This window comes from Cynocephalus volans, chromosome 3 (assembly GCF_027409185.1).
Source record: "Cynocephalus volans isolate mCynVol1 chromosome 3, mCynVol1.pri, whole genome shotgun sequence".
In the NCBI taxonomy this organism is placed as follows: Eukaryota; Metazoa; Chordata; class Mammalia; order Dermoptera; family Cynocephalidae; genus Cynocephalus; species Cynocephalus volans.
In genome coordinates, this window is record NC_084462.1 from 58,231,003 (window position 1) to 58,472,263 (window position 241,261).

The 241,261-nt window shown below is 38.4% G+C and overlaps 5 protein-coding genes, 2 long non-coding RNA genes and 1 other non-coding gene across 16 annotated transcripts; 3 read left to right on the forward strand and 5 right to left on the reverse strand.

The window, feature by feature from the left end:
- Positions 1–5,234: 5,234 nt before the first annotated feature.
- On the reverse strand, positions 5,235–11,644 carry C3H15orf40 (chromosome 3 C15orf40 homolog). Its single transcript, XM_063089766.1, has 4 exons — positions 11,530–11,644; positions 10,228–10,354; positions 7,618–7,745; positions 5,235–6,110 (listed from the first exon to the last, which is right to left on the reverse strand). The coding sequence occupies exons 1-4, from the start codon at positions 11,641–11,643 to the stop codon at positions 6,015–6,017; spliced, it is 465 nt and encodes a 154-aa protein (XP_062945836.1). The 5' UTR covers position 11,644; the 3' UTR covers positions 5,235–6,014.
- A 432-nt stretch (positions 11,645–12,076) lies between these two features.
- On the forward strand, positions 12,077–27,271 carry LOC134372368 (uncharacterized). The gene is made up of 3 exons (XR_010022909.1): positions 12,077–12,220; positions 13,704–13,769; positions 26,883–27,271. It is a non-coding gene; the product is annotated as an uncharacterized LOC134372368 (long non-coding RNA).
- On the reverse strand, positions 15,841–59,095 carry BTBD1 (BTB domain containing 1). The gene is made up of 8 exons (XM_063089879.1): positions 58,242–59,095; positions 46,426–46,582; positions 41,749–41,854; positions 34,510–34,707; positions 28,431–28,623; positions 21,174–21,261; positions 18,115–18,261; positions 15,841–17,622 (listed from the first exon to the last, which is right to left on the reverse strand). The coding sequence occupies exons 1-8, from the start codon at positions 58,637–58,639 to the stop codon at positions 17,464–17,466; spliced, it is 1,446 nt and encodes a 481-aa protein (XP_062945949.1). The 5' UTR covers positions 58,640–59,095; the 3' UTR covers positions 15,841–17,463.
- LOC134374454 (small nucleolar RNA SNORA11) lies at positions 29,386–29,514 on the reverse strand. The gene has a single exon (XR_010023299.1). It is a non-coding gene; the product is annotated as a small nucleolar RNA SNORA11 (small nucleolar RNA).
- Positions 59,096–88,243: 29,148 nt separating the features above from the next.
- Positions 88,244–96,390, reverse strand: LOC134371878 (uncharacterized). The gene is made up of 4 exons (XR_010022883.1): positions 96,227–96,390; positions 95,822–95,944; positions 89,732–89,873; positions 88,244–88,325 (listed from the first exon to the last, which is right to left on the reverse strand). It is a non-coding gene; the product is annotated as an uncharacterized LOC134371878 (long non-coding RNA).
- Positions 93,153–127,236, forward strand: TM6SF1 (transmembrane 6 superfamily member 1). 6 transcript variants are annotated; one of them, XM_063088783.1, is made up of 10 exons: positions 93,153–93,337; positions 98,839–98,942; positions 101,736–101,833; positions 103,787–103,890; positions 105,696–105,778; positions 107,715–107,836; positions 109,630–109,734; positions 111,985–112,077; positions 112,270–112,389; positions 126,887–127,236. In XM_063088783.1, exons 1-10 carry the CDS (start codon positions 93,246–93,248, stop codon positions 126,920–126,922), a joined length of 957 nt encoding a protein of 318 aa, XP_062944853.1. In that variant the 5' UTR covers positions 93,153–93,245; the 3' UTR covers positions 126,923–127,236. The 6 variants fall into 6 exon arrangements, with proteins under 6 accessions (XP_062944853.1, XP_062944851.1, XP_062944856.1 ...); XM_063088781.1 differs by lacking the exon at positions 126,887–127,236 and adding an exon at positions 120,069–120,892; XM_063088782.1 differs by lacking the exons at positions 93,153–93,337; positions 126,887–127,236 and adding exons at positions 93,798–93,979; positions 120,069–120,892.
- On the reverse strand, positions 106,987–189,613 carry HDGFL3 (HDGF like 3). Of its 4 annotated transcripts, none has more exons than XM_063088788.1 (6): positions 188,866–189,612; positions 145,714–145,790; positions 138,991–139,129; positions 138,431–138,619; positions 133,215–133,361; positions 106,987–107,268 (listed from the first exon to the last, which is right to left on the reverse strand). In XM_063088788.1, the coding sequence occupies exons 1-6, from the start codon at positions 188,947–188,949 to the stop codon at positions 107,257–107,259; spliced, it is 648 nt and encodes a 215-aa protein (XP_062944858.1). In that variant the 5' UTR covers positions 188,950–189,612; the 3' UTR covers positions 106,987–107,256. The 4 variants fall into 4 exon arrangements, with proteins under 4 accessions (XP_062944858.1, XP_062944859.1, XP_062944857.1 ...); XM_063088789.1 differs by lacking the exon at positions 106,987–107,268 and adding an exon at positions 117,421–122,998 and having other exon boundaries at positions 188,866–189,606; XM_063088787.1 differs by lacking the exon at positions 106,987–107,268 and adding an exon at positions 129,637–129,720 and having other exon boundaries at positions 188,866–189,613.
- Positions 189,282–203,395, forward strand: LOC134372549 (basic proline-rich protein-like). The gene is made up of 3 exons (XM_063090010.1): positions 189,282–189,374; positions 189,512–189,817; positions 203,263–203,395. Exons 1-3 carry the CDS (start codon positions 189,282–189,284, stop codon positions 203,305–203,307), a joined length of 444 nt encoding a protein of 147 aa, XP_062946080.1. The 3' UTR covers positions 203,308–203,395.
- Positions 203,396–241,261: the final 37,866 nt, after the last annotated feature.

Here is a 241,261-nt window from a genome sequence, read left to right on the forward strand (position 1 = left end):
CCCCTCAGATTTAAAGATTTACAGGATATGATGGGAGAAGAAGGTTAATGAAGGAGACAGGTTTTCCATCAAAACTGATGATACGTGATTTATCTGTCTCCTTGCAGGATTAAATGAAAGCATACAAGGGTATTTCAAAGAGTTCATAGAAAATGGAATTTAAAAAAAAAACAAATCCTTCTACGAACTTTTGAAGATCCCTTATATACATAAAGTATGCAGCACTGGGCAAGGTACATTATGGGTGCCAGCCAATGTCAGGTTGGTGCCTCCAGAGTTAGAATGAGGTATGTCTGGGTGACTTGGGTGCAAGAAGTACAGCTCACAAATCTTTCTGTAATGTCTTCATGAACTGATGGGCTGATTCAGTTGATGTTTTCATTACTGTCCCTAAGGGGCACAGATTGCCCCATGTATTAATTACCAGTTAGATTTTCTCTGGGTTTCAGTGACTTCTCCTGAGACAGCTTCAGGGGATGATGTGATGATGATCTCATGGTTTTTTTCCACTGCCAGTGCCTTTAACTCCCTAAAGAATCTCCTGCCTCCTTGTCTGAATTAGGTAAATAAAGCTGCCCTAATTTAAAGGCCACAGTTTTGTCATTTGTGTCTATTTTTCTCATCTTAAAATTTCCTTAACTGTGTACATTTTGTGTGTATACAAAATAATATTAAAAGGTGAAACAATACAAAAATGAATAATCTGCACCCAACCAGTGATTATGGCCTGTTTTGTGTGCTTCTCTTTCACCATGCCCATATAAATATATATAAATTTGATGAATATATATTTTTCCTTTTTTACTAATGTGGGTTTATACATTTTTTAATACATATTTTACACACACATATGTAACTATTCACTCAACAGAATATAATAGAAATCACTCAAGGTCAGTAGCTATAAACTATTTAATTTTAATAATATCATATTCTATAGTATGGATTTAGCATTGATTATGTGATTATTCTCCTATAGGTGGACTCTTACGTTGTTTCTTTCCTTTTTCCACTATACTAACAATGCTGTACTCATTGCTTTTGTACATATATCCTTTGGTGCTTTTATGTGTCCTGATGGGTAGACTCAAAAGTAGAATCATTGGGTTAAAAGATCTGTATTTTTAATTTTAATAAATGCTGACGTGTTTTCTAAGACATTGTAGCAATTCAATTCCCATCAGCCACATATGAGAATGCATCTACTGCATCTCCCCCTCCCTCCCTATGATGTCAACTTTTTGCCACATGCTTTTTAAAAAAAATCTTTGAAATCAGACAACTTTACTAGTTTATGTCTGACTGTTGATTATTCTGTCATTGGTTCACCTGGTTCACTGCACCCTTTCTGTAAACTCATCTTTTATTTCTTCATTATTTTCTTGATTATATCTAAATATTTGCTCTGTTCAATTTTTTTGGTTCTCTTCTTCAGGACCCTAATTATGTACGTGTTGCTTTTCCTTTGTCTGACTTTATTAATAGCTGTCATTTTCCTTTCTTTGCTCATTCTTCTCTGTCTTGCCCTCTAAATTCCACACCATGTTTTCAGCCTCCTCTGTTGTTTCCAACATGGCGTTTATTTCTATGATGATTTTTGTTTTTGTTTTTTTAAAGATGACTGGTAAGGGGATCTTAACCCTTGACTTGGTGTTATCAGCACCACGCTCTCCCAAGTGAGCCATGGGCCGGCCCGATGATGCTTTTGGTTTTTATTTTTAAATTCAGTTAGTTACATTTCAAGTGTGGAATAGCCACATGTGGCAAGCAGCTACTATATTGGACAGCATGGCTTCAGAAGAGGATTTTATAGTTCTTTATAGTTCTGCTGACTTGACTTGCTCCCTTATTCTCTACACTGCCCCATTTCCCAAGGCAACTCTGAGGAAATGTAAGGCTTTGAAACAATTTGAAAGGCACTGCAATAGTAAAACCACATCATGGATGAGATGAGTTTCATGTGGAAATGACCAGGGAGTCTGTAACCTGTGGCTGCAAAGTTTGGGGATTTCCCCTGCCCAAACTCTTATCAAGGGGACTGGATGGACTCTGGGACAGACAGCTAAGATTATAAAATGCTAAAAACCTTATCAATTGAATTATAAGGAGTGTCTGAGGAAAGCCTGTGTGGGTAGTAGGGTGGTCTTCCTGCCGCCTAGAGAAAGGGAGTTTCTGTGCCATGAAGGATCACTGTCTCCAGTGTTGTCCCAGAAGAGGAGCTATGGCTGGCTGATATATAACAGTCTGTCCCTGCAGCAGAAATAGGAGCTCCAGATAGTTGTAGCTCCCTGACCCTGACCCCTGATTTCCCTGGCTCTGATCCCAACCTCTCCAAGCAGCTTTCAAGTGATAACTCTCTTGAAGAGATTTCCCAAAGGGACAGTATGTACTCAGTAGAGGATACCACTATGCAGTCTATTTGGCAGGTGTGTTCTTCACTCAAATTAATAAGTTGGCATCTTGATGAGAAATTAGATCTTGCCAATTGCCCAGCCCAATTTCATTTTCAAAAACACTGATTACATGGGATTTCAGAAAGCTGCAGAGTTAAGGGAGGTACTTGGGACCCTGTGATTCCACATGGCATTGACCTGGGAATCCTGAGTACCCAGCTGTCTCCCCTGTGTCCCCCCGCCCCCATAACAGCACACTCTGGCCTGAGCTAAACTCTTTAAGATATGAGGGGATTAAGCCTAAGGAATAAATCTGAGAAGACGAGAAGGAGGATCAGTGTGTGTGAGATTGGCAGTCTGGCACTGCGGAACAGATTTCCTAATAGTGCTGTTCACTTCAAAAAGAATTAATTCCCTTCTTCCAATTATGTGTGGCTTTCTGTTGCTGCATTATAGTGCCACCTCTTGGATGTAAATTGAAACTCTAGCTTCAAAGTTTTTAGTCTCTAGACACATGCATTAAAACAATCTGAATTTGAGACCATGGTAGGTTGTAAAATTCAAATTCTGCATTACAGTTAAGGAATTACTTAACCAAATCCTGGAATCTGTAAGAGGGGGATGCTAACAGCCCACAGCCCAGAAAACTGCCTCCTCAAGTTTATGAGTTTTTAGCTGCTTGGAACTTTAAACACTGCAAAGGTGCCACCTAAGTCCTCTGGTTCTCTCCCCATCTCCTAAGCAAGAGAAAAGTGTAGAATGGCCTACAGGAATCAGGAATCCAAAATCTCTATTTCTGCCTTCAGGGCAGAATGAGCCAGGTTTTTCTTTCCCAGGTTCTGTCAACATACAGTGTAGGCAAAGCACCTAGCAGTGTCTGGCAAGTACTGGCACCCGAGTTAATAATTAATCCTTGGTGCAGGAGTAATTTTTATCAAGGTAGCAGTGACAGACAACAGATACAGTACTAGAACTTCACCTTACTGGTCACCATAGTTGGATAAAGTGTCTTTCAAATTTCATTCATGAGCTGCCTCTAAGCCAGGAACTTCAGGACAGCACAGGATAAAAAAAAAGGCAATGTAAACAGATCACTTTTTAGATTTTCTAGCCAGTATTCTCTTAAAGTTAATGGGGGTGGGCAAATCTAAAATTATATTAGACAATTGTTATGGAGGTTAGAGATTTTGCGTCCTCGGTGCTGGGTCACTGGATCTACCTCAGTATTCTTGGGGGAAGACCAAGGCCCAGCTGAAGAAAGCTGCATTAACTGAACTTCTACAGCAGGTCAAGGTACCCTGGCCTTAGCTATGATCTGTCATTAGTGGGGAACACGCCTGCAGGGGACAAGAAGTTGTTAGACTGTTGGAGACTACCTTATTTGCAGGGGAAGAAGTTAATCATGTTCTGGAATAAGGTCCTGGGCCAATTCCCATCTCTGTCAATAGTTCTTGATCATAAAGTGTCACTGGAATGTATCTTCTTTGTTCCAAGATATTATGTTTCTCAAAAAAACTGGATTAGGCAAAAAAGTTTCCATGTTAAAATATGGCCATTTAAAATGAAGTAAATGGATTATTGTAATGGAAATTGTTGGTTCCTTTCCGGCATCCATTCTTCTCTTTGTAACTTTTCTCAATTGTTTTCAGGTATCTACTCTCTGCTCATTCCTTTGCCTCTGAATATGCTGAACCCATCTTTAGCTCTAAATGGGCCTTATTTGGCGTAAAACAATTAGTGTTATTATCTTTTCTTTTTTCAACACATCCAATTTGTCTGGAAGGATAATTCTCTTTTCTAGTCACTGGCTTAGGTAACTTATGTTAATAGCATGGCATTCTCTGACCACAGGGACTGGGTTAGAAACTTCATGTGACCTAATTTGGGCTGAGATTTAAGGGGAGGCTGACTGGGAGCTAATGGAAAAGAAATACCAGAGCTCTTCTGAACAATTTTTTTCCCTACTATACGGGGTCATATGTGGATGTTAAACCTGAAACCATGGACTTTTGCCTCCACAAAGGAAGCAGGCCCAAGGATGAAGCTGGCACTGCTAAAGTGTCAGGGGAAGGAAAGAAAGTCGGTCCTTTATGACATCACTTAGCTGCTGAATCAAACTAACCCCTAAGTACACCCTGCCTCTGGACTTTCCAGATGTAAGCTAATAAATCCCTTTACTGCTTAAGCCAAATGGAGTTGTGTTTCTGTAACTTGTCAAAAAAAGCATCCTAATAGTGATCCATGTAAAAACCATAAATAAAATGCTTTTATAGCACACACTGGAACACTGTTGAAAGAGAGAGAGAAAAGTTCTTAAGCCAAAACCATGTAAAACCAAAGCACATTTGGAGGCAGTAAGTCACGGTAGTTTAGAATACAAGGGAGCTGAACTTAAACCTGAGCTGTGCCATATTGTGCACTGTGATCTTGGACAATCCACCCACCTAGACAAGAAAAGTCTTTGGTTCCTATCAACAAATAAGAGTTGTGCTAGATGAGTGATTTCCAGCTCTTTAACCATCCAGAATTTTTATTATTGGTTCTTCTTGTGGATTTTGTGTTCTTAATGATTTTTTCAATACATTTTTCTCATGTTCTTATTAGACAAAGCACAAAACTGATAGCAAAGGTAATTATTTACCTTATTAAATTAGTAAACCTGCACCAAATACATAAAAATATATTTATTATCAGCTTTTGCAACTTTAATATAGATGTGATTTCTGATAAGCTTTGCAAATACTGTACATAGCTTCCAGCTCCTTTTCTTCTTTTAAAGATCTTTGGAGATTCATAAGAACTACTGGATTTGATAATTGCAAGTTACCACTGAGGAGGATGAAAATTCAGTGACTTCTCAAAAAAAAAAAAAAATTAATATTAAAAAACAAGTCTTGATCATTCATTTACTTTTTCACAAAATTGGCAATATAGTTTTTAAAAGATGTAAAAAGATTTTTTGCATTTAGATAAGCATCCTAAAATATAAGGTAAGACTACAAAGCAGTGTGATAGGTTTTTCTCTGTAACTTGTAAGCTGGATTGGAAGGCAATTCCCAGAATTCCAGAAATTGTGGAGACATTTTTACTTTAATATGCAATCATGATAAACTGCATTCAACCAGGAGTCAAAGGACCTGGGTTCTAGTTGGCATCTTGCATAATGTGATCTTGAATTCAAGTCTCTAAGCTTCTGGATATCAGAACCCCCATCACAGAATGAAAAGAGTTAAATCAGGTCATCTTGAGTATCCTTTCCAGCTCTGTTATTTTGTAATGTCATGAAATCAGAATAACATGTTCCAAGCTGTTTGTGGTCAGGGATTTTAGAACCTGTTTTTCTCATTGTACTTTTAAAATTTCTACTTTTTTTAGTCTTATTCTTATGTGAATATACATATATTTTTCTCCCATGTTCTTCTGTGCATTTAAATATATTTTTCTATTTAATAGCATCTTTATCATTAGCAATGAAAAAGTTTCCCAAATATGTATTTTTCTTTTTTTTTAAAGATGACCGGCAAGGGGATCTTAACCCTTGACTTGGTGTTATCAGCACCACCGTCTCCCAAGTGAGCCACGGGCCAGCCCTACCAAAGATGTATTTTTCATGTTTTGTTTTTATTTTTTTTCAGCTTCCTTTTTTAACTTCTCCAAGACCTCTTCTGGAGTTGCAGAGGCCAAGAGCTTCACAACCTTTTCACGAGATTTACCACCCTGGGCCAAAAAGAAAAAAACACGCTATACATTCTTTTTTTTTTTTTTTTGTCCTTTTCGTGACCGGCACTCAGTCAGTGAGTGCACCGGCCAGTCCTATATAGGATCCGAACCCGCGGCGGGAGCGTCGCAGCGCTCCCAGCGCTCCCAGCGCCGCACTCTACCAAGTGCGCCACGGGCTCGGCCCACACGCTATACATTCTAATGTTAGACAGCAGACCTCAGTTGTAGCCATTGCAGCCATGTCCACAGGGGGTTGTTACAGATGGGCTTTCCTGATGGTTTAGGTACCCCTTTCTCCTGGCCACTTCTGGTCTAAACAAAGACTATCTCTTAGATTCTACCTTATTACAAATTTTTACAACTCTCCAGGGTTTTTACCTTCACACATCAATTTCTACAATATAAAAGCTGGACATTAAGCTTTCAAAATGAATATAGAATCCAGATTTACAATATTCTAGATTCAAGTAATTATTTTGTTTAAATTAAAAATGAAAATATTTTAAAAATACCAAAATAAATATTGCAATTTTATATAAACCTTTATAAAAATAATTCTAAATACAGACAATATAGTCTCTATACTGTTACACATTTCTGAAAATTCCAAACGAAAAGCAACTACACATCCAAGTGCTGTAATTTCACAGTCACGTAAAACAACTTTAAAAAGGACTTGCTTTCAAACACATCCTTTAAAGAAGATAAAATCTGAGCAGAGATTTATCTAGATAGGTAGAATTTGCACAGGTAGAAGAGCGGAGAGTGCCTTTTAGGCAAATGCCAGAGCATGAGCACTTGGCGGAAGATCAGAAATGGCCTACCACAGGAGGGGAAGGTGAGGGAGGTGGCTTGATCAGATGGATTTTTAGGTGCAGTCTATGAACCAGTGACTGAATGCCAGTGAGAACCCAGATAAGAGCTATACAGTGTAGCACTGGAAAACACGTAGAGCATTAAGAAATATAAACATAGCTGGGCCCCACTCTAAAGATTCTATTTTAACAAATCTGGGGTGATGCCCAGGAATCTGTATTTAGAAATCATTCCAAGGTGATTTTGATACCTATCCCTAGTGCAAAACCATGGCATTAATGACTTCATATGAAACTTCTATCTTCCCAATGAGCTTCTGTTAGTGAGCAAGGACAATGTGGGGAGATGACACACAATAGAAACTGCTTTAGATTTTTTAATGTGCTGATAATTTGAAGAAAGAGGTGACAGAATTAATCTGACCGCAGGTTCAGGAATGAATTTAGAAAGGAGAAAATGCTGGAAATGGTGATATCTAAGGAAAATAAGTGCAATGTGAACAGTCTGAATTATGATTGAGGCAGCAGGAATGAAGGAGACTAAATAGGAAGGATTCACAGACTTTTGTGATTAAATGAATGAGTTAAAAACAACTAGTTTTCCAATTATTTGGGAAAAAAATCAGTATTTAATATATCAAGATTGATGTGTAATAATCAAAAATGTTTAAAAAGAGAACCAGACCTACCTTATCCAAAACTACATCACTCTTTTTGAGTTCTAAGACCTTGGAAAGGTAGCGACAGAGCTCAGCATTAGCCTCTCCCTCTAATGGAGGTGCAGCAATAGCTACATTTACGGCTTCAGTTGTCAAATCTGGAATGAAAACAGTGTGGATTTTATCCTGAAGGAGTTCTTTTTCTTCATAAAGTGAGGAAATTTTGTAAAAGAGTTTGCGTTTCCCTAACCCACAGTAGATTTTTAACTAATAACTGACGAAAGAAGAAATTGATGATTAATCATAGTTAAGGGAACATAAACATGGCAAATACGCATCTACCATTACAGAAAATAAATCCAGAGAAGAAAACTGATATTTACCCTACCCTGCTGACCAAGATGGGCTTACAGAGTCCTGGGGTCCAGACTCCCCCATCAATACAGTCTTTCTAAAGAGTAATCTGCCTGTAGTTCTCCATTGTTATTACAAATGAGCAGGCATTTCTGCACTCTTATACCCCGTCTGTGTAAACAACATGGCCATATAATCTACAAGAATGAGGTGGTAAAACAACCTTCCTCCCATCCTGTCACTGATTCTAAGATGCACAGTTTTTCATATTTTAACAGCTTTGAAATCAAGATTTGTCTTATAATAGATGGGGAAAAAAGTGTTTAGTTGATATGGATTTTTTTCTTATTTACTGGTTCATAATACTTGTGTACATTATAATCGATGCCATCTCAGATGTGATAAAACATAATATTCTAACAGTAGACAGTGTGCACAGCAACTACTTAGAAAATGCTGGCCAAAGAGGGTACAGCCAACGGAGACAAGCTAACATGGCCATTAGCACAAATCAGGCCTACCATACAAATTCTAGGGTCTTGTTTTCAAAATTTAAAAATAATTTGGAATACAGAGCTTTAGAGGTTTTCAGACTTTCAAGATAATTCAGATCAATGGTTTCCAATTTTTTTTTTCCTTCAGAATCCCCCCTTGTTTCCAATTTTCTCAGACTCCCAATAATGCCAGAGTAGAAGGGGTTTGGGACGGCCCAGTAGTTGGCCTTAACCCATCTCGTCCTCTTACCAGGTTCTTGACTCTGCCACAGGAAGGAAGTCAAGCAGAGTCACAGTAGAGAGTGAGAACAGGTTTAATGCAACAAATAGGAAATGCAGATTTCACAGAGAGAGAGCACCGCCTAGCTCCGGAAACCCAGCAGGGCCCGCACCAGATTCAATACAAAAGAAATACCCCCTTAAAGTCTAGTATAGAGCGCAGGCTAGCTCAAGAGAGTGAGCAGTTGCTAGCCGAAAGTTTGATACAAAAGAAGGCACATGCACCTGAGTGAAGTGCAGGTTGGCCCCAGGAAAGTGAGCAACAACCCTCCCTTAGGCCGGGATTCAGCTTTTATAGTCACGCTATCTAATACATATTTATGTTATCTAATGAATATAAATTCCACTTTGCTGAGCATGCTTGGCCATTAGGGTTATATAACCCCTTTCTACTGAGCATGCCCAGCCACTGGATTTGCATAAGTCAATCCCCCCTGAGGTCTCACATTGATCTGAAAATAGATTCAACTTGCAACAATAAGGCTTCCCTAGGGGAGGGCCCTGAGACCTTAAGGAACAGCTTGAAACCCAGAGGCCTGTCTTGAAACCTGAAGGCATGGAGGGAAACGGAGCACCTCCCATCTCACTAACATTTGAAACAAATGTAAACACAGCTAGTCAGGAGCCCTGTCTGCCTTGTCTCTCCCTTGCCCAAAGCAAAGATTCCTTGAGGCACCTCTGGGGCTCCAGGGAATAGCTTGAAAGCCTCTAATTTAGTCCAAATATCTCATCTGACAGGTGAAAAAATTAGGCCCAGAAATGTTTTATATTGTTTTGATTTAAAACAAGTCCACACAGGAATTCATCAGGGGTCTCAGACCTCAGGTTTCTCTCCCTCCTTAGGCCAGTGATCATTAAACTAGACCAAAATGTCTCTTCTTTCTCTGGCCAAAGTCTCCAGTTTTGGAATGGGACAAACTAACAATCTAGGCTATACATATGTTTCCATATGTGTCCTTTCTAATATACCATTTTTTTTTCTTTAAAGATGACCGGTAAGGGGATCTTAACCCTTGACTTGGTTTTGTCAGCACCACGCTCTCCCAAGTGAGCCACGGGCCAGCCCTGTAATATACCAAATTTTTTTTTTTTTTGTCTTTTTTGTGACCGGTAAGGGGATTGCAACCCTTGGCTTGGTGTCGCCCGCATCGAGCTCAGCCAGTGAGCGCACCAGCCATCCCTGTATAGGATCTGAACCCACAGCAGGAGCGCCACTGCACTCCCAGCGCCGCACTCTCCCGAGTGCGCCACGGGGTCGGCCCATATTCCAAATTTTTAAAAAGGAAAATATACAACAGTTTTTGTCTTAAATTGGCATGATTTAAATATCGTATATTCACTTTCAAATACCTTTACATTAGAATCTAGAATTTTAAAATGGAAACGCCTCTACCTGCAGATGTGAAAAATATGCTCGACTATCATAGGATGAACTTTCGGCTAACCAAGGCGAAAGGAGGATGGAGCGGACACCTGATTCATATGTGAATCCCATCCCAGTGCCCAGATATACCTGTTACAGCATTTTGTTTGGAGCCAGGTTTGGCATGGATGGCTATGACGACACAGCCTTTAGGATCAACTGTCACAGGACCTAAGGCAGGAAGTGGTCTCTCCGGTTCTTTGCTCTGGCTTTTACCCTAAAATGACAATAACCACACAACTTTACAAAATATTTTTACAGGTTACAAAATATTTTACAAAACTTTACAGGTTACAAAGTATTTTGCCACACATTTAATTTGATCCTTCCACTACTCCTTTCACCTTTAACCAAGACAAACTAGGCTAATCGATTAGTCGTGTCTAGGTACTTCTGGCACATAGAATGCTTTTCCCACGTCCTTCAAGGCTCAAATCAATTCTTCCATGAAGCTTTCCCATCAACCCCACAGTGTTTCTTCCTGTCTTGGAAGAAGTCCTGATTCTGGCTTCCATACCTCAGTGCTGGTTCCCACCGTTTGCTTTGTACTTCCAATTCCTAAGGGGCGTCTTTGTTATTATTATTCATGTTTGCATCCCATGCAGCGGACCTAATAAATGTTAGTGAACAACTAAGGCTAGAAGTGTGTATGTGTGTGTGTTTGGAAGGAGGAGGGGAGAGGAAGGAACAATAATGATTAATATTTAAAGGCCTACTATGTGACATAAGCAGTGCTAAGAACTTTAATTTACTCAACAAATATGAACTAAGCAATGGATATGTAAAGATGAATAAGGACACATGGTCCTTGCTCTCAAAGAGCTCGCACTGCAGCGACAGAGAACAAACCCAGTTTTAATACACTGTGCTAAGTGCACCGATGAGATTCGCCCAGGACATTACTGCACACAGAGGAGGGGAAGGCAGCCCAGCCTTGGGACATCAGGGAAGCTGCCAACAGGAGGCAGTGCTTGAGCTGAGTCTGAGAAACGGGTTGGAGTTAGCCATGCACAGTTGGTGGGAAGGAAGCGGGAGCGGTGTACTCCTGACAGGGATGCCACCAGGCAAAGGAAAGCGGTAGAACGCAGAACAGAGTTCCCAAGGAAACACAGGCGTTACGGCGCTGCTGGAACCTGAAGTGCTAGCCTGGGAGTGCATGAGGAGGCGGGGAGGTCGGCAGACGCAGCCCAGCCAGAGCCTTGGGAGGCAGAGCGAGGGCCGCAGGAGCCCCAGGTCTGGGGGTTAGGGGCGGCTGTCTGGAGTCCCGGAACTGAGTGACAACAGCTGCCGGCGGTGTCTTCCACCCAGCCGCAGGTTGCGCATCTCTCCCGCGCTCCTCAAAGAGCAGCCCTGCAGCCCACCCTTTCACCGCCACGGGACTTGTTTACTGGCCTTGTTCGTCGCACCAACTTTTTTAGGCATCTCGGCGCCAGAAAGGAGCCGAGCGGAGGCCCGAGCGCCGGGTCCTGCCCCGAGCTGTCTCAGCCAGCAGCCGTGCTGCAGCATCACCCCCTGCGGAGGCGCCGGAAGAGCCCTCTGCGCCTGCGCACGAAGCGGGCGGAGGGGGGGGGGGGACGCCGGCGCGCATCTGCTCAGGCCCGAGGGCGGCCCCTTGCGGCCGGCGGAAGGGAGTCTTGTTGCACCAGAACCAGTGCGCGCCCCTCTTGTACAGCAGACGAGGATGGGGAGCTAAGGTCGGATCATGCTATGACCCACCCCCTCAGCTGGTGGGATGGTCTCTTTTCTCACCGAGGTGAAAAAAAGGTATTGTCACTTCTCAGGATTGGAGTGAGCGGCAAAGAGTGCACAGAGCCAGTTGTCTCCTCACGCCTGCCGTCAACCAGCAAGTGCAAACAGAGTCTCAAATGCTTCCTGTGGTCCACAAGCCGATGTAGAGCCTCGTGCCGGCTTGGCCATGGGTACATTCCGCTATCGATGGCGCTCCTTCCTTGTACCAGGCGTGGAGGATCCCACAGTGTAAAAGCAAAGTAAATACACTGCAACACGTGACATGGCAAGACATGGAACTGGAGAAGTCAGCGGAGGAAAGATCATGGAGTCACTGAAGAGTTTGAAGCTATGGGTAAGCACAGTCCAATTTGTTGTGTTTTAGAAAGACCTCTAGCTGCAGTGCAGCCAATAGAGGAAAAGCAGGAGGTAGGAGATCTGACACCTAAATGGGAGATGGTGGCCTGAACCAGAGTAGCGGCAGCGGGTATGCAGAGCTGATCATTTCAAGTATATTCAGGAACTGGAATGTTCAGAGCTTGGGGAGTGACAATGTGGAAATAGAAGCGAAAAGTCAAGGAAGGTGCCCAAGAAACATTTGGGAGTCTGAGGTGAGGAGTTCAGTTTTGGACATAATGAATTTGAGATGCCTGTGGGATATCCAATTAGAAATATTAAGGGGGTAACTGAATATATGTAACTGAAGCTGGAGAGATCTAGGCTGGGGATATAGAGTCTGAAGTCCTCTAAAAATAGATGGCGATTGAAGCCATGGAGATGGATAAGAAAGGCTTAGAGTGTGCAGAGCAGGGGCCCCAGGACAGACCCTAGGGGCAGGTACAGAGATCACCAAAGGACATTGACCAGAGGTAGGAGTATGGTGTAATGTCTGCTAAGGGAGGGTGCTTCAAGAGGGAGTACTCAACAGTGATGAATGCCACAGAGAGCACATGTAAAATAAGGACTGAAAAGTGTCCACAGATTTAGGAAAAAGAGTAGTGTTCGTTACCCAGGCAGGAGCAGTTTCAGTGGAGAGGAAATGGAGGTAAGTGTAGAGAATAATTCAGTGACTTCATTGTGAAGCAGTAATTGGTATCTGGAGGGGCTCATGACGTTTAGAGATTTTTTATTTTTTAAACTGAATGAGAGTTAACCATATTTTAAGGTTGACAGGAATAAGCCAGTAGAGGAAAGGTTACAGGAGAGGAGAGGTTCCTAAGGTGGTGGGGTCTGAGCACGAGTTGGGAGACTGACATGTTTACAGAAAACCTTAGATACTCCTTTCATAAGAGAAGGGAAAGGTTAGGTGCACATATAGGTTTTGTGGTAGGAGTTGGGATTTCTTTCATTAGCTAGGAGTGGGGAGGTGCTGAAGGTGTGAAGAGAAACAGATTTAACAGAGGGACTCTGGAGAATGGCAAAGACATTGAAACTCACCTTGCAGCACTGACAGCCTAGTGGAAGTTGGAAGCCATGAGATCATCATGATCTCAATCTATAGTTATATCATTTCAAATGCCTGGACTCAACAGCCACAGAGTTGAAGATAAGGCAGACAACTGGATTTATCCAGGTCTATATATCCAGCCCTGTATGAGAGGGCCGAGGGTTATTGATGAAGTGGTTAAAGTGATTAAAGATCAAAGGTGGAGAAAAGGGAAAACAGATCAAAGGTAGAGTCTAACTGGGTGGGGAAAAAGAAAAGAGAGTTGACAGAACAGAGAGGTCAAGGCGCTGCAGTCTTGAGGCTCAATAACACATGTGATTGGAATGCAAAAGTGTGAAGCTGTATTGAAGGTTGTGGTCAGACAGTGGGATGTCTGTGTTTACAATTTCAGAGACAGAACAATTCCACATGATAAGGCACACGGTGTGGTCACGAGAAGGAATGGTGGTTACTGGAGGTAAGGAAGTAACTGGAATGCTAGGTTGGGATGGGTTGTCACATGCACACTGAGGCCACTCAGTATGTGAGCCAGATATTAAACCAAAACTGTATTTTCTTTCTTTGAAATCAGTTAAAAATTGAGGCACAAAAGCCAAACCAGCTTTATATAGCAGTCATTTGTAGAATTTGTTTTAGGTGAAGTCATGACAGCCTCAATTAGAACTTTGACAGCTGTAATGGAAGGGGACACTTGTGATGGTGAATTATTAATGGTATCTGGCAGGTGGCTAGATGGGTGAGGGGAGAGAGAGGGAAGAGGTGCCCTGCAAAGAACCATGTACCCTTTCCCACAGGCCACTGGGTGGGGGGTGGGGATGAGTGTGAGCAGCCGGGAGGTGTAAAGCCATCAGCCCCATCTGCCACCAGAACTGTGCACCTGACTTATTGCCCAAATCTCTGCCTCTGGAAGGGAGAGAGGCAGAGTGGGAAGAAATATTGCCTAATAGTGAGAGAAAGAACAGGGACTATGGTCCAAATGGCAGAAAATCAATTATCATTTATGCTGGTTCCCATTTATTTTTACCTTCCTTCAGTTTTAATTCCATTCCATTTAATTCCAATTCTGTTTAAAAACTCCAGCTTCGGGCCGAGCCCGTGGCGCACTCGGGAGAGTGCTGCACTGGGAGCGCGGCGACGCTCCCGCCGCGGGTTCGGATCCTATATATATAGGAATGGCCGGTGCACTCACTGGCTGAGTGCCGGTCATGAAAAAGAAAAAGGAAAAAAAAAAAAACAAAACTCCAGCTTGTCTTAGCCTTGCCATGGAGAAAAAGGAAAAGGGACTTTTGAGCATACAAACTAGGTGAGAGAGTAAATGCACCGTGCAGCTCTGGGGCTGGAGGTGCTTGGGGCTGGGATCGCTATGGTACCATCCCTCTTGTGAAGGATATGTTTTGCCAAATTTGGGGACAATTCCCAGGTTTTGAATCTGGATGACTAGGACAGGGAAGTAGAAAGAAAGTGGTTTGAAGGAGAAGGCACTACAAAGGGAAGTGGAACAATAAGTTTTAGACATACTGCATTTGAAGACCTTGCTCTCTAATGTACTACAAGCTTGTCTGTTCCCAGGTAAATTTTTTCTTTAAAACTATAGGTACTACCTATGTAGACCTAAAAGAAATAACACTCTGATAATGCAAATAATCAATGTCAATTTGTTGGGTAGATATCATTCTTTCTGAAAATGGAAGATATTTATATTCTACAGTAAGTACAGGTACGTCAAGTATCTTTTGGGATCTTATTGTAAAGTTTGAGAATGGTGATTGTTATTTTTAGACCCAGCAAAATATTTTCCCAATTCTTGGGAAAACAGAAATGGGCTTAACTTCCACCTCCCATGACTTACTGATTTTTTAAAACATTAATATTTTGCCTGTGAAAAGGTTATTATAATAGTATTTAGCTTATACTGATGCTCAGAGAAACGGATAGAAATGAATAAGGATGAATATAAAGTACTCACTGCAGAGCCTGGTACACAGTAATCACTCAGGTAGCTATTATTATTAATAAACAATTGTGAGATGATTGTCACACTATAACAGAATAAATAAGAATGTATTCTCCCACATTCTTCATTCTTCACCTCCAGAGATAATAGGTAAGGAAAAGCCTGAGATCACAAAAAAGTGATCAAGAAATAGATGGCAGTTGGGGCCGGCCCGTGGCTCACTCGGGAGAGTGTGGTGCTGATAACACCAAGGCCACGGGTTAGGATCCTATGTAGGGATGGCCGGTTGGCTCACTGGCTGAGCGTGGTGCTGACAACACCAAGCCAAGGGTTGAGATCCCCTTACCTGTCATCTTTTAAAAAAAAAAAGAAAAAAGAAATAGATGGCAGTGGCAGTTGTTACTGCTGTAGTTCCTCTGAATTGCTTTAAGGCAGCAATCAAGCGTTCTTATTTTGTGTTGCATTACTTCCATAAATTAAAAATAAAGTTAGCTCTCAATTAACTAGAACCTTTGTTCCAAAATGGTGTCTTATATTCAACTTTTAAATGAAAAAGACAAATGACAAAAAGAAATAAAGGATAATATATATTTATTTAAAAAACAAATCCCAGGGGATGTTCCAATGTCAGTAAACAGTTCCGTTTCTTGTACCTTCTACAGCTACATTCAATTACAATCGTTCAGTACAACATACTTGAGGCATATGAAATGCCTCAAACGCCAAAAAACACTACCTTATCTCTGGCATAGCACACTTTTTAAGGCAGAAGTATTTTCTATAATGGTTACTACACAGTGTTTGCTGATTAATCTTTATTTAACCATAACCACACATCCTGTAGGTATTCCCGTTAACTGAGGTTTGTATCCCTAAGGACATGGTACGAGAGAAAAATTTTTTTTCCCCCCAGCAATTTCAAGATATCTCAGCCAACAACACAACCTTACTACCTTCTTGAAAATAAAAAATTAAATATTTTAGATGAAATAATTTTTTATATCCTAATTATTATTTAGAAAAAAATTCTTTTTCAGTTGATACTTAAAAGAATTTTGATTTTTAATCATCATCCACAACTATTTGATAAACTTAATTACACTTAAGTTTTTACTAAGATAATCATTTTCAAGAGAAAAAAATGAATGTTATTTCATTTATATATCAAAAAATTGACTTATAAAAAAGTGTATAAATGTTATTCTGCCACATATACTTCTTATCCCCTCCTAATACAGCTGTACCAGTGACATTAATGAGGTCATGAATATTATACATATTTTACCTCTTGGGTAGAATTGTGTGGTTGACAGCATACTTTTCAGCAAGAATGATTCTGTTGGTTATCTTTACAACTTCAAAGTAGTTGTTAGAAATGTTAGTATCCTATTCTGTTTCCTGCCGTGTATGATTGTTTACCCAGTCATCATCCCCATCATCTCAACCCTCGGGAACCATCATCAGCATCCCCCACACAGACAGACAGGAACGGTGGTGCAGTTTAGCGATAAAGAATCCAGTCTTGGACTATACTTTTCCAGCCTTGTTTATATCACATTGTGAATTTATACAAATTCCACTTATAGTTTTAAAACTGTACTATGTAACACTATACTATTACAAAATATCCTTTTCTGTAAATGCACTGAAAATTTTCTTGGGCATTTATTAGGCCTATTAGTCCAAATACTAACAACAAGATATTTCAAAACCCCAAAAGTAAATCAGTTAATAGGAATTCTGTAGGAATACTGACCCATCTCATCTCATCTAACCTTCAAATCAGGTAAGCCTATTTGCCCATCTTATCTAAGCTTCAAAATAGTTAAAGCAAAAACAAAAAACAAATCGGCTATATGTAACACAAATCTTTCAATTCCAAAACTATTTATTGAAAGACCATGAGTCAGCTGAGCTATGAAGTTATACAAGATGAAGCTGAAATAGGTGTGCTTTTTAAAAACAATTAAACCCAGTTCTCTTTTCCTCTAAGGTTATAAGAAAATGGAAAATCTGCCTTTAAATCATGCAGAGATTTAAACCAACATTTTTCTATCTCCTCTGAGAAACTAAAATGTTTCTTGTCTTACAATTATAAACATTTAGAATGCTCAAACTATTTTTTATGGCCAGTTATTTATGCCTTTGAGACTAGATTGTATGGTACCATTTAGCCAACACGTATTATAATGCTAAGTTATGTATAAAATATTATTTCCGGTATTTGTCCATCTTCTATTGAAGTGCCATTATTATTGCCAGGGGAACTAAAAAAGAAAAAAACAGTCTTGCTCGCAGCAGGTGTCTCATGCATTACTTTCTTCAATCCTTTTGTGCCATAGTGGGAATCTGGACCCTAAGTGAGAATAAAAAGGTTTATTATAATTTTCAGTCAGTAAGCACTCAATTTCAGGTGGTGTTTTAATTAGATTAATGGTCTATTATATTTCATTATAGCTCCTGTATAAAATTTTATGCTAAGTCATTTAAGGAAAAATGAAGTTTTTGTTAAAAAGCTAATTAATGAGTAAAAACACTGCATGTAGAGCTCAGCTATTATAGAATAGTGAAAAGGTTTTAAGAAAATAGTAATTTTATTTTATCTTCTGTCAAACACTCAATTTCCTACTCAAACTTAGGAAGAACTTCTTTCAGAACAGAGCTGTGCTGAGAAGCATTTCTATTCCTAAAGCAGTGGAATATTTTAGCTATCAACTTCCTCCTCCCATCTCCTAAAAGACTCTACTGTCACTAACTCCCAGCTGCTAAAACATGCTTTCTGTAGCATTCAAGAGGAAACCATGGGCCCCATGAGTGCACCATGTGGAACATTCTGATTGGCTCTTACTTTGAGTGTTGCGCATGCTGTGTAGCACACGTTGGGCAGGATCTCTATAGGTTCTTTGAACATGACCCTGAATGTGCTGGCAGTCCCATCACAACTAAATCCGGTATCATTTTGTCCCAGGGTTTGTTTTTTTTCATATTCAATGATCTGTAATTTTTAAAAGAGAAGTTACATTTAAGTTAAACCAACTGTAATGAAGTTTCATAGAAAAGAATATGAATCCCTTAGAAATAGCAGAGTAGACAACAAAATCTCTGTGTTCTAAGTTTTCTCTACTTACCATTAACCACCAAAGACGGCTTTAAAAATACTGTCAGAAAACAGCTGTCATCACAGTTAAGGATGGGGAGAATGTTAGATAACTGGGGCTTGGCTGTAGAAGAGATGAGTTTCTGTAAAAGACACATGGCTTGGTGTGTGGATTTTTAGAATGTGTGGATTTTAGAATATCTGAGGGAAATGGGTATTTACTCCTTGCTCACATGTATCTTCTTGCCTAGAAATTCCCTTAGGATTTCCTATGTCTAAATGTTATTTAATGAAATTAAAATGACCTTAAATGCATTATTAGGTTTATGAATATTCAAAATGTCAGAATTCTGTCTTTTCAATTTAGTTTCATAATCTCTGCCAAGCACTGAGGTAGGAACTGAGGAACACCTTCAATGAGTTTCCAGTCACTAGATAAGACATGTAAATGGTGGTAATTCAGTCTAATACCTGCAGTAAGACAGCTATGCACAAGACAAAGCAGCCAAACAGAGGAAAAACTGCTTCTGTCGAGCAGGGGTTAAGCTTCACAGAGGAAAGTTTTAAATGCTCAAGTCAGAGCTTATCAGGTTAAAAGAGAAAGGTCTGCCGTGTGTGGGAATAGCACATGCAGAAGGAGATGCTCACAAACCTGCCTTTTTGCATAAGCTAGATGAAAATAGTAATAGTGAAACAGGCAAAAGCCATTTATGCTGTGAGAGGTCAGGACAGTGGTCACTCTAAAGGGAGAGTGGCTAGAAAGATCATGAGCGGCTCCTGGGGTGCTGTAGGTGGTGTTCCTTGGTTAGGTAGTTACGCAGGTGTATTCAGTTTGTGAAAGCTGAGCCATATGTACCACTTATAAACATGCAGATGAGCAAACTAAGGCTTAGAGAGGTTACACAATTTGCCCACAGTCACACCTTGTAGGCAATAGAGCTGAGATTCAAACTGAAATAGGTCTATCTGACTTTAAAGTTCATTCACTTAACCATTTTATCTCCTATAAAATGTAGGTAAAAATCTCTTGAAAACGCCAAAGCTTTAAATGTATCATTATTAGCATATGCACAGATTTTCAACACCTGCTTTTAGCCAATATCATTAATCCACTTACTGACTTGCTGTCCTCAATACTGCTGGTCCCATGGGGATATTAGAGAAGTTGAGATGGAATAAAGAGGGTCCAGGGCTGGCTGTTTAACTCAGTTGGTTAGAGTGTGGTGCTGAAAGTACCAAGGTCAAGGGTTCAGATCCCCATACTGACCAGCCGCCAAAAAAAAAAAAAAAGAGGGTCCCTAAATGTTACTGTTACAGTCCCAGCAGTTTACTATCTTTCCTTAACGGTCCACAGAGTTAGTGGTAGTGGATGTGGGTAGTCTATTGCTGTTAAAATCTTCCAAGCCATGCTATTATATAACACAGGACTTCAGCACTTTCATCTAATACTATTAAATTGATCCAAAGCTGTGTTTTAAGTACATGGCTCTCCACATAACAAGCAGATGAAGATGACTAATTTTCACAATAAAATACCATCTCTATTATGCCCACACCCGCTACTTAAGCAGTATAGACTTTTCTTTCTATACCCGGTATCTTTTGGGTAAGGACCCATGATGGGAATTAGGAAAAAGCACTCTAAGTACTTCTAACATATACTCCCATTTAAAACTTACTGATTCATAAGGAAACTTACTGATTTAGAGAAACTGAAATGACAAGTGTGTAAGGGAAGGGTTGAGTCAGGGACTATATCTGCTAGTTGGTAAATACATGGTATTGAGAGCAGTTTCCCACAGGAATGGGCCCTTATTACAGAGTTAAAGCAAAGGTTGTAAACTAGTATCAGGATTTAGCTCCACATTGGCTATGTATGGTCCTCATGGTGTTGGTGTTTCTAAAGACTTTGAATTATTAGTCAAAAATTGAACACAGGGAGATTTAACATAGGAATCCAGACTTCTGGCTTCTTATGAAAAACCAGAAGGTTGGTATCCTTGGGCCTTTATTATTACCACATTGCTACTACTGGCAGCAGCTAAGTAATGGTTGCCCTTTATATGTTCCACTTCCCCACAGCTCCCTCCTGTCCCTGTTGTCTCTTACACCAGGCCTGTTCTCTCATTTAAAATTACCCCTATAGGCTGGCCAGTGGCTCACATGGGAAAGTGTGGTGCTGATAACACCAAGGTCAAGGGTTCAGATCCCCATACTGGCCAGCCACAAAAAAAAATACAACATAGACGTGTTTTCAAAAATAATTTTACTAATTGTGGTGTGCAATCCAAAGTGCAGACAACACTGGTTTATTAATAAAGAGGGAAAGAGAGAGGCATTTAACTTTCTTCCAAATCAGGTACTAGTGCCCTACCTGAAAAAACTGAGGTGGAGAAGACCTAAAGAATGAGGCAGGGTCTGGTCAGATACTTGGAAGTCAGAGGGTGTTCAAAGTAGTTACAAGAAATTAAGACAGTTTCAAGGCCCTAGAGTTGAAGGTATCATGAAAAGAGCACAAGGTTATTTTAAGACAGTCAAATGCACAGCAGGAAGTACTAATAGAGGGATCTCCTAGACAAAGGAGAGTTCCTTGTATACTAATGCTTCTGTAAATGACCTCAATATTCTGAAACTTAGATTTTTTAGATCAACTGTAAAATAGAACTCTCTTGATTTAAAATGCTACTAACCGCTTTTCTGATTCCTTTGATAATTATACTGAAATTTCGTTTCTGTGAAAACAATACCTTATTGTAAAATTGCATGTTTGTTATATTTCAAGATGATATAGAGTGGAGAAAAAAATTTACCTGTATATTTACTTGATAATCCGTAGGACCATGAATAGATCCGTATAAGCCAAATCCGACTATAGAGATTCTTCTATTAACTGTGAACCTGAGAGAAGGAAGCCAAATATAAAATAACATACATAACTCCAAAAGTGTTCATATTCTGAAGGTTTATAATTCTTTTAAGTATTACCTGGAACATCCAATTTTGCTAATAAAAAGGAAAACTACCACAAATTATATACCCTTGGAAATGTCATATGGTTGCTTATAAAAAAAAACACGTTCTTTCTAGAGTAAATTAAACTTAACAAAGAACTTAAGTAGAACTTGTTTCTGTATTGTAAAAGGAATTTATTTAACCTAAATACTCACCTTTGTTATAATGATAATTTTAGTGCTATCCTAGTCCTAATATGTTTTTGCACATCTCTTTCAAGAACATAGCCATGTCAGCCATTAGGACTGAAGCCCTGCATCCCAAACTATGACAATTAATCAGTTCAATAAATACTTACTGGGGGCTTATCATATTTAGGTACTGGGCTTGGCACTGGGAAAATAGTGGCTAACAAGATACAGTTGTTCTACCCTCACTGGGCTTACAGCCTAATGGAGAACACTGATAATAAATGAGTACAGAAAGGAATAAATAATTATAAATTATTTATAAGAGTTGTGAAGGAAGCAGGCTGCTGTAACAGAGAATATTAGCGGTGGAGGGCTGGGACCAAGACCTAATTTACACAGACGGATTTGAATGAGGATTCCACAAGTAGAACAGTTAGGAAGTCCATTTTTTCATAACAGGAAATATTGACCCATCTTACTCCACTTTTATATTAAACATGCTAAAACTGACATCATATACATATGGAATTAAAAGACTGCATAGTGAGAGATAATATGTAATGTAGAACAAGTAAGTCTCAACATTTTCAGCAACAACTTCAATTATTGTTACTACTAGCACACCACCACCACTTAATGAGTACTTCCTAATGTTCCAGGTACTCAGCTTCAGTTCTTCACATGAATTATATTCTTTAAACATTACAACAGCCCTATAAACTAAGCAACAGTACTATTTTTATTAACCTAAGTTTTTGTAGTTAAAGAAACAGATTATGAGAAATTAGTTTGCCTGGGTCAAAAAGTGTGGCAGAGCTGGGACACAACCCCAGGTCTGCTCAGATCAAAAGCCATCTCTTTTTTTTTTTAAAGATGACCGGTAAGGGGATCTTAACCCTTGATTTGGTGTTGTCAGCACCACACTCACCCAGTGAGCTAACCAGCCATCCCTATATGGGATCCAAACCCGTGGCCTTGGTGTTATCAGCACCACACTCTCCCGAGTGAGCCACGAGCCGGCCCTCAAAAGCCATCTCTTAACTACCATGCTAAACACCCAGTACAGTAAAAGGACCACCTTATTATTTTTTTTTCATTTTTAAACCTTTTTTTTTTGTAATATTGTAGATTTACATGCAATTGTATGACATAATAGAGATCCCATATAGTGTATTCTTCACCCAGCCTTCCCCCATGTGACATAGTACAATATCTAAATTAGGAAATTGACATTGATACAATACTTCCGTCTTATGCAGATTTCAGCAGTTTTACATGCTCTCCCTTGTAGTGTGTGCATGCGTGCATGCATGTGTGTATGTGTATTTAGTTTACATGTATAGATTTGTGTGACCAACACCACAGTCAAGATACAGAACATTTCCAAGGCTCCCTTGTGTTGCCCTTTTATAGCCAAAGAACCACCTTAAACATTTCAAAATATATTATTTATAATCATTTTATTATAAAAAAAAATATAGTTTAAAAAATTAGAAAATGTAGCTGAACAAGAGGAAGTTTTTAAAACATCCATAAATTTAGAGATAACCCTTGCTATCCCTTTGCATTTCTTTTTCAGACTTTTGTCTATGAACACATATGTATTATTTTAAAAATCATATCAGAATATGTATATTTTTACCTTTTTTTGGCAGCTGGCCAGTTCTGGGAAAAATATATATCTTTTTATAACTTCATTTTTTCATGTAAAATGATAAAAAATTACTACTGACTCACTATATTTAACTAATCCCTTGTTGGATAATCTAGGTTGCCATTTTTATTATTATATAATAATGCAATGTTGAACAATCTTACAGCTAAATCATTTTACAAAAACTTAATTATTTTCCTTAGAATAAATTCTTAGAAGTAGAATTTCTAAGCAAAAACAAAAAGCACGTGCTTAAGGCTTTAACTAAACATTGTCAAACTGCTTTCTGGAAAGATAACACACTACACCCCATAAGGAATAAGGATCACTTCTATCTCACTCTTATCATGAGTATTTTAATTTCCTCTTGCCTTTGAGAAACTGAGGATTGACAAATTCCGTCTATATTTCTTTGATTATAAATGAGATAAAACATTTGCTCATATGCTTACTGCCCATTGGATTTCCTCTTTAATGAAATACCCACTCTTTCTTTTATCATTTTTCTCTATTGATGAGTTTGTCTTCTTAACGTACATTTGAAAGAGCATGTTATATATAGATTATGGTTATTTATGCTTTGTTGGTAATATCCATTACAAAAAGTTTCCCATTTGTCATTTATCATGTTGATCTTGGACATAAAAATTTTGAATTATTTGTAGTCAAATTATGACCTATGCCAAGTTTAGAGAGTCCTCCCCTATCCTCATAGTAAATGAACATTCACCTATTCCAAAACTTTAATGGTTTCATTTTTGTCTAATGTTAAAATTTTAATTTATATGTACATTGGTACATGGGATCTGAAAGGATCTATCTTCCCAGAGGTTAATCTTTCCCTCATCATTATCACATTCTAAATGACTATTTAGATTAGGTTGGTTTCTGATTTCTATATTCTGTTCCATACAACACTTCTTATAGCTTTACAATACTTTTTCATGTTTGACCTGTACTACTCTTTTTAAAACAGAAGAATTTATTCTTCCAGATTAATTTAAAATAATTTTGCTAAGCCACTTTCCCCTACTAAAAATACATGATTTCTGAAAGGAATTGTCTAGTAATATACATAGTTTAAGACCCTGTCCTTATTAAAGTTTGATTCCTGTCGAAGTTCTCCAGTTCTTCATAAAGATATGAGGGGTCTTCAAAAAATTCATGGAAAGATTCACATTATCTTTTAATTCTATTTTTTCACTAACTTTTTGAAGTAACTTCATACTATACCATACATTTCTTTTTTTTTTTTTTTTTTGTCGTTTTTTCGTGACTGGCACTCAGCCAGTGAGTGCACCGGTCATTCCTATATAGGATCCGAACCCGCGGCGGGAGCGTCGCCATGCTCCCAGCGCAGCACTCTACCGAGTGCGCCACGGGCTCGGCCCTACCATACATTTCTTATTACTACTTTATGTTGTTACTATTGTGAATGGAATTATTCACAATCTTACAATATCAAATACTTATTACAATATATAGTATTGTAATACTTATTACAATATATAGTATTGTAATACTTATTACAATATACAGTATCGTAATACTGTAGTACCACAGTAATATAAGAATATTATAACAGTAATAATTTTTACTCAATATTATAACTGGAATTTTTTTACATTTTACACTTTACTATTCATCTCTGTAACTGAATCTTGATGACATATAGGAACAGCAGTGGTTTTCAAAAATACATTTTATAATTGGCCACTATTCTCTTTTATTGGTTCTAATAGTTTTTTAGCTGATCCTGAGGTTATTTAGGTGGATGAGTTATTCTCAAAAAGGAGTTCTGGGGCTGGACAGCTAGCTCAAGTGGTTAAAGTGCAGCCCTGTAACACCAAGATCATGGGTTTGGTTCCCCATACTGGCCAGACACACACACAGAGACACCTCCCCACACACACACACACTTGTTGGTTTCTACCCCCAAGGAGGCATGCTCTGTTTTCACAAAGGTTTAGGGACACTACTGGCAAGGAACCAGGTATACCAGATTTCCTGTAATGCACAGAACAGTTTCCCATTACAAAGAATCCCAACCAACTTTCGAGTGTCTTGCCAGAATTCATATGGGTGAAAAATTTGTTTATAAATACAAGCCTTGAACCTAATTCCATTTTATTTATAAACCAAAGATTTTTTTTAGGGAATTTTATTCTCATTATTTATGGTGGTTACGTTAAGTTGCCACATACACAAAATTAGCAAATACTAAAGCATTGCTCCTAGGGGAAATATGCATAACACACAGAAATGTGAGTATGTATATATACACACAAGTATATACTCAAATATATAAGTATACACACACATACATATACACACACATCTCACATAGATTATAATCTTAAATCTTAAAAACAACTTATTCTAGGGCCGAGCCCGTGGCGCACTTGGTAGAGTGCTGCGCTGGCAGCGCGGCGACGCTCCCGCCGCGTGTTCGGATCCTATATAGGACTGACCGGTGCACTCACTGGCTGAGTGCCGGTCACGAAAAAACGACCAAAAAAAAAACTTATTCTAGTAGATTCTGTTTCTTTTATTTAGAAAAGAGAAATCAGAGTTCAGAAGTGCTAAGTAACTGCCTGAGGCCACCCCACTAATAGGTGTCACAGCTAGGAACCCCATGCAACCCACCCAAGAGCCTGAGTTTCTTGTACTATGCTGCACTGCCCCCACCATCTCTATCTCTGTAGGAAAGCTAAAACAGGAAGGCAGAGAGCCTTGCCTTGTTCAGCACGAACTGGGAATGTGCTGGTCTGGCAACTAAAGAAGTCTTTTACAGAAAATGATTAAGAAAGTGCCCCAAGTATTGATTCTGGGTTACAAATAATTTCAGGGAGTAGACGAGTTCACAAATATAGAACTATGAATAAACAGGACAGACTATACTGTTTTATTTGGAACCTTTAAAGAAAACAACTTAAGTGGCAGCAATGCTGCTCATGGTGTTTGAGATGTTAATTTAACACATGCCTGTACCACCCTGCAATCAAAGCTGACTTATGCTGATACACAGATAGGTACCACATTTGACTACTTTAGTCTGTCTTCTAGTGTTGTCCTGCCCAAACCTCTATATATTGAAGTACACGTTTTGTTTTATTATCAGTACATTTATTTCTCCTTTACATTACAACTAGGCCATTTAGAAATTACAAAATATGTGTGCATATTATCTGTGAATTTCATTCTAGGTTAGTAAAGGGGAAATTACAAAAATATTTATTATAAAAAAGGGAGAACTGGGTTTAATGGAGTTGTGAACTACTAATGTATGTAATATCAGCTGTAAATAAGGAAAAAGTCCTCCTCCTTTCCAATATTCAAGCCTCTAATTTCTTTATCCTTTATGAATACATCAATCAGAATTATAACAACACTCTGGAAAAACAGCAAGGATAGTAGGCACGCCTGTACTGAAGTTCTAATAGACTATCATGTTAAAGAAATATTCTTCTAGACCTAATTTATTATCTGGAATGAAGGTGAAATTTTATCAAAAGCCTTTTTGACATCTGTAGAAATCAAATTGTTTTTCTTTTTGATCTGCTACTGTGATGAATTATATGAATACATTTCATAACATTGAGCCATTCCTTCAATCTCCAAATAAACTCTGTTTGCTTACACAGTATTATTCTTCTAAGGTACCACTAGATTCAGTTTTACAAAGAATTTCTTCTCTCTCTCTCTCCATATTTTTTTTACAGCAGGCCGGTGCAGCGATCGGAACCATTGACCTTGCTGTTATCAGCATTGTGCTCTAACCAACTGAGCTAACTGGACAGCCCTCTTCTATATATTAAGTGAGGTTCATTTGGACTATTTTTTGTCTTGTCAGATTTCTACATAAGGGTTGTACTTCCTTCAATAATTAACCAAGAAATATTTTCTTCTTTTAATGCTCAGGAAACTGTCTGTTCCTTAAAGGTTGGATAAAACTCACCTGTAAAAAACACCTTGTGAAGGGACAGTTCTTTGATAACTTTTAATTCCTTCCATGGTAATTGGTCTATTCAGGCTTTCTTCTTCAGTCAATTTTGATAATTTATATTTGCCTATAAAATGATCCATTCCATCAAGATGTTCAATTTATTAGCACAGAATAAACCCAGAATTAAAATAAAAATCTCAGCACATGATTATATTCCCATTTTTATTTCTAAATGTGAATATGTTTTCTTTATCACCTTTGCCAGAGGTTTATTTATTTTAATGTTTTTTTTTTAAAGGAACCGGCTTATGGATTTATCAATTCTACTGTTTTTAAATTCATTAATTTCTATGTTTACCTATTTCCTTTCCTCTTTTCGTATAGTTCTTTTGTTATTCATTTTCTAGCTACTTGGGTTGAATGCTTAAGCCATTTATATCTATTCTAATTTATATACTAAAAGCAGTTAATTATTATTTTTTCTTCCTGTGCAGCTTTGGCCTCATCCCATAAGTTTTTACATATAGTATTCTCATTGGGAATGATTACTAAATAGTCCACAAATGCTTTTTTTTTTTTTTTCTTTTTGCTGCTGGCCAGTAGAGGGATCGAACCCTGGACCTTGATGTTCTCAGTATAAATGCATTTTATTTTCTTTTTTAACCCAAGATTTATAATAGTCACCCACCTGAGTTCTGTTTTTTAACAAACTTGTTATTAATTTCTAGTTTTATACTAAAGTGCTATTAAATAACTGAAAATCCAGAAGAGCTAAGTTTATGAATACTGGTATCAATTCTATTTTGACATTTAACCTAAAGAAACACAGTAGAGCAAATAAACTCCTCAACATGATCTTATGCACGCATTTTTCAAGATTCTTGATTTTTTTCCCATTCAAAGCTTTTATAAATGTATACTGAAATATTTTCTATGAAACGTCTACGCAAAGAAAAAACTCACAATACATACAGTAAGGTTAAATTTATTAAATTGTAGCCCTTAGCCTGTAAAAATAATGTTTGATCAATTAAGATCTAGAACTCAGCTCACCAGAGTAGTGATCCAAACAGAATTCACATAACAGAAGGCCCAACCCAATCCTTTCTTATTTTATTTTTTTCCTAAGAGGTCACCCTCCTTCATAATTCAGTGAGGAGACCAGGATGCCTCAGTGACTTTGTGACTCTTGTATTAGCTAAGAAATGTATTAAACAAAGTATAAAATAAATTGCTGATTAATTATCTTCCACAATATGAGGACAAAGGCCAAATGCTGACTGCTCCCTCCCCCCAACCCCCAAGTCCACAGTGTTACAGATACCTGATCCGATCGCTTGTTCCACTGTAACCCCAGCGGCTCTCTACTTGCTGAAATCTATTGATGCAGCATTCCTTTCCTCTGAGGCAGCATCTTGGTCGGTCAATGTATTCAACTCGGGGTTTAGGATTGACAGTAAAATGAAGAAAGAGGTTTACTACTTCACGATCCGACAAAATTCCAGATTGAGCAGGACCTGAAGAAATAAAAATATAAAACCTCAATAAAAGCAATTTGATTTCAATTCCTAACTTTGTAATATTCCACTTAATAACGGGAATTCAAATTTACAACATGTAAAGCAAGAATAGGGAGAAAAATCTTAACATATATAATTTTAGCACATATTTAATTTTAAAGTTTCAATAAAGCCATTTGAGGTTAACCTAACAGAATATAAATGTTAAAATCATTAAGTCATAGCTTAGATGAAACCCTGAGATAACAAAAAAAAAATCTCCGGATTTTTCTATCCACACACCCACCTCCGAGTACCACAGACTTTTGCTCACCAGCAAGTGGAGGGTCATTTCTTATGGTGGGAAAATGCTTACAGTGGCAGCCAGAGCTACTGTTACCTCTCTGCATTCCCCAGCTAATATCTGTCTGAGACTGTAATCTGAACAATGTAATATATTTAAGAGGTAGAAATAGAGGATGGTACTTTATTTTGGGGGTATAGAAGTTAGCAGAGGACAGAAGCTAAAATTGGAAGAACCATGGAAGCAGCATACTATGTATGCTACAGTTTCCCCGTTCACTGCTTCTGAGAAGAGAAATATTCCAAATGCCTAAAACTTATCCAGGAATAAATGCTTTCCTCACAAAAGATGCCAGAAGATCCCTTCCAAGCCCAGTAAAAGCAATCTAAATAAGAGACTGAAAAGACACTAAAAATTTGGTTTAGGAAGCCTTAATTCAGATTTTAATGTAAAACCTCCTGATTATTTTATTTTTTTCATGTAGGGCATTTGTTCACAGGGAGGCCACAAGTTTTGTGCCCCTCTTTACAATGACCCCAAATTCCTGTGAGGTGTGTTGTAAACAGAGGAGCCTTTCTTTAGGCCCCTTGCTCTGAGCACACCCCATAAAACCCCTTGATTTTAAATCACTAGATTAAAAATTTTAAATATTACCCACAAAATATGTCAGCCTGCCAGACCTGGCCCAAGGTTCATCACTGGCAACCTCTGGATAAGAAAAAAGTGTGAAGAAGGAAAAATAAAATTATAAACTTAAAATCTGCATTTTAGCAAAAAAGAGTGGAACTGGAACTACATAAGATCAAAACAAAGATGGAGATAAAAACTCATGTAACTTTTTCAGAATGACAAGGACTAAGATAAAAAGACTAAATGTTTACAGTGATTAAAATAAATGAAAAAAAAAGCAGAAACCCATATACAGGTAACTAGTGGTCCGGAAGAACTGACAATAAGAAATAGGATGAGGCAATAAGTAAAATAAGAGGAAAATTCCTTAGTTGAAAAAAGAAGTCTTCAGATCATGAAAAACATTTTCAGATATGTACCTATGTACCTACCTGAAGAACATAAAACAAGATACACTCCAGTTAATAGAGGGGTGAATCAAAATAAAGAATTCAAAAATATGTCAGATGAAAAGATACACCTAGGCACATTATCATCAAACTGCTGAAAAACCAAAGATAATGTAAAAGTACCAGAAAAAAAGGATACATTACTTTTAAAGAAGCAATAATTAGGGCCGAGCCCGTGGCGCACTTGGTAGAGTGCTGCGCTGGGAGCGCGGTGACGCTCCCGCCGCGGGTTCGGATCCTATATAGGACTGACCGGTGCACTCACTGGCTGAGTGCCGGTCACGAAAAAACGACAAAAAAAAAAAAAAAAAAGAAGCAATAATTAGACTTTTCAAAAGAAATAATGGAAGCCAAAGGGAAGAGAATTTACATTCCAACAATGGATGAAAATAACTGCCAACCTGGAGTTTTCTTCCCAGAACAATATCCTTCATAATGAAGGCAAGATAAAGATGATTTTAGACAAAAAGAAAAAAAGAGTTGAAAGAATCTGTTAGTATCATACCTGTTTTAAAAGAAATACTAAAGAAAAAATTTTAGGCTGATGGAAATGATTCCAGATAGAAGCATGGTAATACAGAAAAAAAATGAACAACACCAAAAATACATAAGTAAATCTAAATGATTATTGACTTTTAAAACAATAATAATGTCTTGTGGGCTTTGAAATATATGAAGAATTAAAGTACATGAAACAGGAGGCTGGCCACTTAGCTCAGTTGGTTAGAGCATGGTGTTGGTAACACCAAGGTCAAGGGTTTGGATCCTCTTGCCAGCCAGCTGCCAAAATAAGTAAATAAAACAAATAAAGTACACAAAACAGTAGCAACATAGGCTGGAGAAGGTTAAATGTAGTGACAGTGTTAATAAGGTCTTTGCATTGTGTGGGAAAATTTAATTTAAATTTTTTAATTTTTCAAGATTTAATTTAAAAAATCCAGTAACTATGTATTTTTGTAATATCAAGGGTAACCCACTAAAATAATAATAAAAGAATGCTTAACTAACAAGCAAATAAACCAGAAAAATAGAATAATAAAAATAACTTGATTCCTCCAAAATGGGGCAGGAAAGAAAGAAAAAAGAAACTGGAAACAAGACAAATGAAAAACAAATTGCAAATATAAATCCAAATATTTTAGTAATTATATTAAATGCAAATGAACCAAACATTCCAAATAAAAAGTTTACCAAATGGGAATAAAAAAATGAACTTGCAAGAGACATACCCAAAATACACAGACAATAAAAATAAAAAGCTGAATGTGAAAGGATGAGAAAAGATATAGAATACAAATAACTTAAAAAAAAAAAAAAAAAGGCTAATGAAACTATACCAATATCAGACAAAGACTTTAAAGGAAGTTTTACTAGACTTTAAGTGGGATATATCATAAAGGAGTAAATTCAATAAGAAACAGAACAATCCTAAATTTAAATGCACCTAATGATATAATCTCAAAAAGTATATACATAAAAAAACTGATGGAACAAAAGGGAGATACATTCTCAATCATAACCAGACATTTTTTTTTCTTTGGGTGGCTGACTGGTACCAAACTCTTGACCCTGGTGTTACAATACCATGCTCTCTACCAACTGAGCCAACTGGCCAGCCCCATAACCAGAAATTTTAACTTACACTTCTCTTGGTAACTGACAGAAAAGACATACAAAAAAATTAAAAAATAAAAATAATTACATAGAAAACTTGAACATCATTAGTATATTTCTTTCACAGATACAGGAGTATTCAATTTGCTGAACAGATACAGGACTATTCAGATTTTTCTGCACCCAACAACTCAGAATATGTTCTTCTCAAGTATAACTGGATATTTATTAAAACTCACCACATGCTGGGCAATAAAGGAAGTATTAAAACAAATTTCAAAGGCCTGAAATGATAGAAGATACATTCTCTAACTATTCTGGAATTAAGCCAGAAATCAGTAAGAGCAAGATAAGAAAAATACCCAAATATTTGAAAATTATGCTTATAATCAATGGGTAAAAGAAAAATAATCACCATGAAAATTAGAAATTCTTTTTATTAAATGATAATAAAAGGGCTGGCTGGTCACAGGTTTGGGTCCCGATACAGACCAGCTGCCACAAATAAATGAATGAATGAATGAATGAGTGAATGAATAATGAACAAACGAACGAATGAATAAACAAACACAAACAAACAAACAAACAAAAATACAACATTATCAATGGGGGGAAAAAGGATGCTTAGAGGAAAAATTATAGATGCATACATTCAAAAAGAATATAGGATGAAAACCATTATTCAAAGTATCTTGAAAAGTCACAATGACTAAACAAATAACCCCAGCAAATTAAAATCAAATAAAGTAAAGAAAGGAAATAATGAAGAAAAAAGCAGAAATTAGTGAAATGGAAAACATACTATGATAGGGAAAATTAATAAAGCCAGAAGTTGGTTCTTGAATACCGAAAAAAGGAAACATTCCTAACTTTTCTATGAGGCCAATTCTGACAATTTCATGACAAGAAAGGAAAATTATAGTCTAATTTCTCTCATAAAGTTGTCATAAAAATACTTAAAAAAATAGCAGATTGAATCCAGTAATATATAAAAAGAATAATGCATGACAAGCAAGTCTGGTTTATGGAAGAAATCCAAAATAAGTTTAAATTGGAAAACCAATTAATGTAGTTCACTATATTAACAGAATAAAGGGGAAAACTATATCATTATCTCAAAAAATAGAATTATAAAAATAACTTGATTCTTCCAAAAGCAAAAAGGAAACAAACAAAAAAAGAAACAAAAAACAGATTAGATGAATAGAAAACAAACTGCAAGATGGTAAATAAGTCCAAATATGTTAGTAATTAATACTAAATGTAAATGAAATAGTCCAAGTAATAGACAAAGTTTGCCAAACTGGATTAAAAAATATTAGTATGTTCAACATCATTAATCATCAGAGATATGAAATTAAAACCTCAATGATATATGTCCTCACATTCACCCAAATGGTTAAAACTACAAAAACTGAAAATACCAAGTATTGGAGAGATGTGGGGCAACCAGAATGAACTCAACTCTCTTAACTTTGCTGTTGAGTGTGAACTGTTACAACCACTTTGAGGAATTATTTGGCAGGATCTACTAATGCTGAACTTAAGCACATTCTATGACTTAGCAATTCCACTCCTATATATCCAACAAAAATGTTTATATATGTATACCAAATGACATGTACAAGAATGTTCTCACTGGCTCCCAAACGGAAACAACCAAATGTCCAACAACAGTAAAATGGATAAATAAATCATGGCACATTTATGAAACATATCATTATTATACAGCAATGAAATGAATGAGTTATGGCCACATACAACCACATGGGTGAATCGAACTGAAATAATGTCAAGAAAAAAAAGTCACACAAAAAATACACACTGTATGTATGATTTCCTTTATATAAAGTAAATATAGACAAAATTTATAGAAGCTAGAAAGTCACCTTTGAGAGGGGGATTAATGACTTACAGGAACATGACAGAGGCTTCTAGGGTTCTGGGAATGTACTGTAAATTGATATAAGTGTGGTTAAATAGATGTGTTCACTTTATTTGCTCATTTTACTATATAAATGTTATACTTCAATTTAAAAAGTTTACATAAAGAAAAAACAAACATTGATTCTGACCAGCAAAAACAAAAACAATCTGGGAGAAAATCAGAATAAGTATAATAAATCAATAAGGAAAATTTGAATATATAATAAATACATGATGATTCAATATATGATGAACCAGTAAGAAAAATGTAAATACCCCAATAGAACAACAAAAGACATAAATAATGTTAAGAAAAAAATACAAATGGCCAATAAGCATAAAGAAATATAATCCAAAACAATCATGAGAATTTTTTTTTCTTTTAAATCAACCTGGCCAGGGCCGGCCAGTGGCTCACTCGGGAGAGTGTGGTGCTGATAACACCAAGGCCATGAGTTCGGATCCTATATAGGGATGGCCGGTTAGCTCACTTGGGAGAGCGTAGTGCTGACAACACCAAGCCAAGGGTTGAGATCCCCTTACTGGTCATCTCCAAAAAATAAAAATCAATCAATCAACCTGGCCATGATTTAAAAGCAGATAATACCTAGAGATGATATGGGTAATTAGAACTGGTCATAGCTGGTCATAACTGGTTACAGAACTGAGATTCAGGTTTGTCTGATTTTAATTAGAAGCATCTACCTTAAGAGTCAAAAAGATCTGTCATTATAACCGTGGGCAAGGCATTTAACTTCTCCCAAGCTCACTTCTCTATCACTTCCCTAATCTATAAAATGTGGGTATTATTATCTTGAAGGATTTTTATTAGAATTGAATGAAATTACACACATATATGCACATACACTTATCATGTGACTAGTACTCAATAAATAATAGCTTCTTTTCCTCTCTGGCACAGGGAGACTGACTGACAATTAAAATAGTTTCAAATAGATTTAGGTTAAGTTATAGCCTTACCTGCTGCAAACTCCTCAATTGTCATCAGTGGAAACCGGATTAAGGAAAGAGCTTTTCCTAAAACTTTCTGTTTGTTTCCAAAAGTCACAGGCAATTGTTGTCTCTGACATTCCGCTTCTGCCCAGCGTACAACAGCTCCAAAAAGTCGACTTTCTCTAATACTAAGTGTATCTCTTTCTAGAACTGCACATAGTGTGTCTATAGATAAAATATAATAATAAATTAGGGATATTTTGCTCTTTAACAAGCAATACTGACAGACATGCTTATATTAAGTGTTCAAATCTTAATGAAAAATAGGTTAGATACTTAAAACTATAGATTCTATTTTATATTATTATATATTACAAATGTTTTATATAATGTATTTATAATACATAATATTGATATTTAATATATTATTTATATTTTATATAATATATAAACTATATATTTTAAAGTATAGAATCTAGTTTTATATATTTATACAAATAAAGTATATATACAAAAAGTATACATTCCTTTAAAAGGAATTAAACTCTAAAATGTTCTTTAAAATTAGTGTGAAGTTTACATTTATTACTTACCACACATGCAAACTTAGATATAGTATCTCCTTATACATATATGCATGCTATTTATGAAGCAAACTCAAATATCCTAATAAGATTAATAATAAGCCACAGAAAAAGAGTCCAAGTAAATCACATAAACATATAAAGCCTTCAGATTACAATTCATTCATTCATTCAGCAAATATTTATTACTGAACACTCACTGTATGCCAGGCACTGATATATCATTGAACAAAAAGTTAAAAACCACTGCCTTCAGGGAGCTTACATTCTAATGGAGAGAAACAGATTAAATAAAAATAAATAAATTATGCTAGATGATACATATGGGTAAAACTAGCAGGGTAAAGGAAATCAGACGTGCAATTTAAAATAGCATGGTTTGAGCAGACCTCATTTGAGCCAAGACTTGAAGGAGGTGGAGAAGTAAGCTAAATAGATACCTAGAGAAAGAACATTCTAGAACTACCAGTGCAAAGGCCCTCTGGTGAAAGACTGCCTGGCATATCTGAGGAACTGCAAGGAGGTCGTGGTGGAGTAGAGTGAGCAAAAGGGAAGAGTAGTAGGCAATGAGGCCAGAAACATGGTGGAGTGGGATACAATCATGTAGCACACTGTACATCATTTGGCTTTTACTCTGAGTGAAGTGAGGAACCCCTGGAGGGTTCTAGGCTGTGACATTTTATGTTCTGAACAAATCACCCTGGCTGCTGTGTTGAGAAGAGACTGCAGTGGAGACAAGAGTGGAAGCAAGATTAGTCAGGAGGCTCTTGCACTGATCCAGGTCAGAGATGGTGGCGGCCCGGACCAGGAAAGTAGCAGTGGAAGTGGTGAAAAATGATCAGATTCAGGATATATTCTAAAGAAGACTTAGTGAGACTTCCAACAGATTGGCTGTGGGCTGTGATAGAAAGAGAGGAGTTGACAACTGCAAGGTTTATAGTCTAAGCCCTAGAGGAATGGGGGTGGCATCAACTGAGATGGGAGGGACTATAGGAGGAACAGGCTTGGATGGGAGAAAGATCTAATGTTTAATTTTGGACATATTAAGTTTGAAATCCCCATGTGACATCCAAGTATAAATGTCATGCCTGTATCTCTTCCTTGTCTCATAGGCAACACTTAAAGAAGTTCAGTTATTTTTAAGTTACAGAAGCCCAGAGCAGTAAGTTTAGAAGAGAAAGAGGCTTTAAAGGCCAACAAACTAGAATGAAATGATAAGCTGCAATCTAACAGAGAAATGAGGAAATTTGTGAAAAGCAGACATAAGTACGTGAAAAGCACAGCAGCCAAGAGTCTTATACAAAGAGAAAGAGATTTCTAAAAAACAATGTTTCAGAGGCATGAGTGCTTTACTGTACATTAATACAATAACTGATACTCATAATAATAAGCATTAATAATCACAAGAATCTTAAATTATATTCAGTACACACTGTTTAACAAACGCAGGTAAAGTAAAATATATTTTAGATATCTTTCTCAAATAGCCAAAATAAACACCTTGGTTCTTAAAAAGGATTGTTCTAGATATATAGGAAAATTATTAACATGGCACTCTATTCCCTAAAGAATCTAGATAAAATAGGCACTACTATAAAATATCTAATAGTTATAATTTAAATTTAATTTAGATAAAAACAAGTATGCCATATTTATAACAGAAATCAATTAAAACATTAAATATAATTAAATTATCCAGAAATACATATCAAAGAAAAATTTTTTTAAAAACCAACAAAAGCTCTTCTGCAATGGTTTACACATCCATACCGAGAACCAAATATTTGCTTAATATCAAACACAGCAACATTCTAGCAAAGATATAGCAATCCCAGAACATACGGGGTCAACAATACATTAAAAATGAATTGGTTAAATATATATTTTTTTAAAACTCAAACTTTCACTACTTCTATTGTAGCTGAGCAGATGAGTATAAACTAAGGTTCCATGAAGCTTTTTCAAAAGTGAATTAAATGTAGGGCCGAGCCCGTGGCGCACTCGGGAGAGTGCGGCACTGGGAGCGCGGCGACGCTCCCGCCGCGGGTTTGGATCCTATATGGGACTGGCCGGTGCACTCACTGGCTGAGTACCGGTCACGAAAAAAGACAAAAAAAAAAAAAAAAAAAAGTGAATTAAATGTAAATCAATATTCCTCAATACTTGGATTTAGAATATATAGTGAGCATAATATTTAATTACTCACTGGAAAAGCAGAAGACTTGGGACCTAAATGTCTCTACTTTGTATGCTCATACGGTAGTGCCTGCAATACCCACCCTGGTTTTGCTTCCTGAGGTTTCAGTTACCCTCAGTCAATCACAGTCCAAAAATAGGTGAATATAGTACAGTAAGATATTTTGAGAGAGATGATGTCCACATAACTTTTATTACAGTATGGTGTTATGATTGTTTTATTTTATTATGAGTTATTGTTAATCTCTTACTTTGCCTTATTTATAAATTAAACCTTATCATGGTTATGTATGTACGATCAGCCCTCTTTATCCATGGGTTCCACATCCATGAATTCAAGCAACTGTGAATCAAAAATGTTGGGGGAAAAAAAATTCCATAACGTTCCAAAAAGGAAACTTAAATTTGCCATGTGCTGAGTACTATGTTCAATCCACTCAAATGAAGTGATGTGTAGGTACTTTATTAGGTATTATAAGCATACAGGAGGATGTATGTGAGTTATATGCAAATGCTACACCACTTATATCAGCAAGTTGAGAATCCACGGATTTTGGTATTCAAGTGGGGTCCTGGAATCAATCCCCCACAGATACTGAAGGATGACTGTACAGGAAAAAACATAGTACGTATAGGGTTCAGTACTATCCAAAGTTTCAGGAATCCACTGGGGGTCTTGGAACGTATCCCCCAAGGAGAAGGAGAGGACTACTGTAACTTCAGAAAAGATAAACATATAAACTGAAAGTATGACTAAACAAAAAAAAGCACATCATACTGCCTTTGGCATAATGTAAATTCATTTTGTTCTATCAATGTGATAAATTATGCTCTTCCTTTAGCAGAAAGCTATGAGAGAAATAGTATCACTCCCTCCAGAACACATACTCAAATCCCAGAGGAGAAAAACATCCCCAAAACTAAGGCAGCTATTAAAAAGCTCCTGAAGCCAGCCTCTCCTTTTTCTCAACTCCTAGACTTCTCTTTAATTCTGTTTTTATTTATTTATTTTTTTAAAAAGATGACCAGTAAGGGGATCCTAACCCTTGACTTCATATTGTCAGCACCAAGTTCTCCCAAGTAAGCTAACCAGCCATCCCTATATAGGGATCCGAACCCACGGCCTTGGTGTTATCAGCACCACACTCTCCCAAATGAGCCATAGGCAGGCCCTTAATTCTCAGTTTTTAAACAAGTACACTTGAGGCAAAATAGCCTATGGAGTATAAAGAGGTAGAGGGACACATAGGGCTTCTATCAGCAGATGTGTTAAAATAAGAAATTACAGCAGAGAACCCAATAAAGTTCATAAAAACACAACAGATTATGTTTCATAAACATAATACCAGATTTTAATATAAACGACTCTAAGTCAAATCAAATCAACAAATATTTATAGGGTATCTACCCTGTGCAAGGCACCTACTTCAAGATTCCCAGGCTCTAATGGTATGCATAACATAAGAGCTATTTATAAAACAATTTCCAGGTGTAAGTCCCCCAGGTACAGGCAGTATTATTTCAAATAAGACTAGATTGAAGAACAAATTGTGCACCTGACAGCCCCAGGAAGGAATTTAAGATTAGGCAATGTTTCATTAACAACATGGACAGTGCTTAGGGCTCTCAAAAATCCAGTAACTCAACAGACATGATGTGCAGGTGCTGGAGAGGAACTTGATCTAGTCCCTGCCCTTCGGTATAATATTAGCAGTGTATAAATCCTTCCCAAGGTACTGTGAAATACTCATGTAAACTAACAAGATGTTATAACAACAGAGGAATATGCTAAACATCATGGAAAAGGGTGGGGTGTCAGTTCTCAAGAAATGAGTCACTGCAGAGGTATAATTTGAGCCAAAATGTTAAGACTGAGTGAGAATTAGCCAAGGTGGGACAGAAAGGCATCTCGGCACAAGCCAGTCAGTCCAGTTAGTCAACAGATGTTAACTGAACTTATACTATATTCTACTGTCTTTGGTGCTAGAGATACAGTGGTAAACAATACAAAGTCCCTGCCTTCAAGGAGTTTACAATGTAGGAGTGGAAAGGAGATAACATATACATGCAAAGACAAATACTAGACAAGACTATCAGATAACAATATGTATTATGAGGAAAATAAATCACAGTAATGGAACGGGGATTGTTTAGGGGAAAGTGGTATCTACTTAAATTAAGTAGGTCTGAGATAGCCTGTCTCTGGTCTCATTTAACCTGAGATCTGAATGATCAAAAGCAAGCAGTCCTATAAAGATTCTGGGGGGAAAGGACTCCCATCAGAAGGAATAGCAAGGGGCCGAGCCCGTGGCGCACTCGGGAGAGTGCGGCGCTGGTAGCGCAGCGACGCTCCCGCCACGGGTTCGGATCCTATATAGGAATGGCCGGTGCACTCACTGGCTGAGTGCTGGTCACGAAAAAGAGACAAAAAAAAAAAAAAAAAAAAGAAGGAATAGCAAGTACTAAGGCCTGGAATATAAATAATCCTGGTCAGTGTATATGGAATGAGAACAAGGAAGAGAATGGTAGGAGATAAAGTCAGATGTAGGTAGAGGGAGGTAGTGACTGCTAGCTGTTTACCAAAAATCTGTTTTCTCTTCTTCCTGGAATGTGACTAACCTGCATCTCCTAGTTTCCTCTGGAATTAGGTGGGATCTCATGACTGAATTCTGGGCAACAAAATAAGAGCCAAAACGAAGGTGCCATTTCAGGGCCAACACTTTTAATATGTGGGTGTTCTTCCTGCCCACACTTTCTCCCATCTTCCAGCAAGATACAGATAACTAGGTCCTAGGGAATGGCAGAGCCACAACAGAGAGCTACCCGCTGACTATGACATTCCCCTGGACTGTTATGTGAAATAAACTCCTTTGTGTTTGAGGCAGTGTGCACTTTTGAATCTGTTTATTACCACAGCCTAGCCTAGCACAACCTACCCTGGCCACCCTAATATAAGGCCTGATCATATGGGGCCTTTTAAGCTTTATAAGAAGTTTGGATTTTATTCTAACTGCAGAGGGAAGACATTAGAAGCAAGGAAGTGATACGACCTGATTTTTTATTTATAAAGATCACTGTGGCTGCTATGTAAAGAATGGACTGTATTGGAGCAAGAGTGGATGGAAGAAGAGACTTTACGAGACTACTGGAGTTAGTCATGTGAGAGAAAACTAGGTGGTAGCAGCGGACACTGTAAGAAACAGTCAGATTCAGGATACATTTTGAAAAGTAGAGCCATGAGCACCTTCTGATAAGACCACATGAGGAGTACGAAAGAAAGAATAATCAAGAGTAACTTCAGGGTTTTTAGCTTCAACAATCAGGTTCACAGTGGTGCCATTAAGGAATACTGAAAAAAGTCGGAAAGGAACAAAAGAGATCTAACAGAGAGTAGCAGGAATCAATGGCTTTTCTGTAGCTGTTTTGCTTGAAATGACTATACAATCGCCAAATGAAAATGTAGAGTAGACAGCTGAGTATGAGTTTGGAGCTCTGAAGACAAGGTGGAAGATACAGATTTTGGGTCATATAGGTAATATCTAAAGAGATGGGCCTGGATAATATTTAAAACCATTGGCTCTCTGGACTCACCTTCAAGGTAAAATTCAAATCCTTAGCTATCATTAAATTGTCCCCTATTGGGCCGGCCCGTGGCTCACTCGGGAGAGTGCGGTGCTGATAACACCAAGGCCCCGGGTTTGGATCCCATATAGGGATGGCCGGTTAGCTCACTGGCTGAGCGTGGTGCTGACAACACCAAGCCAAGGGTTAAGATCCCCTTACCGGTCATCTTTTTAAAAAAATAAATAAATAAAAATAAATAAATAAATAAATAAATTGTCCCCTATTACCTGGCTTTAACCTGTCTTGCACTTCCTTTTCTCTATATCCACTTCTTCATGTGGTTCCACTTGCATTGAACATCCTCCCCTGTTCACTATCCAAATACTATCCACTCTTAAAGGCCTGTATCAGAACTTCCCTGTCAAGATTTTCCTAACACTACCCCAATCTGAGGTAATGGCTCCACTTTCTGGATTTTCATAGTAATTATTTTCTACATATCTAATGTAGAAATGGCAAGAAAAGGCAAAAATCACATTTTGCCATATGTCATCTCTTCTATTAGTGTCTGAAATCTTGATTTTCACATATTTGTTCCTTGATTCTTCAATTAGATGTTTCCTTAACAAGACAAACCACATTTTACCCTTCTTCATACTGTATTTCGTATAGGACCCTAGTATAATGCCATGCATATGGTAAGCAGTCAATGAACATTTATTTGATGTGACACATTTTAAAAGGCAATGAGGTAGTTAAGACTTTTAGGAATATATTCACCAAAATGAAAGAAAGCAAAACTCTTAAAGAGGTAGACTTCAATCATTTGGAAAAAACACTAATTTAAATACAGCTTGTTCTTTGATAAGGCTGAAAAGCATTAATGTACTTAAAACATAAAAATTTAGTTCAGTGAACTTACCTATGTCAATATCAGTAAACCCTTCTGCACTTATTGCGTCCGTTGTGCTTTTGTCTATTGTGTCTAGACAAAGACTAGCAAGCTGAGGTTCATCAAATAATCGAGCCTAAACACATAAAGAGATAGTTATTTTACTTTCAGAGTTATCTTACCTTCAGGCTGTACATATTCAAAGTTAATACTATGAACAGTTATAATTGCTAATTATGTAAAAATATCTACTTAAAATACAATTATCATGTTTATATGTTCTTAAAATTTTTCATTCTGTAATCAGAAATGAAAAGCTAAAAACACAAAGGCCCTGCTGAGATAACAAATTCACACTTCCAATAATAATCCTGTATTTTTATTTTCATATGCTTACATATATATTGCCTATTTTCTTATACAATACTTATTCTGATCCTTAGCAAATCCTCTAGGTTAGATTAAGCAGACATTACTATCCCATTTTCTAGATGGGGAAACAGGAATTCAAAGAGGTACAGTGACTTGCCTAAGATCATTTAGCTAGGTATGTTGCAAAGCTAGTACTTAAATCCTAGTTTTATGATCTTTTCACTAAACTAAAGAGCCAACTGTCAAGTACACCAGTACAAAGAGATCAGATTTTTTTCCCATTGCCTGTTTCAACTGGGGGGAGAGAATGGAGTACAAGAATTTTAGAGCATGAGAACTCTAGGAACCTGAGCACAAACTAGGTCTAACAACAGAAGAACAAAAAATAAATTTACATGATGGAATATTATACAACAATGAGAATGAATGATCTACAACAACACAAAAATATGGCTGAATCTCACAAACCTAATGATAAGCAAAAGAAGCCAGAGTATATAATGAGCAAAAGAGTATACATTGTATGATTCCAGCAAAGCTAATTTTGGATGTATGAAGTCAGAAGTTGAGCTTATAATATGTGCCTTATCAATATGCATATTATAATTCAAAAAAAGAAGTTTAAAAGCAGGGGGAGTACAAGTCAAACTCAAATGCGATTTTTTAAAAACTGAAACACTGAACAAGGAGGTGTGATGATATCCATGCCAATGACCAACCTTTCATTCTGGCCTCGGGTCAGCTCTATTTACATTTAATAGCATGGACAAACACTAAATGCACAGAGGTGTTCATGCTGGGTCATGCAGAAACCTGCTGAGAATACTGCCAACTAATTAACCACAGCATAAATGACAACCATTATTTGGTATGACTGATGACTCTTCATTTAATTTTAAAGTAAAATTCAACTTAGAGGATAACTCAGCTACTACCGAACAACTGATAAACATCTGTAAAATGAACAGTTATCTTGTGGGTTGTTTTTTGTTTTTTTGTTTTTTTAAGCAACTTGCTGGTGCAAGGATCTGAACCCTGGACCTTGGTGTTATCAGCACCATGCTCTACCAGTGAGCTAACCAGCCACCCGTATCTTGTGTTTTATGAGACAGAAAAGAAAGCATTAAACACACTGACAGAATTTTTAAAAATTTACATACATATTTTATTTATATTTTAAATTTTAAAAATTTATATATAAAATACATAAACATTTTTTTTTTTTTTTTTTTTTTGTCTTTTTCGTGACCGGCACTCAGGCAGTGAGTGCACTGGCCATTCCTATATAGGATCCGAACCCGGGGCGGGAGCGTTGCCGCGCTCCCAGCGCCGCACTCTCCAGAGTGCGCCATGGGCTCGGCCCTAAAATACATAAACATTTTAAGTCAGCAGAACATTATTTAAAATTGTAGAACACTCAAATATGTTTGAAAATGGTCTTACACACTAAGCCTGTTTATATTAATTTGCTTTGTCAAATTTTAAACAAATTTTGGCACAAAATAAAAAAATCTGTATTAAAATAGAATAAATATTAACTCTATCTCATGCAATTTTCCCTCAAAAATTTTTTTTACTTGGAATTTTAAATTCACAGAAAAGTTGCAAGAACAGTACAAGGAACACCCATAAACCCTTTATCCATATTTACCTAAATGTTATCTAACCTTTTGCCTCATTTGTTTCATCTCTCTCTCTTTCTCTCTCTCTCTCAGTATATCTGAGAATAACTGCAAAAAGTCCGTGAAAAGATTTGTATTATCATTTTTTGTTTTGTTTTGGTTTTCTTGGCGGCTGGTTGGTACAGGGATCCAACCCTGAACCTTGGTGTTATCAGCACCATGCTCTAATCAACTGAGTAAACCAGACAGCTCCTTTATCTTTTAATCCTATTTTTCCATGAACTTTATAAAGTACCCTCATGCGTACGTGTGTATATACGCATCCACACACACACATATATATATGTGTGTGTGTGTATGTGTGTATTTGGGGGCGAGGGATCAGAACCATTTGAAAGTAAGTTGCATACATCATGGCCCCTTATCCTAAAATTTCCTAATAATAAAGATATTTTCTTACATAACCATAGTAATTAACTTTGATAAATTTAATATTAATACAATATTTTTTCTACTCTACTGGCTGTATTTCAGTTTTGTCACTTGATCCAATGATTTTTTTAAATAACATTTTTCCTTTTAGTACAGGATCCAGTCTAGGACTATAGTTCACACATTTTTAATGTATGAAACACAGTACATTCTTTATAATTATAATAAGTAACATTCAGATAAGTAAATCTAGATAAAGGGAATATGGGTGTTCTTTGTACTATCCTTGCAATTTTTCTGTAAATTTGTAATTCCAAATAAAAAAATTTTTTGAAGGAAAACTGCATGAAATAGAGTTAATATTTATTCTATTAATACAAATTAGAAATTCTAATATCAGCAGATATTTTAACTGGCCAGCTCAACTATATTTTCAGTTGATGTTTGTGCAAAAATTGATCTTTCACTCCAGGAAAAACAATTTTCGGTAAAAATTATTTTATTCAGATTAAGCAATTGTCAGTCACTCTTTAGATTACACAGGCAATATCAAGTTTCCTATGAAATCTATTGCTGCTACTTGGAGTAAAATAAATTTTCCAAGGCCACGGGTTCAGATCCCTATATAGGAATGGCCGGTTAGCTCACTTGGGAGAGCGTGGTGCTGACAACACCAAGTCAAGGGTTAAGATCCCCTTACTGGTCATCTTTAAAAAAAAAAAAGAATCTTATGAATATCAACTTATTTATTAGATTTTCATCACAAATTCAGAAGAAGAAAAAAATGCAGGGAGATATTGCATATTAGTTATATGACTTTGGTCAAGCTATTTCACCTCTCTGTGCCTCAATTTCCTTATCTATCAAATGGTGATAAGAAAACCTTTATTTTGAACACCTACACCTCATAAACCTATAGTAAGGATTAAATGAATTAATGTACACAAAGTGTATAGGAAGGTGCCGACACAATCACCACCCAATACAATACATTTTGCCGTTATTTTCACCAATATCACCACACCTTAAGAACTGTTGATGTAAGGTGAAGACCTTAGTTTTACTACTTGCTGTCTAATGTTAAGTAAAATATTTATTTCTGTAAGTTTCCGTTTTTCATCTTTAAAATGAGGATAATAATAGGAAACTACATCACAGAGTCATAATGAATAAATGTGATAATATATATAAAGGGGCTAGTTTAGTGTCTGGCATACATGGAGTTCTGAATTATGTCCATGAAAAGGTGAGATCAGCAGCATGTTCTTTCCTTCTATAACTACAAACACTTAATGACAGAAATTTTTTTTAAAAAGAGAGGAAAAAAAAAAAGAAACCATACACTTTACATATGATAGAATGAACACTGAACTGGAAAACATCAACCCTGGGCCCTGGCCCACTTAGCTTGTGTGAGACTTTGGAAAGGCAGTTAATCAGTCCAAGTTCTAGTTTTTCCATTCATAAAATGAGAGGTTTGAGCTAGGGGTCATCAGCGATTATTTCCAGTCCTAATATTCAATAAGATTATATTTTATCAACTTAGAATTTTTAAAATAATTCATACAAGAGTATTACAACACTGTCTAAAAAGAAAAAATGTATTTATATCAAAGCATGAAGCTCAGATTACAGGCATTTAACAAATGCTAAATAATCTATGTTTTAAAGACTGGTTAATAGCTCCATTGGTGTGTTCAGTCTGTATAAATTCATTACACTGTACACTTATAATATGTGCACTTTTCTGTATGGATACTGTTAGTGAAAACTTTTTAAAACGTCAGAGAAAGCATGTTTCATATAAACCTAAAATTCTAACTTCTCCATGAGTGGGTTAGCAAACTTCCAGACACAGGTCCAAAGACAGTGAATCTTAGAACTTTTCCAGACTTAAAATATTCAATTTTTATTCCAGATCCACCAGCAAAACTTGAGAACAAAGCTGTCCAGAAAATTTCATGCTATCATACTCTCAAAAATAGCAGGAACAACAGTGGACCTTAATCCCTTTATTTATATGATTCAGCACTGTGTTAACTCTAATTTGCTTTGCTATTCTAAAATCTTATGAATCTGATACATTTCCCTGAGTGGTATTATAAAAATAATTATATATACTGTAAAATAATGATCTAGAATTAATTATCCAGGAAATATTAAACATTCATATAAAATTATGCTTATACTCTGTGCTCTAACCAACTGAACTAACAAGCCAGCCTAGATCATACTCAATTTTTAAGGTACAATGATATGTACCTTAGCTACATTTACTTACCTGAGTAAGTAACATAAAGGCATTATCTGCCCTGAGATGTTTGGTGAGAAAATCCACACAATGTGCTTCCAAGGCTGGGACTGCATATTTCTTAGCAGTATAAAGAGTGGTCATTACTGTTTCTGGGCCGATTTGAACTTCATCTGAATACAGAAATCTGGGAAGCAATTGGGAAATTTACATAGATGATCAGTAATGTTTTAGATAAGCAATCCATCAGAGTTTAACCTCTGAGGAATATTTTAAAAGACAATGAGTAAACTGAAAAACAATCTGAAATCTGCCTCAGATTTTGAAGACTACAGGGCATTTGCACACACATCATCTCATTTTATTCTTACTCAATCCTGAGAGGTAGGAAGTCTCTCATTTTACAGAGGAAACAGGTTAAGTGAAGATTATGAAACAAACCCATATCTCTAAGCCAAGTCTTCAGAATTCTTCTCAGCACCCCATAGCTGCTTAGGACAATAGTGGTTCACTAATCTCTCCCCCATCAAAAGATGTCCACTTAAGTAAATCTACGGGTAGCTAAGGTCATATCTCTAAATGTCAAAATATCCGTTTATATTCTGATAATAGTGCCTTCTTATTCTGGGCATCTTTTAACCTTTCATCGTTATCCCAGAATCAGCATAATGACCACAGATTAAAGTACTGGGGCTTTGGAGGAATAAAGCAATTTAATAATGTAATAAATGATCCCATTTGCTTTTGTGCTTTTGAGTATTTAGGTCCAATTTTCTCTCAAAATCTATTTGCCCAATACTGCCTTCGTCTTAGTTCACTGATTCTGACTGTTAGGTCACTAGATAAATCCACCTCAGAGAACTGAAGATAAAGCACAAGATTCTCAGTGAAGGCAAGGCCTAGACAGTTCTTGTTAAACTATACTTGAGCTTTTGCATATCAACTTCAGGCACCCTTTGCAATCCTCAGAGACCCTTGTACTTACTGCTCAGTTCTCTGCTACACTTACTATAGCTGAGGCTACTGGAAAAGTATGGCATTAAGAACAAGTATTTCATTTTAGCAATACTGAAAGACATTAGGACACTTTATTACAATTATATTTCCAGGACTCAAGTTTTAAGATAAGCATTTAAGAAAACCCATTATCTTCTTTCCAAATACTCTATTACACTGGAGTGAGGAAATTTCTATCTCATGCCCCTACCCTATACCTTCCAACTTCCTCTTTTATTCCTATGGCCATAATTACCACCTAAGATGAAACCTTGTTACACCTCCCTAAGTTCCCACTCTAACCAAAACTTGGCATTTCTCTGATAATATCATCATTCTTGTAAGAACCCAAATGCCCCAAGGGATCACACCCTGATCACATAAGCCCTTCTCGGCCGCACCCCATCATGGCGCTGGTTGCCCTTCTCTTCCGCATTCTCCTTCCCACCGGCGCGAATCGCATGCCAATCAGCTCCCCCACGCCAATCAGCTCCCCCGCAAGCCCCATGCGGTATGCTAAATAGGGATTGTATTTTAAACCAATCAGCTTTCCCTTAAAGCCCTATATATATGTGTGTGTGCTGCCTAATAAATGAGCTTTCTCCGGTGAGTCGTCAACTGGTGTCGACTCGTCCTTTTCAATTCTTACAACTATCTTAAGTGGAGGTATACTACCCTATATCTCAGGTACAAAAGCGAGGGTTGCTGTTTTTCAGGATTACACTGTTTTTACATTTTTTTCCAAAAACTCCTTTTAGAGACTAAAGTCAGCCAACTATATCACCCTCATAATGCTCACTTAATTTTACATGCCACATTTTGTGATGAGTACAGGGAATTAAAAACTAAGTAAGGCACAGTTCCTCACAGCTGGGGGGAGGGGATGAATAAAAAGAATAGAGAGAAAATTAATATTAACATTTGTTGAGTATTTAGCATACGACAAATGCCAATTCATTTAATCCTCCCACAGAGAAGGTAGGTGCTATACCTGCATTTAAATGATGAGGAAATATGAGAGCTGTTTACCATTATACACCATTTCTGGGCTTGTTTCCTGTGCTACAATACGAGGCCAATCAGGAGAGGGAAGAGACTGCTCTATTAATTACTAGCTGTGTGACTTTAAGCAACTTATTATCACTGTGTGCCTCTCTAAAAAGAGATGAGAACAACAGTATCTACTTCACAAAGTGTGGCAAGGATTAACATAAGTTAAAACACTAAAGCATTTTGAATAGTGCCTGACAAAAAATTAGCTTCAGTAAATGTTAGCTATTTATTTGTATATTGTCTCATATTTTTTATTGCTATTTTACTCCGCATTTTGAAAGATTTCCTCATCCTTATCTTCTAGCCCTTCTATTTTTCTCCCCAGCAATCACGTTTAAATTTCTAAGAATTGTGACTTCCTTCTTCATTCCTTTCTTTCTCCACAGCATCATGTCTAGTTTTGTGGATGTAAAAACTTTCTAAGTCTTTAACAAGTTATTAACCAAAGTTTTAAAAGTTCTCTTCTGTTCTCTGGATTACACATTCCCTGGAAAATCAGCTGTTCTGTTTATCTTGGTCTTTGTAATTCATGTTCTGATATTCCTTATCTATTAAATGATTGATGATTGTCTCCATGTTCAGTATTCTAGCAGCTGGTCTGTTTTTCACATAAAACCATCTCCACAATGAAAAGGTTGGCTGGGAGCTCTGTGTATGGGGGAGACTTGCTGACTGGCATCTTGTGTTAGAGTGAGAAGCCAGCCTATAGGTCAGGAATCTGCCCTCCCCCTCCCCCAATGCCATCATGAGGAGAGCTTTACCCTGGGGTCCCAAAACTCATACCAGCAATTCTAGCTCTCCCCAGGCAGCTTTGTTCAATTTATTTCCAGAGGAGCCTGTCAGGTGTCACCAGGACCTAGTTGAGGAGATGGGTCTACACGCAGGCTTTAAATTAATTTCCATGTTTGAGGACTACCTTTTCATTTCCACTCTTACTACCTCACTACCAACTTGTAGTCTAGAACCTTGCTGGGGTTCTTCCAGGAAGGGCAGCTCCTGCCTCCACTGCAGCTCTTCATGCTCTGGATTCTGGGCTCCAGATTCATCTACTCTACTTCCTCCATCAACAAGCTTCCAACTGCTTTGTCCCTTTTCTACATTGTTGGCTCTTCTTCTCTTCACTGTGTGTAACAGACTCATTCTCTTTTGTATTTCTTTTTTTAGTCAGTATGGGGATCTGAACCTTTGACCTTGGTGTTATAACACTACACTCTAACCAACTGAGCTAACCTGCTAGCCCCTCTTTTGTATTTAATAGACATTTTAATTGGGAGAGAGATAAGGCTAACTGAAAGAAAGTGGGCCGAGATGCCAGGTACTGTTCAAGCTTTATTAAAGGAAGAAAATCTGCTGAGCTGTGCTCAAAGTGGCAGGCAGCCTGGGGCTGCCCTGAAAATGGGGACAGCACCAGGTGTGGGGGTGGTAGAGCTTATATTGGTATGTTGGTGCCAAGAGCTGGGTGATGTAATTCTGGGGTGGGGATTGAGTCAGGTCACGGGGATGGAGAGTTCTGGGCATGTGGAAACGCCGAAAGTTTCAATTTCTCCGAAACCATGAGGCTTCTTGTAAGAGATGAGATAAGGTAACCCCCACTTTCATAACATACACAATTCGCTTCTGTGAAACTGCTTGCTGTGTGACAAGGTAGACTGATTAAGTTTAAATAGTGTTTGAATTGCTTAAAAAATGTTATTGTTTTAAAATCCCCCTCAGCTCTTTAGCCCCCTTAATAGAAGTTAAAAGCTAAATATTAGCCTGCATGTAGAGAAGTTTCAATTTTGTTTGCTGTTCCCCACTCAAGCTGCCCTGAGCGATTAACTGGCTTGTTTCAGCTTCTGTTATCAGCTTGCGCTAGGCCTCCCCAAACCCCCTCCTCACACCAGGAGGGTATGTGTGTACATGTGTGACTATATGATAACTATAAGTGTGTGACTACTTGATAATTTTAACTGTGTGACTAATGTAGGAATGTGCCTTTAAAAAAAACCCTCTAAACTTCAAGTCAGGGCTGCTCTCTTCCGAAACTTTCTTGGAGAGACAGTCACCAGCCAGCCAATAAAGACCCCCTTTTAAATTCTCAATTGGGTATTCTGGTTCCTTTTCTGTGCAGCAGCCTCACAACAGAGAGAATGGGGGAGGGGAGGAGAGAAGGTCAACGGCACCATTTTGTACTTGGCCTTGTCTAAGATGGCGCTTGTTATGTTGCAGATCTATTACTAACCATGTGCTCAATTCCCTTCTTGAGCTAGAAACCTATGAAGTTTTTGTTTTAAGGACAAAGTAGATGTCTTCACACCTGCCTAAATTTTTTTTCAAGCAAAATTTACTAGAGAGTTCAAATACCTATACCAGCCAGCTGCAAAAAAATATATATATATATATTGGAGTTAAAAAATACAAAGCAGAAATGTGGGGCCTTTATCACCATTTGTCTTTGTATTTTGAATAGATTCAAACTCGAGAATGGTTTGAAAAGAACTCAAGTACATGGTTTTATGAGAATCTATAATTGGGGGCTCTGACTTAGGGAGAGCTGGAAAAGCTTCAAGGAGGAATTTCTACTTGAAGTAAGATCTAAAAGATAAGAAGAGGGTGGGAGGAACATTCTAGAAACAAGAGAAAATGGTGTTTTTAGACTATTCTGTATGAGACCTCCCCATTCAAATTGCTTTTATTAGATTACACCTTGACAACATACCTTTGGCTTATATCGAGGAAAATTTTTAAGAAACATCTATATCTAAAGATACAGATTGAATGGGTCCGGCCTGTGGCTCACTCAGGAGAGTGTGGTACTGATAATACCAAGGCCATGGGTTCAGATCCCATATAGGGATGGCCAGTTCGCTCACTGGGTGAGCATGGTGCTGACAACACCAAGTCAACGGTTAAGATCCCCTTACCAGTCATCTCTTAAAAAATAAAAAAAATAATAAATAAAGATATAGATTGAAGACACTGTTCGTTATACTTATGCCTTTTTTAGAAGGGGACTACACCAGGGATTTCTTTTTAAACTGGCCTAATTATTAGAGCTGTGCATCTCCTAAGTAGTCGGCTTGTTTATAATCTTACTAACACTATAAATTATAACTGACCAGCTAGGATTCTCTTTCTGTATTAGTTGCTAAGATTATTAAAATGAAATTTGTAGCTTACTTATAGCATACATTTTTGTATTAGCTTCACTCTTGGCTCTATTTTATTTCTTACTCTTGTGGGTTTTTTTCCCTTACCCTGTGTTTCCTGATAGACATTTTAAATTCTTTTTACACCAATATGAGTTAAAAATAAATACTGGACTATAAGCAATAAAAGTAACTGTGTTTCCTTTTTTCCTACATCCTTCCTAAAGATGTGGAATATACTATAAAGCATATGTACTTCACAGGGCCTGGGTTTCCAAAGCCTTGCAGTTTCAAATACTGACCTTGCAGAGGACTGGAAATTTTCCTCAGGATATAAAGTCTCTGGTGGAAGATAAAGATTTGTGGAACAGCAAGGTTGCTGGCTCAAGGACAGACTAGTTACCAATTGTTATGTAAAGATCCTGAGAAATTGCTGTAAGAAGGAATGTTTGCTAAGATCAAGCTTTTGTTGATAGCCTTACTGGAATGTCATCTGGCTTGTTTCACTAAAAGTTACCAGCCTACATTGTTAAACTATAAGCCCACCTATGTCTCTTCCTGTAACTTCCTGGTCTGGAAAATAAATGCAGGAAGAGAACCCCAATCGGGGTTAATTTCCCAAAAAAGGGTTGCCTCTCGCTGGAGGGTCCCAGGGAAGTTAACCGCTTTGGGGCCTCTCACTGCTCAGAAGAGATGGGCTTTGAGTAATCCTTTGCATCTCCATCACCCAGGGGAAGAGCGGTGACAAATCCATAGGGAGCAAAGTAACACAAAGCAACATACAGAACCAGACATAGTGTGGGCACATGTTTAAGTCTTCATAAATACATGTTAACTCACTCACTATAGGTTTCTATGCAAAAGTGATAGAGAAATTTTTTTTTCATTTTTTATTTTCATTTCTAATAAAAAAAAAGTTATTTAAATCCAAGAATTATCTTGGTTCATATTTTACTTACACATTTTCTCCACATTCTATTTAATTATTAGAATTTCTATAATATAAAAAAACTAAGTAAGCCAAGGATTATAAAATATAATTAAAAATTAAACACGATATTACCACAATGTTTTGTATTTTTAGGTAACCATGTAAGCTCTCATACACAATCTCTAAGGACAAGAATACAGAGAAATGATTACATGTCATCAAACTATTCCTGTTTTCTCCACAAATACGAATAGTTTTCCAAAAAGATAAAACTTAGGTTATATTTACTCTAATTAAATTTTTTAAAAGACTAAGGTGAAAACCTGATTTCACATTAGGTAAATCACAAGATCATGTATAAGGAACTCTATCACTACTGACCCATTCATTTTACTCAAAAACATTTATTGAGGGACTATACCAGGCACTGTGATATGTCCTAGAAATACAAATATAGGTAAGATATTTGCCCATAAAAAGCTCAATAATGAAATGATTAAAAAATGTTACAATGTCAACACAAGTATACATTAGGCACTAATATCTAATAACTATTCTTTAAAGATGCCCCACAATAAATCGTGCCTTCTAGTTTTCACGCCCTTATATAGATTTGTCCCATAATGAAGGTGAGCTGGCCATGTGTGGCCCCCTTTAACCAACAGAATATGTCAGAGTGGCACTGTGCCAGTTTGTGGACTACTTAAGGATGCCTAGCAGCTCCTGCTTTTGTGCTCTTGGGAGCCAAGAGCTAAGAAGTCAACCTACCCTGGTGGAGAGACTGGCTGGAGAAGCCATGCGGAAAGGATCTGAGGCTTTACATGGAAAGGGAAAAAGGCTCAGCCATCCCAGAATCTGAGTCAAACCTCCAGATGACTCCAGCCCCAACTGTGGTCTCACCACAACTGCATGGGAAACAAGGAGACCCTGAATGAAGCACCCGGATGACCCCAGTCAACTCACAACTGTGAAAGATAATAAAACAATTGTTTAAGTGACCAGTTGGAGTGGTTTGTTTTACAGCAATAGATATTCAAAACATGCTGAGAGATTAGATGAGCCAGTGCCCAATTCTGCCTGTGTTTGGAATTAAGTGATGTTTTACAGAAGACGTAAAGCCTGAGGATTATCTGAAATGTAGTAATTAAGTGTGTGTGAAGATCTAGGCAGAAAAATTCAAAAGTACAAAGGTAAGGAGGCCTTAGAAGGCAGGCATTAAACAAGATAAAGGCCATCAGTAGTTAGGGTGGGGACACTTGAGCGGATGGAGCAATGTAAAGAAATACAGATCAAATCACAAACGTCTCATACCTGCCAACGTATCTAAACTTTGTCCTATAGGCAAAAAGAAGTCATTAAAAAATTCAGGGAAATGCTATAACAATATTTGGATATTAGAGATAACTGTTAACAGTGTGAATGGAGAGTTAAGGTGAAAGGCAGTAGTGTGGTTGAAGCAATGAAAGAGAGAGAGAGAGAGAAAGAGAAAGGGGGTGGAATCCTCAGGAAAGGTCCAAAAAGGATGAGAAATATGTAGAGCAGACCAGAACCAAAGTACAACTTGGAGCCAAGCCCACAAATCACTTCCCAGCTGACCCACAGAATCATGAGCAAGAATAAATTATTGGATTTTTAAACCCCTGAGTTTTGGTTTGCTTTATTTGTAGTATTATTATGGCAAAAACTGGCTGATACAGGGGATAACAGTGCCTGCCTCAAAGGACTGTTCTAAAATTTAAGTGAGTTCACATAAGGTGCTTAGGAACAGTAAATGGCACACAGTAAGCACTCATTCTCATTAAATGTCAGATGTTTTTATTAATGACACGTCCATCTGCATGGGAACTAGACATTCCTTTGTGAAGGTCCTGCTGGAAATTAGGGGCTGGAGCTGAGTAGAGCTCAGGAGATACAGATAGAGAAGTATTTAATGCCATGGGTTAATGGGAGAAAGAAAGAGGACAGCTGAAGATAGAATCCTGCGGAAGAGTTACCCTGTGGCCCCTTCTAGGCATCATTCCATTTCTCTGTTCCCCTTGCAACAAAACTCCTTGAAAAGATAATTTAAAATAGCTGTCTCCAGTTGGCTACCTCCCATTTTCTCTAATTCAACCTACTCTAATCAGCTGAAATCACTCTTAGTGTTATCAATAGCCTCCATCTTGTCAAAGCTAACAATTCAATGTCTTCATTTTACCCAACTCTCAACAGCATTTAACATAGTTGACCACTTTCCATAGTTGACATAGTTTTCCATTCCCTCTTTCTTGAAACGTTTTCAGCTTGCCTTTCAGGATGCTCCTTGCTTTCCCTTCTAATTCCACTGAGAGCTCCCTCTCAGTTTCAGTGCTCCCCTTCCTTTGCTACATCTCTACATATTGGAAGATCTCAGGGCTCATCCTTGTATCTCTCTTCACAATCTACATTCCTTCCCTAGATAATCTCTTTTAGTCTCACAGTTTAAACATCATTTGTTCTTAACTTTCGAATTTATGTTCAGCAGGAAGCTCTTCCCTAAACTCCAGATTCATATGTCTGTCTACTCTACATCCCTAATTGGATGTCTTGCAAGTCCTCTTGGTTCTACCTTCAAAATATTCCCAGAATTTGACCACTTCTCATCAGGTCCATTGCTACCTCCCTGGTATAAACCACCATCATCTCTTGCCTGTACTACTTCAAAAGCCTCTTAATTCATCATCCTGCTGCCTATTTTACTCCCTATACAGCCTGATCTCCAAACAACTACCAGAAAGTTTTTAAAAATGTAAATCTGATCATAGCACTGCCCTATTCAAAACCCTCCAAAGGCTTTCCATCACGTACGAGAAGAAATTCAAAGCCTTCCTTTGTCTCTAAAACCCTGTACAATCCTGCCCAGCCTCTTTTTCACCTCATCTTGTACCACTTCCCCCTTACTCACCCTGCTCAAATCACATTGGTTTACTCTTGCAGTTCCTCCAACAGGAGAAACTTAGGGCCTAAAATATTGTCCTTGTGTAGAATGCTCTTTCCCTCCTAATTGGCTTGATAATTTTTCCTCAAAACACTTATCAGTACTTGACATATTTTTGTTTCCCCTAGAAAACAAACTAGATTATATGCTTCATGAGGGCATGGACTTTTTCTTCATTACTGTACCCCAACCCCTAAAACAATGACTAGCACAAGGGAGGCACATAGTAATCATCAAATGAACAACTGAAGAACATTATTTAAAGGTCAGCCATTTCAAAATGAGCAGTTTCTTAAAGGGCTTCAAACTTAAGTTCATAAGCTTTCAAGTAATGTTAACTAACTCAAGTTGCAAAGATAATAAAAGTATCCCAAACTAGCTTGCTTTTCCAACTCAGCAAGTACTACCAGACATCTTTTTGTCACATGATATTAGGTAAGTACTGCATCTATGTTTCACAGCCAGCCAATACTTAAGTATAAAAATCAGTCCAGATATCAATTTCAGAATAGAACAATGACTGGAACCCGAAGAAGGATAAATAAGATGAAAATAAAATACACTGAAAATAAAAAATGAGAAACCAAACTGCACTGTGCTCCATTTCAAGGACTCTAAAATTAACTTTCTATTGATGAGAAAGGATGAACTATTAGCAGCTTCAGTGAAAATATGAAATGTGCATTTTTTCCTCTACATTTTTCTCCTAGCAATCTCAATATTTTTTCTACTACTAAGTGATAGTATAAGTATCACTTACAGAGAGTAAAAATGCTCTCAAGGTCTCACCTCCAAATATTATATGACACTGTAAGGAGAGAGGAAGGGATCCATAAATTTAATAAGCACCCCAGGAGATTACAATGCAGGTGGCCCATAGATCACTTTGAAAAATACTTTTTAGTCAGGAAAATCTAAACAAGCTATACCTACTCCTCCTGGTCAACCTCAAACCGAAAACCAAAATGACACAGATCCTAGCTTTTGAGTTGTCTCCCCCACTTATTAACGTAATTGAGTCAAATTACAGAAGATATGGGAAACAAAGAGAAAAGAAGACAAAAAAAGGTAAGTCTTTACTTAGCATTTTGGTATGTTTCCTTCTAGCCTTGTCTCTAGGTATATGTTTGTTCCATTTCTTTTCACAGTTGAGTCATGGTGTACAGTTTCAAATGCTATTATAAACATTTTCCATGTTATTACCTAGTCTTCACAAGTATCATATTTAGTGACTGCATTATGTTCCATAAAGTGAATCTATCATTGTTTATCTAACCCTTCCCTACAGTTGACTACTTCCTCACTACTATAAATAATGCTGTTGCAAATATTTTTGTACAAAACTTTTTTTCAGTTCTTAAATGCTTCCTATGTGTGGAATGAAAATCTGTTGCACCAAACTGTTTTCCAAAAGGGTTTTTACCACCTTCGTTGCCAGAAAGTGATCCTCAGATGTTATCCTAAAAAATTCTGGTAGGATTAATGTAAGGGAAAAAGTACTCACTGTTTTAATTAATACTTCCTTAATTACTAGTGAGGTTAAACATTCTTTCTTAATTAGTTTTTTCTTTCCCTAAATTATTTATCCTGCCCTTTACCCACTAATTAGTGGGATCTTACTAGTTCTAGTTCTGTGAACTTTATATTCAATTTCCTATTGATCTTCTTGATTGAGCCATGAACCTTTGCATACTATCTATTCTGTCCCATTGACCTACCTGTTTTTCCTTCAGTACTACCCAAGATTCTGCTATTGTAATAACAACACATTCTGCTCAGACAACTAAAACCAGTTTGGTATAATGAAACAGACACGGTCTTCAGTGTGAGTTGGCTCTCTTACCCTGGGCAAGTTACTTGACTTTTCTGGGCCTCAGTCCCACTTGTAAAATTGGGGGAAACAATACCTACAACTCCTTTAACAGGACTGCTGTGATTAAAGCTAACAATGCCAAACTATTACTCCCTTCCATTAATTAAAATTAATCAAATGTCAATCTACTATCCTCAAATAATGTAAAATCAAACTCCAACGCCGATGGCAGGATTCATTTTTTTTTTTTTTTTTTTTTTTTTTTTTAAAAGATGACCGGTAAGGGGATCTTAACCCTTGACTTGGTGTTGTGAGCACCACGCTCAGCCAGTGAGCGAACCGGCCATCTGTATATGGGATCCGAACCCGGGGCCTTGGTGTTCTCAGCACCACACTCTCCCGAGTGAGCCACGGGCCGGCCCACAGGATTCATTTTTTAAGCAGCTGTGACCTTGTCTGCAGAAACACAAGGTAGTGAAATTTGTTTCGGTATTTACTTTCCTGGGTCTTGATAACTAGTACTCTAATTTAAAAAAAAAAAAAAAAAAAGTTTAAGAACCCCCCCCAAACATCAATCCTGCAACATTTTTCAACTACTTCCCTCCTCTGAACAACAACAAAAAAAAGCCTTTGCAATGGGCAATCAGGACAACCTGATCCTTCCTCTATCCTTGCCGCTTCTCTAATTCTGAGGCCCGTGCGACAATCCGCTACTGAAATGTGAATGCGCCTTTCAACGGTAACACGCACGTCGGTCGGATAGCGACATTAACATTTACTTTAACGACTAGAAGGCAGCCGGCCCGGCTTATAGATTTTGCTTCCGACCTTCCGAGCATCAGTGGCTTGGCAGGAAACTGAGGCCCAGGGCGAGTAAGCAGCGCCTCGCCCAAGGTCGTCGGGCAGTCGCGGCAGGCCGGGCCCCAGTGCCTCCTCCCGCCGGGCCGCGTCCGCCCAGGCCGCGCTCACCTCAGCAGCGCCAGGAAGGCGGCGGGCTCCACGTCTGGCAGCTCGATCTCGGCCGACGTGGTGGCCATACCGCCGTTGAACATGGCGTCGAAGACTGCGCTGCCAGCCGCCAGCACGAAGCGGTGGGCGGGGATGCGCTGCGGGCCCCCGGCGGCCGCGGCGCCGCGGCACTTGCCCAGCACGAAGCGCACATCGCTCAGCAGCTCCGAGTTGAAGAGGAAGGCGAAGCGCTCCTTCAGCGACGCCTTAGTCGCCTGCCAGTTGTACAGCGGCTCCCGCTGCAGGGGGAGTAGGGGCCCCCGAGAGGACGGCGATGGCGGCGGCGGCCCCACGGGGCACGGCTCTGCCTCAGCTTCTGGCGCCTGCTCCTCCACTGTGGCCGGCCCGAGCGAGGCCATCCTCCAGCTGCGCGGCTCCCAGGGCTAGGGAGACAGCTCCCGCCGCCCCGCCGCCATCGCCTAGGCCGCCCCCTGAGGCCGGCGCCGCCTCCCTGCCTTCCGGGAAAGGCGCTTCCGGCGGCCGCGCGCTCCGCCCGCCCCTCCAAGTCCGGCACGCGCTCTGCGCCAGGCGCGCCCCCGCCGGGCGGGGATGCCGAGGCGCGCGCGGCCGCTGGTGTGGCGCTGGAGGGGACTCGGAGCAGCGGTTGGCGTCCAAGAGGGCCGGAACGCGCAGAGCACGTCCGAACCCCGCGCCCCGGAGGAGGAGCTTCTGCGGGCTGGATGCGGCCAGGCCCAAGCCCACCGCAGCAATCCCCTGGCGCAGCCTCGGATGTGCGGACGGCTCGCACTCCTGCCTCTTCCTTCCGCCAGGCCCCTCGTCAGCAGCCCCAGCACCCCCGACGTGTACCGAAGACAGGTCCTCAGGCCTCTCCCCGGAGGAGGCCGTAGGGCGTGGCCAAGGGAGCACGTAGGGACGGGACAACATGACTCCTCACAGCCCCGTCCGCCAGTCGTGGCCAAGTCACCACTCCAGTTGGCTGCCCCTCCTGTGGAGATCCCGGGAGCAGAGATAGGAGGCTTAGAACTCCAGTGACCTCTCCCCAGGTCTGCAAGTCACTCCCGTTCTAACTGCCTCTCTGGCTCTGTGCTCACGGCCTAAGAGACATTTCCTCCTGCTGCTTCCATCCCAGTAGTTGAAGCCCCTCCTGCTTCTAGCCCTGGTTTTAAGCCCCTGCGCTGAATAAACCACCGCTTAAGCAGGAAGAATCAATGGATAAGGCACTGTCAACTGTGTTATCCCCTCCAAGGCAATATTTACAGGTAGATGGTCACGGTTGGGGGACTGAGGCCTCCCCTGTCCCCCTGCAGTGAGGTAGGTGCTGAGTGAAGTCAGCTGTTGAAAGCAGAAGGTAAGAAACCCAAGAAATAGTTTTTGACCAGGCAGGTGGGGTTGGAAACACCGTATTTGTAGGAAAAGCCTTGCAGATTACAAATGCCAAGTAATGTAAATAAGTAAACCCTAAATCTGAGTTTCTCCTGTAAAATCACTGTACCTGTTCAGCCCCCCAGAGGGGACTTCCAGCTGTTAGGCATTTAGGATGGCAACTTCCTTGGGAGAGGAACATGCTTAGGAAGAGACTTGAAGTGGTAAGTCCTGAAATAGTGGGTGAGCAAACTTTTCGTCAGTACTTTAGCAGGCATCTCCTAAAGACAAGGACATTATGCTACAAACAATGCCGTTATCACACCTAACAAAGTTTGGCCCAAAGGTTTCCTCAGACACAGTGAACGGTAACCTAACTTGATGTGCAAACAAACTGTAACCTACTCTTGTAATGAGTACCGAGTCTCAGCCAATTACAGGCAGTTTAATTTGAACAGTTAAAACCATGTTCAAATAAGGCAAACACCAATTGTAAACAAATCCAGCTGCTTCTGTAACTCGCTTCTGTATGTCACTTTCCCTTTTCTGTCTATAAATCTTTGCCAACCATTCATTCTGCAGCCCCCAGATTCACTCTGAACCTAGTCTGATTCTGGTGGCTTAAAGTCTATTAAATTTAATTCGAAGTTTTCCTTTTAACACGATGTCATAATATCTAATGTAGTCTAATATCATTTAAGTACAGTCCATACTTAAATTTCCCCAATTGTCTCAAAAAATGTCTTTCATAGATGATTTTTTTTTTCCCAATCCAGGATCCAATCAAGGTTCACATATTATTATGGGTGGTGTTGACTTATTGTAGAGTAGAACACTCCACAATATGGATTTGCCTGATTGTTTCTATATGATTCGTGGTTAGATTCCAGGTTAAACATTTTTGGCAAAAATGCTACACAGGTGATGTTATGTACTTTTTATTGCTTCACTTCAGAAGGCACATGATGTCCAACTGTTGGTGATGCTAAGCTTGATGACTTGGTTAAAGCTGTGACTGCCAGATCTTGCCATTGTAAAGGTTCATAATTCCTGTGTAATTGGTAATTAACACATGGGGATGATACTCTGAGACTGACCAATCTGTTTCCCCCAAAGCCTTTCACTTACTGGATTTAGCCTCCATTGATGACTCAAAAACCTAAATCAGTTACTACCTTGGGGGTTACAAAATGGTGATTTTCTAATTCTATAATTCCTTCCACATCTGATAACTGACATTATTCTGTAAAAGAGAGACTTCATTTCTCTTCTTTTTCCTGCTTCTTCCTGTTTCTTTGTTTTCGAGTGTCAGTGTGGACTCATGGGTTCTTTTTTTTAGTGTGTTATGCAATACATTACCAAAAATTGACCATATTTTAAATCTCAAACAAAACCTCAAAGTTTGTTTTGTTTTGTTTTTTACCAGAGTAAGAATAGTACAGGCCATATTATCTGGTATGGAACGATAAAATCATGATTTTAATAGCAAAAGATATGATGATACCACATATCAAAAATATATGGAATGCAGTCAAAGCTGAGCTTAAGGCATAACCAAAAACACTTTCTGCAGCAAACTGGAAATGATAAAAATAAATGAAGTAAACCTTCCACCACCTGGCATAATGCCTGTCACATAACATGTCCTCGATAAGTACTTGTTAAACAAATTCATCCAGGAGCTAGGAAAAGAGCAAAACAAACCTAAGGAAAGCTGGAATTAAAGGAATTAAATAAAAAAGCGGAATGATTTTGCTTTTATATTTAAAACAAAAAAATTTTTCTGTTTTCTTAGTGTCCAGATTTTCTAAGGAAAGAAATTCTGTAGAACTGGAAAACAAATCCAAACTGATTCTTAGAAATCAAAAAGAATGATGGGAATCATTCGGTGTGTTAATTAATAATATAGATTATTTGGCCTCACCCCTAGTGATTCTGACTCAGTAGGTCTGGGGTAGGGCTTAAGAATTTGTAATTTAAAAATGCAGCCCAGGTGTTCTGATGAAGGCCTTCCATAGACTGTACTCAGTAGAATATAGTACTAGCTAGTTTAAAGAAGGAAAAAGGTGAAAAAACACAGAATTGGACATGAGAAAGGATATAAATATAATTATGGAGATTAAAAATAAAAATATGAAGAACTCTACTACTACCTTTGAAAATAGCAAAGAAATGTACTAGTCTGGAAAATCTGGACAACTCAATTATCTATACAGGACATTAAAACTTAAAATATAGTAGCCTTTAGAGAAGATACTGGTTCAGATGAGCTAGTTAAATTTGTTATTGTTTTAAGAGAAATTTTTAAGATAACATATCCTGGTTATAGAAATAACTAGACTTCTGGTTTCAGCCATAATATAGTAACTTATAACTTACTAACCCTGCCACAACTGTACAAGCTGGAAACAAAGATAAAAAAACAACTGTTTGAAGGTATTGTTAAAGAAAAAATTATTTTAACTCTTGTTAAAACAATAAGGAAGACTTTAGGGCTGGCTGCTTAGCTCACCTGAGATAGCATGGTTCTGATAACATCAAGGTCCAGGGCTCGATCCCTGTACCAGCCAGCTACCAAAAAACCCAAAAAACCACCACCACCACCAACAACAAAAATGATAAGGAAGACTTTATTCAAGTCGTAATTTTTTTTACGGCTGGATAGCACAGGGATCGAACCGTGGACCTTGGTGTTATCAGCACTGTGTTGTAACCAACAGAGCTAGCCAGCCAGCCCCAGAAAACTTTATTCAAGACTATTACAATGGGGCCATTCAGTAGGGGAGAGAGATCAGTCTCAGGTCTGAATACATGAAAGACAGCTGGGGATTTATAGCCACTGAGAAAGTGAGGAGGTCAATGTATGGAAAATTACTAAGAAGATGCATGAAGGGTGGAGAGATGCTTGCTCAACTGAGTTAGCAAAATTCTTGCTAAAACTGGGTGAAGTAGGCCCAAAACAGGACAGGGGCCAAAGTTGAGGCCTAGTTGAGAAGAAGGTTCAGAGGAGGCTGACTAAAGTTTGGTCAGGGAGAGAGTCTTTATCAACGTTAAAGAACCTGTAATAGAGGCAAGACTTAAGGGACCGGGATCCTTGAGAGAAGGGAATTCTGTGAGACTCACTCCAGCTTTTTCCTCAAGAGCATTTTCTATTTTGTTGCTTGTTTCCCGAGCAGCAAGAACTAAAGAGACAGAGTATGAGGCTGCCAAAGCAGCTGGGGTAAAATCCTGGAAAGGAGGGAACTGCAGTAAACCTAAACATCTGCAACACAAACTCACTTCCTGCTATTGGATAACTTCTAAGCTGCAGAGGGAGAAACAGCAGTGGCTGAGACACTAACAGATAAGTAGAGACATCACATGTGCTGTACAATGGTAGAGAAGCAGAGGTTATAGTTCAAGCTCCATGAAGATGGAAGTGCCTTGGTAAACACAAAGGACTTTTGGCCGAGATCCCATAGGGACATGCTCTAAAAGTAAAAGTTACACCCTAGTAGTAAGAGCAAATTTAAATAGCTTAAAATCAATCTTTGAGAGGTGCAAAGTCATCTGTTTGAATACAGATATATCATCCAGAGACTCCACACTTTTTCTTATATAATGTCAGGAAAAAGAAAATTATGAGGCATGCAGAAAAGGAGAGAGAGAGAGAGATGACAATAGAATCATTCTATGGGTCATTCAGATATTGGATATATCAGACAAAAACTTTAAAATAACTATAATTAAGATGATGAGGAAAATAGAATTTAGAAGCAGAATTTTACCAGAGAACTAAAATCTGTGGGAAAAGGTCAAATGGAGATTCTTGACCTGAAAAGTACTATAACAAATTAATAACTGAATAACTCATGTACAAATAGCAAATTAGACACAGCAGAACAGAAGATTAATGTAACTGGAAGGCAAGTCAGTAGAAAATATCCAAATTGAAACACAGAGAAAAGGATATAAAATACAGAAAAGAACATATGTCTGTTAATCATGAGACAAAATGAAAAGTACTAACGTGTATAATAGAGTCATAGAAGGAGAATAGAGAATGAGGCAGAACTGCATTTGAAGAAATACTGGCTGGAAATTTTCCAAAACTGATGAAATACATCAGACTGAAGATTCAAGGGGCTCTACAAATCCCAAGCCCAAATAAGTGAAAACAAAACAAAGAATTGCCAACTTAAGAATACGACAAAATGATCCTTCAGAAGTGGTGAGATGAAAACCAGACAAAGATATTACAAGAAAAGAATACTACAGACCAATATCCCTGGTGAATATAGATGCAAAAATCCTCAACAAAATACAGGCAAACCATATCTATCAACATACAAAAATTATGCACCATGTGATCAAGTAGGATTTATCCCAGGAATGCAGGGTAGGTTTAACATATGAAACCAAACAATGGAATGCACCACCATGTAAATAGAATAAGAGACAAAAGTCATATGGTCACTCAATAGAAGCAGAAAAAGCATTTGACAAAATCCAACAATCTACCATAATGAAAATATCTCATACTTAATGCCAAAAGACTGATTTCCCCCTAAGATCAGGAATAAGACAAGGATGTCTGCTTTCACCACTTCTGTTCAACATTGTATTGGTCCAGCCCAGGCAATTAGGCAAGAAAAAAAAATAAAAAGCATCTAGATTGGAAAGAAAGAAGTAAAACTGTATTTGCACCTAAGGACTCACATCCAAACACACACACACACACACCCCAAACTATCAGACCTAACAAATGAATTCAGTAAGATTGCAAGATACAAGATTAATATACAAAAATCAATTGTATTTCTATATGCTAGAAATGAATAATACAAAATGGAATAAAAAAATTTATTTACAATACAGTATCATCAAAAATTAAATACTTGGGAATAAATTTAACAACAACAACAACAAAAAGCAAGTGTAAGCATACACTGAAAATGACAAAACATTGTTGAAAGACACAAGGAAGATCTAAATAAATGGGAAGACACACCATATTCATGGATCAAAAGACTTAATATTGTTGAGATATTGATACTCAAATTGATCTACAGATTCAACAGATTCCCTATCAAAATCCCAGCTGGCTTTTTGCAGAATTTGACAAACTGATCCTAAAATTCATATGGAAGTGTAAAGAACCCCAAGTAGCCAAAACAATTTTGAAAAAGAAGAACAAAGTTGGAGGACTTACATTTTCTGGTTTCAGAATTTACTACAAAGTTACAGTAATCAAGTAACAGTGTGGTACTGGCATAAGGATAGACATATAGACCAATGAAATAGAATTGAGAGTCCAGAGGGGCTGGCCTGTGGCTCACTCGGGAGAGTGTGGTGCTGATAACACCAAGGCCACAGGTTCGGATCCCATATAGGGATGGCTGGTTAACTCACTGGGGGAGCGTGGTGCTGACAACACCAAGTCAAGGGTTAAGATCCCCTTACTGGTCATCTTTTTGGAAAAAAAAAAAAAAGAATTGAGAGTCCAGAAAAAAACCCAAACATCTGTGGTCAACTGATTTTTTGTAAGGGTGCCAAGATTACTCAATGGAGTAAGAATAGTCTTTTCAACAAAAAGTGTTGGGACAGCTGGATAGCTACATGCAAAAGAATGAAGATGGTCCTCTACCTCACACCATATATAAAAGTTAACTTAAAATAGATTATAGACCTAAATGAGCTAAAACTATAAAACTAAACACACACACAACATATATATATACATATAAACACATACACACCTAAATATAATTTTTAAAAAAATAAAAATAGTATCCTACAACACATAAACACATATTGTTCCAAAACTTGCTTTTTTTCTGCTTAATACATTGTGGAAATCCTTTCACGCAAAGTAGTTTCGGAGTGGAATGCTTCCAAATGTTCAAAGAACAGGTGTTAAATAAATGATTAAAGCTTAGATGATGAAGTTCCAGACTCATGTGATAAAATTAGCTTAATTCTGATACCGAAACCTGACCAAGATAGCTCACAGAAAGCAAACTATCAGCCAATCCTATATATGAATATAATAATGAAAATCTCAAAGTAATAGCAAGTCAAATTTAGCACTAATAAAGCATTATAGCATAATTAACCACAGCTAAGTAAAATTTATTTGAGCAATTCAAAGATAGTTCAATATAAAAAATGGTACTGGTGATTATTTTACCTCAAATATTATAGACATTTTGACCTAGGTATCAAAAAGACACCTCCATATATCCTTTGACACAATGATTTACCTCTTGGTTATTTATCCTATTAAAATGTATTCACATATTTGTGAAATGACTAAGCACATGGAAAGTATTGCAGCTTTATTTGTGATAATAAAATATCATAATATCCATGAGGAGAGAACTGGTTACATTATGGTATATTCGTATAATGGAACACTATACAGCCATTAAAAAGAATGAGGTGGTATTATATGTACCAATGTGAAAAGCATTTCAAGTTATATCATACAGTGAAAAAGGAAGATTAAAAAAAAAAGATCTATAAAGCTAAGATAATTGTAAACTGATTATTATATAATAATAACAGCAATCTCATACAGTCAGGAGTGGATCCAGGTTTTATGGGTCTGAAGCTTATACAGTCAGGATGTACTTTTTCAGAAAAAAAAATTCAAACTTAGAAAATTGGGATATATGGTCTTCATCTATGGGTCTTCCGAGCTTTTCTGTATGTTTGAAATTATTAGGAAAACTAGTTAGAAGAATATTTATTTATTTATTTATTTATTTATTTATTTATTTTTTTCCCCACCCAGAAGAATATTTATGAGAAAAAAAAGAAACCACACATTTTTAAAAGCTGAAAAATACCACAAGCAGTACAAATTCAGAAAATAAGTCTTTTTTATTAAGTAACTGACCGAAGTACTTTTTATTTTTTTTCCTGGTAGCTGGCAAGTATGGGTATCCAAACCCTTGACTTTGGTGTTATCAGCACCACGCTCTACCGAGTGAGTACTGCTATAGAGTTATAGTACTGCTTCAGATTTGTGCCCTACAAACACAGGAATTCTGATAAATTCTATTTTGTGTGATTCTATCACAAAAGGATATGATTATGTATGCTGTAATTGTAATCAATGAATTATCGAGAATATTTCTGACAAGACTTCTTTTTTTTTGACCAAGTGTTATTAGAACGAAATCCTCTATTTACAAATTTACACTTTGATGGATTGGAAGAATTTTCTACAGACCAGCTTCTGGTGCTATGTATTTTCTTTTATTTTTCTGGCAGCTGGCTGGTATAGGGATCTGAACTCAGGACCTTGATGTTATAACACTGTGCTCTAACCAGCTGAGCTAATCAGCCAGTTCCCTGGTGCTATGTATTTTTAACTACGTATTTTTCTCCACTACTCATGTACTTCTGGGGCTAGGTCTCAAAAATATTCATTTATATTGTAATAAGAGTTCTGGCCCTGTACCTTCGTGTCATGATGCTGGCTAAGTCAGCACAGTAGGTGGTAGGAGTATTTCTGGAAGCTATTCCTACAATGTGCATCTAGCACAAGTGGCTGGTAACTACATAAGGATATCCTACTAAACCTAACTAAATTTATCCTTGACTCAGCTTTTCCTTAATGCCGGAGGCCACTCCAATGACAGGGGAATTGTGATGGAAGATTTGTCAGGAACAGCAGTCTTAACCAACTACTATTAAGATATCTTATTTTGCAAATTTTATGAAAATAACATTGTGTGAATATATTGCTAGGGCTCCTGCCAGGGTCTTAGGAGAGGTCTGTGCAAGTGAGGAGCCCTGAAGCTTATTAAACTTTATTAGTTTCTTGGTAGATCTGCCTCTGCATAGAGTTGATGTGAGCAGTTACTAAAATAATACATGGAAAGCATTTAGAAACAGTGTGGCAACACACCAAGTGCCCAACAAATACTATCTATTATATATTGCTGATATAGGAGAAAATAGGCAAATACAGAAGATCAGGAAGTCCAGAAACAGACCCCATTGTAAATAGATATAGAGATATGTAGGATGAAGATAACATTTCACATTAATGCGGAAAATATGGAATTCTTCAGTCAAGGTACTGGCATAAAATTATTGAATTAATTGGAGTTAGACTGTATTTCACTCCTTACAACAAAATATATACCTGAAAGAATAAATATATTTTAAAAGATGATGAAAAAAAAAGAACAACTAAATGGAAAACAAGAACAGGAACAAGAAGAAACCATGAAAGAACTAGAATAAAATGAAAATGAAAATGATCTGTTTTTGAGGTAAGGAATGCCTTTCTAAACATAACACTCAAGACTTAATCCATAAAATAAAAATGCTGGCAGATTTGACTGCATAAAACTCTTAAACTTCTGTCCATTTTAAAATAAAGCAAAATAAGGGCCGGCCCGTGGCTCACTTGGGAGAATGTGGTGCTGACAACACCAAGGCCATGGGTTCGGATCCCTATATAGGGATGGCCAGTTAGCTCACTTGGGAGAACGTGGTGCTGACAACACCAAGTCAAGGGTTAAGATCCCCTTACTGGTCATCTTTAAAAAAGAAACAAAGCAAAATAAAATTAAAAGTAAAAAGAAAAACTGGGAAGAATGTTTGCATGATTTATGACGAAGGCATGGTATCCTTAATAATACAAAGAGCCTTTACAATCATGGACTGGATGGTTAGCTCAGATGGTTAGAGCAGAGCCTTGTAATACCAGCGTCAAGGGTTTGGTTCCCCATGCTGGCCAGCTGCCAAAAAACACAGGAAAAACCACAAATGAATAGGATAAACACCCTACCCTTTTAATGGACAAAGGATACAATCAGAAAGCACAGACAAAGGATAATCTTTCTGAAGAGTGATTCAGAAATGTGTCCACGGTTTAAAGCTCACATATCTTTTGTTCCAGCAATTCTACCTATGGTGATTTATCCTGAAGAAGTAAGAGCTGGATGTAGAATTAAAAACAGCAAGGATATCAAAGTATGATAATTTTTAAAAATGGAAACAACCTAGACAGATAAGTAAATTGTGATTAAGTAAATTGTGATTAAGTAAATTACAGTACAATTAATCATATGATGGAACAATAAATATCTGTTGAAAAAAGGTTTATTTACATGTAAAAGTGTTCTCATAATGCTGAGTGAAAGAGCAGGCTACAGAACAAGATGTCCTATGGGCTCAATGTTATACCATTTTGTTCTGAGTGTCTGATTGTGTGTGTGTGTGTGTGTGTGTGTGTGTGTGTGTGTGTGTGTGCGTCTTTATAAAAAGACTAGAAGTATAACCACTGTTATTTATTTGGTATATTGCAGGATAATGGAATTAGGGGTGATTTCTCCCACTTTGTATTACTTTTCTTATTGAGGGAAAGAGGTGTTTCTTTTCTTTAAGTAAAAATATTGTGAGATTTGACTACATAAAAATTTTGAATTAGCTACGTGGTAAACTATAGTAAGGACACTAGGCATGTCTATGCCACAAGATGCAGTTTATTTCCTGGACTCCCTCTGAAGTGCTGTTAGGTATCACCTTTCATTTGACTAAACACAATTTAATTCAGTTCAACACTCACTGCAAGGCACAAGAGGTGAGATTACAAAGATGACTAGAACATATTACCCTCCCTCAAGAAGCTTATAATTTAGTAGGAGGGGGAATCCCATTAGGGCCTGCTGAGCTAAAAATAAAACTTCTTTTGCTGTCTGCTGGCTTTTTAAAATATGCAGCAGCAAAGGCAACTTGCCATACCCTAGACTAAATTCAGCTTACTTATGTAGCTCTTCTTTCTTTGCTTGTCATTGCTTTCTGGAACCCAGCCTGGGAACGTAATATATGTCACCATGTGTGCTAGTTTATAATTAGAGCGAATGTGAGGACTTGTACAAAAAGACCTGTTGGCAAAAAATGTTTAGTAAAATTCTAGAAAAGGCAATCTGGAGGAAGAAGGAGAGAGATCTATTTTGGAAAATAATTGAATGCCAAAGAAAGAGAAGACATTTAAAAAGAATAAAAGGCAATTATTATGCCCTTAGGATTTTTATATTTCAGGGAGTGCATGAAAATATAGCTGCTATTGGATTACTCTCTATTTGAAACAATGAGTATTATAGGTATAAATAGAAGCTAAGGTCAAGAAACTAAAGGCAGAAAAAGACTCACCTGTCCAGCAGAGATAAGCATGTGAAATAATACCCTCTACTCATAAGGCTGCAATTATGCCCATGACTAAGTTTGAGCTCCAGGGAAGAAGGGAGGGGTAAAAGTCAGAAGGGCCCAGCATTGCCTTTCCTATAAATTTTAATCAGCCCCAGCCTTCCCCAGACCTCAAGGTATGAGATAACACTAACACACAGTAGAGTCTTATTTCTAAGATCTCTGAGCCCAGAGGGTCATTTTCTTTCCACACTTCACCTTTTTCTGACTGAGAATTAACCCTTTTCAGAAAGGTGTGGTTGATATAAGCTCTGAAAACCCACATTCCCTCCCTCTCCAGGGTGAAGAGTTTCTGAGAAGCCTTTCCCAGAGGCATGGCCCCAGGAATTAAAAAACCAAACTAACAGGAAGAGGGTCACCCCTAGCATGGAGCAGCTTGATCTTCCACCTCCCCACAGCCCATCACCCCTCTACCCTGACCTTCATCCCAGAGTTCCCACTGTCTGCCTCCCCTGCTCAGACAGAACAGAACTGCGCAGCTTTCCTCCTCTGCTGTCCTCTCAGCTTTCATGTGTCCTCAGGCTCTAGCACAGCAAGTTTCCTTGAATACCTTCCTACCCTTCCTGCCTCGACCCCTTCTGTCTTGGGCTCTTGTCCCAGCTGCCTGTGCCCCACACATTCTCTAATGGCTCCACCACCATGCTCCTGGGTGCATGGTTGCAAGGGTCTCTACTGAGTGGTGGTGGGCTCCTGGGTGCTTAGTGAGTCTGCTGCCTCTTCTTTGTCTTTCTCTAATAGGTTCTCTTCTCTACACATGACTCACATCACTAGATGGTCAGACCTTTCTTCAAGAAGAGGGGAGAGAAGGACCTTTCAGCTCACCAGGCCCACTCAAGTTCTCTCAGTCCACTACTCTTTCTCAGACATGCTCAGTCCACATACTCTTTCTCCATGTTAGTATATCTGTCTTCCGCCTCACCTAGGAGCCACTCTTCTGAGCTTGAATGAGAATTTATTTAACAGCTGATAAGCAATTTTAGTCTGTGACTCATCTGGGGGAAGGGGGACATGTCTACCCCGCCTAAACTGACTCTGGCACCTTTTCCCTGAGACATGTGACTAGTAGACAGGAACAGCAGGTACTGTCTATCTGTGCCCTTTATCTTTTTGGATTGAGGAGGCAGAAAATTCGTATTCCTAGGTTCCTTCAGGCAATTAACTTTCCTTCTGATCCAGTTTTCTGGGGATTATTGGAGGAAGCTGAGGTTTGTAGCTTCCAAAGAGCCTAAGTTTCTTAACCCAAGCATCTGTTGCGCTGGCTGGCACCAGGGCTCTAGGCATGGTTTATCTTTATTGCTGTCCTACTATTTTTTCTTACAAATTCCAGCTCCTGCAAAATTCTCGTTTCTCAACTCCCCAAATCTGTCATCTTATGTCAAAATTTCTCCTCTTTTCTTCTGACCCCGTAAGAGTATGCATTATCTTGGGCCAGTAGAACTGGACTAAATGTTAGATTATTTAACTAAAGTATGTCCAGGGGCTTGTTAATAAAGAGGAGGGTGCAGGGGAGACAGATTTATTAATTACGTAGTAATAGAAGTCAGGGCACTCTGAGGACAGCTTATTTAGAGGCCACAATAATACCAATAAGTAAATAAGTGTTGAGGTTATTATTTTTGGTTATCACCACCTCCTCCTCCTCCTACATCTTAACATTACCTCATCACTTATTTTTAACAATTTCTCATTCAAAAATTCCAGTTTTAATTCAGCCTGGTTTCATCTGACAATTTGGAGAGGCAGAACAGCACAAAGCATAAAAATCACACACTGTGGAGCTACGTTGCCTAGGTTTGAATCCTGCTCCACCCCTTATTGGTTATATGACCTTGGGCAAGTTGCTTAACCTCCCTATGCCTCAGTTCCCTTCTCTTGCAACAGCGTTGATGAATCTCACAAACATATATTGAATGAAAGGAGCCAGATCCTAAAGAGTGTGTACTGTATAATTTCACGTAGAAACTAATCTATGATGTTGGAATTCAAGATACAGAAATGACAAGAGGTGGTCTTCTGGGTGCTGTTAATGTTTTGTTTCTGGGTCTGGGTATTACTACAGAGGTGACTCAGTATGTTGAACATCTCTGTGTGTTTTCAAAAGCGGCACACTTGTGGAAAGTTACTGGACTATACACTTAGGATTCATGTACCTTTCTATGTGTATATTAGACTTCAATAGAGTTTCAAAAAAATGTTGGAGATTTGTTCTCCAAATTCTTGCATTTCTTCTGGATAAGTTAGACAAGAGATTTTCCCTAGACTCTTACTGCTTTTCATTCTCATTGTCCTTAAATTACTTTTTGCTTGCTTGAGTAATGGCGACAATATTATTACACACAATAAACTGATGTATTTTATTTCTCTCTAAATATTCCCTTGCAGCCTTCCTCTCTGAGACTGGAGGCTCATCTGCCCAGAACAGGAAAGAGTGAATATTTGGCCTCCTCATTAAGGTCACTGGTTTAAAATTAAAGTGGCTAGGGAGAAGATCTGGTGTTCACTCCCGAGCCTCTTTTAGTTCCCAGGAATGGAGAATTGAGAGCCAGCAGTCCTGCCATGGACCTGCTGGGTCAGGGTGAGGTGACCCCATTGTTTGGATCTCCTGGTAAGGAGCCAGTGGACAATGTGACAGCAATTCAGTGAAGCTCTTGGGGTCACTGAAAGTCAGAGTAAGGTTGAGCCAACTGGAGAGCAGCCCTAAGGCTCTCATCAAGAGAAAAAAACGGGGCTGTGGGTTAGACCAACTGCAGAGGTCAGCTGTGTACACCAGAACAACAGTGACAGGGCCAGTTGCACCTCAGTGATCACTGCCCACACATACCAAAGGGCCAGCATGAGGCCAAGGGAGCCTTCTATCCCACAATATCTTGAGATCACATGGGCCCCTTCCCTATACACTCAGATGCTACCTTAGAGATAAGCAGGAGGACGAGAGTGAAATCTGAGACTGAATCATTTTGCCTATGAGATAGCCTTACTTAACGGGATTGATTACATTCTTGACATGGACTAATTGTACTGGAATAGACTAAAAGACATTTTTTCCATGTTACCTAGTTGGTGGGACCTGGTAAGATAAGATTGTGTAAAGAAATGTAAATAAAGGAGCTACGTTTCTTCAGCACTTCTGAATATAATGTGAATTAATTTGCAGCCCTCTTGTCTGTTTATTTTTCTTGATTTTACCAAATTGTAGGCTTTTGTTGCTGATGAAAGTAGTTTATTTTAGGAATTTTTCTAGATATTTGAATAAAATTTGAGAAGAAAGCTGCTGACATTGCAACTATCCATAGTCATTTCCTTATTTATTGGGAAAAAAAATTATAATTTTTTCTTACTTTTTCACTGTATTCATCATCCAATTGTTTATTCCCCCACCCAATCAATGGCTATTTGTTGGAGCTATGTGCCAGGTATTGAGATAGAAGATAGATAGGACAGTCCTTGCCATCAAGTTTTGAATATAGAGGATGAGCAGGTAATGAACACTGTTTCATATTCACTCTTCCACACATTCACATGGGCTTGTTTTCGATTTCAGGGTCTAGTTATTTTAATTGCCAGGCATTGTTCTAGGTTATGGGTTTCTGAGTCTTTTATTCGGTGTGAAGTAATATCTCATTTGTGGTTTTGGTGACATCTAGCATCTTTTCATGTGCTTATTGGCCATTTATAAATCTTCTTTGGAGAAATGTCTATTCAAATCCTTTGCCCATTTTTATTTATTTATTTATTTATTTTTTGTCTTTTTTTGTGACCGGCCACACCGCGCTCAGCCAGTGAACACACCGGCCAGCCCTATATAGGATCCAAACCCGTGGCGGGAGCGCTGCTGCGCTCCCAGCGCCGCACTCTCCTGAGTGTGCCACAGGGTCGGCCCTTTTGCCCATTTTTAAATTGGGTTGTTTGTCTTTTTGTTGTTGAATTGTAAGAGTTCTTTATATATCCTGGATACTAGAACCTTATCAGATATATGATTTGCAAATATTTTCTCACATTCTGTAGGTTGTCTTTCTTGGTAGTGTGTTTTGATGCACAAAAGTTTTTAATTTTGACAAAGTTAACTTATCTAGTTTTTCTTTTGTCATTTGAACTTTTGGTGTCCTTTCTAAGAATCTCTTGCCAAATCCAAAGTCATGAAGATTTACCCTTATGTTTTCTTCTAAGAGTTTAACAGTTTTAGCTCTTACATATAGGTTTATGACCCATATGTATATGGTATGAGGCAGAAGTTCACCTTCATTTTTTTTTATGTGGATAACCAGTTGTCCTGGCACCATTTGTTGAAGGGACTGTTCTTTACTCCATTGAGTAGTCTTGGCACCTTTGTTGAAAATCAATTGACCATAGATGTTTGGGTTTATTTCTGGACCCTCAATTCTATTCCATTGGTCTATATGTCTATCCTTAAGCCAGTACCGCACTGGCTTGATTCTTATACCTTTGCAGTTTTGAAATTGGGAAATGTGAGTCTTCCAATTTTATTTTTATTTTTCAAGATTATTTTGGCTAAACAGAGCGTCTTGCAATTCCTTATCAATTTTAGGATCAGTTTTTCAGTTTCTCCAAAAAAAGGTCATTGGGATTTGCATAGGGATTGCATTGAATCTTTCTCTTTTTTGGTTTTTGTGTTTCTTTAAAAAAAAAAATTATTTATTTACTGTTATGTTTTTCACATTCTAAGATGTTGTGGAGCAATGGAGGGGATGGGGAGAGAGGAAGGGAGAGGGAGATAGAGTGAGTGGAGGAGGAAGAAGAGGGGGTTATGGTCGAGGCCCATGGCATCCTCCTCATTCTGGCAGGGGAGCCCTGGGGGCTTCCAGCAACAGCTTGGTGGTCATTGCTGGACTAGATGCAGATGTTGGGTGGGGCTGGCAGAGGCCCTCGGTGCCTCCACTCTGGCTCCAGCACCTGGGGTGCTTCCATCGGCAGCCTGGTGGTTGTCACTGGGCTGGATGAAGATGTTGGAGGGTGTGGCTGAGGCCCATTGTCGCCCCACCCCCACCCCAGCTTAGGAGCCTGGGGAGCTTCTGGTGGGGGCTTGGTCATCACTGGGCTGGATGTGGATGTTGGGGGGGGGCATGGCAGACGCCCTAAGCCCTCTCCCTATTCCAGCTTGGGAGCCTGGGGGTCTTCCGGTCCTTCTTTATTTTATAGGTGTTCTTTGGTGGTGTTAGACCTTTACTGGTTAATATCAAAATTTTGTCTCTGATCTGTAGGTGTTTTTTTTTTTTCTTTTCAGTTCTGGTTGGATATTAGCTACCCCCACCACTTAAACTCTGCACAGGAACTAATTTGTCCTTTGTTTACTTCTAAAGTGGTAGAACATCCTATGGGGACCAGCATTCGAGCCCTGTGGTTGAGCTAAATTGCTACTTTGCTGCTGATTATCTGGGGAAGGCTTTTTGTGCAGCTCAGGTTTTAATTGTTGACCTCGTAAGCACTTCCAGGTCTTGTGAGGTCTGGTACACCCGGGTTGTGTGGAAACTCTGGTCTGGGCCTGAGTAGCAAACAGCACCCCCTGCAGTTCTATATTCCTGACCACTGAGTGATCCTGTGCTGAATGGGGGGCAGATCAGCTGTCCATGCTTTGCCCCAATGTTCCCTCAGTGGGCCAGTCTCTCCCACTGCCTGCACTCTAAACACTTGCCATAGGATGGGCCATGTGCTGGTCTCTTGCAATGACTCACCAGCCTCTGAGTAGCTCCTTTTTTCAGTTGTCTGTTGCCCCTCACTCATATGTGGGTCCACAGGAACCCTGTTAGTAGTCTTCTGGCCTGGGGCCACCAAGGCCCTCTTCCTCCCTGCAGCCTCCAAGCAACTTCATATGAAGGGCACAGCTGCAGCTTTTGCCAGTTCCTGCTCTGTGTGCTCACCACACACAGAGTGGCCAGGGCTCAAAATGGTTGGGCCCCAGTCCTTTCTTTCTCTCATTGCGGCTTCTCCTGCCTTCATGAACTCTGTAGGTCTCTCCTCCTCTTCCCCTGGGCTCTAGCTGCCCCAGCTTGGCAGTCGTTGCTTTTTTTTTTTTTAAAGATGACTGGGGGCCGGCCCCGTGGCTCACTCAGGAGAGTGCGGTGCTGGGAGCGCCTAGGCCATGGGTTCGGATCCTATATAGGGATGGCGGGTGTGCTCACTGGCTGAGCATGGTGCTGACCACACCACAGCATGCCGATGCAATTCCCTTACCGGTCAAAAAAAAAAAAAATAAAGATGACAGGTAAGGGTATCTTCACCCTTGACTTGGTGTTGTCAGCACTACACTCTCCCAAGTGAGCCACAGGCTGGTGCAGTTGTTGCTTTTTAATAGTTGTAAATTGCTTGATTATAGAGAGAGTGATGCTGGGTACTGTCTATTCCACCATCTTGACCAGAAGTTGCATTGAATCTTATACAGTATTTTATGCAGGGTAGTATTGCCATCTTAACAATATTAAGTCTTCCAAAACATGAATCAAGGATGTCTTTCCATTTATTTGAATCTTTATTTTCTTTCAACAATGTTTTGTAGCTTTCAGTGTGTAAGTCTGGCACCTTCTTGGCTAAATTTATTCCTAAGTGTTTTGTTCTTTTTGATGATATTATAAATGGAATTTTTAAAAAGCTTCATTTTCAGATTGTTCATTGCTAATATAAATATAAATAGAACACATATATATGTATATATGGAAATATAACAGATTTCTATGTGTTAGTCTTGTATCCTTCAAGTCTGCTGAATTCATTAATTAGCTTCAACAGTTTTTTTTTTTTTTTGTATGTATGCTTTGGGATTTGTTTTATTCCAGGATCATGTCATCTGTTAATAAAAGTAATTTTATTTCTTCCTTTCCAATTTGGATGCCTTTTTTTCTTTTTCTTGCTTAATTGCTCTAGCTAGGAATTCTAGTACAGTGTTGAGTAACAGTGGTGAAGGTAGGCATCCTTGTCTTGTTTCTGATCTTAAGGGAAAAGCTTTTAGTCTTTCACCATTGAGTATGATGTTAGCTGTGGGTTTTTCATAAATGCTCTTTATCCTGTTGAGGATAGATTCCTTCTATTCCTAGTTTGTTCAGTGTTTTTTAATCATAAAAGGCTTATTAATTTTTAAGAATGTAAATGGATCCTGAGACTAAGAATGTTAAGGGTCCTGAGACTAGCTTGAGATCTACTGATATAGAGTATTAGTTAACAGCAAGGGCTTTGAAGTCAGTCTTCCTGGTTTTGAATTGCAGTTGGGCATGACTTTAGCCAGTTTACTTAACCTTTCTGTGCTCCAGTTTCCTTATTTGGAAAATGGGATGATAATAGTAACACAATCTACCTTGGAGAGTTCAATGAAAATTAGATGAATACACATTAGAATGATGCCTGCTCGATAAATGTTAGCAATTATTCAACGAACCAATATAAATACTCGCTGGCAGTTGCTGTATTACTCTTTTTCTAAAGTCTATCCTACATGGATGTAATAATTGTCTTTGCTTTTAATTATTTAATACATCTTATCCCATTTTTCAAATTTACATTTCTGTAATAACTGTTCAAATTTCTGTCATAATGTGGTTTTCCCCTTTTTAATCTATTTTAACTGTCCAGTTTTACTTTTATTATTAGCTGTCTCACACAGTGTTTTGATGCAGTCAAACATAAGAGAAATAACTAAAATTAGTACAGTTTACACCACACTATCCAGACTGTTGTTATGTTAATAAAATAATATTAGGGCTTCAAGGACATAGAAGAGCTGGAATTATCTGTCCTGCATGTTCTGAATCTTTTAAATAAGTTGTGTAGACTGAGTATGGTTGCTGTGATTCTGCTGCAGTGATATAAATATGACCTTCGACGAAAAAGCATATCATGGCCAGAAATGAAATTCAAAGCAGCTGGTTGAATTTGAGTCCACATAACTAGAATATGCTTCCTCTCTGGTTACAGGGAAGTAAATATAGACCAGGCTGATTATATGAACACATTGCGTTTAACTTGGCCCATCTTTACTCACTTCCCGGTTGACAGAAACTAGATCAACCCAGCTAGCAGTAGGTCTGCTTATCCCTTTCCTGCCAGCCTCAACAATTTCCCTTCTTTTCAAGGCTAATTTTTCTACTTTTGCTCTTGAGTTCATTCTCTTGGTGTCTTGCTAGACTATCTGTCCATTTTATTTTTGGTGACTTTAATGTCTCCATTTCTACTGGTTCCTTTTCCTGATACCCACAAGTACATAACTATTTCCCCTAACAGAAGAAATTTCCTCAACCCTGCTTCAGGCTCTATGTATTCCCCTTTTCTTCTTCCTTCCTTTCAAAGTATTGTCACTCCACTTCTTCATCTCCTCACAATCCTCAGGCCACTGTAGTCTGCTTATAACCACTGCTCCCTTAAGTGGTTCTAAGGCTGATGATCTCCTAAGTGCCAAGTCCAATGCATCTTTTTTCTGTCATGTTGTTTGACCTCATTGGGCATGATGGATGACCATTCACTACTTGAAACTCTCTTTGCTTGGAATTTGGGACACAGTTTTATAATTTTTGACATTTCTCTAACCTTTCCTTTTTAGTTTGCTTTATCACAAGCTCCTCTTCTGCCCTCGCCCTTGCGAACTTCCCATGGCTCCATCCACCTTCAACCCACTTTCTGCATAATCTCATTTATTCCCATAATGTCAGCTAATGTTGATGATCCCCAAATCTATGTTTCCAGTCCTGATCATTCTTAGCATAATATTTGTTTTGGATATCCTTTTAGAAATCTCCTACTGGTGTCCCAAAGACATGTCAAACTGAGCTGACCACATTTCCTTCCCTCAAAATTTCTTCAATTCTATAAGGTAAGTTGCTATTACCTTAAAAAAAAAAGCCAGCTGAAATCTTGGTAGTGAAGTGGAGAGAATGTCTGGCTGTTTGGCTTTAGCCTTTGGCCTCAACATATCAGTGATATCAGAATGCAACAGAATTGTATTGTGCATGTCGTATACTTGTGTTTAGAGCTGAGGGGAGTCATTTGATTATATTCCTGTCTCAGGGAATGGTGCCGCCAACCAGTCAGCCACATGCTGTGGTAGAAAGTCACTGGTCCTAGGTGCTATCCTGATCTGCTCATTAGTAGCTAGATGTCCTTGGGCAAGGTTTTAAACTCCATTTCTTTATCTGTCAAATGGGGATAATAACATTGTTATTTACCTACCTGGGATAATGCAAAAGATCGATTGTTCAATCACACTCACAAGAGTCAGAAATCCTACCCATTACTGGCTTTTACTAATAATTCAAAAGTTATGGTTGATGTTGAAACTTGGGCCAAACACGGAGACCCCCAATGGGACCACCAATGCAGCTCAGGTCCTCTCTTACCACATTAGTATGCACCCTAGCCTGGAATGAACATATGAGGTTTTTAAGTGATGCATGCAGAACATCACTTACTCAAAGGGGTCAGGAAACACCTTCATTTTATACTCTGGTAATTACATAGCTGACACTGATGGTTTCCAATGGGCTAGGTCCCATAAATGCGTGCATTCCAGGTATGTTTTCCATAAAATAAAGTATCTAAACAGACCAGCTATATCCTCATAAATGCATTGCCTTTTTGTTACCTTTCTGACTGTAAATGTCATCAAGAGGTACTTAGAAGGAGACTGACCTGGGTCACTTCTTTTTTTCTTTTTGTCCCCTCTCCTCAGATGTTCCGAGGGTTGGAAATATGACTTACAGCCATGACTTTACAGTTACATTTTCTTTCCTAGCTTATAGAACCTGATTTTATTTGGGCAGCAACACACGCAAAAAAGGAGAACTTGTCCCCAGCCTCAGAGAAAAGCCACAATTAGTCTAAGCCTAATTTGTTCCCCTGCTAGAGACTGGTTCTGAACTGAGCATGTGACCAGTTATGGCCAGTGAGATGAAAGAGTCTGGGAGCAGGATCTTGGAAAGATTTTGTAGTCTAGTTGAAGATAAAAGCCCAGAGAGGAAAAAGCCTTGTGTTGACAAGCTTGAGGATGAAACACCAGCATGCTGAGTATGGGGATTAGAAGAACATAAGGAGTTTGGGTCCTTAATGACATCCTTGAACCACTGCAGCTAAAAAGGCACCTTCTTTCTCCAGTATTCTTGTTACAACAGATTTTCAAATGTCGTCATTGCTTAAACCAGCATGAGTTATGCATTTTGCTACTTGTATCTCCATGTGTTCCCAATTGAAATAGTACCTTGTGGGGTTGTTTGAGGATCAAGAGAGACATTGAGTGTGATGTGTCCAGCATATAATAGATCTCTATCTTATAGCCACTACCCAACAGTTTTTTCTCCTTTCTTGTTGATAAAACCTGGTTTTATGCTGCAGCTGCAAGCATAAGGAATGAAGACCCTGTCTTGAGGGCTCAGAGAAAAAACATTATAGGTCTTAATATATCTCAATATATGTCAGTCCCCTGAGTTCCCTTTCCCTTTCCTTCTCCCAGACAACTGTAATCCCTAACTTATTCTCTGGCCCATGCCTCTTACGTCCAATTAATCACCAGACTCTGTAGATTCTATTTCCAAATTAGCCTCTCCTTTCTGCTCTCACTGTAGCTGCCCTGGTTCAACACCCCTTCATTTCTTGCTGAGATCACTCCTCTCCCCGTCTCTTTGCTGCCTATTTCATTCCCCCTCCCCTCATTCTCTGCACACTTACCAAAGTAAGCTACTAAGATGGCCCAGCTGAGCATGTCATTCTTCTGCTTGAAATTTTTACTAGTCCCCCTTCCCCAGGCAGGTGGCTGGCAGTTCCTAGATTGTGCTGTGGTGTTTTAGCCTCTGTGCCATTCCACATGCTCTAAGTACCTACCTCTCCGTCCTGGTCTTTGAGGGGTCATGTTCTCTAACTTGCCTGCCTCCCTGGCTAAATTAAGCAATTCCTCTTCATAGGGTTCAGGACATGCTACCCCAAAATATGGCACCTTGCATTTGAGAAAGCAGGAAGCTTACACTCACTTTCACCTTGCCCTTCTGTCCTGTAGCAGGTCATAAAAACATCATTCCAGAGGTGCCCTCCCTGTACCTGAAGGAACATTTTTATTCTTGAAGACACAGAGACACCGAGAAGAATCTGAACAAACACTTGCCAAGTTCCCTGCAGTTTGTTGCCATTAGATCATACCCCCTTTGTTCAATCATGCTTCCCTATGTCTGTCTGCTTTATCAAACTTAGCACAAAAATACACAGGTTTCCCTGCTTCTTTGGGTCTTTATTTCTGAAGGCTCTGTATCATATAAACCTTATATTAAATAAATTTGTATGCTTTTCTCTTGTTAATGCGTCTTTTGTTATATGTGCCTTAGCCATGAACCTAGTGATGGGTGAGAAATAATATTTCCTCCCCTATAATCCCCTGTGCACTATGAACTTTATTTGCATACTTATTATTGTGCTTTAATAACTGTAACTGTGATGTGTGTACATGTAGACTGTGAATGGGTTGGTAACTTATTCACCCTTGCCTGTTTTATTTATTTATTTATGTATTTATTGTTTTTTTAAAAATTTAATATATATATTTTAATAAAAATTTAATAAACATAAAATTTAATATATATATTTTACATTCTATGATGTTGTGGAGCAGTTGGGAGGGAGGGGGAAAGGGGAAAGGGGAAGGAAATGGGATGGAAGAAGGAGGAAGGAGGAGGGGCGGGATTGAGGCCTGTAGCACCCACCTCATTCCCACAGGGGAGACCAGCGGGCTTCCAGCAGTGGCTTGGTCATTGCCGGGCTGGGTGCAGATGTCAGAGGGGTGTGGCAAAAGCCCTTGCCCCCCACCACCCCAGCTTGGGAACCTGGGGCCTGTCTTGCTGCAGCTTGGTAGTTGTTGCTGGGATGGTTGTGTGTGTTGGGGGGGGCATGGCTGCCTTGCCTGTTTTATGACCACAGTGCTTAGTACAGAACGTAGCACATTGAATTCACACAATAAATAAATGTGTATTGAATAAATAAATTTTAAATTTAATTGTTTGGATAGGAATTCAGTTAGCTTTCCAGTATTTAGAGGCTGGTTATAAAATGCTTAGCTTATTAGTCCCTATGCCATATCTCCTTTCTCACTTCTCCCTTCTACTTCCTGCCTTTAGGTCATTTGCTTCCACACTAGACTTTAAGCAGGTGGTAAACCAGTGAGTGAGAAATGAATGGGACAGTCATTTCCATACAAAGAATTCTTATTGTCTGAGTATTTGTTATTCAAGGTAGCAAACTCTACAAAATTTTTCACTAATGAACTGGTCAGTTATGAAATTAATCCCGACTGGATTAGTCCCAGAGCCCACCCTTGCCCACTGAGTCAATGACTTTTTTTTCTCATAACCATCTTCTCCTGCATTGCTGGATTGCAGAATTTCAAAAAGTTGATTAAAAAGATCCTGGAGAATTTGATTGTAAAACCAATTAACAAATGAAGAGCAGAGTGACAAGGATGAAGATGAGATAAGTCCTTCAAAAAGAGTGATTTGAATATCAAAGGATTGAGAGATGCCTTTGGAAAATCCACTAATCTCTTAAATACTTACACAAAGACACCTCTCTTTATAATCTTGCTGCAGATCTCAAACATGAAGTGAATGATGTTGTATAATGCAAACATACTCTTTTTATTTACTTATTTATTATCAAAATTATTCATATATTTAATAAAAATAATAAAAAATAGATTTACAGGGCTTGTAATGAAAACAGGAATCCCTTTTTCCACCTTCTGCACCCCTGATTTCTGCTCCCAAAGGCAACATCTTTCAGTGCCTGCTTTTGCCTCCGTATTTCTAAATAACATATTTACACTGTAGTTCTTATTTTCTTCAAGCTTAGATGTTATCTATTGACTTTCTACTATGGATTGTGAGGCTGTTTGCTTAGTTTTCTATTTCCTCTTACTACTTCAGCCTCACACTCTGGTGAGAGTTTTTCATCTCTTAATACCTTCGAACACATTAGGTAACCTAATAATTCCATCTTTTTTCAGAGGCACCTCCCTCCTGCCCTAGGTGGGACTGCTTGTCCTCCAGGCCTCCTGCACAGCTGTCACCCCATCATCCTGGGGAATCCTTGGCCTCATTCCTGAGCTGGAGTTCCTGTTTCTTGAACTCCACATCTTCCTCTGCATTATGTACTCCCTTGTTTCGGTGGAATACATTCACCAGTAGCTTTCTGAGAAAAGGCTCACGAGAGGCAATTTTTTTGAGACCTTGCATGTGTGCAAATGCTCTTTTATTGCCCCTCTCACTTAATTTAATTTTTCAAGTTAAAGTCCCAAGCTCTCTGGATTAGATAATCCAAAAACTCTCCCACTACGAAACACCTAAAAATGCTGGATAAAAAATATAAAAAAATCACTTAAACACATAGCCGAGCCTCCAGGAAAGTAAGTGAAATCCTCAGAGGCTAACAGAAAACTAGACTCTAGGTCCTGGAGTCTTTGAGCAATGCAGTACAGCTCAACTGGTGGTTGCCAGTTCAGTAACCGGGAAACCTGGTTTTTATGTCTACACCAGGCTAGTAGACCAGGCTTTGAGTTCGCTGGATGCAGAAAATTGAAACTGACATCTCTGCAGAGAGCTGGGGCCTTTAAACGTGATGTACGAGGGTACTTCAAAAAGTTCATGGAAAAATGGAATTAAAAGATTATGCAAATCTTTCCATGAACTTTTCGAAGGCCCCTCATACACGTGTTGTTAATGCTAATGCTAGATGCCAGTTCTGTTTCTTGTTCTTTTGTAGGAAATCCCAAAGATTTTCGGATTTCTCACTTATATTTGTAGTTATGAAATTTAGCGGGGTATGTCTAGATTTAATTCAATTTGACAAATCTTTACTGATTCCTTATGAGTGCTAGGTACTGTTCAAGGTGCTAGGCTTCATTAGTGAACAGTTCAGACAGGGATTGCTGCCTTCCTGGAGGGTACAATCTAGTGGGGGAGACAGGTTATAAATAATATTCATAATGAGTAAGAAAACTATATAGTATGCTAGCAGGTGGAATGTGCTGTGGAGAAAAGAAATGAGTAGAGCAGGGTAAGGTGACTTGGGAATGCTGCTGATGGTGGTGGGGGCAGGGGGGACTGGGTTTAGTCTTTTTTCTTTAATTTTTTTCAATGGACCCTTTCAGTCTTAAAGACTTATGAATTTCTTGAACTTACGAAAATATTGTTCTGTTACTTTGAGTATTTTCTCTGTTTTTCCCTAATTAGATGGATGCTAAATCTTCTGAGTCTCTCCTCACTGCTCTTGTACATTTTCTGCCTCTATGTTTTTCTTGCTCTACATTCTGTGAGATTCTTTGATTCTAGAACAACTGCTCGGTCTTCAACTGTGTCCAATTTATTATTTGGCCCATTCATTGAGTGTTTCCTATTGTAATCCCACTTTTAATTTCCAAGAACCTTTTCTTGTTCTTTAAAAAAATTTTTTTAAATTTTATTTATTTATTTAAAAAGATGACTGGTAAAGGGGATCTTAACCCTTGACTTGGTGTTGTCAGCCCCACGCTCCCTCAAGTGAGCAAACTGGCCATCCCTATATAGGGATCCGAACCTGTGGCCTTGGTGTTATCAGCACCACACTCTCCCAAGTGAGCCACAGTCCGGCCCTTTCCTTTTTCTTTGATTGTTTTTTTCCCATAGCCACCTCTTTCCAGTTTTCACCTGTGACATTTTCTTAAATTTCTCTGAGGATAGTAATTGCAATTTACATAAAGTCTTCTCTTTCCTAAATTGTCTGTTTCTTCCAAGGTCAATTTTTTTATTGGTTCAACTTGGACCTTCTCTTTTATGCTGTTGGTTTTTCTAATATATTTAGCAATCCATGGTTTTCTATTTCTATTTGTGAATAAAGAACTATGTTAATTAGTATGGGTAGTTTTCATGAGTGTCTGCAGATGTGTCAGTCACTGTTAGGCCCCTCCCTTGGCTGACAGAATCATCTCTGAGTTTTATGTAAGTGGGTGACATCTGTGAAAAGATAGAAATCCTTTTAGGGTGCCTTGATGAAAAGCAAGCTATCAGATTAGAAACTCCCACAGTAGTCCAGGTGGGCTTTATACTGAGAGACAGAGCTCTTTAGTTTTTCAGACTGGGTCTACTCCATTCTCAGGCCCTACCCCCTACCTCAAACACTTCCTAGGCAGATTGTCCACTTTCTTCAGAGAGCAGGTTTCCTGATTAATCCTGAGTGTGAAAGCCATTGTTTCCGGCTATTACATCTTTATGCCGGGGAGAGGACAAGGGCTGACTGTGTGAGCTGTTTTCTTTTTTTTTAAAAGATGACCGGTAAGGGGATCTTAACCCTTGACTTGGTGTTGTCAGCACCACGCTCACCCGGTGAGCCCAGGCCGCCCCTCTGAGCTGTTTTCAATGCAGTTTCTGCATGGTCATCCAAAGCCTCCTTCTACTCTTTGTATTTGTTGACGCTGAGCTTGGACCTGCTCCTTATCTCCCTGAAGAGGAATTTTGGTGGTTCAAGTTTAAGTTTTCCCTGCTCTTTCTTCACCACTGCTGCATAACAAACCACTCCAAAATATAGTGGCTTAAAACAAAAGATGCATTATTGCTCATGATTCTGCGAGTTGACCATATAGTTTTGCTTCATGTGGTGATGGGATGTTCAAAATGACATCCTCCCATGGCTGATTGTTGGTGCTGGCTACTGGCCGGGATTTCGACTCAGTCTGTTGGCCAGCGGCCTTGATTCTTCTTCATGTTAGCCTCTCCACGTGGCTGCTTGAGCTTCTTCACAGCATGGTAGCTGGGTTCCAAGAAGGAGCACTTTAAGGGGATAAACCCTAATGTGCAAGTGCTTATAAGCCTCTACTTACATTCGCTAATATCTCATTGGCCAAAACAAATTACACAGCCAAGTTCAAAGTCAAGTGGTAGGGGAGATGTGGTTCGTTGGGAGCCCTGAAGTAACAGATACGGCAGTCTGCTATATATCCTTCAAATTTTCTGGTCTACTAGTCGTACTCTTTCCTGTTTTCAAGCACTGTGTTGTTTCCTCTTTAAAAAACAAAACAAAATGTGTGTGTGTGTGCGTGTGCGTGCGTGTGTGCGTGTGTGTGTGTGTGCGCGCGCGTGCACATGGGAAGGAAACTCCTCAACCTCCCTTCCAATCAGTTCTGTCTAACCCGGATCTTAACAGTACCTCAAGAGCATTCTGAACACTACAGCAACATTGAATTTTGATTTAGCCCTGTCCCAGCTCACCTTTTTTCATACAGAATGTCAAATAACCATCCATTTTTTTGCTTGTCAAACCATAATGTTTTGTCCTTATTTGTCACCATAGAATATTTTTTTTTCTTGCCAGCCATTATAACTTTAAACTCCTTATTTCCTCATTTGTATTCAAACTTTATTATATGAAATAATATTCATAAAGCATTGCTTGAAGGATATTCATAATTCCTTTGATCAGAGTGAGCAGCTAGGTTCAAGTTGGCATGTAAGGACAAACCTATGGATGATGAGGGGATGTTCAGTCTCAACAGGAACAAGTTCAGTGATCATTTGGTGATGTCTGCCTTGGGCTTGGACTGGAAGTGATGGTGTGAATGCCCTCAAGGTATTTTCCATCCCTGTCCTTGGATATTGTGCAATTTGAACCAAGCCAAGCTTTCAGAGAGTTTCTTATCTGTGTGAAATTGTTTTGACCACTTGAGTGTACTGAATGGCACTTGGCAATATGCCAATCACCTGCATAGAGGATGTTCTGAGAGACAACTGTTCGGAATTTGATTTTGTATTCATTGCAGGAATGTTGCCGAGGACAGACTGTATGACACAGTGTTCCCTTCGACAGGAGCCAGGGAAGAGTTTTTCTGAGTGACAGATTTGTTTTTATCTTATGGACCCATGAGTACTAAAAATCCAACGTGTCCAAACATAACTGCTTATGTTTCCTTCCTTGCTTTGGTTGCTAAGGAAATCCAGGACAAAACTGCAGACCTCCTTTGGCAACTGCACAGGACTTTGATGAACATTTTACATATGAACTTTACCTCTCCCTTCATTTTATTTTCATCTCACTCTTTTTCCTATAGAACTCCTCCCTTTCCTCACTCTCTTTTTCCTCTCCCCGCCCCCGCTTCCTTTCTTCCTTTCTCCTTTCCCCTCTTCAGTTAACACTAATTGAGCATCTGCTGTATGCCTGGCACTGGGTTAGGGACTGGACTCACAGCCACCTTTACCCCCCAGAAATCCACATTAATAACTACAGCTCTAGTCGAGGCACTCGTGATTACTGGAAAGAGTTAGGGAGACCCATGCACTGAGAGATTCTTCCAGTAGTGTTTAGTTTTTGGGTGGGTTGGCCTCTCCCTGGTTTCTTCTCCAGACGGGATCCTAGTGACCTACCTACTAAGCACAATGTCCTTGCCCTGGTCACTCTCAGGTCATTTGTTCTGTCCCTATCCATCCATAGATCGGTCTGTCTGATTGCCTCTTGCACATTCATCTAGAGTATGTAGACTTTTATAAGACCACCAACACAACTTTTATCAAAAGGACAAAAAGTGGGAAACTGAAGCATGTGAATAAGGGAAGAGAGCAGAAGTCTTAGAGCTGGAGGCTAAAGACTGAAAGGTCGGCTGGCTTCTGCTTTACTCTTCCAGAAGATCATTAAGCTGTGCTACTCTCAGTCCCTGCCTGGCCACATTCTTTCATGGTTCCTACTTCCCATGTGACAAAATTCCTCAAAGTTCTGCTTTCACTTCCTGAACTCCATGGCAGAAACAGGCACAGTGAGGGGGACCTTCAATTCAATTCCTGATTAGTCAATTATTTTGAGTTGACACTACAAAAAGTGGTGTCTTTCTCATCAGGTGATGGGCAGTGTACAGCCTCTCTGTTTCTATTTTTGCTTCCAGGAAGCCTGGGGTCAAATCAGATCCTTTGTCATACCTACAATATTAGCCTTCATGGCTTGCAAGATTGATGCTCCTTAAAATATCAAAAAAATAAAAAATAAAAAAACCAACTTTTATTGTCTGAATACCTTTTTTAAAAAAGCATGCAGGGCCGACCCCGTGGCGCACTGGGGAGAGTGCAGCGCTGGGAGCGCAGCAGTGCTCCCGCCGCGGGTTCGGATCCTATATAAGGATGGCTGGTGCGCTCACTGGCTGAGCGCGGTGCGGCCGGTCTCAAAAAGACAAAAAAAAAAAAAAAAAGCATGCAGCCCCTTTCCAAACTTAATAATTACAGAGGTGCATGGAGCAGGACTCCAGACCTCAGCCTCCTGAGCAATGAGTCAACTGGCCAAATCTGGGTTGTGTCCATCCACCATTTTCTAAGGTGCTATTCGTGGTGCTTTGCTGCTGGTCAGCTGTGTGATCATGAGTATTAGTCTGTTTCTGGTGCTTATAACAAAATACACAGAACTGGGTACTTTGTAAGAAAATGAAATTTATTGCTTACAGTTTTGGAAGCTGGAAAATCCGAAGTTCAGGGCAACAAATCGTGAGGGTCTTCTTGTGTGGTGGCTTTACAGCAAATGCAGGGATCTCACATGCTAGAAAATGGCAAAGCAGAGAGAGAGAGACTCTCACCTGTTCTCCTTTTAAAGCCCTCAGAACCACGTCCCTGACCACCATTATTAATCCATTCACTACGGCTCAGACCTACAATCCAATCACCTCTTCAAGGTCCCACCTTTCAATTACCATAATAGGATTTCCCACCCTCAAGAGTTACAGTGGGGATTAAGCTTCAAAGGCTTTGCGGGGAGGCATTCAATCCACTGCATCATGAATATAGTGACTTAAAGTCAGAAGACAAGAATTCAAGTTTGCCCTTTGTTGTTTTAGCCCTTTGACCTTGGGCAAGTCACCTAACTTCTTTCAGCCCCAGTTTCTTCATCCATAAATGGATCTATATTCCTCAGAGAGCTGTTGTGAGCATTACAGAAGGTAATGTTGATGGAGTTACTTTTTAATCTTCAGAGTACTATACTGTTGCAGAATGGGATTATAGTCACTGGGCTTGTGACCTACCCACAAACCCAGGAAGGTTCCTATGAAACATTCTTCCCAACTACAAGCATTCTGACCACTCATATTTTCAGCATTAAGCAAAACTTTTGTCAAGAAAAGTCATACTTGTATAATCTCCAATACGTATATCACAATATCTCAAAGCTTCACCATGTCCTTTGGGTCCCTTGTGGGCTCTGAGGGAATAGCTTTCTGGGCTTGACTGGTTGATGTTTCTGCCATTGAGTTCAGATGCTTGTAGGCTGCTATGTTGGTGGCAATGCTCACCAGCTGTCCCCTCTCAAGTGGCTTCTGTTCACCATTCTCTTTGGCTCTACCATCTTCCAGGGACATCAAATTCATTTCCTTGGTTTTAAGTCCCATGTCTATGCTAATAACTCTGAAATTTCTATCTGTAGCATGTGCCTCTCTTGATGCCACAGACTTAGTATCCCTTGTTGCCCTATGGGACAGCTCCTCCTGGGACCCCATGCATACTGAAAACCTAACATGTTTAAAACCAAACTCATCTCTAGAGCCCTCCTGTCAACTTTCTCCAATTCCTACCCAGGTCTTCCATATCTGTTCCCTCCTCTTCCCTCTCATTGCCTTGCTTTGGTTCATGTCCCATCATCTTTTACCAGGACAATTGTAGTGGCCTCCTAATTCTTTCTGTCTCCCATCTCTCTTCCTTGTAAGCCATGGTCCACACCAACTGCCAGACAGAGCTTTAAATATGCTATTCTGATCAAGTCAGCCTGTCTTCCCTCTTATAAATCTTCAGTGGCTCCCCCACTTAAGGTTCTCTGAGATTGAGCCCCTCATCACCTCTCCATCCTCACCTCCTGTCAGCACCCCCTCATGCATGACATCTCAGTATTCCCAACCAGAGCAAATTACTTGTAGTTCAAAAATGACATGCTCTTTCACACATTTCTGTCTTTACCATGTGCTGTCTCCATTGCTTAGAAAGCCCCATCTCTTTCTTGTCTGCTTGGATAGCTTCTACTTGTTCTTCCAGGCTGGTCTAAAGCCTCACCTCCTCTCCGAAACTTTTCTTGGCTCCTCCAGACAGAATTGGCTGGTTCCTATAGCAATTTGAACATATAGCTTTTATTGCATTATATGGTAATTGTTTACATGTCTTTCTCTCACAGTAGACTACGGTCTTCTTGGGCAATTTGTAATTCATCTTTGTGTCCGCACTGCTTAGAACAATGCTGGAAACATGATAGACTCTCTGAGGATGTTTGTTCATTAAATTAATTGATTAGTTAATTATCACCTATTTTTACAGTAGCAGAAAGGACAATTGACCTAGGTCAATATGATAGGAAGGGTAAATCTAGAGCTGTGGTGTCCAATACAGAAGCCACTAGTTTACATGTGACTCTTGAGCACTTGAAATGTGACTAGTCTGAATTGAGATGTGCTATAAGTGTCGAACATGCAGGATTTTGAAGACTTAGAATGAAAAAAGAATATAAAGTATCTCATTAATGTATTTCATATTGGTGACTTGTTGAAATGATAATCTTTTGGATATATTGGGCTAAATAAAATATATTATTAAAATTAAGTTCACCTGTTTCTTTTTACTTCTTTCATGTGGATGCTAGAAAATTTTAGATTGCACACGTGGCTCACATTTGTGGCTCACATTATGTTTCTATTGGACATTGATGATCTAGAGCATTCTCACTGAACAAATATTTCTTGGGCACCTATCCTAACCTAAAAAGAAACTTAGGCCAATTCCATTTAGCAAGGATTTGTTAGCCAATATGATGATTACAACTGGGGAGACACAAGGGTCACCCTGAGAAATGTGTTCCAAAGAGGGCCAGCAGAGCTTAGCATTTTATAACCACAAGAAGGGGGAAGGGTCAAACGAGAGAGAGAGAAAGACAGCCCTGCCTGAGTACTTCATAGGGTTTTCTGTTGATTGTACATGGTGTATACATTTGGGATTGTTACTAGGTTACATCCTACATGCAGAGATCTAAGGTATGGGTAATAAGAAGCATTCTAGGTTATTTTATGGCTTTTTGGTGTCATTAAGTCTGCTTTTAAGTAAAACGGTCTTACAATAACATTTTTCAGGACAGGTGAGTATGATTACTGACCTATCCCAGATATCCCTACATGCTATAATTTAGCTGACATGGTCAGAGCAGGTTCTTTTGGTTGTCACCTACTATGTACCAGGTGTAAATCTAAATGATGGGAATGGAACAGTGAGCAGGACAGATAAAGTTCCCGACACCAAGGAGCTTCCAGCATAGTGGAGCAGAGACATAGACCCGTTAACAAGTGTACAAGCAAGATTATTTTAGATAGTAAAAGCACCATGAAGAAAGTAAAGCAGGTTGCTTGATAGAGAGGGTGGGGGAGGCACAGGAACGCGGTCAGGTAAGGTTTTCTAGAGCAGATGAGGTCAGAGGTCGGGGGATGAGGGAGGAGGCTAATGTAGATGAGAGGCCGTGGGGATAAGAGCCAAGGGCGGTGCAGATGGGGAGGAGCAATCAGACGAGTGATCAGATATTTGGAAAGTAATTTTGGTAGAAGTGTTGTAACCAAAGAAATTTGGGAGAGATTGGAACTGGTGTAGACTCCTGCGTTTCTGGCTTGGGTGAGTGGGTGAATGGTGGTGCCACCAGATGAGATAAAGTAGGAGCAGGTCTTGAGGTAGACAAGGAATTCTGGTTTGACTGTGTCAAGTGTGAGGTGCGAGTGTGAGGGATGCCCATGCCACAATGCTGAGGGAAGAGGTCAGTGCTAGGAAAGATAATTTAGTACCTATCAGTATAGACATGGCTATTCAAACCAAGTGTGGATGAGAAAGGAAAGATGGTACGTGGAGAGGAAGCTCAGGTCCAGGGAGCACATATCTAAATTGGAAGATACTTGAGCATATGTCTGGCTTGAGGGGAAGGATCCAGGGCAGCCAGAGGGGTTCAAGGTGTAAGAGAGAAGGCGAGACTGATGGAGCAAGGTTTGGGTGCTAGAGGGGTTGGACTGGCCTTGGAGATTGGCTGGGAGGAGATAAGGGGCATCAGAGGAGGTGAGGTTGTCAGTGAGGAAGAAGGAGTTTAAGGAGAGTGGTGAAGGCTAGGAGCAGTTGTGGAAGAGGGTGATGTCCAGGTTACAGGTGACAACACCTCTTGGAGAATCTTTGAATATGTCACAGTTAGGGCCAAGGCTTTTACCATGTGTTCAGAGTTGGAGTAGCCCTCAAGAAGAGCTAAGACAGGGAATTAGGAGAGCTGGCTTTTGAAAAATCAAGTGGTTCTAACGCATATGCTCTTTCATACCCTCTTTGTGGCTCATTTTCCTCATTTATAATAAATATAAACCAAATGGTCTCCTGAGTTTCCTTGCAGTTGTAAGGCCACTAAGGACATGCCGGTACCTCTCTGTTGCTTGAGCTGTTCTCCATCTGAAACTCATTTCTCTTCCCTTCCCCAGCCAGTGGACCAATCAGGGCTCAGCCCCAGGGGGCTTTATGACCCTCCCCCAGAGAGCCAGTTTAAACAGGCAGCACAATATTTGGCACACAATATTCTCTAGGAGCAGTAGGCAGTGTCTGACAGTATTCTGAGGGAGAGCCCTTGTCTTCCAGTCTAGCAAGGCTGGCTGGTTGTAACCTGATTTCCAGGAACGCTTCTGGAATAGAAATGAACGGTGCTCTAACTTTGGTCATGGCATTTCTCTGAGTATTAGTTTCAATTAAAAAAAAGGCAGGTGGTGGGGGCGGTGGATTGCAGAAGATATGTATGAAGTGAGCACTTCATACATATTAACTCAGTTAATCCCATAATCACACCATGAAGTGAGTTAAACCCATTTCACAGATAAAGGAAAAGACACATAAGTAGACTAAGGTCAAAAGCAAGTGAGCAGGCAGCCAGAGTTTAAAACCGGGATTCCAACTCCGCGCAGGAGCTGGGCTTGTTGCCCGCCGATGGCTGCTCGGCCAAGAGGTTCCAAGGTTTCAGAATTTGTCCCTTCCCGTCTCTGGGCCGTGGGCTCCCCCGTGGACGATCTCGCGGGCCCTTCCCGTTCTGACACCCCCGGGGCTGGCTCCACCCTCCGCTGGGAGGGTGACCAGCTCCCTGCTGTGCCCAGGGAACACGCGCCCGCCGCCTTCCCGCAGAGCGCGAGCCACCGGGGCACCTGTCCCCGGGCGGCGGGTGACGCCGCCCCCCGGCGCCTCCCGGCGCTCACTGCCGAGCCCTGGCGCCCCTTGGCAGGAGCACGGCGAGGACGCCTCCCGGGACTGCACCGTGGCCCTGCGCACCCGGGGCGGCGCTGCCAGGGGCCGGGGCGGCTGCGGTCCGGACGGGCACGCCGAGGGGGGCGCCTCGAAGGGCAAACGCCAGGGGCCGCGGGCGCTGCCGGAAGCCGGGGCGGGGCGCCCGCGAGGGATGCGGTGAAGGGCCAGCGGCGCGGCGGCCGCGATGAGTGCCTCTGCGGCCACCGGGGTCTTCGTGCTGTCCCTCTCGGCCATCCCGGTCACCTACGTCTTCAACCACTTGGCGGCCCAGCACGAGTGAGTGAGCGGGCGCGGCGGGGGTCGCGCAGAGGGGCGGCGAGAGTCGGCTCGGCGCGGCGGGAGCCTCGGCAACTTTTGGGCTGGGGCTGGAACCGCGAGCTGCGGGGCGGAGGCTCACCGGTGCCCGCGGCTCCCTGCGCGCGGCCCGAGGAGCGGAGGCGCCCTGGGGTCGCACGGGCCGGGGCCGTCTCCCGGGCTGGCGCAGTTCGGGGGCCAAGTGCTGGGCGCCTGCTGGGTGGCTGGGGTAACAGAGGTCAAGAGGTCAACGCGGCAATGCCCCTGCACTTGAGGAGCTCAGGGACCGATGGGGAGTGGAACAAACACGGAAGCTACGAGCCTGGCCATGTATCTCCTGTGTGCCTTGTTCCTATGCATTTCACAGCAACGTTATGGACTTTCACGTACTTATCATTTCTTGTTAATTTTAGAAACTGTTGTGAATGACTAGCAGAAATCGCCTTGAACCAACAGGCAAAGACGTGGGTTCTAGGCCGAACTTTGACACTCACGGTGTGGCCTGGCTCAGTGTTCTGGTCTGTCCAGTGGACTATATTTGCAGCCCGCTATTAAGGATCCAGTGACACCTGACTGTGAAGGGGCGCTGTGAATGGAGAAATGCTTCCAAGTGCCTGTGGTGGGGTAGGATGGGGACCGGGAACAGAGGCCGAAGAGGGGAGCAGTTCAATGCTAGGGAAATGGGTGGGGCTGAAGGAGGCACACAGGGCTTTGGTTCTGAGTCCTGCCTCCCACCCCTCTGTGGGGGTTACTAACCAGCCAGCCCCTCACTGCATAGCTGAAGGCCTGGGAGTGGGTAGGGAAGGGGCCAGCCTCTGTGTCTGCTGATGTTGACTGCTGTCTGTGGGGAGGAGGAAGTAAGCCTCTGTGTTTCTCCCAGCAGTTGGTGCTAAGGAAATTGCATGTCTGTATGTGCAAACCCCCTCCAGACCTACAGGCTGCCGAGAAGTGTCTGCAGACAGGGTGAGGGTGGTGACTTCCTCCTCTCTGGCTGCTGTGGCCACCTTATCCAGACAGCACCCATACTGAGAGCTCACTAGACAGAAGCAGCGTCTGCTCTTGGTCTGACCGAGTCTCTGGGTGTATCTCTTGGAATCAGCAGCTCTGGCCAGTCAAATGTCACGTGCCTGTCTATATAGGGCACTCCTAAAATGGCTTTATGGGCAGTTCAGTGAATATTTATTGAGTACCTACTGCGTGTGTGGCACTGTTCCAAGTGTTGGGGACATAGCTATGAACAAGCCGGAAAAGGTTGGGGAGGCATGTGTTGAGACAGACATCAACAAATATATAAACAAGGCTGGCTGACTAGCTCAATTGGTTTAGGGCTCAGCCTTATAACAACAAGGTCATGGGTTCAGATCCCCATACCAGCCAGCCACCAAAAAAACCCCAAAACATAAACAGATATAAAACATGCTATAAAGACAATAAAACAGGGGACTGGGAAGGGGCTGGTGGTTAGGGAAAGCTTCTTGGAGGAGGTGACACTTGAGCTACGGGAAGATCTGTAGAGCCTTCAAGGCAGGGAAACAGGACAGTGCAGGGAGAAGGAAATGGATGGGCATGGCAGATGTTCTGCAGAGACAGCAAACAGGGCTTGCATGGCAGCAAAGAGAGGACTGAGACTGAATCCTAGGTTTTGGCCTCTGCCACTAGGTAGATGGTGATGGCATTTACTGAATACAGAGCTATGTGTTGCTGTGCATTACTGAGCACGTTGCTAAGCCCTACAGTGTTCTGAATAATGAGTTCCAACCTGTCTTGTCCTCCTGCAGGTTAAAATCCCAGTGGCCTCTGACTCCTCCCTCTTCTTTCTCCACGCCCTTCCTCCTGTTGTCCCCTCACCTGCAGTTCTGGGGCTAGTCTAGTATCTGTTCTCTCCTTTCAGTTCTTCCTGGTGCTGGCCCTCTCTGACCTGGACCATGGCACAGGCTCCCGTGTGAGCCCCCTGCCCCAGCCCCCTGCATATTTCTCAGCCTCACTCCCCATCCCCAGACGGCCATGACAGTGCTTCAGCCACACCAGACTGTCTTTGCTCTTGAATGCTCCTTACACTTTCTTGCCTCCTTGCCCTCGCTGTTCCACCAACTGGGATGCTGCCTTCCTCCCTATCGCTCTGCTGTTGAAGCCACACGTGGACTTTATGGCCCAGAGTAAAATACCACTTCTTCCTTTTGCAGTCCTTCCCCCAAGCAAGGGACCTCCGTGTCTGTTGAGCCCCCTAAGTCCCTGATTGCACCTTTCCAAGGAGAGTTACTTTGCTGTGGTCAGAACTTTCCTTTCCAGGGCCGGCCCGTGGCTCACTTGGGAGAGTGTGGTGCTGATAACACCAAGGCACGGGTTCGGATCCTATATAGGATGGCCGTTTTGCTCACTTGGGAGAATGTGGTGCTGACAACACCAAGTCAAGGGTTAAGATCCCCTTACCGGTCATCTTTTTTTTTAAAAAAAGAAAGAACTTACCCTCCCAGGCCATAGCTCATCTTAGTACTGTCCTGCCCATCCCAGCTCCCTGTGCAGAGTAGGCATTCAGTTATGTGTGGCTTAGTTAGATGAGCTTCCTCGCCACAGATGTTTTCAAAAAGTCTGAAAAACAGAGAAAGCTGTTAGGTTGAGGGGTCAGGGACGGGCTGGTGTGTCTCTCTCACACACGCACAAACATACACTCTGTGCTCATACTCATTTATGTTCGGCCCCTCTCAGTAGATGTCTGTTCATAGAAGGGCCTCAGTAACCCCTCACACCCCCCAAGAATAACAAAATTTTCACCCTTGAGTTAGTCAAAGTTCTTACCTCCCCCCCTCGCCTCCCCCGCCGCCTCCAGTCCCTGCTGGACCCGTTTCTCCCTAGTGTGAGCAGTTCCTGCACCTGGCTGTTGTAGGAGGGTCTCCAGGGACAGCACCTGCAGGCAGAGAGATCTGCTGCCCCAGTTTCCCTTCATTCTTCCCTGCTCCCCTAGAGGTGAAGAGCCTGAGAGGACTCCGTGAACCAGCTGACACTGCTCTCAAACTCAAAAGGACTACCAGCCATGTGATTGTGCTGTGAACTCAGGTGCTTGGCAGGAGCAGGGAGGGGCTGTCTCCCGACCACCACGTGCCTCAGGCTGTTCGTCATTAAAACGCCCATCAGCTTACACAGCACACCAGACTCTTCTCTCCTCACAGGATGCCTCAGCCCAGCATCAGGTTTTTGACCCACATCAGCTTCCTCCTCCTTCGGCTCATCCCCACAGGAGGAGCCTGGAACACCACTGATGAGCACCACTGGAAACCTCCTATTTAGTTTCTCACCTGGGCACCCACACAGCCATCCTCATTCCTTTTTTTTTTTTTCTTTAACATGTTCCAATTAAACTTTATTTACAGAAACTGTTGGCCGGCTGTATTTGGACCAAGTGCTGTAGTTTACTGACTCCTGGATTAAATGATTGCTTGATAATTCAGGCAAAAGAGATAAGGAAAGTATACATTTTTAAGGGTGTTTCATTTAAGCCCAGGTTGGATCAAGGAGGAGTTTGTCATCCTTTTCTATATTACAGGTTATTACTTTGACTTACGGTTTCACTCTTCAGCTGCAATTTTACCTGTTTTAGTTTTACTCGAGGATTTTTTGAAGAACAATCAATGCTAGTACAAAAAATTATCTCTCATCAATTCTAAACTGGTGACTGACCAATTCAACTTTTTCTTTTATTTCCCACTCTGTTTCTTATAGGAATGTTTAATGAGGGAGGAGGGGGATTAGGCAGAAAGGACAGCCAGAAAAGAGAACTGGCAGCCCAAATTACCAGCCTAGCAGTATCTATGATGGTTCTACAGTCCAAGATGTAACTTTTTTTTTAAGTCAATTGATAAGGATCAAATTTAACACTCAAAAGATTAATGTCCTTAATGCAAAAAGAACTCTTAAAAATGAATTAGAAAAATATAAGCAGAAATTTGGTGAGGGACATGAGCAGATAAGTTACACACCCCAAAGAAACACATATGGCTAATAAATACATTCTAAGATGTTGTTGGGGGGGGTGCGGGGCTGGCCCTTAGCTCCCGTCTCAGGACCCCTGGCAGTTGACTCCATTTCTTGCTTGGCTGCGGGCAGGGGTAGGGCTGAGGCCCACAGCCCCAACTCAGGACCCTGGGTGCATCCTCATTCTTATTACAGAATTGATGTAGTCATCCATCCATCCATCATCCATCCATCCACTCATCCATCCATCCATCCATCATCTACTCACCCATCCATCATCATTTCCATTCCTGCATCCTGTCCTCTTTCTCTCTCCCAGGGGCAATTAGTGAAGATTATCCAAAGATTCCAATGTTGAACAGTGGTGGTGTGGAGGGGTTTTGGCTGAGGAGTGGTGCTTGCAGCAGATCTAAGGGTTGTGAGAAGGTTCTGGTGTAGGTGGCCATTGGAGTGGACCAGGCAATTCTTTGTCTAGAACTGGAAGCCCTGTTGGTGCTGGAGTGAGAGGGAGAGTATTTCTGTAGGACTGGAGGTGACTTCCTGGGTGGTAGGGCTCAGAGCCTCTTGAGATAGGTTCCTCCATGGAGACAGGGACCTCTCTTGTTTATCTGGTGTCCCTAGGGCTTGCAACTGTGCCTGCCACATAGGGATGCACAATACATTTTCTCCTCAATAGGTTTTTCAATTAATTAATAAACAGATCAATGCAATAATGTGACTTTCCTAAGGTCACACCGTTAGTCAGCAGCAGAGTGGAAACTAGGATCCAGGTCTGACTGCTAATTCCACCAAGTGCTGCCCCACGGAGTAGGGCCTTGGCCCCTCGTCTCCTTGGTGCCATTCACTTCCAGGAGAAGGTCCAGGGGATGTGCCCAACCAAGCCTTGCCTTAGTTTCCTTTGTTTGGGATTGGATGCTGGCCTGTTGGCCCTGGGTGCGGGGTGTTGGGCTGACTTCATTCTGGCCTCATGTCTTTTTCTCCTTGGAGTTCCTGGCCTTGCCCTTTGGCCCATTTACATGTGACATATGGCCCCTTTTTCCTTGTCCCCCGGAGGGTGTATGTAGTTGCAATGCTTGCATGTTCCCTGGAGCTCGGTCTGAAGGTTTCTGGCTGGCCCTGAAGGAGGTGGTACATTCAATGGTTAGGCCCTGGGGAGCAGGGGCTAGAGGAATGGGTAGGTAGAGGCAGTGGGGCAGCAGCCATCTTAGGGGTGGGGTGGGGTGGATCAGAGGGAGCCCCAGACATATCGTCTGTGTACATGAGACAGGTGGGCAGGACAAGAGAATGAGGGTCTGGTGGCTCCAGTCCCTGAAAGTCATGGGGCTGTGACCCAGAGAGGTCAAAGTGCTGCGGATAAACTTCAATAACTACAGTGCTGTGGGAGCTGCAGGCAGAGGCAGAATTATGTATGAATTATGCAGAGCTGGGAGCGAATGCATTCAGTAGTCAGGAAATTCCAGGCACCAATGTGTTTATTTTGATAAGTGACCACCTCCCTATTCTGGTTGTTGCAGTTCCTGGACAATTGTAGGGGCTGCTTTCCTCATCCTGCTCCTGGTAGCTCTGTTGGCACGGGTCTTCGTCAAAAGAAAACCACCCCGGGACCCGCTATTCTACGGTGAGTCTCCACAGAGGGAAACTGTGTCCATTTAATAACATACTACTTTGGCCTGGGTCACAGGCTTCTCCTCCGTTGTGAATACTGAGAGCCCAGTGGTAACAGCTGCTGGAAGTGTGGGGCTATTTCAGGACAATGTGGCCCTCACCTCCACGCTGTCCTCTCCCAGGCTGTAGGCCCCACCCTCTCCTAGTTGGAATCCTGGTGGAGGGTTACTGCCAGGGCCAGGCAGGATGCCCTTCCATTCTTCACCTCTTCCCCCACCCCCGTGTCCAGCATGCTTTGGCCTCTGTCCTCTGACCTTGACTCTTCTGCCAGCAACTTCCTGGGCTTCCTGCCTTCAGCCTGCTATTTGCAGTCCCCATGACCTGGTGCAGAACTTAACCATATGGTGCTTCAGTCTGCACATTTGTATAAAAAGGATAATAATAGTACCTACTACAGAGTTGGTATAAACATTAAATAAGATATTTATTTATTTAGATTGATTTAGTATTTATTTATTAATATTTATTTAGTATTTAGAGCAGTGCCTTGCAAATGTACATGTATGTTAAATAAATAAAAACACCATTGATTGAGCACCTGTAGGGTGCCTGGAAAGGCTCTGAGCACTTTAGCAATATTATTTAATCTCCACAATTCCCCCGCTTGCAGATGAAGAAGCTGGCTCAGAGGTGCTAAGAAATGTGGTCGAGTTCACATAGCTAGTGAGAATGGCATTAACCCCAAACCCGACTTTGTCATGTATGTTACCTCAAGCAAAGATATTACTGGCTTTTGAGTACTTCTCATGATGGCACTTTGATGGGTGTTTTATTCGTTTAGTTTCTGCTTCAGTAATGCTTCATATTAAACCCTCCCCAAATCTTGGTGTCCTAGTGCAACAAACATTTATTTTTCTTGCTCATGGGTCTGTGGGTTGGCTGGGGCTGTTCTGCTTTAGGCTGTGGGTTGGATTCAGGGCTATTCCGTGTGTTGTCTTGTTCTTGGACCAGCAGTTCCCCAGGGCATGCCCTTCTCATGGTGGATACAGAGGCACAGAGGGACTCATGGAAAGAAAGTGATGTCTCTTAAGGGCTTGGCTTAGAACCACTGTGTCTTCCATCCACAGTTTACTGGTCAAAGCAAGTCATACAGCCAAGCCCAGCATTAATGGCATAGGAAGCATTCTCTGCCCACAGTGGACCTTGGCAAAAGTAGGGTGGGAAAGGATTGTAATTAGTTTTTCCCAATTCACATATAAAAAACTCTGATGCTTACAGAAATGATGTAATGTCCACAAGGTTGCATAGCTGGTCAGTAGATGAGTGGCCTGATTCTAAGGCACGTGTCTCTTTTTCCTGCCTCACTCTACTTATCTTCAATCTGGCCCCAACCTAACCTTCCAGACTAGTCACCTGCTGCTGTCCCTCCTCTCCTTCTCCACTCCATTGGGCCCACACTTAACTGTACTGATGTCTCTCTCGACTCCTCAAGGTTAGGCACCTGCTCTTCTACACCCTCAACCCTCTATCCTGGTCTCTGTTACACCTTTGAGCACACTGCCACCCCAGGGTCAGAACACAGGCCAGACTTCTCGCCCACTAGAAGGTAGAGGCCATGTCCTTGTCATCTCTAACACAGCTTCTGACACAGGTTGGCATCAACAATTGCTGGTAGATTATGTGCTGAACACTTCCTTTTCATGGGAGACATACCATGGCTAATCACCTGGGAGGCTTCTGAATAATGAGTGTCAGAAAGTGACACTGTCAGCCAGAACTGGGCTGTAGGCGTCCATGGAGGCACAGGGAAGTCATGGTCAGCAGGCAGGACACACGTGGGCCTTTCACTCCGTCTGAGGAAAATATGAATGCTGGACTCCTGGCTGCAGACTCTGTGCAAGGCCAGATTCCTTTCTCTGTGAATTAAGCTTCCCTGCTCTCCTCTCCAGTTCTTTTTTCACAGCTTTTCTTATATCTACCATCAGCTTTTTCTGCTGTCCATTCCCATCCCATAGTCTAAGACACAGACTTACTACAACTTGAAAATGCAGCTTTCTTGACAAACTAATATGCATTAGATTTGATCACCCACTGTTTAAAAAGATTACGTAGTTATTTTTTGCTAGTAGTTTTAAGCCCATTTAGGAGATTCTCACAACTCTAGCAAGATTCTCTAAGCTGCTACAGCTTTCCTTCTTGAATATTCAATTTATCATCTTGTATTCATTTTTTTAAATCATTGGCCTTTTTTCTTAAAACCGTTGTCACTTGCACATCAGCCACCTGTCTGTCTTTAGGATCTCCAGTATGGAACTGGGCAAATGGATTGGACACACTGTGAGTTCCCCTGCTTGGCAGTCATTGAGATGAATCTTCTTTTCTAAGTCATTATTTTAAACTTCTCCTTATAGTGGTCATCTCTATGCTTCCTTGGCCACTTGGTTACTGGCTTTGTTCCCACTGCCCAGGTGGAATGTGGGTTTGGCACTGGGCAGCCACTTGTAGGGGAGTGGAGAAAGGGTGGGGTGGCTTGGTGGAATCTTCTGGGACAGTCATTGGTGACCTTGTCATTCTCTAGCTCCGTGATGCGTGTTCCCTCCATGAGAGCACTTGGGCAGGGATGGGGAGAACACAGGCAGAGATTGGCTGGATGTGCAGGATGTATATTCTGTTAGTCTATGTTGACAGTGTCCACAGCATCTTCTGGAAAACATTAAAAACATTCCATAATTACTGGCTAATGCCAAGCTCTGAGTAATTGTCTCCTGAGCCACTGCTTTTTAAACTGCTGCCTTCTTTGCTCTAGTTTATGCAGTTTTTGGATTTACCAGTGTGGTGAACCTCATCATAGGCCTGGAACAAGATGGAATCATCGACGGGTTCATGACACACTACTTGAGAGAGGTATGGGATTGCTTAGTGATTATGAGGCTTAAACCAAAGAGTCAGCAGCCCAGCCCACGTAACTCAGAGACAGAAATACTCTCATTTAGTGTAAGCAGGTACGATACACAGTGTTTATGCATGTGGAAAGTGAAGGAGAAAGATAAGATTAGATCATGAGAGGCAATTCTCTTCGATGTTTAGCTCTAACAACTCCTCCCTAACTCGTAGCACACCACATGACCTACCTTTTCTCTTTATTTGTATTTAATATAAATGAGGTACTTTAAATGAATTTACTATTTGTGTGTCTGTGCATACATTACTATTTTAGAAAGCCCAAGTCAGTCTTAAATTTGTAAAGTAGCAAACACTGAGGCACTTAATAGCTTTAGAGCAGAGGAGCTCTGTGCAAAAGCCAGGCCTTGAGAATCTTCATCTGGCATAGGAGTATGGTGGACTGGAAGGAGGAGGGAGAGGTAGGGAGACCATTTAGCAATGAAATAGTGGTCCAGTGAGGGGCACTGAGGGCTTGACCTAGGTGCTGATGAAGGATTGCCTTGGGTGACATTATAGAGGTAAAATTGATAGGATTTGTCAAAAAACTGCATAGGAGAATGAGGAATAGAAAAAACACCCTGTGGTTTTGACCTGGGTAAGCTGAGTGGTATTGCCATTAGTATAGAGAGGCCAGGTGGGGGGGCAGGTTGGGGTGAGAAGGTGTTGAATTAAAGGAGTTCAGGTGAGTTTGAGGGGCCCATGGGCCATACAGTTAAAGCTGTCAATCAGGCTGCCAGGAGAGGCCAGCACTGGTTCTGAGAGCCCAGTGTGCAGGCATGAATGATTGAAACCATAAAAGCAGATGTATTACTGAGTCAGAGAATGTCAGAGAGAAACAATGTGGGCCAGGCATGGGTACAGAAGCACAATTTTGGTGTTGTTTCCTCCTCTGATTTTAATTTGATTTGGTTTGTGGGAGAGATGACAGAGCAGTCCTTGCCCCGGAGAAGCACAGAGCTTCGGAGAATGCCCACTTGGTTGGCTGGCTGATGGGCTGGTTGTTCTGCACTCTTCCTTGTTGTAGAAAGGACTTAAGGCATCTCAGGGAGACATGGGAAACAAGCCAGGAGAGCTCAAATGTGGGAAAAAGAAGAAAGTAAAACAAGATGGAGTCAGAACGACATTAAAAACCCACACAGATTTGAAAATGATTTTCTAGTAGTCACCTGGAAACACAACCACCCGGAAAAGGGAAATGTGTTCATCATATAAACTTGTGTTCATAAAATTAAAAATTTCCCAGAAGTATGGCTCTTCTTGGTAGTACAGTCTAGCTAGACACTAGCTATGTGACCTCAGGCAAGACTTGTGATCTCTCAGAGCCTCTGTTTTCTCATCTGTAAACTGGAGTCAGTTGTGTCCATCCCATAGGGTTGCTGGGAGAGTTGAATGAGGGGTTGGGTGTGAAGCTCTGAGGTTAGTGCCTGCCTGCCTGTCTGTAGACATGTATGTGGGGAATGAATGCTGTCACTATTCCCAGCCCAGCAAGCCACAGGATCAGCATGAATTATTGAAGTAATAATAATTTATGGTGAGCAAGGTCTTCTGCAGCCACAGCCAAGCACCTTTTATCACAGATTTGGCTTGGCCTCAGTGAGTTTGCCCAACAGCTAGGATTGCCCATAGTGCCGTCTTCCTTTGTATCACTACACAAACCTGTGTTGATGTATCATAGGCTAATCAGCCAGGCATTCTCTATTTGACCCTCTGTGGCTAGACCCTGGTTTTGGCAGCTCCCGGGTAAAGTTGTATTTTCATGTTCCTACCAGTTTTGTAATTTTGTTGGAATAGTTTCATCTTCACAGACTATCACAAATTAGTTCTGCTGTTTTATTTTACTTGTAATACAGGTCTGGTGCTCTGCATTTAAATGTTCAAGTCTTAAAATGAACTTCTTTTTAATGCTTTCCTTAGGGTGAACCATATCTGAACACTGCATATGGGCACATGATCTGCTACTGGGATGGCTCTGCTCATTACCTGATGTACCTGGTGATGGTGGCAGCCATAGCATGGGAGTAAGTCAGTACGCCTGGTGTGTGCTTTTGCCACCTTAGCAACCGATAAGCCGGTATGTAAGGAAAATGTTATATGTAGAGGCAAATACACAAGCAGGTATAACTGGACATGAATGTAAGTTCCATGGATACAAGTTAGATATGGCTTTATTTTCCTCATACCACTGCCTTTTTAACATGTCCCTCTGGGTTGCTCCCCCTGCCACAGTGACAGCTCAGACAGACCCCTTAGCTTTCTAATTATGTTCTCTTATAAGAACAGAATCATTTTCAGGAATTAAAGTCAAACACATTCTAAACTTCAATTCATAATTTCAAAACTTCAATCTAATTTCAGTTCAAAGCTTCTCTTTTCCCCCTGTTCAACAGAGCTCTGAGGCTGGGGGGCCTGGACTGAGGCTTGGGTATATGGTCTGTCCTTTTATTCCTTCTCAACCAACCTGCAGCCAGCTCCTCTGGGAATGTGTGTATGTACATGGGATTAAAGGAAAAAGGGCAAAGTCTTATGTGACAGCTGCTGTGTTTTGGGTACTAGTAGCCTCTATCATGATATGCTAGCTGTGTCTTGTGGGGCACATGTGTCGGTTCTTTGGAGACTCCTACCACTGGAACCTTTGCATTGCACCAATCCCTGAAGTGCTCCGTTTGGCTGGATTTGTGTGATTCCCTACCCATGGTACACACACAGCTTCTTTCTGCTGGGGTCCCTGTAACCCAGATGGTACACTCTTTGGGGAGGGATCTTCTCAAGATGGCTCAAGCCCAGCTATCTTCCCGGGCCTCCATTTAGTTCCAATTTAGAGAAAGTCATGTATTCCTGCTCCATACAAGGTTGAAATGCAGCTTGAGCTACCACTCCCCTGCCCCCACAATGCACTCAAGGACAGCTCCAGCTAATTCCTGTCTGTGCTCCTGCTAACAATCTCAGTCATTCTGAATGGGCCACCTGAAATGGCTGCATTTGATCTGGGGGCTGGGGTGGGGCAGGAGGTGCAGTGTTTCCATTTCTGTTTTCCTTCAGAGAATCTCCTTTTAAATTTCTCATAGCCTCTTACACAGTATGGAGTTGAATTATCAGGTTATCAATTGAAGGAACTTTTTGTCAACACTGAAGATTAGGAGTATATGTCTAGCAGCTCCTTTAGAACACAAGGTACAGGGCCTGCCCGTGGCTCACTTGGGAGAGTGTGGTGCTGATAACACCAAGGCCACGGGTTCGGATCCTATATAGGGATGACTGGTTCGTTCACTGGCTGAGTGTGGTGCTGACAACACTAAGACAAGGGTTAAGATCCCCTTACCGGTCATCTTTTAAAAAAAAAAAAAAAAAAAAAAGAACACAAGGTACATGTCACTTATCTTCACCTTTTGGGCTTTGGCCAAAATTCTGTGACCTCAGAGAAGGAAAGCCCATTTAATATCCTTTTACTCATACTTATGATGATTTAAAATATGGATCCAATTTTCTTTCTTCTTTGGACCTTTTTTTCCTTTCATGCAGTGAGTTCCATACATAATAGGGAAATGCAGGAGTCCTTTGGTAGTGATGACCATGTTGTAGTTTAACAGAAGATCAGTGTAGCAAGCATAATTTCCTATTCAAAAGGACACAAAGAAGGTTCTACAGTTTATCACATATGGAAATGAAGTTTGATTACCAGTGTTCCTTGTGTTTGACTTATTACTCTTAATTCATAAGTTTTGATTAATGTAATTTACTAGTGTGTACAAAAAATATTTAGAATCATCTTTTCCTAGTAGTATTCTGAGACAAGTGCACTAAGTCAAGATTTCTCCTGTTACAGGGAAAGTTATAGAACCATTGGCCTATATTGGGTCGGATCTATTACTATGAGCATTGTAGTTTTTGTTCCAGGAAACATTGTAGGTAAGAAAGTTTATCTTAAAATTTGCTTTCCTTTTCTGAGCCAGTGGGTATTGTTTTTAAATACAGAATGATCTAGAGGGGTGAGTATGGTGTTTATGGCTACATTCAGTGTGCAAATATTTCTTATAACTCTTTGTATTATATGACGACTTCAAAAAGTTCGTGGAAAAATGGAATTAAAAGATAAAAATAAAGAATATAAACTTTATTTCTCAACATAAACTTCATAAGTTCAAGACACTTTTGTAAGTAATGATAGCAGTCATTTAGTCCATTGTTAAAGAACTGAGGGTCCTGGGAATTTTACCATGTCAATAAAATCTTTTTTACATTATTAATTGAAGAAAAATGGGCACCCTTTAAGGATTTGTTTGTTTTATTTTTTGGTGGTTGGCTGGAACAGGGATCCAAACCTGTGAACTTTTTTAAGATTAGGAAACAAAACAAGTCAGAAGGAGCCAAATCAGGACTGTAATGTGGATGCCTAATAAATTTCCCATCGAAACTCACAAAATTGCCCTTGTTTGGTAAGAAGAGTAAGCAAGGAGCATTGTCATGGTCGAGAAGGACTCTGTGGTGAAGCTTTCCCGGGCATTATTCTGTGAAAGCTTTGGCTAATTTTCTCCAAACACTCTTATAATATGCAGATGTTATCATTCTTTGGCTCTTCAGAAAGTCAACAAGCAAAATGCCTTGAGATTCCCAAAAAACTTTTGTTTTGACTGGAATACTTCCACTCTTGGTAGCCACTGCTTTGCCTGTGCTTTTTCTTCAGGATCATACCAGAAAAGCCATTTTTCATCTCCTGTTACAATTCTTTGGAGAACTGCTTCAGGATTTTGATCCCACTTATTTCCATGGGAAGCTCTGCTCTTATCTGCAGCTGAGCTGGGTGCAACTGTTTTGGCACTCACACATTAGAAAGTTTGCTCAACCTTTTCGGTCAGAATTGTGTAAACCGAACTAACTGAGCTGTCTGTGGTGTTGGCTATTGTTTCTGCTGTTAGTTATCGGTTCTCTTCAGTTAGAGCATGAACAAGGTTAACTTTTTCCTTGTAAATTGATGTGGATGATCTGCCGCTGCGGGCTTCATCTTCATCATCATCTTGTCTCTTCTTAAAACCAGTTACCCATTTGTAAATTGCTGATTTCTCTGGAGTATTGTTCCAATAAACTTTCTTTTTTTTTTTTTTTTTTTGGTCTTTTTCGTGACCGGCACTCAGCCAGCGAGTGCACCGGCCATTCCTATATGGGATCCGAACCCGCGGCGGGAGCGTCGCGGGGCTCCCAGCGCCGCACTCTCCCGAGTGCGCCACGGGCTCGGCCCCTAATAAACTTTCTGTAAAGCATTGATGATTTCACCATCTTTCCACCCAAGCTTCCCCATAAACTTGATGTTTGTTCTTGCTTCAATTTTAGCAGAATTCGTGTTGCTCTGAAAGGGGCTCTTTTCAAACTGAGGTCTTATCCTTAGTTCCTCAAACTCGATCCTGTTCAGACAAGTTATAACAAGTTAGTATGAGTTTATTTTGGTGCAAAAAATTTTTGAAATTCATGGTTTTTTCTTTATACACATTTTCCATGAACTTTTTGAATACCCCTTGTATAACTCCTAACACACTATAAGAACTCAATAAATGTATTCAGAATTTAAGACTCTTGCAGGCTAAAATAAAAGAGGTTATTTATGCATGTCGGAAATCAGGATATTATATTAAATATACTTTTAAAATACTGTAGATAGAACACGAAGACTGTTAATATGCATCCAATAATTTTAAATTTGTGGGTTTTTTTTGTTTGTTTCATTAAAAATATTGTCTGGCCACCTAGCAACATTTTAGATGACTTGAGATGGGGAGGTGTCCTAAATGTTACTTGTGTTTACATATGCTTTTGGCAAACTTTTGACTTTCTCTTTCTCTCTTTTGAATAGGAAAGTATGGAACACGAATTTGCCCTGCTTTTTGCTTAAGCATACCATATACTTGTCTTCCTGTTTGGGCTGGTTTCAGAATCTATAATCAGCCATCAGAAAATTATAATTATCCCTCAAAGGTGATTTTATTAACTTTTGATGTAACCTGTTCTCAAACTCATAGGGCTCCCTGACATCTACTGGCCAGCTGGCGAGTGAATTGAACTGTGCCTACATGGACTGGAACATTTGGGACACTGAATCAGTGTTACTGTTTTGATTATATAGCACTAGTTTACATTTTAGTTAATGTGGCCAAGATGGTCTGTTTCTGTCTGAATACATCTGCCTCTATTGGCCAGGAATACTTTTGGGAACTTCTTGTGCCTGCGATCACATTGACTCTATCAGATTGTGCATTAGTGTGCTGAGTGAAGTCCAGAGTATGTGGTCTCTCTGGGATTGCCAATGGCCTGGATTTTGAGCATCTGGGCACCTCTTTCAGCAATACTTACACATTTCCTGCCCTGAGAAGAGGCTGGAGAGATACTGCTGTTCAAGGTGGTCCACATAGACAAAGAGTCTGATTTCCAAGAGATCAGGCACATGGAGACTTGCTATAGGATGTCTTCTGAGACACCTCCCTTCCATTCACAGCCAAGGTGGTCAGGGTGAAACAATACTGACTTGACATGTACTCTGTTAAGCTAGTTTCTCTTACTAAGTTTCTCTTTCTTTTACAGGTATTAGATCCATAAGCAAGAAGCTTTAAGCACAACTGATGTATGAAAATATGAATTACTAGAGATAATCAGAACATGATGATTAACTTTATAAAAAGATTTACAATAGAATTCATTAAATACATTATAATTTACAAACACTTCATTTGCAAACATTTAGCCACCTGGTATGTAAACTCAGGCCGTCACACTGACAACTGATACTCCCTTACATCCCTTTGAGGAATGAAGTGATGGTTAAAAAGAAAAAGCAAAAAAAATAGCCTCAGTCCTGGTTTCACAGCTCTTTTGAAGGGTCCATGTCAGTGTGTCAGGAATGTTTATGTCATAAGACATATAGAGCTGTTTATTATTATTATTATTTTTAATGCTAAAACACAGTGATGGCCAGGACCAAATGGGCATTGTCATGCAGTGCTTAGAGGAATGTAAATTCAGAATCGCTCTGCAAAGCAATTTGGCAATGTTCTATCAACCTTAACAAATTTAACCCTTCAATCTAATAATTCCACTTCTAGGGCCCTGACCTCAGAAAATCATCAGAGAAATACCGTCACAGATTTATGTATGAAGTTGTTTATCATCACATTAAGTGTAACAATGAAAAATGCCTAAATGTCCAACAGTGGAAGAACAGTTAAAGTATGGTGCTTCCATATGGTATTGTTTTAGAAGAATTTTTAATAATGTAGAAAATGCTTCTGATATAGGTAGTTGAGTGCAAAAAGAACAAAAACAGAATTATTTATACGCGAAGTCCTAATTTTGTTAAAAATACAGTACCGTGTGTGTATGTGCATACACATATATTTGTATATGACTGGAAAAGTATACCAGCTGTTAATAGTGGTGTGGTGGGTTTATGGTGTACTTAAATTTTTTTTTTCAAATGAGTGTATCTTACATTTATAATCATAAAAATGTTATCTCAAGAAAAAATATGGACTCACAGAGCTAGAAGGGCCCTTCAAGATCACCTAGCCCAATTCTCTTTATTTTACAGATGAGGAAACTGAGACTTAACTGGGGAAATGATTTTCCTAAAGTTCCATAGCCAGTGGTTTATGATATGAATTGTGAATCTTCGGAATTCTGTTACCATCCATCATCATGGCATTTAATGTTTCAGTAGATTTCAGATTCTTCTTTGGCACTTTGGGCCTGCTCTTTAGTTACAAACTCTATTTTAGGTTGTTCAAGAAGCCCAAGCAAAGGACCTGCTGAGAAGACCATTTGATTTAATGTTGGTTGTGTGTCTCCTCCTGGCAACTATATTTTGCCTGTTCAGAGGCTTGGTAAGCATAACAGATCAAAATAACATAATATTAATATACTGTTAATGCTTCCAAATGGAACAAACCTGGAAATATATTTTTGTTTCTTATCAGACTTTTTAGCAAACTAACAAACTATTCCTCCCATGAGAGCCTGGGGCCCTGGACCTGCTTTCTGCTGCTCCCCACCCTCACCCTTCTGCTTTCAAGGGGCAGCTCATCCTGGGTGGTTTCTTTTTCTTTTTCTTTTTTTTGTCTTTTTCGTGACCGGCACTCAGCCAGTGAGTGCACCGGCCATTCCTATATAGGATCCGAACCCGCGGCAGGAGCATTGCCGCGCTCCCAGCGCCGCACTCTCCTGAGTGCGCCACAGGCTCGGCCCTGGGTGGTTTCATAGCACCTCCTTTAGATCCTAAGACCAAGCTCCACCCAGAAGTATCTTCCTTCTCCTATTTTAGGGCACCTGAAAAATTAGCCATCGGAGTCTCATTCTTTTTATTCCTTTGATATTTGATTTGAATGTAAATATCTTTGTTAAGGATGATACCCTAAGACTCCAATATTCTTGTGGCACAGAGCACCCGTGTGTTCTCAGGAGTAGGGGTGATGGGATTGAGGAAGGGGTACCAGATCAATAATTCATATATATGTAGGGTCATGCTAATTTCTCATTGGAAGGAGTAGTACTGAATAAATTAAGGCTTGGAGTCTTTGTATTGATGTGACTGATACACATTAAGAGCAAGCAGGCATTTCATTTTTTTCTATCTTCCCTTTATCAGTATATAGTGTAGAAGTTAAGAAAATGGCCCACAAGCTTTGGTATTAGAATCCTGCCCATTTACTGCTGTGTGGCCTTGGAGAAATTGCTTAACCTCTTTGACCCTCAGTTTGTCCTCTGTAAAATAATAGTACCTAACTTATGGTTTGTGTTGAAGATTACAGAAGATAATACACATCAAACACTTGGTAGAGGGCCTTTTACATAATTTGTGCTCAATAAATGATTGCTGTCACTATTTTTATTCATCACTGATCCTTCACAATGCCCGTTTCATGACTTATTCTTAGTAGAAATAAATTTGAGCAGCTCAGAATTATATAGTTAATTACATTCAGCTTCAGTGACAATTACTATTCTAAGCCTGCTGGCACTACACAACAGTTGGAGAGCAGAGTGGCAAGTGTAAGCTGACATAGCTAATTTATTCTTTTGGGGTCCTTGGGCTATAAGGGGCCTGTGCAGCTGGCTGTGTTCAAGCAGCTGTGAGAAGCTGTTTTAAGAGTTTTATCTGTGGATTGTCAGAAACTTCCTGGAGGACAGTTGGTTAGTAGGACAAGGGGCACAGAGAAGGAAGTAAAGGAAAAGGTAAGGCCATAGTTCTTTGGTTAGTTTGCTGTAATTCCTGAAGGTCAAACAACAACAAATGAGCCCCAGCTGCATTCTTGCTTAGCTATATCCACTTCCACATGCACATTAGAAAAATGTGTGCATGTGCAGGTGTGCATGTGTGGTGGGTGGGGCTTTTGCAGATGGGTTTTTGGGTTGGGGCCCATTTTTACCAACTCTGCCATTGAACTGTGTTCATATGTTATCTAAGTGGGTCAACATTTACAGCCAAGTACACAAGGAATGGTGCCTGAGGGGGAAGGTTACTCAGAGGGGACCTAGCAATATGCCAGAGACACTTGTCTATTCTATAGCCTAGAGTCTACTCCACCATGACTAAATCTACTCTGCTCTCTTTCAAAGTGGACACAGGAGGTGGCTTCAGACAAGAGGACCCTGCTTTCAAATCATTATCCTTTTCTGCCCCCAAGGCCATATACTCTGTGAGGCACTGGAGAGAGGAGGATGCTATTTTTGAATCTTGCAAAGCATAGTAAGATGTATTTGGTGTAGAAATGTACTTTTCTTCCTGTAGGGACTAGTTGGCTAGTTATTCCCAGGAAAAGTGAAACTGGTAATCAATAGCAAGCTCTGCTTTGGCTAGCCAAACCTAGACACTTAAACTCTGAGTATTTGAAGGGTACCCAAGAATAGAGCATTAGTTTCCATTTCCTGCTCCACTATTAACCTCTGCTTAATTTCCTTAGAGTAAATCTGCAGAATATTTTCTTTCTTTCCCTTTCATTGATGAGCCTCTACAATGCATAGTTTTTGTTAAATAGCAAAGCAGCTTGTGACTAAACCTGGCACATTTAGCCTTATCAGCAAACCTAAGAACCAGATATGACTATGTTTTTATAATGATTTATTTTTGTTCTTAGATTGCCTTGGATTGCCCAGCTGAGCTCTGCAGGTTATATACGCAATTTCAAGAGCCCTACCTAAAGGATCCTGCTGCTTATCCTAAAATTCAGGTCAAGTAATTTTTTTCTAAACAAAGACTTTTCTAAAATTAATTTTCTCTTTTTTTAAAAATGGGAAAATGTGGTCCCATGTAAGAAATAGGAATCGACATTTTCAAACATGAAAATGTTTATTTTTTTGTACTTTTTAGTCAGGTCAAGTTAACTGCTAATTTGCTGATGTTATTTTTCTGTTCTATACAGATGCTGGCATATATGTTCTATTCTGTCCCTTACTTTGTGATTGCACTTTATGGCTTAGTGGTTCCTGGATGTTCCTGGATGCCTGATGTATCACTGATACATGCTGGAGGTCTAGCTCAGGTACTAAGAATATCCTCTGTTGAGAAAGTTTACTAGTTATCTAACTATCATTGCTGAATATATGAAAAACATCTCTGCTCAGTGTTTAGAGTAGGAGACAGTTATTAGACATGTTGTCACCTTCTGTTTTATAGTTCTTTAGAAGACATTTCTGTAAATACATTCTATTTAAATCTCATGATAACTATCTGGTAGATGTGCCATCTAGTTACACAGATGAGGAAACCAAGGTCCAGTGAAGTTAAATGATTTGCCCAAGGTAACATACCCAGCAAGTGGCACTGCTATTTTACAGGACTGTTCCCCAATCTCTGGACACCATGGCTACAAAAAAAGGATTGAGAGCTTTTATCTTCAAGATGCCTATCTAAATTTAAGATTTCAGAATTCTGTTATACTATGCTATACAGAACCAGGGAAACTGGTTTTAAAAAAGTTCTACTCCTGGAAAGTAGGGCCTGTCATTTGATCCCTCTCCTGCCCTCCAACCACCACCACCTAGCCTAGTCTCTGGCCTAGAGTAGGTATTCAGCAAACCCTTACCGCATTAAACTGGAAATAAAATTATCTGTGGAATTATCACACAAAGCACATTTTTACAAGATAATTAGAAAAACAAGTTGATATCTCAACAAGGAAAGAAATTTTTTCTTACTAGAAATAAAAAACCAGTGAATTCATCTTTTAAAAACACTATCTTCTTGCTCTTTTCAAGCAGGCATAAGAATGAGGTTCATGGGCCAAGCCCGTGGCGCACTTGGTAGAGTGCTGCGCTGGGAGCGTGGCAACGCTCCCGCCGCGGGTTCGGATCCTATATAGGACTGACCAGTGCACTCACTGGCTGAGTGCCGGTCACGAAAAAACGACAAAAAAAAAAAAAAAAAAAAAAAAAAAGAATGAGGTTCATTCAGAAACTGAGTATATACAGTTACTTATACTCATGGTACAGTAACCATGATGGCAAAGACACTAGAATTACAGGGCTGAAAAATAGTTAGCAGTATTTAAGGGGCCAAGGGGTTAAATCCTTCCGGTCTGAGTTATTTCTTAACTATAAAATTAGAATATTAATATAAAAAAAGTTTGATATAGCATCCACAAGTGATGGTTCCTGTCCTTTCCTTGAGAGACTTAATAGAGAAGAGAACTAACATTTTCCCCCCTGGTTATAAACTGCTAGTTTGCTCCTCCTTTGCAGATGTCTAAATACTTGATTCTCCAGGCCTTGGTTTTGGGTCTTTGTTTCTACATCTTTCAATACCTTCTACAAGCTAATGACTTCCTATTTTCTGCCTTCAGTCCAAATTGCTCCCAGACTCCTATATTTAATTCCATACTCAATCTTTTCACTTGGATTTCTCACTAGCATGTCAGATTTAATGTCTAAAACAGGACTCTTGATCGTCCCCAATTCCCTTCCATTTTTCCATTATCTTTGTAAACAACCCTTCCTTGCTACCAGCAACTTAAGCCAGAAACTTGGAGTAATTCTTTACACTTCCCCCTATATCTAGCCAATCAGTAAGTCAGGTTAGTGCTGTCTCCAGGGTAATTCTCAAATCCATCCACTTTTTTCCAGCTTCACTTCAACTACACTAGTCCCAGCTCTCATTACCTTACTTCATGCCAGGCAAACCATGTTAAATGTTTTACTTACCTATTTGTGTAAGAATAGGCTATGTGCTCTGCTGCAGTAACAAATGCTCAGTGGTTCAGCACAATAAAATTTAGTTTCTTGCTCTTGCAAAGATCATGTGGATATTTTCAAAGGCCAGGACTGGCACCAACTCAATTGCAAAGGAGGCTAGTAAATGTGGTTTTCCTGTGTGCCTCAGAAGAATAACACTGATGAACACACAGAATTATCTTTGCAACAGTTTTTAGAAACATCTCCATTTAAAGATAAGGAAGTAAGGCTCAGGACATCTTAAGGTTGCAGTGTTACTAAATGGCAGAACAGGGATAGGAAATCCTGTCTGACTCCAAAGCCCATATTCTCCTCTGCTGTTATCTCCCCAAGCCAAAGGCAAACAATGAGCTATGGCACAGAATCCTACAGCACAAAGTCAAACTTTGTATGTGGCACAGAGGAACTAGAGAACATTTGGGGGGTGGGAGTGGGATGCAGTGACATCTGAGCTGGGCTGTGAGGGCTGAGTGGGACTTTATTAGGCTGTACCTCTCCAGGGAATAGGAGGAAGCATTTAGTAGGAATGTGCAGCGGGTCAGGGGACTGAGTATACCTTGGCTTTTATTTTCTCAGCCTGGTTCTCCTGTATCCTCCAGGATAGAGGAACTCACACCCACCTCACTCTTGCCAGCCCTTTTTAAAAGAGAATTAGAGTGCTAAGAGTTTGACAGGTGTGTGCTTTGCCTCCATGATCAAGCCTCCTACGCATGCCATGTGCCTTGGTCTGCCCTGCACGAATCCCAGATGCAGGGACTCTTGAGTGTCATCAGCTCAAAGGCTGGCAAAAGAGGCCAGATGTTGGACTGAGTCAAGTCTCAGGAGACAACTGGACAACTAGGCAGGAAAACCTAGGCAAAGACCTAGTCATGTGGATGGGGTTAACAGTCAGGAAGCTTAGGAAGGAAAGGCTTAGCTTGGGGGAAAAACAGGTGCATGAGCCTATAACAGTAAGACTAACCCCAGACCCTACCTATTGTTGAGGCTAAGCTTGCAGATGGGTACCTGTGACTCCAGGTGGGCAGTTCTGGGAAGGGCAGCATGGACTGCAGAGCAACTGGCAGCAGCAGTGGCAGCTTTGGCCAGACCTCAGGCCTTGCAGGAATCCTTGGGCTCATACATCACTGCCCAGTTTGACAAGGTAGCCTAAAGACCCTCTCTTGCCGGTGAATGCCCAGACCCAAAGGCTCTAAATATCAGGATGGTTCTCCTAACCTAGCAGGTGAAGAGTGGTATAATTCAAGAAGTATGTCTGGCACTCTCATTGCTCTCAGCTGGGCTTTAACATCTACCTATTTGTACTATTTAGGCTAAGGAAAGGTTTCAAATCATGCTCCAACAAAACACTGCATATGATAAGAATGCTGAATTAGTTATGTGATTTGTACTTAGCGAATACTTGCTTATGAAATGGGTTCTCATCTTTGGAGGGTATCTGACACATGTCATAGAAAGCACTCTCCATAACCTTGATCAGCACCTCCTTGCTTGCTAAAACTGCCTTTCCTAAGAAGGCTTATGCATTCATGATCTCACTAACTTTATCAAAACCTGCTTTTATTGAAAGATCAAGTGAACTCCCAAGATCTAGGCGATTTAATAAGAAAAAAAAATTCTTTGAAAAAGTTTTACATCAGTATAAGGTCAATGGAAGACATGCTGGGTAGTCCTTGGGTCCTTGATTTTAGACTACACAGGAGTCTGCCAAATTGGTTGCCTTCAGAAATCAAAATGTCAATCAAAAAGTAAAAGAAAATTGAATAAAACAAAGTAAAACCAAGACACTTTTAGACCAAAGAGTTCCACTGGGGACTTATTCATAACCCAACTACCTTTTCATACAAAATGCTTACCATAGGTTTAAAGTTGCAAGTCTAATTTGAAAAGTATTACAGCTGCTTAGATCCAATAATTAGCATTTCCTATCAATTGAAGTATTTTCTCTGCTAAAATATCACTGAAAATGAAAAAAATTAGAGCCAATATAATTAATATAATTAAGAGCATGAGCTCTGATGGCAGACTCTTTGAAATTCCAGTCTGTCATTGTTTAGTGCAATGATTTTGGTTACCTCAGTTTCCTCTCCTGTAAAGTGAGGATGATAGTTCTTTCCTCAGAGTAGCTGTGAAGGTTAAATGAGGTAATATATGTAAAGGTAATATATGAACAGTGCCTGGCACATAACACCTATGTAATTTTTTTTATTGCTATTATTATTGGTAGATTCCTAGTAAGAGTTTGGGGGAGAAATGCCTTATGTTTAATCTGTAGACAAATTATTTAAGCTATGTATATTGTATATAATTAACTAAAAATCAAAGAAACTGGGGGAAAGCTCTGGGACGGATTCACAGTGGGTTTGGCAGGAGTTCTGCCGTCCCACAGCAATAGAAGAATAATCATTTCCACTTCAATCAGGTAATTCCCCTTCCCGCTCGCTCGCTGTCCTCAGACTCTCCAACTCCCTGGCTATTCAGATGCCATGTACTTTTCTCACAAAGGGGTCTGTGGATAATTTGGTTGTAAAGAGATGACTCTACTGGAAGAGAACTTCATAAGTTTTTTTTTCCTTTATGGAAACCTTTAAGAAATATCTGCAACTGAAAGTTTAGGAAGAATATGACAAATCCCATTTTACTCACTTGCTTCTAGTGTGATTCATTACTAAACATCATTAATTAGTATTCAAATTAGACTTTGGGTTTAAGATCTTTATGTGCTTGTTATCCTTTAGTGGAGACACTAACAGTCAAAAAGTCAACAAGGGAGTCTAAAAGCAAAGAGCCCAGGTTTTCAACAAAGTAAAGTACCATATTATGAATATGTATTTCAGTTGAGTTTTGTATTTGTGTCTGTGGAACAGCCCCATGTACTTGGCACTGTCCTAAGTGTGTCACAAATATCAACTCATTAAACCCTTAAAACAACCTATGAGGTAGGTTCCATTATTATCCATTTTTCCAGATGAGGAAGCCACAGGCTTATTATATACTTTGCCCAAGGCCATAGGCATACTGCTGGTTTTGTGGTGGAGTTGGTATTTCACTCTGGCTATCTGGTTCTACAGTAAGAATTCTGAACCACAATACTATTCTGCTCAGAAAACCCTAAGAAAAGAACATGGTTTGGGATTGGGTACTTATACTGTATCAGCCAAATAGCCTGGCTATTGTCCCAATGTTCATATTAATTTTTGCCTATAATATTCATGTGGACCCATAAAACGTTTTCAGTTCTTGCTTCTGGAGCCAAGCTTGTGATTTTTATTCATCCTTTCCAGGTTGTCTCTAAAAATATAAGAAAACGGAGCTATTAAAGTTTAACCTTTGTTCTCCTTTATTGCCTCATTTTCCATTCCAATCATACATTCTTAAAAAAAAATCAGTATATCTCTTAATTACTTCTGTAAGGTAAAAAATGATTTAGAAAGAAGTAAAGGAAAATTATTAAGGACTCGAAATCACTGAATTATGCAAAAATTTCTGGGATCCATATAATTTGTACTTGTAATCCTGGGCCACAATGATTTCACTGAGCCACCTGAACCCAGCTTAGCGCTCAGGCTGAGCTCTTCAGGCCTGTCATAGGGAGGCCTTGTGTGCTGGTGGGAACATCACCCAGGAGACACCATACAGCCCCTTATCATCTATGTGCTTGGGAAAGGAACCTTCCTTAGATGAGGCTCAGGTTTTTCTGAAACTTTAGAACCCTGGACACTTAACACCATATGCCTTAGGAGGAAGCTATGGCTGGATGCTCAGTCGGGTATGACTGATGATGGAGGTATGGCCATCAAAAATACAACCATTAGAACTGTGAGCAGTACTGGGAACTGCAGACAACAGCATCTCTTTTGATTAGGAATGTATAATCTTTGCTCCTTGTTAAATAATTCTGAATAAAAAGGACTACTAAAATAGGTATAGAGAAATGCTTTGTAGATCCTTTTTGTATTTTGACAGTCACAAGACCACTGTTGTTGAAAGTTTATTAAACTCTAACAATGTGGTAGGTGCCACACAAAACATTAGACACAGTACCTGCCCAGTGGGCTTACAATCTAATCTAAGGACATAAATCATTTTTTTAATGTTGCCATGAGTTTGCTGTTCATGAAAATGAGGTATTAACTGCACTGGTTAGTGCAGGAAAAGAGCCTACAGTATCGCTGACTTTTCACAAAGGCTTCTCTATGCAAGTAGGCACAACTGCTCATATTACTTATTCTTTCAAAATATGGTTGGCTTTTTCACAAATTTGGTGATTCTGTGATGTGTACAAGTGTCTATAAAGATAGAGCCACCAAACGTACATTTCTGAAAACCAGGGTTCAAATCTGGCCTCTAGTCAGAAGAAAGTTTGTTTATATATTCAGAAAAACACTGTTAGTCAAAACAGGCCCTAGGGAAAAATAGTGAGGGTGGAGGCAAGCTCCTGTTGAGAGTTCCTAGAGTGTCCACAACAGCAGCTCCTCAGGGCAGCCCCGCAAAGTGCCCTTTACTCTCAAGGTCTTTTGTCCTTGTAGCCCAGAGATGCAAATACATTTGCTGGCTTCTGTTTGGGCATCTGCCCTTGGGGAGGTGTGTCTGAGGGCTGAGCCCTCTCAGTGTCTCATGGCAATCCATGTGCTGGTCCTTGGCAACACACCACACTAAATAAATTTTTATCTCCAAAGAGTAGCAAAAATGTACCAGAGGTCTCCAGAATGTATCAGTAATTTGTAAAAATGCAGCCCATTAAAATATCTGCCACTGATACAAATTCACAAAGATGCTGCTTTAAAAAGCTTGTCCTTTTCTTGTCATGGTAAAGTCAGGTGGTAAGTAACACTTTTTTATCTGTTAACCACTTAGAATAAGTTGATTTCATATGGAAGGAAATATAAAATGACTTATACGTATTTAAAGCAAATTATTTAGTTCTTCATTCTTGTTATTTCTGTGCCTTCTCTAGATTGCGGTATCTTCACTTTGATCCTGATGAATTAATAATTTACTACTTTATTACATTTAGATTCCCAATCCTTTATTCATGTATATCTTGAATTTCAGCAAGAAATGAAAATGCAGACTATAGGGTTGCATTTTGTAATGATACAAGCCTCCTGCGGAAATCCTCTCACAGGAGCTTTTAATCCTGCTGTGGCCTGCATTACTTTCTAATAGTTTTCCTCTATGCTTATGAAAAGTATCAAAAAAAGACCAACTGGCACATTCTGAATATGTGTTCTGAACAAGTATATAAGTGCAGAGGGAGGCCCTTGCCTTTCCATTTTGCAAACTCAGATTATGCTGACAAGTCATACTTCTAAATAAATCATAATTTGATTTGAAAACGATGCCTGCAGATACATTTGCCATTTTATAAACAGCAACCACCTAAGTTGGTAACAACCTTATCTTACAAAAATACCCTTGGTATTTTTTAAGTTGCATAAAAAGCAAATACATGAATGAATAAACAAACAAAAAATGCATAGTCAAAGGGCTTTGAGTTCTTGCTCCAAGGAGTAAATGAAAGACTGATAAATGAAGCTGAGGTCCATAGCGCTTCTCTTTAAATTGTTATGCTAAAAACAAACTCTGTACTTTATTTTTATTGGAACACAATTTGTGAGCCACAACTGAGTCTCTGTGTAGGATCTTCAGAATGCCAATCAAAAAAAAAAAAAAAAAAAAGATTTTATTCTGATTTTTCTGTTAACTTGAGCCATTAATGTATGGGGCACTGGATGGGTTAAAACCACTGGCATGGTTTTTTATCAACTGGCATGATAAAACCACTCTAAAGAATGACCATATCAAGAATGACCCTAAATTTAATGAAAAATATCATATTAAAGACCATGGATTGTTTGAAGGTATTTTGCCTGCAGGTGAGACTGGTTTTGAGGGCACAGAAATATGGTCCAAACGAACCATTCAAAATTCATCGTGCATCCAATGGAAAACAAATTTCATGCTTACTAATTTTCTTTTCTTAACACAACAGGCTCAGTTTTCTCACATTGGTGCTTCTCTTCATGCTAGAACTGCTTATATCTACAGAGTCCCTGAAGAAGCGAAAATCCTTTTTTTAGCATTAAACATAGCATATGGAGTTCTTCCTCAGCTCTTGGCCTACCGTTGTATCTACAAACCAGAGTTCTTTGTAAAAACAAAGGCAGATGAAAAAGTGGAATAAAAATATTATTTCATGTTCTTCCTCTTTAGATTATTGACTTTTGTTATACTGGTACTGATTTCACTTCCTTCCCATATACACATACTTAAGAGTACATAAATTCTTGCTGTGCAATGTGTGAGCTACATGGTATTTTGTGGGTAAATTTTCTTTTTTTGAAGTTAAAGGTGAGAAAAAGTTTGTTTAAAGAAATATATTTGAAATTATTTGTGAATAAACCTGATCATCTATCTCATTATTGTTTGACATATTAAATAATTATAAGTGTAAAAAATTACAATTTAGTGCCTACAATAGTGAGCATGAAAATGAAACTATTCAAAAGTGAGTATGGTCTACGCATATTAAAAAATGCAAAACAGCAAATGCAGATTGGAGAAATAACTTTTGCATATAAGATGTATATGTTTTGTTATCAACATTAATATAAAAAAGGGCAAATCATCAGAGTATTTTAAATGTTGTTTGAAAAATGTTTTCCCAAGGAAAGTATATTATTTACTGCTGTTTTAAAAATTGCTTTTACTAGGTTTTCTTGTGTGACTCTAGCTAAAGAGGGATTGATAACTTTATCATTATGCTTAATCAACGCTTGTTTTATTGGTGGCTGGAAATATTTCGACTGTATTTTTTTTTTTTTTTTTTTTTAAAAGATGACCGGTAAGGGGATTTTAACCCTTGACTTGGTGTGGTCAGCACCACGCTCACCCAGTGAGCGAACCGGCCATCCGTATATGGGATCCGAACCCGGGGCCTTGGTGTTATCAGCACCGCACTCTCCCGAGTGAGCCACGGGCCGGCCCTCGACTGTATTTTTAATAAAATTGATTTTTGGCCTTTTATGAAGACAAATCTTATTAAATTTGAAATATGGCTTTTTATTTAAGAAAATCTGTCACTTACATGTTTCAATTCAAAATGTCATCTACATTCTCCTTATGTTTTAATGTGAGCAATAAAGAGGCTTTTTGATGAATATACTAAATTTCATTAATTTTAAAACAAATTAAAATATTCAAAATTAAAAAGTACCTTTTAAAGAAATAGAACTGGATTGGCATCCCTATCTTTTTATGAACTTTTCATATTTAGAATTATGGGAGTATAATAGAGAAAATCAGCATTTGCTAAATGAGAGAAACAAACCAAAAATACAGCCACCCCTCAGTGTGCCCTGAAGGGTTAAATGGATTGGTGCTTTCACACCCTCAGCTGCCATTATCGCCACCATCATCATTAATACCCCTGGGCTTTTAGATCTCTTCACATTTTCTCTTTATGTTGTTTACCAAGGTAAGAAAACTAAAAGAAAATGGGACACAAATCAATGCATGGATAATGTCAAATGTATGGATTTAAGGTCCATTCAGCTGGTAAATATTTTTTCTTAGATGTGCAAGCAAATCAATTAGTCATTCTTCCTAATCGCACCCCCCCTGCTGTTTTCATATAACCTAAAACCCAGAGTGTTAAAAAAAAAAGAAAAAGAAAACCCTCACCTGCACTTGATTCTAATGTTGACTCGCTGTTAAAAATGTTTGTTTTAATATATGAATTATGTTAATACCTCACATTACATATATGAAGCCAAGTTACACTAACTTAGTTGTTTACAACCTCAAATCTTACTCCCAAGTACACATTCCAATAAATTTATTCTGTAAAAACAATACATTTTTTTGTTTTTGATTTTTTTTTTTACAGTAAACTTTTCAACTACAAACCTTGAATACGCGAAAGATGTTCCAAGGACAAGCATAACAGGATTGATAAAACCCAAACTGACTAAATGTATTCTCACAATATAAGCTGGCATAAAAATAAATAAAATTCTCTATTATCACAATAGCAACAATAATGTACACATAATAATGGTCTGTGGATAAAGATTAACTATTCTAATTCTACTTCCAAAAGAAAAGAATTCATTTTAAAAGTCTATATTTAAAAGTTGATGTTTTGTCTGGTTTCCCATAGGGCTGCTACTGATTCCAGATTTAAAATGTAAAGTACCCATCTTGAGTGATTAGCTCAAATTGTACTGGCATTGGGAAAAAATAAGTCATTGCTTTTATTTTGGAGTAACACAAAAAGACTGACTAACTTCACATGTAGAAACTCAGTTTGTATACATAACAATATGAATTTTGAGAAGTTTAAGTTGTTAACTAGCTATTTCTAATACAGAATAGATATTTTACAGTATGGTTAAACTTTACACATGGCCTCAAAACTGAAGGACAATTTTAATTTCACCTTCAATATACCAACATTATGTATCTAGGAATTAGTTCCTGGGTTCTGTCACAGAGAGGAAATTCCATCCTTAAGTATTATGTTGAGTGGTCATCTAAAAAGATGCTAATTTATATTTAACTGAGTGTTTGGTGATGGTGGGGTAAAGGCAAGAAAATGATGATCATAACTGCCTTAATAAAAGGACCCTAGACATGTATAAGTCTGTGAAAAAATCTTGATAATCCTTAGTGGTTAAGGGCAACTTCATGCAACCAAATAACATGAAATTAAATCAATAACTTTAAAAAAAGGCTAAAATGTTTTTTTTCCCCCAAACACAACAGAGAGGAATGTGAGTAATGTACATACAAATGGGGGTTCTGTCAATGACAACAAGGACTATGTGTTGGTTCATATCAAATCCAAGAATATTAGACAACCAAACATATAACCTTCTTGTGGTTTCTCTTAATATGCAGCATTCATTATGGTAGTTAGGTCTGTAAAAAAAGAAAGAAAACAAGTCTTCAGATTATTTAGGATACTAACAATGAGAGCTTTCCACACCTATGTATTATAAAGCTGGATTTTCTGAGATTGTAATCTGGACTGCAGCAACAATACTTTCGTAGCAAGAACAGCTTCTGAGCTTTGCTTTATACCTATCAGTGCAAAAAGTTAAAGGAAATAAAAGTACTAGGGCATTTTGGGCACTTTGTTAAAAAAAAGGAAAAAATGTTTAAACTTTGCCTACCATCTGTTAGAGTACAGAGTATAACTGTACAACTATGTTTACTTCTAAGATTCATGAAGTCAATGAAGAAATTGATGTAATCCATCTTTGCAGGAACTGTGGTATTAGAAAAATTTTAAATTTAAAAAGTACTTCAAGTGTGCACAAATTATTCTTCAAAATATTTACAACTTAATTACTTGTGACACATGGCTCAAAGAAATGAAAGTTAAACAAAATCAAGATGTACAAAGTCTGACTTCTTGCTTTTGAAAAAATACAAAGAATGAAAGTATGGAAACCTAGATTTCTTTTAAAATTTAGATGGCATCCACATAAAGATAAAACAAAATATTTCTGTATAATAAAAGAATTATGTTCAATTTGGGTCTCACTTTAAATTGTGTCAGGTTATAGTTCCCCAAAGGGATGCTATTTTTGTTTTCCTCATCGTTAAGCCAAATATATGAAACTCCCTAGTAATGCTCTCATGGGATGAACGAAAGAGGGAACTCAAGCCCTAAATATTTTTTTAATAAACAGCCTGCTTCAGTTCTTTATTTCTCTATGTGAATGAACATGTTTGTAAACACACACGTGCACACTCAACGGGTATGTTCTCACTCAGACAGCCACAATGTATACTATACTGTATATGTATAAATGATTCCAGGATCTTCAAAGGAGGAAAAGTTACCAAACCTTCCATCCCCTCAAGATGGCAGAAACACATTTCTTAGCCTTTTCTGTCCCTACCAAAATGAGGAGGCCAATCATTAAAAAAAAAAAAAAAAAAAAAAATCACGTTTAGAATCTGTGAACTTGCAAAATGCAGTGCCTGGTGACTCCTAATTATTTATTAACAAATAAAAACACTAGATATAAGATTACACTCACAGATAGATTGGAGGATTTTCCTCCCTTTAAAGACACCCATTAGAACAATGAAAAATTGTTAATCAACCAAAGAAACCTTGGAATCAAACCAAAGTAGTAACAATGTTTCTTATTAATAGTAATGTAAAAAGGCAATACATTCTATGCTTATGGCTGAAGGAAATTCATAGTAACAACTACTCAGTCCATATTGAAGAATATTTCTATAACAGACACGACAGCCTAAGAGTATTATTAATATCTCAAACAAAGTGACAGTGGCACCAGAATGTGACCACGACTTTAAGTACATGCTTTCTTTTTCTTGTCTTTAAACAAGGCTTTGTCAAATGTGTGCTTGTAAAAGCAAATTATAAAATCTGAGATTTTTACTTCTCATACCTTAATTATTATGCATCTGTGTATCAAAGAATATCTTGCTAATTCAGAATGGTACATGTTCTGGATATGGTGCTCTGAGTGTCTGCCAGACCTGCAGTCTCCTCTGAGTAAGCAGTGAGAAGTGGTTCTTCATGCAATGGTTGTCATGTACCCCTATACTGGATAATGGTTGGAGAATTCAATTGGACTCTCTCTTGAGGTATCTGGATGTGAGGCACATTGAAAGGCTGTGGGTGACAGTGAAGCTGAAGGATACCCAGAATACAATAAGCAGAAGCTATGGGGTGGTAGAAGTCGTAAGGATCTTTTCACAAAGCACCATTTTTACATGAAGGAATGATGATATTCAATATGGCTAGTCAGACTTGGGTATTTGGCACTTTGTAAAAGATAAACAAAGTAACCTGGTTCAAGGAAAACAACTGACTGTATTTGTTGCCAGTGATAAAATTTGAGCATTTGAGTGAAAATTAGAATTCTGAATCCTTCACGACTGATGACTTCCTAATACTTAAAGACTTTTCTGATGAGATAGGTGGTGATATTAAAAAAATGTGATTACAAGTATTTGAATAATGAAATGGGTCAATATTTGGAAGGCCTGAATAACTCTGTGAACCAATATTTTCCAAATGGGTAAAAACTATTCAAAGTGCCAGATGGGCCAATGAATTTTAATGCAATACAATACAAAAAGTTCAGATTCCACATTGCAACTAACCTTTAAGAAACTACCATTTTATAGAACTGGTCTCATATATATATATATATATATATATTTTTTTTTTTTTTCCCCTTTCAAAATTGAGATTTTATGGTTGTGTTGAGGATCATTACACAGACATATCAATTTTGTACACAATTCTTAACATATGTAAAGTAACTCTAAAAAACCACGTATCATGATTTTATCAGCACCGTACTCTCCTGAGTGAGCCGCAGGCCGGCCCCATGTATCATGATTTTAAAGAAGTTTTTCTAGTGGAGGGCCGACCCATGGCTCACTTGGAGAGTGTGGTGCTGATAACACCAAGGCCATGGGTTCAGATCCCTATATAGGGATGGCCGGTTGGCTCACTTGGGAGAGCGTGGTGCTGACAACACAAAGTCAAGGGTTAAGATCCCCTTACTGGTCATCTTTAAAAAAAAAAAAAAAAAGTTTTTCTAGTGGAACTGGTCTCATATTAAACAATATCCACAATTATCTGACAAGACTATTAAAATACTCATATCTCTGTTTTCTGGTGACATATTTGTGGGAGGCCAGTTCTTCTTCATATACTTCAACCAAAATTATATATTGCAACAGACAGAATGCAGAAGCTGATAAGAAAATCTAGTTGTCTTCAATTAAACCAGACATCAAAGAGATTTGTAAAAATGTAAAACAATGTTATTCTTCTCAAAACATTTTTTTTGGATAGTTATTTTTCATAAAAATGTTATTTATGTTAAGTAATAGATTTACTATTATTTTAAATTGAGGCTGACCAGTTAGCTCAGTTGGTTAGAGTGTGGTGTTATAAGACCAAGGTCAAGGGTTCAAATCCCTGTACTGTCCCTCCCCCCCCAAACTAAAATAATTTAATAATTTTTTTTAAAAAAAGATGACTGGTAAGGGGATCTTAACCCTTGACTTGGTGTTATTAGCACCACACTTTCCCAAGTGAGCCCCGGGCTGGCCCCATGATTTAATAAATATTTTTAAAATCTGTTTTTATTTCTAATAAAGTAAATGTCAATAGCTATAAAATATATAAACAAAAGCTCTTCAGGGCTCTCAATAACATTTAACAGTATTAAAGAGATCCTGAGACCAAGAATAAATGAGAATAAATGGTAAGAGATGAGACTGGAAATATAAGTTGGGGTCACATATGAAGGGCATTATATATGCTAGAACAAGGAGTTTGGACTTGATTTTCTGGGCACTGGGGAGAAATAAGGAGGCAACATCATATTGTAGAAAGAGCAATAGGTTCAAGGTCAGAAGAATAAAGGCACAGACACTGGTAAAATGGGTATAGTGAATTGGTAAATGCTTACTGTGGCTGGTCTCTCAACATTTATTCTATCCCTCTACTTCCCAGCTGTGTAGCAGCCTTGTGATTTGGGGACTTGATTCCAACTCCTTAGTTGGTAGAACCTGACTGGTATAAGCCAGTTCCAATCCTCTTGTAACAGTAGTTGGTATAGGGATGAGCAGCCTTCTAGCATGGTCTCCAGTGATCCCTGCTTCCTGGTATTCACACCCTTGTATAACCCCTCCCTCTGTGTGTGGACCTAGTGACTTGATTCTACTGAAAAGAATGAAGCAAAAGTGATAGAATGTCACTTTTGATATTAGGTCACAAAAGATTCACTTCTGTTTTTCTAGCACCCTCTCTTGCTGATACTTTTTTGGTTGCTCTGATGAAGCCAGCTGCTATGTTGGGATCTGCCTAATGGAGAGACATGTGGAAAGACACCAAGGGAGGCCTCTGATAACAGCCTATGAAGAACTGAAGCCCTGAGGCCAACAATTGTGAGGAAATGAATCTTTCCAACAAACTATTTGAGTGAGCTTAGAAGAGGATCCACCCCCACTTGAGCCTTAAGATTATTTGAGCCCCTCTTCCTACAATTACTGTAGATTTGCAAGAGACCCAGAGACATAGGATTTGGCATGGTGCACCTTTCTGGACTCCTGATTCACAGAAAAGACAAGATAATAAATGTTGCCATTAAGCCACTTGGTTTTGGAGTAATTTGTTATATGGTAATAGCAGGTCTAAGCCAATCAGTGCATGGTATTCTCCTGGCCACATAGATTAGTAACCTTCACTTTCTATCCACATGAATCAAGGAAAAGCTCCAAGTGTTTCTGGTTAATAAGGGAGCCTGTCCCTTTCTGCCTCCTGCTTCCACTGGTAGGAGTGAGGAAATAGTCGGACAGCCTCTGGAAGCAAAGAGGGACCCCCTGTAAGAACCTCTTCTCTTTCACCTACCAATCTTTTCTTCTTCACCTACCAATACTCATAATTTTAACCCACCATCTGCCTTGAGACCATCAGGCCCTTTATCATTGCTTACTTCAGTTACCACAACATGAGCTCCAGAGCATCTATCACTTCCTGTACTCTCATCCCCAGTCAGCTTTGTACATGACCTTTTATGACCTCATTTCTTAATGGGCTCCCTCTCTGCCCCCCAATTCCTCAATCGTTTTCCACTGGGCCCTCTGGAAATCACAGTCAGCCATTAACAAACCTCTTACATTCCCAACTTGAATTTCCAAGATATTCCACTTACCAACTTGTTCTAACTGAAATCTTGTTTCCCTGAGGGCAGTATTGCTTCTTCCCCTACAACTCTTTCAAATGGTAGCTCTTTCCTCTCCCATAGCTCTTATACTACTACCAGCCCTGGAAGTGAGGAAGGTGTCCTTCTAGCTCTTCACTACTATTTATAAGCTATTCTTCCTTTCCCCTGGGGGAAAAAAAATCCCCCTAGCTTTGGATCTCTATATTGTAAGTCACTCCCCCTCCTTACTGCAGTCATCTACTGACTCCCTGGATCATTCCCCTTACTTCTTGAAGATTTTAGCTCTGGCCCACTGTCATTCAATATGATTCCTGTGATTTCAATATCCATGAAGACTGTATTTCCAACACTCTGGTCTCAGTTCCTTGATATCCTGTCCTCCAAAGATCTTGTCCTTCCCCCTACCTCAGTCATTTACTCTCATGATTATTTCTTAGACAAGTGATTCACAACCACTGGGAGTATTTGAAAATACTGTTTTAAGCCACTGTTTTGCGGGCAAAATCATGGAGGTATCTTAGATTGTCGTAAGAACTTGGGGGTTCTACTGGCATTTAATGGGCAGGGGCCAAGGGTACTAAACGTCCTGTAATGTGAATAGTGCTCATACAATGAAGAAGTGCCGCACTCAAAACACCAATAATACCTGCACTGTCATTACAACTACTGCAACCTGTCTGCAATTTGATTCACCACCTATATTTCCAGCTTACTCCTCTATCTGGTATTCCTACTCCAGTAATTCTTTGATATTTAAAATCTGTTGATTCTATCTCTCTCATATCCATCTTTGCCTCTTAACATTCTGGATTCCATGGTCCACCGCTATAATCATTCCCTCACATACACACTCAGCTCCCTGGCCTCTAATCTCCTTTACTTTTACTCTCTGGGCAAACTCTAATTCCAGTTAAATTTAATTCTCTGCCCTCTCTGTGACTGCACAATTGAATATGCCTGAAAAACACACCACCATTCTGACTGCTCTCATTTTAAATTCATGACCACTAGCCTCAAGTGGGCCCTTACTGCTTCCTGGCAATTCAACTTCATTTCCTAAGGCCATTCACTCTTCTGTTTTTCTAAGAGACTAATTTATACCTTTTCCTCTCTTGAAGCTTCCAATACTTCTTCCTGTTCTCACTCTCAAATACTGCCCTGTTTCCTAAACAAAACAGAAGCAATCAGAGAACTTTTACAAGCTCTCACCCCAAATATTTACTTATCCGTATTTGTGCCTAAATACTCTGCCTTCCCTGTTGCAATGAAAGAACTAAGGTAACCCCTCTACATATGCACTAGATCTTATGACTTTTTGCCTTGTAAAGGATACTGTTTTATACTTGCCTTGTAAAGAATATTGTCTTATAATTCCTTCTTACATTATCATTTTGTGATCATTCCTCACTTGGATCATTCTTATCAGCCTATGTGTTATAAATTCTCCCGTCAAGGAAAAAAGTCCCTCCTTGATCTTCTATCTCAGACCATGAGTATTGAATATTTGAAAAGAAATTTAAGATTGGGCTACTAGCCCTACAAGATATCAGGGTTCATTAAAAAGCTACTATAATTGAGAGAGTGTGGCACTGACCAAAGATCAGAGTACAGAACCCAGAGAGAGAGACCCATTAATATATGACAGATGGCTGATCTGCAAAGATCAGAGAGAAGAAAAAGGACTATTTAATAAATGGTGCTGGTTCAAATGGTTTTGCTTAAAAAAGACAGAAAATTGCTAACCATGAAAAGGAAAGTTTGATACAGCTGACTACAATGAAATTAAGAAAGTCTGTTCACTAAAACAATCGGAAGGAAATTGAGTATACAAACCACAAACTTGGAGAAGATATTTGTAAGGCATATGACCATCCATGTTAGTTACAATCCAGAATAGGTAAAGAAGCCCTACAAGTCAATAAGAAAAAAATCCAATAGGAAATTGGTCAAAAACCAAAAATAAAGCACTGCACAGAAGTGGACACATGGTTGGTCAATAAACACATGAAAAGAAGCTCAAACTTATCATTAAGAGAATTGTAAGTTAACACTATAATAACCATTTTATACCCACTATATATTGGCAAAAATTAAAAAGTCATGATGCCAAGTGAATCACAGGGAATTCTTATACACTGCTGGTAGGAGAATAAATTGGTCCAACTACTTAGGAAAATAATTTGGCATTACCTTGTAAAGTTAAAAACCATAAACTTACAACTCAGTATTTTCAGTTCTAGTTATACATACAAAGAAGCTCTTGTACATGGGTAGTAGGAGACAAATGAGAAAGCTCACAGCAATCCCTCATAAAGGCAAAAAGCTGAAAACAACCCAAATATCCATCAATAATAGACTGGATAAATAAACGGTATATTCATAAAACTGAACACTACACAGTAGTGAAAAATGAATAAACTGTTACACATAACAACATGAAGGAATCTTAGAGGCACAGTGGTGAGTAAATGTTCCCATTTTTTAAAAAGCTCAAAAACAACAACAACAACAAAAAAACCACCACCAAAATTAATTTTTGTTGAAGTCTCAACCTAAATGTTAGGTATGGGCTAAAAATTTTAAAATAAAAGGAAATACTAAATACAAATTAGTGCTCATCTCTGGGTAGAAAGAAGATGGGACTGGGGAAGAACATATAAATAGATAAAAATTAATTGTTATGCTCTAGTTTTTGGGTTGAGTGGTAGGGTCACTGGTATTCATTGTAATACTATGCTTTACCATGTTATATTTATATTATATATACATTCTTTTGTCAAAACAAATATATTATTAAAAATAGGTTAAAAATAAAAGGATCTCAGGCTCTTGTTCCCCACTCTGGCTCTTACTAGCTTTGTGAATCCAGGGCAATTCTTTCAGCCTCAGTTTCTCCAGCTAAAAAATGGAGACAATACCTGCACCTACCTCCTAGGATTTGCGTATGGATTAAATGAGATAATGCACACACAACATTAAGCACATATTAGAAAGTGAAGAGAACTAATGTCATCTTGTGTCCTGCCTGCCATGTTGACTCCTGTTGAACTCATTCCTTTGCAAGTATTACAGGAACATAGGGCTTTATGGACTAGGTGACTTATTGCAACCCCTGGCGTCAGCTATTCTGCTCATAAGCACAAGCTCCATACTTCAGGAAACTTATTTTTCTTAAACTATTTCTTTGAAGTTATGCTATATAAGCCTTACCTACAAGGCAGAGAGGGAGAGTTCTCATCTGCTATCGATGGTTGATTCTTTACCGCATGAGACTTTTTCCTGTATGTAAGTTACTCTTTCAATCAAACTTTTTGTAAATTGTATGAATTTGCTTGCTTCAAAAATTAAGTTCTGAGGGTATTATACTTTAACCCTCTCCTTGCACAGCATAGTTTGTGGCACACAGGCTGCTGTTGTTACCTAATAGCAACTACTATTTTCTGAGGTGTTTTCAATATATTCAAGCAGGAATGGTCTTCATTAGCAGTTTAAAAAAAATGAATCTACAATGCAGGAGAAACACAGTGGGAAGTAATCAGTAATATATAATTGTTGAAACTATGTGAGTGGATAAGATGGACGCAGTAAGTTTTCAGAGTAGAAGTGTGCTAAGCCAGACTGAAGAAAGGAGCTCTAGAAAGAGAATGAAAAGAAAGGAGAGGAAGCAGAAGAGATTGGTGCCCTGCAGGAAGTCAGGAGGAGAAAGTGTCTAACAATATTAAATGCTGCAGAGGTGAAAATAAAGATTAAAGGAGATACTTAATTTGGCAATGAGAAGATTACTAAGGACCTTTACAAGAGCAGTTTCGATGCAATCATCAAAGAAAAAACAAGAGTGCAATGGGTTCAATGGGAGCAGGAATGAGGAAATGAAGACTGGGAGAAAAGAGAACTCTTAAAGAAGTTTAAGGATGAAGAGAAAGGTAAAAATGGTAGGATAAATGGTTGAAGGGAGGTATCTTCAAGATTAAGGGAGACATGAGACTGTTTACATGCAGAGGGGAAGGAGAGAAGATATAGGTATAGGAGAGAAAGGGGACAACTTGACTGGGTGTGCCTTGAAAAAAGTAAGACTGGATTTTGGCAACAGAAAGGTATACATCAGTGCTTCTCAAACTAATGTGCATATGAATTATTTGGGCGTTTAGTTAAAATGCAGATTCTGATTCAGAATCGGGTCTTGGGAGGGCCTGAGATTCTGCCTTTCTAAAAAGCTCCCAGGTGATATCGATGCTACTTGTCCACAGACCACACTCTTGAGTTGTAAGGGTGTAGAACAACTCTTCCTCTGTCACAAGAATTGCATCTAAAAATAATTTTGGTAATAAAGGAGAGAGAAATTATGGGAGTTTTTGCTATTTGCAAATTGAAGCTAGATGGGATGAAGGTAGCAAGTGGGATAAAAAGAAAATCAAGTGATCCAGGAACTGAAGCCCTCAGTGACTGTTAGCAGGTGTATGTCCCTGGGAAGGCTACAGGCAAAACTAATGACAGAGGACTATTTATTGGAGAAAACCCAAGAGAAGGAAGATAGGCAGAGGACAGAGTAAAGCTGAGGCCAGTGAGAGGAATAAGAGAACAATTAGAATCATAATATTTTGGGAGTAATTATAGACAACTGGGATGAAAGAGGAAAGAGTCGAGAGGTAAACAGGATTGACATGAATAGGCAAGAACTCAGCTGAAACCAGATTTTAACAGAAGAGTAATAATAATATGCTTCACAGACCATTACCTTAAAATGATTTAACACTGTCCAACTAATCTTCATTGAGAAAAGACTCATGGAAAATGCCCAGGGGCAAAACTTGCTTTCACTAACACTTTTACAAAAGTGGACTTTTCTGTGACTTTGAAGTTAACAGAGGTTAACAAAAGTTAACAAGAATCAAAGTGGATAAATTTGTCCCTGTGGGTACTTTGAATATCAATTTCCAAATATTGCTTGAATATTTAAATAGTTCAAGTCCTCATGGATACATTAAATTATTTATTGCTTCTGAGAAAGCAGCAGCAGTATATAATATCCTATATTTTGAACATGCCATAAATTTTGTGATAAAGTAAATATAGCCGTTCAATTTTGAGATGGCATTTCGAAATTTCAATATTTCACACATTACCTGAAAAAGATTCTGAAGTTAGTTTAAAAAAGAATAAACCTGTTCACTGAGTTCCAAATTAACAGGCAGGTGTAATTCCCACCTGGCTCTCTTTTGTTCTCAGACTCTAAGCATTCAGTCACTTATTACAGAGCTGTGAGTGAATGTACGTAATAGGCTGAGAATACTTCTTCATTTACTAACACACTGTTTACTAATGCTGAGATAGGGATTCTGATTCTGAAGCAAAACGTCTTCTAAATTAATAGAAGACAAGAGAAATTACATGCATATCCTTACCCCTTCACTGGTTTTCTGCAGGTCTGAAGTTGTGTTTCTTGTGTCATTGCCGGCATCTCCACCCTCAGAGCTACTTTTGTTTTCCTCTTCTTTGCAGTCTTTGTCATCTTCATCTCCTGGAGATTTCCGGGACTGTTTAGAGGATTTCTAAATATTTAGACAAGTTAAATATTATAGTCAAAAGTAGAAATCCAAATGCACAAGTGTAAGTAAGAGACACAGAAATAGCTGACTTGTATCTAGTCTTTGTGGCTTGATACAGGATATACAGATACGACATGCAGTATGCCAAGGCTGAGCTAGATGACATTGGACAAATCATTTCACCTCACTGGGCCTCAGTTTAGCTGGAAAAAAAGCAGAGGTGAACTAAAAGACCTCTTTGTTCTTTCCAGCAGTGTGATATTAAAAGCAGAAAATAAAGATTCATCATGTACCCAGAACACTATCAGTGAATAAATAAAGCTGAATAGATACCACCTGTTCAGATGGAAGGCACCCTAAAGAACTGGAAGGCACCCTAGGGTTATCTTGTCTTTCCCCATCACTTTACAGTAGTGAAAATTAAGGTCCAGAGAAGTGAGGTGAAGTATTTAAGATAATATATAGAAGCTGTTTGGTTAATGGTATACAAAGAATCATATTGACAAAACTTTTGTATCATTGTGTGATATAAACTAACTGAACTTTTTAATTATGGAGAGTTATTTAAGAACCCGAGGCTATTCTGGTGAACCAGTCCTTTTTTCTGTCATCTTGCATCTGAGATCAAGGTAAATTCTAGAAGATGATGAAAAAACAATTACAGTTTTTAGCAAGAGGTGCTTAGCAGAATAACACTAAAATGATAAAAAAAACTGGCCCCAACTGTATACCACTAAGAAAGTAAAATGTAGCATTTTCTAAAACTTCTTCTTTGAGAAATTTTAAGAATCTTCAAGCACACTGCAAACAGGAGCTAAGGCAAATTGATTTAGGTAAGTCACTTTTGGTCTTCCAGAAATGAATGAACAAATTGAAGCTTCCTCAGACAATCAATTTTTTAAACTGCAACTTCCAAAAAGAAAATATCTTCTAGCTCTGATAGTATAATCAAATTGTTTGTATTTTACTCAACTGAAACTAGCAACCAAGCCCAAAATGTCAGTTTAAAAAGCAGTCTATTTTTACTTTTTACATGAAAACAGGGACTTAATAGTCCAAATGTAGAGTGTCTAGAGTTAAAGTTAAGATCAAGAATGACAACAGTAAAAGTAAATGCTTTTTGTTCTCTTAGTAAATATAGTAAAATCATTAAAATGTAGTAACTGCTTTATGCAGTAATTCTCAAATAACTGTCCTTGACCTGCACACTGTTTTTATAGATAATAATGAACAACTCCCTAAAATTCATGATGATTGTTAAGGATATTTATGATTAACCATATAAGTGGGTTTATAAGTATTGTAATTTGGTATACAAAAACTAGAATTAGGGCATCCCTAGGATATCACTAAGGAGTCATAATATTCAGTATTCTAAGAAATCTGGCTGCCAAGCTGTATTTGAAACCTTACAAAGCTCTTCAGATCACTGGAATTCCTGTAATTTTGAGGAAGAACCCTTCATCTGTTTTATCAGTGTGGTCTTTTTTTTTTGGGGGGGGGCCGCTGGCTGGTATGGGGATCTGAACCCTTGACATTGTATATGGTTTGAATATAACACCATATTCTAGCCAACTGTGCTAGTCCTTCAGTGTGGTCTTGAATTGGTTGTATGTCTAATTTTTGTTATCTTTGTTTTTTAACTAAAATTATTGGTGGTTTAGCATCATCATCAGTTTGGTTTGTTGTGAGGCTCTCATTAGCTCTACTGAATATAGTAAGTAATTTGTATGTCAATATTTTTGATCTATAATTTTCCTGTTATGAATCTGTTATGGCTCAAATATGAATCATCCATACCCTTATTGCTAAAGAAACAAATATATAATCCCCCTCAAACATGCTACACTATGACTTTTTATTATGATTACTGAGCTCTTTTTTCACAGAAAAGTGAAATTAGGTAAGGTATAGGAGAGGTGGCACCTTTCCCTCACCTAACTAGAATGTAGTAAAAAAAAGTTTGTGAACCACTAGCTTTAAGTAGTGTAAAGTAAGACTATTCAGCTTGAAGAAACAGATGTAAAAAAAAAAAAAAAGAAAACATTTGGGAAGCCAAAAAGAACAATGAAGTATTTATACTAGGTGAGAGGTTCTCTAAATGTGGCTCCCAGATTAATAGTATCAACTTTACCTGGAAATTTGATTCCTGGACCCCATCCTAGACCTTCTGAAATAGAAATTCTGGGGGTGAGGCTCAACAATATGTGTTTTAAAAAGCCTTCCACGTGACTCTGATGCATTCTCCAGTTTGAGAACCACTGTTACCAACTGTTACTAATGCTAGGTTACTTAATTGATATTAAAAATAAAAAGTCATGGTTCTTAAGTGATCATGGAAATTGTGATCTTGAAGGAATACAAAGAAAATAATCTTTAAGCTTTTAATAGATAAACCTTAGTAAGTAAAGTACGTCTTTATTCTTTTACTGCTTTAAACTAGAGGTCCACCAAGGTATGAGCCCCATTATTTCTGGTCTTTGCAACAATCAATGATATAATATCATTTAAAAGCCACATATTCACACTATTAAATGCCTAGGCAACATTAGGTAGCTTAGATAATTTAAGGTTGCACAACATATTACATAGAAGCTCAGCAGGCAATCATAAACTAAATGAAATCAATTCAAGTGGGTGTTTAAGTGAAGTACAAAATGCTAAAAGAAATTCAGCTTACAAAGAAACTGCAATGGAAAATACAGTCCAACAGGGAAAATTCTAATTATTTTATGTCATTTGCAAACTTTATCCACATCCAAGGCAATGACATGTTTTTCATTTGGTGCACAGGAAGTAATTCTGCATTCATACAATTTTACCTGTATGCCATTTGGGCAGATTTTATAGACTACCAAAATAAAATGTTGATAGCCTGATAAACTCTTGGCACTTGTTTTTAAGGAATTTCCTATGTATATCCAGCCACTGAATACCAGAATCGATATGGAAACAATTTATTCAACCATGTGACAGACCAATTATAGTGAAACCTGTACCAATCTTTGGCCTTCAAGAATCCATTTATCTTGATTTCCGTTTCTAAAAGGTAACAATTTTCACAATCTCACAGTTTTTCAATTGCAATTCTGAATTACTGTGTGAAACACCTAGACTCAATTTGTAAATCTAAGATCATGTCACCTTTCTGTTTAAAATTGTCAATCATTGTTACACTTAAAATAAAACCCAAACTCCTTAATGTGGCTTACAAGTCTGCATTATTTGGCCTTTGCCTGCTTCTCCCCCTTGATCATGATTCTCTAGCCACACTGGTCTTCTTTCAGTTAAGGAACATGACAAACTCTTCCCTGCCTCAGAGCTTTGTTGTTACATTCCTTTCCCTATGCTACACTTGGCTTCTCCTCCTGCACCCTTCTTTCAGGTCTCAAAATAAACTTTACCTTTTCAGAAAGGCCTGGCCACCTTATCTAAAGTAGGTCCCCTTACTCTGCCATTCCTGGATCCCATTCATTTCCTTCATAGCCTTTTCAATTTATATTTATTTATTATTTACAAACTGTGCGTCCCCTCCCCCCACTGTACTGTAAGTTACATGAGGGCAGGGATGGAGCTGGATTTGCTCACCACTGTATACCTAGTATGATGTCTGGCACAAGGTAGGTAATCAGGAAATATAAGAACTGAATAAATAAAGAGCCAAAGCACATTCTCTGAAGCATAAAGACAAGTATGAATATACCTTTACATTTATATATATAGCACACAGACATAATTTTGAATTATACTGTCTCCTATATTCCTAAATTGAGTTTGCCTGGAAGTTACTATAGGAGGCACAGCTACTCATATGAGGGATCTTCAAACAGTTCACGAAAAATGCATATTATGAAATGCTCCAAAGAAATCAGCAGTTTACAAATGGGTAACTAGTTTTAAGAAGGGACAAAACGATGTTGAAGATGAGACCTATAGCAGACCATCCACATCAATTTCCAAGAAAAAAATTAATCTTGTTTGCGCCATAATTGAAGAGGACCAATGAATAACAGCAAAAACGACAGCAAACACCACAGACACCTCAACTGGTTCAGTTTACAAAATTCTGATTTGAAAATTAAAACCGAGCAAACTTTCTGCTCAATGGGTGCTAAAACAGTTGCACCCAGATCAGCTGCAGATAAGGGCAGAGCTTTCAATGGAAATTTTAAATAAGTGGGATCAAGATCTTGAAGCATTTCTTCAAAGAATTGTAACAGGAGATGAAACATGGTTTTCTCAGTATGATGCTGAAGAAAAAGTACAGTCAAAGCAATGGCTACCAAGCGTGGAAGTGGTTGAGTCAAAGCAAAAGTGGACTGGTCAAGAGCAAGCTCATGGCAATAGTTTTTCGAGATGCTCAAAGCATTTCGCTTATTGACTTTTTAGAGAGCCAAGGAACAATAATATCTGCTTATTACGAGAGTGTTTGGAGAAAGTTAGCTAAAGCTTTTGTAGAAAAATGCCCAGGAAAGCTTCACTAGAGAGTCCTTTTCGACATGACAATTTCCCTGCTCATTCTTCTCACCAAATAAGGGCAATTTTGTGAAAGTCTTGATGGGAAATCAAGAGACATCCACCTTACAGTCCTGATTTGGCTCCTTCTGACTTCTTTTTGTTTCCTACTCTTAAAAATCTCTGAAGGGCACCTATTTTTTTCAATTAATAATGTAAAATAGGCTGCATTGACATGGTTAAATTCCCAGAACCCTCAGTTCTTTAGGGATGGACTAAAAGGCTGGTATCACTGCTTACAAAAATGTCTTGAACTTGATGGAGCTTGTGTTGGGAAATAAAGTTTATATTTTTTATTTTGTTTTAATTCCACTTTTCCATGAACTTTTTGAAGGCCCACGCATATCCTTAACGAAAGAACAGTCCTCCTTCACTGAAGAAGGTGGTATTTTTAGGGCCAAATCAGCCCTGAAGAGTCAATAGCCAGACTGCCCTAACATCTAAGTTTATTTGTCTACTATATTATTGTCTTTAAAGGCACAGAATCTACTACATTTCTTTGTGCCCATAAACAAACTGAAAATAATCTAAAAACTTTTAATGAAAATGTACGTAACATTAATAACAATGGGAAGTTTCTCAGTAACCTTTGAAGTGTATGACTTTTTCCGTTTTGAGCCTGCTTTTTCATTCTTTCTTTTGCCTTTTCCATCTTCTTCTACTCTATCACCTTCTTCCTCGCTGCTTGCATCTGCAGTATTTCCACCTTCTCCCTCAGTTTCTGAAGAGCTCTGTTGCTGAATTGCCTATGAAATAATAAAATAGTAGCTAATTACATTTTTGAAAAAATAGCTAAGAACATAGACTGTGAAAAGAATCACTCTATTTTAATTTGAGGTCAACTGCCAAAAAACCCCACCCCAAAACAAAGTATTAATTTGAAAGGGTTCAGCTCACTCTTAAAATTTTCAAAATAAAGGGCTGTCAAACACAGTTTTCCAGTGGCCACTTGACTTGAATCTTTTTGGGAAATGCACATTTAATCCACACTGCTCTAAGCCAAAAAAATTCTGACTCCAAGGTAACTATTAGTACAAAGGGCATATAAGAAAGATCTGAAAAAGAGTTAAAACCAAAGAAATGAGATATAGAAAGTGAAAATGAAGTAAACAATTACCTGGTATCCAGTAAACTTTACTCCTGGGTTATTTTCTATTTCCCACAATCCTTCATTAAATCCTTTCCGTTTGTTTGACTTTCCAAACTTGTCTTTGTATTCTTTATATGGAAAAAGGTCTTTAGGACCTAGAAATGCACTGCAGGGATATATTAGAAATAGAACTGACACTATGAACTTCAAATGTAAGATATTTTAAATATCAATATCAGCTTAGGTGCCACAATATAGTATAGTAAACAAATTTAAAGTACATATAAACCCTCTGAGTTAGGCACATATCACAAGATGTTTCAGACACATACTTTGAGGCAGAAAAAATGGCTGGGTATAGTCCAGCAACCCTGGACTGTGCTAATTTGATTTTACTTTTAAATTACCACTATCTTGTTTTAAAATTGTTTTTTAGTTATACAAGTAAAATTAAAAATACCTACTTTGACCACACTAAAATCATCATCTTAAACTAAGATTTATCTGTGTTGATCTACCATAGGTAAGGGTTTTGTGGGATTTGCAGTAAAAACATAAACACTGGTTGATAAATATAAACACAAACACTGGAATAAAAAAAGTAAAAACATAAACACTGAAATAAAAAAGATTTTAACTCTATATTGCACATTAGCATATTTATTTATCATTATTTCTATGAATTAAAAAATCATATTGGTGTTTAATGAGGCACTAAGCAAGAAAAAAATTAGAATTGGCAAGGTACACAGAATTTTATTTCAATTTAAACCTTATCCTAAATTAATTATAACCATTAAAAAAAAATGAGTTAGAATAAATCCTGGGGCTGGTTAATAGATCTGAGCATTCAAAACAGTGCCTTTAGCATTATTATCTAAATGTGACTGTGGAGGCCCAAATTCTGGCTGACACCCCTGAAGCTTATATTTCAAACTAGATTCATTTATTCATTCATTCAACAAATACTGATTGAACATCTATAATATATCAGGCACTATTCCAGAGGTGCTAGGGATTCTGCAGGAAACAAAAAGGCAAACATCTCTGCCCTCATGGGGCATACGTTCCAGTGTTAGGGGTGCGGGTTTAGACAATAAAAAAGATAAACAAATAAAAAACATAGTATATGTGCTTAAAAAAATAAAGCAGAGAAGAACAGGAAAACTGGGGGTGAATCTGACTATTTCAGATATACATATCAGGGAAAGACTCTCTAAAAAGGGAACATCTAAGTAAAGAACTACAGGAGGTAAAGGAACAACCCATGCAGTTACTTAGGGAAGGAATACAGAAGGTTGAAGGAAGAGCAAGTACAAAGGCCCTGAGGTATAAGACAGAAGAGGCCAGTGTGGCTAGAGTAAGATGACTGAAGGGAGACCAGCATGAAAGGAGGTGAGAGAGACAATAGAGTAGGGCACAGATTATGTAGGACCTTGGAGGCTACTATGAAGGCTTTGAATGAGATGAGAGTCATTAAAGGCTTTGAAAACAGAAGTGACAATTTATTTTAATAGAATCACTTTGGATGCTGTACTGAAAATATACTGACGGGTTTGGTACTAGGGTAGAAGCAGGGAGGCTAATTAGAAGGCTTCTCAAGTAATGATGGTGACTTGGACCAGGGTACAGGCAGTACGGTTGGTAAGAAGTGGTTGGATCTTGAATTCATTCTCAAGAAAGAGCCAAGATGATCTGTTGACATGAGAGAAAGGGTAGAACTGAGGTCATCTCTAGGGTTTCAGACTAAGGAATTAGAACAGAGTTGATATTTACTGAAATGGAAAGATTTGGGGGAGCATGTGATTTGGATCTAAAAAGCTCAGTGTTGATGTTAAGCTTCAAATTCCTGTTAGACACCAAAGTGAAGATGTCAAATAGGCAGTTGGGGAGATGATTCTGGAGTTCAGGGAAGAGGTCTGAGCTGGAGATTTGGAAATTATCAGCAAAGAGATAATATTGAAAACATTCAGACAATAGGTTAACAGTTTACTGTTGATCTTTATAAATTCCATTTTCTGCCTGAGTCTCAGTATTGATCCCTCCCATTGTCCAGCTGATCAAAACTTCAAGTTGATAAAAACACCTGGGGAAGCTTTCTAAAAACCCAGAACTGTTTAAGAATCATCAAACCTTTCTTTATTGTTCATCTTTAATTGCTCAGTCAGCATGATTCCATCTCATTGAACCCAGAAATAGATTTTCAGGTTATTAGACATTTTAATAAAAAACACGTCAATCTTGATTGACTAACTGAACATTAGAAAGAAATGGACTTTATATATTGCCATTTCCCTTTTAGAGAAATTTGTTATGAAGTATTAGATTCTGGCTTTTGACTTTCTCCAGCCTTTGACTCTATGCACAGAAAATAACTGTGGGCTAAGCTGCCTGACATTCACATCAGCTGATACTAACCAAAGCTTGCCTGTGCTTTAATAATGCCACGAGAGTCAGAGTTAATGGTTATTATTTCCTCCTCTTCTTTTTTTTTTTTTAAAAGATGACCAGTAATGGGATCTTAACCCTTGACTTGGTGTTGTCAGCACCACACTCTCCCAAGTGAGCCACGGGCTGGCCCCAATGGTTATTATTTTCTGATGAAAGAGTTAATAATTCTCAGCTTTCCTTATCTTCATTTTATTCCTTAATACCGCTTTTGGATGTATGAGATGCACGTCTTCCTGCTACAGAGGACAGAAAGCCTTCTCTTAATGAATAAATGTTTTTACTATCATTGCTTAGGAATGACTTTAACTGAAAAGTGGCCATAATTAGCTGTTGCCAGAAAGAGGGAACCTGAGTGAACTATTCTAAAACAAATTTTTACTTCTGATAGACAACCTGTTTTTTCCTGGATTATAAATAATTTCGTAAATCAAATCACTTCTCAATTGGTTAGCTTTGCTGTATGTTTTACAAATCTTAAAGGGCCAGGACAGAACGAAAATAAAATTGCTCAAACTACATGCTCTAAGGATAATGCTTTTGTTTTTGTTTTTTTTTTCCCTTGGCCAAAGCTTCCTTGAATATTGTCCAGGCTAAAACGATTGGAGTTATTGGAATTATGTTATATAGAGCAGAAGAACTTGGGGCTCCACTCACTTATCTGCCTGGGCATTAGAACAGATTCGAAGCCATGTTCTGAGGAAAATTCTGGTCCTGCCTGGGGTTCTTCCTTTAGATGAACTGAACATAACTTTTTGTTAAGATCTTCACCTTTCACATACTTTCCCGTCCTCCCGTCATTTATTTCATTTAATTAATTCTAATTCATTCAGTTATTTTTAATTATTATTTTAAAAAACTTTTATTTGTATTTACTTTATTTATGCTGAATTTATTTCCACACCATAAGTTGTTGTTTCTTCAGTTCCTCTCATGTGAAAACCCATGCCATTTTTTCTGGTATAGCAAGTGATTAGATGTCTTGGGGCCGAAATAGCTGTTCTTAAAACACCTACCATGAGCCAAGCACTGAGTTAAGCACTGTGTATATAGGGGTTAGCAATACTGACATGATCTCTGCCTTCAGAGAGAGGGTGAACATTAGTACTTGCCAGAAAGAACGTAATCTCAGGTTCAAGAACACCCAATACTTAGTAAAAGTTCAGCAGAAACAATGTTATGGCAGGTTTGGGGAGTTTGTTCTCCTCCAGATATTTAAAAAATCTGTCTCTGGATGATCAAACCAGCAAAAAAATTACATTGGCCTATATTATACTAGTCTTTGTTAGAACTTTTACTGAACTGAATATTAGAATGATGTCACTGAGGATGCTATAAGAGACAGCTCTGTAAAATCCTTCACACTGTTCACTAGCATGATTCTGTTACACCAAGTGGCAAGCTCTTTAAGGGCACTTTTAAATTTCCAGTGCCTTACAGAATGCCTAAAAATAAATGTTTACTAAGTGAATGAAAGTAACCACACAATGTTATTAAATGGTTGACTTTGGTGTATATAGTGTGAATGTGATAGTTTTGTTTATTAAATCCTGCCTTGTCCCAGAAATACAACCAGATCACTTAAAGACAGTTCCTAAAAACAAAGAAAAACAATGGTACACATATAACATGGAGACAAGAATGAGGCAAATACAAAAATAGATATCAGAAAGCCCTACGTACTTATTATATATAAAACATTGACTTCTAAGCTTTCTAGCAACCTCTCTAAAGAGGAAAACATGATTACTTGCATAGCTGACAGTGTCTATCAGGAAAAACCTAACCTCACTTCCTCAGAGTAACACAACTATTAAAAAAAAAAGAATAAGAAAAAATGAAACAGAAATACAGCAAGTATGAGATTCCCTCAAATGAAATAACCTCTGCATAAATGGCATACCCACAGGAGAAGAAAAAGGAAGAGACCTAGAAAGCATATGCAAGGAAATAATGACTGAAAATTTCCTAAGTATGGAGAAAGATGACAGCATCCAGATATAAGAAAGTCAGAGGTCACCAGTCAAATTCAATCCAAAGAGGAACATCCTAAGACACATAAAATCAAATTATTAAAAACCAAAAAAAAAAAAAAAGAGAGAGAATATTGAAAGCACCAAGAGAAAAGAAACACACAACATTCAACAGAGCCTCAATACGTTTATCAGCAGATTTCTCAGTAGAAACCCTAGACGCCAGAAGAAAACAGGAGGATACATTCAAAGTGCTGAAGGAAAAAGGCTGTCAACCAAGAGTTTTATTTCCAGCAAAACTAACCTTCAAATATGAAGGAGAAATAAAGTCTTTCCCAGACAAACAAAAGCTAAAGGAATTCATCAACACGAGATCTGCCTTACAAGAAATTGTTTTTTGTAAGCCTCATGGTAACCATAATACAAAAACTTATAAGAGACATACTAAAAATAAATAGTGAGAAATCAAAGCCACTCAACCACAAAGGAAGACAGTAAGATTGGAAAAAAGGATCTACAAAAACAACCAGAGAAAAAATAACAAAATGGCAGTAACAAGTCCCCATATATCAATAATAACCCTACATGTAAATGGATTAATGCCCCAACTAAAAGACAGAGTGGCTCAATGGATTATAAAACAAGAACCAACCATATGCTGCCTACAAGAAACTCAACCTATAAAGACACACACTGACTGAAAGTGAAGGGATGGAAAAAGACATTTCATGCAAATGGAAACCAAAAAAGAGCAGGAGTAGCTATACTTACATCAGATAAAACAGACTTCAAGCCAAGGAAAGTAAAAAAGATAAGGAAAGTCATTATTTAATGATAGAGGGATCAATTCAATAAGAGGATATAACAGTTCTAAATATATATGCACCTAACTCTGGAGCATCCAGTTATATAAAGCAATTACCCTTAGCCCTAACAGGAGACAGACTCCAATACATAACAGCTGGGGACTTTAACACTCCAAAGCAAAGGATAGATCATCCAGACAAAAAATTAACCAGAAAACATCAAATTAATCTCTACTATAGGCTGACTGGACCTAACAGACATATACAGAAGAAAGAAATGTGTCTTCAGAAACCTCTCCTAGTTCTTTCAAGACAAGAATGAGGAAGATGTCTGAGTGGCAGAGACAGCAAGCTGAGAAAGAGTTCATGACAAGCTCTACTAACATTCAAATGATAAGGGATAACCTTGGATTTGAAGACATAAGATTTCCTGACAGTTTTTAGCTTTTCCCCATATTTTCAATTTTCTATTTGTTTCTTTGTTTGTAAATAACCATATACATGTTTAATGTGTCAAAGATAGCCAACTGTCCCCGGGTATCCATTCTCTTTTTTCTTTCATTAATGGCTTACTCCTCCCAATTTTTAAAGCAGGATACAGAGCTGCCTAGCTGGAGACTATGTTTCCCAGCTTCCCTTGTAGCTAGATGTGGCCACATGACCAAGTTCTTGACACTGGAATGAATGCAAGTGGAAATGATATATTCAATTTCTTTGTCATTTCCTTACAAGGAATTACTTGTTCTTTACCTCTTCTCTTTCCTCCTTCTCTGAGCCTGAAAGATGCACATGGGGTGCTGAGACAAGTTTTTAATTTTTTGTTTCTGTTTTAATAAGCAAACAAGGGTAATACCCCAGGGAATGACAGAAAAATAAGACAGAAAGAACCTGGAGCAAAGTAGTCCACCCACCCTGATCTATCTGCCTACCTCTACATTATTTCAAAAGAAAGAAATTTCTGTATTATTTAATAAGACATTGTATTTTTAGGTTTCTTTATTTCAGCAATTTAGCCTGTATGCTAGCCAATACAGTTAGAAAACCTTAAAAAGGTGGTATGTTTGCTTCAGGGTCCAATGAGTTGAATGGGCCTGAGAGAACATAACTTTGCTCTGTGAAATAGTAATGAAAAAAATTTCTCTAGAAGAGAAATATACAAGAGCTACAAAAGAAATTACTGTGATTGGTAAGGGTACTACTTAGGACTTAAAAGTGTCCTAAAGACTTCTGGGTGATGACCAACATTTAAAAAGAAGCAGAAATGATCTTCAAAAGCAAAGATATGTTTTTAGTCATAAAGACTTCTACGATGAAAAATCTTTACATTAAGAAAAATATATTATTAATCTTGGTAATTTTATATAATCGACTATAATGATTTTAACAACATATAGAATGTTATAGATTGTCTACAAACAATGTATAGTACCAGCCAGCTGCCCCAAAATCAAAAAACAAAAAACCAAAACAATGTAGTCTAGCAGAGTCAAAGTAAAGCTGTTGAAACTTTAAGTTTAACTTACGTTTCATGGGTGCCAAAAAAGAAGATAGGATATTTGTTTGCTGGAGGCTTCACAGCTCCTTCTGGGAGTTCATCAATCTATTAAAGATAAATTTAGTTATTAAATAGTTACCAAAAAACACAGTATAACATTGTTCTGATAATTTATTGCTAATTCTAAAATAAAATTACTCTAATCAAAATCCCAACTGTTTTTCTTTTCTTGAACTTTACAAAATGATTCTAAAGGTTATATTTGGCCTGCCACATGGAAGTTAACACTGTAAATTGACTACAACCTTTATGATAATTCATAAGCAGGAGCCAAAGCTACTCATTTCCTTTGACCCAACAGAATTACTCTTGGAAATCTGTTCTAATGAAATAATTCAAAAGAATAACCAAAAAAAGAAACAAAAAAATGTACTTTCTTTTGGGTAACAGCACATATATACACATCTATAGAAACATTAATATTGAAAGACAGGAGAATTATGGAAAACTAACTTGATGAAATGTTATGTAGTCATTAAAAGACATCATCTCTGGGCCGAGCCCGTGGCGCACTTGGTAGAGTGCTGCGCTGGCAGCGCGGCGACGCTCCCGCCGCGGGTTCGGATCCTATATAGGACTGACCGGTGCACTCACTGGCTGAGTGCCGGTCACGAAAAAACGACAAAAAAAAAAAAAAAAAAAAAAAGACATCATCTCTGCCTGGACTATTACAAGTCCCTCAACCCACCCATTTAAGCTAGAATTGGCTTTTAAAATGCACATTTGATTACGTCAATTCCTTGCTTCAAATCCTTCTAGAGCTTCTCATTGTTTACAGCATTCTTAGCTATGCATCTGAATCTCTTCTAGAGTTTTTTAAAAATAAAAATACTTCAGCTCTTCCTCAGCCCTATAACTGAGGTTGAGAAACTTTAATAGGACAAAGTCCAATTCCTTAGAATATTATATAGTTATATATACATTACTCCTTAGAATGTTTCCAGAAATGGTCCTTGACCAGTCTAAACTTCTGTTACTTTTCTCTCCCCATGTCATGATTCAGCGGTATGAAACTGCATGGAATTGTTAATAAGCATGCTATTTTCTTTCATGTAGCCTTCTCTTATGGTTGAACTCCTCATCTTCCAGAGATATATATTGCTCAATTACAAAAGTGAATATTTATTTACAATAAGAAAATAAACCACAAGTAATCGCTAGCATTTTTCTTCTGAGACTTCTTTAGGAAAGTTTCCAGAAATCCTTACACAGAAATGCTTTCTGGTGATAACCAGGCTTCCCCTCTCTTCCTCAAACACTACACTCTCAGCATTCACAGGAATCCAGCAAGCAAGAGGCTCTGATATTTAAGCTTCATTAACTTCATGAAATCTACCTCTGTTGGTCATGTCACTTGGAAGCCAGACCTGTGTACAAGTCCTGATTCTGTCACTTACTGGCTGTGTGACCTTGGGCTAGTCATTTCACTGCAGTTTTTCATCTCTTCACATACAGCAAATAACACTCATCTTATAGGGTTTCTATGATCATCAAATGAAGGGTGGTTGAGAATCCCTGGCACATACCAGGTGCTCAATAAATGACAGGCAGTTGTTACTGTTAGTGTTAGCAATAAGAGCCCTCAGAGAAAGAGCTGCTCTCCACATGTGGCTTACAGCCCCAGCTCCTGTTGGCTGATTTCTGACTTTTCCCCACTGTTCTCCCTACTCTTTATAGTCTGGCCACATGGTAAGGTTTTAAAATCATCTTTTGTGAAGGCTTACTGACTGTCCATGTAGAGCTTCCTATTTTAATATCATAACTGCTGAATTCTGTATATGCTTCTATTATTATACTTTCTACCTAGTCCTACTCCATTTTCAATTTATTCTCCTTCACCAGAGTATGAAATTCTTTGACATATGTTCTTATTAAAAATTCTATCCCTATTTTGTAGCAAAAACTCTGGGACATAGTGATTCTTAATTAATCTTTGCTTTCATAATGATAAAATTTTATTCATTCAAAAAATGTCAGTATAAAAAGTTTTATAACATGATGTTAAAAAAAACTTTATGTATACTATAATTACAATTATATTTACATATTTTTATAGACAGGAACTGGAAGGTAAAATGGAACTATAAACACAGAAGTATGAAGCCAATGACATTGGGGCAGAAAATTTTTCTCTTAAATTTCCTTTTTGTTGTCATAATTTGCAAGAAAACAAATTATTCCTCATATCAGAAAATTACAATTACCATTCTATGAACATAAAGTTTCTGGTATTTCTTTACTGCTGCCATTTAATCATACCCCTAAAGATACAAATCATTTCATTAAGAAGTTAAGAATTTTACCTCAAGATAATTCTGATAATTCAAAATGTATAAGGACAATTTCTGCTTCTAACTATGATAGTGTAACTGGTACCAAACTAGCCCTTCAGCTGTAAACATACTTGGAATTGGTCAAAGTATATCAGCCAAGTGTTTTTAAACATTGGATAACAGGAGGCACAAGACTAGAATTCCCAGGAAAAGGGAAATGCCCAAGGAGAGAACCATAATTACCCTATCTCACTGCCTTGAGACAATTTCCACATTAAAGCAATGTGAGTTAGATTTCAAGCAGAGTTGATGGAGCTGAGGAAGCAGAATCAGAGATTAGAGTAGCTGATTTGACTGGAATCTATGGGATGGGGCTCTGGAAAGGATGAAATTGTGTATCTGGGAATCCCAGAAGTCTGCATGGAGAGTCCCTGTGAGTTTTTGACCAGGGCTGGGCAGATTTAAGAGAGGCATACCACAGAACAGTTGCTATGGGAATGAGAAAAGAATGGAGGTATTAGAAATCAATTAGTTTAGAGGACTTTGGAAATCCAGCCAGAGTGCAGAAATCTTTTAATCACTTCCTTAAGGCATCTACCTGAGACACCAGTAAGTTTGAGACCTACTCTATATCTGTCCTAACAAAGCCTAATATGAGGTCTTGATGAGATCTGCAGGGGAGATTTTATTATTTTTTTAGTTTTACTTTACACTCTTTTTTTATTGACACATAATTGCTTATACATATTTATACAAAGTTGGCTGTATTTGTGTACAATATGTGAAAATCAAATCAGGATAGCTGGCATACTCGTCATAACAAAATGTACTCATTCTTTGTGTCCATTAACCAAGTTCTGCAGGGGAGATTTTAGAGGTTGAGTTTTAACAAGTTAGCTGAGCTTTGGAAATACCTTGGGTTTTCCATATATTTGCCCTAAAAAAGTATAAAACCAAGTCACACAAATCCAAGGTGATCAGTCAATAATTAAATTGCTTACTACAATAAAAATTACACATCAGAAAAAGATTTTAGAAATTGTCTTGATAATTAATCAATGATGTCCAATGCATAATAAAAATTGCTACATAAAAAAAAGAAAGAAGAAAACATGAACTATAATTCAGAAAACAAGCAGTCAAGAAAAACTGACCCTACGATGACCCAGATGTTTCATTTAGCAGGCAAAGAAAGACATTATAGCAGTTCTATTTGGACTTAATGAGTGGATACACAGGGAATATGGGCAGAGTAATAGAAATGATAAAAAAGGACCATATGGGAAGTTTAGAATGGAAAAGTACAAAAACTGAAATGAAAAACTCACTGGATGGGCTTGCCAGCAGAAGAATGAGTCAGTGAAACTGAAGACAATAGAAATTATCCAATCTGAAGAATATAGGGTAAAAAGATTGATATAATGTAAACAGAGCCTCAAGAACTTGTGGGACCCTATCAAATAATATATATTTAACAGGAGTTTCAGAATGAGAAGAGAGTGGAAGTGAGGCAGAAAATGTATCTGAATAAATAATAGCCAAAAATTCCCCAAATTTGATAGAAAACATTGATGTACATATCGAAGACCAAATCTCAAGAATAAATGTAAAGAAAACTACGCCTAGGTGAATCACAGTCAAACTGCTGAAAACCAAAAAGTTAGCTGTGAAATCTGCTAGGAAGGAAAAAAAAAAAAAAAGAAAAAGAAAGCAAATTACATACAGAGAAGCTTTGGTGAAAATACCCCTGACTGCTCATCAGAAATAATGGAAACCAGAAAGAAATGGAAGGGCATCTTTAAAGTGATGAAAGTAAAAATCCTCTCAGCCCAGAACTTTGTATCAATATTGATATTAAAAATGAACAAAGGATAAGGGGAAAAGATATCACAGATCTATAGGATGGAAAGATGAGCACCAGTAATAGTAAAAAGTAGGTAAACATAAAAGATTGTTTTTTTCCCCTCATAATTTCCTTACAAGACAACTGTTAAAAGTAAAAATAACAATATTACAAGGTAGAAGCAGGTAGAAGTAAAAGATATGATAGCAGAAAGTATGGGAGGATGAGTAAATGAAATTATACTGTTGTAAGGTTAATAGCTGTCTTAGTCCACCTGGGCTGCTTATAAGAACATACCATAAACTGGGGTAGTTTATAAACAACAGAAGTTTGTTTCTCATTGTTCTGGAGGCTGGGAAATCTAACATCAGAATGGCAGCATGGTTTAGTTCTGGTGAGGGCCTTCTTCTGGGCTGCAGACTGCTGACTTCTTGCTGTATCCCTACATTTTGGAAGGGGCAAATGAACTCCTTTGGGCCTCTTTACAAGGTTACTAGTCCCATTTATGAGGGCTCCACCCTCATGACCTAGTCACCCCTCCTTAACAGTAAGTATCACATTGGATATTAGATTTCAACTCATGAATTCTGTGGGGACACAAACATTCTGAGAACAATTGTGAAGTTGGAAATGTGAAGTAGGAAGCATTAGGTATGCAGTAAATGGGAAATATAAAGGATTAGGTGTGAAGTATAAAATGGCAAAATATTATCTCTAAATAAACATTGATATATTATCACCTTTTTTGTTGTTCAAATATAATTGATTATACATATCTGTGGGGTACAGAATTGAATATCAATACCTGTGTACAATGTGTGATGATCAGATCTGGATAATTAGCATACTCACCATCACAAAATGTAACCATTTCTTTGTGTTGAGGACACTTGATCTCCTCTCTTCTAGCCATTTGATAATATGCAGTAAATTAATATTAATTATAGATGCCTAGCTCAACTGTACATCAATAGAATTTATTTTTCCTAACCAGCTGTTATATGTTCATTAACCAATTTCTCACTATCTCCCCATCTCCCTCCCCCTTTCCTAGCATTGATACCTTATTAGGGCACATATTGTTAGCCCTCAAGCAACCACTAAAAAAAAAATAATAAAAGATACAGCAATAAATACATATCAGAGAAGATACTAGTAATAAAATAGAACATAAATATCTGGTTCAGAATGGCTAAACTGATTGTTCTTAAAAATGTTAAGTGGCGCACTCGGGTGAGTGCGGCGCTGGGAGCGCAGCAGTGCTCCCGCCGCAGGTTCAGATCCTATATAAGGATGGCTGGTGCTCTCACTGGCTGAGCACGGTGCGGCTGGTCACAAAAAGACAAAAAAAAAAGTTAAAGTAGTACATAAATTAATAACAGGATTATAGAACCTTTTCTCTAACAAACTATTTTAAAGTATTTTAAAGATTCATTAAGTTAGAGAAAAATCTCACCAATTTGCATGCAATTAAGACAGGAAAATGATCAGTCTGTTATAATAAATACAAAATATAATACAGAGAGTTTAAAAAACTACCTATTTTATTACAATGACAATTATAGGCATTAAATGTATATATTTGCTAAATCAACTACATATATATTATTACAAAATTAAAGTGAAAAGGTGTTACCAAAAGGAGGTTTTTAGTCACTTTAAAGTATTAGTTGAGAGAATGGCTGAATAAATATATAAATAAAATGCTTGTATCTTCTCATCCCCCCAAATCTTCTCTTGACTTTGTTTCTATATCAAACTACCCTCTCTCCTCACTCTCCAAACTTAAAAGAATAGTGTACAAACATAGTGGTTACTACTTTTTTACCTCCCATTTTCTCCTCATCCATGGCAATCTAATTCTACTACCACCACAATGCTAAATAATTCTCTTAAAGGTCACCAGTAACGTTCTCTTTCCCAGTTCATCCATATCTTCTTGACCTCTCTATAGCCCTGTTTTGATTTGAATGTGTCCCCTCCAAAATCCAGGTATTGCCAATGTGAGTATTAAGAGGTGGGGCTTTTGAAAGGTGATTAGGCCTGAGGGCTCCTCCCTCTTGATGGGGAGCAGGTGCCCTTATACAGGGGATTGATGGAGGGAGTTGGTTCTCTCTTACCCTTTTGGCTCCTGCCATGTAAGGAAGCAGCAAAAAGGCCCCACCAAATGCCAGCACCTGTGTTTGGACTTCCTAGCTGCCAGAACTATGAGTAAATAAGTTTCTGTTCTTTATAAATTACCTAGTCTCAGGTTTTTTGTTGTGGCAGCACAAAACAGACTAAGACAAGCCCTTATCATTCTTAATAACCACCTCCTTAAAAAATCTCCTCCCTTGATTTCCACAGCACTCCTCTGATATTCTTCTTTTCTAACTACTTTACCAATCTGTTTTTCTTACTTTTCTACTCTCCCAGTAATTCTGAATGTTTCTCAAGGTTTTATTCTAGAATCTTGTCTCCTCTCAAACTACGTTCTCTTTCCAAGCAATCCCATCCACTTAAATGATTTCAATTTTTTAACATTATTTTGATGGACTCCCAGATCTCCATTTGTAGCCCCTAACCTTTCCTCTGAACTTCAGGTATGAAATTATGAACGTCTACAAACCATCTACATTTACAGGTCCTATAAGCAGCTTAAAGCCAAGAAAAGGTTACAAATAGAAAAAGAGGTACGCCTGTAGTTTAGAGAGCAAGAAAAAAGGTCTGGTATCTAGTCTCTTAAAAAAAGTTTACAGGCCTTCATAACTGTTGTATGGCAACAGCCTGAGAATTACTGCACCACCATAAATTAATCTTTGAACCATGCGTCACAGAGGAAAGATCCTCTGGTGTACTGAGAAAAGATGGATTTTTAGTCTAGAAACTTTTGATTTAAATTGTGATACTGAAGGTATCATTAATCTTTGGGACCTTGACTTTCACATCTGTAAAATTAGATGGTTAGACTAGTGCTGTGGATTAAATGTCCCCCCCAAACTCACTGGAGCTTGACCCCCATTGTAACAGTGCTAAGAGGGTGGAAAATCTGATTACAGTATTTGAAAGGGGGGGCCTTTAAGAGGCAATTAGATTGTGAAGACTGTGCCCTCATGAATGGATTGATCCATTCATGGAGTAATGGCTATGGTTCTGATGGCTTTAAAAGGAGGGCGAGTGAGTTTAGCTCCTTCTTGTTCAGGCCATTTTCTCTTGAGATGCAACACCCTGAATTGCTATAGAGAGTCACCACTCAGAAAAAAGCCTTCACCAGATGTGTTCCCTGGATTTTGGACTTCCCAGCCTCTGAAACTGTAAGAAATAAATTTCATTCCTTTATAAATTACCCACTTTCAAGTATTCTAGTATAAGCAACAGAAATGGACTTATACAACTAGGTAACCTCTAGATTTCTTTCTTTCTTTTTGGGGGGCTGGCCGGTATGGAGATCCAAACTTGTGACCTCAATGTTATATGGCTGCATTGAGTTAACGCTAGCCCTAGATTTCTTTTAAGTCTTGAAATTCCATGTCTTATCTAAAACCGGACTAATTTCCTCTGAATCCATTTATGTTTACTCTAATTAATGGCACACTCTGCTACCAAGAAAGAAATCTTAATCTTTTCATTATTTTTTCAAGCCCCACATTCAATCGTTCACTGAATACTGCCTATTTAGCTCCTGAAATGTCTCTCAAAGTGATCACCATTTCCATTACTAAATTTAGTTTTCCAAATCAAGTTCTCATGATCTTTTGACAGTCTATTATAGCAGCCTCTCAAAATACCTTGTTTCCAGGATTTCCTGTTACCTTCTGAACAACTTCTGTAAAAATGTTATGTGTTACATCCAACACCACCCTACAAAAACAACTTAAATTGTGGCTAAAAAACACTTAACATTTACTATCTTCACTATTTTTAATATACAGTTCAGTAGTGTTAAATATATGCACATTGTTGTGATACAGGTCTCCAGAAAATGAATAATTACATTTTAAGTGAAAACAGACCTTAAAATGGAAATGCATATGGTTATGTGTGTGGTAAGCACTGAATTATTAGTTGATAAAACACCATTGCATCATGTACTTTTTTACTCTTCTGAGAAAACTGAAAGTGAAAGTAAAAAAAAACTTTAAAAACTTTCAAAGAAAAACACAACTTTTGGTTAGATATAATGTATAACTAATAACTACTGTAGAGGCTGCAAACAGGTGGCCCTCAGGCCATTTCTGGCTTGAAGATATGTTTTGTTTTGCTCACAAAGTGTTTTTTGTAAAATGAATTAGTTGTCAACACTTAAAAAGTGGAAGATTCACATTAAAATCCACATTAATGGCTTCTGTGAAAAAAATAAGAAAATGGGAAAATCTAACAACATAAAGCTTCCATTCCAACATGGCAACAATTAGCTGAAGATGATCAACATTGTTTACTTTAGACAGAGTATGTGCCCCCAAGTTTGTCACACTCCCTACCACTCTCTATAATGTTGTAAATGCTTTCTCTCCTTATTTACATGCTTGCCTAGCCCCTTTGAGTATTTGAGTTTGTACCCCCTTCAATAAATATTTTCAAAAATGGTAACCATTATCATTATGTTGGTTCCTTCATAAATGAGTTAAATGTTTGGATATCCACTCACTTTATACATTTTAATGAGTCTGGTTTTTAATCTTTTGAAAATTATATGGAGACGATTTTAGAAGTATACCAAGATATTCAAGTAGATACTTTCCTCAGGCAATTAAAGTTTCACCTCCCAGGTACAGGTTTTCTTGGCTCCTAGAATTCATTCCAAAAGGCAACAGAACTTTACCTTCATTGAATTTTTGGTTTTCTACTGTTTGTTTTCCTGACTTTGTATTTCTACTTTCATTTCTGGTTCTTGACTATGTTTGATTCTGATTCTGGTTTTGCATAGTCAGTAAGTTACTATTCTCTGTAATGGGATACCTATTCTCCATTGGGTGTGACATGGCAAAAAACCTGGTACATTACTCTTTTGATTTGCAGAAGAATATGTCTTGTTTCTACTGGAAAGAAGAAAAGCTCTTTGAGATTTAGATTGGTATGTATATCCTTTGACTGGTAGCTGAAGTGAAAGGCCTGAAGCTGTAAGCTCTTGTGTGACTGTACTTGAGAAAGCCTTTACGCCTCCTTGTTTGAATTTAAAACATTTCCCTACATCTGGAAAGGGTGTTAGTAAATTAGATATAAATTCCTTAAAACAAAGGAGCTCTGTTTTTATTGGTTTATAGACACTAATAAGACTTATAAAAATCTAATATAATTCAGGAAATAAAAAACTGGATTTTTGAGTACTTTAAATGTGGTAGCCTTTTTGTTTTGACTTGTTTGCTTGCTTTGCTCACTACGGAGACACTCAGGGGATATTGGTTAGAAACTGAGGATCTGTACCATACAGTCTGCAAATATACAGTCACATGGAGTGGGGTCTGGAGGGAGGTAGCCTTACTTTTCCTGAAAACTTATTCTCAGAGTTCTATCCCTAGACCTTCACCATCAGTGTAGTTTTGATATATATTTATTCATATATATATATGTCTTTGATTTCAATTTTTATGTGTTATGTAGTGGCTATTTTTGCCACTTTAAGAAGGAATAGGAAGAATATCTGTATTCTGTGTATACGTGAGCTTTTGCTGGTTTGCTAGAAACACTTTTATATGACAGAAATTTCTTAATTATTTAATCCTCTGTGAAACAGAAGTTAGTTACTTTGGTTGAGTTATAATTAACAAAGATTGAGGCAATACTAAAAACAACAGTGGCATATAAGTACAACTGCAAATGCAAGGTAATGAGCTATGTTTTTGTTTATTAATGGGAAAAGATTAGTTTTGTCATTAAAGCATCTGGGTTTTCCCAAAATTCGAAAGAGGATAATGGATAAAACCTGGATGAATACTGAAAGCTGTAGAAGGTTTGTAGAAAGAGAATTTATTTGCCTTGGACTATAATAAGTGAAAATAAGTCTAAAAATATGCAATCAAATATTAAAATTTTGCCAAGACTGGCTCAGTTTTGACGGATTCATTTGTAAGATTAAAAAGGGAAAGCCACAGGGCCGGCCCGTGGCTCACTCGGGAGAGTGCGGTGCTGATAACACCGAGGCCCCGGGTTCGGATCCCATATACGGATGGCCGGTTCGCTCACTAGCTGAGCGTGGTGCTGACAACATCAAGTCAAGGGTTAAGATCCCCTTACTGGTCATCTTTAAAAAAAAAAAAAAGGGAAAGCCACAAATCCATTAATGTCAAATATTTACTAATACAAAACTAGAATTTGGTTTTCTGTGTTAACAAAACAAATTGGTTTTGGAGTATTCTTTCTGCTCTCAACAAGATGTAGTAAAACATTATTCTTCATCCTCTGAATAATCCATGTAGGTGGCAGAGACAACATATTCCCTTGAATAACCTCCTGGACTTTCTGTAAACTGTCATACACCTAAATTTGTTTTGAAGCAAACATAAGTTCCTCACTTCTAAAAGGGCTAAGGTTCTTGAAGAAAAAAAAAAGTGGGTCACTATCTTCTGTGTTTATTTAAAACATCACATTGTCATTTTGATTAATTCATTATTCACTTAAGCTCCTATTTAAACAAGTGATCAAATCTTCTTAATAATTCTTCTGATATTGCTGAGGTCAAAGTATTCATTAGGAAACTGATCTGGCTTAGATTGTGGTGTATGACCTAAAGCTCAGTACTGTGTGCTTCTTTGACATCTGGTAAAACTGGGACGGCCTCAAGTAGACTATCCACAAGGTCTCCCCCGACTCTGCTCTCCTGGATAAAATTCCCCAGCCAAAAAAACCTTCCTTATCAAAGGCACCAGGCACAGTTCCTACTTGTCCCTGAGTAGCAAGCTTCAGTTCCCTGCCAGCCCATGGAATTATTCAAACAAGGCAAGCTCATCTTCCTGTGGGAACCAAATGGCACCTCACCCTCTTGATCCTACTGCCTCCCACCACCCCTGGGTGCTCACTCTGTTTCTGAATACAACACCCATGTGTCCTGTGTAGCATGCAGTGTCATCCTTCCTTGAACTGTGAGTATATGTAACTAATAAACTGTTGTCTGTCTCATTTGTTCAGTGTTGGGTGTTGTGTGTTTAGCCATCCCCGTGACCATAGGGTGGGAATACCTCCCTTGCTAATAGAGTGAATAGGAGGTAATTAAAACACATATAGGCACCAACATTAGGTAATCAAATCAGGATACAGGGGGGCAAGGGATTTCCCATTGTGGCTCAAACATATATGTGTGGTAGCTTAGTGCTTTCATTCATTGTAGGAGTCCAGATGGTAGTTAGGGGTGATGTGGTGTGGAGGGTGAGAAGTCCTAAGGGGACAGAGGGTTAGGAAAGGAGATACAAAGGTTCCTCCCTAGGCAAAGTCTCTTCTCTCAGAAGGGCTAATGGCCCACTCCCTTGATTCAAAATATCTGTTCAAATATCACCTCATCAGAGAGACTTCCTTTACAATGTAACTTAAAACAGCACCACCTTCTCTTTCTCTATTCCCTTATTCTGCTTTATTTTCATTTTTAGCATTTTCTTGACATTGGGTATACATTCTTCTCCTGACATTAGAATAATCTCTGTGAGAGGGAGACTTGTTTTGTTCACCGCGGGAGCCCTACTGCCTAAGGAAGTGCCTGATGCATGGTAGGAATATTCCTTGAATGTATTAAGTCATAAGTCTAGTCCTATGGACCTAGTCAACTCTGTGTGTGTGTGGCGAAGCGGAAGGAAGAAGGAGAGAAAGTGGTGAGAGTGAAATAAAAGGACTGTCATCGGTGGTGATGGTGTGGTGGGAGGTGGTGTCCAAAACTACAGCTGGAACAGTGGATGCCAAATCTAGCATCAGGAACCTTTTTTTAAAGCTTCAATAGGAGGATGGAAAAAAACAGTATGAAAGACCAAGGTTTTCTGATTGACTCAGGATTCAAAGATGCCCACACTTGCACATGGAGGGAACCAGTGACTCCAGCTGTGACAGAGAAGAGAAAGGAGCGTTGTGGAACACTTTTCCTAACAAATTACTAAGAAAAACTATTATGAGGTTATAGTATAAAGGGGTCTCTATGTATAAGAAAAGAATATGAGAAGGACAAGTTAACTTGCCTCTGAATATGCCAACGAGTAGATTTTTTTAGGTTAGCTGGCAAAGAATGTAGAGAAAGAAAACCATTTCAGCTATTAAAAAGTTTATAAGGTGTGATAAATTAGAGAGGGGGGAAAACCCAAACTTGTGATTTTGTTATAAAAATGGATATAGACAAAGAGAAGACTGCAAATAGTTGACAAACTTATTGTAGGAGCAGAAGGAAAAAGCACCATATGGAAAAAAGAAATGTGCACAAGAGAAAGGGGAAAGACTTTTAGAAATATGAGTATATTTGGTTTAATAAATACGGAAGTGATTAACTTGGTATTTGAAAAGAACACTGTTAAAAGAATTGAAAGCATGATGATATGGAAATACCTTCCAAAACAGTTTGAAAAAATGCCTGGAATATCAGTCCCTAGTTAGGTTCAAGTATACAAAAACCATCACCTACTAGTTGATAGAGCTATTTTATAGTTAAGGACATTTTGCTTTCTATTAAATAAAACCTTGAGAAACATTAACACTTTTATCTTTAGAAAAATTATAAATAATTTTGAGAGATCATGATATACTTAGAACTCAGTGTTTTAAAATTATTACAGGCTTTATGTAGGGGATAGGCAGCATGACTTACTGACGTCCCTCATTAGTATGTTACATTGCTGATTCTGGAGCAATGTATGTGGGGCATGAACTCATTCTCATAGTACATATAGCCAGGGAGAGCCAGTCTCTGACAACTGGAAAAACTCAGGTTGAACAGGTTGAGGCATTTTGGTTTACGGTCTTCATATAAGATTTTCATTTAAATCTCCAGGGTTTATCTTTTTTTAGTGATTGTTGTTTAATTCCAGAAGTTACATTTTAAATTCAACTGTCTAAAAAGTTGGCGTACTCCCCCAACTCCGCCTCAACCTCCCAGTCTTCTAAGCAATTGTCCACAAGAGGTTCAATTTTGAATAGGCACATAAAATACACTTCCTTTTAGGGATTATTTTCACTTTTGTTCAGGTACAATTTATATGTAGTGAAATACAATGATCTTAAATGTATATTTCATGACAATTTGATAAATGCATATACCCATATAACCAACACCTAATCAAATGTAGAACATTTGTCAACCCAGAAAGTTTCCTTGTACTCCTTGAGTTATTTCCCATCCCCCAAAGGCAGCTGCTTTCTAAGTCCTTGAACTTAAAATAAAAAGAATCATACAGTAAGAAGTCTTTGGTTATTGGCTTCTTTTGCTCAGTGTGTTTTTGAGATAAATCCAAATTATGTTAGTAGTTCATTCTTTCACATTCCAATGCATCCATTCTCCTACTCACAGTAAAAAATAATCTCAACAGTGATCACTGCCGAGGGAAGGAGAAGGTGGTGATTGACTGGGAAGGGCATGACAGAATTTTCTAGGATGGTAATATTTCATATCTTGATAGGGGTTTGGATGATACAGGTGTATAAATTTGTTAGAAATCAGATGGCATATTTAAGATGTGTGCATTCACTATATGCAAATGTTACCTTAAAATGTAAATAACTATTAAGCTCTAGTTAATTATATGCATGCTAAAGTGTTTAGGGATGAAATATACTAATGTCTGCAATTTACTTTAAAATACATAAAAAAATAAGATGTATAGACATCGTTAGATGAATAGAAATATGACAAAAAGTTAGCAAAATGTTAATGGCAGAATATAGGGGATATGGGTGCTCACTTTTATATTCAAATTTTCTGTATGTTTGAAAATTCTCATAATATATTGGCAAAAATAGGATGAAGAGGGGAGAGAGGATGGGGATAGTGCAACAATTTGGTTATAGCCTTATCTCTTAAAATGGAAAGTCAACAGATATTAATCTAGTCAATAAATCAAGATGAGACAGGAGACTATTATGCTTCATTATAAGCTGAGGTTGCTTTTAAAAACCATGTACACACAATTCTTTAGCTAAAGAAACTCAAAAAAGAATTTTTTTTTTCCTGACTGGTAAGGGGATTGCAACCCTCGGCACAGTGTGGTCCACACCACAGTCAGCCAGTGAGCGCACCGGCCATCCCTATATAGGATCTGAACCCGTGGCCTTGGCGCTACTAGCGCCGCACTCTCCCGAGTGAGCCACAGGGTCGGCCCCCCCAAAAAAGAATTTTTTTTTTTTAAAAGATGACCGGTAAGGGGATCTTAACCCTTGACTTGGTGTTGTCAGCACCACACTCAGCCAGTGAGCTAACCAGCCATCCCTATACAGGATCCGAACCCGCGGCCTTGGTGTTATCAGCACCACACTGTCCCGAGTGAGCCACTGGCTGGCCCTCAAAAAGAGTTTTTAAAAACTGCCAAATATCCAATTACAGGATTGCACCAGTTATATTCCCACCAATAACGTGAGTCCCTATCTTTTTATACCTTCACTCATAATGGGTATTACCGATTTTAAAATCTTATCTACATTTGCTTTGTAAAAAATGGTGTTTTGTTTTAATCTACACTTTCTTAATTATAGATGATGTTGAACATCTTTTCATATGTTATTATTTGTATTTTGTTTTCTATAAACTACCTTTTCACATTCAATTGCCCATTTTTCTACTGAGTTCTTTTGCTATCAATCTGTAAAAGCTCATTTTTTCTATAATACGTTACAACTGTTTTTTCCCCATTTATCATGTGTCTTGATTTCATTTATAATTTTTTTGTCAGCAGAAATTGCTATTTTTATATAGTAAAAGCTATTAATCTCTCTCCTTTGTGGCTTATGGGGTTGTATCTTACTTAAAAGGCCTTTCTTATTGCAAGATTACCAAAAAATTCTCCCATATCTTCCCTAGTATTAGAGTTTTATGAATTTTTTAAATGAATTATTTTCTTAAGCTAGAAATGTGTCTAATAGTGGGTACAGGAAAATGGGCACCCAGATAAATGATCACTGGTAACATAAAATGATAGGAACATTTAAGAAGTTGATATACTGTACATATTATATATACTGTATATATTAATTTAAAACATATAACATGACCTAACAATACCACTTCTAGGAAACAATCTATGCTACAAAAATAAGAGCATGAACACAGAAAGATAAACAAACCAAGATGGTCACTGAAGCGCTCCTGCCAAAAGAAGAAACAACTGCAGGGCCTTCAGTATAGAAATGGTTAACTAAATTATGGTGCATAGTATGGCATATCACCTAGCCAAGATATAGATGTACTGACTTGGAAAGTTAGTAACATATCAAGGATAAATGTGACGAGGAAACTGCAGAATAAAAAATGGTAATTCCATAAAACCCTGTGTGTGTTTATATAAGCCCAGAAATATATTAGGAAGGGTACACAATGAACTATTAATAATAGTTACCTCAGTGGGGTAGAAATGATAGTGTTAAAAAACTACATTTTCTTCTGAAATTAAAAACAAAAACAAATTATTTTTAAAAAGTAAACCAATAAAAATACAGATGTATAGGGCCTGACCTAGAAAAAATGTGATTCAAAAAAATAACCGTAGAATGGAATTCATGTTAAAGAAAAACTGGACAATTAAATTTATCACACCCTGATGTCTATGTCTGGTGAGGATGACTTTTCCTTTAAACAGGTCCTCTAAGGACTGAACCAGTGAGAACCTTGTCTAATTGGGTATACAGAGCACCTTTTTCCACTGCAAAGGGAGTTTGGTAGGGGTCTCCAGTTCTAAACCTGGTTTGAATTTCTAGGAACCTTTATTTGTGGAACTTTAACTTTTCCTTTCCCATCTCCCCAGTAGGAATTCTTAGCTGGCCCTCCTCCAATGAAATTTCCCTATTATGCAAGATTTTATATAGTAATTTAATGGGGAGAGAATCCACTGCTTTACTCAGATCTTCCAAGCCTTGCCTCCCCCACCAAAAAATTTAAAGAAAGATAATCATGTAAAGCTAAACTGGATACCTGTGAATTCAGTTCATAAGACTCATGCCAATTTGGGCACATGTTTTATTTTTGGTGTCAGTTTCAGAGGGCTTTAAGTTGTTAACATAAAATGATGTGCAATATCCGCTTTTTTCCCTTAAATTCTATTTTGTCTGACATAAATACTTCCATCTCTCTATTTTATGCAAGTCTGATAAACAGATCTTTTCAATTGGGGGTAATTTTTGCCTTCTATTTTTCTGTATTAGGTCAGTCTCATATAAGCACTGTATTGTTGGATTTTATTTATCAGTCCAAATGGAGATGATTTATGCTTGTAATATAATGTCTTGCTTTTTATGCTTCTGTTTTCTCTCTTCACATTTACCTTTATTCTATGAATTATAACTTAATTCCTCATTTTTAATTCTATAAGGACTTCCAATATTTCAAAAACACTATTAAAACAATAACAGTTTTACAATATTAAGACAATATTTATCTATTTATTCTAATCTGAAACCAGATAAGGTATTTAGTGCTTTCCTCCCTTTTCTTCCCTTCCTTTTCCCATTCTTTATTACTCTCCTCCATCTTTTCTCTATTAGGCTCCACTGCTTGGTTTAATAAATCAGTCAGTAATCACTTTTCTTGCTACAGTGGCTTCAGGAAGCTACCCTGGGCAGATGCCTTCGAAAAAAAGAGTAGGAAGAAGGCAAAATAAATAAATAAATAAATAAATAAATAAATAAATAAGATGTCAACATGGAACTACTCAAGAGTCAGTTTTAGCTGAAAATCCAAAACAATAGATAAAACATTCCAAAAAGAAGTGCGTAACCACCATGCTGGACTTGCAAAGAATTTGGTCAAAACTCTTATAACTTTAGCTCTAGCATAACAAAAAAGGGGAGGAGGTTGGAGAGAGCAAGAGAAGAGTTGGTGACTATTGAGAAGATTTTTGGAAAAAGCTGTATGTATGCTTTGAGTCTCAGCCCTCCCTTCCCCAAAGACCTCGACCTACGGGAAGAAGCTTCAACAAGACCACTTGGAGAGCTTAAAATATGTCTCCTAGAGCTTGGGATAACAGAAGGCTGGTGTTTGACGCAAGCCTGAGAAACCTCAAAGAAGAGTCAAGACTTTCTGGTTAGTTGCTCTGAGACAGTGTAGAGTTGTCTTAAATCCTGTCCCAGAGGGCCACCTGGAGGTGAGGGAACCACAGCAGATAAAAACTGGAAATGTACCACGAGATGTCTAGGGAATAGGGAGCTGTAAGTGTCCACTCAGAAGAAAGAAGCATTTGTCTGCATCAAGAGAACCGAAGATGAGATAATCCCAGGAATGTTGGTGGTGGAGGTGGGAGGCTGTTTCTAAAATGGCTCCCAGTGATCTCCATTCCCAGTATTCATGGCCTTGTGTAAAATCCCCTCTCCCTGAGTGTGGAATGGACCTAGTTACTTCTAATGAATGGAACAAGGCAAAAATGATTAGATGTTACTTCTAAGATTAGGTTACAAAAGACTATGACCTCTGTCTTGCTGACTCTTGACCTCTGGCTTGCTTGCTCTGAGGAAGCTAGTTGCCAATGCTATGAATTGCTCTATGACGCCTACATGGCAAAGAACTAAGGGCAGGCTCTGGCCAACCGCTCATGAAGAAATAAGGCCCTTAGGCCAACAACCCATGAGGAACTGAATCTTGCCAACAACTACTTTTGGAAGCTTGAAGGTAGATCCATGCTGTAGTCAAGCCTTAGATGACTGTGCTCTTGTGAGAGACCCAGAACCAGAGGATCCAGGTAAGCCACGCCTGGATTCCAGAGCCACAGAAAGTGTATAAGAATAAATGTGTACTGTTTTAAGCCACCAAGTTTTAAAGAGCAATTTGTTATGTAGCAAAAGATAACTAACATGAGGTATCTCTGAAGAAACTAGAAAAGAGTTCATGAGCAAAAGTATAAGCTATAAATAGTTGCCAAGTCCAGACAGCATCAACACCAGCTCAAAACAGTTATTAGTAAAGTAAGAACTTTCCCGCCACTCCTACTTCACTTTAGCCCTAGAGAGCTGAAGAATGTGGTTAGCAAGAATGTGGGAGAGGGATCAATATGTTAGGTGAAGTCAGAAAAACCAGTTGACCCCTCTTTTCTTACTGTAGTAGGTCAGCATTCAGGAGGCATAAGCTTCTTTGGAAGGAAGAAACTTTGGCTTTGAATAAAGTTTGAAGTTTTTAATTACTGAACAGAATTGACCATAGTAATTATGGAACTTAGTCTGCTTCTGTGACTAGAACTGACTTGAGGACTTTTCATTTGCTGAGAGTGACCAGAACAGTTAGAGGACCTCATCCAAGGAGAAAGAAGCAAAGCTAGCATCACAGAATGCGTTTGAACAGAGAATAGATGCAAAACAAAGCTTTGAAAGAGTAAAATGAGGAAAGAAAGAAGTCATAGCAGGTAAATAACATGGAGAAAGAGCAAAGGTAGGTGTCAAGTCAAGATGAGCACCATGTCACGCATGAATACAAGAGAATATCAGCCAGGCTAGATCTTACATTTTGTAAATGGTAGTTGGCAAACCCACAGGTCCCCAAGGTGCTCTGAGAAGTTCACAATATTAATGACAGTCATAACATCTATTTCCATTTCAATTTAAAAATCAATAAATATAATAATTTAAATACTTTGTCTAGAAAACAGAACACCATGACAGCCTCTTTGTGTCTATTGAGCAAATATGTGTAGCAGGAATAGGTACAGGCTGAGCTTCACAAATCCAAAAATATAAAATCCTAAATGCTTCAAAATCTGAAACTTTTTGAGTGCTATATTAGTCTGTTTCTGATGCTTATAACAGAATACCTGAAAGTGGGTAATTTACAAAGAAATGAAGTTTATTTCTTACAGTTTTGGAGGATGGGAAGTCCATGGTCCAGGCAGCGCATCTGGTGAGGGCATTCTTGGTGGTGACTCTCCACAGCAACGCAAGGTTGTCACATAATGAGAGAAATGGGCTAAGAAAGAATGCTAACCTTCTCACTTGCTCTTCTTTTAAATGCATCAGAGCTACACCCATGACAGCCATTACTCCACGAATGGATCAATCCATTCACAAGGGCACAGTTGTCAGGATCCAATCAACTCTTATAGGCCCCACCTTCTATCACCACATTAAGGGTTAAGTTCCAACACGAGCTTGGGGGACATTCTAACCACAGCAAGGACCACTGTGGCACTCAAAGGAAATGCTTAACAGATCATTTTGCATTTTAGGTTTTTGGATTACAGATGCTCAACAAGTATGTATTCTGCAAATATTCTAAAACCTGAAAAAATCTGAAATCTCAGATATCTCTGGTCCCAAGCATTTTGGATAAGGAATTTTCAAGCTGTATCAGATAAGTATGTTTATGATTCAGATATTCGAAGTTAGGTTTATCACTCAACTGATTGTGGATTTGATCATTAACCTGCTCTAATTTTTATTCTTAGTCTCAGTCTCATATTATTTAGTTCATACCCAAAACAAACTGTTGGTTAAAGACAAAGCTAAGGCAGCAAAAGGAACATGAATGTTGAAATAGAAGTTATTAAGGAACATAAAATGATAATAAACCTGTACATTTATTTCAAAACTATCTTTATTCTATCTGTAAGTTGAATTTATCTGATCAGTATTAAGATTCTCCAACTGAACCATCACTGAAAGGAGAAAAAACTGTTGACAAGTATACCCCAATTTAGCATCTTACTTTTAAAATTCATTATACTTTAGGATTACCACTTTGGTGACTATCTTTTTATATTATATATGTATATTTTATATAAATGGGATATGTCACAGAAGCTATTTTATCACGGAGATCTTTTTTCTTTTTAAAACAGAGATATGTGTTTGTTAATTGAGTACAGGCTTACCTCCATATCCTTCCCCAGACTTACTCAACCCCAGGTAACCATTATTTATAACAAAGTATGATTTTCTCCATATCCACATACATAATCATATACAAATATTTTACATACAGGCGGAGGTTTTTTGGGGGGGAGTGGGACTATTCTCTCTTTCACTGGTGTGCACGCAGGAAATCTTATTTTATAAAATTCTCTGCATCATGAAAAATCCTTGAAGTCAACTGGCATAGATCTAACTAATTTGTTTTTAATGGTAGCTTAATAATCCAGTGATTGGATAAACTATAATTTATTTAACCTTTCCCTGAGAGATGAACATTTACATTGTCTTCACTGTTTCTGCCCTTAAAATATAAGTATGTTTAATACAGCATTTTAAGTGCACCAGTGCTTCTATTTCCATGAGACAGATTTCTAAAAGGGAGATTGCTGGATCATAGATTTGAGGTATTTCTCATTTTAGTAAGTATTACCAGACTGCTTTAAAAAACAGCTGTAATAGTTCACTATTTCCACCAACACACGAAAATGACCTCTCTTCCAATCTCTGACAGCTTTAGGTGTTGTTGCTCTTTCATTTGCATTTCCCTGATTAACGGTGAGGTTAAGCATATTTTCACATATTTACTGGCCATTAGGACTTGCTCTTCAGTGATTTGTTTATTCATATCATTCATATCAGTCTCCATTTACTCCACTATCATCTAATGCCTAAACTTCTACAAAAGCCTCCTAACTGGGCCCTTTGCATCCACCTCTCTTCTACCTGCCCCCACTTCTGCCCCCAAACATCAATTCTTCAGTCCCTAAACATATATCAGATCATGTCATCCCCCTGCTCAAAACTTGCCAATGACTTTCCGAAATACTTTGAAAATTCTAAACTTATTACTAAACCTATAAGATCCTACATGATATGGCTTTTGTCCACCTCCCTGAATTCATTTGCTCCTACCCCTCTAGTCCTTGCTCATTCTATATTAGCCTCATTTGCCTTCTTGCTCTTCCTTGAACATGCTAAGCTCATTCCCACTTTCTCCTCAGGTAACTGTACAATTCTCTTCCACAGAATATTCAACTCTGCTGAAAATGTTTCTCAACATTTTCAGAAAGGTCTTCCTTGATTGTGCAGAAAGCACACCTGTGTGTGTGTGCATGTGTGTGTGCACACACACAGCATCACATCATATGCTATCTTATCTTGCTTCATCTTTTTCTATAGCTGTTATGGCTACATTAAACTACATATTACTTTGCTTGCTTACTTATTTATCTGTCCTTCTCTAAAATAAAACAGAAGCTTCAGAAGGGCAGAAAACTTGTCCATCTAGTTCACTGTTAAATCCCTAACACCTAGAACAGTGTCTGGCACACAGCAGGAATTCAACAAATTTTTTCTAAAAAAGGATAAGTAAATGTTGCTTTATTATTTTTTGACATAGATCATTACAAAGCTAGCCTGATTAACTACACTGAAAGCAACTAACGTATAGCAGTAGTTCATTTTTAATGTTGCATAATATCTTGTTATATCAATATATCACAATTTAATTTTCTATCCTCTATCAAAGGATTTGGGTTATTTCCAAGATTTTTTGCCATTATGAATCCTGTTGGTGTGAACGTTCTTGCACACACATCTCCTAGTACACATGTGTATGTTTTTCTAGTGTATACAACTAGAATTAGAGATGCTGAATCAGAAAGTATGCAAAAATCAACTTCACAAAGTTAAATTGTTTTCCAAAGTGGTTAGACCAATATATACTCCTTCGGTAGCAAATAAGAGTTCCTGTTGATCCATATCCTCTTCAACATATACTACTGGCAAACTTTAATTTTTGGCAACTCATAGTGATCATAATTTGCGTCTCCCTGATTACTAAAAAGGTTGAGCATTTTTTCATATATATAGGCCTATGTATTTCTTCTATGAAATGGCTGTTCCTGTGCTTTTTGCCCATTTTTCTACTGGGCTGTTTGTCTTTTTCTTATTGATTCATTTTTTACATTAAAGCTTTATTAGTTCTCTGTGTAGCAAGCATCTTTTCCCAGCTTGTGCCTTATCTTTTCAATTTCACTATAGAATTTTTTATTAAATGGAAGCACTTGATTTTAATGTACTCAAATTTATCAGTCTTCTTTTCACAGCTAGTCTTTTCTGTGTCTTCTCAGGAAATTCTTCTGCACTCCAGGGACATAATGATGTTCCCCCATATGCCCTAAAAGATCTTCATGCTTTTATCTGTAGAAATAATTTTTGCGCATGGTGTGACATAAGGATTTAAGTTTACATGGACACTATTATAGTGAACCCATATGTACATTTAACCCATATGGATAACTAATCATGCCAGTATTATTGCATTATTTAAAAATAGTTTATCCCCCCATCTGTAATGCCACCTTTGCCACCTATCATGAGTTCCATATATCTGTGTACTAGTTTCTCAGTTCTCTTTCTTTCCTACTGGTTAACACACCTCTCCCCGAACCAAATGCTATCCTAATTTACTATTAGTTACTATTTGAACAATTCTATGTTTTGATATCTGGAAGGACCAGTCCTACCACCTTATTCTTCTTGCTCAGAAATGTCATGTCTTGCCCATCTGCTCTTTATGTACATCTTAAAGAAAAGCAATAAAAAGAACATACATTTATAACATCAAACATACATTTATAACATCAAACAAACATACATTTATAACATCAAACATACATTTATAACATCAGCAAAAAGTATAAGATACCTAAGAATAATCCAAAATTAGATGTACAGAAAATTATAAAACAATTTAAAAACATTTAAGAAGGCCTAAATAAATGGAAAAATAGACCACATCCATGGATTGGAAGCCTCAACATTATGTCAATTCTTCCCACACTAATCCACAGATATAATTCGAATCCAATCAAAATCCAAACACGGTACCATTTGCCCCAATTCTTGATTGGAAACAAACAGAATTATAAATTTAAGACTGATGGATCTTGGACGTGACTGGTGCCACTGTGCACACATTAAGCACAAAAGAGCAGCCTGCCTTGTCTTCCACTCCAGCACCAAACCCCTCCCCGCTTCCATTTATGAGAAACCTCGAGACTTCTGCCAAACAGAAACCTTTTTGCTGCTGCAAGGGCACAATTCTCCACCCTAGTAGCATAGCTTCAGCATTAGCATAATGCCCCTCCTTGACCCTATATAAGTTCTCTCACCCCCACATCTGGGGCTGTCCTCCATTTTGAGGGCAGCCCGGCAGATTCTTTTCCTTTAATAAAGCTTGATCGGTACTGGCGTCTTGGCTCACTTTCTTTCAGTATTGAGTCTTAAGCTATGCTTGTTTTTGACAATTAAAGCCAACCCATCTTGATCACCTTACATGTACAACTGATTCAATCATTTAAATAATCACTTATAAGCATTTTTTGAACACTATCTTGTTTTCCTTCTTAGTCCTATCTAATTGCCTCATTTAAGGCTGGACTTGGCCAAACTTATGAGGTTTGTCTTCAGTCCTTTTTTCATTTTTCAGTAACTCCCTCTCTTGCTCTATTCTACGTATCTGGTAATATTAGAGTGTCCCCACAGAACCTCACTTCATTGTTTCTGCTTTTACCACATATGGACTTTTGTAAAAACTCACTGCTGCAGGACATCTCTTCAGAGTCCTGTTCTTTATTTAATTACATTAACAATGAGCACAGCAATCAACATAGTGAAAAGGCAACCACACAATGGGAGAAAATATTTGCAAATCATATACACTATGTGATAAAGAGTTAACATTCACAATATGTTAATAACTCCTACAACTCAAAACACACAAAAAAACCTGATTAAGAAATGGGAAAAGGACTTAAATAGACATTTTTCCAAAGAAAATACACAAATGACCAATAAGCACATGAAAAGATGCTCAACATCACCACTCAGGCAAACACAAATCAAAACCACAATGAGATACCATATGAACTAGCAATTCCACTTGTGGCTATATACCCCAAAAAATTGAAGGCAGGGTCTCAGAGAGATATTTGTATACACGTTTGTAACATCATCATTCTCAATAGCCAAAAGGCAGAAAACACTCAGGTGTCCATCAACAGATGAATGGATAAACAAAATGTGGTGTATATATATACATATATACACACACATTGGAATATGAATAGTCACACAAAGGAATGAAATTCTGACACATACTACAACATGGATGAAACAGGACACTATGCTAAATGAAATAAATTGGTCACAAAAGGACATCTACTGCATAATTCCAACTTATATGAGGTATCTAGAGTAGTCAAATTCATAGGGACAAGGTAGAATGGTGGTTGCCAGGGACTGGGGGTGGAGAATGGTGGGATTGGGACACCAAGCCAAGGGTTATGATCCCCTTACCAGTCACAAAAAAAAAAGAAAGAAAGAAAGAAATACAAAGAATGGTTTTAAAAAGTTGATAACTGAGTTGGCTGGTTAGCTCACAGTTAGTTAAAGCTCGGTGTTGTAGCATCAAGGTCAAGGGTTCGGACCCCCTTACCAGCTAGCCACCCCCCAAAATAAACAAACAAAAAATAAAAAGATCACTTATTAATAGAAAAGTCAATAAGTTAAAAAATAGTTAAGAAGAATACATAATCTGACTATAAGGTAACCATATTAAAAAACAATAAAGCATTATACAAAAACTCTTCAACCATTTATAACTTCTAAAATTCTCTCCTAAACATCTCTTGGGCCAAACAAGAAAAGAAAATCACAATTAAAATCTATTCTAAAAATGATTATATAACACCAATTATCCAAATCTATATGTTGAAGCCAAATCTGACCTGAGGAAGACTCCTAGCTTTAAAATTTTTCATTTTGAAAAAACATTTCAAAGAAATTAAGAATTTATTTCATGAAGTTTGAAGTAGAAGTCAAGAAAAATATACTTGGAGAAAAGTAGTGAAGATGAAATCAGAAATTAATGATGTAGAGAAAAAAACAAGAGAACTGATTAACAAAAAAAGGGTGAAACAAAAAATTGAAAGCTAGAATTTTTGGGAAAAAATTACAGTAAAGCTGACACACCTTTGGCAAATCTAATTAAATACAAAAAGAAAAAATATATAAAATTAGTAATAAGTTGTAACTATAATTATTGAGACCTAAAAACTATAACAGAATAGTGTATTGTTTACTCTATGCTAGAAGTTTTATGATGTATTTGAAATAGACACTTTTCTAGGAAAGTAAAAATAGCTAGGATCGATCAAAGAAGAATGGAACATGTGAATAAACTAATAACCATGAAATTAATTTAAAAGGTGAATTTTATGGTATCTGAATTACATCTCAATTTAAAAACACACACACATAAACACTGAGACAAAGTAAGGTGTATTTTAAGTACAACTTAGTATTTATAATCTATTTACATAATTAATAAAGGCCAAAAGAGAAAACTTACATGATTATTACAAGGAACGGTAAAAAAGGTATTTCACAAAATTTAACTTCCATTCCTGATAAGAATTCTTAGAAAAACAAGAATAAAAGAATACTTCAGTATGATAAAGAATAGCTATCTGAAAACAGCCAAATTCATATGCAGTTATGGGAGTAAAAAAAAAAAAATCAGGAACAAGACAAAGAAGTCAGCTATCTGATGCTTAACACTGTTCTTCTGAAAGTTCTATTATTAAAAGAATTCTCACTCCACCTGCCAGTAAACATAAATATTGAAAAAGAGAACACAAAAGAATCATTATTTGCATATGATATAAGAAAAAGTAAATTAGCAAAACTGAGAATGAGAGTATAGCAGAATGACAAAATAAGTAAAAATAAAATGCTTTGGCATATATCAGCAAAAACCAGATTGAAAATACAAAAGTTAGAGAAAAAACAAAACAAAACAAATAAAAAAATGAAAATATAAAAGAAAAAGGTTGAATTTAGTCATTCAACATATATTTATTGAATGTCTTCTGTGTAGGCTATGCCAACAAACAAAAGGCAAAAATCTTTAACTTCAAAGGAGAAAATAAAACAAAATAAATAACGATATAATAAATAAATAAATTAGTATATGAGAATGTGAAAAGAGCTATAAAAATAGAGACAAGGATGAATACGGGTTGTAATTTTAAACAGCGTAGTTTAAAATTTCTCATTGAGAAAGCAACATTTGAATAAAGACTTGGAAGAGGTATAGAAGATATCTAGGGCAAGAGCTTGAACAAAGTCCCTGAGGCAGCAGTATGACTGGCATGTTCAAGGAACAGGGAGAAAGCCAATATCACTGGAGTAGAATGAGCAAGGAAGAAAACTGGATCTATATTTCATTTTAGCAGGATTATCATGCCTGTTCTGTTGAGAACAGACTTTTAGAGGGCAAAAATAGAAGTGGGGAAATCAGTTAGGAATCTTCCAAAATATTCCAGTTAAGAGATAATAGTGGCTCAGACAAGGATGGTGGATGGATTCTGGATACATTTTAAGTTGAAATTAACAGGATTTGCCAACAGACTAGATGTGGGGAATAAGAAAAACTGAGAAGTTAAGGACATTTCTAAGGTTTTCGTCCTGAGCAACTAAAATTCAATTTATAAAAGCATCAACAACAGCAAATCACAACCCAGTAATTAACAAGAAAAGTGTGGATCCTTTATGAAGAAAACTACAAAATTTTGCTGCAACAGGAAAATAAATAGAAACATTCCATGTTTCTTGCTGGAAAGCCTCAATATTGGAAAAAGCGTCATTTCTCCTCATATTAACTTATAATCTAATTCACTTGAAACTAAAATTCCGTTGAGATTTCTTTTGAAACTCAAGGTGCTTCTAAAGTCAATGTAGAAAAATAAATTAGTGAAAATGATTAAGAAAAGTTATTCTTTATAAAAACATTAATTATGAGAAACTTGCTCTTCTCTCTGCCTTCTTAGAATGCTCTTCCTCCCTCAATATTTACAGTTTCCTCCTTTACTTCTTTCAGGTCTCTGTTTGCATGCCATCTTATTAGAGAGGCTTTCCCAGAACATACTATATAAGACACAAACATCCTCTCTATACTCCCTACTCCCCTCAAAACTACTTATTTTTTCCTGAGCACTTATCATCATTTGAATGTAAGTTCTTTGTTATTATGCTCAATACTGTAAACCATGCCTCTAGAACAGTGCCTGGAGTACAGGCACTCAATAAACAACTGCTGAATGAATGGACGAATAAACTTGCCTTACCAGAGACAAAACACACAATGTACTGTAATGGTTTAGAGTAGAAGCTCTGGAGCCAGGTATCTAGTTTATCATTTACTATAATTGGGCAACCTTGGGGAAGATAACTTAAAATCTCTCTAAACCTCAGGTTGTCTCATCTGTAAAAAGGGGGGCAATAATACCTACTGCATAGGGTTACTGTGCCAATCAAATGGATTAATGGCACATGAACTCTCAATAATAAATGCTAAAACTTTTGATTTCTTAATTGTTCTTTCTTAAGATAAGCCTACTTAAATTAGTTCCCTCTGAATTTCTATCCTTTGATTCTTGTTCTACCCACCTAACAACTATCAAAGAAAGAAAGGAATTAGTATTTGTTTGGCTTCAACTATATATTAGGTACTTTTAACTAAGTTATATCTTTTTGGTTTAACTAAATTCTCTCAACAACCTTGTGGGGTGGGCAATACTATCTCCACTTTAGAGAAGAGGAATCGAGGCTAATGGAGATTAAGTAACTTGCCCAAGGTCACATAGTTAATAAGTGGTAGAGCTTAATTTGAACCCACACCTCCCTGGCTTCAAAGGGTGTGGTCTTTTTGCTATTCCATACTTCCTGTTTCTTCTTTCATGTGGAAGTCCTTCAAATATTTGAAGACCACTATCAAAGCTCTTATATCTTTTCTTTTCGAACTATTCAGTTCTCTGAATACCTCCTTATATGTCTTTGTTTCTAGATCCCTCACTGTTGAGAATTCATTCTAGTATGTTGAGGTCTCTTAAATTGTGACACCTCGAATTAATCATTTTTTAAAGTGAATAAAATCTTGCAGATCTCCAGCTGTCATAAAATTTCATCAAAATGCTCTGAAATATGTACAAATATAACAATAGGTATTAACTACTTATGTTATAGTACTATTACAGTCAAACACAATAAAACTAAGATAAAATCTATATATTTAATAGAAATAAAATTATGACTAATAAAATTCAATAATACTAATAAATTAATAATGCTAATTTAATGTCATATTATTCTGCTGAAATGGTATCCTGTTTACAACATGAATATGCCTCAGGTTCTTTTAAGTTTCGCATCTTTACATTGCCCTGAGCTGTGTGATGATCAAACCTCATACCACTTTTCTCCATTAAAACTACCACCAGGCCTCCATTTGTATAGCCCATTATGATATCATTAGGTGACCAATAAGATGTAGGAGGTTTTTTCTGGAGTGACTGATTGCATAGTAATCTTTTACTAAGACAGAAATACTTGGGTCCTGGGGAGCTAGATTAGTTTTGACAATGAATTTGTGCTACCTGAGGGACAGCTAGATGAAGCTGTCTAGTAGGTAAATGAATATATGGATCTGAAGCTTACAACATTGAGGCTGGGCCTGAAACAGAGGTTTGGAAGACATCACCCTGAAGAATGGCGGCTGAAGCCAAAAAAGAACCTGTAAAGGCACCACCAGAGAAGTGGAAGAAAAGAAACACATTCACGAAGCCAAGGGAAGAGAATTTTTAAAAGGCAGTATTAAATTCCACAAAGGCAAAAATAAGGAATGAAATGTGTATTTTGTATTGGCAGGTCATGGTGACCTCTGGGAGAGGGGTGAGAAAGAGAGTAGGGGCCAGTTCCTTATGAAGCTTGGCTACCAAGGAAAGCAGAGAGAGCAGTGCCTGAAAGATGAGAGATTATTTCCAGTCTGAAGAGAAAGCTAGTAGAGGGGAAGAGACTGACAACAAATTCCATGAGAACAAAGACTTTGTTTAGGTCACTTCTGTACCCCTAGCACCTATTACAGTGCTTGGAACATAGCAAGACTTCAAAAAATATCTGCTGAATGTTGAACGAAGGGAGGAAAAGGGTGAGGTCAAAGAAGAGGCAGAGTAAGAAGGTGTATTAGTCTGTTTCTGTTGCTTATAACAAAATACCTGGAACTGTGTAATTTTTAAGAAAATGAAATTTATTGCTTACAGTTTTGGAGGCTGGGAAGTCCAAAGTCCAGGGAACACATCTGGTTAAGGCTTTGGTGGAGGTGACAGTGATGAAGGGGTCTCACAAAGCAGATGACAGAGCGGAGAGAGAGTGAGCTCCTCAAGCGCTCTCCTTTTAAAGTCCTCAGAACCACGCCAATGATCAACATTAAACTATCAACTTATTAGTCCATTTACTAGGGCATGGTCCTCAAAGTCTAATCACCTCTTCAAGGCTCTACCTTTCAATTACCTTAATTGGATTTCCCACCCTCTTAACACTGTCACAGTGGGGATTAAGTTTCTAATACTTGGACTTCGGAGGACACAAATTCAATCTACAGCAGGAAGATAAGAAAGAGGTGAAGAGGAGGAAAATAAACATTTTCTGATCATCTGTTAAGCTCTAGGCTCTTTATGTTCAGCTCTAGGCTCTTTATGTTCATAATCCTTGAAATGATCCCGACAGGAAGGTATAATTGTCTCCATTTTACAGATGAATCCACAGAGGCTAGGAAATTAGGTAATCTGCCCAAGTCATTGATCTGCTGTGGAGTAGAGGCAATATGCAGAAACAACTTCATCTGCTCACAAAGCTCTTGCTTTTCCATTGCACCTTACTGCCTCCCGGGAGAAATGGCACAAATGGGTTCTCTATAGCCAGCGGAAAGAAAAAAAGTGGGTTGGGGGAGAAAGAAATGATTTTATTTATAAGCAAAGGGTAGGAAGTTGTAGTTCAAACCTGTTGGCATCTATTTTCTCTATGAAGTATGAAGGTAAAATAATTTGCTGAAAATGAAGGGAAAGGTGTTAGAAGGGAGTGGTAAAAGTATCTGCTAACATGTGAGGATGAAAGGAGCTGACCCAGGACAAGCAAAAGAACTGATGAGCAGCATTGAGAACTTAGATGAAATTAATCCTAGAGTTGCACCAATCTGCACGTCTATGACGGAGCAGAGAGATGACAGATTGTAAGAATGACCTATGAAGGGGTATGTAGGGTAAATGAATCAAAGTAAAAAGGAGACTGGAGTGAGAGACATTCGAATTATCATGTGGGTTCTTATTTGGATAAAGACGAGTGAAGACAGGAGGGGGCTGGTATACCAAGAGAAAATGGAGAGGTCAGGGGCTTACTTAGAGTTTACAATGATAACTGAATGAGAAGCAATTTTAGTGGAGCAAAGGAATCTTAAATCATCATCATCTCCATTTCAGTTCAACAAACCTCTTCAACTGCCCACTCTTGTTAAGCTGCTCTACTTTTATAATCTGCTTTTACAATAATATAAAAACAAGGGACACATTTGTTCTGCGTTACCTGATCCTCTGAAGATAAACAAATCTTTGCCCTAGACAAGGACCTTATTAAAAATGAAGAATGAAGACCATCCTATTTCAAAACTTTGTCAAAGGCTTTCTCCTTCCCCCGCCACCCCGCACGGCACAAGACAGGCTCAGTAAACAACAACAGCAATAACAATAAAAGGCAGAGTGGAAAATAACCAAAGTTCTTGAATACCTGGCACAACACAAAAACGAACCTAATCTTATTTCTTTTGTTCCAAAGTATTTCCATTTCGTATAGAGGGGCTATTTTCTAATAGGAATGTACTTATTTTGTGTGAGTCAACCAGCCATATGTGAGATATAATACATGTGAGATATAACTGTGCTTACTATAACCTTTCAGAAACATATCTTTTTCAGCAATTGAAGAATGCCTTCCTATTATCAATACTAGGTTCTCTCTACTGAGACTGCTGTATCTCATAGTAGCAAGAAAATCTTTTTGATTGGACACAGTGATTAAAAAGGAAATACGGAACCATTAGAAATGTGTTAGTCTTAAAGACTTTACATCTACTCCAGAAGGCACCACAGGGCCGGCCCGTGGCTCACTCGGTAGAGTGCGGTGCTGATAACACCAAGGCCCCGGGTTCGGATCCCATATACGGATGGCCGGTTCGCTCACTGGCTGAGTGTGGTGCTGACAGAAGGCACCACAAACCTGCCCTATTTATAAGTTTTCTGAACCTAACAAAAGCCCCTCATCCTCAGTCACATTTCACCTGATACCTCCACAGTCTACTCCTACAAACACAAGAAAACACCAGAGCCTCAATGTTATCAGCCAGGGTACACTACATACTCAAACAATGTATATAATTGGGTAGTTAGCAAATGTATAGAGCTTATTATCCTTAAAAAGGCATATATAAGAAACTATAATTAGTTTCAAGATAGCTGTGGATACATTTGCAGTTCAAAGATTAGAAGGAAGATGAGTAGAAATGTTTGATATGTAGACCTAGCCTTTTGATATCAAGGAAAATTTCATTTATTATGTTCAAGTGACCTTCATATAAGACTGTGGTGACAGCAGAATAAAAAGCTCAGGACTGCTAAGTCATTATCATCTCAAGAATCCAACTACTGTTCTATCTAAACACATACAACTCACAGTTTAATTTCCTTTGGCTTAACAGACCAGACCCATGCTTTTCAAACTGTAAGTAGTGAAATTAATTTAGTGAGTTATAACCTGATTGTATACAAAATGAAATATAAAAGTATCAGAATACATCACATATAGTAAGTACGATTTGGTGAAAAAGTTTTTGCTTTCTGTGAGTGTGTGTGTGTGTGTGTGTGTGTGTGTGTACATGTGCACACGTGCGCATGCGTGCTGGGATGGGAATTAATATTTATTTCTTACTGTCGGTTATAGTCAAAAACGTCTGAAAGCCACTAGGCCGCATCAGAATTAATCAGCAACAATTACTCATGTCCAAGGTCTAAATATTTTTAAAAAATTATTGACTTAATCTTCATGTAGCAGTCCAGGAAAGGAGATAGGAAAAGTTACGGCTTGTTGTAAAATAGTTGTTCTCATTTTGAAAGTCAAACAGCTATAGAGAATTAACTTTCAATCCATTCTACATACGCTGACTCTAAAAATTGAGAATTTATAATACTGCTCCCTCTGAATATGCATTTACTGTGAAATTAAAGATGTCATTAGTGCGAAAGTTCTACTTCATTGTCAAAGAAAAAGGAAACAGATCTAAAGCTGTGAGTTTATTTTCAGACATTCCTGCCTACATAAAAAATTTTGAATCTTCTGTGAAAACTCATTTTTATACGTGCTAACCACCACTGAACCTATCACCTATAACAACTCTCATCTTAAGCATATTTTGCAATAGAAACTGAGAAGTTCTATTCTATCAAGAATTTTCCAGTCCCCATGGAAGCAACCTTGCTACCTCTACTATGACTCTCCTGTGCTTTGAAAACTGGACACCTTCACTTTTGGGCAGCCTTACAGACTCTATAATCAGACTTATAGAATCTGCTCACATCTTGAGTCTCAGTGACTAAATCGAAAGAGTAGTTTATTCATAGACCCATTTTGTAAGCCAGCATGGTCAGTTTATCTTCCCCTCAAATCCTGAAGCTATCTGGAACCTCTAGGAATAGCCCATCACACTCAGGAATCTGATGGAGTGGTAACAATGGGAAGGACTCACAACTCCAAGTCTAGAGCCAACTCATTATTACAAAGCTGCAAAGAAATTGCTGAAATACACATCTGCCAAGCGACAGAAGTATTTACTGAGACTTTACTAGGTTACTTTCATTGTATAAATAAGGAGTTTGTGTTCTTGGGAGGTAATTATTAGGTAGTTAAGTAGTAAATATTTCTTTCACATACATTTTAACATTTGATCTAGGAAAAAAGGGAAAGAAAATAAGAATTATCTTCCCCATTTACAAAGAGATCATAACAAAAAGATATCCAACCTAACAAACCAAGACAGTGGTAGAAAGAGGTACTTGTGTCTTAACCCCTGGTCTAGTTCTCTTTCCCTACATTGCAGGGCTTCCTCAGAAATCTGGAAGATGTTTTCGGAAGGCTTGAGCTCACCAGTCATTAGACTACTTTATTCCTTTTTTACTTCTGTGTGGCTCTCTAAGGCCATACAAATGGTTATTTATCAGAGTAACTGTCATAAATTCTTATCTAGGAAAGAAAAAGATACAATAGAAAAATTCATTTACTACCTCTAGTCTAATCAGGCTGAAAGATCATCTATATGAACTGCAGTGAAATAACATAGGAAAATGTTACCCAGATCGGGAATGCAGTAAACTGGCAAAAATGTACACAGGCTGATAGTTGTTCTTATGATTTAGTCTCTGAGCTCTACTGCACCAGTAACTCTCATAACTACTGTACCTGATGTTTAAGGTATATGTGTTTTCTCACACATAAGGTTTTGGAACTTATACCTAACATTTGTACAATACTATTCATTCAGAATTGATTTTCATGGTTCTTCACTTTATATGTGTAACTAATGTCTTACTTATATACTTCCTGTGTCAAAGGGCTTTCAAACAGATACAGACTAGAGAAAGAGGATGTAATCTACTACATTAATTGTTCTCTGATTTAGATTACGAGCTTCACGGCTACTTGTGAAGACAGTATGTGTATATATATACACACACACACACATATATATATGTATACATACACATATATACACACACACACAAGTACATACGGTCTTCATACATACTGCCAAATGCCTCTTCAGTCCTTTCATTAAATGTCACATTTCTTACGTTCTTGTACCATTCTTAACAGTCAGGGATTAAGACATTTATTAACTGTGTGACCCTGGGTGAATTTCTTAAGCTAAGTCTTGGGGATAATATCTACTACATAGTGGATAATCGTACACATTTACCCTAATTTCTAATCAAGACATATGTATGATGTATGATTTGATATATATCCTCATATGATATATATATTCAGCCTAACTCATAACTAAAAGAAGTTATTTGTGTTTGTTAAACTGACAAAGATTTTTAAAAATTTGAATCACCTATTTTTTTAACAGATCTTATTTTATTTTATTTTATTTTATTTTATAGGTAGCTTTGATATAAGCTTCAGATAGATTAACTTACTACACAGAGTTTGTGAAATCTACACCTTCAAATCATAATACTCTATTTTAGGCCATTATAGCTAAAAGCATGACTTCTCAAATCCTTTTATTACAAGTAGTTCTTGCACATAAACGTTACATCACAATAGCAAAAATAACGTAAACTTCTTTTGCAAACTACATAAAAACTATAATATCTGCTTGAAGTTATTTTTATTTTAAATCAGAATATACTCTATATGCTTTACATAGAAAACTTTGGTCAGTAGCCTATGAAAAACATTGTTTTTATTTCTTACTGACTTGCCTTTCATGTTGCCTACTTAGGTCTTAAAAGGGGAAAAATTCAAAATAGAACCCAGATCAAAATTCAGTCCACAAGTAAGACAATCACCAGAAGTACATTGATAACCTCGGGCAAAATATGAGATATGAAATTATTCCACATACAATCTAACAAGCCACCAGTGGTACGGAGGTAACTGAAAATAAGGACTTGAGTCAAGTTCATATTTGTTCTTGTATGGAAGTGATTCAGCCTGCTTGTCAATATACCTTTTACTGTGTTGCATGGAAATGTCTGTTTTAAAATGAACACTTTTCTACTTTTTTGAAAGCACAACAGGTCATTTCCACAACTATAGTCCTAGACTGGAAAGTCCAGGTGGTCAGTGAATGTACTCCAGCATCACTGTCCTTGGAGTCTTTAAATACGATGTTAAATTGTATAAATACACACGTGCATATACACATGAATGCATGCTTAGAGGACCACCTCAAGACTTTATTCACTTCAAACAAGGTTTTTAATGTTTACTTTTTTTGTTGTTATTTTTTAAGTATGTCTTTTTCCTTAGAACGGTTTCTTAGGTTTTTTTTTTGGTGTCTGGCTGGTACAAGAATCCGAACCCTTGACCTTGGTGTTACAGCACCACACTCTAACCAATTGAGCAAACCAGCCAGCCCCTCTCAGAATGTTCTTTCAGTTAAAAATCAAGTTTAATCTGGAGCCTGCATTGATTTGTTATTCTTCAATTCCTACTGAACACCTAGCTACTAGCCATGGTTTCTTTGAGAAAAAAAACACTGCTGAAGCATTTATTTTTTTAAAAAAATATTTTATTTTATTTATTTTATTTTGTCAATATACAATGTGGTCGATTATTGTGGCCAATTACCGAAACCTCCCTCCCTGCTGAAGCATTTCTAAAAATTTTTAATACAAGCAGAAAGAACTACATAGGCTTTCCAAAAGGCTACATAAGGTGGCTCAAGTAATATCATTATTAATTTTGGCCTAAACCTTCTAACATCATACTTTTAAAACACAAAGAGAATGGCTGCAAGATGGCAGAGGGTCCAAGATGTGCTGAGGGGCTGGCGCATGGCCCCGAGCAGTTCCCAGGACAATAAGCAGGAGTACACTGGGCTATCTCCCCTCTTTCTATGCATTTTCTCTAAACACATTGTGTCCTCTCTTTGCTGCCCATGCTTTTAAGCTGTGTAAAACAAAAAGTTGTTTTAATCTAATAGTGATTAATTCAGATCTCAAATAATACTGTACATGGGCTTTTTCTAGAGACAGGTAACCATTCTCGACAGCTCTTTTCCCAGAGGAGGCCTGGGTGAGCAGAGAGGCATCCACAGCTTAGGAACTGCTTTTATTGCAGACTGTGCCTTGGCTAATACTATCTTCCATGTACTGGCTTGCTCATGTTGCTTCTACTGAGGACTGTGGCAGGGATGTGGGAGGAGTGCCTCTCTGGATTCTTCTCCTGAGAGAAGCAACAGATCATCTTCTTCATGGTGCTGTACATGTCCTCAACTTTATACGAGTAGATGATGGGGTTCAGGACCAAGTTGAGCAGCGCCAGCAGCAGGAACCACCTTTTCACATGCTGCGTGGTGCACTGTGTGCAGCTGAGGCCATCAAGGAGCAGAACTACCAGGCTCGGGGTCCAGCAGACCATGAATGCCCTTAAGACAATCATCATCACCTTCATTAGCTTCACAGGTGTCCTCCAGCGCTCCAGTGGTGCAATTGGCTAGCGTGAAGTACTTATATGAATCATTTACTTTTAATGAATATGTTAGAAAACAGGTATTCTCTTATTCTGCCAATGGATGTGTAAGACAGTCAAAGCTTTTCTGGAAGGCAATTTGGCAATATAAATCCAAAACTCTAAAATGCGCACATGCCCCTTGACCCAGAAATATAATTTCCAGAGAGCTGTTCTGAGAAAATTATGAATAACTCAGCTAAAAGAATGTTTCTGAGTCTTGTTTTATAGTTAAAAAAGGGAAATAACCTAAATGTCCTGTAACCACTTACATTTATATATTTATAATAGATCCATACCACAAATTATCAGATAGCTATTACAAATGATGTTACAAAAATATACTCATTGCCAATGAAAGTCTTTTAAGTTATAGTGTGTAAGTGGGGAAAAAGGGTTGCGAAACTGTATATATTACAAAAGTACATATCTACATATATAGGAAGATGTTCATGGTGTTTATACCTACGTATAGAGATATTAATCTTTCTACAGTGAATATTACTTGTTGTAATAAAAATGTTTAACGCAGAAAAAGTTAATATTTATAACATGAAGGTCAATCCATTCCCTCTTTTAAATAGCTGACGAGTTTAAATAGTTTACAGTACGAGCAAACTGTTTTAGGTGCAAAGACCAATATTACCTTTAAGGGTTCTTTAGAGCCAGCACTTATACTCTATCTGTGTTGAAGCACCAGTTTTTAAAAAAATTTTTTAAAATTTGTTACAGACTGACATTTTTATAAAATATAATAAAAATGAATTATTAGAAAAATAAAATAAAAAGATACAAAATACAAGCCTAATTTTTATAATTATTAGATTCAAAAACATGAAGTTACTCCATCAAATTGCTTAAAAAAGTTTCTAAACTCTCACTCTCAATTTCTGTATCTATTTTCGTCACTGAAAGGTAACAATCCACAGATCATGCTTTCAGTAGCACTTCTCAAAGAGATTAAAAACTTTTTGCCATGCACTAATAACGGCATCAAGTGGGCTGGATTCTGATCTAACATCTGGGGACTCTTCCTCAATAGAAAACTTTCTCCAATAAATAAAAATATTTGGGCTCTTCCCTTATTATGTTTACTATATTCCCTAGCCTATAATGCATTTCTGATGCTAGTAGACATTTTCAATAAAGTCACATACAATTTTAAACCACCAGTTTCCAAAAGAATCAAACACAATCTCTTATAGTGGAAACCTGACTTCAGAGAATAATATTTTCCTAATCACGGGGGAAGAGTAGTCATTAGGACATTCCAAAGGGGATGTGCCAGGAATACAGCTTCATCTGGTTGAAATAGGAGCACTGGAAAATGTACATATTGGTACTGAGAGTTTAAGTTGCCTATTTGCCCACAGTTGAAATGGAAGAAAATAAGACAATCTGCCAGTTCCTTGGGAAAGTGAACACAGTTCCTGGTGAAAAGGCTGAGTGAGCCTATGCCACTCACTCTACCCAAGGACTGAGCCACACTGATAGACTTCTTTGGATTCAGGCCAAAGTAATGAAGATTATAAACATTTTACTTCACGCTGAGATTAAAAAGAACTTAATTCCCAAGTGATTCCCTGAAAATATGTGACCTGGTCTCCAGAAATAAAGTCTCATATTCTAGTAGCTTACTGTCAAAAGCAAAACAAAAACAAAATGAACAAACAAACAAAAAACCCTGAAAGTGCTATGGATCAGAAACTTAAGATTCCCAACAAATATTTATATTAATAAAGATTATGGAAGCACTTTAGTTATAATCATATTTAAAAGTTGCTGCAAAGTTAATCTATTGGTAGAAAAATGGAAAACTACACCTAACACTATACCTTACATAGAGTATGTGGCTCAACAAAAGTTCAGTAAGAGTTCGGCTCTTCAAGCTATATAGGATGGTAAGGTCAAAAGCTTTATTATTAAGTTTTATCAAGTGAGAGGTTAAGAGCTCGATCAAAAACGTGATGAGTAGTGATTTAGTATGAAAGGACTAGAAAGACTCCAAGGAGGTAAACAAACAAGATGGAGGTTGAAACCAGAACTAAAAGGAAGCCTAAACAGAAAGCTCTAATGTAGTAAATGAAGTTTCTAAAATCATCAAAAAGGAATAGGAAGATGAAACTGGTAGAACTGAGGATTTAAAGGGAAAAAAAATCTCACTGAAAGCTAAAAATGGTGGAATTCAATCAATGTAGAAGCTTGGAGTACTAGATTCTTCTTTCTCCCTACCTTACATCAAATGTTTTTTAAAATTGCGGTATAAATTACATACAGTATAGTACACAAATCTTAAATGTGCAGCTTGATAAATTATATATGTACACACACATGTAACCACCACCCAGATCAAAATATATAACTTTTCCCGTTTCCTCCCAGTCAGTAACTCCCCTCTGCCCCTTGCAAACTGATCATTATTGTGCTTTGTTTTTGAACATCATATGAATGGAATCATATAGAATAAACTTTCTTATGTCTGGCTTTTTTCATTCAACCTTACATTTCTGAGATTCATCCTTGTTTTTGTGGGCACTGGTAGGTTGTTCCTTTTTATTGCCACATAGTACTCCGTTCTATGAATATACTACAAATTTGGTTATTCATTTTCCTACTGATGGACATTTGGGTTTTTTCCAGTTTTCTACTCTGAATAAAGCTGCTACATATAAGTATTCTTGTACAAGTCTTTTGGTGAACATAAACACTCTTTCTCTTGGATATATACCTAGCATAAACTTGCAGAGTGCTCACATCTCAGAGAATATGCAAGATGATTTTGGGGGTTGTGGGAAGAAAACAGCAGAGCTTCTATTTTAGTTTTTTATTCTTTTAGCTAAAAAGAAAATTTTACTAATGTTTAATATATAGACTAACACAACTGCCCTTATTCAGATGGTTATGTTTATTCACATTGCACATACTGTGATTTACTGCCATTTGTGTGTGCCTAGTTGAGCAGAATTATGAAATATCTACTTCTAACTGAACTAGCTCTCACCAAATGAACAAGTTAAAAAGAGTCCTACAAAGACAATAGTAATAATGTAAGTGCAAGCAAACAAGGAAATGGCCAAACTGACACTTCTATTCTAGAAAATCTCTGCAGAAGATAATAACTATGATCCTCTATCTAGTCATATCTCACAAGGAGCAGGCAAAAAAATTCCAAAAATTAAGACTTTTAAAAATATGCACTTAATCTATTACTGTTAATGATATTTTGCCAATAAAAAATTTAAAACATAAATTGTTTATATCATGTCATCCCTTTTAGTTTCTTTGTGTTTATCTTGTAATGTATATATGTTTATATAATTTAAAAGTAAATTTACATATATTAGGGATGCATGCTCAAATTTTTTTTACCAACAGGATCACAATCAAAAGAATTCAGAGACTCTTGTTTTAGTGTAAGTATTTTTTAGTATTAAGCTAATCCTTAGACATAGATGAACTTCTAATTTTTTTTTTTTTTTTTTGTCTTTTTCGTGACCAGCACTCAGCCAGTGAGCGCACTGGCCATTCCTATATGGGATCCGAACCCGCGGCGGGAGAGTCGCCGCGCTCCCAGCGCAGCACTCTACCAAGTGCGCCACGGGCTCGGCCCTGAACTTCTAATTTTTAAAGCCATACACAATAAAGTATACTCCACCAGAAATAGCCAACTGCTATTTAATGTTAAAATAACACATGTGAACAATAGGGGAGAGGGATGGAGGAGGACAGGAATGGACCAGAAAGAGTAATGGAATTATTGTGTACATCGGTAGGTATTTGTATTATATCAGTGAATACTTTTGTCAAGCTCACTGAATAGTACATTTAAGAAAAGTACATTTCTATGTAAATTTTACTTCCAAAAAAATCTATTAAAAATATTGACCTCTAATTAATGACATGCATATTGAAATTATGTCTAGGGCTAAATTATAGTGATGTCTGCAACTTACTTTGAAATGAACTAAAATAAGATGGACTAATATATGGATAGAGGAATGGATATATGAAGAGATGTGATAGAGCAAGTACAGTAAAATTTAACTGTAGAATCTATGTGGTAGATACATGAGTGTTTACTGTACAATTCTTTCAACTTTTCTGTTTGAAATTTTTCATGTAAAATGTTAGAAAAAAATAGCAAAACTACTCATGAGTTGAAAACTGACAAAAATTAAAAAGTGTAGTGATACAAGGGAAAATTAGAAATTCATAAAGGAAAAAGGTAAGAACATTCAAGCACTATTGCTCAGTGCCGTTTAGATACTCTGCATCTATGAAATGAGAATTATCTCTATTTTACAGACTAGTAAACTCAAACTCAGAAAGATTGCAGAACATGCCCAAGCTCACACAGTATGAAGCCCAGCCAAGAGCTGAATTCAACCTGTCTAAATTATGAAAATCCTTTTGAACCATATTCCTCACAAGGGGCTGCCTAGGACCAAACATCTTCCCTATAGCAGCAAAATCTCTTCTCTATTCCTGCATGGACTGAAATCTGTCTCCCTGTGTTTTTACTCCTAGGTTTGATCCTTTGGGGCCATACAGAATCTAATCTCCACATGACTAGCCTTCATATCAAGTGATAATATTTGAAATTTGAATAAGTAGAACTTTTTTTTCAGTTAGTATTTTATAACATTATCACCTACAAAGGTGTAACTATATGTAAAATGGGGATAATGCCTCATTGAATTAGGATGAAAATATAATGAGAACATAGGTGAAGCATAAAGCACTGTAACCAATAGGAACTCAAACATCTTTTTCCTTTTTTTCTAACCCTTACCTTCCTTGGAAATTGCAACATGCCACTCAGTGTAAAATAATACTTTTTGTCTAAATAGTCTTAGGTCCTTTCCTTGAGGAGCTCATGTTAAATGTGAATAGACATAGATTTTTATTCCTTGTATCTGTTTTAATTCATCTAAAAACCTAATGTTTCCTCATTTTGTTTTCCATTTTGCCTTGGTTTAGAATTATAACTTCCAGGAATTTTACGTACAATTAAGTATACAACTGGGACCACTGCTGTAGCACTTTTCTGTTACACAAATTACTACAGGTGGCCAACCTGTGCAAGCAACATGTTAATGAAATTTTAAGTCTATTTTATTTTTGACTCTCAGAAGATATTTTAAGAGTAAGATTAAAGAAAGCCCTTGTGTTACAAGGAAATGACCAAGTGGTAATGATAACCTTTAATCCATTTTAAGCTATGTAAATACATATATGCCCAAAAGCTGTTTATTTCTTACTTTACAAATATATTCAGGAATTCCCTAAAGCGTTCCTAAAGTCACAAATCTTGCCCCTCTAAGCAATATGGTACTATAGCATAAAAAATAACCAGTTATTCTATCCTAAAAACTTTGCCTTATTTAAGGACAACCTACAAGTTCAGACATGGAGAAGTTATTTTCATAGCCTAATGGAACTTGAATAAGACTGTTTTTTCTTCTTAATATCTGAGGTTGTTAATGTTGGAAGGAATCCTAGAGACGATCATTTTATAGCTGCATAAATGGATATGCAGATAGTTGAAATGATTAGTCCACAGCAGAGCCCGAATCAGAAACCAGGTCCCTCAATTCCTTGCCCAGTGTTCTTTCCATTTTACAATAGTGCCAAACCAAAAATGAAAAAAGTGATTATGTCCATCCATTACCTCAACTTCACCAAATTTCAGTCTGGCCACCCGTGATGTCACTTCCTTTTGTGAATGGGTGTATTTTTTTTCCTTGGTTTTTCACTTCACTACAATACATCTTAGAGCTAGAGCTAGAGCTCACATTCCATATTTATGGCAAGTTATCTCATGCCTCTTTCTCTTCCTCAAGGATACCAATATAGTCTCCAAGATGTCTTGACCCTCCTTTTCACTGTATTTCTTATTTCAAACAAACAATTGCCAACTATTAAAGAATTTAAAATAAATGGGACTTATTTTAAAACAAAAAGCACACATGGCACTGTTGTGTCTCGTCCTCACTCAAAGAGCCTAATAAAAATTTTAATGCTGTGTATTACATGCAGCTGCTTTCTAGCGATAACCTTGCTATAGGAAGACAGAGCTATTGTGGGTGTAGTGGGAAACCAAGAATAAGGTTTCGGATCCGACCTAAACAAACATGGAGGTGAAAAGGCACAAGGAGCTTGGTGGGCCCACCAGTGAGTGCTAGGCTGCAAGCTCTCAGCTACTTGGTGACGGTTTAAAGGAAAGATGGGCATCAGGGAGGCACGTACTCCAGGACAATGATAGGGCAGGCGAGGCACCTGGAATCGCGCTCGGGAAAAACTCAACAAGTCTGGAAGGCGAAGGACGCACCAAGAGATGGATGAATGACTGCCGAGAGGTCCCCGCTGGCCTCTGGATGACCACTACCCCTTTCCAGGATTTACTGCAGCCGGCACTAGCCATTTGCTCTTCTCTCCCCTACCTGCCCCGACGTTCGACCGGGACCTGTGATATCTACCAACGACTCTGCCCGGAGCCGATGCCTCCTCCCCAGGCCCACTTCTCGGCGACGAGGCTTCCCTTGTCACCACCGGCTTTCCAGGAGGAAGGCAGCGTCGGGCCTGCGTGGGCCGAAGCCGCCTTCGAAAGTGGGCGGAAGGATGGCCGCCCTGGCGGGGTGCGGGCGCGGCCGGGAACCCCGGCCTCCACCCCGGCTCCCTCTTCTTTGAGCAGGGCCTCCCGCGCCCTGAGACCTCGCCGCAGCCAGCCGCGAGCCGCGGGCGCGGGCTGAGGCGAGGAGGAAAAGGGGCGGATGCGCCATCATGAAGGGGAAAATGGTGGGCGGGCGGGCCCGCGCGCGGCCGCCGTACTTACCCGGGCCGGCCAGTGCGGGTAGCCCTTCATCTTGGCGAAGACCAGGTCACCCGCTTTGTACTCGCGGGGCCGCGGACGCGCCATCCCGGCCGTTCCTCTTCCCGGTCGTCCTTGGTCGCCGCGAAGACGCCGGGAGGCCGCCCCGCCGTGGGCCGACGGACTGCGCCGCGCTCCCCGCGGGCCTCAAGCCGGGCGGGCGGGCGGGCAGGCGGGCGAGCGGCCGGTCCGACGAGGGGAAGCAGCGAGGCAGCGGTTGAGGCGAGGGGTGGGCGGGGGGCGCAGCAGGCCCGGCAAATCACGGCCCGGCAGCGGGGGAGGGGAGCCCCCGGCCGCTCGGCGCTTGCCCGCGTCCGGCCGCTCCGAGGTCCCCGCCGCCGCCGCCGCGCGCTGCTTACAGGAGCCGCGTCGCTTGCTTCATGCCGCCACCGGCGGCCTCCCTCCCGGGCTCCCGGGCGAGGCGCGAGCGCCGGGCCTCGCGCCTCCTCCGAATTCCTCCACGGGCAGCGACCGCAAACACGATCTTATTATTGTTCTCTCGCGCGCTCAGCATCCCCCCCGCCCCGCTTCCCGCGCCCCTCCCCTCCCGCGCCGGCCGGTTAATTCCTAGGTACACGGCCGGCTCTCGCGGAGAAACTGAGCGCGCCAGCGCGGCTGCCCGGCGGGCGGGCGGGCGGGCGGGCGGGCGGTGGGTGCGTCCTCTCCAGCACCGAAGCCCGCACCGAGCGGGCGGGAGCGCCTACTCCGGAGGACGCCTGCCGGCCGGCTCTCTTTTGTTCTTAGCCCGGAGCAGCCCGTCGCAGCCCAGCCAATCACCACCCCGCCGCCACCCTGCCCGCCGGTGCGAGGCAACTGGGGGCGCTCCCACCCGCGCCCCCCAGACCCACGCCCACCTCCCGCTGACTCGGCCCCGTCCCGGCTTTCCCTAGCCGGCCACTTCGGCGGGTGCTCTCTGGTGAGTGGGGGACAAAGGTGCTCCAGGCCCGGGGGATGGCTGCGCGAGGGCACCAGACTGCTGGAAAGAGCACCGCTCTGGAGTCAGCGACCTCGTTGCGTTCTTGCCCCAGGTCTGCCCTTAACGATGCAGTGTGACCCACTTAGGGCAAGCTATTTAACCGGAGGCATGAGAGGTTTTCTCATTCGCTGAATGGCACAGTCGGGATTCGAACGTGGATCGACATGAATACAAAGTCCATAAGAGGTTACGCTTCTGAATGGGTGGTTTTCATAGGCCTGCAGTTTTTGTGAGAAGGACTTGCTCTGGCAAGTCACTTGTTTCTAATCCTAGCAGCTTTTTGGACAACGTTTTTGAAGTTGGCATTCGGTTCTGGTGATTTATGGATACAGCTCATTAGGTCTAGAACAATGTGTGCATTTACCACTATTTTACTCTGAACTCCTTCGCTAGCTGCTTTCAAAGACATTTTGGGAGTGAGGATCTTCCTAACACCCTCCTTTGTATAGGAGTAAATAAGATAATTGGAGTCTTTTTTGAGTCTGCCCAATGAATGCTGCTTCTTTAATCATCCTGAATCCCGCCTTCTTTAAGGGGTCGGCTGGTGCAGCTCCTGCGTGTAGCTCACTTTCTGAGGCCTTCACCTTGTCACAAGGACAGTTCTTGTTTGTGTCTGTACCCTCTTCTGGTTTCCCTGCCCTCTCTCCCTTTTACAGAAGCTACAGTTTCTCCCAGCATCCTCCTCCTTCATTTGCCCTGTAGAATGTTATGTGTGTGTTTTAACTCCTGCTTATGTTTCTTGGTGCTGGTCTTCCAATAATGGGGCTTTAACGTCTCTAGACTTACTGTGGATTGTTTACTTTTTTAACAGTGCTTTAGCATTACTTTACTAATGCATTTTCTTACTACTTGGGGCTCATAATTTCCTCCCTTTTTTTCTTTTTTTTAGGTATTTATGCTTCCTCACCTGTTCTACAGACTCACCTTTTCCTCTTTTCTCAGTGTGGTAGACTAAATCTAGATCCTTTCACCTCAGTTGTAATAGTCCACTAATGTGTGCGGTGTGCAGCAATCATCATGTCACACCTGGCTCCTGAAATTGTAGAATGGTTCCTATATCCTCGTATGTCAAACCCAAATCCCTCTGACTAGCTGCCAAAGCCCTAGCTGTCAGCTGCTTGGTCTGACTTCCCTGTCAGTTGGAAGCCATGGAGGATGTTAAGCAGAGGAGGGACATGATCATAGTTTGGGTTTAGGCAGATTACTCTGGTGGTTACTGTGGAGGTGGATTTGAAGGTGAGAGGCTAAAGGTAGGACCCCAATGGAGGGGCTCTCACCAGGAGAGAGAATGCATTGGCTGAAACAGAGCTTGCTGAATCATTGGGTGGCAGGAAGATAGGAAGAGGGAGGAGTCAAAGTAATTCCCTGGTTTCTGGCTTAAGCAACAGGCTGATTAGTTTTGACACCAAGGTGATGAAATCCATGAAGAATGGTCAAGTTTGGAAATGAGATCATGAGTGGTTTTGGATGTGTTGAGAGTTCCATGGGGCATCCAGCAAGATGTTTAGTGGGCAGTTGAATGTACAGTGTACAGAAAGTGGTCAAGGCAGAATGTAGAGATTTGAGTGATATCACTATACAAGTGGTGGTTGAAACCATAATGGAGGATGCCCAAGAGACTGTAGAATGAGAAAACAGTGTCCAAGTTTGGAGCCAGGTAACACAACATTTAAGGGTTAGGCAGAAGAAGAGTGCAGTGGCAAAGGAGCCATGGAATTAAAGGATTTCTAGAAGAAAGGAAATGTCCAGATAGATGCCACAGGGATGTCAAGATAGGGAAGGAGATGTGTCTTAGTCTGTTTTCTGCTACTCTAATACCAAAGACTGAGTAATTTATAAACAACAGAAGTTTATTTGGCTCATGGTTCTAAAAGCTGGGAAGTCCAGCATCAAGGGGCCATATCTGGTGAGGGCCTTCTTGCTGCATCATCCCATGGTAGAAGGCGGAAGGGCAACTTAGTGTGAGACAGAGAGAATAGGGTCCAAACTCATCCTTTTATCAGGAGCCCACAGTTGAAATAACTAACCCACTCCCATGACAATGACATTAATCCATTCATGAGGGTGGAGACTTCATGACTTAAACACCTCTTAAAGTTCCCACCTTTTAATATTGTCATAATGGCGATTAGTTTTTATCATGAATTTTGGAGGGAACTTTCAAATCATAACAAGATGGGTTGATTGAATCTGGTGATTGAGAAGTCATTGGTGATCTTGTTGAGAACTGTTTCACTGAATGGTAGTGAGTGGGAAGAAACCAGAGAGCAATGACTTGAGATGTGAGTGAGAGGTGAAAATGTAGAGGCAAGAAATATAAACGATTCATTCCTATCAGTGAAGAATGTATAGCAAGAAAACATGAAGGGAGAATTGTTCTGTTGTAATTGTTTGGCTGGTTTTTAAAGATGAGAAATTTGAGGTTGTAATGAGGAGAAGCAGCCAGTAGAGTGGTTGAAGATGGAGGCCAAAAAGGGGATAATTGATGGAGTTTCATTATTTTCAGAAGGTGGAAATTTCTCCCAGTCTAGGCTTTGGTTTCAGGTTTTCAAATGAGCTTGATCTGACTTCTCAGCATACGTTATTTACCTGACTCTCATTTCCTAACGAAGTCAGACTTAATAGCACACCTACATGGACTCCCTCTGGCTGGTCATCAGGAATCTCCTGCTGTGTCTGGCTAAGAGCCCATGTGTCTCTGCAGCTAGGTTGGATGTAGACCACGTTGTCAATATATTGCTGCTGGGGATGAAGCATTGCCCTGTGGCTTTCACTGCAGATAGAGCTTTCAGACTGGTTCCACTGCTTTATGCAAGGGACTGATGCTGTGACTATTCCAGAACAATGCTCTATTCAGATATTTAAAATAATATGTAAGCCTTTAGAGATATCACTGGACCATTAAAAGAATCTGATATATTTTATTTTAGTCAGTGTGGCCCCAGAAGCTGGTCTGTTTGTTATAGCAAAATAGAACATACTAATTTTACTTCTGAAACTTGGAAGGAAATCCATTCATAAATAGTGATAATATGAACGTCCTTTGATCGCTTTTGGTTTCATTAGCTTCAAATCCAAATGTGGGCTAGTACTTCTCCTTGCCCTTGGCAACTTGATCTATTTTTTGACATTCTCTTCTCACTTACACACATTTATACATTTTGTTGACCTGGTCCTGTTTTCACCTTTTCCTTTTATATCTTGACTCAGTTTCCTAATAAAACTCTAACAGTTCCTTCAAATCTTGCCCCCAAATTCACCCATTCCATTATGTTTCTATTGCCTAAAATCTATCCCTCTGCCCATAATTCTGTGTGAGATGATACTTGTAAAGTACTTAGAACAGTGCCTGACACATAGTAAATGCTCATTAAATGTTATTTGATATTTTTATCTTTTTTGTTGTTGCTAACATAGTGTGTAGGGGAAAAAAATTGTGGAAAGGTAGTCAGGAAAAGTTTATGTAATCACACACACACACACACACACACACACACACACACACACACACACACACACACACACTCAGCATGTCAGAAGAGAGTTCCTTGGGCCTTGCATCAGAGTCCATTTCTACTTCTTTTGCCATAGAGATAACTCTCAAATGTCCTCTTACTCAGTCCTAGGGTCATTCCTTGAAAAAGAAAGGGCTTTAAGATGTTGACACCGTCTTGAGAGTCAAATAAAAGAACTGTAATATACTACTTGTGGTGAGAGGGAGAACTCCCACCTTAGTGTGAACATCAGGGGAAGTTTTAGGTTGGTTGGCAAAAGGCACCATAAAGTCAACATGGACCATGATGGGATAGGGTAGGGGTCAAAGGTTGGGGTCAGCTAGCATTGCCAGAGTGGGGATGGGTAACAGCAGCAACTGTGCTCAAGCTACCAAGTAGAGAAGCAGAGAACACCCCAATAATAACCCCAGAAGCATGTTAATGATCTTGGAAGATGCTGCCTGAGCTACCTGGGATCTTATTTGGGGAAGGGAAAGGGGATTGTTTCAGGTTCTGTAAATTCTCCTAAGACTCTGAACCCAAAGGCAGTTTCCATTGAGATTGTTCTCATTCTCACCTCTTCACTGTCTTATCCCAGGCTAAGGAACAAACCAGATGATTTTAATGAGTTATTAGCTATTTAGGGAGGGGGGGGTTCAAGAAGTAGAATGTATTAAAAGCTTGAAGAATTTGCAAAATTTGCCTACTATTTTTGCTATTATTATTCCAATATTAGTCAATATGCTGCTAAAGAAGCATTAGATCAATGGTTAGCATTCATTCCTTCATTCATTTATTAAACCTATATTTGTTGAGTACTGTTATGTACCAGTCATTGTTCTAGGTCTAGGACCCATGGAGAACAAGGAGAATGGTGAAGGAATGAAAATCATGCCAGATGAAGTAATGCTGTAGGATTCCTGGGAGGCTAGGGTGTCTAACCATCTGAAAGGCTACTATGTGCAGAGAAAGATGTGGGAGAAATGATGCTTTACTAGTTCCAGGCCCAGTCATCAAGATGCCTAGCATCTTTTGTTTTCACTCTCTTGGAGTCTCAATCCACCATGTAAGGAATTATAAATACTGTGGTATGGAGGGGGCATCAGGCACATGGAGGGAAACAAGTCCTGAGGAATGAAAGGTGAGAGAGAAAGAGAGGAAGAGAGGAGAAAAGAAAAGAGAGGAGGATAGAGGAGAGGAGAGGAGCAAGGCCCAGCCATTCCCCAGCTCTTCCATTCCCCCTGGTTGAGGTGCCAGACATGTGAGTGAAGCCATCTTGGATTCTCCAACCCTAGTTAAGCTCCTCTACCCAACACCACATGGCACAGAGACAAGCCATCTCCACTGAGACTTACCCAAATTGCGGAATCATGAAGAAATAAATAGTGGCAGTTGTTTTAAGCTACAAATTCAGATAACTGAAGCAGGGTTTAATAACAGATTAGATACAATTGAAGAGAGCACGTGACCTTGAAGATAGATCAAAAGGAAAACTATTTGGACTGAAGCCCAGAGAGAGTAAAGGAAGGAAAAAACAGAAAAGAACATAGTATACTTACACCAGCTTTCTATTGGCTAGTATTTGCAAGGTATTCTTTTTCTATCTATGGGATATGATGGAAAAGTCTAATATGGAGTCCCAGATGATGATGATGATGATGATGATAGAGAGAGAGAGAGAAAGAGAGAGGGTTGAAGCAGTATTTGAAGCAATGATGGTCAAGAATTTTCCAAAACTGATGAAGGATATTGCTGTGGATCAAATGTTTGTGTTCCCCCAAAATTCATTTGTTGAAACCCTAATCCCCAATGTGATAGTATTTGAAGATGGGGCCTTTGGGGGATAACTAGGTCATGAGGGTGGAGCCCTCATGATGGCATTAGTGCTTTTATAAGAAGAGATACAAAAGGGCTTCCTTCCCTCCATTTCTGTCTGCCATCTGAGGATACAGTGAGGAGATGGCCATCTGCAAACCAGGAAGAGTGCTCTAACTTGACATCAGATCTGCCGGTGCCTTGATCTTAGACTTCCCAGCCTCCAGAACTATGAAAAATAAATGTTTGTTGTTTAAGCCACCCAGTCTATGGTATTTTTGTTATAGCAGCTCAAACTGACTGAGACAGATATTATCAAGCCACAGATTAGAAAGTACTTTGACCATCAATGATGATAAATACAAAGAAAACCACACCCAAGGACATTATGTTAAAATTGTTGAAACCCATAGACAAAGAGAATATATGAAGACAGACAAAAGAATGAAATATTCAAAAGTGCAGCAAAAAGAACAATAGCTGATTTATCAATAGAAAGAAAATAACTAGCAATCTATAAAATTCTAAACCAAGCGAACTGTCTTTCAAATAAAAGAGAAACGAAGACAATTTTTAGGCAAACATAAACCTAGAGAATTTATCAGCAGCAGACCTGCACTAAATGAAATACTAAAGGGAGTTGGTCAGGCAGAACGAAAATGATCCCACAAGTAAGCAAGGAGAGGCAGGAAAAAACAAAGAATAATGGAAAGTATAAGTATTTGAGTAAATCTAAATAAAAAATTATATAAAATTAAGTAATGATCACTACTTGGGTTATATATTGAAAATTAAAAATTCAGAAAAAGTGAGAAGGAGGTAAATGGAATAAAAAAAAGTCTAAGGTCCTAAGATAATACAGAAAGTGGCAAAAGTACTAACATACTACATTTTAATAAGTTAAAGATATGTGTTGTGATCTCTAGGATAACCACTAAAAGAATAGTAAAAGCATGTTCAACTAATGGGGAGATAACAAAATAGTAAAATAATATATAATCCAAATCATCAAGAAAGGAGAGGAAAATAGTGAATAGAATAGTAAAATAGTGAATTAAAATGTGAAATAAAAAGTCACATGGCAGAGTTAAGTATATCAATGGCTACATTAAAGGTAAAATGAACAGGGCTGGCCCGTGGCTCACTTGGGAGAGTGTGGTGGTGATAACACCAAGGCCACAGGTTCAGATCCCTATATAGGGATGGCCGGTTAGCTCACTTGGGAGAGCGTGGTGCTGACAACACCAAGCCAAGGGTTAAGATTCCCTTACCAGTCATCTTTAAAAAAAAAAAAAAGGTAAAATGAACAAATAATCTAAGTACAATTAAAAGATTATCAGACTGGATTAAAAAGATAATCAACTTTATATTCCTTACAGGAGACATACCTTGAGTGAAGATATTGAAAGATTGAAAGTAAAATGATAGAAAAAGAAAAACTTTGAAATACCAATAGAAAGTGGCTCTACTAATATCAGGAAAAACAGACTTTAAGGCTCAGAGCATTATTATAAATTGGTGGTTCTCAACTGGAGTGATTTTGCCCCCAGTGGACATTTGGGAATGTCTAGAAATATTTTTGATTGTCATGACTTGGGGTGAGGATGCTACTACCATCTAGTGGGTAGAGGACAGGGATGCTACTAAACATCCTACAGTGCACAAGACAGCAAATCTCACCCAGGAAAGAATTATCCTGCCCAAATGTCAATAGTGCACAGCTGAGAAATGCTGCTGTAGACAAAGAGACATTACATAAAAATAAAAGGTCAGTTTACCAGAAAAAAATAAAGTGCTTAATTTGTATACACTAATAAAAAGCCTTAAAATATATAAAGCAAAAAATTGACAGAACTAAAAGGAGAATAGACAAATCCACAATTATCGTGGGAGATTTCAGTACAGTTCTTAAGAACTGAAAGAATGAGTGAACCAAAAAAATCAGTAAAAATATAGATGACTCAAATAACAAAAGCCATAAATATGATCTTATTGATACATTTAGGACACAGTACCAAACATCTATAGAATACACATTATTTTCAAATATACATGGAACATTTATCAAAATTGACCATATGCTGCTTCCAAAGGATTTAAATTAAGCATGGTATATTCTCTGACCAAAGTGGAATTAACCTAGAAATCAAAAAGAAAACTAGGAAATCCCATATATTTGGAAATTAAACAATATTTTTATTGCCTACTTTTAATAACCTATGAAACAAGGAAGAAATCACAATGAAAATTAAAATATATTTAAAATCAAGTAATATTAGAAATACAATGTATCTAAATTGTGGGATAAAACTAGTGCTGTTGAGGGTCTTAAATGTGTATATTAGGAAAAAAAGGATGGAAAAGCAATGATCTATGTATCCATCTCAAGAAATCAGAAAAAGAACAGAAAATTAAACTCAAAAAAGGAAGAAAGCAATTAAAGGGCAGAAATTAATAAACTACAAAAATATATCATAAAGAGGATAAACAAAGTCAAAAGTTGTTTTTTTAAAAAGATCAATAAAATGATCAGCCTCTTTCATGTCTGACCAAAAGAAATAGAGAAAGGACAAATAAGAAATACAAAGGATAAAAAAGGGCATATCAATTCAAATCCTACAGATATTTAAAATTATAAAAAGGACATTTCTGGATAACTTTATGCCAATATATTTGAACATTTAGATGAAATGGACAATGTCCTAGGAAAAGATATCTTTCCAAAATTGACACAAGAAGAGAGAGAAATGCGAATAGCCCTAAATCTACTAAAGAAATAAATTTTATCTGTCATTAAAAACCTTCCCCCAAAGAAAATTCCAGGCCCAGATGGCTTCACTAGTAAATCATACCAAACATTTCAGGAAGAAATAGTGCCAATATCACACAAACTCTTTGACGGAATAGAAAAAGAGGGAACACTTCCTGACTTGTTTTATGAGGCCAGCACAATCTTAAGATCAAAACTTGACAAGTACAACACAAGAAAAAAAAAACTACCCACCCATCTCTCTCACAACACAGATGAAAAAAACTCAACCAAAATATCAGCAAACCAAATCCTGGTGTATAAATAAAAAGGATACTATATCACAACAAATTTGAATATAATCTAGAATGCAGTTTGGTTACCATTTGAGAACTGATCAGTGTCATTTACCACATTAATAGATTAAAGGAGAAAAATCACATGATCTTCTCAAGAGATGCAGGAAAATTGTCTGATAAAATTAAGCATACTTTAAAAAAAACCTCAGCAAACTAGGAATAGACAGAACTTTCTTAATAGAATACAGGGTATCTACAAAAATAATGCATACGTCATACTTAATGGTGAAATTTTGGAAAATTTCCCTAGGATTGTGAACAAGACTAGGATATCTGCTATCACCTCTCCTATTCAAGATTGTACTAGAGTTCTTAGCCTGTAAAATAAAGTAAAAAAAATTATTAGGATTGGAAAATAATAAAGACACTGTTATTTGCAGATGGCATAATTATGTACATATTAAGTCTAAAAGATTCTTATCTCAAAGATAAGCTGTTCGAATTAAGTGGATTCAGTAAGGTCACTGGACAAAAAGTCAATACAGAAAAAATCAATTGTACTTCTCTATACCAGGAACAAACAATTAGAAAGTGAAATTTTAGAAATGTTACTATTGCAACAGCATCTAAAAACATCAACTATCTAGGAATAAGTCTAATAAAAGATTGTAAGAACTTTACACAGAAAACTATAAAGTATCGTTTAGAGAAATTAAAGATGACCTAAATTAAGGAGAGAGACACCATTTTCATAGGTACACTCAATATTATAAACATGTTGTTATCCCCCAAAGTGATCTATGTATTCCAATTAAACCAAATTAAAATTCCAACAACTTTTTTTTTTTTTTTTGGTGTGGAAATTGACAAGCTGATTCTAAAATTTATTTGAAATGTGAAGGATCAAGAATAGGCAAGACAATATTAGAGAAGAACAAAGTTGGAGGACTTACTCTATAGGATATCAATATTTATCAAGGTACAATGATTAAGATGGTGAGATTTTAGTACAAAGATAAGTAGACAATGAGACAGCACTGCAAGAGCAGAAACCAACCCATACATGTATGGATATTTGATTTATAACAAAGATGGCACTTTGAAAAAGTCCTGTCTCTTAAATAAATGGTTCTGGGTCAATAGATATACATATCCCCCCTCCTAAATCTTGATTTATAGTTCACAGTATATGCAAAAATCAATTCCAGTTAGATTATGGTTTTAAATGTGAAAAGAAGAATAAATTCATAACGTTGGAGAAGGGAAAACTTTTAAAAGTGGGATATCTGCTCCTGCAACACCACCCCACCCAACTGTAAAGAAAAGGATTGATAAATTGAAGTACACTAAGATTAGGAATTTAGACAACCTTAAGTGATTAAAAAGACAAACCAAAGAGTGTTAGAAAATATTTGTAAGACATATAATCAACAAGCGGCTTATATTCAAACTGTAGAAAGAACTACAATAAGAAAAAATAACAACCCAAAAGACAGATGGGTAAAAAACTTGAACAGGTACTTCACAAAAGATGTTAAACATATTCAAAGAAACAAATGGAAAGGTTCTCAGATCTTTAGTTATCAGGGAAATGCAAATTAAATCATAATGAAGAACTACCACACTCCCACTAGAATGGCTAAAATTAAAAGTACTAACAATATCATGTGTTGGTAAGGATGTGGAGCATCTGAAACTCTCGACCACTGCTGGCAGAAGTGTAAATTGGTGCAACCAACTTGAAACAATAATTTGTCACTATTTGCTCAAGTTGAAGATATCTACTAATGTTGTAGATAAAATGATTCACCCCTTAGGTATATAAATGTGAAAATATGTGCACCAAAAGTCATATACAGGGGCTTTCTTGGAAGCATTATTCATAATAGTCAAAACCTGGAAACAATCCAGATGTCCATCAACACTAGAATGGATAAACAAATTGTGGAATATTCATGTAATAAAATACTTTGTGGGAATGAAGATGGACAAGCTACTGTCATATGCAATAACATGGATTAATCTTATAAACATAATGTTGAGCAAAAGAAGTCAGGCACATGAAGGAATAAATCCTGTGTGATTTCATTTATAAAAAGCTCAAAATTTATCTGTGGTATTACAAGTTAGGATAGTGGTTACCTTTAGGAAAGAAGATGGAGAAAACAGTTGGAAAGGGGAACAGGGAGTTTTTAGGTGCTGGTAATATTCTATTTTTCCATCTGGGGGGTGTTCACACAAGTGTGTTATGACAATTCATCAAGCTGTATACAAGATTTTCTTCACTTCTTTGTAATTGTTATAGTTAAATAAAGTATATTTCAAAATAAAAATATATGCTGGGTTTTTGGACCATGGCTTAAAAATTCTGAAATCAATGCCATTTAAGTGCTTTTACGTCTGTTTCTTTCCTTGAATAAATCCCTGGCTTTCAAAGTGAGTTCAGGAAAGGGACATAAATCTTAGAAGATATACAGAATCTTGTCCAGGTCATTAAAGGCCCCTTATCAATAAAATTTGAACTTCTCAAGGGGAGAGAGTATTTCATTCCCTTATGTGTGCCCAGCACCTATCACAAGGCCCGACCTAGCTGTAGGCGAGGGATGGCAAATAGGTTTCACTAACTGTGCCCACTCTAAACTATTAGTAATGGCTATCTGGAACACCATGTAGGCGAATGCATTCTGAAACTGCATCCAGGAACAGTGGGAAAGATTCTATTATCTGTTAGCAATGTCTGCCATGAGTACCAAAGACAAAATGGTGGCAGCCCATACTAGCCATCTGGAACTTAAAGATTTTACTATGGCATTTTGGCTGCTGGTGCAGATCACTGAATTAAAAGAATCGTTTGCCTGGGAATTCACCATAGGACCAAAAGGACTTTAAGCTAATAATAGATGATATGACAGACAAGTAAAGGAGTCAATCTGTATAGTAATTATTATGAAGGAAGTTGGGTTCTTTGGAAAGAAAAATAATAGTGAAGGATGTTGACAGTAAGCCAATGTAAAATGGAAATAGAATCAGAAATCGTTCTTATGACCTTCAATGTCTACACACCAACTTTGTTCCCAAACAAATGTTCCATGGAAAGTTGAGTTGCACTTCAGGATTTTCATAAGCAGGCCTGCTCCTGATATTTGTGAGACCCAAGTCAAGAGTATAAATCAAAGCTGCATATCATATAAAAATATTTAAAAGGTATAAATCAAGCTAATATATTGTTAGATAAAATGTGTATTACCCACCTACTTTGACAACCATACCTTCAAAATGATAAAGTTGAAAAATGTATAAGCAGCTATGATCTTTATGTGATTGAAAATGGCAAAAATCAAATATGATGAATTTAATTATTATTGTGCATGTTTGGCTCTTCTTTTGATGGTCCAGTGATGTCTGGGCGAGTAATAAAGTAAACGCATGCATGGTTAATCAATTATATTGTATTTATTCCATAACATTTATTTTCTTGCCTTCATTTCAGCAAAATCAAGATTTACATAAACATGTATTTTATTAACAATAATGTCAAATTAGGTATAACTAATGTCTGTAATATATTACTGTAGCTCTTGGATGGTTTTTAAAAATTATTTCCATTTGGAAAAACATTGTTCTGCTGGAGCAGTAACAACTGTAATTGCCAATGATATTCTAAAGCAATACCTAGATTTGTAAACAAACCAAGAATTTTACATATCATGTTTATCATTACAATGAGGTGGCATATACAGATGATCATTATCACAGTATATTACAAAAATATTTTCATTTTATCTTATGTTATTAATATTTATATCATGATTTGTTTACCATCTCCTAAAGGAGTATCTGGATCCATTTAGTATTTCTCAAGTTCTTTGAAGAATATATTCCAATGTTGGAATATTCTACAGAAAGCCAAAAATAGCAGTATCTTGCTTGGCTAATTCATATTTATCTTTAAAAAAGAACATGTCTTGCTATACTTTGACTAGAAAGTGGTCTCCATAGATTAGTTTCAGGATAATGGGATCATTTGTAGGTATATGTCCTGCAGATTCATGCAAACTCTTTTGTTTCCATCTCCTTTTATCCTAATATTTTATTGGAATATCACTCTGTCACATTTCATATGTAGTTTTTTATTTAGAAAAAATAATTTTCTCTAAAGTTAAAAGTCTAATTATTTTGAGTGAAATAGTCTTTTAAAATAAGCTGTTGCTGACAATTTTAGTAGCAAGAATTTATACCAAATAACTACAGATAGTGCAAATTCAAAATTATTTTCATTTCATTTTCCAACCAATACCATGACTTAATTTTCATTTGAGGATCTTCTGTTGTTTCACTGAACTTTTTTTGAACATTTCATAGCTTGTCTAAAAGAAAGAATAGAAGGAAAGAAGGGAGGGAGGAAGGAAGGATGGAAGGAAGGAGAGAAAGAAAGAAGGAAGGAAAGAAGGAAGGAAAGGAAAGGAACTGTTTTAAAGAATGTGTATTAGAACAGCTGAGGCCACATCTTCTAATATCAAATCCAAACAAAATTAGGCCAAAATTCTGGTTTATACACTGTTTTATTAAGTATATTAGTGCTCTGGACAATCTTTGACATTACTTATATTATTTATATAAAACCAAAATGTTTTCATTTTAAACCTTATTAAATATTTTCATGAAAAATAAAAGTATCTGCCCTTCAAGCATAAAACATCCATCTAGTTGCCAGTGTAAAGAATTAGTATTGTATAGTTAGTACATGGTACAAATGTATATATATATATATATATATATATATATACATACACATTTAAGATTAGTTTTAATCGTTTAGTATTGCAGTATGTTCTTCAGCCATCCTGTGCAACTGTTGGTGGATACCTTTCTAATTCTTGCCAGAATCATGAACTGAAATAAAAGAAAGGGGAAAAAAAGGAAGCCTGGTTCAAGCAGGAAGAGATACTTTGTTATACAAAAATGTATTGTTTTCATGCTGAGAAGAAGGATTTTGACATAGTAATGTTTTATTTTCTCTTACCTAAGCACTTCTCCTACTCAGATCTCCTCCAGACTCCCAGCCCAAGCTGACAATTTACACTTGCAGCAGAGCTATCCACAAACCTTCATTGTGTTTTGACACAGTCACCTTTGGTTTTGAGGATGTCGAGAAAGTGATGCAGAGAAGCTTTTCTCTGGGTCCTGAACAGTGTTTGTTATATGCAGGGCTCAAGACAAAGATCCCTATTGCCGGGGTCTGTGACTGGCACAGAAATAAGTGTAGGGCAAGGTGAACTCCACAGTCATTTAATTCTAAGTTAAAGCACAGTTAAGTCATCTTTACTGTGGGAATTCTTACAGCCTCTAATATGTTAGGGAATCCAAAGAAAGGGGGGCAACTCTAACAAAACTGAGAATCTTCAGAAGAGAGAGAGAGACTTTGTAGCTTATCCCAAACAAATTCACCGGCAGGGTCCTTTATTGTTGGAACATCTCACAGGACTGGTATTCCAGGGAGCAGACTTTGGGAAATGCTGCTGTAGCTCAAGGCACAGGATCTCCTCTCCAAGAAGGACTGGGAAGGAGAAGGAAGCCACCCTGCAGTGCCATGCAGTGTTTGTGAAGAGTCTCTTTCCTCCACTTACCTCTTCAAAGCCAAGTCAGAGTCCCCAAGAGAATCGCCACTAGAATTTAGGAAAGCCTGTAAGAAGGGGAGGACTGACATTTCCATCTTTGATTGTGTACTTGCTTAGTATCTTGACTTGCTGACCTTTCCCTGCACTATCAGAGCAAGTAAAAGAGTGTTGGAGAAGCGTGTGTGGGATGGTCAGGCAGAGAAGGGGCCAGGGCCACTTGCCCTACTTCCCACTCGCCAAAACATATGAAAGAGAGATCCCACGTATACTCAAGAGCCCATGGGTTGCCACGGAGAGCAGATGACATAAGGGAGCTTGAGTCTTGTGGGGACCACCACAACGGGGGATGAAGTGGCACAGACATCTCAGGAATGCAACGTGATGCCATTAGCTGGAGATTGGTGTGAAGATGTGGCCAAGTCTCCTGACAGCACCAGTACTAGCCTCTCACCAATGGAGCCAGTTGGAGCCACCGTTGTCCACACCAGGCAACAGACAATGAGCTAAGAGAGGCTTGTAACATGGAAGACACCCTGTTTTCCTATCTTTCCTCCTGCCGTGAAGAGAGGAGACATCACCAGGAAGAGATGGGTGTGGGAGCAGATCTGGCCTGCTGCTTCAACTCTATGACTGTATAGTTGGGGGGTGAGGTGCGGAGGGAGCTTTAAATCACATTTGCTATTGGTGCAATAAAGTGAACTGGGCTGAATCTTAAATTAAAAGGTGATGAAATTTTTCTACTTAATAGGAAAGGGGTTTCTCCATTGAAGAAGAAATAAAACTATTTTATAGCGGTGATTAAATGCATAGATTTTTGATGCAGAGTACCTACATTCAAATGTTGGTTCCTCCTCTCATTAGCTGAGTGAACTTTGATATGGTATTTAATTTCTCTGGGTCTCAGTTACCTCATGTGTACAATGAGAATAATTAGAGTATCAATTCCATACAGTTATTTTGAGGATTGAATGAGTCATTATTTGTAAAGCACTTAGAAGCATGCGTGGCACATAGAATATTTTGGATAAATGGTTGTTAAATAAAGATAATAGATTAGTTATCTTAATAAATTGGTTGTACTCAAATGCCTATAGGGTTAGGCAAAAAAATGTAAGTGATTGAAACAAACGAGGTGTAAGATCAGGAGTGGTGGAGACTGTGGCAAACTGGGGAGCATATGCCCTGTACGGAGGGGCAGCCAAGCTCAGCTCCAGCTGATTATTACCATACCTGAATGAGGTCCAAGTATTTCTATAGCTTCTAATTTTTTAAAGAGAGTCTTGAAATTTGGATTTTTACCTGAAATATCACTATTTTAAAAATTGACAACTCATTAAAAAATTTAAAAACCACTGTGTGGGCCAAACGAAATATATCCAAGAGCTGAATGCCGCTGATAGGCCCTAGTTTGCATTTTGTTAATCACCTGACCTGGGCAGATCCTGCCTATTAGAAGCGAGGTTTTGGTGCTTAGCAAGGCAAAACCAGTTAGAAATGATTTGTGATCACTTCAAAAGGAAAAAAGGTGGTCATTAAGACTTTCTTTTTAGATAGGTGTGTTAGACCTATTCTTAGGAGAATGCTGAAGACATGGTATATTCAATTTTTAAATGCAGAGACTCTTACAAAGACACCTGGTGTGCTTTAATGTCAAACCAATAAGGTGGGCCTGACTGAAGAATAATTTTATCAAAAAATTGGTTAATGGATTCCTGGCAATCTGGAGACAGGCTTGGTAACATGTACACAATCTTTATATTTGGTCGTCTTCTGATAAGTGATGAAATATGACTTGAACATGTGAATTAATGATCTGATGATCTTTCTGTTTTTTTAGATTGTATAATTGGAAGGCATCATTAACATATTGGAATAGAGAAAAAATATTAAAATAAAAAATTTCAATTTAGTTAAAAATTTAATGTCATATCTGATTGTTATTCATAAAACACAGAGAAATATATAAAGTAAAATCCTCTCCCACCCCATCCCACCAGTCATTACCCAGTCTCACTGTCCGATGATAACCACTATTAACACAAATCATGAATAGCATCCTAATAAACACACTGGCTTACAACTTTCTAGTTTCATTTATTGTAAATATCTTTCCATGTCATGAAGATGTATTTTTATGTTGTTTCCAAATTTTTACTACTGCTCACAATGTCATTTCCAAATTTTCATCACTACTAACAATGCTGCAATGAGCATCTTTGTATATATACTTTTGCACAATTGTGGGAGTGATTTTGAATGAAATTCCTATAAAGGAATTTGCTGGGTTACAGGTCAGTGCATTTGAATTTTTCTCCAATATTGAATCCATAAGATTACCAATGGACTCTCCCAGCTACAATAAACCTATTTTTAACATCCTCATCAACACTCATCTTTAACTCTTTGCCATCTTTAGAGGTGATAAATGTATCTATCGATGTTCGTGGTAGTTACCCTCCAAGACGGCCTCCAAAGATCCAAGTCTCCTGGTATGTACATCCCGTGAGTCTTCTCTCACATTGGATCAGAGCTGGTCTGTGTGACCATTGCTGATTATGTAATTTGCGGGACCCAGTGCAAAAGCAGAAAAAAGTGCTAGTAAATGTACTATAAAAAAGATTTTCCCTTCCTTATGTAGTTTCTCTCTCAAATTGCCGTGGTGTTGATTTACTATCTAATGTCATCCTATGAACAAAAAAATTAAACTTAAAATTTTAACACAAATTTTACTGTTCATCTTTATGTTGTGCAATGCCAATTTTAAATGCAAATATAAGAGCCCTTAGCTCATAGAATTAACAAAATTACACAATTAGTATTCTGTAGCTTATACATACATCTGTACTTTGTTCTTACTCAAACAAAATGATGTATAAAATAACTTTTTATTTTACTTCTTGATAAATGCACATTCTACCTACACTCCGTGGTAGCTGGTAGCTTCCAAAACATGCTTACCTTGTATTTATTTCATGTCTCACCAAACTGCCACCAGAAATCTGTGCATAGCTAATGCTATATGTAAATGGGGTGGCAAGGACACCAGTGGTGGACACACATACTGTGTGTATCTCCTCTGCTCACATGTATACCCCATTGCCTTATTGGACTTCACTTACAAAAGTTCAAACATAAAATTATAAAGACTATCAATATGCAAAAGCAGAGTTTTAAACCAAGTGTAGGGTTCTTCTGAGTGCAGGGTCCTGTGTGATTGCATAGGTTGCATGCCCATGAAGCCAGCCCTGTGTGACCAATACAGTATGGTGGAAGAGGTATGTGTGACTGCCAAGGCTAGATTTTAAAGGTCATTGTAGCTCTGCCTTGCTCTTTTGGACTGCCTGCTGTGAGGAAATCAGTTGCCATATTGTGAGGATACTTAAACAGCCCCATGGAAAGGCCCGCTTGGGGGCAAACTAAAGTCTTTTGATAACAGCAGTACCAGTTTGCCAGTCATGTGAGTTAACCATCTTGGAGATGGGTTTCCTGGCCCCTGTCAAGCCTTCAGATGATTGCAGCCCCCATCAAAATCTTGACTGCAACCTCCTGAAAGATCCCAAGCCAGAATTTCCCAGCTTAGTAACTCCTGAAATCCCAACCCACAAAAACTGTCAGAGATAATAAATATTTATTGTTGTTTTGAGTCACTAAAATTTGGGGGTGGTTTGTCACACAGCAATAGATAACTAAAATAATTATTTAACTCACATTTGATTTAATTTTAATAAGACCTGACATCTTTTTTTTTTTGTTTGCATGCTTGATGACTATTTACATTTCTTTTTTCTTTGACATGCTCATTTATTTTGTCTGTTTTTATTGGGTCATTTATCTTTATCTTACTGACATATAAAGAACTCTTTGTAAACCAAGGAAATTAGCCTTTTGTTGGCAAGATGTATTGCACATATTTTTCACAGTTTATAAGTTTTTTTTACTCATTTTCATTATAGAAGGTTTACATTTTTACTGTAGTTAAATTGACCAATCTTTCTCATTGTACCTTTTAGATTTTTCTCCAACTTACTAAAGCCTCTTCTCATTCCATAGTTACAAAAACATTTATCCATGCTTTGTTTAAGTACTTTGATGGTTTCATTTTTATATTAAAATTTTTGATTCCTTTAGAACTTTTTGGTGGATGCATAGGGGGAGAGATACATTTCCTCCACTTCCCAGTAGCTAGCGCATTATACAATTTCAGTTATTGAATCATGCTCTCCCCACTGATCTGAAATACGATCTTTACTATTTCCCAGATTCCTGTCTATTCAGGGTTTATTTCTCTACTTTTGATTCTCTTCCGTTGATTTGTTTATTCCTGTGCCAATGTTACTCTTCTATTTCTGGTTATCCTGGGTATTTTCATGTGTTTCATTTTCCTAGAATAATTTTGGAATCATTTTTGAACTTCAAATAAATACGTGAACCAATAGCCCTTGGTATTTTTATCGCATCCAATTTATGAAATTGAGTGTCCCTATAAAAGAGTAAAGTCTGTCTTTCCATTAGTTCATGTCTATTTTATATTATTTTTTGATAGGCTTTTAAGATTTTCTTCATTTAGGTCCTATATATTTAAGTTTATTCCTAGGATTTTTAAAAATGGGGGTATAATTGACATACAATAAACTGCACATATTTAAGATGTACAATTTGGTAAGTTTTGACAAATGTATATAACCATGAAAGCATCAATGCAATCAACAGGATGAACATATCCATAACCTCCAAAAGTTTCTTCATGCCCCTTTGTAATCGCTACCTCCCAAGCAACCACTAATCTGCTCTCTGTCACTATAGATTAGTTTGCATTTCCTAGAATTTAATATAACTGGGATCATGCAATATATACTCTTTTATGTCTGGCTTCTTTTACTCAGCTTAATTATTTTGGGATTCATTCATGTTGTTCCACATATCCAGTTATTTTTTTCATTGCCGAGTCCACTGCATAAATGTGCCACAGCTTGTTTATACATTCAGTTGCTGAAGGTATCTCGTTTTGTGCTATTACAAATAAAGCTGCTATGAATATTTGTGTACAAGTATTTGTATGAATACGTCTTTTGTTTTCTCGTTGGTAAATATCTAGGAGTGAAATATTTGGGCCATATGATAGATATATGCTTAATATTATTAAGAAACTGCCAACTTATATTGCAAAATGGCTGTACCATTTTACATTACCACAGCAATGTATGAGATTTTTTTTGTATCCTAATTTCTACTTTTACTGCATTATTAAAACAGAATGTGGTCTGATTTTATTCTAATTTTTGGAATTTACGTGGGTTTTCCTTACGGCCTTACAAAAGATTGATTTTTATAAATGTCATATTGGTACTTGAAAAAAAAGTGTTCACTGTGCTCAGGATGTAGAATTCAACCTTATTGATTATATCATTCAGAGCCTTTGTAGGCCTACTTATTTTTTGTCTATTGCATCTGTAATATGCTGAGAGAAATGAATTACAGTCTCTTACTGCTGTTATGTTTTTGCCAATTTCTACTTATTATCTTCTGCAGTTTTGTCTTATGAATTTTATTTATTGCAAAAAGATTCATGATTTCATGAATCTATAACTAACTATAACTTCATTGTGGAGTGTCCCTTTTAACATTACAAAGTTTCTTTGTTTTGTAAACTACTTTTTCATTTAATTTAAACTTACCCAATTTTAATACAATGCATATAATAAACTGAACATATTTAAAGTGTACAATTTGATAAATTTTGATAAATTCTTTTTGCTAAATCTTTAAAGCTTTTCATTATGGAAATTTTCAGATGTGCAAAAGTATGAAAAAACAGTAAAATGAAGTCACTTTGTATCTACTATCCAGTTTCAATAATTATCAGCTGATGGCCAATCTCTTTATACTCTGAACACTTCCTTTACACCCAGATTATTTTGAAGCAAATCCCTGATATTATATAATTTCATCTGTAAATATTTCAATGTGTATCTCTAAAAGATGAAGACCCTTAAATATAGTTACATTACCACTACCACCCTTAAAATTGACAATAATTCCCTAATATCACCCAGTATCATAGTCAGCATTCAAATTCACTTAATTGTTTCATAAATTTTTTTTATGGTCTGTTCCTTCAAATCATGAGTGAGATAAAGCCCATACAGAGTAGTTGTGCCTTTTAAACACAATCTTCTCCTCCATCTTTTTCTTTTCCTTGCAATGTATTTGTTAAAGAGATCAGATTGTCTCTCTCTAGTTTCTTACAGCTTTGATTTTGAAGAATTTGTTCCCATGGTATTCTTTAATGTGTGCCCTAGCAGTCCCTTGTATTTCCTATAAACTGGTATTTAGATCTAAAAAGGCTTGATCAGACTCAGGTTCAACATTTTGGCAAGAATACTTCATAGGTGGTGTTATTTACTTCTATCAATCAGCGTGTAATGTCTACTTACCTAGTTTTTCATGTTTAATAATATCTCATTTTTAATAGATCCATTAATTCATTATGGGTTGTAAAATGGTATTCTATTCTATTCTACAATTACTTCTTCATTTGTATACTGGAATACTTCTGTAAGGAAAAAAACCTCCTAATTAACTGCTTAGTTATCCCAAGGTACAGGTCATATGGGAAAGTCAGGATAAATGGTTGATTTTTTAAAATTTACTTATATTTTCAAAATTATGAGTTGATTCTCTAGTATTCACTAAAGGTAATCCACTAATTTCTCCCTTTCTTTTTTTCTTTTGTAGTGTTGTTATGAATTCATGGATTTAAAAATATTTGAAGTGTTTCAGTCCATTGGAATCATCATTTTTACTGTTTGAATTGTCCCATCTTTGGCCTTCAGGTGCTCTTCAAGTTACATCATAAGTCCTTTTGACATGATGATCATAGTAGCCTTTGGTACATTCTTTGCTTTCTGGTTCAACAAGATGTTCCAGATTCACCCTTTACTTTTCTTGTCCCAGATATGAAATCAATCATTGCTCCAAGAAGCCCTGATACTTTTCAGTGGGTAAAGATATATAGAAATCACAATCTGGGTGCTAAAGATTGTATTCTTTATGTTGTCATTTGCCTGCTATATCTATGCCCATATTTTGGTTTTCAACTTTTCAGAATCATTTTATTTTAGATACATGAGTTGGGTTTTGCTCAGTAATACATTCTGAGATTAACGGAACAAACTGGGTTATTTCCACAGTTCTCAAATGTATAATTGGAATAGCCATATTGAGAAACTGTAAGAATCCCAACACTGGCTCCCTGATCTATTAAGTGAGGACTATTACAATAGGAAAAGCCAAGTGGAAGACCTTGAAATCTTCCTTCCTCACTAGGATGCAAACCAAGAGCATCTCTAGAGGAATTTCAGAGGTTAGTGCCACCATCAAAAACTTAAAAGATATAAGGATGTTGATTCCGTGGCATCCCATTTACCTTGCTTGTGTTGCCTGCACAGAAGGTGGTTGGATCTTGGAGAATGACAGCTGATTATCATATATTTAATCAGGTGAAGATGCCAATTGTTATTACCATTGCAAATGTAATATCTTTCCTGGAGCAAATCATCCCAGCTCCTTATACTTAGTACACAGCTATTGATGTAACAAATGCTTTTTCTTCTCTGTTTGCAAGGTCTCCTGAAGCAGTTTGCATTCACCTAGAGGGGATAATGGTACACCTTTATTGTCTTAAGGCCATCTCAACTCTCCTGCTCTCTACCATCATCTAAATCAGTGGAAATCTTGGTTGTCTTGACATCCCACAGAAAATCAAAATAGCCTGCTACACATGTGTGCCAGAAGGTGGGAGATAAAAGCCACAAATTTTCAGGGGCTTACCTCAGAGAGGTTTATGGAGGCCCATGGATATAAAGCCTGTTGGCATATCCCATCCAAAGGTATGGACATGTTACTCTAATTGCATTGTCTACCATTAAAAAAGAGGCACAATGTTTGATTTGCCTCTGGGAGGCAGCATATGCTACATTTGAGTGTGTTCCAGCTCATTTGTGGAGAACCCTGATAGTTTTGAAGGGGGCCTCCAATAATAAATGTTTTGCAGCAGGTCCAAGCTGCAGTGCACGCTTCTTTGCTACTTGAGCCTTATGTCCCAGATATACTTCAGAGGTCTGTGACACAAGAGATATTGATTGGAGGCTCCGGAAATCTATAAAGAAGAAAAACAACACAGATCTCTAGGATTTGAGAGGAAAGTCATGCCCCCATTCTCTAGTTGAGAACCTGCTCCTTCTGGGTTTTGGTAGCGCTAGAATGTTTACCCATGGGATTTCAAGCGGCCATGTAATCTGAGTTCTCTATTATGAACTAGGTGTTATCTGACTCATTAAGCAGTAAGGTTGAGCATGTGCAGCAGCAATTAATAATAAACAAATTGTATAACAGAGATCAAGATTAAGCAAGTCCTGAAAGTACAAATAAATTACATGAGCTGTTGTCTCAGACTAATATGACACCTACTCCTTCTTCATTGCTTCCTCTTCCCCTGTGCATCGCTATAATTTATTGGTGAATTCCTTATTACCAATTGGCTGAGGAAGAAAAACTCAGACCTGATGATACCTGCACTAACAGGAATGAGACTGCTGTGACATAATAACCTCAGTTAAAAGTATTCCTAAAAGGCAGTGTTGAAGGGAAATTCTCTCACCTAGCAGAACTTCAAGCAGTCGATTTTACTGACAACTCAGTCGATGTGAAATACTCGAAGCTGAGAACCTATATTGATCCATGGGCAGGGGTTAAAAAGCTGGCCAGTTGGTCAGGGACTTGGGAAGAATAAGATTGGAGAATTAGTGAGAAGGAGGTCTAGGGAAGAGATATGGGGATGGACCTCTCCGAAAGGGCGCAGAGTGTGAGGATATTTGTGTCTGATGTGATGCTCACCAAAGGGCACCTGCCTTAGAATAATCAGATAGACACGAAGACATGCTCTGAGAATGTCAGCCAGCCTCTCTTCCCAGCCACCCAGTGCTTGCTTAATTGCCCATGTTCAAAGTGGCCATGATGGCAGTGATAAGCTCAACAACAGAGACTTCCCTTCACCAGGATGATGCAGCAACCATTGCTGAGTGTCTAACCTGCCAACAACATTGGCCTGTGCTGATTCCTCACTCCATATTGGGGTAATTTGTTCCCATTGAATAATCAATTATTGCACTGATTTGGATTTACCTTTTCTGTCTGCAATACTTCCAATAGTACCAACCTCCCCAGACTTATGGAATGCTTTATTCACTATCAAAGTACAGTCATGCTCCAGTTAATGACAGAGATATGTTTGAGAAATGCATTGTTAGACAATTTCATTGTTGTGCAAACACCACAGAGTGTATTTACACAAACCTAGATGGTATAGACTACTACACACTAGGATATATGATATAGCCTGTTGTTCCTACAAAAGTAATGCATAGAGCTATGACATTATGACAGCTAACTAGGTGACAGGAATTTTTCAGCTCCATAATAATCTTATGGGGCCAACATTGCATATGTGACCCATCACTGACTGAAAGGCCATTATGTGGCACATGCTTGTATTTCATAATCACTTCTGACCAAACAATTCATTTCACAGAAATAGAAGGGTCACAGTGGGCTTATGCCCATGTAATTTACTCGTCTTACCACGTATCCAAACACCCAGAAACCACAGGTTTAAGAGAACAGTGGAATAGCCTACCGAAGACAGTTATGGTAAAAGTTGGAATATAACACTCTGAAGGTTGAGGTATATAGGATATGTGTGTGTGTGTTTTAACCAGTGATCAATATATGAGCTGTTTTTTTCCACAGCCAGAATAGTGAGGTATGAGAATGAATGGGTAGAAGTAGGAGCATCTCCTAATAATCTGCTCACAGAAGCTTGATAAGATACTCTTGATAAGATTCTGCTGGTTGAGAGGTTTTAGTTCTCAAGGGAGGAATGCTTCCACTAGGGAACATAATTGATTTATGTTCTTAATTTATATGCTGAGACTTCCATTGGCCATTTTGAACTTTGTGTGTCACTCAACTAACAGGCAAAGAAGGAGGTTATTGTACTGGGTGGGGGGGGTGATCCCAATTACCCAGGTGAACTGAGTTGCTGAGACATAGTAGAACTCAGTGGATTCTCTAAGGCACCCCTTAGTATTTCCACGTCCACTAGAAAAAAAATGTTAATGGAAAAGTAAATGAAGACCAATGGGGATCAGACCTCTCAGGAATGAAGGTTTGTGTTACCTCAAATAATCTGGACCAGCTGGGATATGGGCTGAGGATTCAGGGGACTGACATGTAAGGTGATATAGGAAGCTATATATAACAAGTACGGCTTGAGTGACAGTTACAGAAATGGGGCGAAGCAGCTGTACATGTTTTCCTTGCTTGATATATATATGTATATATGTGTACATGTTATTTTTTCCTCCCCATTTTCCCTCTGTTATTGTGTATAAGGCTTACTGTTAGTCTGTATGTTGCAAATGATTCTCATGGGATTCCAACTGAACCAGAAGAGAAAGTAGCATCACCCAGAGAGGGACATGGGGACTGTTAGAACTTTGTATGTTACTTTTTTGGGAGGAGAATGAGGACTTTTTTGTTGTTCTTTCTGTTATCGAACCCAAGTCCAGCTGACTGCCCCATACAAAAACCATGGCTTGGCTCACCAAAATCTGTTACCCAAAGGCATTCAGCTCCTGGCTGAGGCTCGCTAAAATTTTGTTATTGAAGTTAAGTCTGGCTGCCTGCCCCGAACAAAAAACAAGTGACCCAAAAGTCAGATGGTGATGGAATAGGAAGTCAGCTTTATTCAGGAATACCAGTGACCTGAGGAGAGCTGTTAGGCTAACCCATCTCTCCAGTAAACCTGAGGGAGAACGGCCAGACTAAAAACCATCTCAAAGACTCAGATTTACTGAGGGGTTTTTAAAGAGGGTTTTGAGGGAACAGAATGTAGGGAGCAGAAGGGAGGAGGACAAGTAAGGGGCCAGGTGCAAATTCTAGCTGAGGTTCCTTCTGGCTTCTGTTCTTGTCCTTGATGCTATCTTAGGTTCCTGTAGGATTTCGATGTGCTTCAGGGTGGAATCAGCATAGCTTTATTGATGTCTTCCTTGGTTTCTCAGGATCTGGATAGTATGTGTCTTGTTGCAAGTCTGCAGCTCCAGACTGACTGGAAAACAACTTTACATTTATGTAAACAACATCTGGCCTCGTAACCAAGGTTCAAAATATCAAATAACCATGGGAAAAGTGGGAACTCAGAGAAATGCATGCTAAGAAAAAAAAAAAAAACTTTTTCTTGTAAATTTTCCTATAGTCCTGGTGGTTTTAGGTCCCAACATGGCTTCAGGCCTGCCTAGGCCAATATTTCTTTGGTTGCATCTAGATGGGTGGAGGCATGGAGTTGTTATCATTCTTGTCTGGAAGTTCAAAACTTGAGTAGAAGGGTGAGTATGAATGCTGAGTAGAGAATTGTTCCAGTTATTTACCTATCGTTTCTTAGCTCCAAATTCTCCTTTCTATATAGTTTGCTATGTGATGCCGGGGCTGGGACTCTACAAACTAGATTTCCCAGATTCTCTTGCCAACTGGCTTCCTGTTTTCATTCTGCCAATAAAAGGCTTTGAAGGGACGGTGACAGGCAGAAAGCAGGGAGTAGGGACTTCTTTCCTGTTGTTTTTACCTCTTGTTTTTAGCTCCTGTGACATTTCAGCACTGGCAGCTGGCTCCAGCTCCATGTCCTTCACACCCCATGAACGAGTCTTGTGCCTCTTAAGCAGTACTGGTAGGAGAGGCCCGAGAGCCACTGGGCCCACAGGCCCCAAGCCACCCGCATCCCTAGCCACCTGCATGGGAACAGGTAGGCGCCGTGCCACAGGAATCCCAGCCCAGGCCAGTCTGTGCTGCCCAGGAAGTTGCCCAGAGAGGCCTGAGAGCCACTGGACCCAAAGGCCCCAAGGCAGCTGTGCTGAATTGGCAGTACCTGCAGGATCCTAGCCAGACACTAGGGTTGAACGAGTGGACCGTGAAATACCCTGCCACAATGACTAAACACCAAAGGAGAGATTACAGAAATATGAAAAATCAACAAAGTACGACACCACCAAAGGAAAATAATAACTCTCAAGCTCTAGATCCTATAGAACACGAAGCCCTTGAAATGACTGACAAGGAATAGTGAGGAACAATTTTAAGGAAACTAAATGAGATACAAGAAAACTCAGTTAGACAACACAATGAAATGAGAAAAAGTATACAGGACCTGAAAGAAGAAATGTACAAAGAAATCAATGCCCTGAAAAACAATGTAGCAGAGCTTGCAGAGCTGAAGGATTCATTCAGCGAAATAAAAAACACAACAGAGAGTTTAACCAGCATGCTAGAACAAGCAGAAGAGAGAATTTCTGACCTTGAAGATGGGCTGTTCGAAATAACACAGGTAGACCAAAAAAAAAGAAAAAAAAAGAAAAGAAAAGAAAAAAGAATTTAAAAAATTGAAGAAAATCTAAGAGAGATAATAGAAAATCTTAAGCACTCAAATATCCAAATCATGGGTATTCCAGAAAGAGAGGAAAAGGAAATAGCATTGAAAACATATTCAACAAAATAATGGCAGAAAACTTCCCAGGTATAGAGAAAGACACAGATCTTCACATTCAGGAGGCTCAAAGTTCCCCAGACATATTCAACTCAAGAAGGTCCTCTCCAAGACATGTTATAGTTGAACTGGCAAAATTCTAAGACAAAGAGAGAATCTTAAAAGCTGCAAGAGAGAAGCATCAAATCACCTATAAGGGAGCCCCAATCAGACTAACATCAGACTTTCCATTGGAAACCCTAAAAGCCAGAAAAGAATGGGATGATACATTCAAAATACTAAAAGATAAAAATTGCCCACCAAGAATACTTTACCAGTAAGGCTATCCTTCCAAAATGAAGGACAAATAGTTTATTTCTCAGACAAACAACAACTGCAGGAATTCACTACCACACAACCAGCCTTACAAGAGATTCTCAAGGGAGTACTGAGTTTAGTACCTGAAAAGCAATCACCACTGCCATAAATACTCATGAAAGAAAAAAGCCCACCAGTAAAACAAAAATGCTAACAATAAAGAGAAAAAAAGGTTTATATACCACCCCAAGAAACCAACAAACACAGAAGACAAACAGTAAATCAGAAATAAAGGAACAAAAGATACTTAAGAAATCCAAACAAAAATCAGTAAAATGCCAGGAGTAAATCAACACCTTTCAGTAACAACTCTTAATGTAAAAGAATTAAATTCCCCACTCAAAAGACGCAGACTGATGGACTGGATTAAAAAGGTGGACCCAACTACATGCTACCTTCAAGAGACTTACCTCACCTGTAAAGACACACATAGACTAAGAGTGAAAGGATGGAAAAAGATATACCATGCAAATAGAAATGAAAAACAAGCTGAAGTAGCTATTCTTATATCAGATAAAATAGACTTTAAACCAAAAACCATAAAAAGAGATAAAGAAGGCCACTATATAATGATAAGAGGATATATCCATCAAGAAGACATAACAATCATAAATATATATGCACCCAATGTTGGAGCAGCCAGATTTATAAAGCAAACACTATTAGACCTGAAGAATGAGATAGACACTAAAACCATACTAGCAGGGGACCTGAACATCCCACTGTCAATATTGGACAGATCATCTAGGCAAAAAATCAAGAGAAACATAAGATTGAAACAATATTTTAGACCAATTGGACTTGGCAGATATCTACAGAACATTCCATATAACAATCTCAGAATATTCATTCTTCTCATCAGCACATGGAACATTCTCCAGGATAGACCACATGTTAGGTCACAAAGCAAGTCTGAACAGATTCAAAAAATTGGAATTATTCCATGTATTTTTTCTCATCACAATGGATTAAAGTTAGAAATCAATAAATGAAACTCTGGAAACTATACAAACACATAGAAATTAAACAACATTCTACTTAATGACATATAGGTCCAAAAAGAAATTAAACAGGAAATCAAAACGTTTATTGAAATTAATGAAAATAATGATATATCATACCAAAACCTGTGGGATACTGCAAAAGCAGTACTAAGGGGGAAATTTATTGCATTAAATGCTTACTTCAGAAGAATGGAAAAATGTCAAGTAAACAACCTAACACTTCCCCTTAAAGAACTAGAAAAACAAGAACAATCCAAACCCAAAGTTAGCAGACAGAAAGAAATAATAAAGATCAGAGCAGAACTTCATGAAATAGAAACCCCCAAAATGATACAAAAGATCAATGAAACAAAAACTTGGTTTTTGAAAAGATAAATAAAATTAGCAAGGCTAACTAAAAAAAGAAGAGAGAAGACCTAAATAACAAAAATTAGAAATGAAAAAGGTGATATTCCAACTGATACCTCAGAAATACAAGGACTCATTCGAGACTACTATAAACAACTATATGCCAACAAATTTGAAAATCTGGAGGAAATGGATAAATTTTTGGACACACACTACCAAAACGGAGCCAAGAACATACAGAAAATCTGAACAGACCAATTATAATAAAAGTGATTGAAGCTATTATCAGAAGGCTTCCAACAAAGAAAAGCCCAGGACCAGATGGGTTCACTGCAGAATTCTAACAAACCTTCAAAGAGGAATTGATACCAGTTCTCTACAAACTATTCCAAAAGATTGAAACAGAGGCCATTCTCCCAAACTCATTCTATGAGGCAAACATCATCCTGATACCAAAACCAGATGAAGATACAACAAAAATAGAAAACTACAGGCCAATATCCTTCGTGAATATAGATGCAAAAATCCTCAATAAAATACTAGCTAAAAGAATACAGCAACACATATACAAAATTATACACCATGATCAAGTGGGATTCATCCCAGGGATGCAAGGTTGGTTCAACATATGCAAATCAATAAATGTGATACACCACATCAATGAAATCAAAGACTAAAACCATATGATCATCTCTATAGATGCTGAAAAAGCATTTGACAAAATTCAACATTCGTTCATAATACTCTATGTGTTAGATATAGATGGAAAGTATCTCAACATAATTAAAGCCACACATGATAAGCCTACTGCCAATATCATCCTGAACAGGGGAAAAGCTTAAGAACAGGAACTAAACAAGGATGCCCACTCTCACCACTCCTATTCAACATAGTGTTGGAAGTACTAGCCAGAGTAATCAGAGAAGAGAAGGAAATAAAGGGCATCCAGATTGGAAAAGAAGAAGCCAAACTGTCCCTGTTTGCAGATGATATAATCCTATATATCGAACAACCTAAAGCCTCTACAAAAAAACTCTTAGAGTTGATAAATGATTTTAGCAAAGTTGCAAGATACAAAACCAACACACAAAAATCAGTAGCATTTCTATACTCCAACAGTGCATAGGCAGAAAAAGAAATCAAGAAAGCTAACTCATTTACAATAGCCACCAAAAAAAAAAACAAAAAAAAACTTAGGAATAAAACTAACGAAGGATGTGAAAAATCTCTACAAACCACTGTTGAGAGAAATTAAAGAGGACTCAAGAAGATGGAAAGATATCCCATGCTCTTGGATCGGAAGAATTAACATTGTGAAAATATCCATATTACCCAAAATGATCTACAGATTCAATGCAATCCCTATCAAAATTCCTATGACATTTTTCTCTGAAATGGAAAAAAACTATCTTAACTTTTATATGGAATAAAAAATACCACAAATAGGCAATGCGATTCTGAGCAAAAAAAAAAAAAAGGCTGGAGACATAACACTACCTGACTTTAAACTATACTACAAAGCTATAATAATCAAACAGCATCGTTCTGGCATAAGAACAGACACATGGATCAATGGAATAGAATAGAGAATCCAGAAATCAACCCATATACCTATAACCATCTGATCTTTGACAAAGGCACCAAATTTACACAATGGGGAAGAGACTGCCTCTTTAGCAAATGGTGCTGGAAAACTGGATATTCATATGCAGGAGAATGAAACTAGACCCATACCTCTCACCATACACCAAAATCAACTCAAAATGGATTAAATAATTACATATACATCCTGAAACAATAACAATAAAACTTCCTAAAGAAAACATAGGGGAAACACTCCAGGAAGTAGGATTGGGTACAGACTTCATGAATATGACCCCCAAAGCACAGGTAACTGAGGGAAAAATAAACAAATGGGATTATATCAAACTAAAAAGCTTCTGCACAGCAAAAGAAACAATTAACAGAGTGAAAGACAACCAACAGAGTGGGGAAAATATTTGCAAAGGATACATCTAACAAAGGATTAATATCCAGAATATACAAGGAACTCAAACAACTTTACAGCGAAAGAATAAGTAACCCAATTAAAAAATGGGCAAAGGACCTGAATAGGCATTTCTCAAAGGAAGATATATGAATGACCAACAGACACATGAAAAAATGCTCAACATCACTCAGCATTTTGGAAATGCAAATCAATGCCACTTTGAGATACCATCTCACTCCAGTTAGGATGGCTAATATCCAAAAGACTGAGAATGATAAATGCTGGTGAGGCTGTGGAGAAAAAAGAACCCTCATACACTGTTGATGGGACTGAAAAATGGTGCAGCCTTTATGGAAAATGGTATGGAGGTCCTCAAACAATTATAGATAGATCTTCTGTATGACCCAGCTATTCCAATGCTGGGAATATACCCGGAAGAATAGAGATCATCATGTCACAGGGATACCTGCACTCTAATGTTTATTGCAGCACTATTGACAATAGCCAAGATTTGGAACCACCCAAAATGTCCATCATCAGATGGGTGGATAAGGAAAATGTGGTATATTTACACAATGGAATACTACTCTGCTATAAAAAGAATGAAATATTACCATCTGCAGCAACATTGATGGACTTCGAAAAGATTACATTAAGTGAAATAAATCAGGCACAGAAAGAGAAATACCACATGTTCTCACTTATTTATGGGAGCTAAAAATAAATAAATAAATATACAAACAAATAAACGGGGGGAGGGAAGAAGACACAACAATCAAAACAATTTTTGAACTTAAGACAAGTGAACAGATATGATGTTGATGGAGGGGGATGGAGAAAGGGAGGGGGGGAAGACGAATTGGTAAAGGGACACAAAAATCAACTACATTGCATATTGATAAGTTAAAATAAATAAAAGTAACACACACACACACACACACACACACACACACACACACACACACACGAAGTACTAGTAGGAGCCACTTGGATTTCCCTCCCAAGAAGTCTGAGAACCAGCTCTGTGGGGCCCCTGATCTAAGCTTTTGAGGTCCAGCAGCAGCTATATGCCTCTTCTCAGAGCTCTGAGCATCAGCTCTGGAGGGCCTTCCTTGAGCCTCTAGGTTCTGGTAAATCCATCTCTTCTCTGAGCTTTAAGGCTAGCAGCTGCTTCCAGCTATAGCTGCTACATTACTTGTGGGTTACCTCGGTGTTCCCTTTTTGCTCTTTGAGAGCTTCCCTGCATTGAGTTCCCTCTGTTTGTAATACCTGTTAGGGTTTACATTTTCCTCCTTTGCCTATAATGTGATAACATGATTGCTTCTAATTCTGACATCTTATGTTTTCAGTTTTTGTTACTGTTTGCACTTTATTCTGTTTTCTATCTTTTGCTATGGTATTATCTGTGTATGTTGTTTTCCTCTCCTTCTTTATTTTTAGTTCTTCTAGTAGCTTTAAATAACATTGATCTATTAGTAATGACTTGGGTTGCAGCTGACAGAAAACCCAACCTAAATTGGCTTTAGTAAGAAAGAAGAAGAGGCTTATGATACTGAACAGTTCAAAACAGGACAAAAGCGGTTTAAACTGTGTTATTGGGTACTGTTTCTCTTATCTCATCTGGATGTTTAAAGTCCTTGTGTTTACTCTTATCTCAGACAATCTTCTCCTTTGTGCTTATATGATACATAACATTAGCTCCCAGGGCAACATCCATCCACATCCCAATCCACTGGAAAAATTCAGGTGTCTTTGTCCCAACATTCCCAGCCAAACTTAGTTTATTTAAATGCCATCTCCTGAAGTGATCACTATAACTATAAAAATGTGAAAAGCTGCCTGTCTTGGGCTGACTTACATGCTGCACTCCTAGGTCTGAGGATAGACCCCTATCTAGACCATATATACTTAGGACTGTAAAGGGATGGGTACTTAATTAAAATTAGGACTATTGTGAGAATAAGGGAATGGATGCTGGGGTGCATACAGTAAATGTTCATATGATACTTAAACCTCTTTTTTTTATATATTAACATTAAAAAATATCTGTTTACTTTTTATAATAAAAGATAAGAAAATAAGTATTCCTTTTTCTCCTATATCCCCTCCATCATTTCCAATTTTTAAATTATATTATTTTCATATTCATGTTTACTTTTGATTACAGTCTTCAGCCTTAATTTTTGTACAATGGCTTCCTTGTTCCTGAATTCTTCATTTTGTTTCATTTCTTGGTTGTTTAGGTTTTGTGATCAAGGTAATTTTTAAGAAAGAAGAGTCTATAGTTCCTATGGTCTTGGAGGCTTTGCATATTTGAGAATATCTTTTGGTTGCCTTCTTTCATACAGAAATAATAAGTTGGTGGTATATAAAATTTAAGCTTTATCCTTTTCCCCTCGATATTTGTAGACTTGCATACCTGTCTTCTGGCATTTTACTTTTAGAGATTATCAGAGCCCTGCCTGATTTTATTGCCCTATACAGGTGATTTGCATGTGTGCCAGTAGGAGTCCTTTTTTATCTTTAGAGCTGCAAAACTTCTCCAGGTTATTTCTCAGTTTTGATGATACTATGTCATATTTTCCCCAGCAACGTTATCGTTTTCAGTTGCCTGAATTTGAAGATATAGTTGTTTCTTCATTTCAGGGGTATTTTCATCTGTTATAATTTTGGGCACTTTTTCTTTACACCCTATTTGTTTGCTCTTTATTTAGGGATGTCATTATTCTGTGTGTGTGTATCTTCCATATCTATAACTTTAGCTCTCATTTCTTAGACTTTTCCTTTCTGTGAGATTTGTTTTTTGTGGAATTGTCTTCCTTGATTTTTATTCTTGTTTCTAAATTAGTTCTACATAGACATTTTTGTTCTCAACTTCTTTCCTTGGCTCTGAAGTTTCCCTGTTCTTCTTATTCTATTGTGTTATCTTCTCATGTTCGATCTTTTTTTCTGTATGTTTCGCATCCTCTTAATTTGAAGGCACAACAAACATTTATTGCCTCGTATGTCCTTCTAGGCTGCATTTACTACCTGAATGGGCTTTTCGCCTAGCATCATTTCTCCAGGGTGATTCATTCCATTCTTTGTGAATGCCTTCCTAAGTTCATAAATATGATTATACTTGCTCTTAAGTTCATCTGCATGAAGAAGTTACCTAGATACTTGTATGAGGTTTAAGTATTGTATGAATTCATATGTATTATATATTTATAATTATAATATATTTATAATGTATTTATAATATATTTATAATGTCTTATATTTTATACATTTTATATGTATATATATTTTATGTATATATATATTTTATATGTATATATATTGTATTATATATTACATGTGTAATTCATAATACATATGAATTCATATAGCATTTAAACCTCATATATATATATGAAATGCATCATTAGGTGATTTTGCTGTTGTGCAAAAATCAAATTGTACTTACACAAACCAATATGATATGTAGCCTACTACACACCTAGGCTATATGGTATAGCCATTATAATTTTATGGAAGCACCCTTGTATATGTAGTCTGTCATTGACCAAAACATCCTTATGTGGCTCAGGACTGTGTATGTGTATATATGTGTGTATATATACAAACACACACACACACATACACATACATACAGGGAGAGAGAAAGAGAGATTGAGATTTATTTATTTTAAGAAATTGGCTCATGCAGTTGTGGAGACTTGGTGATTCTAAAATATCATAGCTTAGGCAGGCAGGCTAGAAATTCAGGAAAGAGTTGCAGACCAATGCAAGGGCCATACACTGGCAAAATTCTCTCTTTCTCTGGCGAGGTCAGTCTTTGTTCTAGTAAGGCCTTCAATTAAATTGGATGAGGCCTTCCCACATCATGGAATAATTTGCTTAACTCAAAGTCCACCGATTTGAATGTTAATCTCGTCCCCAGAAATAAAAACATCCAGAAACATTCACAGAAACATCCAGAATAATGTTTTACCAAATACCTGAGCACCAAGGCCCAGCCAAGTTGACATATAAGATTTACTGTCATAGTACTATACCAATATTTTGTAAATAGGTGATGTTGAGAAAAAATGGGTAACCCAAAATGGCAAAATTATCTTCAGCCATGTGAAATAGATTCCATCAGCCAATCATACTTCAGAGAAGCCCAAAGTTTCTGAGGTAAATAACTGTACTCTCTAACCAAGGCTAATGTAGTATGCAGCACTTTATTCATTCAAGAGGAAGGCAAAGAAAATTAGAGGTGATGAATCAATAACTGTGTGCATAGCTTTGGGAAGACTAAAATTTCTTCCAAGCTATCAGAGAAAGAAGATAATTTGTATCAGTTAATGATAAAGAGAAAGCACTAGTACAGCTCACACAGACCACACCAGATGTCCAGGTGCCACCTTTGTTCATTTTCTCCCATCCCTTCTTTCCCTTTAGCTAGGGGCTCCCTCCCTTCGGGGCCCAGTTCCATTCACCTCTCCAGCACCAAAACTCCCCCCTCTATAATTCAGGCTCCTCTCAAATGCTGTAGCATTTGATATCTGTAGCAGGCATTTTATTACTGCCTATTACTTATTCCACACATTCATCTTTTCCCTGATGCACAAGACTGCAAGTTTCTTGAGGATTCATATCTTATCCTCTGTATTTTGAGAGCCCAGCACAGGGAGTAGGAAGTTACTGATCTCTTCAAGTCTGTTAAGAATGGCAGTATATACTTTTTAAAAAGTATTGTATTTAGATGATATTGTAAAAGTATAACATTTTTATATAAGATTTCAGGGTTAAAAGATGATATGGGTAAAGGCAACATGCTCCTTCTATCTTAATCCCAACTGAAATAAACAAGGATATAAGAATACTGGAATATATGTTATTCCTTTTCTATGGTTAGGACATTAATTTCTGTAAGACACAGTAAGCTGGAACATGATCAAGAAAAATACCAAGAATTAATTTGTAATTCTCCTCCCGAGAAAGCAGTTTAAATGTGTGGATTCTTAAATCTAAGAATATTCCCTATATTTATTTTTAAGGGAAGAGGAAACACTGAGAGTGGGTTGTAGGACACATAACACTATCAACTCACTATCTCCTTTTCTATAAATATAAATATCATGGTGCAGAATCTCTCCAGACATAGAAAAGAAACTATGTAGAGACCTCGGCCTACTGCTCTGGTTTCCTTCCTCCCTGTTCCATTTGAGGGACTTGATCACAGAACAGTAACAGTTTCTTTACCTTAAGATATAAACAGAGAATTTCGTCAGCACCTGAGTCATGCATAAGGTGCTCTAAGAAGAATGTTGGGGGCAAATTCCAGGTGTGGATGAAACTCTTAGCATCCAACTTGAATAAATACATGGCCACACTGAAAGATGTAATATTCTATGACTTGAAAGGATACTGACAAAGTGTTCAAGAGCCAGAAAAGCACACATTTGCAGGAGGCATTTTGTTTTGGGTTCTCAAAGTTCAAGAGAACTACCAGGTATCCCTGGTTAATAGTGGACATCTAAATTTGTATCTGTCCACACTTCCTCCAAGAAACTATACAGATCAACAAGAAGAGCAAATAAAACCACCAGTAACCTATGCCTTTAGCATACTAGAAGACAGAGAATACTATAAACATATACAAGAGTACTTTAAAAAGTTCATGGAAAGATTTGTATTATCTTTCAATTTTACTTTTCTACTTTGAAGTACCCTTGTATAGTAATCATAACATAAAAAAAATAAAAGACAGAACTGAGGCCAAACATATAAGTCATATCAATAAATGTAAGTGGGTTTAACTCACCTAATAAAAAAAATTTTCAAATTGGTTCATAAGACCAATATGTATACAAAGGCACACCTGAAACAAAGTTATTCAGAAATAAAGGAAGGACGAAGTACAAATAAAGAGATGAGCAAACTATACCAGGTAAATGGAAACAATAAGAAAGCTGGAGATATGATCCTGATATCAGACAAAGTAGTATTTGAGTCAAAAAGCGTTAAGAATAACAAAAAGATGCTAAAAGCACAACTCACAATTCACATATGACAATTATGAACAGCTATGCACCAAATCACACAGCAACCGCTATATAACTAGAAACTACAGGAGATGCAAGGAGGCATGGATAGAAACACACTAATAACAGGAGATTTAAAATATCACTGCAAGTACAAGACATGTCAAATGGTTAAAAAATAAGCAAGAATAACAAAGACTTTAACGATATAACAAAAAAGGAGGATTTTATTTATATATAAAACTTTATACATGAATTATAGGAAATACACCTTCTCAAGAACACAGAGATCATTAATGAAAACTAATCATATATAAGGTCACAAATAAAATATTATTAAATTCCATAAAGTAGAAAATACTAACAATACTCTCTGAACACATGGAAGAAAACTAGAAATTAATAACAAAAACAAAAAAAAAAAAACCTTTTAAAGTCACTTCCTTTTAGAAATTTATAAATCTTCTCTTAAGCCTTTTTTTGGGTAGAAATTGAAAAGCTGATACTCAAATTGATATGAAACTGCAGGGGGCCCTGAAAAGCCAAAATAATATTAAGAAAGAAAACAGAGGAGGAGGACTCCACTTCTGGATTTTAAAAATTACTGTAAAACAATGGTAATCAAAGCAGCATGGAGTTGGCATAAGGATAGACATATAGACCAATGGAGTAGAATTGAGAGTCCAGAAATAAACCCAAACATCTATGGCCAATTGATTTTCAACAAGGGTCAAACGTTCAATAGGAAGGAATAGTTTCTCCAAGAAATGTTGCTGGGGCAACTGGATAGCTAGATGCAAAACAATAACATTTCACTCTACCTTCCCCATTCCACATAAAAACATGAATCCAAAATGGATCAAAAATCTAAACATAAAAGATAAAACTATAAAACTCCTTGAAAACATAGGGCTAAATCTTCATGACCTTAAATTTGGTAATGGAATCTTACATTTGACACCAAAAATATAAGCAAAAGAAGAAAAAAAAAAAAAAAAAAAGAGAGAAGAAAAGCTGTTGGGGTGGAGGAGCCTAATCCTACCAGATAATAAAGCAAAGTACTGGCACATGAAGCATTACTGCCAAATAGGCATAATATAAGTTTAATCATGAGGAAACATCAAACATCAAACAAACCCAGTTAAAGGGATATTCTGTAAAATAAGTGACCATTACTCTTTTAAAAAAATCAATGTTATGAAAAACAAAGAAATGCTGAGAAATTCCTCCAGACAAAAGGAGAAGAGAGTCATAAAAACAAAATGTAATGCATGATCCTAGGTTGGATTCTGGATTAGGAAAAAAATTGCCACAAAGAACACAGTTTGGACAATTGGCAAAGGTGAATAAAGTCCATAAAGTAGATAATAAATTTCTTAATTTTGATAATTGTATTTTACCTATGGAAGTGAATGCCCTTGTTCTTTGGAAATACACACTAAAGTATTTAAAGTCAAAGGAACATAATGTCTGCAACTTACCCTCAAATAGTTCAGAAGAAATAAATCATGCATGTCCGTGTTTCGGCGGGGTGGAGCGGGAGAGGGAAGGAAGAAGGAATGGACATTCAGTGATGCAAAATATTAACAACTGGGGAAAAGGAGGATTCTTTGTGCCATCAAAACTTTCTAAGTTTGGGCCGAGCCCGTGGCGCACTGGGGAGAGTGCGGCGACGCTCCCGCCGCGGGTTCAGATCATATAGGAATGGCCGGTGCACTCACTGGCTGAGTGCCGGTCACGAAAAAGACAAAAAAAAAAAAAAAAATTTCTAAGTTTGAAATTATCTCAAAATAAATAGTTAAAAAATAAAGTTTAGGAGCATGATACCTATGGATGATGAAATAAAAAACAGGATGGTATGACAAACAGATTAAAAGGAAACCAGGCAAGATTTTACACACATGAAAATGTAATAGAAGCATTATCAGACATGCAAGGCTCAGAAAATACACCACCTCACACTTTCCCCACAAAATCTATTTGAAAAGCCATCCGTGAGTTATGCAGAAAGAAAGAACTCAAGAATGTGAAAGTCCTAAAATAAAAGGACTAGTCGGGAATATTGAAAACATTTCAACATAATATTAAGTCTAAATAATTGTGGTAAATATAATTATAAAATAGAATGCAAATTTAATGAATGATCCTTGAAGGTGAAAGTTTAAAAAATTGGTAATTAGAAACCAAAGCTCAAATATCAGATTTTATCAACAAAATCTAGGCAGTGGTAGGAGGATGGGTAGGAGGAAAGAAAAGTATACTAACCTCATTTAAGTAGTAAAAAATCAGTTGACTGAAATATTAAACAATATTTGCAGACTTTACCATGCTTCTCTAAGTCTTGGATAGATCACAAATAGGCCAAAAATAATTAAGGCTATACAGGATCTAAATAGTAAAAACAAAAAATGCAAATTGAATTTTACGACTAATAAACAGGTTTCTAATTTTTCCAATGTTTATGCCATATCTACAAAAATTGACCTATATTACACCACGCAGAGAACTCCAATTAATTCCTCAAAGTAGAAAATATACAGGTCACACTATCTCATCGTGATATGGTAAAATCAGAAAGTAATAACCCAAGATTAAACAAATAAGCAAACAAAAAACCCCTGTAAAACACAGGAAAAAACCCAAGACACTTTTATTAACTCTTGAATCAAAGAGGAAATGAAAATTATAGTACACGAAAAATAATAATAATGACGTTACTATGACAACTTTTAAAAAATTATGTTCCTATATCACTTAGATAAAAACGAAAAGTAGAGGGCTGGCCAGTTAGCTCAGTTGGTTAGAGAATGGTGCTGATAACACCAAGGTCCAGGGTTCAGATCCCCATACCAGCTAGCCCCGTCCCCCCCAAAGTAGATAATTAAACAAATGCTTTTTTCTTTTAACAAAAGAAGGGGAAAAGATGGAAGTATGTACAGTCTTACATGTGACCTTTTTTTGTCTTTGTCTTCTTCTGTGTTTCCATCCATCTCACCCCATCCCCCTTCCAATGACTTTGTATCACTTTTGCATTAAAAACAAAACAAAAGAAAACAAAACAAAACAAACGAACAAACAAAAACCAGTATTTAGGAAAAGGAACACCTTATTATCCTCAGGTCTCTCCTCTGGTAGCTTAAATCTTAGGTCAGAGATGATCTTTCTTTCTTTAACAAAAGCCATATTGTCCTATGTATTCATTTATTTTTTTACCCAAGCATTGTGCAAGAGTTTTCCCCTCTGTCCCTCAGGTAGCTGTGAGGAGCAAACCCCATCAAGGGTCCTGATCTCAGGCTGTCTGTGAGCAGCCAGCAGAGCTCTCACCTGAGAAACTCTGAACTGCTGAGTAGGGTCTGAGCTGTGGGCAAGGCAATGGAAATGAAACTGAACAAGGGCACCAGGCCAGGTTGAATGCCCATGACCAACTGGCCGAGGAGGATTGCTGACCTGGAAACTCAAGCAAGGCTTAACACATTGGTCTTGTTGACCCAAGTCAGGAAGAGGGAGAGTGGAGAGTGAAGGAGGAGAGGACAGGAGGGACTGGGTCTGGAAGCAAGGAGAGCAGATGGCTGAGAGTTTTCACATCCTGTGTCCTTCCTTCTGAGGCCAGAGGTTGTGTGGGATGGTGGCAGAAACACTGGGACTGGGAACTGTCTCAGTTCTGTCTCTTCCTGACCCTACAGTTTTAGGTCTTTACCTGTAAAACTGAGCTGGCTTCGCAGGGCTGATGTGAAAATTAATTGTGTTAAGTGTTCTGTAAATCATATGGTGATTTAAAAAAAAATAAGGAATTACAATCAATACAGTTTATTATTATTAATGAAACAGTGGGGTTGGCTCCATTTATCCCTGAGCTTTTTGTTGGGAGCCTCTCAGATATTCAACATGGAGGCTGGGGTCTTTCCTGATTTAATTTTTCCTGGCAGCTATTATTGATTCAATTAAGAATTTCAATAGGCATAGTGAGAACTTTTTAAAAAAGTTATTTGTGTACAAACCCAACAGACTTAAATCCTCATTTTTTTATAGTAGGAAGAAAATAGATAATGTTTAGAATGGAACATTAAACAACAGCAGTATAAGCATGTGACTTAGAAATACAGAGTTAAAGGCATAAATACCTTTACAGAGTTTTAAACCAAACTTCATGATGTCTAGTATTCAGAGGCAACCATTATATCAGGCTTAAATTTTATTTTTTATTTTATTTATTTATTTATTTATTTATTTATTTATTTATTTTTTAAATTTTATTTTGTCGATATACATTGTAGCTGATTATTGCTCCCCATCACCAAAACCTCCCTCCCTTCTCCCTCCCCCCTCCCCCCCAACAATGTCCTTTCTGTTTGCTTGTCGTATCAACTTCAAATAATTGTGGTTGTTATATCTTCTTCCCCCCCCCGGTTTGTGTGTGTGTGTGTGTGTGTGTGTGTGTGTGTGTGTGTGAATTTATATATTAATTTCTAGCTCCCACCAATAAGTGAGAACATGTGGTATTTCTCTTTCTGTGCCTGACTTGTTTCACTTAATATAATTCTCTCAAGGTCCATCCATGTTGTTGCAAATGGCAGTATTTCATTCGTTTTTATAGCTGAGTAGTATTCCATTGTGTAGATGTACCACATTTTCCGTATCCACTCATCTGATGATGGGCATTTGGGCTGGTTCCAACTCTAGGCTATTGTAAAGAGTGCTGCGATAAACATTGGGGAACAGGTATACCTTCGACTTGATGATTTCCATTCCTCTGGGTATATTCCCAACAGTGGGATAGCTGGGTCGTATGGTAGAGCTATGTGCAATTGTTTGAGTAACCTCCATACCATTTTCCATAGAGGCTGCACCATTTTGCAGTCCCACCAACACTGTATGAGAGTTCCTTTTTCTCCACAGCCTCGCCAGCATTTATCGTTCACAGTCTTTTGGATTTTAGCCATCCTAACTGGGGTTAGATGGTATCTCAATGTGGTTTTGATTTGCATTTCCCGGATGCTGAGTGATGTTGAACATTTTTTCATATGTCTTTTGGCCATTGGTATATCTTCCTTAGAGAAATGCCTACTTAGCTCTTTTGCCCATTTTTTAATTGGGTTGCTTGTTTTCTTCTTGTAAAGTTGTTTGAGTTCCTTATATATTCTGGATATTAATCCTTTGTCAGATGTATATTTTGCAAATATTTTCTCCCACTCTGTTGGTAGTCTTTTAACTCTGTTAATTGTTTCTTTTGCTGTGCAGAAGCTCTTTAGTTTGATATAATCCCATTTGTTTATTTTTCCTTTGGTTGCCCGTGCTTTTGGGGTCGTATTCATGAAGTCTGTGCCCAGTCCTATTTCCTGAAGTGTTTCTCCTATGTTTTCTTTAAGAAGTTTTATTGTTTCAGGGTGTATATTTAAATCCTTAATCCATTTTGAGTTGATTTTAGTATACGGTGAGAGGTATGGATCTAGTTTCATTCTCCTGCATATGGATATCCAGTTATCCCAGCACCATTTGCTGAAGAGGCAGTCCCTTCCCCAGTGAATAGGCTTGGTGCCTTTGTCAAAGATCAGATGGCAGTAAGTGTGTGGGTTGATTTCTGGATTCTCTATTCTATTCCATTGGTCAGTGTGTCTGTTTTTCTGCCAGTACCATACTGTTTTGGTTATTATAGCTTTGTAGTATAGCTTAAAGTCAGGTAGTGTTATGCCTCCAGCTTTATTTTTTTTGCTCAGCATTGCTTTGGCTATGCGTGGTCTTTTATTGTTCCATATAAATGTCTGAATAGTTTTTTCCATTTCTGAGAAAAATGTCTTTGGAATTTTGATGGGGATTGCATTGAATTTGTATATCACTTTGGGTAGTATGGACATTTTCACTATGTTGATTCTTCCAATCCAAGAGCATGGAATATCTTTCCATCTTCTTGTATCCTCTCTAATTTCTCTCAGCAGTGGTTTGTAGTTCTCATTATAGAGATTTTTCACCTCCTTGGTTAACTCAATTCCTAAGTATTTTATTTTTTTGGTGGCTATTGTAAATGGGCAGGCTTTCTTGATTTCTCCTTCTGCATGTTCACTATTGGAGAAAAGAAATGCTACTGATTTTTGTGTGTTGATTTTGTATCCTGCTACTGTGCTGAAATCATTTATCAATTCCAACAGTTTTTTTGTAGAGGTTTTAGGCTGTTCGATATATAGGATCATGTCATCTGCAAACAGGGACAGTTTGACTTCATCTTTTCCAATCTGGATGCCCTTTATTTCCTTCTCTTCTCTGATTGCTCTGGCTAGTACTTCCAACACTATGTTGAATAGGAGTGCTGAGAGTGGGCATCCTTGTCTAGTTCCTGTTCTTAAAGGAAAAGCTTTCAGCTTTTCCCCATTCAGGATGATATTGGCAGTGGGTTTGTCATATATGGCTTTAATTATGTTGAGATACTTTCCCTCTATACCTAACTTATAGAGGGTCTTTGTCATGAATGAGTGCTGAACTTTATCAAATGCTTTTTCAGCATCTATAGAGATGATCATATGGTCCTTGTGTTTGAGTTTATTAATATGGTGTATCACATTTATTGATTTGCGTATGTTGAACCAACCTTGCATCCCTGGGATGAATCCCACTTGATCATGATGAATAATTTTTCGTATGTGTTGCTGTATTCTGTTTGCTAGTATTTTAGTGAGGATTTTTGCATCTATATTCATCAAGGATATTGGCCTGTAGTTTTCTTTTTTGGTTATATCTTTACCTGGTTTTGGTATCAGGATGATGTTTGCTTCATAGAATGAGTTTGGGAGATTTGCGTCCGTTTCAATCTTTTGGAATAGTTTGTAAAGAATCGGTGTCAATTCCTCTTTGAATGTTTGGTAAAATTCTGCTGTGAATCCATCTGGTCCTGGGCTTTTCTTTGTTGGGAGCCTTCTGATAACAGCTTCAATCTCCTTTATTGTTATTGGTCTGTTCAAATTTTCTACGTCTTCACGGTTCAGTTTTGGGAGCTTGTGTGTGTCCAGAAATTTATCCATTTCCTCCAGATTTTCAAATTTGTTGGCGTATAGTTGTTTATAGTAGTCTCGAATGATTCCTTGTATTTCAGATGAATCAGTTGTAATATCGCCTTTTTCATTTCTAATTTTTGTTATTTGAGTCTTCTCTCTTCTTTTTTTTGTTAGCCATGCTAATGGTTTGTCAATTTTATTTATCTTTTCAAAAAACCAACTTTTTGATTCGTTGATCTTTTGAATTGTTTTTTGGTTTTCAATTTCATTCAGTTCTGCTCTGATCTTAATGATTTCTTTCCGTCTGCTAACTTTAGGTTTGGATTGTTCTTGTTTTTCTAGTTCTTTAAGGTGAAGTGTTAGGTTGTTCACTTGCCATCTTTCTATTCTTCTGAAGTGAGCATTTAATGCAATAAATTTTCCCCTCAATACTGCTTTTGCAGTATCCCACAGGTTTTGGTATGATGTATCATTGTTTTCATTAGTTTCAATAAATTTTTTGATTTCCTGCTTGATTTCTTCTTGGACCCATATGTCATTAAGTAGAATGCTGTTTAATTTCCATGTGTTTGTATAGTTTCCAGAGTTTTGTTTGTTATTAATTTCTAGTTTTATTCCATTGTGGTCTGAGAAGATACATGGGATAATTCCAATTTTTTTGAATTTATTGAGACTTGATTTGTGACCTAATATGTGATCTATCCTGGAGAATGATCCATGTGCTGATGAGAAGAATGAATATTCTGAGATGGTTGGGTGGAATGTTCTGTAGATATCTGCCAATTCCAATTGGTCTAGAGTCTTGTTTAGATCTTGTGTTTCTCTACTGATTCTTTGCCTAGAAGATCTGTCTAATATTGACAGTGCGGTGTTCAGGTCCCCTGCTATTATGGTATTAGTGTCTATTTCCTTCTTTAGGTCTAATAGAGTTTGTTTTATAAATCTGGCTGCTCCAACATTGGGTGTGTACATATTTATGATTGTTATGTCTTCTTGATGGATCAGTCCTTTTATCATTAAGTAGTGTCCCTCATTGTCTCTTTTTATGGTTTTTAGTTTAAAGTCTATTTTGTCAGATATAAGAATAGCTACTCCAGCTCGTTTTTCTTTTCTGTTTGCATGGTAAATCTTTTTCCATCCTTTCACTCTTAGTCTGTGTGAATCTTTATGGGTGAGGTGGGTCTGTTGTAGGCAGCATATAGTTGGGTCCTGCTTTTTGATCCAGTCAGCCAGTCTGTGTCTTTTAATTGGGGAATTTAAGCCTTTTACATTAAGAGTTGTTATTGAAAGGTGTTGATTTATTCCTAGCATTTTATTGGTTGTTTGGTTGTCTTAGGTGTCTTTTGTTCCTTGCTTTCTGATTTACTGTTTGGTTTCTTTGTTTGTGGGTTCCTTAGGTTGTAGATAGTGTTTTTGTTAGCTTGTTTTCTCTTCATGAATGCCATTTTTATTGTACTAGCGGGTTTAGATTTTTCTTGGGTTTTTATGGCAGTGGTAGTTATTTTTCAGGAACCAAACCCAGTACTCCCTTGAGGATTTCTTGTAAGGGTGGTCGTGTGGTAGTGAACTCCTGCAGTTTTTGTTTTTCTGAGAAATATACTATTTGCCCCTCATTTCGGAAGGATAGCCTTGCAGGGTAGAGTATTCTTGGCTGGCAATCTTTGTCTTTTAGTATTTTGAATATATCATCCCATTCCTTTCTAGCTTTTAGGGTTTGTGATGAAAAGTCTGATGTTAACCTGATTGGGGCTCCCTTATAGGTGATTTGATGCTTCTCTCTTGCAGCTTTTAAGATTCTCTCTTTGTCTCTGAGTTTTGCCAATTTGACTATGACATGTCTTGGAGAAGGCCTTTTTGGGTTGAATACGTTTGGAGATCGTTGAGCTTCCTGGATCTGAAGATCTGTGATTTTTCCTATACCTGGGAAGTTTTCTGCCACTATTTTGTTGAATATGTTTTCAATGGAATCTCCATTTTCCTCCCCTTCTGGAATACCCATGACTCGGATATTTGAGCGCTTGAGGTTGTCTGATATCTCTCTCAGATTTTCTTCCATGTCCTTGATTCTTTTTTCTTTCTTTTTGTCTGCTTGTGTTATTTCAAACAGCCCATCTTCAAGTTCAGAGGTTCTCTCTTCAACTTCGACAAGCCTGCTGGTTAAACTCTCCGTTGTGTTTTTTATTTCGCTGAATAACTTCTTCAGTTCAGCAAGTTCTGCTACATTTTTTTTCTGGGCATTGATTTCCTTGTACATTTCCTCTTTCAGATCCTGTATACTTCTCCTCATTTCATCATGATGTCTAGCTGAGTTTTCTTGTATCTCATTCAGTTTCCTTAGAATTATCACTCGAAATTCCTTGTCAGTCATTTCAAGGGCTTCTTGTTCTATAGGATCTAGAGTTTGAGATTTATTAACTTTTGGTGGTGTACTTTCTTGATTTTTTGTATTTCTGGTATCTTTTTTTTGGTGTTTATTCATTGTGGCAGGGGGTTTCACAGTCCACCAGTTTGAGACTAATGACTAACTAGGATGTTGCTGTGGTTGCCAATTTGGTATGGCTCCCTCCGTGACTGCTCAGTTGGCCTCTAGTGCCTTGTGTGTGTGGTTGCCTCGGGTCTTGGGCTTCTCTGGGGAGCCACCTTTCTGGTCAGCTTGGACTCTGCTGGGCTGGTGGATCACGTAACACAGGGTGTGTGATCTCTGTTGAGCTTTCACTTCCTGTGCAGGACTTCTCCCCGTTCCGTGTGCTCTGGCCCAGGCTGTTAGATCGTGCAGTGGCGACCCCACCGGGTGTGTGGTTTCTGTCGAGTCTCCGCCTCCCTGGCCGCACGTCTCCCCCCTCTGTGCACACTGTGCTGGGCTGGGGTGTGTCTTCTGCACCCCTGTCTATCAGCTGGGCCTTCAAGACCCTGCTCGGCACCGCCTCGCCCAGGAAGTCTACCAGGTTTCTGCTAGGCACAGATGACCGGTCTCTCTGGTTGCCTTTGTAGCACTGTGTAGATCTTTCTCGGGTCTTGTTCACCTTTGTATCCCCCCTGGTATAAACCGAGTCTAGCGCCCGCCTGCCGCCTGCTCTCCGGCAGGTTCAAGCGGACCTGGGAACTCTCCTACCACACTATTCCCAACCAGAAATTCGTTAGGCTTTTTTCCAAACTGGTGGCCGCAGAGATGGTATCTCCCTCCCAGTAATAGGAAGTTTACCGGGGGCCGGAGTCCAGGGTGTGGTGGAGTGACAGTCGGCCCACCTGTACTTCCTTGCCCTCCCAACACTGGCCGGGGACGCCCCACGCCACCAGCCCCGCCAGAGAACCGCAGAAGGAGTGGGAGGGGAGGCCGGTCCGCAGGCTCCGGAAAGCCCCTCGCCGGGCCAAGCAAGTGGGAGGGCTCAGTGGCGGCCGAGCCGGGTGGAGCTGCCCGCACCTGGGAAAATGGAGGCAGCACCGGGGTGGTGAGTGGCCTGGTGGTGCAGGCGGGAGCCGGGTGGGCATCCGCCCCCCGAACAGAACTGGGCCAAGGGTCACTCACAGTGCTGTGTCAGGTTGGGCGCTCGCTCTCTGTCTCTGGTTTGTCGCCTTCCGTGTTCTCGGCCGCTGCCGCCTCGGGCTGTTCTGTCGCGGCGCGGCTCGGGCGCTCCCAGGAATCTTCTTTAATGCCGGCTTGAAACCTCAAATCCTGAATAGGGCAGCTGGCCGCCTTCAGCGCGGCCCCGGCCTCCGGGATCCTGGCTGCATCCACAGCAGCCCTGGCGCCGTGTTCCCTGTTTCGAGACTCGCTTTTGCAGCTAAGAAACAGTTCTTTTCCTGCTCCACACTTCAAAGCTGTTGCCTGTAAATGAGGCAGCCTCTCCTGCCGGGGGCAAAGTGGCGGTCAGCCCCCACGACCGGCCACCAGCAGCGGTCCTCCCTTAAGAGATGGCTGCCTGAGGCCCAGTGGCCGCCTTTTCCACCTCAGCTACTCCGCGCCAGCCGCCGCAGCCACCGCCATCTTGAAAACCCCAGGCTTAAATTTTAAATGTGAAGCTTTGGAAAATGTTTATACAATGGAGTGGGCCAGCCTCCCCAAGGAGGTTCCGGTCACCAAACCCTACTGACCAACTCCAGTGAGGTTATATTTGAACTGCCTTAAACACGATTTCTTCTTAGAGGAGCTAGAATAACTCTGTAGTCTGTGACAAGTTATGGAACCTGTTATTAGAAAAATGATTTCAGAGGGAGCCATTGTCATAACACACACTGAGCATCTACCTTGGGCTGGATGATATTCAGAGTGAAGAAACAGGGCACCCTTTGCTCTTCCCATTGTCTTTAACCCAGCTTGAAAAGCAGGGCAGGGTTGTGTAGGACAGAGTGACTTAACATACAGACATATTTCCTCACGGATACATGTAGGGCAGGAATCAGTGAAAGCTCTGGAAGGAATTTAGAGATCACTTACAGCATGATTTTCAAAAGAAAAGTTTCTTTTTCTTCTTTTTTAGCAGCAGAGCGTGAAGCAAAATATTAAAACTTAATATATAAAACAAAATAGAAGTGAAATAAACTCCTGTGGTGGTTGGTAGTTGACCACTTGGCTACTCCTCATATCCCCTTTGGCTGTCCCCTCCAGAATGGCCTGTGAGGCATCTTTGAGGTTCCCTAGAACACTTCAAAATACAGTCTGAAACCATCATTTTACAGATGGAGAAATGAGGTCTCCAGAGTTAGAGATGCTTAAGGCCCTACAACTAGGGATGTAAAGATGAAAGCTGAAGGTAGGAGCCTGGAGTCCCCAAACACATCCTTGCCATCACATCACTCCTCTGAATGTGGAGACTTAGAGGAGCTCTGGACTCAGCTCCTATTTCCAGGAAGGCAAATGCCAAACTGGGGAGTTGTTGTGAACCCTACCCTGAACCAGTGTCCTAGGCTGAGTGACTCAACTGGCAGGGGGCCTAAGACCATTCAGGAAACATGTCCTCTTTCAGCTAGCCTTGGAATTAGAGGACATGGATGGAGTCATGAGGGGACTTTCCAAACACATTTCCCAGGTCTGACAGGAATCAAGAGTAGCACACAAGGCAATAACCAAGAAATTCCAGCACCGGCAGAGGGCACTATTCCCTAATAATCTAAAATGCTAACCAGATTGGAAAGCCAGGAAGCTCCTCTGCAAAACATTTTGTTTTGTTTTTTCGGTATTCCTAGCCCTCTGCAAAGAACATAAAGAAAGCATAGCAATTCAGACTAATTAATAATTATCAATCACACAGATTTCTAGGATGTAGCTCTAAAAGCATCGGATGACCAAGACAGCCGTTCTTCATACAGTTTGCCTGCAGTCGCTTTTAAACTTTTTCGACCAATCTGGCTTTAATGAATAACTTGAGCATACTTTGCAGAAGAAGGCATTGTGGGTTAGGAGGGGAGGGTAACGGGGCAGGGATACCTGTTTAGGACTATACAGCTGGTGCCCAGAGACTCAGCCAGACCTTTTTCTTCCAGCCCTACTATTGTGAGGGAGATAGGAACAGGATCTCACTTCCCCAGATGAGGAAATCCTCCTCGAAAGGGATTGCCCCACGGGGTCTGAAGCTCCTTTGTAGATGCCTCAGGATGAGGGGGTAGGAGGAGAGGCTGATGGAGGTTGCCCAAGCCAGGGGCTGAGTTTACTCTCCCCATGAATGGGATGAGTGATAGGACTGCTCCCTTTTAGGAATAGTCTGGATCAGTGGTTCTCAGCTGGGGGCTATTTTGTCACTCACCCGCACCAGGAGATATTTGACAATGTGTGGAGACATTTTTCATTGTCACAATTTTGGGGTTGCTACTGGCATTTAATGGGGAGAGGTCAGGGAAGCAGCTGAATATCTCATTTCTTGTGGGGAGCATCAAAAGAATGATGTGGCCCAAAATGTCAATAGTGCCAAGTTTGAGAAACTGTGGTCTAGACTTGGTACCAGTAATTCTCAAAGTGTGGTCTCCAGACCTAGTGTGTCAGCATCACCTGGGGACTTATTACAAATGTAAATTCTTGTGCCCTACCTCAGAACTACTAAATCAAAGCTCTGGGAGCAACCTGTGTTTTAATGAACCTTTCAGATGATCTAATGCTTGCTCGAATATGAGAACCACTTATCTACGGACTATACTGCTTGAGATGGTTAGTCTAACGCTGTGCTTCTAAGATATTAATGTACTTACAGTCACTGCAGAATTGTTAAAATGCAGATTCTGATTTAGCAGTAGTTAGAATTTGCATTTCTTACAAGCTCAAAGAGATGCGGATGACGCTGGTCAGGGCCTACACTTTGAGAAGCAGGGATCTAAGATATTGTTTCCAAATCTTCCAGATCATAAAATATACCTAAAGTGTATGTTGAAACTTCACATTCCCAGGCTCCCCCGAGACCCATGAAGTGGTTCAGAGGAAGGGCCTAGGAATATGTATTTTTAATAAGTGCATCAGAAAATTCTCATGATCAAGCAGATATGAAAACACTAACTTCAGAGGGCAGGTTCAGGAGTTATTAATGATGTCACCTCTGAGTCCCCTTTATCTATACCAGAAGTTCTCAACCCAGGCTGGAGCGAATCACCTGGGTAGCTTTGAAACTTCCCCTACCCAGGCCACAAAGCAGACAGATTACATCAGAACCTCTGAGGGTGGGACCTAGGAAATAGTCCTTTAAAAAGTTGCACAGGTGATTTCAATGTGTGGCTATGTGTAAGGATCAGTGACCTTAGAAAACAATCTGGCAGTTCCTCACAAAGTCAAACATACAGTTACCATATGACCCAGCAATTCCACTCCTAGGTATATACCCAAGTGAATTGAAAACATATGTCCACACCAAAACTTGTACACGAATGTTCACCGCAACACTGTTCATAATAGCCGAAAAGTGGAAACAACCCAATGTCCATTGGCTGATGAATGGATAAACAAATTAAAATGGATGTGTTACATCCACACAATGGAATATTATTTAGCGATAAGAAGGAATGATAATATGTTACAACATGGATGAATCTTGAAAACATTATGTGAAGTGAAAGAAGCCAGATGCAAAAGGCCACGTATTATATGAATCCACTTACATGAAATATCAAGAATAAGCAAATTTAAAGAGGCAGAATGTAGATCAGTGGCTGCCAGAGGCTGGTGCAAGGGTGGAATGGAGAGTGACTGAATAAAGGATACACGGTTTTATTTTGGGGTGATGAAAATATTTTGGAATTAGAGGTGGTGGTTGCACCACATCATGAATGGATTGAATGCCACTAAATTCACACTTTAAAATGGTTAAAATGGTGAACTTTATGTTAAACAAATCTTATCTCAAAGACAAAAAAAAGAAAAAAGAAAAAAAAAAGAATCAGTGGACTATAAACTTTCCTAATAGAGGTAGATTTTTAGAAAATGGGCAAAATCTAGATATGATTAGATTAGCTCATTGAGGAAAAAAAGCACCCTAAAGTAGACAAAATGCCATATCTGTGCATTGTGTCAAGACCTATGGTCTTGGACCTTTGCTAGGGTAGGGAATAAATGGTTTTCAGAGCTTGATTTGGAGGAGTAGATATGATCAGGTCCCTATGATTAAGGGCAAAGAAGGTAGTTTCATCTGTCAGTTGAAATTCTACTGACTCAAAAGTTTGCTTCCATAATTTGGGAGGTTTGTGCTTTTCTTATATTCAGAGGCTGATGGAGAAAGTGATTGCTGAGACCAATTTTCTTAAAGTGTGGGGTGGAGGTTCAGGTTATTTAATTTGAATATAAACAGAAGGCTGACACCACAGGCTAGAAGTTTAGGGACACGTCAGGCAATTGACAATTAAGTTACATTTACGTAGCCACATGCATGGGAGGGGAGACTGAGAGTGCCCAACCTGGAGGAGGCAAGGTCGTGAGGAGGTCATTACCCCATGTCCTCAGTCATTTGCAAACGGGCCTAGCACGGAGGGATTCTATCAAGAGAAGTTGAAAACAGATTTCTCTTCTGGAAATTCAGCTTGTATAATTTTTTAATTTTAACTTATTTTGGTCTAATATCTGCCTCCCTTGTTGGACTCTAAATTCCACATGGGCAGGGACTAGGTTTATTAATTAATCACTGTATATTCAGTAGTGCTTGG

What these genes read in the sequence shown, in the direction of transcription:
- C3H15orf40 (XM_063089766.1), bottom strand. Translation starts at nt 11,643, where the DNA reads ATGCTGCAGCACGGCTGCTGGCTGAGACAGCTCGGGGCAGGACCCGGC. An exon ending in CAAACAAAATGCTGTAACAG is followed by an intron (nt 7,746 to 10,227) that starts GTATATCTGGGC and finishes TTTTCATTCCAG; the next exon opens with ATTTGACAACTGAAGCCGTA. An exon ending in GTGATGTAGTTTTGGATAAG is followed by an intron (nt 6,111 to 7,617) that starts GTAGGTCTGGTT and finishes TTTTTGGCCCAG; the next exon opens with GGTGGTAAATCTCGTGAAAA.
- BTBD1 (XM_063089879.1), bottom strand. Translation starts at nt 58,639, where the DNA reads ATGGCCTCGCTCGGGCCGGCCACAGTGGAGGAGCAGGCGCCAGAAGCT. An exon ending in CCTTTATGTTACTTACTCAG is followed by an intron (nt 41,855 to 46,425) that starts GTAAGTAAATGT and finishes TTATGTGTTTAG; the next exon opens with GCTCGATTATTTGATGAACC. An exon ending in GGAACAAGCGATCGGATCAG is followed by an intron (nt 21,262 to 28,430) that starts GTATCTGTAACA and finishes TCCTTCTCTCAG; the next exon opens with GTTCACAGTTAATAGAAGAA.
- TM6SF1 (XM_063088781.1), top strand. Translation starts at nt 93,246, where the DNA reads ATGAGTGCCTCTGCGGCCACCGGGGTCTTCGTGCTGTCCCTCTCGGCC. An exon ending in ATTATAATTATCCCTCAAAG is followed by an intron (nt 107,837 to 109,629) that starts GTGATTTTATTA and finishes ACTCTATTTTAG; the next exon opens with GTTGTTCAAGAAGCCCAAGC. An exon ending in ATGCTGGAGGTCTAGCTCAG is followed by an intron (nt 112,390 to 120,068) that starts GTACTAAGAATA and finishes TTAACACAACAG; the next exon opens with GCTCAGTTTTCTCACATTGG.
- HDGFL3 (XM_063088787.1), bottom strand. Translation starts at nt 188,949, where the DNA reads ATGGCGCGTCCGCGGCCCCGCGAGTACAAAGCGGGTGACCTGGTCTTC. An exon ending in TTTTTTGGCACCCATGAAAC is followed by an intron (nt 139,130 to 145,713) that starts GTAAGTTAAACT and finishes ATATCCCTGCAG; the next exon opens with TGCATTTCTAGGTCCTAAAG. An exon ending in TAAAGTTTACTGGATACCAG is followed by an intron (nt 138,620 to 138,990) that starts GTAATTGTTTAC and finishes ATTATTTCATAG; the next exon opens with GCAATTCAGCAACAGAGCTC.
- LOC134372549 (XM_063090010.1), top strand. Translation starts at nt 189,282, where the DNA reads ATGCCGCCACCGGCGGCCTCCCTCCCGGGCTCCCGGGCGAGGCGCGAG. An exon ending in TTCCTCCACGGGCAGCGACC is followed by an intron (nt 189,375 to 189,511) that starts GCAAACACGATC and finishes TGAGCGCGCCAG; the next exon opens with CGCGGCTGCCCGGCGGGCGG. An exon ending in ACTTCGGCGGGTGCTCTCTG is followed by an intron (nt 189,818 to 203,262) that starts GTGAGTGGGGGA and finishes CTCTTACCTAAG; the next exon opens with CACTTCTCCTACTCAGATCT.